The sequence below is a fragment of the Aotus nancymaae genome, unplaced genomic scaffold (assembly GCF_030222135.1).
Source record: "Aotus nancymaae isolate 86718 unplaced genomic scaffold, 86718_ANA_hifiasm-v0.15.2.pri h1tg000062l, whole genome shotgun sequence".
Taxonomy (NCBI): Eukaryota; Metazoa; Chordata; class Mammalia; order Primates; family Aotidae; genus Aotus; species Aotus nancymaae.
The window spans coordinates 19,835,626-20,111,275 of NW_026988476.1; the positions used below are offsets into that span (position 1 = coordinate 19,835,626).

A 275,650-nucleotide genomic window follows, 5' to 3' on the forward strand; every position below is an offset into this window, starting at 1 on the left:
GGGAATCCCACCTCTGCCTCACGGGAAAAATCAAGAGACCTCTCTAGGCCTCCCTGCCTGTCCAGTTCAGAGCCTCAGCTCCCTTGATCTCAAGCATCTGCCATCAACCAGATACCGGATCTTTCCTTTATACCTTAGCACAGGTCTTTTTTTTTTTTTTAAGAGATGGGGGTCTCCCTCTGTCACTCAGGCTGGAGTACAGTGGCGAATCATAGCTCACTGCAGCCTCGGACTCCTGGACTCAAGCAATGTCCTCCTGCCTCAGTCTCCTGCCACTGTGCCAAGCTAGTTCAGCTCCTTGAGAGAGGAATTTGATTGGCTCAGCTCATCTTTTTCAGCCAGTCCATACAGGTCAGAGGTCACAGTCCGTCAGGGTCCCCTTGGAGCAGTGTTTACTGCCACAGCCAACAGGGTCAGGGTCACAGCGTCCTGGCTACCGTGGCCCAGGGCCGCTGCACACCCCTCCTTACACCCACACTGCAAAGAAAACCACCCTTGGGCTGGGCGTGCCTCTAATCTCAGCATTTTGGGAGGCTGAGGCGGGCAGATCACATGAGGTTGGGAGTTCATGACCAGCGTGACCAACAGGGAGAAAACTCTTCTCTACTAAAAACACAAAATTAGCCGGGTGTTGTGGTACATGCCTGTAATCCCAGCTACTGGGGAGGCTGAGGCAGGAGAATTGCTTGAACTCATGAGGCAGAGGTTGCAGTGAGCCGAGATCATACCATTACACTCCAGCCTGGGGAACAAGAGTGAAACTCCAACTCAAAAAAAAAAAAAAAGAAAGAAAGAAAATCACCCTTGCTCTTAGTCTTCTCTGGGACTCCAAGGCTGGACCTCCTAACGACAAATTAGAGAAAGATCTATCACTATTCCTATTGCAAACCAGCTCACCCCTGCTCTGAGGGAGTCTGGAACACTGGGTCAGGTGATCCTAGCTGGCTCTTTTTTCCCTCAGGGTGACCTCCCTCCCAGGATCCCCTCAGTCTCTATGCAAATGAACTCAGTCACTGGGGTCCCCCTCATGCAGTCTGCCTAGATATATCTCAGTCTCTTTTTTTTGAGATGGAGTTTGACTCTTGTTGCTCAGGCTGGAGTGCAATGGTGCAGTCTCGGCTCACTGCAGCCTCTCTACCTCCTGGGTTCAAGCGATTCTCCTGCCTCAGCCTCCCAAGTAGCTGGGATTACAGTCATGTCCCACTACTCCCAGCTATTTTTTTTTTTTAAGTAGTCTCACTCTGTCACCCAGGCTGGAGTGCAGTGGTGCGATCTCAGCTCACCACAACCTCTGCCTCCTGGGTTCAAGCAATTCTCCTGCCTCAGCCTCCCAAGTAGCTGGGACTACAGGCATGTGCCACCACACCTGGCTAATTTTTGTATTTTTAGTACAAATAGGGTTTCTCCATGTTGGCCAGGCTGGTCTTGAACTCCTGACCTCAAGTGTTCCACCCACCTCAGCCTCTCAAATTGCTAGAATTACAGGCGTGAGCCACTGCGCCCGGCGCAAAACTCCTATTGAGGGAAATCCAGTTATATCCAGTAAAGTTATATATGCATTTATCCTCTGACCCAGCAATTACACATCTAGAACTTTATCCCAAAGATAGACTTGTAAAAATACAAAATAACATGCAAAACGTTATTCATCACGGCATTATTTATGACGGGCCAGAAAAACTGGAAATAACCGGTATGTCCATCAATAAGAACCTGTTTTAATAAGCTAGGACATATCCAATCAGTGCAGTGCTATGAAGCTATAAAAAGGACACAGGAGATTGCTGTACCCTGATATGGATCGTCAAGTGAAAAAAGTAAGTTAAGGAACACTATATATACTTCCTTTTGTGTAAGAAAAGGAGGAGTATACTCTGTTTACTTGTATCGTTAAAATGAAACAATAGAAAGTATCATTAAAGTGCACCAAACTTAAGTGCCTTCTAATGTGATGCAATACGACGTATTTTTGGAAAAAAATTGAACTAGAATCTAAGAAAGCTTGTAGATACAGCTTCCAGCCTAAAATAAATATGGGAGAAGGATGCACAAGTTAATGAGAAAGCACATTGAGGAAGCAAACCCAGAAGGTGGGACAGCAGTAGGAAAATAAAAAAACTAATCCACGTAACAAACCAATGGCACAAGAGAGAAGGGAAAGAGTCTATTCTAGAGTAACAAAGACACTAAGTCTTTTTTGTTTGTTTGTTTTTGAGACAGAGTCTCACGCTGTCACCCAGGCTGGAGTGCAGTGGTGCGATCTCGGCTCACTGCAACCTTTGCCTCCCGGGTTCAAGCAATTCTCTATCTCAGCTTCCCAAGTAGCCGGGATTATAGGCGTGTGCCACCATGCCTGGCTAATTTTTGTATTTTTAGTAGAGTCGGGATTTCACCATCGTGGCCTGACTGGTCTTGAACTCTTGACCTCGTGATCCACCCGCCTCGGCCTCCCAAAGTGCTGGGATTACAGGCGTCGTGAGCCACCACACCCAGCCTAGACTTAAAGTCTTAAGGGGCGTTAACAACCAAATACAATGCTGGACAACCCAACTGTAGAAAAGACATTCTGAGAGAATTAAGGAATCTGACTACAGACTGAGTACTGGATGAGGCTGTTCCGCCAAAACACAATTACAAGGGAGAAGGAATCTGCGCGTGGGAAGGCCAGGCCCCTTCCCCACTGTGAGGAGCCAGAACGTCCCTCAGCTGCCGCTCAGCCCCTGGCTTGACTTCCCGAGCAAGCGCCGCGGGACGGCGCAGACGCACTGGCTCCGCCTTCCCAACAATCTCGACCCTCGCCGCGTTCCGTTCGTGCGTGGAGCAGTCGGGACGGGAGACGAGGCTGCTGGTCCGGCAGGGGCTGTGGGGCTGCAAGCTGCGGGCCAGTGACGGTGTGAATGGCGGATTCGCAGCTGTTCTGCGTGGCGGAGGAGCGCAGCGGCCACTGCGCCGTGGTGGACGGAAACTTCCTCTACGTGTGGGGGGGCTACGTGGTAAGGGGAAGAGGCGGGACGGGAAGAACGCGCGCCGGGAGCCACTTGGCCCGAGCGGACGCACCGCCCGCCCACACCCACTCCCGAGGCCGCGGCTCGGGCCTGGCGCGCCCGGTGCCTGCAGTCCTCCCGCCCCTCCGCCGGCCGCCGCCCCCACAGCCGCGTCAGGGCTTGACGCTGTCTTGCCGTTGCTTCCATATTTAAAGCCTCAGACCAGGCTCTGGGCTTGTTTCCACTCTCCGCTCCCCTCCCCCAGCAGTCCAGTAACCCCCGGTTTGCCCAATGCAAAGGCAGTTACACCGCGATTAATTATCGTCGTTAAATCCTGACGCAGATTTAGAAGGACCCGAGGACGCCGTGCCGTATCATTTGGTATATATTTCCTTATTCCCACGGCGCGATTCGAAATAAAATACCGAAATCACTGAAGCATTTAAATATTTCTAAGCTATTTTAATGGCTTTTTTAAAACTAATGACTAGTTACGAATTTTTTTCTAGTCTCAGACCCATATTAGCAATAATATGCTAAGGAATATTATGCTTTAAAATTCTTATTACAATGGAGGTTTGAACGTGTGTGTGTTGTGTTTCGAGAATCACAGGATTATAGAAGCAAGAATTGTAAAGCTAGAAAACAGGAATACTATATGCCAATCCTCTTAGTTTACAGGCTTTTTTTTTTTTTTTTTTTTTAAGACGGAGACTACCTCTGTCGCCCAGGCTGGATGGAGTACAGTGTAGAGGTCTCTGCTTCACTACAACCTCCGCCTCCCAGGTTCAAGCAATTCTCCTGCCTCAACCTCTCAAGTAGCTGGGATTACAGGCGCACGCCACCATGCCCAATTAATTTTTTGTATTTATAGTAGAGAGGGGTTTTTGCCATGTTGGCTACGCTGGTCTCGAACTCCTGACCTCGTGATCCTCCTTCCTCGGCCTCCCAAAGTGCTGGGATTACAGACGTGAGCCATCACGGCCGGCCTCGGATTTTTTTTTTTTTTTTTTTTTAAAGCCATAAGTTCTGATAGTAGAACCTACATCTGTCTCCCTACCATTATGTGACAGACCTGTGATGTGGCTGCATCACACTGAAAAGACCAATATACAGACATACCCTGAAGGTATTGCCGGTTCTGGGTTCTGTTCTAGACCACTGCAATAAAGTGAGGTCATACGAATATTTTGGTACCTCAGTGTATTTTTAAAAAGTCATGTTTACACTGTAGTGTGTTAAATGTGCAATAGTATTATGTGTAAAAAAAAGTACATACCTGGCTGGGCGCCGTGATTCATACCTGTAATCTCAACACTTTGGGAGGCTGAGACGGGTAGATTACCTAAGGTCAGGAGTTCGAGACCAGCCTGGCCAACATAGTGAAACCCTGTCTCTACTAAAAATACAAAAATTAGCTGGGCATAGTGGCAGTCGCCTGTAATCCCAGCTACTCGGGAGGCTGAGGCAGGAGAATCGCTAGGACCTGGAAGGCCGAGGTTGCAGTGAGCCAAGATCCTGCCATTGCACTCCAGACTGGGCGACAGAGCGAGACTCTGTCTCAAAAAAAAAAAAAAAAAAAAAAGAAAAAGTACATACCTGATTTCAAAATTATTGCTAAAAAATGCTAAGGATCGTCTGAGCCTTGAGTAAATTGTATTCTTTTTGCTGGTGGAGGATGTTCCTCCATGTAGATGGCTACTGACTGGTTAGGGTGGTTGTTGCTGAAGGTTGGAGTGGCTGTGGCAATTTCTTAAAATAAGGCGAAGTTTCCCACATTGATTGAGCCTTCATATCACAAAATATTTCTCTGTAGTATGCAATGCAGTTTGATAGCCTTTTTTTTTTTTTTGAGACGGCGTCTTGCTTTTTTCCCAGGCTGGAGTGCAGTGGCACAATCTCGGCTCACTGCAACTTCCACCTCCCGGGTTCAAGCTATTCTCCTGCCTCACCCTCTCCAGTAGCTGGGATTACTGGCGTGAGCCACCACACCTGGCCTTTTTTTTTTTTTTGAGACGGAGTCTCTAAATCGCCTGGGCTGGAATGGCACCATCTCGGCTCATTGCAACCTCCACCTCCTGGGCTCAAGCCACTCTCCTGTGTCAGCCTCCCAGGAAGCTGGGATTACAGGCATGCACCACCACGCCGGGCTAATTTTTGTATGTTTAGTAGAGACGAGGTTTCACCATGTCTGCCAGGCTGGTCAAAATCCTAACCTTAGGTGATCTGCCCGCCTGGGCCTCCCAAAGTGCTGAGATTACAGGAGTGAGCCGCTACCCATGGCCTGTGTGTCAATTTTTTACATCTCATTTTAATCTTGAAAATTGTGTAATTGTTGGCTGACACCCTTTTCAGCCTCAGTCCACCTGCACCCAGGTGGGGGAAAAAGAAAATTGTGTAATTGTCAATATTGAAGAATTTGGCAAAAAAAAAAAAAAAAAAAAGAAAGAAAATTGTGTAATTGATAAGATCACAGTTCTTCAGGTGGCAGTTAGTGGATTGAAATACTTCTTTTCCTATTGTTTATTAATCCAGTCAGTAGAGGTGCTATAAGAACCACTCTGGAAAATACAACACATATTTAGATCCTGAGTCTACTACTTTTTTAAATTCTAGGGATTATCAGCAGTCAAGAAGTGTCTAAGGCATAAGTGGAAGGAAAGGGAGAGTAGGAGGCAAAAAAGAAGTCTTATGGGTAGTATAGGCTTTAAGAAAAAAAAAGGAAGACATGGCATATCATGAGAAAAAGTAGAATCCTTCTACCAATTACCTTATACCAATTACCTTATTCCAATCCTCTTATTCCAATCCTTCTAAGCAGAAGATAGTTAAAAGGCTCTGGAATCTGGTATAATACTCAGTAGTTAAGTATAATTATTGTATGATTCCACATTATATATTCCAGTCACTATTTTCTGCCTCATTGACACAGTGTATTAAAACTGACAAACATGTCCTAAAGCTCACTGATATCTATCTAAATTACTAATTGTTCTATTGTCAAACATATTCTAAAGGCCATTGAAAATAGCCCCCCCCTACAGAGGTAAAAGTGATAATAGGAAAAAACTGGTCGATTCTAATTGGTGTCAGAATATTATTTTGCTCTTCATTCTGTATCCTTTCCACATTACAGAAATTCACAGAGAATCAAGTGCTACTGCAAGGGACGTTAAAAGTTGTGAATAGCTTTTCCAAATTTGGCGGGGAAGAACTCAGTGTCTTGATATGTTTGCAGATAGTATGGTTTTCCTCTTATGGCCTTAATCAATTGAAGAGTTTTATTTCTGTAATACAGTTGATATTAATACATTTTACTCTGAACCTTTTCTTTCTTTTTTTATTTATTTAATTTTTTTTTTTTTTTTTTGAGATGGAGGCTCGCTCTGTCACCCAAGCTGGAGTGCAGTGGTGCAATCTTGGCTCACTGCAACCTCCACCTCCCGGGTTCAAGTGATTTTTCTGCCTCAGCCTCCCGAATAGCTGGGATTACAGGTGCACACCACCACACCCGGCTAATTTTTTTTTTATTTTTAGTAGAGACCGGGTTTCACTGTGTTAGCCAGGATGGTGTCAATCTCCTGACTTCATGATCTGCCCACCTCAGCCTTGGTGATTTCTAAACACCAGAAAATGAGAAGGCATATGGCAAATGAGAAAATATTTGTAACCAAGGCTGGGCGCATGGCTCTCGCCTGTAATCCCAGCATTTTGGGAGGCTGAGGCGGGCGGATCACCTGAAGTGAGGAGTTCGAGATCAGCCTGACCAATACGATGAAACCCTGTCTCTACTAAAAATACAAAAATTAGCCAGGCATGGTGGCATGTGCCCACAGTCCCAGCTACTTGGGAGGCTGAGGCATGAGAATTGCTTGAGCCCGGGAGGTAGAGGTTGCAGTAAGCAGAGATCGTGCCATTGCACTCCAGCCTGGGCAACAAGAGTGAAACTCCATATCAAAAAAAAAAAATTTGTAGCCCTGCAATGAAGACAAAGATCCTGTAAAAGATAAAGATAATATCCCCATTGAAAAGTGAACAATGGATAAGTACAATTTACAAAATAAATACAAATATCATACAAATCAAAGAAACCCAGGTAAAAATTACAATGAAGTTTTCTTCTCCAATTTGCAAAGATTAAAAAGAATTTTGAGGAAGAGTGTGGAGAAATGAATTACTAGTACACTGGTAATAGGAGTACAACTGTATGTAACCTTTTTGAGGAGAAATTTAGCAATGTGTATAAAAAATGTAAGACGTGTTTTCTCTTTAACCTAATAGTTCCACTTTCTATATTCATAAGTGATTACATTGGTCATCTATGTCATGTTGAGGGCATTTATCTTTTTTTTTTTTTTTTTTTTTTTGAGACAGAGTCTCGCTCTGTCACCAGGTGCCAGGCTAGAGTGCAGTGGTGTGATCTTGGCTCACTTCAACCTCTGCCTCCCGGGTTAAAGCAGTTCTCCTGCCTCAGCCTCCTTAGTAGCTGGAACTACAGGCACGTGCCACCATGCCCAGCTGATTTTTGTATTTTAGTAGAGGCGGGGTTTCACCATGTTGGCCAGGATGGTCTCAATCTCTTGACCTTGTGATCCACCCACCTCGGCCTCCCAAAGTGCTGGGATTACCGGTGTGAGCCACCATATCCGGCCATCATTCTTTTTAAATGACCAGAATATAAACCTCCTTTCTCTATTTGTGGTATTCCCCTAATGAGTGAATATTGTCAAGGTATTTATTCTAGTTGTCTCCTACTTATCGTCATAAAATTTAAGATATATAACTGTTCTTTATTTTACCCTAAATGTCTAGAGTTGGTTAATAGCTCATAGTAGGTACCCAATAAAAAGACTTGAAAGTCAGGTACTAACTTTTCCTGCCTCACTTGCAGCTAGGTTGTGGGCAAGTGGCTAGGACTCCATTAGTTAGATGAATCTGTGCTAGATTTGGACATGGGAATAAAGATATAAAAACAACAGGACCTGTAGAAGATTCTTAGCCTGCAATATAGTTTAGGAATATCAAGGTCCCTTGCATAAAAGGCAGCAGTGTGGTGTTTGCTAGTGATCACAGACCTGTTCTCTTGGCATGGTTTCAGATCTGGATCTTTCTTACATAGATCAGAGGCTAGTTCTTCAGCCTCCCTGATGATTCTGTGAGCTACTTAATATTCATTTCTTAGAATTTTATTTACTTAATTTTTGAATTTGAAATATATATACAAAAGAATGTATAAGTATTATTTAAATGTAAACATCTGTTTACTTTCCAGATCAAGAAATAAACAATACCTTAGAAACTTACTGTTTATCTTGCATTGATTGCCTTGCTCCCAACACCCCCACTCCCACAGGTTACCATTATTGTAAATTTCTTTTCTTTTCTTTTTTTTTTTGAGATGGAGTCTCAATCTGTTGCCCAGACTGTAGTGCAGTGGCATGGACTCGGCTCACTGCAGCCTCCGCTTCGAGTGGCTGGGACTACAGGCGCATCCCATGACGCCCAGCTAATTTTTGTATTTTTAGTAAAGGTGGAGTTTCTTCACGTTGATCAGGCTGGTCTGGAACTCCTGACCTCAGGTGATCTGCCCACCTCAGTCTCCCAAAGTGCTGGGATTACAGGCATGAGCCACCATACCCGGCCTATTATAAGCATTCTTATAATATTTTTCCTATTGTATATTCGGAAGGGCATGTACATTCCCTAGGGTATCTACCAAGGAATGAAATGTTGGGTCATTTAATATGCACATCTTCAAAATTACTTGGAAATATCAGACTGTTACCAAAATATTTGTATCAATTTACACTCCCACCAGCCATTTCCTTGCTGCATATCCTTGACAACACATTTGGTACCATCTGGCCTTACTTTTTTGCCATTCCAGTGAGTATGACATGATAGTTCATTGTGGTTTTTGTTTTTATTTCCCTTATTTACTGATAAAATTGAGTGTCTTTTTTGTAACTTTGTGGACTATTTGTGTTTTTTCTTCTATAAAAATTGTAGCTCATGTCTTCTCATTTTTCTATTGGGTATCTGTTTTTTGTTTTTTGATTTTTTTTTCACTGATTTATACAAGTTTTAAAATACATAATTGTGTGAGTTAAATATATCTTCAATTTATAGCTTGTCTTTTTATTTCTTTCTGTTTGTTTGTTTGTTTTTGAGACAGAATCTCACTTTGTCGCCCAGGCTGCAGTGCAGTGGTGTGATCTGAGCTCACTGCAACCTCTGCATCCCAGGGTCAAGCATTTCTCCTGCCTCAGCCTCCTGAGTAGCTGGGATTACAGGCGCCCTCTACCACACCCAGCTGATTTTTTGTATTTTTAGTAGAGACCAGAGTTTCACCGTGTTGCCCAGGCTGGTCTTGAATCCACCTGACCTCACGTGGTCTGCCTATCTCAGCCTCCCAAAGTGCTGGGATTACGGGCATGAGCCAACATGCCTGGCCTTGTCAAACATATTCTAATCATTCCTAGAAATAGGAAGAGAAGGGTAAAGGGAGAATTTTTTTTGAAAGATGAGATGAGGCATGTTTGTATATTGATAGGAATCATCCAGTAGAAAAGGAAAACTTGTAGAAAAGAAGGGATAACGTAGGAGGGAAGTCTCTGAGAAAGTGAAAAGGAACTAGGTCCAAACTTTTCAGTTCTGTGCTTTATCTGTGTTGAAACATTTGTGAAACTGTTTTTTATTTTTATTTTTTTGAGATGGAGTTTTGCGCTTTTTGACCAGCCTCAATGGCACGATCTCAGCTCACCATAACCTCCACCACTCGGGTTCAGGCGATTTTCCTGCCTTAGCCTCCCATGTAGCTGGGATTACAGGCATGTGCCACCAGACATAGCTAATTTTCTATTTTTAGTAGAGATAGGATTTCACCATGTTGGTCAGATTGGTCTCCAACTCCTGATCTCAAGTGATCCACCTGCCTCAGCCTCCCAAAGTGCTGGAATTACAAGCGTGAGCCACCGCGTCTAGCCAAAACTGACTTTTAAAAAATATTATCAGGTTGAAGTGAGTGTACAGTCAGTTTAACAGGTGTTATTCACTTACCCATTCACTCAATCAATGAATATTCCGTTTGTCTTTTATGGGCGAGGCACTGTAGTCGGCTCTGGGAGCATAACAGGATAGACATGATCCCTGTACTCATGAAGCTTACAGTTTAACAGTATTGGTGGTGGTGAGGGTGTGTGTGATACAAAGAAATTCAAGGGAAAGTATAGGACTATGAGAGCCTTTAAAAAATTTTTTTATTATTTTATTTTATTTTTTTATTTTTTTGAGATAGAGACTCGTTCTGTCACCCAGGCTGGAGTGGAGTGGTGCTATCTTGGCTCATTGCAACCTCTGCCTCCCTGGTTCAAGCAGTTCTCCTGCTTCTGTCTCCCAAGTAACTGGGATTACAGGCACGCACCATCACGCTTGGCTAAGTTTTATATTTTTAGTAGAGACGGGGTTTCACCATATTGGCCAGGCTGGTCTCGAACTCCTGACCTCGTGATCTCCCTGCCTCGGCCTTCCAAAGTGTTGGGATTACAGGCATCAGTCACCGCACCCAGCTGAGAACCTTTAATAGGGGACCTATTCTTGGAGAATAGGTTAGAGAAGTACATTTAAGCTGATTCCCAAAGGAGGAGGAGTTAGGCAGACTCTGAAAGAGCACTACAAGGGAAGAAAAGAGAATAGATGAATAGTCCTGTCGTAGCAAGGAACTAGGAGATGTGTAAGTACTGGAAGAGTGCTGTGTGTGAAAGGCAACTTGAAGTTTTTTTTTTTTTTTTTTTTTTTTTGAGACAGAGTCTTGCTTTGTTGCCAGGCGCCAGGCTGGAGTGCAGGGGTGCAATCTTGGCTCACTGTAGTCTCCGTCTCCTGGGTTCAAGCAATTCTCCTGCCTCAGCTTCCCAAGTAGCTGGGGCTACAGGCACGTGCCACCACACCCAGCTAGTTTTTGTATTTTTTAGTAGAGACGGGGTTTCACCATGTTGGCCAGGATGGTCTCAAACTCTTGATGTTGTAATCCACCTGCCTCGGTCTCCCAAAGTGCTGGGATTACAGGCGTGAGCCACCGCGCTCAGCCTGAAGTTTTGAGGGATGGCGGTACCATACAGTATAGAATTAAAACATTTTAGACTATGCTAAAAGCAGTAGGGAGCCGTTGATGGGATTTAAACAGTATAATGACAATTCATTTTCATAATATTTTGTAAAGGAGTACACAGGGCCGGGCACGGTGGCTCACGCCTGTAATCCCAGCACTTTGGCAGGCCCGGGGCGGGTGGATCACAAGGTCAAGAGATCGAGACCTTCCCGGCCAACATGGTGAAACCCCATCTCTACTAAAAATACAAAAATTAGCTGGGCGTGGTGGCACACACCTGTCGTCCCGGCTACTCAGGAGGCTGAGGCAGGAGAATTGCTTGCACCCAGGAGGCGGAGGTTACAGTGAGCTAAGATTGCGCCACTGCACTCCAGCCCGGTGACAAAGTGAGACTCTGTCTCAAAAAAAAAACAACAAAAAAAAGGAGTACACATGAGGCTACTGCAACCTGATGCCATTAAACCTTAGACTCATACAGTAACTCTCCTTTTAATTATTGTTTACTTAGCCATTCAATATAGATTCCTCAGTTAGACATGAGTATAAGTTTATGTTTTTTCATGGTTTGAAAAAAATTTTATTTAAATTTTTGTGGGTACATAGTAGGTACATATATTTGTGGGATACATGAGATATTTTGATACAGGTATGCAATGCATAATAGACACATCATATAAAATGGGATAGCCCCTCAAGTATTTATTCGGGAGGGGATATATTTATAGATAATCCAATTATACTCTTTTAGTTATTTTTGCAATGTACAATTATTATTGACTATAGTCACCCTGTTGTACTATCAAATACTAGGTCTTATTCTTTCTATTTTTTGTTGCCCATTAGCCATCCCTATCCATCCACTTCTACCCTCCCACTACCCTTCCGAGCCTCTGGTAACCATCCTTCTGCTCTCTTACCTCCATGAGATCAGTTGTTTTTTGTTTTTTTGTTTTTGAGACAGAGTCTCGCACTGTCACCTGGGCTGGAGTGCAATGGCACGATCTTGGCTCACTGCAACCTCTACCTCCCAGGTTCACACAATTTTCCTGCCTTAGCTTCCCGAGTAGCTGGGATTACAGGCACACACCACCACACCGGCTAATTTTTTTGTATTTTTAGTAGAGATGGGGTTTCACTATGTTGGCCACACTGGTCTCGAACTCCTGGCCTTGTGATATGCCCTCCTCGGCCTCCCAAACTGCTAGGATTATAGGCGCAAGCCACTGCGCCCGGCCAAGGGCAATTGTTTTGATTTTTAGATCTCACAAATAAGTAAGAACATGGTGTTTGTCTTTCTGTGTCTGGCTTATTTCACTTAGCTAATGACCTCCAATTCCATCCATGTTGTTGCAAATAACAGGATCTCATTCTTTTTTATGGCTGAATAGTACTCCATTGTGTACGAGTACCCCATTTTCTTTATCCATTCATGTGTTGATGGACACAAGTTGCTTCCAAATTTTGGGTATTGTGAACAGTGCTGCTGCAAACATGAGAGTGCAGACATCTCTGCAATACACAGATTTACTTTCTTTTGAATGTATACATAGCATGGGTGTGCTGGATCATATGGTAGCTCTATTGTTAGTTTTTTAGGGAACCTCCAAACTGTTCTCCATAGTAGTTGTACTAATTTACATGCCCACCACCAAAGTATATGAGAGTTCCCTTTTCTTCACTTCCTTGACAGCATTTGTTCCTGCCTTTCTTTTGGATAAAAGCCATTTTAGGCCAGGCGTGGTGGTTCACGCCTGTAATCCTAGCACTTTACAGGTGCTGGGAGGCCAAGGCAGGTGGATCACGAGGTCAAGAGATCAAGACCATCCTGACCATCATGGTGAAACCTCGTCTCTATTAAAATATAAAAAAATTAGCTGGGCATGGTGGTGCACGCTTGTAGTCTCAGCTATTTGGGAGGCTGAGGCGGAAGAATCACTTGAACCAGGAGGCGGAGGTTGCAGTGTGAGCCGAGATTGCACCAATGCACTCCAGCCTGGTATCAGAGCGAGACTCTGTCTCAAAAAAAAAAAAAAAAGCTGTTTTAACTGAAGTGAGATGATACCTCATTGTAGTTTTGATTTGATTTATTTGATGATCCATGATGTTGGGCATCTTTATATATGCCATTCATATGTCTTCTTTTGAGAAATATGTATACAAGTCTTGTGCCCATTTTTTTCTTTTCTTCTTTTTTTTTTTTAAATCCACTTGACATCCAATTTTGGGAGATTTTGCCCAGTTTTTAATCAGATTGTTAGATTTTTTTCCTGTAGAGTCGTTTGAGCTCCTTGTATATTCTAGTTATTAATCCCTTGTCAGATGGGTAGTTTGCAAATATTTTTTCCCATTCTGTGTGTTGCCACTTCATTTTGTTGACTGTTCCCTTCACTGTGCAGAAGCATTTAAACTTGATATGATCCCATTTATCTATTTTTGCTTTGATGGCCTGTGCCTATGGGGTATTATTCAACAAATTTTTGCCCAGACCAATGTCCTGGAGGGTTTCCCCAATATTTTCTTGTAGTAGTTTCATAGTTTGAAGTCTTAGATTTAAGTCTTTAATCCATTTTTATTTGATTTTTGTATATGGCGAAAGATAGGACCCTAGTTTCATTCTTTTACATTTGAATATCCAGTTTTCCCAGCACCTTGTATTGAAAAGACTTAGACATAGTGTAAGTTTAATTTCCTTGGAATTAATACATTGGTTTTCTATTTTTACCTGAGAGAGAGAGAGAGACATAAAGATGTGGTCAAGATACTATTTTTTTTTTTTTTTTTTTTTTTAGAAACAGGGTCTGGCTCTGTCGCCCAGGCTGGAGTGCCGTGGCACAAACTGCAACCTCTGCCTCCTAGGTTCAAGCAATTCTCCTGCCTCAGCCTTCCAAGTAGCTGGGCTTATAGGCGTGTGCCACCATGCTTGGCTAGTTTTTTTGTATTTTTAATAGAGGTGGAGTTTTACCATGTTAATCTCAAACTCCTAACCTCAGGTGATCCACCTGCCTCAACCTCCCAAAGTGCTGGGATTACAGGGGTGAGCCACGGTGTCTGGCCGGTATTTTTTAATTATTTTATAGATTCTGAGAAATGTCACAGATTTGCGTAAAGATTTGTTTTACCCCTAAGTTTTTTAAGCTCAAAATAAAAGTCTTATTTCTCTTTTCATCATGAATGTCAGAATGTGCTATTCTATTTGTGATCAGCTTCTTTAGAGATTATTCAAGTTCAGAGTTATCATTTTGACTAGTTAAATGTATTATGATCATTATATTCTAGATTTAATGAACACCTAACATTATGCTTTACATATAGTAGGCACTCCAAAAATATGTTCAGTGAATTAAAGTATCTGAGATATCTTAATAAGGTATTTAATTATATATTTGAAAAAAATTCTTCCATTAATACTTCCTGTCACTCAAAATGTAGTACCCTTTTTTGGATGATTCTTTTATTCCTGGCTTTATAGTCTTTAATATTCTGCTGTAAATCTTATTGTTTTGCTATTTTCTCTTATATAAAGCCCCTTTTAAAGGTTTAATTGACATAAGTATTTTCTTGAGACTCATATACTTGCTAGGTTTTATTTTGATCATTTATTGTTTTCCCACTTTCTCTTAGAAAATCTTTCTTTCATTTTCTTTTGATATATTCTATTTTATATTAAAAAAATCTTTGAGCCTTTTATGTTTTACAGTATTTTAATAACTATTTTTCTCATCCTGAGAAGCTGTATAACTGTTTGCTATGTAATTGATAAACATAATTTTATGTATTCTGTATTTTTAGTCTATTGAAGACAATGAAGTATATTTGCCTAATGATGAAATTTGGACCTATGATATTGATAGTGGGTTGTGGTAAGTAATTTTAAATTGCGGACTGTCTGGTCTTAGTATCTATTATAAATGTTTCTGTAGACTCTAAGGAATTTGAGACCATACTTCCAACATACTGCAGCATTTTCGAAGTCTCCCTTTTCTTTTCTTTTAATGCTTTTATTCTCTGGCTTATTCATTCCCCTATTGTCTTTCCCATTCCATTTTTTGTCTTTTCTCTCAAGACCAGTGCTGTCTCTGAAGAAATTCCCAGTTCTAGTTACATGTGAAATTTTTGTGATTTTGTTTTCCTAGCAGGTTGAAAAGTTTTTACCCTGGATCTTCTTAGAGTTTTTATATTATTGGCCACCATTACATTGTAATTGTAATTGACAATGACAATTTTCACTGACAAAAGTACTCATGGAGTTTAAAGAGAATTTTAATTTGCCTTTCTGGAAAGTTATGGGGATTCCATGTTATTTTTGCTGCAGGAGAATGCACCTCATGGAAGGAGAACTCCCAGCCTCCATGTCAGGAAGTTGTGGTGCTTGCATTAATGGAAAGCTGTACATTTTTGGAGGATATGATGACAAAGGATACAGCAATCGAGTAATAATTTCTTTAATTCAAGAGTGCAGCAAAATGTAATATTTAATGTATCATTTCTTTTCAAGAAGTTACAAGTTACAAATATTTTAAAAAGAAGTTACATAGAAAACCTTAAACTTGTAATTAAAGGTTTTAAAGCTAGATTGAAAATGCAGCAGTCCTGCTCTTCTCTTCTTCTGTGTCTTTCTGCTTCAGAATTAACTGCATGTTTAATTGATATTAATAGGACAAGAGCAGGATGGAAAAAACTCATTTCAATATATTTTATATATCATTTTTACTCCTAAAACAGTCTCATTTTTATTCTGCAATTTTTAATTTTTAATAAGTAACAAGCTTACCTATTAAAAAGAAAAAAAGTAATCTTGGATCACATTTCCTCTGGTATAGATTTAATTTTTAAATGCCCTGTCTGCTAATAGTGTTCTCATCTTTTAAAGCTTTATTTTGTTAATTTACGAACAAGAGATGGAACCTACATTTGGGAAAAAATCACCAACTTTGAAGGACAACCACCTACACCACGTAATAAGCTTTCCTGCTGGGTATATAAAGACAGGTAATGCAGCAGTTGCACTTAATGCATTATGTCTACCTAAGCAAAGATAATAGCTTTTGGCTAAAATACAGAAAACTTAAAGGTATGAGTTTTTTCAAGATAGCAATTGATTTTCTAAATAATCAGTATATCTGTGGATAATGCCCATTTTATTTCTTCCTTTCTAATCTTTAAACTTTTTGCTGCCTCATTGCACTGGGTAGGGCCTTGAGTAAATCCAGTGCTTATATTTATACTTTCATGTATTACTCTTTCTTTTTCTCTGAACAGTATTTATCGTTTCCCTATTTTCTGAGCATCAATAAAACTAGATGGTAACCTCTTCATCCCTCTATCCCTCCCATTCCTTCAACGCTAGTTTTTGTGAGTCACGTTTTTAATCCTTCTGTTCCATTTTTGGGAAGAGGGGTAATTTCAGTTATGAATATTTTAGCACTCCTCTCCCTGTTTACTGTTTATCATTTCTTGCTAAATCTTTTTAACTATTTTTTGTGGTTTTTCATATTTTTATTCTTTATGTCCTTTACTGTATTTTCTGTGATAACTGTCTCTCTTTGCTCTCTGTAACATTGTCTTTATTTCTGAAATGAGTTTTTCTTCCCTTTTATTTTTTTTCCTAATTTTTTTTTTTTTAAGATGGAATCTCGCTCTGTCACTCAGGCTGGAATGCAATGGCACCATTTCGGCTCAGTGCAACCTCCGCATCCCAGGTTAAAGTGATTCTCCTGCCTCAGCCTCCCAAGTAGCTGGAATTACAGGCGCCTGTCACCATGCCTGGCTAATTTTTGTATTTTTGGTAGACATGGGGCTCTGCTATGTTGGTTAGGTTGGTCTCGAACTTCTGACCTCGTGATCTGCCTGCCTCAGCCTCCCAAAGTGCTGGGATTACAGGCATGAGCCACCATGTCCAGCCTTCTTTTCTAATTTCTAACAATTCTGTTTCAGCTCTTCGTATTTTCTGGCCATTAGCTCTGTTATTTGAGTTGTTTTATTTTTGTTTTAAGGGTTTTGCTAATTACTTTGTTAAATTTTATTTGTGTTTTAAAATATCATGGCTGGGCGTGGTGGCTCACGCCTATAATCCCAGCACTTTGGGGGGCCGAGGCGGGTGGATCACGAGGCCAAGAGATCGAGACCATCCTGGTCGACATGGTGAAACCCCGTCTCTGCTAAACATACAAAAAATTAGCCAAGCATGGTGGCGTGCGCCTGTAGTCCCAGCTACTCGGGAGGCTGAGGCAGGAGAATTGCTCAAACCCAGGAGACGGAGGTTGTGGTTAGCCGAGATCGCGCCATTGCGCTCCAGCCTGGGTAACAAGAACGAAACTCCTTCCCCCCCAAAAAAATAAAATAAAATAAAATAAAATAAAATATCATTCAGTATTCACTTTTCAGTTTTCAGATTTGCTTGTCTCTTAAATGTTTTTAAACAATTTGTTCAGTAGAGGACTAAGTAAGGTCTATACATTGTAATTGATTGATATGTCTTTTTTTTTTTTTCCTGAGATGAGTCTCACTCTGTTGCTCAGGCTGGAGTGCTGTGGCATGTCAGCCCACTCCAACCTACGCCTCCCAGGTTCAAGTGATTCTTCTGCCTCGGCCTCCCTAGTAGCTGGGACTACAGGGATGTGCCACCACACCCGGCTCATTTTTTGTATTTTTAGTGGAGAAGGGTTTCACTGTGTTAGCCAGGATGATCTCCATCTCCTGACCTCCTGATCCACCCACCTTCGGCCTCTCAAAGTGCTGGGATTACAGGTGTGAGCCACCACACCTGACTGATACGTCTTTTAAGTTGCTTTTATTCTAAAGATTTCCTTTTGGTCTTTTTTGTTTTGTTTTTGAAATTTATTTGATAAAGAAACTATGTCATTTGGCTGTAGAATCCCAGTAGTCTGCACTGTGTTGATTTTATCTCTGTGATATTTGGCATATTAATCTACACTTTCTATTTTCTGTAAATTGGTACTTAGATCTAGAAACTTAATCAAATTCATGTTCTTTTTTGGTTGTTGGTTTGGGAGCGAACAAAAGTACTTTGCAGTTAACTATTTTTAGGCATTAGTAGGCACATAATGTTTGGTTGTCTCTATGTTAGCAAGCACTGATGATTGTTGCCTAGATCCATTTTCATACAAGAAGATGCAAAGTGATGATACTCTAATTCTATTATTTGTTCCTAATTTGTTAGTGGAATACTTCTATAAAAATTAACTTTCCTTAACTGTTTGTTAATCCTAAGACACCATTTGTATAGGAAAATCAGGAAAAATGTTTGATTCTTTCCCCTTTTGGATTAGTATTCAACAGCTGAGTCATTTCTCTAGCATCCGTCAAGGTGGTCAGTAAGGTTTTAAATTATCACTTTAGAATCATGGATTTGAAATATTTGATGTCAGCCTGGCATAGTGGCTCTTGCCTGTAATCCCAACATTTTGGGAGGTCAGGAGTTCGAGACCAGCCTGGCCAATATGGCAGAATCCCGTCTTTACTAAAAAAAAAAAAATTAGCCGGATGTGTTGGTGTGCCAGTTCCAATTGACAGACCCTGACCCAGCAACAGATGAGCAAATGCATTCAGACACAGATACCCAGTGAAAGAACAGGCTAGGAGTCTGGGCAGCTTACCGAACCCCAAGGAGGGTGCTGTAAAGAGTTAGCCTATGTCCCTCACCAGCTGGCACTGCAGGCTTTTATTCAGTATAGATTTAATGGCAAAGGCTTTGAATCAGCTCACTTGTGGATAAACATGGTTGCCTTCCCAGGAGAGAGCAGTCCTACTAATGATTAAAGGTCAGGTTCAGAGGCCTAAAGCAAACACCATTTGCAGGTAATAGCATTGTTGACTCCCCAAGTAGAAAGTAGTAATGCACCCATGGATATTCAAGGGTAAGTCTCAGGACTACATGAGTAAACCAGCTCTTCAGATAAACTACCTTACATTCCTTTGTACCTACTCCTGCCTAATTGCCTCTGGGTAAGAACCGCTGCCTTCGGCTCATTCCTTCCTGAGGCTTTTGCAAAAACCTCCCAGCCTTCCAAGAAGGTTTGTGTCTATTTTACAATTTTTCAATTTTTCCCACCACTCTGACTGAACCCCTACAGTAGTACATGCCTGTAGTCACAGCTACTGAGGTGACTGAGGCAGGACAATCACTTGAACCCAAGAGATGGAGGTTGCGGTGAGCTGAGATCTTACCACTTTACTCCAGCCTGGGCGACAGTGAGACTGTCTCAAAAAAAAAAAATATCTAGGGCCAGGCGTGGTGGCTCACGCCTATAATCCCAGCACTTTGGGAGGCCAAGGCAGGTGGATCACAAGGTCAGAAGTTCAAGACCAACCTGGCCAACATAGTGAAACCCCTTCTCTACTAAAAATACAAAACTTAGGTTGAGGGGGAGGGGCATGGTGGCAGGTGCCTGTAATCTCAGCTGTTCAGGAGGCTGAGGCAAAGAATTGCTTGAACCTGGGAGGCAGAGGTTGCAGTGGGCTGAGATCATGCCACTGCACTCCAGCCTGGGGGACAGAGCAAGACTGCATCTCAAAAAAAAAAAAAAAAATCAAAATTAGCTGGGTGTGGTGGCACACACCTGTAGTCCTAGCCCTTCAGGAGGCTGAGATGGGAGGATTTATTGAACCCAGGAGTTCAAAGCTGCAGTGAGCCATGATCACAGTACTGCACTCCAGCTTGGGTGACAGAGGGAGGCTTCGTCTCTTAAAAAATTTTTTTTGATGTGTTCAAATTCATGAGTTATCTCTTTTATTAAGCCCAAATTATCTCATCTTTGTCAGGTGAGGCCCCCTTCAAGTTAACTCCTAAATCTTTTTGACAAGACCTCTAGCAGTCTCATCATTTGTATGCTTTTTAATATGACAAGACATTCCAGATTCATCTTGGATATTTCCTTTCCTAGACTATTATCTGCCACTTCTCTAAGGAATTCTGATTCTATTTGGTGGCAGAGTATATTTACAGACTTCAGTCCTAGTGCTAGGAATGTCATTGCTGTTGGGTAGGTTATTATTTTTACACTTTTTGAGAAGCCAGAGAAAGGAAATAAAAATTATTTAAGATGAAACACAACCTGCATTCATGTATACCTTTTTATTTCATATTCAGAACCATTCAGTTTGTAACCAAACTCACTGATCTACATTGGCTTACATTCATATATGTCTGTCTGTCTGTCTGTCTGTCTTTCTTTTTTTTTTGAGACAAAGTCTCATTCTGTTGCCCAGGCTGGAGTGCAGTGGTGCAATCTCAGCTCATCACAACCTCTGCCTCCCGGGTTCAAGCGATTCTCCTGCCTCAGCCTCCAGAGTAGCTGGGACTACAGGCACACACCATCATGCCTGGCTAATTTTTGTATTTTTAGTAGAGGCGGGGTTTCACTGTTGGCCAGGCTGGTCTCAAACTCCTGACCTTGTGATTCGCCTGCCTCAGCCTCACAAAGTCCCAAAGTGCTGGGATTACAGTCATGAGCCACTGTGCCTGGCCTTCATATATGTCTTTCAAAGTCAGCAACATGATTACTGCCTTTTTTTTTAAATTGATTACCGCTTTATCCCTTAATTCACACTACAATACCAGTAATACTACCAAAATATGATTTCCAAAAACAGTTTTAATATTATTTACAATTCTTTTATTTTTTAGCATTTATACCACTAGAGATGTACAGTCAAATCTTATATGTTTTAGTCACTTGAAAAAGTTCTCTGTGTGATTTTGCTGCCTCCTTAATACATAGATTCATTTGTTATTTTGCTTTTTACTTTTAGGATTTGTTTTTTAAAAATTCAATTTTGTTTTTATAATCATAGTTTACATTGTTTTCAGATAAAAAATCAAAATGTTTTGATTTTTAAGATTAGGTTTGTTTTTCTTTGAGTCAGGGTCTCACTCTGTCACCCAGGCAGTAGTACAGTGGCATGACCACAGCTCACCACAGCGTCAACCTCCAGGCCTCAGATGATCCTCCTGCCTCGGCCTCCCAAGTAGCTGGGACCACAGGTGCATGCCACCACACCTAGCTTTTTTTTTTTTTTTTTTTTACTTTTTGTAGAGATGAGGTCTCACTCTGTTATCCTGGCTGATCTCCAATGATCTCCAACTCCTGTCCTCAAGGGATCCTCCTGCCTTGACCTCCCAAAGTACTGGGATTACAGCCATGAACCACCAAACCCAGCCTATTTTTTTAAACTTTATTTAAAACATATTTATATATTCTGGCCAAGCATGATGTCTCACGTTTATAATCCCAGCACTTTGGGAGGCCAAGATAGGTAGATCACTTAAAGCCAGGAGTTTGAGACCAGCCTGGCCAACATGGCAAAACCCCATCTCTACTAAAAATACAAAAATTAGCTGGGCATGGTGGCACGCATCTGTAATCCCAGCTACTTGGGAGGCTGAGGTGTGAGAATTGCTTGAACCCAGGAAGTGGATGTTACAGTGGGCTGAGATCATGCCACTGCACTCCAGACTGGGTGACATAGTAAGACTTTGTCTTAGAAAGAAAAAAATACATATATATATGTATATTCTACGAGATAGTCTTCCCTGTGTGTTTTCTTCAGCTCGATTATTGATGGTTCTATAGTTATATGTTAAACAGTTCAGTTTTTTTCTAACTGATTTGAAATACTACTTTAACATCTACTTAATTTCCATATATATTTCCATATATTTATGAAAATTAAGTAGATGTTAAAGTACATGTTATGTTACATATATATATTGTATACTATATGTATACATACATATGTATACTTAGTATACACTATATATACTTAGTATATACATGTACATATGTATATGTGTATAGTGTATATGTTATATAACATATACACTTTAACATATAATTAACATAAGTAGTATATATAATATAAAATGTTTATTTTTATTTTTTATTTATTTATTTTTGAGACGGAGTTTCGCTCTTGTTACCCAGGCTGGAGTGCAATGGTGCGATCTCGGCTCACCTCAACCTCCGCCTCCTGGGTTCAGGCAATTCTCCTGCCTCAGCCTCCTGAGTAGCTGGGATTACAGGCACGTGCCACCAGCTAATTTTTTGTATTTTTAGTAGAGACGGGGTTTCACTATGTTGACCAGGATGGTCTTGATCACTTGACCTCGTGATCCACCCGCCTCGGCCTCCCAAAGTGCTGGGATTACAGGCGTGAGCCACTGCGCCCGGCCCCTAAAATGTTTATTTTTTACAAACCACAGTGCTTCCATTATTCATGTTAAAAAGAAAAAAAATGTTTATCTTTGTATGTGCTTTAACATATATACTTAATATATATACACTGAATTTCCATATATATGATTTATTTTTATATATTTTATATATACATATATACTTATCATTTATAAATTATGTATATTTATATTAAGTATATATATATACTTTATCATATTAAGTACATGTAAACATATATGTAAAAGATATAATATATAAAATATAAAAGGTAAAACATTACCTTTTAAACCTAGATGTTATGAGCAATGAATATTGATTTTTATTAAATACTTTTTCTTTTGAAGTTGTTTGAGATTTTTTTCTGATTTTAAGTACTGATGTCATATATTAAATATTTTCTAATATAATATACTTGTGTTTCTGATATAAATCTTACTTGGTTGTAACAAGTATTTCAGCATATTGTTGAATTTCATTCACAGATATATACAGAATTTTTTAAGAGGAGTAATTGGTAGCTTTGTCAGTTTACCTCCTGGTTAGGCCTAACTTTTTGTCATATTGGTTTGGAAAAAGCATTTTAAGGGCTGGAGGCCAACATAGGACTGAACTCTTATCTCTGAACCTTGCAGAGACTTGTCTAAAGGGAGTATCTCTGAATGCTTATGACAGTGACATGTGTTTCTGTAAGCCACTATGGTTTTCTGCTTTTGTTTTTTCGGGTTAATCTACCCTCTAAAGTATTTTTGGACCTTTAAAAGTTCTTTTTTGTTGTTAGTATGTAAAAGAAACCAGTAACAGTGATTGGCCTAGGCAGGGGAATTAAGTGACTGAGAGTAGGAGGGAGACTTACTTTTTGCTGTGCTTTTTTTTTCTTGAGATGGAGTCTTGCTCTTATTGCCCAGGCTAGAGTACGATGGCGTTATCTCTGCTCACTTCAACCTCCGCCTCCCAGGTTCAAGCAATTCTCCTGCCTCAGCTTCCCAAGTAGCTGGGGTTACAGGTGCTTGCCACCATGTCCTGCTCATTTTTGTATTTTTAGTAGTGATAGGGTTTCACCATGTTGGCCAGGCTAGTCTTGTACTCCTGACCTCAGGTGACCCGCCCATCTCAGCCTCCCAAGTGCTGGGATTACATGCGTGAGCCACCGCACCAGCTTGCTAAACCTTTTCTTAAAGGTTGTGGTAAATACATAAAACATAAAGTTTTTCGCCCAGGCATGGTGGCTCATGCCTGTAATCCTAGCACTTTGGGAGGCCAAGGTGGACGGATCACGTGAGGTCGGGAGTTCGAGACCAGCCTGACCAACATGAAGAAACCCCATCTCTACTAAAAATACTAAAAAATTAGCTTAGCATGGTGGTACATGCCTGTAATCCCAGCTACTTGAGAGAGGCTGAAACAGGAGAATCGCTTGGCCCTGGGAGGCAGAGGTTGTGGTGAGCTGAGATTGTGCCATTGTACTCCAGCCTGGACAAGAGTGAAATTCCAACTCAAAAAAAATAAATAAAAATAAAATTTTTCATTTTAACTATATTAAGTATACAATTCAGTGGCACTAATTACTTTCATAATGTTGTGCAACCATCACCAGTACCTACTTTCAAACTTTTTAATTACTCCAAACAGAAATTCTGTACCCATTAAGCAATATCTCCCCATTCTCTCTTCTTTCCAACGCCTGGTGACCTCTAATCTTCTTTCTGTCTATAATAATTTGTGAATAGTCAACTAATAGGTATTTCATAAAAATTGAATCATAAAATATTTGTTCTTTTTGTCTGGCTTATTTCACTTAACATAATGTTTTCAAGGTGCATTATGTTGTAACATATATTACTCCTTTTTATGGCTGAGTAATATTTCACTGTATGTATATACCACATGTTGTTTAGCTATTTATATGTAGCAAGATGCTTGTGTTGTTTCCACCTTTTGGCTATTGTGAATAATGCTGCTATGAACATTGGCATATAACTTTGTTTGATCGATTTTCCATTCTTTTGAGTAAATATGTAAGAGTAGAACTGCTGGGTCGTTTAGTGAGTCTATGTTTAAGTTTTTGAGGAACCACCAACTATTTTCCGTAGTGACTATACTATTTTACTTTCCCACCAGCGAGGTACAAGGGTTCCAGTTTCCCCACATCCTCACCTATGCTTACTTTGGGTGTGTGTGTGTGTTTAATAATAGCTGTACTAGCAGATGTGAAATGGTATTTTATTGTGGTTTTGATTTGTATTTTCCTAATGACTAATGATGTTGGTTGTCTTTTCATATGCTTATTGAACATTTGCATATCTTCTTTGGAGAAATGTCTATTCAAATCCTTTACCCATTTAAAAAAAAATGAGTTGTCTGCCTTTTTGATGTTAAGTTGCAGTAGTACTACATGTATTCTGGGTATTAATCCCTTATCAGATATATTTAGTTTTATTTTATTTGTCTTGCTTTGGTATCAGGGTAATGGTAGCCTCAAACTAAGTTATGAAGTATTCCCTCCTCATCTTTTTATTTTTTTGGAAGAACTGGAGTGGGATTGGTGTTAATTCTTTTTTAAATACTTGGTATTTGAAGCCATTCGATCTTGGACTTTTCTTTCTTGGGAGGGTTTATTTAGATTACTGATTCAGTTGTCTTACTTGTTACAGGTTTATTCAGATTTTCTATTTCTTCTTGAGATATATTTTTTGTTTTTGTTTTTATAAGAGTCAGGGTCTTTATTGCCCAGGCTGGAGTGCAGTGCTGCTGTCATGAGTCACTGTAGCTTTGAATTCCTTGAACCCTCAAGCAGTCTTCCTACCTCAGCCTCCTGAGTATCTAGGACTACAGGCACATGCCACAATACCTGACTGAGATTTTTATTATTTGTAGGGATGGGGTCTCATTATGTTGCCAGGCTGGTCTCAGACACTTGACCTCAAATGATCCTTCCACCACAGCCTCCCAAATTGCTAGGATTACAGGCATGAACCACCATGCCCAGCATTGAGGTATATTTTGTGGTGTGGGTCTTTCCAGGAAGTTTTCTGTTTCATCTAGGTTATCCAACTTGTTGACATACCCTTCTTTGTGGTATTCTGTTTGTTTGTTTGTTTGTTTTTGAGACAGGGTCTCACTCTGGTTGCCCGGGCATGTGTGTAGTGGCGCTATCTTGGTTCACTGCAGTCTCAACCTCTTAGGCTCAGCTGATTCTCCTACCTTGGCCTCTCAAGCAGCTGGGACTACAGGTGCACACCTTGCTCAGCTAAATTTTTTGTATTCTTAGAGACAAGGTTTCACCATGTTGGCCAGGCTGGTCTTGAACTCCTGACTCAGGCAATCTGCCTACCTCAGCCTCCCAAAGTACTGGGATTACAGATGTGAGCCACCCTGCCCAGTGTAGTATTCTTTTGTCATCCTTTTTATTCTGTAATATCAGTAGTAATATTTCTTCTTCACTTCTGATTTTAGTAATTTGAATCTTCTGTCTTTTTTCTTAGTCCAGCTGTCTAAGAATTTGCCAATTTTGTTGATCTTTTAAAAGGATCAACTTCTGTTTTTATTTCTTTTTTTTTTTTTTGAGACATAGTCTCACTCTGTTGCCCAGGTTGGAGTGCAGTGACACAGTTGTGGCTCTCTACAACCTCTGCCTCCTTGGTTCAAGCGATTCTACTGCCTCAGCCTCCCAAGTAGCTGGGATTACAGGTGGCTGCCACCATGCCCACCTAATATTTTTGTATTTTTAGTAGGGACAGGGTTTCACCGTGTTGGCCAGGCTAGTCTTGAATTCCTCACCTCAAGTGATCCTCCCACCTTAGCCTCTCAAAGTGCTGGGATTACAGGTGTGAGCCACCCCACCCAGCCTGTTGTTTTTCTTGGTTGTTTTTCTATTCACTATTTTATCTCCCCTCTAACCTTTATCATTTCCTTCCTTCTGCTCTCTGTAAGTTTAGCTTGTTCTTGTCTTTCTAGTTCCTTAAGTTGTACAGTTATGTTATGGATTTGAGATTTTTTATTTTTAATATAGTCATTTACAGCTATAAATTTTCCTCTAAGCCCTGCCTTTGCTGCATCTCCTAAGTTTTGTTATGTTTATATTTTCATTTATCTCAGGATAATTTCTCATTTCTCTTATGATTTCTTCTTTGACCATTTTGGTTGACAGGATTTTTTTTTTTTTTCAGCACTTTACAGATTTTATTACATAGCTTTTTGGACTCCATTTTTCCTTCTCTTTTTTCTTTTTCTTTTTATTGAGATGGAGTTTTGCTCTTGTTGCCCAGGTTGGAGTGTCGGCTCACTGCAACCTCTGCCTCCCGGGTTCAAGTGATTTTCCTGTCTCAGCCTCCTGTGTAGCTGGGATTACAGGCATGCACCACCACATCCAGTTAATTTTGTATTTTTAGTAGAGGTTTAACTATCTTAGTCAGGCTGGTCTCAAACTCCTGACTTCAGGTGATCCACCCATCTTGGCCTCGCAAAGTGCTGAGATTACAGGTGTGAGCCACCATGCTGAGCCAGTTTTCTTTTTCTTTCCTTCCTTTCTTACTTTTTCTTTCCATACTTTTTTTTTTTTTTTTTTTTTTTTCAGTAGAGATGGTCTTATTCCATCACCCACACAGACTGAAATGAAGTGATGCAGTCATGGCTCACTGTAGCCTCAAACTTGTGGGCTCAGGTGTTCTTCCTTCTTCCTCTCAAGTAGCTGGGACTACAAGTGCCTGCCACCACAGCCAGCTAATGTTTTCTTTTTTTTTTTTGAGATGGAGTTTCACTCTTGTTACTAGGCTGGAGTGCAGTGGCATTATCTCAGTTCACCACAACCTCTGCCTCCTGGATTCAGGCGATTCTTCTGCCTCAGCCTCTGTAGTAGCTGGGATTACAGACAGGCATGTGCCACTAGGCCTGACTAATTTTGTATTTTTAGTAGAGACAGGGTTTCTTCATGTTGGTCAGGATGGTCTCAAATTCCCCACCTTGGGTGATCCGCCTGCCTCAGCTTCCCAAAGTGCTGGGATTACAGGCATAAGCCACCATGCCTGGCCTTTTTGTAATTTTTTGTAGAGATGGGGGTCTTACTGTGTTGCCCAGGCTGACCTGAAATTCTGGGGTTCAAGAAGTCCTCCTGCCTCAGCCTTCCACACTGCTGGCATTGCATAGTTGACCTACTCTGCCCAGCCTGGCTTCCATATTTTTTGTGACAAATTTACTCTCATTTGTGTTTTTGTTTCTCTGTATGTGTCTTTTTTTTTCTTTACCTGTTCTATATTTTTGCCCTTCAATAATTTGATTAAATATGCCTTGATGTAGTTCCTTTGTATTTATCTTACTTGGAGTATGCTAGGCTTTGTGGGTTGATATCTTCCATCAGTTTCTTAGTAATTAAATTATCTAATATTTCTTCTCCATATTTCTTTGTCTCCCCTTCTGGGTCTCTCATTACATGCATGTTAGACCATTTTGATATTGTTCCACAAAGCTTTGGCTACCTGTTTCTTTTCTGCCCATTCTTTCCTTTTGTGTTTTAATTTGGATATTTTTTATTGATATATTGACTTGTCTTCAAGTTTGCTGATCTATTCCATTGCTGTGTCAAGTTTGCTGTTAATTATCAAGTTCCAGGAAGGAAATTGTTTTAAAAAGTTTGCTGTTCAATCTATTTATTGAATTTTTTAGTTCTGACATCTTATTTTCCATTTTTAGCATTTCCATTTAGTTCTTTTTTATGGTTCTATGTCTTTGCTGAAATTATCCGTTTCTTCCTGCTTTTTGTCCACATTTTTCCACTACTAGTATCCTCATCAGAGCCTTTTTTTTTTTTTATGCCAGGCACAGTGGCTCATGCCTGTAATCCCAGTACTTTGGGAGGCCAAGGCGGGTAGATCATGAGGTCAGGAGTTCAAGATCAGCCTGGCCAGGATGGTGAAACCCCATCTCTATTAAAAATACAAAAATTAGCTGAGCTTGGTGGCAGACACTTGTAATCCCAGCTACTCAGGAAGCTAAGGCAAGAGAATTGCTTGAACCCATGAGGTAGCGATTGCAGTGAGCCGAGATCACAACACTGCACTCCAGCTTGGGTGATAGAGCAAGACTCCATCTCCAAAAAAAAAAAGAGAGCTTTTTAAAAGGCCCTTTCTGATAATTTCAGTATCTAGACCACCTCTGAGTCTGTTTATATTGAGTCTTTTCTCTCATGATCATTGGCCACTTTTTTGTGTATTTTGTAATTTTTGTTTTTTGAGACAAGGTCTCACTCAGGCTCAGGCTGGAGTGCAGTGGTGTGATCGTAACTCAGTGCAACCTTGAACTCTGAGTTCAAGCAATCTTCCCACTTCAGCCACCTGAGTAGCTAAGACTACAGGTATGCACCTCCCTCCCTCCCTCCCTCCCTCTCCCCCTGCCTCCTTCCCCCTCCCCCTTCCTCCCTCCCTCCCTCCCTCCCTCCCTCCCTTCCTTCCTTCCTTCCGTCTTCTTATGTTGCCCTGGCTGATCCCAAACTCTTTAGCCTCAAGCAGTCTGCCTGCCTCAGCCTCCCTGTAGTTTTTGTTACTATGTGCAAGATCTTCTATCTGAAAGAACAGTAAAGATTGGAATAAATTATATTTATTTTCAGAAAGGGACATGCCCTTTCTTCTTTTCAAGTTGCTAAAGTAAGAGTTGAGTCCATCTAATCTGTAGGTGATTTGTGTTTGGGCCTTGTTGTAGTTTTAGTTTGATGGAGCTTTACCACTGGCTTCAAATGTTTTGGGATAGTACTTTCCTTTATGAGGACCCCATATTTGAGCACTGAGATTTTCTAGAGATTTTCAACTGTGGAGGTGGAGGTTGCAGTGAGTTGAGATCGTGTTCATGCCACTGCACTCCAGCCTAAGAGACAGAGGGAAACCGTGTCTCAAAAAAAATTTTTTTTTTAAATCTAATTTGCCATGCCAATATATATGTAGCTGTTAAAAATTTGAGTAGTTTCTTCTTAAAACCCTGTATGTGCTGGATTCTTCCTCCTGCTGTTACACCAGGAATAAAAGCAGCTATGGGTCTCTTCTGTCCCATTGAGAGTTCATCGCTTTCTGGAATTGGTTTATTTAGGTCTCTTTGTTCCCTCTGCTCTTTGTTCTTTTTAAACTGTGATTTTGTGTTTGGGTTGTTAAGGTGAGAGGATCTTTTTCAGTTTTATACGAACAAACTGGAAACAGAATTTCTCAAGCGTGTCCTTTTGTATTTGTTTTTCAGACTAATATATTTTGGTGGTTATGGGTGTAGGAGACACAGTGAACTCCAAGACTGTTTTGATGTTCATGATGCATCTTGGGTAAGAGAGTAATCACTGTTTACATTTTCCTCCAGTTCAATATAGCCTTAACATCTTAGAAATAATGAGCCTAGTCTTTCTCACTTTTGGAGCTACCAATTTGTCATAATTGACACGATGCAAAAAATGTGTTTTCTCTCTTTAACATTTGGATCCATTTGGCAAAAGTTATCTCATCTAGTGGTATTAACCTTCATGGCTATTGGCAGAGTGATTTCCTATTAATCACCCATACCTGCTTCTGTTAGACAAGTAGAGGCTTTAGTGGACCTTGGAAAACTTGTGTTCGTATTTAACCACAATAGGTATTGTTGACATACACCTCTTTTTAGATATGTCCACTAGAATTATTCATACGTCCGACTGGCCTCTAGATAAGAGTGAGTGAGTTGGTGGTGATATTAATTTTTCTACTTATTCTTACTGATTAGACAATAAGTCATTATTAATCATTGTTAATTAAAGAAGTTATGAATTACAAAAATAAAATTTTTTAACAGATAATTTAAAAAACCGTCGATCCCACCACCAACATGCAGCCTTACTAGCTTTACCTTCTACTACCATATATTCTACATTATTAATATAAATAAATCTATATGTATGTATAAATATATATGTGTGTGTATATATATATACACACACACACATTTTATGTATATTGCTTTGTATATGGGTGTTTTTAAAAATTCCCCATGTTTCTATGTGGTTTTTGAGTTTTAAAAATGATATGTCGTTAAATCTTTGCTACTTAAAGTATTGCTGATAATTTTCAGGATACCTTCTATTTATATCTAGTAATTTTTACCCATCAGTGAAACAACTCAATTTTTTTTTCCTATAATACAGTTACTAAGCTAATTATTATGTCCTGAAGTTTCTGGAACACACATGGGTTTTTGTTTTTTTTTTTTCATTTAGAGTCTAAATGAGCTGGGTGTGGTGGCACATTCCTATTATCCCAGCTACTAGGGATGCTGAGGCAGAAGGATCACTTGTACCGAGGAGTTTGAGACCAGCCTGGGCAACATGGCAAGACCCTGTTTCAATAAAAATAAATTAAAAAATAGATTCTAAACTAAGTAAATGGTTTAGCTAATTTAACTTGCTTGACAAGACCTGACAAAAATAAATTATGTATTTCTGACGCCTGGGTAATTTTTGTATTTTTAGTTGAGACGGAGTTTCGCCACGTTGGCCATGCTGGTCTCGAATACTCTAGTGATTTGACATACAGAATAAAACTGGCACAGAGATCATCTGGAGTAGTGGTAGAGGATTTCAGCACCCTGGGAGATGCTAAATACAGTATAGCTGCTAAGTCTTTGCCTTGCTGACAAAGGATTTTATATCTTAGGAGATAAAGAAGAGAGTGGTCCTAAGTTTAATCTATAAGAACAAATTGTTTGGTGAAGTAGAAGTGATTGGAAGTTTTAGAAAAAGAAATCATGACCCTCTAAAAGTTATTACAGCAAAAATGAAAAGTTCTGAGCATGTGCTTTAGGAAAACATATTTAAAAATGTAAATATCATTCTGCCCTCTACAATTTTAAAAAAGATAATCCTTTGAGAATATTGAAAGATTGTCAGCAAGTAAAATTATGATTCACTGCAAACAATACTGTGAGAAGGAAAGTTGCAGGGTGGTGCTGCTGTTCTGGGGACCACGCTTTGGGAGGCATCCGAAAGTTGAATATTGAAAGATTGTCAGCAAGTAAAATTATGATTCACTACAAACAATACTGTGAGAAAGAAAGTTGCCAGGTGGCGCTACTGGTCTGGGGACCATGCTTTGGGAGGCATCCGTGTATGCATTAGCTTTATGACAATGGTAACACTTAATTCTATTTTTGTAAGGTATCTATTATTTTACCAGTAAATATGTGAGAAAACTGTAATAATAATGTAAACATTATTAAAGCTTTTAGATATTTAAAAAATTTATGTTTTAGGAAGAGCAGATATTCTGGGGATGGCATAATGATGTCCATGTATTTGACACAAAGACACAGACTTGGTTTCAAGCAGAAATTAAAGTAAGTGTTATAAAAAGTTATCTTTGTATTTATATACTTGTATTTAAAAATTGATTTTTTACTATGTTATTTTGATTTTGGGGTTGTTGTTGTTGTTGTTTAATTTTTTTTTTTTAAAGATGGGGTTTCACCATATTGGTCAGGCTGGTCTCGAACTCCTGACCTTAGGTGATCCGCCTGCCTCAGCCTCCCGGAGTGCTGGGATTACAGGCGTAATCCACCGTGCCCAGCTTGTTTTGTTTTGAGACAGAGTGTTGCTGTGTCGTCCAGGCTGGAGTGTAGTGGCGCAATTTCAACTCACTGCAACCTCTGCCTCCTGGGTTCAGGTGGTTCTCCTGCCTCAGCCTCCTGAGTAGCTAGGACTACAGACGCGGGCCACCATGCCTGGCTAATTTTTTTTTTTTTTTGAGACGGAATCTTGCTCTTTTTGCCAGGCTAGAGTGCAGTGGCACGATCTTGGCTCACTGCAACCTCAGTCTCCCGGATTCAAGCAATTCCTCTGCCTCAGCCTCCTGAGTAGCTGGGACTCAGGCACATGCCACTGCACCCAGCTAATTTTTTTTTTTAGTAGAGACGGGATTTCACCATGGCCAGGATGGTCTCAATCTCCTGATCTCATGATCTGCCCGCCTTGGCCTCCCAAAGTGATGGGATTACAGGCGTGAGCCACCGCGCCTGGCTCATTTTTGTATTTTTAGTAGAGGTAGAGTTTTACCATGTTGGCCACGCTGGTCTTGATCTCCTGACCTCAAGTGATCTACCCGCCTCAGCCTCCCAAAGTGTGGAGATTACAGGCATTACAGGCCACCACACCTGGCCTGTTATTTGGATTTTTGTAATTTGGTATGTAATCACATACTAAGTAGTTCTCTTGAGTACTTTAATAGCTTTAAGAAAAACATCAATTAGCTGGGCATGGTGGCATGTGCCTGTAGTCCCAGCTACTTGGGAGGCTGAGGCAGGAGAATTGCTTGAACCCAGGAGGCGGAGGTTGCAGTGAGCTGAGATTGCACCATTGCGCTCCAGCCTGGGTAACAAGAGGGAAACTCCATCTCAAAAAAAAAAAAAGAAAAGAAAAACATCAGAGCCATAGATGGCACTGTCAGTCCTAACTTCTCAGGAGGCTGAGGCAGGAGTTTCACTTGGGTCCAGGAGTTCGAGGCCGTAGTGTGCTACAATCGCACCTGTGAATAGCCACTGCACTCCACTGCTTTCTAGCCTGGGCAACATAGTGAAACCCCATCTCTCAAAAAAATAAACAAACAAACAAATTGCATATTCTTCTCCATGTCAGCTGAGGTTTTCTAGAAAAAAAATATTTTAATGAGGTGCCATCATCATTCTTCCTTTTAAAAATCTTTATTAAAAAGGCTTATTTTTAAAAATCCTTTTATAACAAAGCGCATGTTTTATATACCCTTGAATTCAGAGGTACATGCAATTATGGCATGACAAAAATACATTATCAGTATTCTTTCATTTGTTAGTGACTAAACACAAATTCAAATTAATTTAAGCAGTAATGAATTCTCACATAGCTGGAAAGCATATTAGAATGGCTCACAAAGTACAAGGAAGAGCCGCAGGGACCAGGGCCTCAGGAACCGGAGCAGATTACTCAGCATCCTTGCAAAACTTTCTGTCTGCTTTTTTCTGCTTCTCTTTGTGTGCTTGTTTCATTCTGTCTATGGCAGACACACTGGCTCATTTCGGAGGGAATATGGTCCTGGCTACACAAGCAGTTATTTATATTGTACTCTCTTAGCGTTTTTATATTAGTCTTAGAAAAGGACTCTGCCTCTGCTTGGGCATGTTCCCACTGTTTACAGCAATCCCTGATGCCAAAGGGATGATTGGCCAGTCTTGAGTCACATGTTCATTGCTAGGGAGAGCAGGGTATTGTGACTGATAAGCTTACCAGAATTGAACAGAGTGGAATGCTAAGCAGGTCATATATGCGCAGTTACATACGTGTCTACTAATACAAATATATGACCAGAATTCCTTTTTTTTTTTCCTCTAACATGGATCATAGGAAACAATGACCAGAATTCCTTACAGTCCAACTTCTGTTCATGGAAATGATGGGCAATTCTATGCAAATTAGTGTTATAGTTTGGCTATTCTCTGCATCCTCTGTTTCCAGGCAATAAATTTCAGATTTCCAGTGTTCATCTATTCTCATCTATATAGTAGAATTCTTCCAGAATTTCAGATCAAGTCTGGAATAATAATAAAAATTTTGTTTCGCTGGAAAAGCTGGGAACCAAAATTCTTTTTTTTTGGAGACGGAGTCTCGTTCTTTTGCCGCACTGGAGTGCAGTGGCGCGATCTCAGCACACTGTAACCTCTGCCTCCTGGTTTTAAGCGATTCTCCTGCCTCAGCCTCTCAAGTAGCTGGGATTACAGGCGCACACCACCAGACCCAGCTGATTTTTGTATTTTTAGTAGAGACAGGGTTTCACCATGCTGGCCAGAATGATCTTGTTCTCTTGACCTCGTGATTGGCCTACCTCGGCCTCCCAAAATGCTGGGATTACAGGCGTGAGTCACCGCACCCAGCTGGGAACCAAAATTCTTAAATGGTTCTCCTTTAAGTGTTATATAGGTAATATCTGAATTATTTCTTACCAAGTTGACCACAGCACAGTTATTCAATAAGCCTGAAAAGTTTAGGAATTTGTGATAGTGGATGCAGAGCGTGTGTGTGTGTGTGTGTGTGTGTGTGTGTGTGTGTGTGTGTGTGATGGAATTTCACTCTTGTCGCCCAGGCTGTAGTGCAGTGGCACGATCTCGGCTCACCACAACCTCTGCCTCCCAGGTTCAAGTGATTCTCCTTGATGCAGAGCTTTAATATCCTATACCCACCTTTGAGTATCCGTTGAGCTGAAAATGTTAGGTTCTTTCAGCACTTGAAATTAAAATACATACATAAAGGCACCCACCATGAAAACACAGAAATTACGCAGAAGATTATTCCCTCAAATTTTATACATTCATCTACCTGTGATACTTGCTTTTTCCACCAATTGAAAACCTCTCTAGGCTGGTGTGGTGGCTCACACCTGTAATCCAAGCACTTTGGGAGGTTGAAATAGGCAGATTGCTTGAGGCCAGGAGTTTGAGACCAGCCTGGGCAACAAAGCAAAACCCCATCTCTACTAAAAATACAAAAATTAGCCTGGCCTGGTGTTGCATGCCTGTGATCCCAGCTACTCAGGAGGCTGAGGCAGGATAATCACATAAACCCAGGAGATGGAGGTGGCAGTGAGCCAAGATCACATCACTGCAGTCCAGCCTTGGCAACAGAGCGAGACTGTCTCAAAAACAAAACAAAACAAAACTTCTCTGAAGAAAAGATCTGCTATATTTATTCAAAATAAAGTGTAGAGAAGTGTTATCAATTAATATTAAGAGTTTTAGTAAAAGAGCACTGTCTGGCTTAAGCCAAGAGTGAAGTTCTTATTGTAAATTTGAGGCACCAAGAATCTTGGGACTGTTTTTAATTTTGTAGAGTTTCTGAGATAATCGCATTATGCACTGCTCACTTCTAATAATAACTCTGTGTGTGTGAGAGAGAAACAGAGAGGGAGACAGAAAAAATTTTAAAATTTGATTTTAAAATCTTTATACAGTATTTCAAGCAGAAATTTACATGAAACCTTATTTTGCTAAATAGTGTCAGAAATAGAAGAAAAAACATTTTAAAAGTAAAGATCAGGGAGAATAAAATTTATTCTGAAGAATAGTATTTGTCTATAATTATTACTATTTAGAATAAACTTTTGCATTAGCGTTTTTAATGGAATTACATAGGTAATGATAACTTAGTGGTTAAGAATTTCTCATACTGAGCATCGGAATGTAACTTTATTATATATATCTCAAGTCTTTGCAATTTGTTCTGATTTCTACTTGCAGGGTGGAGTTCCACCACAGCCACGAGCCGCGCATACGTGTGCAGTTCTTGGAAATAAGGGTTATGTATTTGGCGGACGTGTTTTGGTTAGTGTTTTTAATGGAAATGGTATTTTTATATACAGTTGTCCTTATAAAAATTTATCCTCTGATTTGCGGAATAATTGAATGTTCATATTATCTAGGGATTAAAATGGTATTCAGTACATTTATCTTCTATTTCCTAAACAGACCATACATGAACAATCATAGATAATTATAAATCGTATTTTAATGAAGGGAATCCTTCACTTCAGTGCAGTATCAGAAAAAATTAATTTCTTATAATCTAAAGTGTGTGAATTTAAACCCATTTCTTCCTTTCCTCTTTGACACGATTTGGGAGCTTTGTGTCAGTCGTATTAATGCTTAGCATTGTTTTCCAATATTTAAACTTCTCATGTTAAGTAAATAGAGATAGTCTATTTTTAATCTGAACTTATTTTAAGAAAAATTTTAGCTGTTTAAAAGATGTGAAACGCTGACCAGTGTAATACACTTTTATTTTAGCAAACTAGGATGAATGATTTGCACTATCTAAACCTAGACACCTGGACTTGGTCTGGAAGGTAAGTTTGAAGTCTAAGTACGTTTTAATCTATAGGCATGTGTGTGTGTCTGTATGTGTCCTAATGTCTAAGCAAGGACTATATAGATTTAAATAGAGTTTGTTCCTTAACCAAACAAGATAAAACATGAAAATACTAACAGTTGAAATTAGATTAAAGTACTGGTTTTATACTAAGTATTCTTTGAGGGCTGATCAGTAGAAGCAATGAAGAAGTGATTGAATGGGACGATCTCAGGTAAACAGATAATGGAGTAGAGAAAAGTCAGATTTTATTTGTAGCTCATAATATATATTTAACAATAGCAAATACATTTAGCTATCCACTTGGCATTTCATGTAATGAGATGGAATCAGAGCTATGTAGTATTCCAAAGTATAAATACCATTAAAAATAAAACCATGAAAGTCTCAGAAGAAAATGTAGCAGATTATCTTTAAAATCTTGGCCTGGAGAAAGCTTTGTAAAGATGATATGAACTCAAAATTCATAAACGAAAAGACTGATAAGACCACTTAAAAATTAAATATTTCTCTATAGAAAAATATACCACAAAAAATTAAAAAGCAAAGTGTAAAATGCAAACAGAAAAACAATATTTGCAATATTTTTAACAGAGGTAGACCAGGGCAAAGATCCACAAGAACTCAGTAAATCCATAAAAACAAAAAAGACAAATAATCCAATAGAAAAGTGGACAAAGAACATGCATGAACAACTCACAGAAGAAATACTAATAGGTAAAAATTATTTTTAAAAGATGTTCAACCTCATAGATTATGGAAGAAATAGAAACAAAAGTAATTCTTCAGTTGTCGGATATAAATAGTTATAATGACCAGTAAGTGCTAGGATGTAACAAAATTGTTGGGAGTACAAATTGGTACAGGTTTTCTACAAGACAGTCTGACAATATGTTTATAGCTCAATTTCTCTGAAAGCAATAATTAGACAAGTGTATGTTCATTGCAACATTATTTATAAAAGCCAAAACTTGAGGTTAATCCCCATAACCACCAGTGGGGATTGTTTACATCGTGGTACCTTTGCCCAGTGGGCTGCCATGCTTCTATTACCACAGGGAACCATATTTTATGGGAATAATCTGTAACATATTAGTTATGTAAAAATATTACAGGGTATATGATCTGATGTATTTATTTTTAAGAAATATATTTATGCATTAAAATCTGAAAAGATACGTAGCAAATTATTATTTCTTATTGCTGGAGTACAAAATTATAGAAGAGCTCTCCTTTTTAAAGAACTATTTTTATTATTGTTGAATGTTTTAAAACCAACATGTTGGCCAGGCATCGTGGCTCATGCCTGTGACCCCAGCACTTTGGGAGGCTGAGGCGGGTGGATCACCTGAGGTCAGGAGTTCTTGACCAGCCTGGCCAACATGGTGAAATCCCATCTCTACTGAAAACACAAAAACAGCCAGGCATGGTGGCGGATGTCTATAATCCCGGCTACTCGGGAGGTGGAGGCAGGAGAATCACTTGAACCCCGGAAGGCAGAGGTTACAGTGAGCTGAGATTGCACTATTGCTCTCCAACCTGGGCAACAAGAGCAAAACTCTATCTCAAAAAAAAAAAAAATTACATCTTCCAAAAATGGCCTGTGTTATTCTGGAACATTCCAGACTGTGGAAGAATGGTATTTTCTCACCTACTGAATTAAATTCTTTTGGTTCTAATTTATGTGTTATGTTTTTATTTTTCATGTGCTATCTCTTTTAAATGTCCCTTTTATGATTATAATTATTCTTGTTGTTTTGTTTTGTTTTAAGAGACTGTCTCCATTTTGCCCAGGATGGTCCATCCAACTCCTAGGCTTGAGTAATCCTCCTGCCTTGGCCTCCCAAAGTGTTGGAATTACAGAAGTGAGCCACTGTGCCTGGCCTTGTTTTTACGTACTTTATTTTTTAAGAAATCCTTAGAGGTTTTACCCTGGATCTGGAATGGCTTGCATACTTTTATTTTGAAGTTAGAATAGCTAGCATTTTCAGAGGAAGATAATGCTTTGGAAAATTCTAGAAGTAGATCGAAGTAAAAACAACAATATAAAAACCCATAATATCCTTGGGGAAATCAGCTAAAAACACAAAGTTAACCTTGAAACAACAGTAAAAAGTTATAGACGTGAAAAAAAATGTGTTGAAAAACGGAGGAAGCAGCTGATTCGCCAATGAAAATGATGCTGAGTGTGCATTGTGAATTAACAGAGAATTGACTTTTATTTTCACTCTGTAACCAGATGGAATGGACATTAATATGGAGAGATTGGTTTAAACTCATCTAAGAATTTAATAATGTTTTAAAAGTATTTCATGTAGGTGAGACTAGTAAAATCAACTCTTTTTTTGGTGAGACAGTGAGGGCAATTTTTTTTTTAAGATCTAAGATTAAAACCCTTTCTTTTGATTAACATAGTACCTAGACTTCTTTTTCCCCTTGCCACAGGATTACTATTAATGGAGAAAGCCCAAAACATCGGTCATGGCATACTTTAACACCTATAGCTGATGATAAACTTTTCCTATGTGGTGGACTAAGTGCAGATAATATCCCATTAAGTAAGTTGATTAAAGTTTAGCCTGTAATTATTATCTCATTCTTTTTTATTCACTGTATTCCATACTTACAGTAAAGTACATCTTCCTTTTTTCCTGTTTGCCTTTATCCTCAACTATTTTCTTGCATGAATTGTGACCTTTTTGCTTTTGTACCCTTGACTCTCCACGTTCCCATGTTTTCTAGGGAAAGAGAAGAGGAAGAGTGATTGAGGCTAGACGTAATAAAGCCCCTTTCCACTACTATAGTCTGTGATTCCATGTCCGCTGTTTTTGATCCAGATGCTTGTACTGTAGGTTAGGATGCTTGCACTGTCTGCTTGTGCTGTACTCCAGGCTAGGGGGTTAGAAGAGCAGCCTTTCTTAGAAGGCCCTGAAAATATAAAGTAGAATACCCAGTTCCTTCTCTTTTTCTTCCAGAACTGTGGAGGAAAGTGTTTAGCTAGGTTTTTTAAGCTCCTGTCACTGCTGGTCCCAGTGGCTATTCGTTTTGGAATGCAGTTTTTTTTCAACAGTAAAATTGTGGCATCAGGATAGCCACCTGACCAGGAATGTCGACTTCTTAATTTGGCATGTTAGATGTTTTGTGTTTTCTATTTTCTTTTCTTTTCTTTTTTTTTTTTTTTTTGAGACAGAGTCTTCTGTCACCCAGGCTAGAGTGCAGTGGCGTGATCTTGGCTCACTACAACCTCCCTCCCAAATTCAAACGATTCTTCTGCCTCAGCCTCCCAAGTAGCTGGGATTACAGGCACCCACTACCATGCCCAGCTGAATTTTGTATTTTTAGTAGAGATGGGATTTCACCATGTTGGCCAGGCTGGTCTTGAACACCTGACCTCATGATCCACCTGCCTCAGCATCCCAAAGTGCTGGGATTACAGTCGTGAGCCACCGTGCTTAGCTGTTGTTTATTTTCTTAACCCAGAAGTTTTCTATGGCTAGAGATGCTTTCATTAAGAAACATTATATACTATTAAAACATTTCTGTAATTATATATTAGGGTCTGGAAAAAACTATTTCTTAACAAAAGTTTATTGAGCATCAGCTGTGTGTGCGGCAGTCAGAGCTGGCCACCAAACAAATTCCAGAGGTTAGTTGGAGAAACAACAGTTCCTAGTAGGAGATGTTAATTATTCTTGCATATTATTATACTTCTTCAATTTGTTAGATTTTTAATTAAAAGAGATTTGGAATCTAACAAAAAAAAACTAACATCTGTACAGTTCAGTAGGGGTTGTTTAACATCATATTTTCATGATCTCTAGTGTTTTTAGTTTCTGTTTTCATTTTTGGTCATTGACCTATGGGAAATTAAATGTTCTGACTCATAAGCTAGTCAATTTTCTCCCTTAAAGATTCTGTTTCAGTTTAAGATTTGGTCATACAGGTATTAGATGATCCCAATAAATTTTTTTTTAGCTTGGTTGACTGTGGTAATGGCATTGTGGTTATGTAAAAAAATGTCCTTTTTTTTCAGTAATGCATACTGAAGTATGTATGGGGAAAATGATAGGAGATCTAGGATTTCATTTAGAAAAATAAAGCAATAAGAATAACAAAAAGATAAGTGGAGCAAGTGGAGCACATGTAGCAAAGTCTTGATAGCTGTCGAATCTGCGATATGTGGAATTTCATTGTCATGATAACTCTACTTTTGTAAATGTTTGAAAATTTTTATGATAAAATAGGTGCACTCAGAAAAGAGAGTCATTTAAATGTAGCATAATAAATTTGGGGGAAAATTAAAATTGTATCCCAAAGACCTCATCTTAATTTTTTAACTGCCATAATATTGCAGGTGATGGTTGGATTCATAATGTCACAACAAATTGTTGGAAACAACTTACACATTTACCTAAAACAAGACCGAGGTAAGTCAAGACATTGACAAATAGTAACATAGTTAAGATTTTTTTAAGTATTAAAATATAGTGCTGAATTTATAGTGTTTGCCATTGAGACCATTAAGTCATTAAGAAGGATATCTTTCAAATGAGCTTAATGTTACCTAAATAATTTAATTATTATTTTAGTTATGTCTGATTGTTAGAAATGATCTATGCAGTTTTCACCCATATTTGCATATTTGAAAATGTTTTTCTTTTAGGTAAATGTATAATCTTGCCTGATAACTGTGAAGATTAAGATAATTAAAAACATCATATGAGATTAATGTTTTTAATGTTAATATTTTTCATTAGTAGACAAGAATGAGGTTGGCTTTAGTAGTAGTTGTTTTTGGAAGAGGTTTAAAGCAAGTTAATCAGGAAATTTGCTTCCATGTTGATCCAGTGGGTGGCAGATTATTATTTTCCTTTATTAACTGCATGCATTGATATGAATTTTTTGAAAAAGAAAATGTTATTTATGGCATTTAATAGGATTTAAAATTGTAGAAGTTATATACTATTATTAGACTACAAAGAAAACCACATTTGTACTATAATTCTTATTTTTTTCTAATTTGATTGAGTAGTATAATGATATCTTCATAGGGAATTCAGATTCAGCACATTATAATCAAAATTGATAATAGATTTTAATCTTTTTCATGCTATGTATTTTAGACTTTTAAAAATACATTCTAGAATTTATGCTATTGTGAAGTCAATTTAATGATATGTATTTTTGTTATTTAATAAATGACAACATACTTGAGAAGAAGGCCTGAAAGTATTTATGTGTATTTTGGTATATGTATCTATATTAATATTTGCAGTACATTTAGAATTTATCATAATTGCATTCATGATACTTACATCTTCTTCTATAAAAATTCATTGGAATGTCTTATTTTAACAGTTCTGACTCTTTTGAAAAAATTTTTTTTAACTTAAAGAGTTTTGTACTAAGATATGGGAGCCCAGAGTTCTAGTCCTTGCTCAGCTACCACCTAGTTTTTTGACTTTGAAAAGTCACTTAAAGAAACTGAGCATTGGCCGGGCATGATGGCTCTTGCCTATTGATCCCAGAACTTTGGGAGGCCAAGGCAGGAGGAACACTTGAGTCTGGGAGTTTGAGACCAGCCTGGGCAACATAGTGAGACCCATCTCTACAATTTTTTTTTTTTCTTAATGGCCGGGTGTGGTAGTACACACCTCATGTTCCCAGCTACTCAGGAGGCTGAGGTGGGAGGATCACTTGATCCCAGGAGGCTGAGGCTTCAGTGAGCCAAGATTGCACCACTGCACTCCAGCCTGGGCAACAGAGCCAGACTCTGTCTCAGAAACAGAAAGAAAGAAACTACGCAACAATTTCTTTATCTGTGAAATGAGGGAGTTGGACTAGATAATCTCTTAGTTTATTCCAGTTGTTTGATTGTATGAATGCATTGATTATAGACCAAAGTATGAGTAAAAATGTTTAAAAATTACTCCTATTTTATATTTGAACCCTTATTGAGTAATTAGAGCAACACAACTGTTATCAATAATATAATACTAGTTAGAATTAGAGCTATGTAGAGATTTATTTTAATTTAGCTGATGTGTCATGTAAATAATATGCTTTATTAGAATGTTTAGGTGATAAGTTTAGAGCAGCTGTGAAAGGACATAAACTATCAGTCTGTAGAAAAAACATCAGGTTGCAAGCTAGATGTCATCAAAATCAATTCAGGAAAGGCTTTCCAGTGTTCTGCGATGATGAAATCCAGGCCAGAGTTTCTCTAAGGCAGATAAGACAGAGGCAGATCTATCTTCAGGTATGAGGTGAGGAGGAGAACAGGTGGGATACAGTTGAGTGTAAGGAGAACATATATGTGTGTGTATATATTTACTAACTTTTATAAAAGTGACAATTTAGCTAAGATCTATAGCATTTTGTGCAAACTTTCCAAGTTGTAATTTGAAACGTAAGCTGCCCAATTCTCCTGTTAGAACTCTACAGCAGGTTTCTCAACTTTGGCATTACTGACATTTTGGGCCACATAATTCTTTGTCATGAGGGTGTCCTATGTATTGTAGTATGTTTAGCAGCATCTCTGTCCTTTATACAATAGATGCCAGTTGTACTACCTTTTCTCTCCCCAAGTTGTGACAAATAAAAATATCTCCATATATTGTGAAATGCCTCTTTGGGGGACAAATTGCCCCTGGTTGAGAACGACTGTTCTACAGTATAGCACTATTATTCTCTGGGTCTCACCCAGATAAAACTATGGCTGAAAAGCCATACATGTAGCCATATCTGATAGCCTATATAGGTGGCTGTCAGCAAGGACCCTTTTTTAATGTGTCTGAAAAAGCTGTTGGAGACTATAGAGCCCCAAATACTGTTGGATTTCGTGAGTATTGCCAAGGTTACAAATAGCCTTCCTTCCAGGAAATTAATCTATTCCTTCCCATGTATGAGGACATTTCTTGTATTCTCTCTCCTTTACCTAACCCTCTTCCAGTCCCCATCTTCAACCCACCACATAATCTGGGTTCTTGCTGAAGATTTATATCAATATATCTTCTAACATAAGAGTTGGAGAATTGGGCAGAGTATTTCCCAAACATCTCTGATGACTTGGTTCCTTTCTGGGCCACAAGTGCATTTATCATTGAATGTGTACATGAGTGTTTGAGGAAGTATCTGTTTTAACAAATTGTGCATAATCCCACTGTTTGCACTTGTGAAAGCTAAGTAAAAGGGGTTAATGCACTAAAAATTAGTTATGTGTCCCAGTTTCTGGAAAGCAGAAAAAATAAGTTGTATGGTAATAAGTTATGATTTATAATTGTTTTATGCATCTGTTGCTTCAAAATTGGTATATTAAGAAAAGTAAGGCCAGGTGTGGTGGCTCATGCCTGTAATCCCAGCACTTTGGGAGGCCAAGGCAGGAGGATTACTTGAGCCCAGGAGTTCAAGACCAGGCTGGATAATATAGTGAAACCCCATCTCTCCAAAAAAAAAAAAAAAAAAATTTAACTGGGTGTGGTGGAGTGTGCCTGTAGTCCCAGCTACTCAGGAGGCTGAGGTGGGAGGATTGCTTGAGTCCAAGAGGCAGAGGTTGGAAGAAGCAGAGATCGTGGCACTGCACTGCAGCCTGGGTAACAGAGCCAGACCCTGTCTCAAAAAAAAAAAAAAAAGAAGTAATCAAGGTACTCTCAAAGTAAATGCAATGACTATGTAAAATCCCTAATTTAGATTTAAATTTAAATGTAAATTTCCCAATTTTAGATTGGGAAATCTAAATATAAAATATAAATCTAAAATTGGGAAATTTACATGAACTTTTTTTGAGAGTTCTCTTACTCTGGAAATATGCAACTTTGTAAAACTATTATTTGGTAATCATGTGATATATTGGAAATAGACGTGAGCTGTCAGACTACTTCCAAAAGAACATTAGATGCTCTATTCCTTTATGAAATAATTTGTATGTGTAATGACTGAATATATTATGTTGATTTTTTCATGTTTGCTTTTGTGTTTTTAGTTGTTGTTTTGGTTTTGGTTTTTTGAGTTAGAGTCTTGCTCTGTCACCCGGGCTGGAGTGCAGTGGTGTGATCTCAGCTCACTGCAACCTCCACCTCCCAGGTTCAAGTGATTGTCCTTCCTCAGCCTTCTAAGTAGCTAGGTTTACAGGCGTGCACCAACATACCTGGCTAATTCTTTTGGTATTTTTATTAGAGATGGGTTTTCACTGTGTTGGCCAGGGGTCTTGAACTCCTGATCTTGTGATCCCCCGACCTTGGCCTCCCAAAGTACTGGGATTACAGACTTGAGCCATCACGCCTAGCCTCGTGTTTGCTTTTGTTAATCATAAGTTTTCGAGCAGGTACTGGGTGTAGAACACCACATGAGACATTTTTAAGAAGCCATAAAATGAGATTCCCCAGCCAGGTGTGGTGGCTCACACCTGTTATCCCAGCACCTTGCGAGGTTGAGGCAGGTGGATCACAAGGTCTGGCGTTTGAGACCAGCCAGGCCAACATGGTGAAACCCCGTTTCTACTAAAAATACAAAAATTAGCTGGGCGTGGTGGCGGGCGCCTGTAATCCCAGCTACTCCGGAGGCTGAGGCAGGAGAATCACTCAAAAGGCAGAATCGCAGAATCACAGAAGGCGGAGGTTGCAGTGAGCCGAGAAGGCATCACTGCACTCCAGCCTTAGTGGTACAAGAGTGAAACGCTGTCTCAAAAAAAAAAAAATTGGATTCCTCAAGTTCCCGTGCTGTGCTGGTAACAGGTAACAACCACTCCAGAGTGGGAGGATGCCCTAATTTGTAGTATTTGCTGATTTCCAAGTAGTAAATACTCCTACCATGGCTGATTTCAAGCTTCCAACATGATGTCACGGTATGTGGAGTTGGATGGAGATATGCACAATCAGCTTCTGCTAGCCAGTAGGCTGTTTCCAGCACACCACTGACAATTTCTTACCTCAAGGACCTGATAATCTTAGGTAGTCAAACAGCTAAAGTAGCATGCAGAGCAGTTCATCTTCAAATGTATGTGAGGCGAGTACAAAATGAGCACATAAACATTAAAGGGTGCTGAATAGAGATGGTAACAGAACCAGTTTTGAGTGGGTATTTGGAATACTTCCTGGGTGTTTGGAGCCTATTTTTCAGGCTCAATGAGAATGACTTATTTATTATTCTAAACATAAGAAACAGAATGAACAAAAGCCTAGAGGTAGATAATAAGCTTTTCTCACAGGGGAAGCAAGGAAATGAATTTAGCTAAACAGAGGACTCATTTGGGAAGAAGCCAAGAATTAAGATTTGTGGGGAAAAAAAAACCAGTGGTTGATCACAAATACTAGGCTAGGAAAAACAGCCATTGGTAGTGCAGATGCTTCCTCATCAGGAAATTTTTATGGTCAGAAACAGTATTTGAAAAATATTTATTAGCCATATGTATCTGGGGGAGGTGAGAGACTGAAAAACTAGGAACATACTGTGGTGTTCTGTACTCAGAGTGATGAGGAGTGTGACAATGGAAATGTGAAGGAGTGCCAAATTGGATTTGTTGGGTGATGGGGAACATAGAGCAGGAAAAAAAAGAGGCAAAAATTACAAGAATAGTAACGTGGCAGATAGTAGTAAGAAAACTGGGCAAAGTCCTATTTCAGCAATAACGTGATCAGTTCCTTTTTATTTTACTTCAGGGATAATATATATGAGAGAAAAAGGTTATAAAAATGTTGAGGGATATAATAGAAACTGTTATTAAGAGTCATCTCTGGCTGGGTGTGTTGGCTCATGCCTAAAATCTCAGCACTTTCGGAGGCTGAGGCAGGAGGATTACCTAAGCCTAGGAGTTCAAATCTAGCCTGGGAAACATGAAGAGACCTCATCTCTTAAAACAAACAAAAAAAACAGAGAGAGAGAGATAATCATCTCCTTAATGGTGTGATTTAATGAGCTCTAGAGGAATCAGTATAACCCCTTTTAGGATATCCCAAAGGTTCAAGTTCAATCATGTCTCTTTTAAATAGATTATATTTTACAGTATGAAATTTAGAATTGATTTATATGTAATGTACAATTTCTTCCATGACAGTGTTTCACTCTGTTTATAATTTTCAAACATAGGTTATGGCACACAGCCTGTTTGGGAAAAGAAAATGAAATAATGGTATTTGGCGGGAGCAAAGATGACTTACTTGCCTTGGATACAGTAAGAAAATCTTATATCTAAATATTTCCTCTGAGTACTTGTGTTATTCAGACTAAATGGCTATTTAGCAAGAATGTTGATATTCTAACATTGCAAAATATGGAAGGGCATGAAATGTAACTCTGTGGTTTAATTAATCTTCAGGATGAGTGGCTTTTATGAAGCCTTTCTGGATATTTTAGATTTACATATCAAAATAGGTCAATTAGTTTCATTAGCCAAATTATTAAGAAGAACTTTCAAAGGATTATTCCTCTTTCTCTTTTCTCTTACATGAGTGTCTCTAATATTATTGAATTAAAATATTTTTATGTAGGCCAGGTGCAATGGCCCAGGCCTCTAATCCCAGCACTTTGGGAGACTGAGGCAGGCAAATCTCTTGAGACCAGGAGTTCAAGACCAGCCTGGCCAACATAGCAAAACCTCATCTCTACTAAAATTACAAAAATGACTCAGGAGAATCGCTTCAACCAGGGAGACAGAGGTTGCAGTGAACCAAGATCATGCCATTGCACTCAAGTCTGGGTGACAGAGTGAAACCCTGTCTCAAAAATGTATTTATTTGTATGTAATATTTGATACATAAAAAGAATGTTTATAATATAGATCCTAAGCATAATAAATAACCATAAATTTTGCTAGCTAATTTTAGAATTAGAACATCATCAGTACTGTTGAAGCTACCTGATTATTCCTTCTGAACCTTGCCACCCACTAGCTTCTCCCCTCAAGAGGAAACTACTTTGTTGAAATATTTAAAGTATATTCCCTTTCTTTTTTGAGACAGGGGTTTGCTGTCACCCAGGCTGGAGTGCACTGATGCAGTCTTGGTTCACTGCACCCTCCACCTTCCAGGTTCAAGTGATTCTCCTGCCTCAGCCTCTCAAGTAGCTGGGATTACAGGTGTGCGCCACTATGCCCGGCTAATTTTTTGTGTTTTTAGTAGAGATGAAGTTTCACCATGTTGGCCAGGCTGGTCTTGAACTCCTGACCTCAAGTGATCGACCCACCTCAGGCTCTCAAAGTGCTGGGATTACAGCACCATGCCTGGCCTGTTGTCTTTTTAAATATGTATCTTTTACCACTGCTTTACTCAGCTGTTTTGCATTTAAGTTTAAAGAATTTCTTTTTTTTTTTTTTTTTTTTTTTTTTTGAGACGGAGTCTCGCTCTTGTTACCCAGGCTGGAGTGCAATGGCGCGATCTCGGCTCACCGCAACCTCCGCCTCCTGGGTTCAGGCAATTCTCCTGCCTCAGCCTCCTGAGTAGCTGAGATTACAGGCACGCGCCACCGTGCCCAGCTAATTTTTTTGTATTAGTAGAGACGGGGTTTCACAATGTTGACCAGGATGGTCTCGATCTCTTGACCTCGTGATCCACCCGCCTCGGCCTCCCAAAGTGCTGGGATTACAGGCTTGAGCCACCGCGCCCGGCCTAATTTCTTTTTTTTTTTAAGAGAATTCCTAAGTCTCATGTTTAAAGAATTTCCATTTTAAAATGTGATAAAACTAAGGTCAAAGGTATAAATGAGTAGCATTTGGAGAGTATGATTTTTTCACTTCTAGCGCCCTGGGAAATTCAGAGCAGGGTGGCCATATTTATACACCATACACAACGGGACAGGAGTTCAGGAACGATTGCTCTGGTTTTGTGTAGGACACTCAAAAACAGGATTCTGAGCCATCAGGGATGGTGTACAGCGAGCCAGAGTATAACCAAGAGGGTACTAGCTCTCTTTCATCTCTTGAGGTGTAGTTATCTCCAGAGCTGCTCCTATGGAGTGGCAAACTCCAAAATAGGATGGCTTCTCTCCAGGGAATTTGCTTTATTTTGTAGTTCTGAAGCCTGTAACTTAAATGTTTTGTATATCAAAAGTTTCAGAGCTTTCTTTGACTGAGAATTCAGGGCTTCACTAAAAGATTAAAACAACAACTTTGCATTTATTAAAAAAGCAAATTTTGTGGTTTGTCTTCTCTTTGTTGGCACTAGAAATCTTCACTGAGGATACAAAATTTATTATGAAAATAGAAATTCTGATTAAAAGCATGATCATAAATTATGATATTCTAAAGACCTATTTGAAAAGATTAGAGAAATTGTCTATGACTTTTCTACCACATTAACTTTTAGATGAGAGACTCATTATTCAAATAATCTTCCAGATCTTGACTTTCAAATTAAGAATGCCCAGGGAATTCCAGATCTTGACTTTCAAATCAAGACTGCCCTGAGACCACCTGGAAAAGGAGGAGAGGATAAAGAGGAAATTTTAACATAAGAGTTATTTGAAAGAAAAGTTAAGCTTAAAAACAAAAAAGTGCCAGGCTTGGTGGCTCACACCTAAAATCCCAGCACTTTGGGAGGCTGAGGCAGGCAGACTGCTTGAGCTCAGGGGTTTGAGACCAGCCAGGGCAACATGGTGAAACCCTGTCTTTACCACAGCTGGGCATGGTGGCCTGTTCCTGTGGTCCCAGCTACTTTGGAGGTGGAGGTGGGAGGATGGCTTGAGCCAGGAAGGCAGGAGTTGCAGTGAGCTCTGATTGCCCCATTGCACTCCAGCCTGGAGCCAGGCCCTATCTCAAAAAAAAAAAAAAAAAAAAAAAAAGAAAAGAAAAGTTTGAAAACCACTACTGGGCCGGGTGCTATGGCTCATTATTATAATCCCAGCACTTTGGGAGACCAAGGCGGGCAGATCACCTGAGGTCAGGAGTTTGAGACCAGCCTGGCCAACATGGTGAAAACTCATCTCTCCTAAAAATACAAAAAAAAAAAAAAAAAAAAATAGCTGGGTGTGTTGGTGGGCGCCTGTAATCCCAGCTACTCAGGAGGCTCAGGCAAGAGAATCGCTTGAACCCAGGAGTTGGAGTTGCAGTGAGTGGAGATCACGTCACTGCACTCCAGTCTGGGTGACAGAGTGGACTCTGTCTCAAAAAAAAGACAAAAAGAAAACCACTGCTGTTATTTTTTAAATCACTTCTTTTTTTTTTTTTTTTTTTGAGACGGAGTTTCGCTCGTTACCCAGGCTGGAGTGCAATGGCGCGATCTCGGCTCACCGCAACCTCCACCTCCTGGGTTCAGGCAATTCTCCTGCCTCAGCCTCCTGAGTAGCTGGGATTACAGGCACGTGCCACCATGCCCAGCTAATTTTTTGTATTAGTAGAGACGGGGTTTCACCATGTTGACCAGGATGGTCTCGATCTCTTGACCTTGTGATCCACCCGCCTCGGCCTCCCAAAGTGCTGGGATTACAGGCTTGAGCCACCACGCCTGGCCTAAGTCACTTCTTAAATCAGAATGTATTTCTGATTTTCAAATTTGCAATTACATAGGCTATGGGTTAGGTAAAAATTTGGTCACTGAAAATTGAAAACCATAAACTCAAAGTTTGTGGGTAGCAGGTATATGTATGTATGTGTATGTTTATATGTGTGCATGCATTTATGTGTATGTGTCAACAGCTAGATTTATTTGCTGCTTTATATAATACCTTTTACATTAATAAAATTAAAAAACATTCAATTATTAACTCATTGTTATTTTTATCAAAAACCCAATAATGCCTTTTTTATGTTGATTAGGTTCACTGTAATGATTTATTGATCTTTCAAACACAGCCTTATTCACTACTCAGGTAAGCAAATTTATTATTTTCTTTATATATGCTATGAATATATAATAATTTCTTTCTCATTTTTGGGAAGAGTTGTAATATTTTTCAGGTCATTTATGACATGAATTCAAGAATATTTTCACATCTTCCTAAGAGTGTAATCAAATTTATAATGGTGAACTATACACCAATGTGAGTTTTAAAAATTAAAATATACAGGCTTGGCATGATGGCTCACACCTATAATCTCATTGCTCTGAGAGGCCAGAGCAGGAGGATCACTTGAGGTCAGGAGTTCAGGACCAGCCTAGGTAACATCATGAAACCCACGTCTCCACAAAAATAAAAATTAAAAAATTAGTAGCTGGCATGGTAACTTATGCATGTAGTTCCAGCTACTAGGGAGGCTGAGGTGGGAGGATCGCTTGAGCCCAGGAGTTTGAGGCTGCAGTGAGCTATGATCGTGTTCCTGCACTCCAGCCTGGCAACAGACTGAAAGCCTATCTCAAAAAAAAAAAAAATATATATATATATATATATTTATGAAATACATATATATATCACATATATGTATATATGGGTTGTATATATATTTTGTATAAAATATGTGTGTGTATGTACACATACAATACAGTCACATTTTTGTTTTGTTTGCAAAATTGCCTTTAATTTATATGGTAATATTAAACATACTGTATTTCATTAATTCTAAGCCTGACATTTTTCACATTTTAACTTTTTAGAAATCAGAATGTGTCTAATATTTCTAATATATATGTTATATACAGTCATCCCTTGGTATTTGTGGGGATCGGTTCCAGGAAAACCCCTACTTGGATACAAAAATTCATGGATGTTCTAATCTCTTATATAGAGTGATGTAGCATTTGCATATAAACCTATGCACATCCTGCCATATACTTTAAATAATCTCTGTATTACTCATAATTCCTAATACAATTTAAGTGCTATGAAAATAATTGTTACACTGTATTGTTTATGGAATAATTACAAGAAAATAATGTCTGTACATGTGCAGTACAGATGCAACGATCATAAACCAACTACATTTTCAGTCTGCAGTTGGTTGAATCCACAGAGGAGGAACTTATAGGTACAGGGGACTGAGTGTATATACACACATACAAAGACATTTAATATAGAAGAATTTCTTTTTTAACCCCAAAGCTTGTATTACCTTGGTGATATGACTTAAGAGTGTCTTAGCTCATACATTCTTGCTGTAAACCGAGTCTATACAAAGTTTAGTGGGAGGGAAGATGTAGAAGTTGCCCAGTGAACAAGTGTGGGAATTTTATGCAGAGGGAATAACATAAGCGAAGACATATGAGAAAGAGAGAGAAAGAGAGGGGCATGTTATATTTCAGGGAGCATATGGTAATATTTAGATGTTCTATAACATGAACCACTTGAAAACCATTAGACTAGCTCAAACTGGACCTTTCTGACATTTTTCTTAACTACCCCTACTCTTAGCACAGTAGTTCTCAGACTAAACTCTCATGAAGAGCTTCAAAAAAATTAATGCCTATGTTCTGCCCCCACAGATTGTGATTTAATTAGTCCAGGCTGTGGCCTACACTTTGGATTGCCAAGTTCCTCATATGCAGGGATCAAGAAATACTTGAGTGCCTACTTGAGAAGGCACTGTGCCATGAAATAAAAAGGCATGGCTTTTCCCTAGAATTGCTGATATTATAGAAGGTAGACTTTCAAGCTTTTAGATTTTTTCTACAATAGGAAAATGAAATTGCTTTAAAAGAAACACATACAAAGTTTATGAGAATACTGGAGAAGAAGGTCCTTTGTCTATATGATTAAGATGGCAAAGGTTAGGGAAGTCTTTGCAGAAGAAGGGTTTGAGCTAAGAATTTGCCATGAACAAACAGTGCAGGGTGTTAGTGTAAAGACATATATAAAATCATGATGTGTTCTGGAAACTGAATACTTGAGTGTTCCTGGAATGTAGTATGAGGCAGAGAGTTGCAAGAAATGATTTTGGACAAAAAAATCAGAAATCATATATCATCTAGGACTTTTATCTCTCTTTTACAGTATCTGGTGTAAAAGAGATCAAGAGCCATTGAAAAATTTCTAGCAAGAAAATAAGATGATCATATTACAGTTAAACAATTCCTCTGGCAACAGACTGGATGAAAAATTGAAGGGATATATGACTGGGTAAAGAAAATTGGTAAAGAGACTATTACCGTGGTTAGGTACAGAGTGAGCATCTGATCTGGAAAGTATCAATGGGGCTGGAGAAGAAAGGGAGATTGAGATATTTAGGAGGTAGAATGGACTTAGTAGTTAAATTGATGCCAAGGAAAAGGAGTGGGAAGAATTAATGATAGGATAGGAGGAATGTGGAGAAAGGCAGCAGTCTGAAGATGGGATAAGGGTAGAAATTATGAGTTTAGTTTTTGATGTGCTAAGTGTTTTTGGGACCTCTAGTGGAGCTATCCATTAAATGCTTAAATATATGGAAGGAGGTCTGGACCAGACATAAAATTTCAGAATCTTTGGAGAATTATTAAGTGTGGATTAGCTCTGGCCAGGAAGAGTTTTAGGAGTAAGGAGGAAGCCAACAACTGGGCATTAGGAACTTACTACCTTTGAGAGGTAGGGAGAAGAAAAGGAGGCAGCAAGAGAGTGACCAGAGAAGTTCAAGGCTAGCCAGGAGATAATGGTAGCACAAAAACCAAGAGAAGGGAGATCTGAACAAGAAAAGGCTACTGTAAAGAGATACCAGAACATTTGGATTGAAAAATCACTGAGGAGTTGGTTAGGTGAAGGTGGAAGCCCGATGGCTTCTGGGGAGGAACACCAAGACCAAGGGAGGATGAATGTATTTGTTTATATGCTGGGTGGGCGGGAGAAGTCAATGGAGAGTAGGTTGTTAGAAACACAAGAAAACGTAGGAAAAGCAGGTAGAGCAGTGTATCGAGGAGGTGGATTTTAGTAAACAGATTTTTGAATTAGTCCTTGACTAGAGAAAAGATTCTTTTCTTTAAAATAGTGGAGAAAGAAGGAAGTATGGATATATAGATAGAAAACTTTGTTGGTTGGTTCAGGACATTGAGAAAGTTTATATCCTCACCTCCAAGTAACAGAGAAGCAGTGGAGAAGGGGATTAAAATTGCTGGCAAGAGAATGAAGTGCAGGTGAACTAGACTGGATACAAAAGAAAGTTAAAACTGGAAGGGTCTTATTATTTGGAGAACCGAGAAGAGTCCAAGAAGTAAGTGCGGTCATCTGATAAGAGAAAGGAGAGGTGAGGATATGAACTTAAGGTGAATGAAGATTTGAAGTATCTGCCTAGATGACTGCAAGAAGATGCTGACTTCTGTCTGTGGGATATATAACAAAGTAGCACACAGCTGAGGTAGAATATCATCTATATGTAGTGGAATGACTGCAAGAAGATGCTGACTTCTGTCTGTGGGATATATAACAAAGTAGCACACAGCTGAGGTAGAATATCATCTATATGTAGTGGAACCATCGCTGAGAAGCATGACTTTCCCCAGTAGCACTAAGCAGCCAGGTCACAGGTGCAGAAAGGAGTTGAGCAGCTGAATTTATCTGTGGTTGCAGTTTGGCTGGGATGGGTAACAGAGAAGCAGTGGAGAAGGGGACTAAAATTGCTGGCAAGAGAATGAAGTGCAGGTGAACTAGACTGGATACAAAAGAAAGTTAAAACTGGAAGGGTCTTATCATTTGTAGAACCAAGAAGAGTCCAAGGAGTAATGGAATGTAAGAATTAAAAGGATAAGAGGTTTCTGTTCCGAGAGGAGGATGGGAGTTTAAAATTTCAGAGGTGGAACTCTCCTGAGTGAGGTCATAAAGCATGAAAAGGATTTTCTACACAGATGCTAAAATCAGTCAAGAAAAGGTACTGTGGTGAGCCAGGGCCAAAGTCCTGAGTGACTAGGGGAAAATGAGCTGGAGGTTAGTAGATGGCAATACCTGCAAGTGAAATGATAGAACCTGGAAGCAGTGGTGAGGAGCGAGACTACTGACACTGGATCCTTGACTGTGAAAATGGAAACGATGGAAAATGTGTACTATTTTTTCAAGAAAGCTGCACACACAACCATTTTCTTAGATTTCAGAAACTCAGCGGAAGCAGTGGTGTTTATAGAACATAAAACTGGTGTTCCAAAAAGCACAAAACACAGGTTTGGGAGGGAAGATAAGCAATGATTCAGAAGATGAAGAAGTGTAGAAATGATAGAAAGTGGCTTATATGGTCTAGTAAATTTGTGAGATCATGTTCATCATACCTTTGGATATAAAAGAATATTATAAGAAATAAAAGAAATAGCTCATTATTTATTCCGATTGTAAAAAGATGTGTTTACCTAGAATATTCATACAATATGAAAAGTATACAGTAAAATAAAATCACCTATGAACCATCACAGGGAATATATATATATATATATATACACACACACACACACACACACACTGAGAGAGATTTTATACATAAATGATATATAATGATCAAAATGTAATTATATATACATGATTTTAATGATTTTATTAAATGATTAGAGTGGACTTATTTCTGCTAAGAGGTCATTGGAAACCTCAGTGAGAGCAGTACACATATATGTATATGTGAGTGTATATAAAGGATCAAATTATGCAGGCTGTTTTGTAATCTTTCATGTAAATATACAATCATTCAGTGTAATAGATCTATACTTACGTTAGTAATGGCTATATAGGTTCTATCTCGTGGAAATACAATTTACTGGCTAGGTGCAGTGGCTCAAGCGAGGTGGGTGGATCACCCAAGGGCAGGAGTTCAGAGTTTGAGACCAGCATGGCCAACATGGTGAAACCTTATCTCTAATAAAAATACAAAAAAATTATCTGGGCATGGTGGTGTGCACCTGTAGTCCCAGCTACTCAGGAGGCTGAGGCGGGAGAATGGCTTGAACTTGTGAGGGAGAGGCTGCAGTGAGCCAAGATCACACCACTACACTCCAGCCTGGGCAATAGAGTGAGACTCCATCTCAAAAAAAAAAAAAAAAAAAAGAAAAAGAAATATAACTTATTAGCTAGTCTGTTAATAGATATTTAGGATATCTGCAATTTGGGGCTATTATAAAAATTAGGCATGAGGCTGGGCACAGTGGCTCATGCCTTTAATCTCAGCATTTGGGAGACTGAGGCGAGCAGATCACCTGAAGTAATTGTTCAAGACCAGCCTGGCCAACATGGGGAAACCCCATCTCTACTAAAAATAAAAAGATTAGCCGGGTGTGGTGGCATGCGCCTATAATCACAGCTACTTAGGAGGCTGAGGCAGGAGAATCGCTTGAACCTGGGAGTGGGAGGTTGCAGTAAGCTGAGATCACGCCACTGCACTCTAGCCTGGCAACAGAGCAAGACTCCATCTCAGAAAAAAAGAAAAAAATAGGCATGAAATATTCTTACATATTCCTGTGGAAAGCTCACATATCATATATTGTATTGTGATGATTTCTGCTTGGCTCCCATTGCGCAAGACAAACTACAGATTCCTTCACATGGTACTCAGGGCCTCCACTCAGGGCCTTCACTTCTGGCAGTGCCCCACTCAGCTGTATTTAGTCAATGGAAGTGCAGTTTCTGTAATCTTATTTCTCATTTCTAGGGCTTTGCAAGTATGGTTCTTCTGTCTGGAATACCTTTGTTTGTTTAATTTGTTGAGGTCCTCAAGGTCTCAGCTTGGACCTCCCATTTGGAGAGTTTCCCCTGGCTTGCTAAGTTTGTCTTGGTTATTCTCCTCTCTGACTCCCACAGAACCCTATACCTGTACTTTGACCTACCAGGACATTTTAACTCACTTCTAATTTAGAGTTGTTCCAAAGTAGAGGGAAAAGGCTTCATAAAAGTATGGAAGAACATCTAAATCTCTGGAATATCAATGCTTGTAAAAATGACAACTAAAGTTAACTACAGCAGAATCAAATGAGTCTGTTACAAAAATTTTTTAAGACTTTTAAAAATTATTTTCTCACCCTTCCTCCCTCTCTCCTCCCAACTTACTGTTTTGAATTAAATTTTATTAATTGAAACAGATCCTTTTTTGATAGTTCTCTTAAATTTCTTTTGGTTTTAAAGTACAAAAACCTCTTCAAAATAGCATAAGATTAAAAAGGGCATTGTACTTGGAAGGATACTGCCCTCTAGTCTAATGGAATGAAAGGGAGAAAGAAATGAACACCCAGGCCCCCAGAAGAGTAGAAACGAAAGTGGTTTTCTTTCTGTATTGCTCCATTCCTATCTTCCAACCTGTTCTCTCTGGGTCAAAGTAGTAAGTGTGTAACTCCCGTGCAGTCGTTTATGGAAGAAACACGGAGCAGATATAAAAATAGATGTTAGGGCCAGGTGTGGTGGCTCAAGCCTGTAATCTCAGCACTTTGGGAGGCCGAGGTGGGCGGATCACGAGGTCAAGAGATCAAGACTATTCTGGCTAACATGGTGAAACCTGGTATCTACTAAAAATAGAAAAAATTAGCTGGGCATTGTGGTGTGCTCCTGTAGTCCCATCTACTCAGGAGGCTGAGGCAGGAGAATTGCTTGAACGCAGGAGACAGATTGCAGTGAGCTGAGATTAAGCCACTGCACTCCAGCCTGGCAACAGAGTGAGACTTTGTCTCAAAAAAAAAAAGAAAAAAAAATGATGTTAGGTGTTTCATCTTGAGGTGATGGAAGCAAAAGACAGTTCTGAGAGAAGGGTACATGGTTATTGGGCTGACTGAAAGCATAATATAAACAGAAGCTGCTGTAGACTCATCTGGTTTGAAATGAAGTCTGAATCATTTTTACTTATAGAACATTATGCATGGTAAGCTGTATATTCTGTTTCCATTAGATTTTGGTCTGATTTAGTCTCTATGCTGTAAAAATATATGATTACTGTGGTGCTCAAGGAAAAAAAAAACAAAACCCAATCATGTTCCAAACAATACAATTGAATGCATTGCCATGTAAAATTTTTATGATGATTTTTTAAAATTATACTTTAAGTTCTGGGGTACATGTGCAGATCATGCAGGTTTGTTACATAGGTATACACATGCCATGGTGGTTTGCTGTATCCATCCCCCCGTCATCTACATTAGGTAGTTCTCCTAATGTTATCCCTCCCCAATCCTGCCATCCCCTGCTATCCTTCACCTAGCCCTCCCACCCCCAATAGGCTACGGTATGTGATGTTCCCCTCCCTGTGTCCATGTATTCTCGTTGTTCAACACCCACTTACGAGTGAGAACATGCGGTGTTTGTTTTTCTGTTCTTGTGTCAGTTTGCTGAGAATGATGGTTTCCAGCTTCATCCATGTCCCTGCAAAGGACATTAATTCATCCTTTTTTATGGGTGCATAGTATTCATGGTGTTTATGTGCTACATTTTCTTTATCGAGTCTATCACTGATGGGCATTTGGGTTGGTTTCAAGTCTTTGCTCTTGTGAACAGTGCTGCAATAAACATACGTGTGCATGTGTCTTTATAATAGACTGTTTTATAATCCTTTCGGTATATACCCAGTAATGGGATTACTGGGTCAAATGGTATTTCTAGTTCTAGATCCATGAGGAATTGCCACACTGTCTTCCACAATGGTTGAACTAATTTACACTCTCACCAATAGTGTAAAAGCATTCCTATTTCTCCGCATCCTCTCCAGCATCTGTTGTCTCCTGATTTTTTTAGTGATTGCCATTCTAACTGGAGTCAGATGGTATCTCAATGTGGTTTTGATTTGCATTTCTCTAATGACCAGTGATGATGAGCTTTTTTTCATATGTTTGTTGGCTGCATAAATGTCTTCTTTTAAGAAGTGTCTGTTCATATACTTTGCCCACTTTTTGATGGGTTTTTTTTTTTTCTTGTAAATTTGTTTAAGTTCTTTGTAGATTCTGGTTATTAGCCCTTTGTCAGATGGGTAGATTGCAAAAATGTTTTCCCATTCTGCTGGTTGCCAGTTCACTCTAATGATAGTTTCTTTTGCTGTACAGATACTCCTAAGTTTAATTAGATCCGATTTGTCTATTTTGGCTTTTGTTGCCATTGCTTTTGGTGTTTTAGTCATGAAATCCTTGCCTATGTCTGTGTTCTGACTGTTATTGCCTAGGTTTTCTTCTAGGGCTTTTATGGTGTTAGGTCTTATGTTTAAATCTTTAATCCATCTGGAGTTAATTTTCATATAAGGTATAAGGAAGGGATCCAGTTTCAGCTTTCTGCATATGGCTAGCCAGTTTTCCCAACACCATTTATTAAATAGGGAATCCTTTCCCCATTGCTTGTTATTGTCAGGTTTGTCAAAGATCAGATGGTTATAGATGTGTGGCATTACTTCTGAGGCCTCTGTTCTGTTCCATTGGTCTATGTCTCTGTTTTGGTATCAGTACCATGCTGTTTTGATTACTGTAGCCTTGTAGTATAGTTTGAAGTCAGGTAGCATGATGCCTCCAGCTTTGTTTTTTTTTTGTTTGTTTGATTGGTTGGTTTTGCCTAGGATTGTCCTGGCTATGCAGGCTCTCTTTTGGTTCCATATGAAGTTTAAGGTATGTTTTTCCAGTTCTGTGAAGAGAGTCATTAGTAGTTTGAAGGGGATAGCATTGAATCTATAAATTACTTTGGGCAACATGGCCATTTTTATAATATTGCTTTTTCCTAACCATGAGCATGGAATGTTTTTCCATCTGTTTGTGTCCTCTCTTATTTCCTTGAGCAGTGGTTTGTAGTTCTCCTTGAAGAGGTCCTTCACATCCCTTGTTAGTTGTATTTCTAGGTATTTTATTCTCTTTGTAGCAATTGTAAATGGGAGTTCACTCATTTGGCTCTCTGTTATTGATGTATAGGAATGCTTGTGATTTTTGCACATTGATTTTGTATCCTGAGACTTTGCTGAAGTTGCTTATGAGCTTAAGGAGATTTTGGGCTGAGATGATGGGGTCTTCTAAATAAACAATCACGTCATCTGCAAATAGAGACAGTTTGACTTCCTCTTTTCCTAATTGAATATGCTTTATTTCTTTTTCTTGGCTGATTGCCCTGGCCAGAACTTCCAATACTATCTTGAATAGGAGTGGTGAGAGAGGCCATCCTTGTCTTGTGCCAGTTTTCAAAGGGAATGCTTCCAGTTTTTGCCCATTCAGTATGACATTGGGTTTGTTGCAAACAGCTTTTATTATTTTGAGATACATTCCATCAATTCCCAGTTTATGGAGAGTTTTTAGCATAAAGCACTGTTGAATTTTGTCAAAGGCCTTCTCTGCATCTATTGAGATAATCATGTGTCTTGTCTTTGCTTCTGTTTATGTGATGGATTACATTTATAGATTTGCATATGTTGAACCAGGCTTGCGTCCCAGGGATGGAGCCGACTTGATCATGATGGATAAGCTTTTTGATGTGCTGTTGCATTTGGTTTGCCAGTATTTTATTGAGGATATTCACATAAATGTTCATCATGGATATTGGCCTGAAATTTTCTTCTTTAGTTGTGTCTCTGCCAGGTTTTGGTATCAGGATGATGTTGGTCTCATAAAATGAGTTAGGGAGGATTCCGTCTTTTTGTATTGTTTGGAATTATTTCAGGAGGAATGGTACCAGCTCCTCTTTGTAGCTGTGGTAGAATTCAGCTGTGAATCCATCTGGACCTGGACTTTTTTTGGTTGGTAGGCTATCAATTGTTGCCTCAACTTCAGACCTTATTATTGGTCTATTCAGGGATTCAACTTCCTGGTTTAGTCTTGGGAGGATGTAAGCATCCAGGAATTTCTCCATTTCTTCTTGATTTACTGGTTTATGTGCATAGAGTTGTTTGTAGTAATCTCTGATGGTCATTTGTATTTCTATGGAACCAATGGTGATATCCCCTTTATCATTTTTTATTGCATTTATTCGATTCTTCTCTTTATTTTATTAGTCTGGCTAGCTGTCTATTTTGTTGATCTTTTCAAAAAACCAGCTCCTGGATTTACTGGGTTTTTGAAGGGTGTTTTGTGTCTCTATCTCCTTCAGTTCTACTCTGATCTTAGTTATTTCTTGTCTTCTGCTTGCTTTTGAATTTGTTTGATCTTGCTCCTTTAGTTCTTTTAATTGTGACATTAGGGTGTCGATTTTAGATCTTTCCTTGCTTCTCATGTGGGCATTTAGTGCTATAAATTTACCTCTAGACACTCCTTTAAATGTGTCCCAGAGATTCTGGTACATTGTATCTTCGTTCTTTTTGGTTTCAAAGAATATCTTTGTTTCTGCCTTCATTTCATTATTTATCCAGTAGTCATTCAGGATCTGGTTGTTCATTTTCCATGTAGTTGTGCAGTTTTGAGTGAATTTCTTAATTCTGAGTTCTAATTTGATTGCACTGTGGTCTGAGAGACTGTTGTAATTTCCGTTCTTTTGCATTTGCTGAAGAGTGATTTACTTCCAATTATGTGGTCAATTTTAGAGTAAGTGTGATGTGGTGCTGAGAAGAATGTATATTCTGTGGATTTGGGCTGGAGAGTTCTGTAGATGTCTACTAGGTCTGCTGGTCCACATCTGAGTTAAAGTCTTGAATATCCTTGTTAATTTTCTGTCTCATTGATCTGTGTATATTGACAGTGGAGTCTTAAAGTCTCCCACTATTACTGTGTGGGAGTCTGAGTCTCTTTGTAGGTCATTAAGAACTTGCTTTATATATCTGGGTGCTCCTGTATTGGGCGCATATATATTTAGGTTAGTTAGCTCTTCTTGTTGCATTGATCCCTTTACCATTATGTAATGCTCTTCTTTGTCTCTTTTGATCTTTGTTGGTTTAAAGTCTATTTTATCAGAGACTAGGATTGCAACCCCTGCTTTTTTTTTTTTTTTTTTTTGTTCTCCATTTGCTTGGTAAATGTTCCTCCATCCCTTTATTTTAAGTCTGTGTGTGTCTTTGCATGTGAGATGGGTCTCCTGAATACAGCACACCGATGGGTCTTGACTCTTTATCCAATTTGCCAGTCTATGTCTTTTGATTGGAGCATTTAGCCCATTTACATTTAAGGTTAATATTGTTATATGTGAATTTGATCCTGCCATTTTGATGCTAGCTGGTTGTTTTGCCCATTAGTTGATGCAGTTTCTTTATAGTGCTGATGGTTCTTACAATTTGGTATGTTTTTGCAGTGGCTAGTACTGGTTGTTCCTTTTCATATTTAGTGCTTCCTTCAGGAGCTCTTGTAAGGCAGGCCTGGTGGTAATGAAATCTCTCAGCAGTTGCTTGTCTTAAGAAGCTGTTTGTCTGGATGTGAAATTCTGGGTTGAAAATTCTTTTCTTTAAAGATGTTGAATATTGGTCCCCACTCTCTTCTGGCTTGTAGGGTTTCTGCCAAGAGATCCACTGTGAGTCTGATGGGCTTCCCTTTGTGGGTGACCCGACCTTTCTCTCTGGCTGCCCTTAGCATTTTTTCCTTCATTTCAACCCTGGTGAATCTGACAATTATGTGCCTTGGGGCTGCTCTTCTTGAGGAATATCTTTGTCGTGGTCTCTGTATTTCCAAATTTGAATGTTGGCCTGCCTTCATAGGTTGGGGAAGCTCTTCTGGACAATATCCTGAAGCATGTTTACCAACTTGGTTCCATTCTCCCCATTCAGTTTCAGGTACACTAATCAAATGTAGATTTGGTCTTTTCACATAGTCCTGTATTTCTTGGAGGCTTTGTTCATTTCTTTTCACTCTTTTTTCTCTGATCTTCTCACTTTATTTCATTGAATTGATTTTCAATCTCTGATATCCTTTCTTCTGCCTGATTGATTCGGCTATTGAAACTTGTGTATGCTTCATGAAGTTCTTGTATTGTGTTTTTCAGCTCCATCAAGTCATTTATGTTCTTCTCTGCATTGGTTATTCTTGTTAGCATTCATCTAACTTTTTTTCAGCGTTCTTAGTTTCCTTGCTTTTGGTTTACAAATTCCTTTAGCTCAGAGAAGTTTGTTATTACCCACCTCTGAAGCCTGCTTCTGTCAATTCATCAAACTCATTCTCCATCCAGTTTTGTTCCCTTGCTCGTGAGGAGTTGTGATCCCTTACAGGAGAAGAGGCATTCTGGTGTTTGGCAATTTCAGCCATTTTGTGCTGGTTTCTTCTCATCTTCATGGATTTATCTACCTTTGGTCTTTGAAGTTGGTGACTTTTGGATGAGGTCTTTGAGTGGATGTCCTTTCTGTTGATGTTGAAGCTTTTTCTTTCTGTTTTTTGGTTTTTCTTCTAACAGTGAGGCCCCTCTGCTGCAGGTCTGCTGGAGGTCCACTCCAGATCCTGCTTTCCTAGGAATCACCTGCAGGGGCTGCAGAATAGCAAAGGTTGCTGCCTATTCCTTCTTCTGGTAGCTTCGTCCCAGAAGGGTACCCACCAGATGTTAGCCAGAGCTGTCCTGTATGAGGTGTCTCTTTGTCAGGATAAACAGGGGTCAGGGAGCCACCTGAGCAGGCAGTCTGTCCCTTATCAGAGCTCAAGTGCTATGCTGGGAGATCGATTGCTCCCTTTAGAGCTGCTGGGCAGGGATGTTTAGGTTTGCCAAAGCGGAACCCACAGCTGCCCCTTTTCCCAGGTGCTCTGTCCCAGGAAGGTGGGGGCTTTATTTATATAAAGTCCCTGACTGGATGCTGCGTTTTTTCAGAGGTGCCCTGCCCAGCAAGAAGGGAGTCTCGTCACAGTCTGCCTGCAGAGGCCTTGTGGAGCTGTCGTGGGCTCCACCCAGTTGCTGTGTAAACTTCCCTGTGACTTTGTTTACACAGGCAAGTTTAGAACCGCCTACCTGAGCCTCAGTAATAATGGCTGATGCCCCTCCCCTTACCAAGCTTGAATGTCCCAGGTCGAGCTCAGACTGCTGTGCTGGCTGTGAGAATTTCAAGCCAGTGGATCGTAGCTTACTGGTCTTCCTGTGGGTGGTACCCATCGAGCCAGATCACTTGACTCCCTGGCTTCAGCCCCCTTTTTTTCAGAGGAATGAGCGGTTCTGTCTCGCTGATGTTCCAGGTGCCACTGGAGTATGAGAAAAAAAACAATTGCTGCAGCCACAACAGCCACCCAGTTTTGTGCTGGAAATCTCGGGTGCTGGTGTTGTAGGCACCAGAGGGAATCTTCTGGTCTGTGGGTTGTGAAGACCATGGCAAAAGCCACAGTATCTGAGTCAGAGTGCCAGAGTATCCAGAAAAGTGCCTAATGGCTTCCCTTGGCTAGGAGAGGGAGTTCTCCAGCCCCTTGCACTGCCCAGGTGAGGTGACGCCCCACCCTGCTTCGGTTTGCCCTCCTTGTGCTACACCCACTCTGTAACCAGTCCCAATGAGATGAACCTGGTACCTCGGTTGAAAATGTGGAGATCACTCGCCTTCTGGCTCACTCTGGCTGGGAACTGCGGACCAAAGCTGTTCCTATTTGACCATCTTGGCGGAAGTCCCATGATGATTTTTAATTTTAAGACTACTAGGCCAGGCACGGTGGCTCACACCTGTAATCCCAGCACTTTGGGAGGCCGAGGCAGGCAGATCATGAGGTCAGGAGTTCAAGACAAGACTGACCAACATGATGAAACCCTGTCTCTACTAAAAAATACAAAAATTAGCCGGGCATGGTGGGAGGCTGAGGTAAGAGAATTGCTTGAACCAGCACCCAGGAGGCAGAGATGGCGGTGAGCCGAGAGCGTGCCGCTGTACTCCAGCCTGGGCTAAAGAGCGAGACGTCATCTCAAAAAAAAAAAGAAAAAGAAAAAGAATACTTAGCTATAACAAAGGATAAATGTTTGAGGGATGAGTACCCCATCTTCCATGACATGATTATTATGCATTGCATGTCTGCATCAAAATATCTCATGTACCCCATAAATATATCTACCATGTATTGATGAAAATTAGAAATTTTTAAAACAGCGATGATCCAACACTACAGTGTACAAAGAAAGAATTCTTAACTATAAATATTTTATATTATAACTTCAGGTTCAAGACTAATAATTCTGTTATGTTTTATTTACAGGTCATGCCTTGACTGCATTGGTAAAAATTCTATCATTTTAGAAAGTCAGATATCTTTATTACCTCCCAAACTTCTGCAACAAGTACTCAAAAAAATAACATTTTGGACTGCAGCTAATCACCGAGAAGAACAAAGAGTACAAAAAGAGGAAACAGAAAACAAATATTAGTTTATCAGTAGCAATTAAATTGTTATATACTCTATATATTTAGTATGTTTTAACATTTTAATCATACTATACATTTACACTCCCAAATTGCAGGCTTTATTTAAAGGATAAAATTTGGAACAAAAATACTCTGTTAAGTGACTATATGCCATGGAATATATGGAAAAAAAGATGTTAATGTCGATTAATTTATGTTTGTAAACAAATTTCCTTACAAGCTGCAGAACAAATATTCTTGCTGAAAGTAAGTACAGTTATAACAGATTTTAACTCGGTGTGCATTCTTTACTGGAAAGACTACATAAATTTGAGAATAAGAAATTATCAAGAACTTCAGAAATCCCCAACATAATTTTATAAATGTGTAAATACATGTATGTATGTGAAAACACTACATATAAACTTTCAGAAAGAACAAACTTTATGAAGTCATTTTAAAGTTACCTAAGGTTCTCCTTGAATAACTAATACAGTCGGCCAAATATTATAAAATAGGCAAACACCAGAATGGTATAATCAATTGAACTCCTGCCCTTTTCAATGCTTACCTAGTAAAGTATTCTTAGGGCATCATAATTTTTCCTCACCTTTATTTGAATAGAGGAATAAATATCTTCAGTTGTCTCCCCATTACCCCTAAGTTAGTAGTTTGTCTAGTTTCTATATAAAGACCACATTTTAAAGTACATAAAGTGGAGGTTTATTCATTATACAGGCTTTGAAACATTGAGAAGCAGTGTATTTATTAACTTTTTGAGACATATTAAAATACATTTTGCCTTGGAAGACTGCTTCTAAAGTAATTTTTGTAAGTAATGAGATAGGATGGTAATCTAGTAATTTGACTTTATAGAAACCCCTCAGTTTGGCCCATACCATTTTGGGCCATCATGCCCACAACTCAAGTTGTGTTCAAGACAGACACTAAAAATCTAATACCTTCCGTTTTATTTTCAGCATTACCATCGATACAGAAATGAAACATTGTGTCTTTATATTCCTAAAAATGGTACTTTTGCCATAATTAAGAAATTTTTCTTCATGTTATCATGATCATGCCCTTCCTTTGACTAATTACAATTAATTACTAAAAAGCTTGGTATATAAAATTATTCTGCACAATATTACCATGCAAGTTATATCCTAAATTTAAAATGTTAAAGAAAAATATTTCTATATTGACGTATATATAATTTATAATGAAAATTGTAGTAGTTTGTAGTATTTCATTAAATTTTAGAAAGATATTTCATATATGTACTGTATTTTGGATGTGTAAAGCTTCTATTTATGTATTGAAATATTTTTTTACATTTTATTTATTGTACAAAGTGTATATAATTACTGTTTTTATTTTTCTCAGTGTAAACCACATTAAAATTGATTGTACGAAAAATATTTCATTGTAGGTTTTCATCTTTCTTACTATTTTTAGGCTGAATAACAGATTTGGAAAATGACTCTCACAAGTAATTCACATCTTGGAAGAAATTACCTTATTATGCTATGATGCTGATGAACTTCAGATACTATTTTTTCTAAATAGTATCTTTGCAAAACCACCTTTAAAAATATTCTTTAGAGGCCAGGTATGGTGGCTCACACCTGTAATTACAGCACTTTGGGAGGCTGTGGTGGAAGAATCACATGAGGCCAGGAGTTCGAGACTAGCCTGGTCAACATGGCGAAACCCTGTTTCTACCAAAAATACAAAAATTAGGCATGGTAGCGTGTATCTATGGTCCCAGCTACTTGGGGGGCTGAGGCAAGAGAATCGCTTGAACATGGGAGGCAGAGGTTGCAGTGACCACCCGAGATGATGCCACTGCACTACAGCCTGGGCAACAGAGCAAGATTCTGTCTCAAAAAAAAAAAAAAAAATTAGAACTTTGTATTGTCTGCTGACACACACAGTGATGTTTTCACCAATGTGGTTTTTTTTTTTTTTTTTTGAGACATAGTCTCACTCTGTTACCCAGGCTGGAGTGCAGTGGCATGATCTCGGCTCACTGAAACCTCTGCCCCCTGGGTTCAAGCAATTCTCACCCACTGTGACATTATGAGTAAGATCTCTAAAATATTACGAATAACTGAAAGGGTGTACACCACTGCAATACTAGAAGAAATATCTTCCCAGGATATTATAAATAATATCACAGGGTGTACCCATTGTGACACTAGGAGTAATATCTCCTCAGGACACTATGAATATGAGTGTACACCCACTGTAATATTAGGAGTAATATTTCTTTAGAATGTTACAAATAACATCACAGGACGTGCACCAACTGTGATATTAAAATTAATATTGTCCTAGGATATTACAAATAATGCACAGGTTGTACAATGTGATATTAGTAGTCTTTCTAGAATGTTAAAAGGATATTACAGAATATAAACCCACTGTGATATCAGGAGTAATACGTCTGTAGAGTATTACAAAAAATATCACATGGCATACACCACTGTGATATTAGGAGTAATAATCTCCCTAAGATATTACAAATAGTATCACATAGTGTACACCAACTGTGATATCAGGAGTAATTCTGAGATAATTATGAATAATACCACATGGCATACACCCACTGTGACTTTAGGAGCAATATCTTTTTAGTATATTACAAATAATATCACAGAGTATACACTTGCTTTCACAATGAGAGTAATATCTACTTTGGATACGGATATCACAAAGTGTACACACATGGTGTAACACCCACTTAGATATTAGCAGTATCTATCTAATATACTAAAAGTAATATACCAGAATGTACACCTAATGTGTACATTTACTGAGATATTACAATAAATGTACATAATGTGTACAATCTGTACATTTATTGTGATGTAAATATGTGCACAAAATACATATAAACGTACATGTGTACAATCTGTACATTTATATTACACAATGTGTACACATACCTTTATTGTGATATAATATGTACACATTATGTACATTTATGGTAATATCACAATAAATGTACCATAAATGTACATAGTGTGTACATTTATTGTGATATCTCTCTGTGACATTACAAATTATATCACAGAGTGTGCACACATGGTATACATGCATTGTGTGCACTCACTGTGCTATTAGGAGAAATATCTTTCTAGGATATTGAATAATATTACAGGATGTAAACTCAGTTTGATAGGAGGAGTAATCTCTCTCTAGGATGTTACAGGTAATATCAATGGATGTGCACACATGGTGTACTCCCACTGTGATATTAGGAGTGTCATCTCTTCCTAGGATATTACCACTAACATCACAGAGTGTACACATATGGCGTACAGCCACTTAGATATTACAAGTTATATCTCTCCCTAAGATGTTATGAATATCACAGGGTTTACCCAAATACTGTACACATACGTTGATATTACGAGTAACGTCACATGCTGAATATTAGGAATAATATCACAAAGTGTTCAAACATACTCTACACCGGCTATGACATTAGGAGTAATATTTCTTCAAAATATACACCCATATCAATCCGACGGTGGTATTAGCAGTAACATCTCTTTAAAATGTACACCCACGAGCTCGGGCGGCGGGAGGAGTGGCAGCGGCCAGGCAGCCCAGCTTCGCAAAGGCTTTCGGCGCGCCGCGGCCCGCAGGCACCCGGCACACGCCTCCCCGCCGCCAGGATGCCCAAAAGGAAGGTCAGCTCCGCCGAAGGGGCCGCCAAGGAAGAGCCCAAGAGGAGATCCGCGCGGTTGTCCGCGAAACCTCCTGCAAAAGTGGAAGCGAAGCCGAAAAAGGCAGCAGCGAAGGATAAATCTTCAGACAAAAAAGTGCAAACGAAAGGGAAAAGGGGAGCAAAGGGAAAACAGACTGAAGTGGCTAACCAAGAAACTAAAGATTCACCTGCAGAAAACGGGGAAACGAGAACTGAGGAGAGTCCAGCCTCCGATAAAGCAGGAGAGAAAGAAGCCAAGTCTGATTAACAGCGTATACCATGTCTTATCAGTGGTCCCTGTCTCCCTTCTTGTACAATCCAGAGGAATATTTTTATCAACTATCTTGTAAATGCAAGTTTTTTAGTAGCTCTAGAAACATTTTTAAGAAGGAGGGAATCCCACCTCATCCCATTTTTTAAGTGTAAATGCTTTTTTTTAAGAGGTGAAATCATTTTGTGGTTGTTTATTTTTTGGTACAACCAGAAAATAGTGTGGGATATTGAATTATGGGAGGCGTTGACTGTCTCGGGTGTCAGCTTAACTTTCCACAGATGAGGGTTTAGTTTTTATATCCTATAATACAAAGCATATTAAATGGCAATATGGAGTCAGTCCTGCATTTAATGTCTTGAACATTTTAAATTACTTCTATTCCCATGTTGTTTTTTAGTAGAATTGTTTCCTAAAGAAAACCACTCTGATCGTGGCTCTCCCTGTCAGAATTGTGTGCACTCTGTAACATCTTTGGTGTGGTAGTCCTGTTTTCCTAATAACTTTGTTACTGTGCTGTGAACGATTAAAAATTTGAATATGTAGTGTACATGCTATTCAGTTGTGAATTGTTGGGACACATGTAACAGCTTATCAACATGTGAATATACAGGTAATTGATAGCCTCGTAAGGAAAATTTGTATCTAAATTTTAAGCTGGAAAGTCACTGGAATAACTTTAAAAAAGAATTACAATACATGGCTTTTTAGATTTTTGTTACGTATGTTAAGAATTGTGTACAAATTGAAATGTCTGTACTGATCCTCAACCAATGAAATCTCAATTATGAAACAAAACAAAAAAAAAATGTACACCCACATCAACCACCCACCATATGGTGAGTAATATCACCCAGGGTCCCCCTGAATATTAGGAACCATATCACAGAGGAGTGGCCATACCTGTGTCTCGTAGTATCTCTCCCTAAGATATTACGAATAATATCACGGGGTGTACAGAAATACTTTACACATACTTTGATATTACGAGTAATGACATACGCTGAATATTACAAACAAGATCAAAAAGTGTTCAAACATGTTCTACAACAACTAAGATATTAGGAGTAATATCTCTTTAAAATATACACCCATATCAACCTGATGGTGATATTAGGAGACATATCTCTTTAAAACATACACCCAGATAAAGCCCCTGCCAGAGGGTGAATAGCAGCACCCCAGCACCCCCTGGCTGCTACAAGCCCTCTGGGTAGGGGGCTGCCCACAGTGCCCCCAAGGGTTCGAGCAATTCTCCTGCCTCAGCCTCTGAAGTAGCTGGGATTACAGGTGCCCGCCACCACACCTGGCTAATTTTTATATTTTTAGTAGAGACAGTGTTTCGCCATATTGGCCAGGCTGGTCTCAAACTACTGACCTCAGGTACTCCACCTGCCTCGGCCTCTCAAACTACTGGGAATTTAGGCATGAGCCATGGCACCAGCCCACACTGTATTTTTGATTTTTTTTTTTTTTTTTTTTTGAGATGCAGTCTCGCTCTGTGGCCCAAGCTGGAGTGCAGTAGTGCAATCTCAGCTCACTGCAACCTCCTGCCTCAGCCTCCTGAGTAGCTGGGATTACAGGTGCATGCCACCACGCCCAGCTAATTTTTGTATTTTTTTTAGTAGAGACGGGGTTTCACCATGTTGATCAGGCTGGTCTCAAACTCCTCACCTCAAGTGATCCGCCCACCTTGGCCTCCCAAAGTGCTGAGATTGCAGGCATGAGACACCACAACGGGCTGATTTATGTGAAGAAAATCTGGCGTCACACAGATACATAGTTAACACAGAAAGTTCCTTAAGGAGCCCCTGAAAAGGTCTCCAGGTACCCACGGGGCTTGCAACCATAGTTTTATACATTGAGAAATTCTGTTTATAGTACGACCAATTAATCTGTTTCAGTGACCCGGCCGGGTGCGGTGGCTCACCCCTGTAATCCCATCACTTTAGGATGCCTAGGTGGGTGGATCACCTAAGGTCGGGAGTTCGAGACCAGCCTGACCAACATGGAGAAACCCTATCTCTACTAAAAATTCAAAATTTATCAGGTGTTATGGTGCACACCTGTAATGCCAGCACTTTGGGAGGCTGAGGTCAAGAGATTGAGACCATTCTGGGCAACATGGCAAAACCTCATCTCTACTAGAAACACAAAAATTAGCTGGGCATGGTGGCACATGCCTGTAGTTTCAGCTACTCAGGAAGCTGAGGCAGGAGAATTGCTTGAACCCGGGAGGCAGAGGTTGCAGTGAGCTGTGTCACTGCTCTCCAGCCTGGGCAACAGAGCAAGACTCCATCTCAAAAAAAAAGAAAAAGAAATATATACATATTCAACATATATCTTTGACTCTAGGTAAAGATGTATTGATTAATGCATCAAGAAATGCTTATGGTACTAGATTTAGTCCCCTAGAAGCCGTGGCCCCTTATGGTTCTAAGGATAGAATGTAATGGGTAGAAACTTAGATGTTAGTGATTATATTTTAAACGCCACAGGAGTCAAGCAACGATCTGATTCAAAGAGAGACTCTTTTATAAGGATTTTGTAAGTATGATATTAGAATACATTCCTCGGTCTATTCCTGATCCCCACAGTAATCTCTTCCATTACCATGGCAACCCACTCATACCTGTGACAAATATTTTCTGTGTGCCTCTGTTGGGGAAATAGAATTAAAAGCAAAATATTTCCCAACCCAGAAAACATCTCCACAAAGGTAGTAGAGAAAGCGGTTTGATTTGTTGAATAAGCATTAAATCAGAATGTGATGAGCATCACAGGCAATCTACTAGGAAATTGCAAGGACAAAGAAATCTCACCTTTTCACATAGCCAAGCAGATACAACACATTATATACATGCTCTCAAGATAAACAATAACCAGTCCTTCAGTAAGAGGATTTGATAACACAATTAGATTCACCTGATAATTAAGGTGACTGTGTTAGCTGATTAGCTGTATTCAGAGGAGAAGGTAGTTTGACAGAAGGTAGTTCTGCAACTTGCAGCAAGAGGCCTCCCAAGTTAAGCTCATACTTTAAGCTTAGAATCTAACAGGGGAAACTAACAATAGACAAGTAATTACATGATGGTCTTAAGAAGTGGTCTGGAGAAGTACCAAGGATACTAACAGCGTCTAACAGGAAACCTAAAAGTAGCCTGGGAGATCCAGAAAGGCTTCCCCAAGGAAGTTCCAACTAAATTGAGACATGAAGAATAAATTATGGCCAGGTGCAGTGGCTCACACCTGTAATTCCAGCACTTTGGGAGGTTGAGGCAGGAGGATCACTTGAGGTCAGGAATTTGAGACCAGCCTGGGCAACATGGTGAAATCCCAGTTCTACTAAAAATACAAAAATTAGTCAGAAGTGGTGGCGGACGCCTGTAATCTGTTACTTGGGAGGCTGAGGCAGGAGAATTTCTTTATCCCGGGAGGTGGAGGTTGTAGTAAGCTGAGATCATGCCACTGCACTCCAGCCTGGGCGACAGAGGGAGACTCCGTCTCAAAAAAAAAAAGAGAGAGAGAGAGACTTCCAGGGAGCGGGAACAGCAAGTGTGAAGGCCCTGAGCTAAAAAGAGCTAGGTGTTGTGGCCGGGCGCGGTGGCTCATGCCTGTAAAGCCAGCACTTTAAGAGGGTGAGGTGGGAGAACCACCTGAGGTCATGAGTTCAAGACCAGCCTGGTCAACATGGCGAAACCGCGTCTCTACTAAATATACAAAAAAATTAGCTGGGCCTGGTGGCGCTTGCCTGTGGTCCCAGCTACTCAAGAGGCTGAGGCAGGAGAATTGCTTGAACCCAGGAGGCGGAGGTTGCAGTGAGCCGAAATCATGCCACTGCACTCCTGCCTCGGCGACAGAGTGAGGGAAAAAAAAGAGCTAGGTGTATTTAAAGAACTGATAGAAGGGTAATGTAGCTGGAAGGAGGAGACAGCCAGGAATCGAATCTGGAAAGGTAAGCCAGGGCTGGACGATGCTGGATCTTGCACAGCACTGTGACAGATTTTTTTTTTTTTTTTTTAATATGGAGTTTCGTTCTTGCTGCCCAGGCTGGAGTGCAATGGCGCCGTCTCGCCTCACTACAACCTCCGCCTCCCGGAATCAAGCGATTCTCCTGCCTCAGTCTCCCAAGTAGCTGAGATTGCAGGCACCACTGGCCACCACTCCTGGCTAAATTTTTTGGTATTTTTAGTAGAGACGAGGTTTCACCATATTGGACAGGCTGGTCTGGAACTCCTGACCTCAGGTGATCCGCCCGCCTTGGCCTCCCAAGTGCTGGGATTACAAGCGTAAGCCACCGCGCCCAGCCATGATACCAGTTTTGGACTCTGCTAAGGACGACGGGAGCCAGCTCAAGGTTTTTAAGTGACTTGATCAGATTCACACGGTTGGTTCACAAGGAACTTTGTTAACCCCAAAGTCTATTAAGCATAATTCCACTGGGAGAAGACACTACTGCAAGAAATCCTGTGATGTGAGCTGGACAGATATGCGGCCACCGACCAGGGTGGATAGCAGATGAGGTTTCAACAGCCTCGAGGTGATTTGCTTCCCTGAAGGCTTTAATTAATCCTAAGTAACTTTCAAGTTCTTGAGTTCAAGTAAACACACTGGCAGCATCTAGGGGAGGAGTTTCAGGCTATAAACATTTTAATATATTTTTTAAAAGCCTTTTATTGTTCAAAGTATTTCTTTTCTACGGAGTGCTCCCAACCAGAAGATGAGGGAAATGGAGGATAATGATGAAGCACGCCCCTCCCACCAAACAGGATAAATTCTAGAGGCACTGTGAGATCAGGAAATTAAGATGTATTTTTGTCCCACCCTATATTTACAGGTGAGGTATCAAGTTGAGGTTACAGCAACTCGTAATTTTCTTTTGGCCCAACTGAAAGGTATCATAGAAAATAAAAGAAAGCTGTGTGTGCGTGAAAGGGATCCGCCTTCCTCTCTGAAGAAAAGCGTGGTGGTAGCTTCGGAAACGCTTTTCAAGCCAACTCTGCAGCCCCGCTAGCGGCAGCGGCTGCGGTAACGTCAGATCCTTGCAGAGGCGGCGCCAGGCGGGGTCGGCGGGAGCTCGGGGGAGGCCGCGGGGATCGGGCTGGGCCCCGCTGGAGAGCAGAGCTTCGGCCCTCGCACCCGCAGGACAGCAGGGCCTGCTTCCACTCTAAGGCGAGACCAGAAACTTGCCTAGTGGAGCAATTCTGGTGCCCCTGTCAGGGCTGTGCGCTCTCTGAGATCATCCCTCAATCAAACGAATAGGAATTCTTGGGAAGAAAAAAAATTTTTGCGGCAATTTAGCTAAAATTTAGCAGCTTTCAGCGAGCGATTCAGGGCATTATCCCTGCGGTTCCCTCGGCGAAAAAAGACTCGAAGGGCTACTGGAAGTCGCCTGGCCCCACAGAACTGCAGTGCCCAGGCCACAGGTGGCGGCGGCGGCGGCTGGAGGACCCAGCGCTGGGGGCGCTGAGCGGCGTTCTCGCTTCCGGAGCCCGGCGGGCGGTGTCAGCGAAACGGGTGGCTTCCGGCCGCGGCGTAAACAAGGCCGTAGGTTGCTGGAGGCGGGGCGGACGGGCTGCGAGAGGGAGCCGGTCAGACGCGGACCCCTTCCCCGCCGTGCTCCGGGTCTCGGGCCCGGCTCCGCTCGTGGCCACTCTGCAGGCGTGTCCCGGCGGCGGAGAGCCGTCCTCAGCCGAGGAGGCTGGGAAACGCGAACGTCAGCGGCAGGGAGGCCCCCACGCTGTCCCTTTTGCCGCCTCCCTCTCCTTGCTTCGCGCCGCTGTACATTTCTCTACTTTTCCTTTGTTTCTTTGGCCCCTCTCGGGTGTGGGCATTCTTGGTTAGCAAAGTGCAGCCTCAAGATGGCTGATGGCAACGAGGATCTGCGGCCGGACGACTTGCCGGGGCCGGCCTTCGAGAGCTATGAGTCCATGGAGCTCGCCTGCCCCGCCGAGCGCAGCGGCCACGTAGCGGTCAGCGACGGGCGCCACATGTTCGTCTGGGGCGGCTACAAGGTCAGTGGGTGGCCGGGCCGCGGCGGACGTCGCTCGGCTGTGACTTGGGTCCGGGTCCGCGGCTAGGCGGGGAGGCCGGAGCGGGCCGCCGAGGGCGCTCCCCGCCTCCGCCCCTTGCCCACCTCAGACTCTGCCCGTTGGTTGTTTTCCTTGCGCCCGGGAATCTTCCTTCTCTGGAGTCCCCCGACCAGTCTCGAGTCTCCAGGGCTGCTTTCACGTCAATCTGGTGCTCACAAAGCCAACTCACTCCCACCCCCGTTGTTGCCATTGGAGCGTTATTCTGGGGAAGGTCCTGTTAATGTTGTTTGGGCAGTGCATTATTCGGAAGGGTTGGAGTGTGTAAGGTGACGGCGTGTGATGTCACTCAGACGCGTTATCAGGACGGCCTAGAGGACTTTATCCTCTGGGGCTGGGAACCGCTGCCCACTTACTAGGTGGCCGAGGTGCAGGAAAACTAGAATTCCAAAAGGTTACAGGAATCACTTTATTCAACCTTGCCGCCTGTGCAAATGGCCATCATACTATTGTTTGAATCTCTCAGGACTATTTCCTTCTGGCTTCAGCTGGGTTGAAGTTTTTCAGCAGACACCCCTATTAAGATAATTGATGGAAAAGCTCCACCGGTAACCAAAAAATCCCCAGCATCAATTGAACTACAGAGTGCAGCTCGTTGACTCTCTGATCCCCCAGATATAAACAACGTGATTAGTTGGTGGTTTAAAGCCAGTTGCCTTTCTTTACCCTGCTCCCTTGGAAATCTAGAATTTTATTTGCTAGGATGGCTCTGATCCAGTCCTACCACAATATACTTTTATTCCTCTTTGGTCTTGAAAATGTTCTCCGCCCTCCCCATGCCCGTGCCTTGGATGACTTGCTTTGTGACTGTTTTTAGCTTATGGTACAGTTGACTTGACCATGGTTGACCTTTTTTGAGCTAGCTTTCAAAAATAGCTGTCCTGATACTTTAATTTGGTTTAACTGCAAAAGTTAATTTTTGCCAATCCTAATTCATCTGCAGTGTTTTCCCCAGTCTCCAATGAATGTGGTTAGAAAATAGAAAGGAGGCCGGGCGCAGTGTCTAATGCCTGTTAACCTAGCACTTTAGGAGGCCAAGGCCAGTGGATCACCTGAGGTCAGGAGTTCGAGACCAGCCTGGCCAACATGGTGAAACTCCATCTCTACTAAAAATACAAAAAATTAGCTGGGCATGGTGGCACGTGCCTGTAATCCCAGCTACTCAGGAGGCTGAGGCAGGAGAATTGCCTGAACCCAGGAGGCGGAGGTTGCGGTGAGCCGAGATCGCGCCATTACACTCCAGCCTGGGTAACAAGAGCGAAACTCCGTCTCAAAAAAAAAAAAAAAAAAAAATTAGCCGGGCGTGGTGGTGGGCGCCCTTAATCCCGGCTACTTGGGAGGCTGAGGCAGGACAATCGCTTGAACCTGTGAGGTGGACATTGCAGTGAGCAGAGACGGTGCCATTGCACTCCAGCCTGGGCAAAAAGAGCGAAACTCCTCAAAAAGACTTTAGAAAGGGGTAGAGAATTTCAAGAATTTGGGAGGGGGGTGCGAGCATGTAGTCACCCTTATAAAAATGTAAATGAATTCCCCCGGAGAACAGAAACCTGTCAATCACACTTTGGTCTAAGCTACCTAATTCATAATTGTATTTTTAAAATTACAGCATTGAGAGAATGAGACTTTGGGAGTGGGGCAGGGGAGGATTCTCAGTGTGGAATATTTCTTATGGTGGACCGGGGTGGATGATTGGGGCGGATGACTGAGGTGGATTCAGGGAGAAGCAGCATAATCACTGAATTGGATGGTTCTAAAACAGACTGCCCTCCCCATTTATGGCTGGTGGCTGGAACCCCGAAGAGTAGGCACAGAAGTCCTTGGAGATTGTTTCAAAGGCAGTAAACTTTGGCTCCCTACATAGTAGGCAGTTTCCTCCCCAGAATAGGCTGGTCACTTCTGGGTCAGCCCGTTTCCAGCCTTTCCCTTCATCATTGGTGGAGTGGAAAGAGAAATGTTTGGGTGGCCAACTGTTCTGTTTCTGTATGTGCAATATGCAAGCTTACTGGACTTTGACGCCCATTTTCCGTGAACCGCAGTTGTTTACTGTATGTCAACACTGTTCAGAAAGTGGCCAGAGAGAGTCAAAGGCTGGGAATGTCAGGCAGTTGTTAAAGTTCAGGTAAAGGATGGAATCCTGGCTCCACCATTACTTCATAAATAACCTTGGGCAATTACTTAAACTCTGAAGAACTCTTTTTCTCATAACATCAGCTACTTTTTAGGGTGGTTGTGAGGATTAAATAAAGCAATTCATGGATAGCTCTCAGCTCTGACATATGGTAGGCTCAGTTTACGTGTGAGGAATTAATACCTGAAGGGAAATGAAGCCGAACAAAGAACCTAAAATTCTACATAAGGATTTAATATTTGCATATTTGCAGTTCTGCCCTCTCTGCTGCTGCTTAGAGAATAGGTGAAAGGATAGCTTGGCTAGAAAACCATGCATCATGTTAGTGTGGATCAGGCACTTTGAGTAGTAGCCTGCTGACTGTGGCACAGGTAATCTCTCCTGCAGTCATGCAGCTGAAATTTGGTGCATGGTTCTGTTCAAGATAAAGTGGCCTTAGACAGTTCCCAGAGATCTCTTGGCTGGGCACAATGGCTTACAGCCTGTAATCCCAGCACTTTGGGAGGTTGAAGCAGGCGAATTGCTTGAGGCCAGGAGTTTGAGACCAGCTTGGCCAACACGGTGAAACCTCGTATCTACTAAAAAATAGAAAAATTAGCCAGGTGTGATGGCGAGCACCTGTAATCCCAGCTACTCAGGAGGCTTAGGCAGGAGAATTGCTTGAACCCAGGAGGTGGAGGCTGCAGTGAGCCAGCTGAGATCAAGTCACTGCACTCCAGCCTGAGCTACACTTGGACTCAGGAAAAGAAGTCTCTTAACTTCTTGCACTATTGCAACTGCTGTATCAAAATTAAGAGCTGTCAGGCTGGGCTTGGTGGCTCACACCTGTAATCCCAGCACTTTGGGAGGCCAGGGTGGGTGGATCACCTGAGGTCAGGAGTTTGAGGCCAGCCTGACTAACATGGGGAAACCCCGTCTCTACTAAAAATACAAAAATTAGCTGGCCTGGTGGTGCATGCCTGTGATCCTGGCTATTCAGGAGGCTGAGGCAGGAGAATCGCTTGAACCGGGAGGCGGAGGTTGTGGTGAGCCAAGATCGTACCATTGCACTCCAGCCTGGGCAACAAGAGTGCAACTAAAAATCTGTCTGTATTGAGCTTTACCTTGAGTGTGTGGCATGGGTGGGGGAGGATTGTGCACTATAAGACCTATTTAACTTTTTATCACCAGTAATTTCATAATTAGTATCTCAAGATCAATTTGAAAAAAATACAGTAGTGCCTCTTTAAAATATCAGTTTTTATATTTACAAATTTTTTTTATCCTTAGAGTAATCAAGTCAGAGGATTATATGACTTCTATCTGCCTAGAGAAGAACTATGGATCTACAACATGGAGACTGGAAGATGGTAAATGTGGATATTATTTATGAGGGGGACTAAAAAATTCACATAAGGGCTGGGCACAGTGGCTGGCTCATGCCTATAATCCCAGCACTTTGGGAGGCCCAGGCAGGCAGATCATTTAAGGTCAGGAGTTCAACACCAGCCTGGGCAACATGGTGAAACCCCATCTCTACTAAAAATACAAAAATTAGCTGGGTGTGGTGGCACACACCTGTAACTCCAGCTACTCAGGAGGCTGAGTTGGGAGAATCGCTTGAACTTGGGAGGTGGAGGTTGCAGTGAGCCGAGATTGTGCCACTGCACTCTAGCCTGGGTGACAGAGTGAAACTCTGTCTCCAAAATAGAAAAAAAAAAAATTTGGGAGACCTAGGTGGGGGGAATCACCTGAGGTCGGGAGTTTAAGACCGGCCTGACCAACATGGAGAAACCCTATCTCTACTAGAAATACAAAAACTAGCTGGGTGTAATGGTGCATGCCTGTAATCCCAGCTACTCAGGAAGCAGAGGTTGTGGTGAGCAGAGATTGTGCATTGCACTCCAGCCCAGGCAACGAGTGAAACTCTCTCTCTAAAAAAAAAAAAAAATATTCAGATATGGTTGCAAAGAAAAATATGTAAAACCCATTCTAAGCTATCTATATATTCTAAAAACACTCTTCTGCTACTTTAGCTTAACTGCTAAGCTTAATTTAGCATCTGTTTTAGAGTAGTTCTGTAGTTACTAGATACTTTTATGAACTTAGAATAAATTTCTATTCAGGGCTCTATAACTAAAGTATAGTAATATTTAAAATAGATGTAGATGCTTCAGAATCTAGAATGGAAAAATAATAAATGTTCTTTTTTTTTCAAAATGTTAAGTTTTCTGTTGTATCTTGAATAAGGAAAGGATTTTAAATGGTTAGAATTGTTAGATTTTAGATTTAGAGTTTTATCTGCCAAAAATAAATTGTATTTTAATGACCTCTCAAAATTTGCATGCAAATCTTTTTAAAAGTAGTCTGTTCTGTTTAAAAACCAAAAGGACTTCCAATTTGTCCTTTATATAAACTGGAGATAATCTGAAATGATCTTTTGCCAGTTTCATAATAATAGTAGTAGTCAAGGGCACGTCCCTGGTAGAATTAACGTGTTTCTCAAAATGCTGGGTTAGCCATGGTTGGGGATTTACATAGTAGTTTTCCCTGTGGTGTGCTTTCTGAGAATTTTGTGCTTTAAATATTTTATTTATTCCAGATCTCAGAATTAGCATAATAGTCTTACTTAAGAGTTAGGCCAGAGGCAGGGGCTCATGCCTGTAATCTCAACACTTTGGGAAGCTGAGGTGGGTGGATCACCTTAGGTCAGGAGTTCAAGACCAGCCTGGCCAACATGGTGAAACCCTGTCTCTACAACAATACAAAGATTAGCCAGGCATGATGGCATGTGCCTGTAAACCCAGCTACTCGGGAGGCTGAGGCAGGAGAATCACTTGAACCTGGGAGGCGGAGGTTCCAGTGAACCGAGATCATGCCATTGCACTCTAGCCTGGGTGGCACAGTGAGACTTCATCTCAAAAAAAAAAAAAAATTTGGCTGGGTGTGGTGGCTCACACCTGTAATCCCAGCACTTTGGGAGACTGAGGCAGGTGGATCATCTGAGGTTGGGAGTTCGAGACCAGCCTGACCAACATGGAGAAACCCCATCTGTACTAAAAATACAAAATTAGCCAGGTGTGGTGGCACACTCCTATGATCCCAACTACGTGGGAGGCTGAGGCAGGAGAATTGCTTGAACCCAAGAGGTGGAGGGTTGTGGTGAGCTGAGATCGCGCCATTGCAATCCAACTTCGGAAATACGAGCAAAACTTTTCAAAAAAAAAAAATTTAAGAGCTAAGCTAAAAATAAGTCATGATTTCTGTATATAACAAATTAGTGTTAATATGAAGCCATTTCTTACTCAGAAACAGCTTTTTCTAGAGAATTGGAAATTTATAATTGTATTCTCTTAAAAAGAAAATTTACATATTTTAAAAAATAATCTTTAAGGCCAGGTATGGTGGCTCACACCTGTAATCCTAGCACTTTGGAAGGCTGAGGTGAGAGGATCACTTGAGTCTAGGAGTTCAAGAGCAGCCTGAGGAACACAGTGAGACCCTGTTTCTATTTTAAATTTTTATTTTTTTAATGAGCCTTCTAAAACTTTAAGTTTAGCAAAGATAAAGTAATATTATATCTGGCAGTTTTAGCAGAAGATCTGGAGTATACTTTTAGAATTTTAAATCTTAGGTTCCTTAGATGTTTTGATTCAGATCCATTTTTAGATTCAGATCCATTTTTAGATTCAGCATGAGTTAATACACACAAAGCACTCGGGAATGCCTGGCACATGGCATTACCTGTTTTTAGTGTTATATAAAGGACTGAATCTGATGCATATGAATGGCCAAAAGGTGACTGAAGAAAAGACACTTACTGAATTAATATATCAGGACTGGGAATGTTGATTTTCTTTCTGGGCTCCTGGCACACTCAAAAACAAAACAACTTATGGCCATGTAAATAAAGAGCAAACAATTTAGTCTGAGAAATATAAAATGGTATGTTCCTAGAATAATAAAATGACACTTAGGCTTTTAGAATGTCTCATTAGCCTGTACACATGGGACCAGCTGGCACTGACTGGAATGGATAAAGAGGGAAAAGCACATTCCTTGAATTAATTTCTGACTTAAAAGAGACCCTAGAGGCATTATCTACTCTGCCTTCTCAATTTATTCCTTTATTGAGAGGGTATTAGTAGAATAAAAATTAATAGAGTTTTGCATTTCTTCCCTTTTGGTAAACTTACATACATTTAATTTATTCCCCCTCAGGAAAAAAATCAACACGGAAGGTGATGTTCCTCCTTCTATGTCAGGAAGCTGTGCTGTGTGTGTAGACAGGGTGCTGTACTTGTTTGGAGGACACCATTCAAGAGGCAATACCAATAAGGTTAGTGTTTCTAAGGATTATGGTTTGAGGCCTTTTTATTATTATCTTTCAAACAACCGCAGATTTCTAAGGTCAGCCCTAGACTTCCTTGTGTCTCAGTTAAAAATGATGTGTACTTGATTATGATATGAATGTGCATTTTAGTATTTTGTGTGCCAATCTGTATTTGCCTAGGCATTAGGTAAAATCAACTTTTGTTGGTAACCTGTGTGCAGTAACTTCCTGGGTGGTTTTTCTTTGTGCTTTTTGCAGCTACTTGTTCTCTTAGAATGCTTAAATGTTAGATGAATGTTGGTAATAAAATTAAAGACAAAAAGAAGACAAGATGTAATGGAGAGAAGGGTAAAACTGAGCAGGCAACCAATCAGAAAGTTATAGGATAAATTAAAACTGAGAACTACCCGTTAACATTCCTGTAAAGTGGTGCCCAAAGACACTGCTATTCAGACTTTGCCCACAGTTCTTCTCTTTCAGACCAGTAAGTGACAGATTGTCAGTCAAAAATGATACATATGATATATATTAGTGCTTACTGAGTTGCCAAATAAATGAATTGATAGGAGTCTACTAAGTTGGCAACTTAGTAAGCACTTTGTGCTGGGCACTTGGACGGACACTGGAAACAGATGAATGATACAGTTCCCATCTGTAGGAACTCACATTCTAGAAGGGACACATATAGTAGGTAAACCACTGCAGTAGCATCTGCTGGAGAGATACACAGCACCTGGCATATAGAAAATAGTAAGTATTGTTGAATCTGAAAAAGTCTTTGACATTGTGTTTGGTAGGATGAGGAAACAGAACAAGGAAAATCTTGACTGAAGAGGTGACGCTTGAACTGAATAATAAAATTGGAAGGAGTAGCCAAGATAGAGATATAAGCAAATGTCTTAATTATGGAAATGCCAAGTGGATGGAACATGTGGCTAAGATGCTTTCAAACTGTTCCTAGAAACTCTAGGGATTTGAGATGCCTTGGAACACCTGTGGGAGGAGCCTATGGTGTTAGGTAGGCTCCAGGCTGCGCCTTCCTTCTCCGTTTTAACAAGTGTAGCTCCTCTTTTGTTTTTATACTTTGGGCTTTTGCTTAGCATTTTGTTTGAAGAAAGGGTTTTGTACCTAAAAGATTCCGTGAGGCACATCTATAGGCTATCATTGAGCCATTGTATTGCAGAGCCAAGGGGGAGAAAAATAACTGACACAACCTGAAAAAGCTTGGGGAAGGAGACAAGCTGTGGTTTTGTTGGGGTAGTTAGAAAAACAGTAGTTGTATGTCAAGTGCTAGGATTGTGTGTTATAAGTTTGACTGAAAGGAAGCTTAGGTGTCTCAGAAGTAAAAAATAGATATATTGTGGTCAGATATATTCAGCTGCCTGATGTGAACCCTTTGAAAGAAAGACAAACATTTAAATCTTTTTTGTTTGTTTTTGAGACGGAGTCTCACTCTGTTGCCCAGGCTGGAATGCAGTGCTGCAATCTCGGCTCACTGCAAACTCTGCCTCCCAGGTTCAAGTGATTTTCCTGCCTCAGCTTGCCGAGTAGATGGGATTACAGGCATGTGCCACAGTGTCTGGCTAATTTTTTTTTGTATTTTTAATAGAGATGGGGTTTCATCATGTTAGCCAGGCTGGTCTTGAACTCCTGACCTCAAGTGATCTGCCCGCCTCAGTCTCCCAAAGTGTTGGGATTACAGGTGTGAGCCACTGTGCTCTTGGCCTATTTAATCTTTTAAGTATAGAGTTAAATAGGCTCTAAATATATATTTGTTAAATTGAATTTAAAGGTAAAATTACTAAACCTAATTTTTTTGGGTAATACCATCCTAAAACCCGTAAATTAAATAACTACAGTCCTCATATCAGGGCCAGGTGTGGTGGTTTATGCCTATAATCCCATCACTTGAGGTCAGGAGTTTGAGACCAGCCTGGCCAACTTGGCAAAACCTGTCTCTACTAAAAATACAAAAATTAGCTGGGCATGCTAATGCATGCCTGTAATCCTAGCTACTCTGGATTACAAGAATTGCTTGTAATTCTTGTGCTCCTGGGCACAAGAATTGCTTGAACCCAGGAGGCAGAAATTGCAGTGAGCTGAGATCATACCACTGCATTTCAGCCTGAGTGACAGAGTGAGATTCTGCCTCTACCAAGAAAAAAAAAAAAAAAGGCTATCAGCACAATTTTGCAATTGCAAAAAATGTGGAACCAGCCCAAATGCCCACCAGTCAACAAGTGGATAAAGAAAATGTGTGTATATATACCATGGAATACTCCTCAGCCATAAAAAGGAACAAAATAATGGCATTGCAGCAACCTGGATAGAACTGGAGACCATTATTCTAAGTGAAGTAACCCAGGAATGGAAAACCAAACATGTTCTCACTCATAAGTGGGAGCTAAGCTATGAGGCTGCAAAGGCATAAGAATGATACAGTGGACTTTGGGGACTCAGGGAAAGGGGTGAGAGGTGGGTGAGGGATAAAAGATTACACATTAACTGGGCGCTGCGGCTCACGCCTGTAATTCTAGCACATTGGGAAACTGAGGCGGGAGGATCATGAGGTCAAGAGTTCAAGACCAGCCTCAGCACCATGATGAAACCCTATCTCTGCTGAAAATACAAAAATTACCTAGGTGTGGTGGTACACGCCTGTAATCCCAGCTACTCGGAGACTAAGGCAGGAGAACTGCTTGAACTTGGGAGGCAGAGGTTGCAGTGAGCAGAGATGACACCACTGCACTCCAGACTGGGAGACAGAGCAAGACTCCAACTCAAAAAAAAAGAAAAAAAAACTACACATTGGGTATAGTGTACACTGCTTGGGTGATGAGTGCACCAAAATCTCAGAAATCACCACGAAGGAACTTACGTATGTAACCAAACACCAAAAACCTATTGAAATAAAAAATAAGTAAATAAAATGTGAAAACAAAATGTATAGCTATCTTAGCCAGGTATGGTGGTACAAGCCTGTAGTCCATCTACTTGGGAAGCTAAGATGGAAAGATCGCTTAAGCCCAGGAGTTTAGGTTACAGTAATCTATGATTGTGCCACTGCACTCCAGCCTGGGCAAGAGAGACCCTGTCTCTTAAAAAAATGAAAAAAAAAAAAGATTAGTTGAACTAACAGTGTGCTTAGTGACTTAGGAAATTGGCATTCAGTCACAAAATCCTAATTTGGACTCTGAGCAGTCTGGCAGCCAGTCAGCAGTCAAAATTTCAGTAGTACCGAATTTAGATGGCACTCTTATCATAAATCAAAGTAAAATTATATGCTAAACTTGAATTTCTTTCACATAACCAAATCTAACTGAAATCACTGCTTCTGACAGTTCTACATGCTGGATTCAAGGTCTACAGACAGAGTGTTACAATGGGAAAGAATTGATTGCCAAGGAATTCCTCCATCATCAAAGGACAAACTTGGTGTCTGGGTATATAAAAACAAGTGAGTTGGCAGCACTATAGGTTTGGGTTTTTATATGTAAAGTGGTTTACCATTCAAGTGTTCTTAGCCAGTAATCATTTGCATAGAACATACTTCATAGGGCCCAAATAAAAATTAACTGAATTAATACATGAAAGCATTTAACACAGGACCTAAGATAAGTTGCTTGTATCCTATCCTATGGATGTTTGAATTTTTAGTGTCTTGGTTTTTCATCAAACAGGTTAATATTTTTTGGAGGGTATGGATATTTGCCAGAAGATAAAGTATTGGGAACTTTTGAATTTGATGAAACATCATTTTGGGTAAGTGAAGTTCCATATTTGCATATAGCTTCCTTAGTAGTTGAAACAACACATTTTTATGTTTGCTAATAAGTTTTGTGCGTTTTTCTTTGGTAATCCAGCAGGCTATCTAATTTTATAAACATGATTTGTAAAATAACTCAGATTTTTATTTTCGGTAGAATTCCAGTCATCCAAGAGGATGGAATGATCATGTACATATTTTAGATACTGAAACTTTTACCTGGAGCCAGCCTATAACTACTGTGAGTTACTAAAGAATAATGAATTGTTAAAGCCAGGATACTTAGAGGTGGTGGAGAGGGTTGGGGGGAGGGGGTGCACTAAAGTTGGAAGATACTGTAAAAGTGACAGTTCATTCTTGTTCTTGTTTTCTGGAGAAAAGATCCTTTTCTTTTTTTTTTTGAGACAGAGTCATTCTGTCACCAGGCTGGAGTGCAGTGGTGTGATCTTGGCTCACTGCAACCTCCGCCTCCTGGGTTCAAGCAATTCTCCTGCCTCAGCCTCCCAAGTAGCAAGGACTACAGGCACGCCACCAGGCCCAGATAATTTTTGTATATTTAGTAGAGACAGGGTTTCACGATGTCAGGATGGTCTCAATCTCTTGACTTCGTGATCTGTCCGCCTCAGCCTCCCAAATTGCTGGGATTACAGGGGTGAGCCACTGCGCCTGGCCGAGAAGATCCATAATTTTCATGATTTCTAAGGGACCTAGAACTCAGAAGTTTAATGAATGTATGAAGTGACTAACCCAGCATCTATTATCTAATACATTTTAAGTGGTAGAAATGTTTCAGATTTCAGATTTTTTTTTAAGATTTTGGAATATTTACGTGATATACTTAACAGTCAATATCTCTAATTCAAAGGTCTGAAATGCTTCAGTGAGCATTTCCTTTCAGCATCATGTTGGCACTCAAATTTTCAGATTTTGGATTTTCAGATTACAAATATTCAACCTGTAATTAAATAACTCAGCACTAGATTGCAATTTGTATTACTTAAATATTAGATTTATGTTCCCTCTGGCACATATTATTTAATATGCCAGCCTTTATTTTAAAAGAGAAAAAATAAAGTAGCCTTTTTGATACTCAGTAACACATCTCAAAACATAAAATTAAAATGTCCAGTTTGGTAATCAGCTTTGAGTACTGTTGTCTAGAAGTCTACACTCCAACTTTTAAAAGCTCAAGTGCCTTACACATTCTTATCCCATATCCAGAGGAGACTCTGGTATTTTCCCTCTGTTTTTTATAAAAAGTTCACTTACATACTAACTTGCTTATGTGACTCTTTAATAGGGTAAAGCACCTTCACCTCGTGCTGCCCATGCCTGTGCAACTGTCGGAAACAAAGGCTTTGTGTTTGGAGGCAGATACCGAGTAAGTATTTAAAGAGCTTAATGACTTGCTTTTGAATTCTTCAAAATGATAACTTAATTATCCTTTTTTAGGATGCTAGAATGAATGATCTTCACTATCTTAATCTGGATACATGGGAGTGGAATGAATTGTAGGTATCACTTTAGATAAGTTTATCCAAAATTCAGATTGTTTTTACCCTATGTTCCCTACTATTGGTATATAATGTTGCTTAATTCTTCTGTAACTAAAATTAAACATGATTTCTAGGCCCTTAAGGAATTAATTTTATGTTTCCAGTTCTCATAACTATGTGCCTCGTACATAGCATGTGCTCAGTGTTTGCTGAAAAGGTCTAAAGTTGACTATCTTCAAAGAAAATATTTCAGTATAAAGCATGTAGTTGTTTATACCAAGAAGCCTTTTTAAATTTGAAGTCTTTTTCATAACACGTACATAGAAATTTTAAAGGAAAACTGAAAAATACAGTAGCTGCTTCTAAATGCAGATATTGTAACTTAGCTATTATTTTCAGAATTCCACAAGGCATATGCCCAGTTGGCCGATCTTGGCACTCACTAACACCAGTTTCTTCAGATCATCTTTTTCTCTTTGGAGGATTTACCACTGATAAACAGCCACTAAGTAAGTCCTTGAAAACTATGATAACCAAATCATCATATATCATCCATATATAATAGCTGAAAATGAGTCTATTAGAGACTTATGAAAGGGCTTATAGGGTTGGTTGGAAGGTTTGATTTTGATCCTATAACATACCTGTAATTATACTATATGGCGTACTTCTGTTCAGTAAAGAACCTTGGAGCACTTAAGAGCCCTGCTGAAGGGCTATAACATGCAAAGGGCTTACTTGGCTAATTGCAGGGGGAAAAAAAGAACATATACTCTCTGTATCTACTCATGATCTGATTTATTACCTTTCTTGCCAAAGCTATGACCTTTAAATGTCATTATCATATTGGCAGACTAACATATTTCATAGATCTTTTTTCTTTTCTTCAATCAGGTGATGCCTGGACTTACTGCATCAGTAAAAATGAATGGATACAGTTTAATCATCCATATGCTGAAAAACCAAGGTATTTAAAGGCAATTCTTATACTGAATATGTACAAGATGTAAGAATTGAGATTTCTCCTGTATTATATCCACCATTCTTATTTATAAAAATCTTAACATTCACTAAGGTTTGAAATACTTCTCAAAGAAAAGAAAACCACCAATGTTATCTTAGTTTCAAATGCTCTCCTTTCCATTATGTGTATGAAGAATAGGGCTGGATTTTTATTTTTGCTTCTTCGTTTCGTTATAAAATTGACACATAGTTAAAAAGTATAGTCAAGCTTTTCACTTCAATGAGTTGAACTGCATCCAAGTTTGTTATTAAAAATAAAGGTTGGCCAGCAGGCATGGTGGCTCACACTTGTGAGACCAGCCTGGCCAACATGGTGAAACCCTGTCTCTAATAAAAATACAAACTTAGCCAGGAGTGGTGGCATATGCCTGTAATCCCAGCTACTAGAAAGGCTAAGCCAGGAGCATCACTTGAATCAGGGAGTTGGAGGTTGCAGCAAGCTGAGATTGTGCCATTGCACTCCAGCCTGGGCAATGGGAACAAAACTGTCTCAAAATGAGTGTAGTAGAGGTGCTGGAATGGGTAAAAATTTTTCTTTTTTTGAGATGGAGTCTCCCTCTGTTGCCAGGCTGGAGTGCAGTGGTGCAATTTCGGCTCACTCTAACCTCCAACTCCCTGGTTCAAACAATTCTCCTCCCAAGTAGCTGGGATTACAAGTATGTGCCACCATGCCCAGCTAATTCTTGTATTTTTAGAGGTGGGGTTTCACCATGTTGGCCAGGATGGTCTTGATCTCCTGACCTCGTGATCTACCTGCCTCAGCCTCCCAAAGTGCTGGGATTACAGGTGTGAGCCACTGTGCCTGGCTGGAATGGGTAAAAATTTAAAAAATCACATGGGAGGCCAGATGCAGTGGGATTACAGGATTGCACCTGTAATCTCAGCACTTTGGGAGGCTGAAGCAGGCAGATTGCTTGAACCCAGGAGTTCCAGACCAGCCTGAGCAACATGGCAAAACTCCATCTCTACAAAAAATAGAAAAATTAGGTAGGTGTGGTAGCATGTGCCTGTAGTCCCAGCTATTCACAGGGTAGATGTTGCAGTGAGCTGAGACTGCACCACTGCACTTCAGTCTGGATGACACAGCAAGACTGTCTCAAAAAAAAGAAAAAAAATCTATGTAGGGGAGAAAAACAAAACTGTCCATTAGATTTGCAGTAGCACTGTGTAACAAAGATGAAGAAATCGAATCATTTCATCTTTGTTACACAGTACTACTGCAAATCTTAGCCAAAGAGAAGAGCTTATTAAACACTGATAGTTGATTTTCTCTTGTTAATCTCAAACAAAATGCTAAAGGAAATGATAAAGTCAAAATGATGTTCAAAGCCTGCAGTTTTTTCCCAAGCCTCTAAACCAAGTATAGTCATGACAATAAGACTTTATTTGCACAAATGATCTCTCCAAAAAACTACCAGGCTTTCTGAGACTTTATAGTTTATTCAAGCAGGGCTTTCACCATCCCTCGGATGTTCTGTGTAAGGCCAATTGGCCCTATCTATGGAAAAAGGCATATACCACAGTCAGCTCCCATACGATTTTTATTGCTAACAAAGACCTAGAGAACACATCATTCAGTTCAAACCCCTCACTGCATAAATGAGAACTGACCAGAGAGATAAAAATCATAATATCCAGATAAAATAGATATTGATTGCTTTCGCTACTTAAGATTTTACTTCTCACCATGATGTTTTGGTCTAAACTACCTTAAGATCTCTAGTCTTTATTTATTTCATAGCCCCCTTCAGTAGTATAAAATGAGCAACTGGGTGACTTCAAACTCAAGTTTTTGTTTTAAATGCAGGTTATGGCACACAGCTTGTGCCAGTGATGAAGGAGAAGTAATTGTTTTTGGTGGATGTGCCAACAACCTGCTTGTCCATCACAGAGCTGTAAGTATACTACTTCATATTATTACTGAAACTTACTTGTAAAGGATTTGCTTTTAAATGTGTTCTTCCTGTTTTTCAGGCACACAGTAATGAAATTCTAATATTTTCAGTTCAACCAAAATCTCTTGTACGGTAAGTAAGTTTGTACTTGGCACTTAGATTATTTCAAATTCTGTTTAATACTTACCACTCTCAGGAAAAAAACAGGTTTATGGATTATTTAAGGGCAATAATAAGAAGTAGCAACTTCACTGCTACAACTAACCAGTTCCTGTGAAAATCTAAGAAAGAGGGATGTTTTATGTAGCTTTTCAAGTGAACATACTTCTAAACAGTAAAGTGAAATTACTTTTCTTTTTCCTTGTCCATTTTTCAGGCTAAGCTTAGAAGCAGTCATTTGTTTTAAAGAAATGTTAGCCAACTCATGGAACTGCCTTCCAAAACACTTACTTCACAGTGTTAATCAGAGGTTTGGTAGTAATAACACTTCTGGATCTTAAGGCTTCATAAATAATGCCTCTGATCACCTTGCATGGACAGCAATCCTATAAACATCACAGAGTTGACATCATTTGTATAATTATATGCATTGTTGTAGTTTGCAACTTTTGGTTTTAATGTGCATGTGAATGGCCTAGAGAACCTATTTTTGTGTCTAAAGTTTACAATAAATGTATTTAACACCAGTAGCTGTCCTCTATTATAAAGTAAAAAAGTAAAGTAATGGTTGGGCTTTTTACCCCAGAGAATGGTTATGTTTCCTTTTTGGTAACTTCAGGATATATATCATGTGTAGAAAGATTACACTAAATAGTCTTACCATCATCAAAAAAATGAAGAAGTCTTTTTTTTTTTTTTTTGAGACGGAGTTTCGCTCTTGTTACCCAGGCTGGAGTGCAATGGTGCGATCTCAGCTCACCGCAATCTCCGCCTCCTGGGTTCAGGCAATTCTCCTGCCTCAGCCTCCTGAGTAGCTGGGATTACAGGCATGCGCCACCATGCCCAGCTAATTTTTTGTATTTTTAGTAGAGACGGGGTTTCACCATGTTGACCAGGATGGTCTTGATCTCTTGACCTCGTGATCCACCCGCCTCGGCCTCCCAAAGTGCTGGGATTACAGGCGTGAGCCACTGCGCCCGGCCATGAAGTCATTTTTTAAAAACACAGGTATTTTTAAATGGCAAGGGTAGTCTATAATCATGTAACTAGTGTTGTAAATAGTGAGTCTGTTTTTTTTTAAAACAAACATTAATATTCACATTATGATTAAGCTGGGAAAATAAAGTGTGGAGGGATTAACAGCTATTTAGTACTTTGACCTTAATGCTTCAGTGTAGGCACTGGAACAAGTGGTCATGCTGACTATAGGCAGGTGTCGTCCAGTCAGTTTTGTAGCTCATGAAAGGATGGAAATAATGATAACTTCATTCTCCATTCTGTTAGGAGACAGAGGAAAAATGCATTGGAGTCTTTAGTGGTTAGCCTAAAATGCACTTCTGGTATAGGTTAAGATACTCTGTAACATGCTATATTGATAATTAATTAGTAAAGGTGGAAATTAAAATGGTACAGAACTGAATGAGACTACAAGGAAGAAATTAAGATCAAACCTGAAGGTCTACAAATGAATAGAAATGATTAACACCAGTTCCATCTAGGAGTTATTAAGCTGAGTCATGAGAATTACTACTTGTATTTTACATTTGGTCTAATACATTTTTTGACAAGTATAGGTGAAAGCAGAAGAAAATCCACTCCAATATTTAGTTTTCAAGACACAATCCTAAATATTTAACCTCCCCCACACCAAAAAAAAAAAAAAAACCTTGTGGCTGGACTGTAATATATGTATTAGCTGTTACATACAGTAGACTTAACAAGTCAGTAGTTTAAGCAGTCAAGCCACCTGCACTGTTCAGTTTCTTTACATCATGCAAAGAACACAATATTAACCTCCAAATTTCAAGAAAATGTAGAATAATGACAGATGTATATAATTAGCATTTAACTGTCCAAAAATATTTTAGGAAATCCTATCATAGACAGTGTTTCCTCTATATAAAACGGGGAAAAAAACAACAAGAATTAAGTCCTTTTGGTGAATATATATATAGAGCAAGGCAATGTTTAGTTCATTTTTATAATGCTGAGTCCTGTAACATGGTGTTTTCATCTTTGAACTTCCAAAAGGCTGTAAAATTGGGTCTTCTCAAATATTTTAGAATTTCATTTCAGCTATTTCCTTTTTACATTCAGAAGATTGGGTGCAGACACTTTCACTTTGCCAGGAATGTTTCTTGATAAATCTGTGTCCTAAAAAAAGAAAACTGCTGAATATCTTCACATCTTATATGTTCAATTATGTTTCTTTTATGATAAAAAACATTTCCAAATTTTTAGCTGAAATGATTTTACTGCTTCTAATAAGACAGCATTTTCTAATAAAATAATAAAAACTGCTAACATTTTAAATTGTACTGTCAGTCTCCATTTTCCTTTTCTGAAGGAGAACTTTACCTTTACGCTGCGGAATAAGTCTTTTTCTCTTGCTGTTGCTTCTTTGAAATGCATGAAACTATTCAAGGCTGTCTTTGCAGCTGTAAATACAAAAAAGAGTAAGCATAATCTAATTCTGTTAAGTCACTGAACTGTTTAAAATCATAATTCAAAAAAAAATTTAAATACCTTTTCCCTTTTTCTGCACTCCAGGAGTAAGTTTCACTTTGTATCTTTAAAAAGGAAATATATGTGTTACTAAATAAACATTACAAAACAATTCATGAAAGCCATTCTGTCAACTAAGGGTAACATACTTGTAGTTTGTCATGGTGGTGTAAGGGGCACATATTGGAATGGCAAACAATAGTACATCTTCAGGATGTGGCTGGCCTGTCAAAGAATCAAACAGGTTTTCCTATAAAGGGCAAATAAAAACAATTACAAAAGCAGTTTATACCACTCTTTAAAAAAATGCTGAAACACTGCTGAATTATCTTAACATATTTACCTTTTTCTGATACATATACCATCTAAGTTGGAACAGCAGTACTTAAACTCTGCTTTGTAGTTCCAAACAATTGAAGACCAATGTTTAAATATATTCTTTACTACTTCATTTTTGCCTAGCATAATAAGTAATGAGAATTTTCAAAACACTACCTATAGTTACATTTAAGAGAAAGGCAGCCAAGGATCAGTGGCTCATGCCTGTAATCCTAACACTCTGGAAGTCTTGAGGCAGTGGATCACTTCAGCCTAGAAGGTCAAGACCACCCTGGGAAACATAGAGGAACCTGTCTCTACAAAAAATATACAAGTTAGCTGGGCATTGTGGTGGGTGCCTGTAGTCCCAGCTACTTGGGAGGCCAAGGTAGGAGGATCACTTGAGCCCAGGAGGTAGAGGCTGTGGAGGGCCATGATCCTGCCACTGCACTGGGTGACACCACCCTGGGTGACAAAGACCCTGTCTCAAAAAAAAAAAAAAATGGGAAAAAAACTGTTGGATATTACCTGAGTTGCAGAAAACTATGGATTAAAATGATACAGTAATATATCATCATTACTGTATGGCTACACCACTGCTTCTTGACTTGGGAGGATTCTGCCCCTCAGAAGACATTGGCCAATGTCTGGAGATAGTTTTGGTTGACACGATGAGGGATGAGAAGGAAGAGGTAGGGGCTGCACTGGCATCTAGTGGGTAAAGGTCAAGGATGTCACTAACCATTTTATAATGAATGGGACAGACCCCAAAACAAAGAATTAACCAACCCCAAACGTTAATAGTGCCAAACTTGAGAAACCCTGGGATTTCTCTCTTACCCATTATTAAGGAGAAATCCCAGGGCATCTTAGAGTTCTTACTTGCTGTGCTGCCTGTGAGATTGCCCCCATTTATTTAACAAAATGAGTAAACTTAGATTTAGGACAACGCTTGGTGCTGAACTATACTTGATATTTGAGTGTTTGCTATGTGCCATAAACTTTTCTAAATGCCCTTTACATATATTAGTTATCAAAACAACCCTCTCCTGGGTAGGGACATTATCCCCATTCTTCAGATGAGGAAACTGAGATACAAAGAATAGTGTTCCAAGTTTACACAGTTACATATAGCAGAGTTGGGATTAAGACCCCAAAAGTTTGACTTCATAGCCTACAGTCTTGCCTTAGGTTTTTAAGTTTTAGTAAGTTGTGTTTCAAACATTCTAGGAACCAGGTGTAATTGCAGCATTGCAGTAGGAACCCCAACATAAAATCGTACCTCATTTCCCTGTTGATCCAGATCTTGCTCTTCCTGTTCCGAATATATAAAAACAAAAAATGTCAGCTATTACGTAAAATGAAATTCCACACCATTAAGCCATAAGGAGAAAGAAACAGTGACATACCCAGACTCTCATTTCGGACCCACAGGATAGGGGCCTCAAGGTTATATTCTTCAGTATCCTAAGACTCTGAAGTGGATTCATATGTGTGTTTATGTGTGTCTGTTTATTACTTAAGAAAGTACTGTTGTTCAAGAGAAGAAGGGTAGTTCTCTGAAGTAGAGGAGGAGGGAACCCACTTTCACATAAAGTATATGGTAAAGCAACAAAAGTTACAGGGACAATTTAAAATGACAACTAAGGTTGCTATGTTTGCCAGGAGAAGAGCAAATGGAGAATTCTGGTCAAAAGAACTTTTTTTTTTTTTTTCTTTTTGAGACAGAGTCTCAGTCCAGGCTGGAGGGCAGTGGTACAATCTCAGCTTACAGCAACCTCAACCTCCTGGGTTCAAGTGATTCTCCTGCCGGAGCCTCCCAAGTAACTGGGATTACAGAATGTGCCACCACACCCAGCTAATTTTTGTACTTTTAGTAGAGATGGGAGTTTCACCATGTTGGTCAGGTTGGTCAAACTCCTGACCTTGTGATCCACCCATCTCAGTCTCCTAAAGTGTTGGGATTACAGGCGTGCACCACCATGCCCGGCCAGAACTTTTATTTTTAAATATCTATTCAATAGTTTAGGATAAATTTTTCCCATATCCCATAAAATATGAGTAACTTTGTTTGCTTACATAAGAAAAATCTATCTGGAGATAACCTTCTATCTCAGTCTGTTCAGACTACTGTAACAAAATACCTTAACTGTGTAATTTATAAACAACAGAAGTTTTACCTCTTACAGTTCTGGAGACTGGGAAGTCCAGCATCAAGGCACCAGCAGATTCAATGTCTGATCAGGGCTTGCCTCAGAGATGGCACCTTAGGCTAGGTGTGTTGGCTCATACCTGTAATCCCAGCACTTTGGGAGGCTGAGGTGGGAAGATCCGTAGAGCCCAGGAGTTCGAGACCAATCTGGGCAACACAGGGAGACCCCATCTTAAATAAAGAAGGCACTGGCCGGGTGCATTGGCTCACACCTGTAATCCCAGCAATTTGGGAGGCCGAGGCTGGCGGATCACAAGGTCAGGGGTTTGAGACCAGCCTTGCCAATATGATGAAACCTTGTCTCTACTAAAAATAAATCAAGTGGATGTGGTGGCACACCTGTAGTCCCAGCTACTTGGGAGGCAGAAGAATTACTTGAACCTGGGAGGCAGAGGTTGCAGTGAGCAGAGATGGCGCCACTGCATTCCAGCTTCCAGCCGGGGTGACAGAGGAAGACTCTGTTTCAAAAAAAAAAAAAAAAAAAAAAAAAGATGGCACTTTATTGCGGTGTCCTCACACAGCAAAAGGGCACTCATCTCATTCATGACAGAAGAGCCTTCGTGACTTAGTAGCTTCCTAAAGGCCCAACCTCTTAATACTAACATATTGGGTAGTTGGGTTCCCATATATGAATTCTCAGGGGATACCAACATTTAGACCATAGCACCTACTCATGAAAGAGTATTAATAATTAACACCTCTAGTGAGTAACTATGAGTCTACGATTTACAGAATATAAGAATAATGTAAAAATTTTAAGAGCCAAAATGAGTTGTAGTATTACTAAACAACAACACTGTTTAGCAGGGAAAAAAACAAAATAGTAATACGGAATCCCTGTAAGTATTACCTGCACTAAACTGAGCACACAATTATAACTCAGGTTTTAACTACATAAAAAAATACTGGTGACAGGCAGAATGTGGTGGCTGATGCCTATAATCCCAACACTTTGGGAGGCTGAGACTGGCGGATCACAAGGTCAAGAGATTGAGACCATCCTGGTCAACATGGTGAAACCCTGTCTCTACTAAAAATACAAAAATTAGCCAGGGGTGGTGGTGCACACCTGTAGTCCCAGCTACTCAGGAGGCTGAAGCAGGAGAATCACTAGAACCCGGGAGGCAGAGGTTGCAGTGAGCTTAGATTGCACCACTGCACTCCAACCTGGCGACAGAGCAAGACTCTGTCTCAAAAAAAAAAGAGAAACAAGCGCTTGGTGATGAAAGTAAAAATTTTTTATTCATTCTCCATTTTAAACCAAGTTATTAAAAAATAAAACAGGCTGGGCACGGTGGCTCACGCCTATAATCCCAACACTTTGGGAGGTCAAGGCAGGTGTATCACCTGAGATCAGGAGTTGAAGACCAGCCTAGCCAACATGGTGAAATCTCATCTCTACTAAATATACAAAAATTAGCCAGGCATGATGGTGCATGCCTGTAATCTCAGCTACTCGGAAGGCTGAGGCAGAAAAATCACCTGAATCCAGGAGGTGGAGGTTGCAGTGAGCCCAGATTGTGCCCCTGCAGGCCAGCCTGAGGGACAGAGTGCCTTTAAAAAAAAAAAAAAAAAAAAAAGTTTCTGCCAAAAAAAAAAAAAATTCACCGGGCATGGTGGCTCACAGCTGTAATCCGGCACTTCGGGAGGCGGAGGTGGGCGAATCACTTGAGGTCAGGAGTTCAAGACCAGCTTGGCCAACACGGCAAAACCCTGTCTCTACTGAAAATACAAAAAAAATTAGCTGGGTGTGCTGGCACATGGCTGTAATCCCAGTTACTTGGGAGGCTGAGGCAGAAGAACTGCTCGAAACTGGGAGGTAGAGGTTGCAGTGAGCTGAGATTGCACCATTGCACTCTAGCCTGGACAAAGAAGCAATACTCTGTCTCAAAAAGAAAAAAAAAATTCAAGAAGATGTACACATTCATCTAAGAAGATATACTGAAGGCTGGATTGCTGTATTGTTAATAAAACAATCAGGCAATCATCTTAGCTGGAAAAATATGAAATTCTTACTGGTTTTATAACCAGAGTACTTGGCTCTTAAACGGTGTAACCATTTTCAACATTATGTAAGACAATATAGCATAGATTCCTATAGAAAAGCTTAGAGAAAGTGAAAATTTATTTTCTACTCATCTTCAAGACAATCCCAATTCTGTCTTATTTTAATTCAGTTCCCATCAGAATCAAAGCCTCTCCATAAAACTGATTACTTCCTAAAAGCTTATAACAAAATTTTTATCAGCTATCAATATTATCATTATGCTTAGGTAAGATACTGCAATTTTAGTCTTTCAGGCTGTATTTTCGAGATGACATTCCATTAAGAAGAGGGTTACCACTTGTCTTGGTTTTAGAACTGAAAGTCCCATGTCCTGGGATCCCCAGGATGGTTAATCACCCTAATTCAGAATCAGAAGCCCACATGTATAGTAGCCTTACCTTGTCATCATGTGGATCATCTACAGTGAAGTCTTGTAACTCATGAGTAATAACCTCAAGAAATGGACTTTCTTTCTTAATGTTGTCAGAGACCCTTTCTCCACCTCTGAGTTTCTGGGGCTGTTTCTTCACAGGTTCATCCTTTGTTTTTCCTTTCTTCCCCTTCTTCCCTTTTTCTTCTTTGTTTGAACCTGCAGACTTTAATTCATAAAGGAAACATCATTCAGTGTTGTCAGTATTTTCAATACTGTCAATAGTTTAACAAGAATGTATTGAATGCCTGTCATATGCTAAGCAGTGGACTAGATGCCCATTTGAAAAGCAAAAGAAGAAATGTTTTTAGATGTTATTTACCCCCAGCAATTTCATGATAAGTTCACGGTCTTCTTCATCCTGGTCTTTGTATTTTTCCTTCATTTTTTTCATTTTACTCTAGAAAATCAGAAGATTTTTGTTAGAAAAATTCAGCAGTACAAAAATGTCAACAAACACTTGCAAAGAAAAGGTGCTACTTTATATTCTCTGTCAAAAATGCTTACTGAATAAGGCACCATTATACTAAACAATATGAAGGCTATAAAGATGGATAACCGAAGTTCTCGTCCTCAAGGAATTTACCATAGGGTGGAGAGAAGATACACAGAGAAGTAAGGATAAATTAACACAACATAAAGAGCTTGAGGAAGAAATAAAGTAAAACAGTATTGGCAAAGCCAGTCTAAAAAGGAAGAGAATAGTAATCAGTAACAGCAAGTCATCACATTTGGCTGGAGCTGGGGTACACATAGAGGAAGAAAAGGAAATAAAGCAGCAAAGCCAGGCTAGGCACTTACTCTAGAGGCTTTCAAGACTCTGAATTTTATTAAATAAACCAAGGATTCTTTACCCTGATTACATACCCAAACCACTCTAAGGGTTTTAAACTATAAACATCTAGGCTCCACTCCTAGAGATTTTTGTCTTGATTAATTGTATTAAGTGGGACCCAAATAACACATTTCTAAAGTTGTAAAGACTCCTTGGCTGGGTATGGTGGTTCACGCCTGTAATCTCAATAATTTGGGAGGCTGAGGCGGGTGGATCATGGGGTCAGGAGTTCAAGACCAGTCGGGCCAACATGGTGAAACCCTGTCTCTACTAAAAATATAAAAATTAGCTGGGCATGGTGACAGGTGCCTGTAATCCCAGCTACATGGGAGGCTGAAGCAGGAGGCGGCAAAGGTTGCAGTGAACCAAGATCATGCCATTGTACTCCAGCCTGGGTGACAGGGCAAGACTCCAACTCAAATTAAAAAAAAAAAGTCTTCTTTAAACAGGACACAAACACCGTAAGAGAAAGGATTGATAAATCAGACTTAATTAGAATTTAAAAATGCTACTCATCAAAAAACATTATTATAAAAGTGAAACAAAGCAAGCTCCAAAGTGTGAAAAGCACTTACAATACATATATCCAAGAAAGGACTTGTATTCAGGATTACAGAGAACTTTTAGACATCAACTAGAAAGATAGGACAAACCAATTTTTTAAATAGTCACTTCAGAAAGAGGGTATACAAAGATCTACTAAACATGAGAAAATGTTCAATATCATTAGTCACCAAGGTGAAATAAAAGCCAAATGAGGTATCAGATGTATCACACTTCAATGACTGAAAAAAGAAAACCAGACAATACCAAGTGTTACTAAGGATGGGGAGGAACTGGAACTCACACACTGCTTGGTGGGAAATTGATACAAGTACTCTGGAAAACTGATTGGCAGTATCTAATAAAGCCAAACATAACAGGTATGCCACAACCCAGCAAATTCCACTCATAGGTATATAAACAGAAATGCATACTTGTGGATCCGAAAGTTATGTGGGGGCCGGGCACAGTGGCTCACGCCTGTAATCTCAACACTTTGGGAGGTCAGCCAGGTAGATAACCTGAGGTCAGGAGTTCAAGACCAGCCTAACCAGTATGGTGAAACCCCCGTCTCTACTAAAAACACAAAAAATATTAGCCGGGCTGGTGGTGCATGCCTGTAATTCCAGCTACTTGGGAGGCTGAGGCATGAGAATCACTTGAACCCGGGAGAGAGAGGTTGCAGTGAGCCAAGATTGTGCTATTACACTCCAGCCTGGGAACAAGAGTGAAACTCTGTCTCAAAAAACAAAAAAGTCATGTGGGGATATTCTTAGAAAGTGGCAAGTATGAGCCTTCTGGGATGTTGGAAAGATTCCAAGTATCTGGATCTGGGTGGTGGTTTCACAGATGTCGGTGCTTATGAAAAGTCACTGAGCCAAAAACTTAAGATCTATGCATTTTACTATTATGTACACTGTACCTCAAAAAAATTGAGAAAAAAATTAATATTGTTACCAATAAACTAGACTGAGAAATGGAAAACCTGATGAGAACAAAATTTCTTAGAAAATACAACTTTGGAAAGCCCACTTCAAAAAAAAAATCCCAGAAAACCTGAATAAACCTAAACTCATTAAAGAAACTAAAATTAGTACTTAAAAACCTCCTCACAATAGCTGGGCATGGTAGCACACACCTTGTGGTCCCAGCTATGAGGGAAGCTGAGGTGGGAGGATCGCTGGAGCCCAGGAGGTCAAGGATGCAGTGAGCCAAGATTGCGACACTACACCCCAGCCTGGGCAACAAAGTGAGGCAGTCTAAAATTTAAAAAAAACAAAAAAAAAAAACTCACAAAACCCAAAACATTAGGTCTAGTTTTATAAGCAAATGCTATCCAGCTTCAAGGAACAATCTCCATTTTTTTCTTGACAGTATTGCTCTGTTGCCCAGGCTGGAGTGCAGTGCGTAACCTCGACTCATTGCAACCTCTGCCTCCCAGGCTCAAGCCATTCTCCTTCCTCAGCCTCCTGAGAAGCTGGGACCTATAGGTGCGAGCCACCACACCCGGCTAATTTTTGTATTTTTAGTACAGACGGGGTTTCACCATGTTGGCCAGGCTGGTCTCAAACTCCTGACCTCAGGTGATCCACCCGTCTCAGCCTCCTAAAGTGTTGGGATTACAGGCATGAGCCACTGTGCCGGGCCACAATCTCCACTTCATACAAAGTTCTAGAGAGCAGAAAAAGAGGAAAAGGTCCTAAACTTATGAAACTGGTATAATGTAGACACAAAAACCAGACAGAGAAAGTATGAGAAATTAGAGGCCAATTAATAGATTTTTCTCAAGTAATATACCATATTGACTGATTAATCAAGAAAAAAATGCAATAGGCTGGGCATGGTGGCTCAGGCCTGTAATTCTAGCACTTTCAGAGGCCAAAGTGGGAGGATAATTTGACCCTAGGAGTTAAAGACCAGCCTGGGCAAATAGCAAGACCCCATCTCTACAAGTAATAAGAATAAAAATTAGCCAAGCATGGTGGCACAAGCCTGTGATCCCAGCTATTTGGGAAGCTGAGGTAGAAAGATTGTTTAGGCCCAGGAGATTGAGGCTGCAGTGGGCCATAACCATACCACTGCATTCCAGCCTGGACAAGAGTGAGAATTTGTCTCAAAAAAAAAAAAAAAAGAATGCAATAGATACAGAAAAACCATTCAGTAACATTTAACTCATCATTATTAAAAATAACTTTCGGGCCGGGCACAGTGGCTCACGCCTATAATCCCAGCACTTTGGGAGGCCGAGGCGGGTGGATCACGAGGTCAAGAGATCGAGACCATCGTGGTCAACATGGTGAAACCCCGTCTCTACTAAAAAATACAAAAATTAGCTGGGCATGGTGGCGCACGCCTGTAGTCCCAGCTACTCAGGAGGCTGAGGCAGGAGAATTGCTTGAACCCAGGAGGCGGAGGTTGCGGTGAGCCGAGATCGTGCCATTGCACTCCAGCCTAGGTAACAAGAGCGAAACTCTGTCTCAAAAAAAATAAATAAATAACTTTCAGGCTGGGCATGATGGCTCATGGCTGTAATCCCAGCACTTTGGGAGGCCGAGGCAGGCAGATCACCTGAGGTCAGGAGTTTGAGACCAGCCCAGTCAACATGGTAAAACCCGTCTCTACTAAAAATACAAAAATTAGCCAGGTGTGGTGGTGAGCGCCTATAATCCCAGCTACTCAGGAGGCTGAGGCTGGAGAATTGCTTGAACCCGGGAGGAGGAGGTTGCAGTGAGCCGAGATTGCGCCATTGCACTCCTGCCTGGGTGACAGAGTGAGACTCTGTCGCAAACAAACAAACAAACAAAAATTTGCAAAAAAGTGTCCTCCAACTCATAGGAAACATCCCACAATGATAAAATCTTAGAAACAGTTCCTTTAATGGAATTAACAAAGATACGCACTATTACTACTTCCATGAAACACTATAGTTTTGCTTTTCAGTCACTGCAAAAAACATGGGGAAAATAAAAAGATATTAGGACTAGAAGAAAAGCTGTAATTTGCAGACAATATGACTGCCTACAGATGAAGTATTAAAATTAGCAAGTGCTCTATAAAATTGCCCATTACTAGATTAACATGAAAGCTGTCTTCCCAAATACCAGCAACTAACAATTAGGAAATGAAAGTTTTAAAAATACGTGGGGTGGCCAGGTGCGTGGCTCATGGGTGTAATTTCAGCACTTTGGGAGGCCGAGGCAGGCGTATCACAAGGTCAGAAGACTAACATAGTGAAATCTATCTCTACTAAAAATACAAAAAATTAGCCAGGCATAGTGGCACACACTAGTAGTCCCAGCTACTCGGGAAGCTGAGGCAGGAGAATTGCTTGAACCAGGGAGGCGGAGGCTGCCATGAGCCGAGATCTTGCCACGACACTCCAGCCTGGCAACAGCACGAGACTCCGTCTCAGAAAAAACAACAACAACAACAACAACAACAACAAAAAGAAATTGCTGAGTCAAAGGGCAGAAGTGCTGTTACAAACTTTTGACGGGAATTCCCATGTTGTACACTCAAACATTTACTGAATGACTGACAACGTGGTACCTATTAATTTGATGAGTAAAAAAAAATCCCCGGGTTTACACGGCATTTCTTTCATCACTTTTTTTTTTTTCAGATTTGCCATTTGTTTTTTAATTTTATTGATGGTTCTTTTCTTTCTCCATCTGGAATTTACTGTGGTACTGTTTTCACATGGTTAGCCATCATTTTGAATATTTCATATCTTCTTAAATGATCTGTGATTTTATCACATACTAAAATGTTAAGTATCAGGTGGTGATCCAGTGTCTAGATTTTATTGTCTCACTTTTCTGTCTAGCTATTCCCATGTTAATAACATACTGTTGCAAAAATTCTAACATTAAATATTTTACTACCTCATAGGGAAATCCCTCATTTCCTTAGCTATTCTCAAGCATTTACTCCTTTTAAAATAACTTTAGAATTATTTTATCAAGCATTAAAATCTCAATTCTGATTAAAGTCATTTTGAATTTATATATGAGGAGAATTTATATTTTTATTATGTTGAGTCTTCCTTATCCATATGTCCATTTATTTGCAGCTCACTGGAAAAAAATTAGGAAAATCTGACCTCTATGGAAGAAGGGAAGATCACAAAACATTTTTATAAAGATTATAGCCAAGTGTGGTGGCATGGACTTGTGGTCCCAGCTATTTGGGAGACTGCGGTAGGACTGTGTGAGCCCAGGAGTTCAAAGCTGTAGTATGCTACAAACATGCCTGTAAACAGCCACTATACTACAGCCTGGGCAACACAGCAAGACCCTCTCTCTAAAAAAAAAAAAAAAAAGATTGCAAAGAAATTTAAATTTTAAAAGAGGTACATTGATAAATTAGCCCATAATCCCCTTTGTACTGTTACAGCATTTTTTTCTTTTTTTTTGAGACAGAGTCTCACCATGTCACCCAGGCTGGAGTACAGTGGCGTGATCTTGACTCACTGCAACCTCTGCCTCCTGGGTTCAAGCAATTCTTCTGCCTCAGCCACCTGAGTAGCTGGGACTACAGGCATGTATCACTATGCCTGGCTGATTTTTGTACTTTTTTTTGTTTGTTTTTTCTTTTATCATGAAGAGACATAAATCAATTTTTGTACTTTTAGTAGAGATGGGGTTTTACCATGTTGGCTAGGCTGGTCTTGAACTCCTGGCCCCAAGTGATCCACCCACCTTGGCCTCCCAAAGTGCTGGGATTACAGCCATGAGTCACTGTGTCCGCTGCTACAGCATTTTGCAGAGTGTATTATATTGTAACCAGACATGATGGCTAACAAACCTCTTGTCCCAGCACGTTGGGAGGGTGAGACAGGAAGATCACTTGAGTCTGGGAGTTTGAGACCAGCCTGGACAATATAGACTCCATCTCTACAAAAAATTTAAAAATTTAGCTAATTTTTTATTAGTTAATTTTTTAATAGCATGCACCTGTGTGGTCTCAGCTACTTGGAAGACTGAGAGGGGAAGATCACTTGAGGCCAGGAGTTAAGGCTGCTGCAGTGAGCCTTGACCGCGCCACTGCATTCTGGCGTGAGCGACAGAGCAAGACTCCATCTTAGGGGAGTTGGGGGAGGGGAGGAAGTGTGGAAAAAATATGTTCTATCACAAGTATTTCTTTCTTCATCATCCACCGTTAGTAAGATATGTAAGAACCCTAACCAAAATCACATTGATAACTGAAAAATTATTGAGCTAAATTCTCAATAAATATCAGCTCTGCAACTTAACTAGCGGGGTGACTTTGACAAATTATAATCTACTATTTCTCTTTGAGATAAAATGAGAGTTTCTGGGCAGATGATCTTAAAAGTCTAAAGAACTTTTAATGGTGATCTCTATGTTCCCTAAATGCTGTATTTACTCAATTAATTTTTACTCAAAGGAAATCACACAGGATCATTTTTTGGCTTACATTTCCTATTTCACTTCAACTTTAAAACATTAAAAGGAACCTCACAACTTAACTGTGAACCATATAGATCATTCTGAAGTTTACCTTTTGTCCTCGTTTCATTGGCTGCACAGCTGTAACATTTTTGCTTGTGTTCTGATGAGTTTCAACGTGTACAGTAATTTCTTTTTCTTTGTCCTTTCCCTCTATCACTTCTAAATCTCCCGAGTCACTTGGAAGTTTTTTCTTTTTCATTTCCCTGAATAAAAATGATACCAAAACATCTCATTCTTACAATTTCAAATTCTTAGTGCCTTAAAAACGTTATATGGGAAAGGGCACATATATAATACACAAACAATCATGGTTTCTGCTTGATAATCACTATATACGAAGATGCTCAAAATCATCACATAGGAAAAAGATAAAAATTTTTCTTCTCTCATGAATTTATCTTTCTTTCCATCATCCAAGGTCAACAGATTGTCACCCTGACTCATCCTTACTCACTAGGCACATTTAGCCCCTGAATACCTTGATGGCCCCACACTGGGATGGATAGTCTTTGTATCAACATAGTCTTGGCAGGTCTTAGGCATTCAATAAAACATTTGTTGACTGGTTAGTTGACTAAATGAATTAAAAATTACACAGATTAAGAAGAAAGGGTAAATTTTATTACTGTGATATTTTTCTTTCTTTTCCCAATGCCAACACCTTAGTCCAGGTCTTCATTACATCCCACCCAGACTTCCTCCAGAATCTACATAATCTGAACGAGATGGAGCTTGTGCCACCACGCCCAGTTAATTTTGTATTTTTAGTAGATAATGGGGTTTCACCATGTTGGTCAGGCTGGTCTCAAACTCCTGATCTCATGTGATCCATTCACCTCAGCCTCCCAAAGTGCTGGAATTACAGGCATGAGCCACCACATCTGGCCATTAACTTCTATATTAATCTTCCTTAATTGTTTGCCTATTTCACATTCTCTTCGTATCACTTTAAAGGGTAGAGTCCAAAATCCTTAGCTTTTAAGGACTCCACTTTTAGTCCAAATTTACTTCTCCAATCATATCATCTACCATTTAATAAACTTTCTCTTCCTTTCAACTCAGTCTATTTATCATTTCCCTAAAGCAATATGCATGTTACTCCAAAGAAGCACTCCCCTTTGTTAATGCTAATTCTCCTTGGAGTCTCCTCCTTTGTTTATGTAACTACTAACATATCTTTCAAGGTGTACTTCTGATGTTATTTCCCCAAACACCTGAACTCACAGCATTCTCTTACTCTTGAACTACTTTATCACTTTCAGATACCATTTGCATATTTATGACTACTTCCTGAATCCAGGACTCCAAACTTTAGGAGGCCGAGGTGGGCGGATCACAAGGTCATGGGATCAAGACCATCCTGGCTAACACAGTGAAACCCCATCTCTACTAAAAATATAAAAAATTAGCCCAGTGTGGTGAAACGACTGTAGTCCCAGCTACTTGGGAGGCTGAGGCAGGAGAGTCGCTTGAACCCAGGAGGCAGAGTTTGCAGCGAGCTGAGATCACGAGATTGCACTCCAGCCTGGATGACAGAGCGAGACTCTTGTCTAAAAAAAAACCTTTCCTAATTTCAGATATTTGTATTTATTCCTGCCAATATTATCCTAGAACCAGTCTATGTAATACACCGCAATCATTTTTGTACGTGTTTATATAATAAAAGGTCTTATTACAGCAAGTCCTCAAATACCATCATTTCATTCAACATCATTTTGTTATAACTTTGATAAGAACAAAACTGATTCCTGGCCACGGCCACTGTCTGTGCAGAATTTACATATTCTCCCCATGTCTGTGGGTTTTCACCAGGTACTCAGGTTTTCTCTCCCATCCCAAAATGCACATGTTAGGTTAACTGGCATTTTTCATGCCAGATGATTTCTAAATTATCCCAGCATGAGTGAATGCAGGTGTGCATGCCCTGCAATGGAATGACCTCCTGTTTAGGGTTGGTTCTGGCCTTTTGCCCTGATCTGCCAGGACAGGCTCTGGCCACCAATGATCCTTAACAGGAATAAGGAGTTGAAAATCAAATGAATTAGTATAAATGACAGTCAAAAATTCATAAAGTAAACAACAGTCCTACAAATGTACAATAAACAATGTGGTATGAAAGTGTTTTTAATGAATCTGCCGTATTTGTTATTGTTTTTGAACCTCAAGGTGGTAGGAGGTCCTCTACAACTTTCACTTTGCAAACAGTCCTTCATTTAATCCACTACCACTACAACTGCCATCACTCAGATTCACCAAAAATTGGGTAAACAATTATCTTGCTTGCTTTTATTAATCTTTCTTAAATGTATGTATAGTTTACATTTACTTCAATGTTTTTTGTTAGAAGGGTTTTTGGTCTTTATTTAGAAGTTTGGTGATGGCTTTGTGACCAAAAATATGCAGGAGGAAGTTAACTCTTGTTTATATCAATTAGCCCATGGCAAAACTGGTTTCGTTATACATTGTTTCCCTTAAAGTCCAAGTTTCCAAGAACCTACTGAAAATGTTAAGTGAAGGCCAGGCATGATGGCTCATGCCTGTAATTCCATCACTTTGGGCGGCCAATGTGGGAGGATCACTTGAGCTGAGGAGTTCAAGACCAGCCTGGGCACCATGATTAAACTCCAGCTCTACAAAAAAATATAAAAATTTTTGTAGTAGCACACGCCTGTAGTCCCAGCTACTTGGGAGGCTGAAGCAGGAGACTGCCTGAGCCTGGGAGTCTGAGGCTGTAGTGAGTCATGACTGTGCCACTGCACTCCAGCCAGGGCAACAGAACGAGACCCTGTCTCAAAATAAAAAAGAAGAAAGAAAGAAAGAAAATGTTAAGTGAGGACTACTCTACTAGATCTATTTCACTGATTATAGTGACAGATTAGGGCCCTTAAACAGAAAACTGTGTTAGAGCTTAATATTAAAAACTAAAAATTTGTGGTAAATCTTGGTAAATTTACTGAAGGAAGTCTTTAAACAGCTACGTAATTTGTGATAGCTAAGCTGTCAATTAAAAAAAAAACATGCTTTTTAGTTAGATAACACAGATGTGTTTACCTTCTTTCCTTGGCTGACAAATGTCTCCGGCTCTGTGATTTACTGTCACTCTGTTAAAACAAAATAACAGGCAAATGCAAACAACACTGCTATTAATTTTTTTTAAAGTAAAATTAAAAAGTAGAAAAGTATTCATTGAGAATAGGATATTCTTCATAAAAATGCGAAAACAGCTTACAGAATGAGAAGATTCCTCTTTTGAAGCCAACTTCTGGAGGGACCTATGAAACAGAAGGGAGTCTCTATAAGCCTGTAAAAAGCATTAATTTACGAAGTCCCAAAACATTCCTATATCATATTCTTAAATACTGGCAATCCAACAAATTTTCAAATTTGTAAAGTTAGAAAAACATACAAATTGCTCCTCTCTCCACACTTCCATATACATTTTTAAATAGGAGACATGCATTGAAAATTTACTGTGTCAGGTACTATCAGAAGGTATACATGCATAAAACCTTCACCAAATCCTATGAAAGGGATACCATTCTCTTTTCACCAAGAAGGAAACTGAAGCTTAAAAACGAAGTAACTTCCCCAGGACACACCCTAAGACGAAATACTGATCTGTCTGACTCCTAGGCTGTTCTGAATTACCCCATTAATAATGCATTTATAACTATGGACTATTCACCTGATGATCTGTGAGACATTATATAGACTGAAACACATTTCTTTGATGGAATTGCCTTTGTTATGTTTTTAGCATTTATAACCATTTACTTGTTTCTATTTGGATCTAGTTCGGCCACTTTATATTCACTGTATTTTTCTACCATGGTTCTGGGAATTTCTTTGCAGAGACCCAATCAAATGGTGAAAAAGTAATAAGACAATGGAGGGTAAAAGTACTGATGTCAATTTTGGCGTTATCTTTGTAAGGATTACCTCATCATCATTCTTAGCTTACACAGTAATACCTAAAATTAGATTTTTTAATTACCTTTGAGGCTGAAGGTGAGACAAGTCAATGGTAGTATCAGGATAATTTAATGTCTCTTCCCCTTCATCCTTCATTTCACCAATAAGATCCTGATCTTTTCTAACCTCTTCATATTCTCCTTCATCTTCAGAGCTTTCTTCCTGAATGAGTTCCTCATTTAGTTCATCTCTACCACTCTGAACAGTGATATCCTCTTGGTCAACCTGAGTCATGAGTTCTACTTCTACAGGAAGTGTTTCATGTTCCTCTTTATCCTCCTCACTGCTAGTGTCACCTCCATCTGTGGAATTACCATAAAGAAAGTCAGTGTGGGACTACCAACCAAGCCAGGTGATTTCCTGAAAACTTCATAAAATTATTCCATTGACTATCTCTCCCATATTTCTCCAGAAGATCACCAGAAAAATGCCTGATCATTCCCAAAGGGTACTTTTAGACAAAAGAATAGCCCGTATCATGAACAGGTTTAACTAAATGATCTCCAAGATCCTTTACCACAAGAAATTTCTTTGGACACTGCTACCCTTTCAACAAGGAAAACCACAACTTTGCCTTAGTTGGATATTTCCAAAAAGCAAGACAATAAAATCAGTTGTATAACTGTTGCTGCTTTTAAAATTTGCACATGAAAACTTAAATACATGTTATATAACTCACACATAGCAGGTGCTCATTCTTTTGCAAAATGAACACTGTCTAATAGTAGTGTTCACCTGCACTACTGCTTCACCTGCAAAATGAAATGCCACCACTCATCTGACAAGGGTGGTTGTGAGAATAAAAAATAATGCAAATAAGGCACTTTATATAATCCCAGGGACATGGTGAGTCTCAATCAATGGAACCTTGCAGAACAACAGTAATAGTAAATGAGACAATGCAACATTACCTGTAAAAAGGAATGACCTTAGGAGAGAGAATAACTACAAAAGTGGTTTAGAGAGAGTATTTTCCCTCACTCCCTTAGGTAGGCAGGTAAATTTATTCCAGCAACTATAATTGCTCTCTACTTAAAACAAATATTTTATTAAATCAAGCCAAATTCTCATATGAGAAACTGCACTTGTTATAAATTCATCTATCACTTCTAATTCCTAAACCCAAAAGTAAATGCTAATCCACATTTACCCAAGTCTATCTTTGTTAAACACATTTATGCATTACCCATTAAACACTGAAGTTTCACTATATAAACATATATTAAAGTATGTTAGTATGGATCCAATTACTTTTTTTTTTTTTTTTTGAGACAGGGTCTCATTCTGTTGCCCAGGTTAGAGTGCAGTGGCAGTGGTGAATCTAGGCTCACTGTAACCTCTGCCTCCCAGGTTCAAGCAATCCTCCCACCTTAGTCTCTTGAATAGCTGGGACTACAGGTGCTCACAACGCCTGGTTGATATTTTTTTGTAGAGATGAGGTTTTGCCATGTTGCCCAGGCTGGTGTCAAACTCCTGAGCTGAGCTCAAGCAATCCACCTGCCTTGGCCTCCCAAAGAGCTGAAATTACAGGCATGAGCCACAACGCCCGGCCCAATAAATAATTTTAAATTCACTAGAATAAGTATATTTAGCATTTCCAAAAACAAAATTCAGTAAAATTGACAGCAAGTACTTTGAGTTTTGGGGTATTTTTTAATATTTAGATTATCCCAAAAGAGACATAATCTAAGGATTTAGAAGCAAAACTAAGTAACAAAAAATGTCACAAGCTAATTTCTTAAAATCTATAAACTACCTAATTGTTCCATTTCTTCTGATATGAGTTCACTTGTGCAACTTGCCAGTGTCTCCATGTCTTCATCCTGTACTCTGACTTTTCGCTCACCCCGATGTCTCCAAACACAAGACTCATCTACCTAAAGAAATAGTTATTTTTCAGTGATGGAGCTTTAGATAAGACTAATGAAAATCAGGAAAAAATAGATAAATAACCAAGAAGCTGAAGAGTACCTTAAAAAGGAAGCTAAATCCCATCATTAGATATGAAGGAGGAAGAAAATTCTTTTTTCCTACAAAAGATAATGTACATAGATGCTTTAAAAATCAATTTTCTCCAGTTTTTGCTTGCAAAACAAAAAAGAAATTAGTGTCAGATGACGTTAAATTGCCACATCCATTTTGTCTTTTACTATGTCATGAATAACATTTCCCATTTATAGAATTGGGCCATATGTATAGGGAACGGTTATTAAGAAGAAAAAAAATACATGCTTGGTCTGATATTTTCTGGGTTAGTCAGACCCTGAATATTCTATTTTCAGAAATAAGTTTGGGCTATACTTTCTTACCCTTGTAACTAAACTCTGTGAAAGTGCAGTCCCCTCAATAAAAATATACATGAAGAAGATATGACAAATAGTCAACTTGCCACATCAAGGCAAAAATCTCCTTACTTCATAACAGACTTCACATAGGAAAACTGGGTAATTAGTCTCTGTTCTGAGAGTATTTGTAAATTGTCCTCAAACCTGTCTCCATAATCCACTGACAAGTGTAGAGATATTTTTCCCATCAAGTCATTACCTCTTATCATGAAGCTTCCTGTTGTCAAATATTCTCCAGTTGGTGCTGTTTTAGATACCTGAAGAACACAGTAATATTATTATTATTTAAAATACACTGAATTTTTTTTAAACTTGAGAAGAAAGTAAAGTCAGAGTCAAGTAAGCCACACTCTCTCCTAAAAAGTTTATAATTTAGCAAAAATTCTCAATACTAAAGGGAAAAGATAATCCGTTTAATGACAGATAACCCTTTGGAAGTAACAAAGAAATAACAAAGGATTCACTACATCAATAATTTTTTTTTTTTCCTTTTTGAGACGGAGTTTTGCTCTTCTTGCCCAGGCTGGAGTGCAATGGCACGATCTCAGCTTATCACAACCTCCGCCTCTCAGGTTCAAGTGATTCACCTACCTTAGCCTCCTGAGTAGCTTGGACTACAGACATGCGCCACCACCCTCGGCTAATTTTTTGTATTTTTAGTAGACATGGAGTTTCTCCATGTTGGTCAGGCTGGTCTCAAACTCCTGTACCTCAGGTGATCTGCCTGCCTCGGCCTCCCAAAGTGCTGGGATTACAGGCGTGAGCCACCACACCCAGCCAATTTTATCTTATTTTTTTTGAGACAAAGTCTCACTCTGTTGCCCACACTAGAGTGCAGTGGCGTAATCTCGGCTAACTGCAACCTCCACCTCCTGGGTTTAAGAGATTCTCCTGCCTCAGCCTCCCAAGGAACTGGGATTACGGGCATGCACCACTATGCTGGCTAGTTTTTGTATTTTTAGTAGACACAGGGTTTCACTATGTTGGCCAGGCTGGTCTTAAACTCCTGACCTTGTGATCCGCCTGCCTTGGCCTCCCAAAGTGCTGGGATTACAGGTGTAAGCCACCACACCCAGCAATGATGACAGCCAGAACTGGTCCATTCATCTCTTCCAGCATGAGATATAATAAGAAAACTAAGGATAGTTTAATGTGCTTATCATAAAGCTCTGTTTACTAAAAGAAAGCTCTATTTACTAAATAAAAATTTTTCTAAGATACTGTTTTTAATAATAAAGTATCCTTTTACTTTACAAAATAAAGATGATAGCAGATTTAAAAAAATATATCCTAGTTTGGCAAAACAGAAAGTGAGTAAACTTTATCCCACAATTAAAAAAAATTTTTTATACATCTGTGAAACCCCCAAATCTTGAGAGTACCTTTATTAGTCATAGTTATTAAAATTTCAAGGGGCCAGGTGCGTTAGCTCACACCTGTAACCCCAGCACTTTGGGAGACAGAGGGAGGAGGATCACTTGAGGCCAGGAGTTTGAGACAACCTAGCCAAGATGGCAAAACCCCATCTCCACAAAAATAGAAAAATTAGCTAGGTGTGGTGGCGCACACCTGTGATCCCAGCTACTTGGGAGGCAGAGGCAGGAGAATCACTTGAACCCAGGAGGCAGAGGCTGCACTAAGCAGAGATTGTGCCACTGCACTCCAGTCTGGGCAACAGAGCAAGACTCCGTCAAAAACAAAAAACAACAACAACGACAACAAAAAACCAGCAAGGGATTAAAAACAGACTAAAAAAATTTTCTTAATAAAAGAATTAAAACCACTTTTATAACAGTATTGAGGTAGCAATTTATAATCCCCCAATATGACAATATCACAGCACAGCAGATAATGAAACTGAATCTAAGCGAGTATAGTGAAATTGAACTCTTTATCCTGCTATACAGCTTTAGAAACTTGTAAAAGTACATCATCATCAATTTTAATTCTCAAAAGTATAATAAGAAATCAATAGCAATGTGAGGTCAAATACAGAATGAAGTATCACTAAACTGAACAGCACTGGCTGGGTGCTGTGGTTCACCCCTATAATCCCAGCACTTTGGGAGACTGAGATGAGAGGATCACTTGAGGTCAGGAGTTTGAGAACAACCTGGCCAACATGGTAAAACCCCATCTCTACAAAGAAAAAAATATATACAAAAAAAAAAAAACACACACAATAACATCATTAACCACAAAGAAGGGCAATTACTAAAACCAAGTACACACAAAACAAAAAAAATGAACAACAACAACAAAAAAAGGATATACCTACTTTTCTGGAAGGGCCCAAGAGAATTGAGAATATTCCAACAAAGATGAACAGGAGAAAGGCCTTTTAGGTCAGTATGCCAATAATGATCAATAATAACTGGAACACTCTTTATCCTGTATAACTGTGTGGATCACTCTGTTCATTTACTTCTCTGCACAAATCCTACCTTCCCAGAAAGGTTCTCCCAATACTTCATCCAAAGTGGCAGCCCCTATCACGCTCTATCCCCTTCCCTGCTTTTAAAAATACATATTTTATGGCACTTATTACCTGACAGACATTATGTACATATTTTCCTCTACCAACAAAATGTTAGCTCTATCAAGGTAGAGCCTTGTCTGCTTTATTTACTTCTATGCTCTCAAAATTTGGCACACAGTAGCTCTTAGTAAGTTAAGAAAAAGGACAACAGCCCTTATTACCTGATGATGGTACACCCACCAAGCACTAGTGATAACTCGTGCATCCCAAGCAGCACTGTAGCAAAGTGCCATTGTGCCAGCTTCAGTCAAGGTCCGTGGCGGAATGGGTTCTCCTGGAATAACAATCCATAATATTTCAATACCAAAGTATGGACTTTCTCCAGAGCAAGGTATGAAAATCACATACCTGCATGACAAAGTCATTCACGTATCTTAAATACTAATATGTTTTTATTTCACCATTACAAAAATCTACTATTCACATTAAAAATGTATTTTTAATATTGCTATTTACAGAGTAAGCTTTTAAATGACCTATGTAAATAAAACATGTCAGAGAAGAAATACCCTCTCCATCAATAATTCTAACTTCACTCCAGAAAAGATAATTTAGAGAAATCCATTTAAAGTTTGAAGACTTCCAAAATTAAAATAGATTGGCTGAATCATCAAAATGAAGAGCATATGAATAATATGTCCCTTATGGTTAGATTCCAAATATTTTTAAATTGTGGTATAATTCATATGCCATAAAATTCACCCCTGTAAAGTATACAATTCAATGGGTTTTTGTATATTCATAATGCTGTGTGACGATCAACACCATATAATTCCAGAACATTTTCATCATCCCAGCGAAGAAACCCTATATTCATTAGTAGCCACACCCCATTTCTCCTCTGTACCCAGGCCCTGGCAGTCATTAATCCATTTTCTGTCTCTATGGTTTTGCCCATTCTGGACATTTCATATAAATTATATGAGGAGGGGAGAAAAATTAAAAAAAAAATATGTAATTATACATAGTGTTTTATGTTGGCTTCTTTCACTTAGCTTAATGTTTTCAAGACTCGTCTATGTTAAAAGCACATATTAAGTACTTCTGTTCTTTTTAAGTCTGAATAATATTCCATTATGTGGATATACTACATTTTGTTCATTCATTAACTGAATGACATATGGATTGTTTCCATTTCTTGGCTATTATAAATAATGCTGCTATCAATACCTGCAGCAAATAAGTTTTGTGTGGACATATATCTTTGCTTATCTTGGGTATACACCTAAGGGAGGAATTGCTGCATTATGTTTAACATTTTTTGGAACTGCCAAACCATTTCCCACAGCAGCTGTATCATTTTCCATTCCCACCAGCAGTATTCTATTTTCTCCACCATCATCACCAACATCTGTTATTGTCTATTTTTTCATTATAATCATCTTAGTGGGTATAAAGTGGTATCTTGTGATTTTTTTTTTTATGATGGAGTCTCGCTCTTGTCACCCAGGCTGGAGTGCAGTGGCGCTATCTCAGCTCACTGCAACCTCCAACTCCCAAGTTCAAGCAATTCTCTTGCCTCAGCCTCCTGAATAGCTGAGATTATAGGCGACCGCCACCACGCCTGGCTAATTTTTTTGTATGTTTAGTAGAGATGGCTTTTGCCATGTTGGCCAAGCTGGTCTCGAACTCATGACCTCAGGTGATCTCCCGGCCTCAGCCTCCCAAAGTGCTGTGATTACAGGCATAAGCCACTGTGCCTGGCCTCTTTTTAATGCTATTATACATTGAATTGTTTTATTAATTTCCTTTTCAGATTGTTCATTGGTAGTGTACAGAAATACAACTGATTTTTGTTTACTGATCTCATATCCTGGACATTGCTGAACTTGTTTATTAGCTCTCATAACTTACGGTGGATTCTTTAGGTTTTTTAAATGTGTGTGATCATATCAACTGTAAACACAGGTAGTTTTACTTTTGCCTAATTTAGATATTTTTCCTTTTCATTGCCTAATGACCTACATAGAATCACCAGTATAATGTTAAATAGAAATGGCAAGAACAAACATACTTGTCTTGTTCCTCATGGGAGGAGGAAAGCATCCAATCTTTCACTATTAATTATGATTGTTGGCTGTGGGTTCTTCATAAATGCTTGTTTACCAAGTTGAGGAATTTCCCTTCTATTCCTAGTTTGCTGAGTGTTTTTTATCACAAACAGATGATGAATTCTGTCAAATAGTTTTTCTTCATCAATTGAGATAATCATGTATGTTTTTTGTCCTTTATTAGTAGACTATATTACATTCATTTCCATATACTGAATGAACCTTTCATTCTTGAGATAAATTACTTTGTCATGGTATACAATCCCTTTAATATGCTCTTAGATTCAGTTTGCTAATATTTTGTCAAAGATTTTTGTGTCTATATTTACAACTGGTATTGGTCTGTAGTTTTCTTGTGCTATCTTTGGTTTTGTAATACTGGTCTTGTAGAATGAGTTAGGAAGTGTTCCCGTTAATGCTATTTTTTTGGAAGAGTTTGTGAAGAACTGGCATTCAACTTTCTTGGTATAATTCACCAATGAAGCCATCTGGCCTAGGGTTTTCTTTGATGAGTATTTTTTTTTTTAATTCTTTATTATTAATCCAATCTCTGTACTTACAGGTTGACTTCAATTCTTTGTTTTTTCTTGAGTCAGTTTTACTAGTTTGTATCTTTCTACAAATTTGTCCATTTCATTTGATTATATAATCTGTTGGCATATATTCCCTTATAATCCTTATGATAACTATAAAGTCAGTAGTAATGTTCCCTATCTCAATCCTGATTTTAGGAATGTGAATCCTCTATTTTCTTGGTCAGTCTAGCCAAGGGTTTATCAATTTTGTTTATTTTTTCAAAGAACCAACTTGGGTTTTGTTCATTTTCTCTATTTTTTTTTCTACTCTGTTTTATTCATTTTCACTCTAATCTTTATTATTTTCTTCCTTCTCCTTGCTTTAGGTTGTTTTTCTAGTTCTTTTTTTTCTTTTTTTTTTTTTGAGACAGAGTTTCGCTCTTGTCACCCAGGCTGGAGTGCAATGGCGCGATCTCGGCTCACCACAACCTCCACCTCCTAGGTTCAGGCAATTCTCCTGCCTCAGCCTCCTGAGTAGCTGGGATTACAGGCACGCGCCACCATGCCCAGCTAATTTTTTGTATTTTTAGTAGAGACGGGGTTTCACCATGTTGACCAGGATGGTCTCAATCTCTTGACCTAGTGATCCACCTGCCTCGGCCTCCCAAAGTGCTGGGATTACAGGCGGGAGCCACTGCGCCCGGCCGTTTTTCTAGTTCTTAAGGTGCAAAGTTAGGTTACTGATCTGAGATCTTTCCTCTTTTCAAATATAGGCATTTACAGCTATAAACTATTGCCCCCAAGGGCTGCTCTTCCTGCATCTCACCAGTTTTGATACATTGTATTTTCATTTCATTCATCTCAAGGGTTTGGTGACATCTTTTGCACTTCCTCTTTGTTCCACTGGTTATTTATAAGTGTGGTATTTAATTTAATTCATACTTATGAATTTAAAACATTTTCTTCTATTATTGGTTTCTAATGTCATCCCATTATATAAGTCAGAAAACTTACTTTGTCTAATTTCAATAGTTTTAAATGTACTGAGGCTTGTTTTATAGACTATCCTATGATCTACCCTAGAGAATATTTCATAGGCACTTAAGAATAAACACAGGTTGAGCATCCCAAATCTGAAAATCCAAAATGCTCCAAAATCTGTAACTTTTTAGTACAGCATGATGACTCAAAAGACAATTCTCACTGCAGTTCGCTAGAAGCGTTTTGGAGCATTTTGAATTTCTGATTTTTGGATTTGGGAATGCTCAACTGGTAAGTATAATGCAAGTACTCCAAAATCTAAAAACACTTCTGGTCCCAAGCATAGGATACTCAACCTGTATCCTGCTGTTGTTAGGCAGAGTATTCTAGAGATGTCTATTAGATTTAGTTTATAATGCTGTTCAAGTCTTCCATTTCCTTGCTGATTCTGTGTACAGTTATTCTATCTACGACTGAAAGTTGGGTATTGAAGTCCTCCATTATTATTGTAGAACTATCTCTTCCTCCCTTCATTTCTGTCAGGTTTCCTTCATGTATTCTAGGGCTCTGTTATTAGAGGCACATATGTTTATAATTGCTATAACTTCTTGATAGACTGATCCTTTTATCGTTATATAGGTGTGTGTGTATGTGTGTGTGTCACTCTGTCACCCAAGCTGATCATCCTAGCTCAACTTTCTGTAGCTGGGACTACAGGTATATGCTACTGCATCCAGCTTTTAAAAAAAATTTTGTAGAGATGGGGTTTCACTTTCTTGCCCAAACTTTCTTGCTCAAACTCCTGGTCTCAAATAACCCTCACACTTCAGCCTCCCAAAGTGCTGGGATTACAGGCATGAGCCACCACATTGGGTCCTCTATTAATATTTGTCTTACAGTCACATTAAAAATTATTTAAAGAAAGGAACAGGAATTCTGAATAGAAAGAAATGTATTACCTGTTGGATTCTTAATTACACAGCTAGTAGCTCCATGAAGATCAGCATGTACATAAATGTCTCCTTAAACACAGAAAAATAAAAAATGACATTTTAAGTCCTAATTCTCTTTTTTTTTTTGAGATGGAGTCTCGCTCTGTCACCCAGGCTGGAGTGCAGTGGCACAATCTTGGCTCACTGCAACCTCTGCCGCCCAGGTTCAAGTGATTCTCCCACCTCAGCCTCCCTCAGCATCGCGAATAGCTGGGATTACAGGTGCGCACCACCACGCCCAGCTAATTTTTTAGGTATTTTTAGAGGAGACAGGGTTTCACCATGTTGGCCAGGCTGATCCTGGACTCCTGACCTCAGGTGATCTGCCCGCCTTGGTCTCCCAAAGTGGCTGGGATTACAGGTGTGAGCCACCGCACCTGGCCAAGTCCTAATTCTAAGTGTGAAAAATGATTGCAAACTTTAACACCGCAACAATAAGCTTTTTTTTTTTTTTTTAATAATACAACTGGTAATTTCTTGAGATTATAAATTCCATTACAGTGATCCTGATAGGCAATTCTATAAAGTTTTGGGCTACAAGAAGAGGTCAGTGCATGTCATAAATATGTTTGATCTGCTGGAAAGTATATTCACACTCTCCAAAATGTTATGCTTAAATGAGATAAAATTGGTTGGTTACCACCCCCAAATTAGCATATGCCAGCCTGCACAAAGATAAATATCAAAAACTTTAACTGCTCAATTTGAATTAATCAAAGATTCCTTCTAGGAATCTTAAAAAAAAAAAAAAAGGTGTGAAGAACATTTCAAGCACTTATTTTCAGTTGAATCAACTAATATAAAAATGGAACAAACTAATAATTGAACACCAGCAGCATAACAAAACAGAATTTTCACTCTTTCTACTTTGAATCAAAGTGGTTTTCTCTGAAATCAGAACTGAAAGAATGACATGTATAAAAAGAATAGATAAAAGTGGTTCTTCCGCTAGAGTCCAGTCTGTCATTAAAGTTCCATTCCCTGCTCTCAGCTGATCAGGGCACAAAAACTCAATGGAGCAGTTAGGCAGACTCAGATCATCTCAGCGGGAAGCACTCTCCATTTAAACATACTCATCTGGCCCACCCTCATTTCAAATTCAGGCACAAATGGCCTCCTTGAGGCTTTAGGACTTGTTTTCTTCTTTTTCTTCTGATACTGTTTCCCAGATTGGCTCCTTGATGTGTTCTGGTAACTGTACTATTTGTGTCTTTGTTAATTCCATGGCAACTCCTTCAGGTAAGTTTCGCTGAATATGTTCTAAGTAGACATCTGCTGTGCTTCCAGTTAGACGTTCTAACTCTAAACATCTGTAAAGTGTTCTCATTTCATACTGAACTCTGTGCTTCTTGTAAATATGCACCGATTTGAGAAGAGTAAATCGCTCTATTTTCCTTGGAGGTTCGTGTACTTTAATAGAGATACCAAGTTCTTTAGCAGCAAGCACAGCAAAATATTCATAGCTGTCTAATACAGCCTTATCGTGTCCTTTCACTAAAACCGACAGGCGCTTATATAATGTGTCTGGTTCATCAGAGATCGTTATCACAGGTTTGGTCAAATCCTTTGGAACATCAACATGTAGATTTGAAAACTGTACCCACTTCATACTGGTACTGAGAAGAAAGCCACCATTTTTGGCTGTACTGCCCTTAGAACTGTTTACAGAAAAATTCCCCAATCCCAGAAACGCTGGCACACGGCCCCGAGCGCTGTCCGCACCGCCATCTTGCCGCTCCCGACCTCAACAATAAGCTTTTAAAAATTTGACCCACAATGACTTTGGAGGACTGAAAGTTATTCTGTTAATGTAATACAACATCGAAAGTCCAACACTGCAGATTAGCTCAGCAGTACCACTTTAGGAATACTCACTTAAGATCTAAGCATCAAAACACGTATTCAGTGAACCATGAACCATCATGCATTAAATCTTTCTACTAGTTAAATCTATCAAACAAAAGAGTGCAACAAGGAAATCAATGCCTAATATTGACTGATCCAATCAGTTAAGAGAAAATTTTTCCATATTTTAATCTTACCTACCTGGTGTCAAGTATCGTTTCACAATTATTTCATTCTGTTGCTGATCTCGTCCACCTATAATTAGATAGTTCTCTGAGCTAATGAACCACAGAAATTTCTCAAACCTACCAAAATGAAAGAAAAATAGTAAACTTTTCTTTATAGCTGCCTAAATTCATACACTTTTTGCAAACAAAACAAAACAGGAAGCTATCCTGCCTGTGTAGGTTAAGACAAGTTGATGATGTAATTTTTTTTAAGGCATCAAGCTGAATCTTACTAAAAACCTGTAACACAAATTGCTCTAGGATATTCTTAAGACAGTCTTAGAAAGAAGAAATTAAATTCTATGTTTTAAAAAAGTTATCTCCTTACCCCACACAGCCTTCTTAAACTCAGTAACTTATAACAATAAATTACATAAAGCCAAAGTATAAAATGACATATGGTCCTTAGGTTTAGCTTTCTTTCAGTGAAGCACTGAATAGGCTTTAGACCACTGATAAGAAATGTTTTCCCACTCTGCTCTCAATAAATGAACATAATTAATCTTTAGATATGATATTCTTTACATTTCTTAAAATACAAAATACCAAAACTTGTCTTTAGAAGGGTAAAATTGTAACTTTTCTCAAAAGACAAAGTAACTTGGGTTTTCATGATTAATACTTGCAGGATAAAAAGTATAGAGTATATATCTGTATGACATTTAGAAAATTACATGCAAGACAGAGGAATATAAATACTTGCACATTATATATGACTATGGAGATTATCTTCTGTATGATTTAATCCACCATTTTTAAAAATTCTGGTTAAAAATGGTAGACTGGGCCGGGTACAATGGCTCACATTTGTAATCCCAGTACTTTGGGAGGCTGAGGCAGGCGGATCACAAGGTCAGGAGATCAAGACCATACTGGCCAACATGGTGAAACCCTATCTCTACTAAAAATACAAAAATAAGCTGGGTGTGGTAGTGGGCACCTGTAATCCCAGCTACTCGGGAGGCTGAGGCAGAAAAATTGCTTGAGCCTGGGAGGCATAGGTTGCAATGAGCCGAGATTGCACCATTGCACTCCAGCCTGGTGGTGACAGAATGAGACTCCATCTCAAAAAAAAAAGGTAAACTGAGCACAGATACTTAAACCCCCTAATACAATATCAAAAGAACTTTACCACTATTTTCTTTTTTTTTTTTTTTTTTTTTTTTTTTTTGAGACGGAGTTTCGCTCTTGATACCCAGGCTGGAATGCAATGGCGTGATCTCGGCTCATCGCAACCTCCGCCTCCTGGGTTCAGGCAATTCTCCTGCCTCAGCCTCCTGAGTAGCTGGGATTACAGACACGCGCCACCGTGCCCAGCTAATTTTTTTGTATTAGTAGAGACGGGGTTTCACCATGTTGACCAGATGGTCTCGATCTCTTGACCTCGTGATCCACCCGCCTCGGCCTCCCAAAGTGCTGGGATTACAGGCTTGAGCCACCGCGCCCGGCCTTTACCACTATTTTCTAATCCAATTTTTTGATTGGGTAACACATATTCATGGTTGAATAAAATTTTTTACTTCTATTAAGGTAGTGAGAGATTCTGCATACCTTCAGTTCCTGTTACTAAACCAAAGGGGGAGCCATTGTGATTGGCTTGTTGAGTCTCCATCTCGAGAGTCTTTACACATAAAAAAGCTAAAATATTTATCCTAATCTTCTCTTTTTTAGACATAACATAAACTGTTCTGCATACTGGTTTTTTCACCTAAAAGTAGTTTCTTCATTGCTAAATGGATGCACTTTACTTACTTAACCACTCCCCTATTGATAGTAAAGAAGTTTGTATAAAGACAAAGACATAAGAACAAAAAGAATGGGAGAGAAACATCATAGATGTATTTTGTAATCATCTTAGTAAAGGAATATACAGCCAACAAGTGAATAAAAAGTAGCCAATCAAAAGAAGGCACTAAGGAAGACAAAAGAGGACACAGAACCAATGGGACAAATAAAAAGCAAACAGTAAGATGGGCAGATTTAAACCCAAATATATGAGAGATTACATTAAATATAAAAGCACTAAATGCCCAGGTAACAGGCAAAGACTGTCAAACTGGAAAACAACAACAACTACACATATGCTCCTTTAAAATACAAAGATAGAAAGGTTGAAATATAATGATGAAAAAAGGCCAGGTGTGGTAGCTCACGCCTGTAATCCCAGCACTTTGGGAGGCCAAGGTGGGCAGATCACTTGAGATCAGGAGTTCAAGACCAGCCTGGCCAACATGGTGAAGCCTCATCTCTACTAAAAATAGAAAAATTAGCCAGGCATGGTGGCAGGTGCCTGTACTCCCAACTACTCGGGGGGCTGAGGCAGGAGAATTGCTTGAACCCAGGAGGCAGAGGTTGCAGTGAGCTGAGATCGTACCACTGCGCTTCAGCCTGGGTGACAGAGCAAGACTATGTCTTAAAAAAAGAAAGAAAGAAAAAAGATATGCCATGCAAACACTAACCAAAAGAAAGTTGATCTAGTTATATCTGACAAAGAATGAAAAAAATAGTTACAAGTTAGAAGGACATTTCATTACATTTGATAAAAGGCTCAATTCATTAGGAAGATAAAACAGTTCTATAGTTGTATCATCTAATTACATTGCCTCATATATAAAAAGCAAAAGGCTAGGTGTGGTGGCTCACACCTGTAATCCCAGCACTTTGGGAGACCCAGGTAGGCAGATCACAAGGTCAGGAGATCAAGAGCATCCTGGCTAACATGATAAAACTCCATCTCTACTAAAAATAGAAAAAAAACCAGATGTGGTGGCACGTGCCTGTAGTCCCAGCTACTCGGGAGGCTGAGGCAGTAGTATCACTTGAACTTGGGAGATGGAGGTTTCAGTGAGCTGAGATTGTGCCACTGCATTGTAGCCTGAGCGACAGAGTCAGAGTCCGTCTCAAAAATAATAATAAAATAAAAAGCAAAAACTGGCAGAAGTAAAAGGAGAAACAGACAAATTTGCAGAGGAATATTATAAACTTTCTGCCAATATATTTTAAACTTCGGACAAACTCTTTAAAAAAAATACTGCTTACTGGCCAGGCAAGGTGGCTCACACCTGTAATCCCAGTACTTTGGGAGGCTGGGCAGATCACAAGGTCAGCAGATCGAGACCATCGTGGCTAACACGGTAAAACCATCTCTACTAAAAATACACAAAATTAGCCAGGAGTGGTGGTACACGCCTGTAGTTCCAGCTACTCAAGAGGCTGAGGCAGGAGAATCTCTTGAACCCAGAAGGTGGAGGTTTTAGTGAGCTGAGATCGCACCACTGCACTCCAGCCTGGGTGACAGAGTGAGATTTCATCTCAAAAAAAAAACAAAAAAAAAAAACACTGCTTACCAAAACTAGGAAATTTGAACAATCCTTACATATACTAAAAAATCTGAATCTGCAATGAAAAGCTTTCCCAAAGAAAACTCCACGACTATTCAGCTTTGCAGGTAAATTTCATGAGATATTTAATAACAACTGAAAAAGGAGTACTCTCCAACTTGTTTTATGAGGCAATATGACCTTGATACCAATACCTAACAAGAACATTAAAAGAAATAAAAATTACAGGATAATCCTATTCATCAACAGAGATGTCAATCAGAGAAGGAGAAGAGACAAATACAAACAGATCTTGAAAGCTGGAAAACAAGTGATTACACTCAAGAAGCTGAATCCTAAGCTGATGGTGAAAAAAGCAACAACTAAATTTACAATGTAAAATTCATAAAGGCTAAAGAAATAGCAGTACAAGTACTCAAGGAAACAGAGTTTAAGATGGGAATGAAAATAGGAGGACTGGCTAAAAGTCTGTTCAAGAAGCAGTTAGTTCCATACATCTTTCCAGCTAATTCCTATTCCATTTCCTAACAAGGCCAGAGGTTAATTTCTCTAGAAAGGGTATAAAGATGATGTCTGGACAAGAGTAAATGTGGCACAGCTATAATCAAAAGTAATATATGTAAAACACAGCAACTAAGTAAATGAATTACTGGATCCTAAGACTCAGCCTATTATTCCCACTGGGCTCCCCAAATGCTGCAACAGCCAGGTCTTCACCTTACAAAGCAGGGGAGAAAAAGAATCTTTTCTGGGAAATGAGACTAGTTCAACAGGAAAAGGGCTAAAGACAACGAGGATTCCACAAAAAATGGCCAAGACAGATCATTTTACAAGCTCAACCCCCAGGGAACTTCCAATCAGCATTTTAATAATCTACCATAAAATGTAAAACGTTGAATAGACAATCAAGGAGCATCAAACATTAATGAAAGTCTCTACTATGAAAGCTGAAGACAAAAGAAACATTTAAAAGAAAACACTTGTATTCCCAGCTACTCGTCGGCCTGTGTGACAGAGTGAGACTCCGTCTCCAAAAGAAAAGAAAAAAAAAGAAGAGTGCAGTAGGGCTGTTGTGGATATGTCAAAAAATATCAAGTTACAGTTACATAAGATGAGTAACTCTAAACATCTAATATATGGCATGAGGAATATGGTTATAACACTGTATTATACACTGGAAATTTGCTAAGAGAGATTTTGTTTAAGATGGAGTTTCACTCTTATTGTCCAGGCTAGAGTGCAATGGCACCATCTCGGCTCACCACAACCTCTGCCTCCTGGATTCAAGCGATTCTCCTGCCTCAGCCTCCCGAGTAGCTGGGATTACAGGCATATATCACCATGCCCAGCTAATTTTCTATTTTTAGTAGAGACAGGGTTTCTCCATGTTGGTTAGGCTGCTCTAGAATTCCTGACCTTAGGTGATCTGCCTGCCTCGGCCTCCCAAAGAGCTGATTACAGGCATGAGCCACCACACCCGGCAGCTAAGAGAGATTTTTAAGTGCTCTTACCACACACACAAAAAAAACAGAGTAACTATGTGAGACAATGAATATGTTAATGTTAATTTGACCATATTAATCATTTCATTATGCATATGTATATAATAAAAACATACTGCAGACCTTAAATATAAATACATACATACATTTATACATATATATATATATATATCAGGCAAAACCCTGTCTATATATATATATGCATATATGTATAAATATATACAAGTATATATATATACACACACACACACACACACACACACACACACACAAACGTGTGTGTACATACACACACACCAGGTGAAACCCCGTCTCTACAAAAAATACAAAAATTACCTAGATGATATGGCACACACCTGTGGTCCCAGCTACTTGAGAGGCTGAGGTAGGAGGATCACTGGAGTCTGGGAGGCAGACGTTTCAGTGAGCCAAGACCATGACACTGCACTCCAGTCTGGGCGACAGACAGACTCTCAAAAAAATCTCTCTCTCTCAGAAGAAATATATACATAATATATAAATATATATTTATATATAAGTATATTTATAAACATATTCAAGTATATAATATATATTTATATAAGTATTTAATATATATTTATATATAAATATAATGTATTTTATATATGTTTATATCTAAGTATATAATATATATCCATATATAGTATATAATATATATGCATATACAAATGTAATATATAACATATATTTATATATAAGTATATATATTTCTTTTTTGAGATAGAGTCTCACTCTGTTGCCCAGAGTAGCTGGGACCACAGTTGTGTGCTACCACATCTAGCTGATTTTTGTATTTTTTCTAGATAGAGATGGGTTTCGCCTGATCTGTTCTGATTTGTTGCCCAGGCTGGTCTCAAACTTCTCACCTCAGGTGATCCACCCACCTATGGACTCCCAAAGTACTGGGATTACAGGCATGAGCCACTGCACCCAGCCTATCCCTACCTTTATATGTAAATGCTTTAACTTTTTCTTTTCTTACAAAAATAGAAACTACCTGAAAAGGAGAGAGTTCTGAATGCTGACGTCCCTTAGGCAGAGCAATTGCATGTACCCATGTTTTCGTTTGTGAGCATCTATCCAGTACCTTCCCTTTACTTGCTTCAAGGGTGTAGAATGTGATATCCCTTAGCTAATTTATATTCGGAAAATGTTTTCAGAGGGTCAGAGAGCTACTTTAGCCACCCATTTGCTTTTTCTTTTTCTTTTCTTTTTTTTTTTTTTAAGATGGAGTCTCATTCTGTCACCCAGGCTGGAGTGGGGTGGCTCGATCTCAGCTCACTGCAACCTCCCCCTCCCAGGTATAAGTGATTCTTCTGCCTCAGCCTTTCGGGTTGCTACAGGCCGGAGCCACCATGCCCGGCTACTTTTTGTATTTTTAGTAGAGACATATTGGCCAAAGTGGTCTCAAACTCCTGACCGCGTGATCCACCTACCTCGGCCTCACAAAGGGTTGAGATTACAGGCGTGAGCCACCATGCCTGGCCCCTCATTTGCTTTTGTTTGAGAGCAGGCAAGTGTGTGTGTGTGTGTGTGTGTGTGTGTGTGTGTGTGTGTGTGTGTTTTGAAATGATACATTTGATCCTTTTTATGGCTCAAAGAAAAGTTAATGAATACCTTTTGAGTTTGGTGCCAGGACAGAGTCATTCTTCAAAGCTGTCAGCACTTATGGGCTGTCCTATGGTCACTGCATGACTTTGCTTAAGTTCCTTACCCTCTCCACTTCAGATTCTGAAAGTACTGCATCCACAGGTAATAATGGGCTGGGCGCGGTGGCTATTGCCTATAATTCCAGCACTTTGGGAGCCTGAGGAGGGCAGATCACTTGGGATCAGGAATTTGAGACCAGCCTGGCCAATATGGTGAAATAACATCTCTACTAAAAATACAAAAATTAGCTGGGCATGGTGGTGCACACCTGTAGTCCCAGCTACTTGGGAGGCTGGGGCAGGATAATTCCATGAGCCCAGGAGGCAAAGGTTACAGTGAGCCAAGATCACGCCAGTGCACTCCAGCATGGGTAATAGAGCTAGGACTCTGTCTCAAAGGAAAACAAAAGTAATAATGGTAGGGCTGGGCATGGTGGCTTATACCTGTAATCCCAGCACTTTAGGAGGCTGAGGTGGGAGGATCGCTTGAGCCCAGAGTTTGAGACCAGCCTGGGGAACACCAAAAGACTCCGTCCCTACTAAAACAAGAACAACAGAGGTAATGCTGGCCCCTTTCCTCTTATTAACATCCTCCAGGGGATGAAAACGACGATCATGATTAAGTGTGTAATCAATTGTGGAAAGACTGCTGCCATGTTAAGAAAAGAAAGGGAGTATGTCTGCCAAACAGATTAACTTCTGGTCTCTAATCAGTATGTGTGGTGGGGTAGGGGGACTACATGACTTTTAACTTTTGTCTTTGAGAGGTCTAGCATTATTGGAGTCTCCTGAGATAATTTTTTTTTTTTTTTTGAGACAGAGTCTTACTCTGCCCTCCAGGCTGGAGTGCAGTGGCACGATCTCGGCTCACTGAAACCTCTGCCTCCAAAGTTCAAGAGATTCTCATGCCTCTGTCTCCCTAGTAGCTGGGATTACAGGCACCCACCACCAGGCTAATTTTTTGTGTTTTTAGTAGAGGCAGGGTTTCACCATGTTGGCCAGGTTGGTCTCGAACTCCTAACCTCAAGTGATCCTCCTGTCTTGGCCTCCCAAAGTGCTAGGATTACAAGTGTGACTGCCACCGTGCCCAGCCTAAATATATATAATTAAATAAAAGTTAAAAAGAAACAACTTGGAGAAGACAGAGACTTGCAAGAAAAGAATACTAAAAAAAAAGTAATACATCAAAGAGAGCTAAAAGAAACTAGGGTGGAAACTTTTTTTTTTAAAGGTATATTCCAAGAACCAAAAGAAAGTCCTCTTTTTATGTTTTGTTGTTGTTGTTTGTGCCAGTAACACTATGTTGAGGAGTTCTTAAAATTAAAAAGATGATAGGAAGTAAAAAATTCAGTGGAAGGATTCAATGGAAGATAAAGCTGAGGAAACTCCCAGGATACACAGCAAAATGACAGACTTAAAAATAGAAAATGCAACAAAATTGGAGGACTGGTCTAGGGGGTCCCATATCTTAAAAACAAGATTTACAAAAGAAGATGAAAAAAGAAAGTAGAGATCTGGCAGTTTTTCAAGAACTATTTCAAGAAAATGTCTCAGAACTGAAAGTTTCTGAATTAAAACAGCCCACAAAGTGTCCAATATAATGGAGTAAAGCATCACCACCAACCCCACCAATTATAAAATTTTGAAAAATTTATAATTCAAGGAGAGGAATAAAAAAAAAGAACAAAAAAAAAATTTAGAGAAAAAATTGGGAGGAAGGAAAAAATCTATAAGCTTATAGAAAGGCAAAAACAAGTTTCATGCAAAATATCTACTATCAGCAAGGTGTGGTGGCTCATGCCTATTGTCACAGCACTTTGGGAGGCTGAGGTCAGCAGATCACTTGAGGCCAGGAGTTAGACTAGCCTGGCCAACATGGCAGAAACCCTTCTCTACTAAACATACAAAAATTAGTTGGGCGTGGTGGCAGGCACCTGTAATCCCAGCTACTTGGGAGGCTGAGACAGGAGAATCACTTGAACCTGGGAGGTGAAGGTTGCAGTGAGCTGAGATCACACCACTGCACTCCAGCCTGGGCAACAAAGTGAGACTGTGTCTCAAAAAAAATAATAAAAAATATCAACTATCAAAATAATACCAGATTTCTCAAGTTACTATAATGAAGCAATGCATTTAAAAGTCTGAGAAAAATGTATTTTCATAGTAGAATCCTATACTCAATTTTTTAAAAAAGAGATTGGGTTTTGCCATGTTGCACAGGCTCGTTTTAAACTCCAGAGCTTAAGAGATCCACCCACCTCACCCTCCCATGGTGCTTGGATTACAGGAATGAGCCACTGCACCCAGCCCAGTCACACTATAAGAGTAAAATGTTTTATACACTGGAGACCTCAAAAACTTTGCTTCCTATAAACCCTTTCTTGTGAAGCTTCTGGAACACATACTCCTTCAACCAAGAAAGAAGTGTGAGATCCAGAAGAGTTTCCAACACAGAGAAGGGTAAAGATAACTTCCAAGATAACAATAAAAGGAAGTTGTAAGATGCTTAGAGAGAACCAGTCTAAAATAAAGTAAGTCAAAAAGCTCCAGGAGAGACTTCTGACCTCTGCAAGATGACAGGGATTGGATTCCAATGCGTCTGAACACACTTGAAAGATAATATTTACATAAATTAGTGGTAAGAACAAAAATGAAAAGAAAGCAAATTAACTGACGATTAGTAACTCCAGGGAAGATTTTTAAAACTGAGCAAGGAAGAAAAAAGAAAACAGAATTCTATGTGGCTCAGCTATAACTATAATTTAAATATTTATAATGATGCCAATGCTGACTATTAATCTTGACAAAATTATGCTGTAACTGTATGTGTATGTAATGGAACACAAGTGGAAAGAGGGAAATCCTCATCTTTCACAGCGGAAAGTCAGTAACACTGTAAAATAGAAAAATTAAGAAGCAATATAAGCATATTACTAACAGAAATAAAGGCAAATATCAAAAGAATCAACTAAAAGAGCTAAAAGTAATTTCCTTCAGAGAGCAAGAAATAGAGTAAAGGTGAGGAACTACAGAGCTAGCTGAGTGCAGAAGTGTATGCCTGTAATCCAGCACTTTAGGAGGCTGAGGCAGGAGGATTTCTTGAACCCAAAAGTTTAAGACCAGCCTGGGCAACAAAGTGAGACCCTGTCTCTACACAAAAAGTAAAAAATTAGCTGGGCACGGTGGCATGTGCCTGTAGTCTCAGCCACTTGGGAGGCTGAAGTAGGAGAACTGCTCGAGCCCTGGAGGTCAAGGCTACAGTGAGCCATGTTCACACCCCTGTATTTCACCCTGGGTGACAGACTGAGACCCTGTCTCAAACAAACCAACAAAAAAATTGCAGAGCTACTGGTTTTTCTAACAAGCTTTGAGGAACTGCTCGACTTTTCTAAACAATGTGCATGGATAATCTTAATAAAAAGAAAAAGTAAATTTAAAAGAGATAGAACACTTACCAATATACTTTTCTAGCTTTTTGAATAGACGTAACAGTCTGAACTTCTTTTAATGTTTGCTTTGTTTTCTTTTCTGCTGATTTGAATGCCTATTTATAGAAAAGAGTTTTAAAAATAATTGGTTATGAATTTATTTAACATCAAAGTAAATAATGGGGCAAGAAATTGTTTTTTAAATGGCACAAAATGGCACAATCTACACACACACACACACACACACACAAATATGCATACTTCAAAGTAATGAAAAATGAAAAGATTTTTGCCTTAAGTATTAAAATAATCTAAACAAAGATTTACTACTACATGCAAATATTTGCCTAAGACTTACGAATTAATAAATACCTTGTTCATTTTCTAGATACTGAGTGCTTATCATACTGTAGGTTCTGGGCTAGATACCGTTAGAGATACAACAGTGAACAAGATGGACAAAACCCCCACTCCCACCCCAGGAAGTCTAGAAGAGACAACTATTAAACATATAATTCTTTAAATAAATATATGGTAAGTGCTTCTAAAGATGCTATAGGAGTATAACAAGGAAACCCAATTTATACCACATTATGATCAAAGAAGATGTATCTCTGAAGAAATGACATTTAAGCAGAATCCTCAATGACTAATGGGGTTATCAGGCAAAGAAGAGGAAAAAGGGGGCCGGGTGCAATGGCTCACACCTGTAATCCCAGCACTTTGGGAGGCTGAGGCGGGTGTATCACGAGGTCAGCAGTCCGAGACCAGCCTGGCCAGCATGGTGAAACCCTGTCTCTACCAAAAATACAAAAAAGTAGCCAGGCATGGTGGCGCATGCCTATAGTCCCAGCTCTCAGGAGGCTGAGGCAGGAGAACTGCTTGAACCCGGCAGGCAGAGGTTGCAGTGAGCCGAGATCGAGCCACTGCACTCCAGCCTGGGCAACAGAGCAATACTCCTCGGTCTCAAAAAAAAAAGAAAAAAGAAAAAACAGGAAAAAGGGTATTATAAGCAAAAAAAAAAGAAAAAAAAAATGATCAGCAAGTAGTGATCAAGGGCAAAATGACAACAAATGAGGTTGAGGTTGGAGCAGTAGACAGAAGGCCAAGTCATGAGGGCCACTCATTTAACAGCTATTGAAGTGCCTACTCTGTTCCAGACAATATTCCAGGGATTTCGATGCGGCAACGATCAGCACAGACAAAGATTTTACTTTCATGTAATCTATATTCTAGAGGAAACGCAGAAAAAAATATTCAAATAAACATGTTGGGCTAGGGGGAGTGTTTTTCAGGAACAAAAATAAGGGAAATTATAGATGGAGTGATTCAGGGTGGTACTATTGTTAGTAATCAGTGGTCAAGGAAGGATTCTCTAATTAAATTTCATTTACACAGATGAGAGGGGACTAACCGAAAATTCCAGGTAGAGAGAACAGCAAGGGCAAAGACCCTGAAAGAGGAGCATGTGCCATTATTTTATGAAGCTAAGATCCCAGTGTAACCAGCAAGAGTGTATGAGAGGGGGAATGCAGGTGATGAAGTCAGAGGGAAGCAGATCTCCTGTCTTTCTTGGAGGACAGAAGAAAGGCTCTGAATTGTATTAAGATGGGAAGCAACTGGAAGATTTTGTCCAGAGAGAAAGGACTTCAATTTTGATTTAAAAATTTTTTTATATATTTTTTGAGATGGAGTCTCACTGTGTCACCCAGGCTGGAGAATGGCATGATCTCGGCTCACTGCAACCTCCACCTCCCAGATTCATGCGATTCTCCTGCCTCAGTCTCCCAAGTAACTGGGATTACAGGCGCCCGCCATCATGTCTGGCTAATTTTTGTATTTTTAGTAGATACGAGGTTTCACCATTTTGGCCAGGTTGGTCTCAAATTCCTGGCCTCAAGTGATCCTCCGCCTGGGTTTTCCAAAGTGCTGCGATGACAGGCATGAAATACCACATCCAGTCTTCACTTTTGATTTGAAAGGATCACAATGGGGCTCAGCATGGTGAGTTACACCTGTAATCCCAGCACTTTGGGAGGCCAAGGCCCAGCCTAACCAACATGGAGAAACCCCGTTTCTACTAAAAATACAAAATTAGTCAGGTGTGGTGGTGCATGCCTATAATCCCAGCTACTTGGGAGGTTGAGGCAGGAGAATAGCTTGAACCCAGGAGGCAGAGGTTGCAGTGAGCTGATTGCACCATTATACTCCAGCCTGGGCAACAAGAGCAAAACTCTATCTCAAAAAAAAAAAAAAAAGGGATCACAATGGCTGCTATGTGGAGAACAGTACAGTGGGAAAAAGGGAGAAGAAGAGAGATCCGACCAGAGGCTATTGCTACAGCCCATGTGAACACAGAGGTGATAGACGACTGACCAGTGGAAATAAAGAGTAGTAGCTAGATCCTGGCTATACTTTAAAGAAAGAACCAAAGGATTTACTGATGAACTGCATGATTTATGGGAGAAGAGTCCAGGATATCACAAACATTTTTAACCTGAGCAAACAGAAAAATGAAGGTGCTATTTACTGAGATGAGGAAGAATGGGGGAGGAGTAGGCTTGGGGAAAAAAAACACTGGAAATACATACATTTGTGATAATACTTAGAAAAACATAAAGTTAAGTTTGAAAGTTACTTCTGAATTAGAAAACCTCATTTAAATAGAAGAAATAATTATGTCCATTAAATTAAGCAGGCAAAAATAACTAATATTCACTCTAAGAAATACTCAGGACCGGCAGGGCGCAGTGGCTCACATCTGTAATCCCAGCACTTTGGGAGGCTGAGGTGGGCAGATAACCTGAGGTCAGGAGTTTGAGACCAGCCTGACCAACATGGAGAAACTCTGTCCCTACTAAAAATACAAAATTAGACAGGCATGGTGGCACATGCCTATAATACCAGCGAATAGCAGGAGAATCACTTTAGAGGTGGAGTTTGCAGCGAGCCGAGATCATGCCACTGCACTCCAGCTGGGGCAATAAGAGTAAAACTCCGTTTCAAAAAAAAAAAAAAAAAAAGAAATACTCAGTACCTTCTCAGCAGCTTCAACAGTCTTTTGCGTTTTCTTAGCAGCATATCTCTTGTGATCATAATACCTAGAAAAACATATTTCTGTTAAATTTTAAGTAAAACCTTTATTGTTTAGTTTTCTAACTTTACAAATTCTCAAATTATACAGAATAAATCAGAACAAACTGTATAATTAACAAAACAAAATTAAAAAATGTATTTTCGCCCAAAAAAAAGTATGCATATACTGGTGAAATTTTGAATTTTTTAACATCCTTAATTCCTTAATTTATTGCAGATAATATTTTGCCTAAAATTTAAACTTAAATGACTTACTTTTTGGCATTGGCATATGCTGACAAGCTGAGATCAACATCTACAAGTAATGGCTTATTTTTCTGAGGCTTCTGCAGCTGTTTATTCTTTTGCTTTTTCTTTTTTCCTTTTGGTGGTTCGGTTTCATTTTTCTCAACACTGACGTCACCATCAACATCATCATCTTCCTCCTCTGATAACAAGTATGGATTTCTATTAAAAATATTCAATAGTATTTCACTAATGTCAATGACATCACTTTTTTATTTTCAATTTTCTTCCTCAAAAAATTATAAATGCTTTACAGTAAACAGTTTCATTATTTATATTAATCTAAATTAATTGCTTTAATAAATTTCAAAATATAAAGAAAAAATTTTTAATACAGTGAACAATTAAAGTAACAAAATAAAGACAAGCATTAACTGCCTGACTAAGAAGCAAACTTACCTTAGCAGCATTGTAACATGATTTGTCTGTAGTTTTAATTCTTTGATTGCACTTGCAACAGGGTCTCCTTGAGCTTGGGCTTCTTTCACAATTAACCCAATTTCTGTCCAATCTATTTGGTTAGCTAAAGCACTTCGAACTACCTGAATGGCTCTGTCAACTATTTGTAGGTTCATTTCTATGAGCTCTCCTTTCAGTTTGTCTATTTCCTTAAGAAACAAACCAAACACATTTACTATATTGACAGTTAAAGTCAACATTTTTGAAAAAGCACTGAAATTGGCATTCATGAAGGGTTAAATAGAAAAAAAAAAAAAAAGAAAAAAAGAAAAAGCACTGAGAAAGCCAAACATAATACCTGAGTCTGCTGAAGAGCTTCCAATCTGTTTTCATGATCCTTTCGAACATTATCTAATTTCTTCAATGCTTGCTTTTCCTTTTGATAAAGCAGATTTTTAAAACATTAGAGTTCTCTTACCTCGTGATGCCCCTCTCTTACTTCCCAACCCTCACTATCCTGACCCCATCTATGCTGTTATCTAACTGGCTGAAGTTCTCATAGTCTAATACCCTAGGCCTATCCCACTACAATGTATTCCATGCCCCACAATTACGTCTCCTGTCTCCCCACCTCTCACTCCTTATATAGGAAGAATTTGGATTACAGGTTATTGCGTATATAAGATACATCCCTAAAACCCTTTGCATTATTCAAACAGGCAGAAATCAAGACATTTTTTCCTAAGGTACAAAAGTAAAGTTTGGGAGAATGAATTCGTTGTTTTTTGTTTGTTTGTTTTTTAAATAATAGAAACAGGGTCCCACTATGCTGCCCAGGCTGCTCTCGAACTCCTGGGCTCAATCCTCCCACCTCGGCCTTCCAGAGGGCTGGGATTACAGGCCTGAGCCACTGCACTGGCAGGGAATGAATTCTTAAAGAGCATAAATTATCAAGTGACTTTTTATTTTTTGCTGCTTTTGGTTTTCTCAGCACCATTTCCGGTATTTTACAGAAACTTTTCCCCCTAAATTTATAAGACAAAGGCTTATGGTAGTTATTTGACCTTCTATATGGCATTTTATCATATATAATTTACATTTCAAGGTTATCAATTTGGGGGCCAAATTTCTAATACTAGTAATAATATCATAAATTAATGAGTATTTAAATGCTGGATGAAATATTTATATATTCAGATAAGAATGGTGACCATTAAAACAACCCACAATGATGACCAAAATAAATTACCAGTATTTTGACACGCATAAAAACACAGGATTCAGTTTACTAGCCAAAGTGCTGCCACCATGTGGTAATCACATGATGTAATTCACTTGACTGGCCTACCTGCTTTGAAATTATGCTATGATTAATTTTTTTTTAATTTGCGTCACAGTCTCACTCTGTTGCCCAGGCTGGAGTACAATGGCGTGATCTCTGCTCACCGCAACCTCTGCCTCACAGGCTCAAGCAATTCTGCTGCCTCAGCCTCCCAAGTAGGTGGGATTACACATACCCACTACCACACCTGGCTAGTTTTTGTATTTTTAGTAGAGAGGGTTTCAGCATGTTGGCCAGGCTGTTCTTGAACTCCTGACCTCCAATGATCTGCCACCTCGGCCTCCTAAAGTGCTGGGAATACAGGCGTAAGCCACCTCGCCAGCCAATTAACTAATTTTTTTAAACTGAAAGGGAAGTGGCACAGGGATTCAAACAAATTGGTTTTTTTTTTTTGAGACAAAGTCTGGCTCTGTCACCCAGGCTGGAGTGCAGCAGCATGGTCTCAGCTCATTGCAACCTCTTCCTCCTAGGTTCAAGCAATTCTTGTGCTTCAGTCTCCTGAGTAGCTGGGAGTACAGACACCCATCACCACACTCCGAGAATTTTTGTATTTCCAGTAGAGATGGGGTTTCACCATGTTGGCCAGGCTATTCTTGAACTCCTGACCTCAAGTGATCTGCCCACCTCAGCCTCCCAAAGCGCTGGGATTTACACGCATGAGCCACCATGCTCAGCCTCAAATAATTTGAAATTTTGGCACACACATTTTAAGACTATTTTCGAAAAACCAAATTCCCTTCAAATCAAGAGTGACTGTTAACAATTTATGAGGCCAGGCACGGTGGCTCACACCTGTAATCCTAGCACTTTGGGAGGCTGAGGTAGATGGATCACCTGAGGTCAGGAGTTCAAGACCAGCCTGGCCATCAGGGTGAAACCTCACCTTAGAAAGAAAAAAAAAAAACAATTTATGAAACTGTTCTGCAGCAAATGCTCTAAAACATGGTCAGATGTGCTGGGAAAATACTGTATATTACTTCTTTTGGAGACATGATGCACAGAAAACATATTAAAGACCTAGCTTTAAAGTTCATTTTAAAAAGAAACAGTTTAATGATAAACAATATCCCCACGTCTGGCCTATTAAAATCTCCCCAGAACAGTAATTCCTTAATAGCAATGTCTGAGAAGCTTTGGGTTGTTCTGAGCAAACCACACTAAGGTATAAATAACAGGCCTCACCTTCCCACTGTTTTTTCCTTTTTTAAAGATTATCTGATATATTCATGAAACAAATGAGGATACACTTTTCAAATCCCCCATGAACCTTTCTCATAAACCTTTGTCATAAATAAAGAGGCAGGTCAGAGACTTCCCATACTACTTGTTACACACTTTCTGAAAGGCTACCCTTTCCTATATAAAAGCATCATCTACCCATCAAACCACTAAAGATCAGCTGGTTTAATATGTGCTTTTAATAATACATACCTGTTGTAAAGCTTTTAAGTCAATTTTCTGGCCTTCTATCTTGGAATAAAACTCATCCACAGCCTTATTTAAAAAACAGACAAACAACTAGCTGAAAAAAAAGCAAGGTCTCTACTTCAAAATGCATATGCAGAATTTTATTTTACTTTTTTTTTTGAGATGGGATCTTGTTCTGTTGCCCAGGCTGGATTGCAGTAGCACGATCTGGGCTCACTGCAACTTCCTCCACCTCCCAGGTTCAAGTGATTCTCTTGCCTCAGCCTCTCAAGTAGCTGGGACTACAAGCACACCTCACCACGTACTGGTAATTTTTGTAGTTTTTAGTAGAGATAGGCTTTCACTGTGTTAGCCAGACTGGTCTTGAACTCCTGACCTCAAGTGATCCGCCTGTTTTGGCCTCCCAAAGTGCTGAGATTACAGGCGTGAGCTACCATGCCCAGCCATGTACACAAAATTTTAGATTCCATTTTGTTTCCTAACACCACTCAAAGAACTTGAACAGACTTCCAGCAAATGTATTATATAGCTAAACAGTATCAAGAATCAAAACAAGTTCAAATCTCTGGTCCTTCATCCTGAAATACAGTAGCAACAATTATTTCCAACAGCTGTATCTGTGACTACACTGATTGTTAATGCCCAAATTCATAGTGATTATAAAGCAGGTATAGTTTCAATTTCTCAGTAGAAACAGGTTGATATTAACAGCTCATATCATGCTAACTAACTGGTCAAGGAACAGAATGAAAAAAACCCACCTTGTCAAATGATTCAAATTCTATATATGGACATTGTGAATGTTGAGAAAACAAGAAAGGATGAAATTCCTCATACCTGTAAAACACATTTATTGTATCACATTCAAGAACATTAACAAACATCCAAAGCAAATTGACCCATGCCTACATGCTTACGTGAGTATGTCTTCAACTGGTTTATCTGCTTCCAGGCTTGGTTTTATTTCTCTTTTCTGAATGATGTATCCCTACAAAAATCCAATATTAAAATCATTCCTATTCATAACTAATGAAGATTTACTTTATTTTTTTTTTTGATACAGAATCTCACTCTGTCACCCAGGCTGAAGCACAGTGGTATATTCTTGGCTCACTGTAACCCCTGCCTCCCAGGTTCAGGCATTCTCGTACCTCAGCCTTCCGAGAAACTGGGATTAAAGGTGTGTGCCACCATACCTGGCTAATTTTTGTATTTTTAAGAGAGACAGGGTTTTGCTATGATGGCCAAGGTGGTCTCAAACTCTTGTTCTCAAGTGGTCTGCCCACCTCAGCCTCCAAAAGTGCTAGGATCACAGGCATGAGCCATCACGTCTAGCCCAAAGATTTACTTTCTATGACTGATATTAATTTTAATTTTCTGTAAGTAGAGTTTTACTTTGAAAAGGAAAGAAAAACACTTATAAGCTATGAGGTAATTCGAAAAGTGTTTAACGGCTGGGAGCTATAAATCACAAAGTTTTTGGAAAGTGCTGACAAATGAAAATGTGGTTCTCTATCTAAAACAAAACAAAAAAAAATTTCAAATTCCTCAACTTTTCTGGAGAGCCAATACTAACCTGACAGTACTTTCTATAAAAGACAGGCAACAGAACAAAATTCACAAACCAATAGCAATTGAAAAAAAACTATCCTGGGCCAGGCACAGTGGCTCATGCCTGTAATCCCGGCACTTTGGGAGGCTGAGGTAGGCGGATCACTTGAGGCCAGGAGTTCGAGAACAGCCTGGCCAACATGGTGAAACCCCATATCTACTGAAAATACAAAAACTGGCTGGGCGTGGTGGCACATGCCTGTAGTCCCAGTTACTCCGGAGGCTGAGGCAGGAGAATCACTTCAACCAGGGAGGTGGAGGTTGCAGTGAGCCAAGATCATGCCACTACACTCCAGCCTGGGCAACAGAGCAAGACCGTCTCAAAAAAACTATCATGGACACTTTGGGAGGCCGAGGCGGGTGGATCACGAGGTCAAGAGATCGAGACCATCCTGGTCAACATGGTGAAACCCCGTCTCTACTAATACAAAAAATTAGCTGGGCACGGTGGCGCGTGCCTGTAATCCCAGCTACTCAGGAGGCTGAGGCAGGAGAATTGCCTGAACCCAGGAGGCGGAGGTTGCGGTGAGCCGAGATCGCGCCATTGCACTCCAGCCTGGGTATCAAGAGCGAAACTCTGTCTCAAAAAAAAAAAAAAAAAAAAAAAAAAAAAAAAAAAAAAAAACTATCATGGAATAAGCATATTACAGATAACAATTTTCCAAAATAAAATAAAATTTATATATAATAATCCTTTAATTAACATTTAATTTCTGAAAACCCAAATAAATAAAATCACGACAGTATATAATAAAGTATACATGGTGCTACCTTCCCACTGAAGTTGGATGTTGTTTTCATATAGTCTTCTGCTTTCTGCAGACAAACAAGTATTTTTTCAATATCTAACAGTGGGGGAATAAAAGGAAAAAAAAGTGTCAATCAAAAGTCAACTAACCATAGCTAAACAACTAGGTAGAAAAACAGGAAAGTACTTATGAAATGATGTAGTGTTCAAGAAAATTAGAGATAGTGATTTCATGTTTGTGATTGATATATGTAAATAAGGTTACATTTTGACCAGCGTGTTGTCCCAGTAGCTTTAATTGAATCATCCCCTTTCCCTCCATGACCTGAAAAGAAACTTTGTTCATAAACTAAATTTCCATATATATTTCAAACTATTTTAGGATTATTTATGCTATTCTCCAAAAACTTAGTTTTAATTACTATAGCTTCATATTTTAATTTGTGAAGGGTTACACAGAGAGTAATAATAGTAAATCATTATTAGTATTTTCCAGAGTTTTCCTGAACATTTTCACATGCTTTTACTCCATATAAATATCATCATTTTATAAAAACAAACAAAAACAAAACACCACCATCAGCACCTGTTGTCATTTTATGACGCACTGATTAAGCATATTGCAGACTAAAACATTCACTAAATTTCACTGTTTTTCATTTTTGAGGGTAATGATACTTGTTTTTATGGGTTTGAGATGGGGGTCTCACTGTTGCTCAGGCTATAGTGCAATAGTCCAGTCAACACCCACTGCAGCCTCAAACACCCAGGCTCAAGTGATCCTCCACCTCAGCCTCCCAAAGTGCTGTGATTACAGGCATGAGCCACTGTGCCTGGCCAAATGTTTTTCATTCTAGAACCACCTGCATACTTAATACTTTTCCAGAAATAATTTTTCACAGTTGAAAAAAAAAGAACAAAATTAATGAACAAAAATGTACCTTGAAGACATACCTTTAGTTTCAAGTTTTTCATCCACTTTGACATTACCCGAGAATCCATTTTCTATAAGACAGTGTTCAATGAGAGCTGGTCCATAGGCTACAAATGGAGAGGATATTATTTTTAGTATTTTCCTACAAAATTTCTTTTTTTTTTGAGACAGAGCTTCACTCGACACCCAGGCTGGAGTGCAATGGTGCAGTCTTGGCTCACTGCAACCTCCATACCTCTGCCTCCCACCTCCTGCCTCGGCCTCCAGAGTAGCTGGGATTACAGGCACCCACCACCATGCCCAGCTAATTTTTTGTATTTTTAGTAGAGACAGGGTTTCACCATGTTGGCCAGGCTGGTCTCAAACTCCTAACCTCAGGTGATCCACCCACTTCAGCCTCCCAAAGTGCTGGGATTACAGGTGAGAGCCACCATGCCCAGCTTAAAATTTAACATTCAAAATACAGCACAAATTTATATCCCAACACAAATGATCTACTCATAACCTTGGCCAGTGAAAACAATAAGTTTACTTAGAAATGACAATTCTAGTTCTTGAAGAAATTTGAGACCACAATTAACTTACAAAAGTCAGAGCAAGCTGTAGGAATTTAATGGGTTTCAGCCACAATGAGGACTTAACCCTAGAATGCAAGGTTGGTTTAGCAACCAAAAATTGGTTAATGTAATAGTCCATATTAATAAAATAAAGGAAAAGAGCCATATATCATTTCAGTAGATGCAGAAAAAGCATCTGACAAAAGCAATACTAATTCCTAATAAAAACTATCAATAAACTAGGAATAGAGGGAGCATTTTCAGTCTTATATACCTATGAAAAACCTACAGCTAATAAGATAATTATTGGTGAAGGAATGAATATTATCCCCCTAAGATCAGGAATAAGGAAAGAATATGCAGTCTCACAAGCCATTCAACATTGTACTGGAGGCTACAGCTAGCATAATAAGGCAAATTAATTAACAGCCTTCAGATTCTAAAGGAGGAAGTAAAGCATCCTTATTCACAGATGACATGATCCTGTATGTTTTAAAAATCCTAAGGAACCCACAAACAAAACCCTACTAGAATGAATAAACAAGTCTCAGGTTTGCAGGATACAAAAATCAATATATAGAAATCAATTGTATTTCTATGCAAAAACGAAATTAAAAAAACAATTCCACTCAGAATAGCATCAGAAGGCATGAATAAATCTGAGAGAAGTTAAAGATCTAAACAGACATTCTTCATAGAAGGCTCAATGTAGTTATTTATTTTTTGAGGTAGAGTCACACATTATTTATTTATTTAGTTTTTGAGATGGAGTTGCACTCTGTTGCCCAGGCTGGAGTTCAATGGCGCAGTCTCGGCTCACTGCAACCTCCATCCTCCAGGTTCAAGAGATTCTCCTGCCTCAGCTTCCTGAGTAGCTGGGATTACAGGCGTCTGCCACCATGCCCAGCTAATTTTTGTATTGAGACGGAGTCTCACTCTATCACCCAGGCTGGAGTGCAGTGGTGCCATCTTGGCTCGCTGCAACCTCCACATCCTGGGTTCAAGTGATGCTCCTGCCTCAGCCTCCTGAGTAGCTGGGATTACAGGTGCACACCATCACATCCAACTAATTTTTATATTTTTAGTAGAGATAGGTTTTACCATGTTGGTCAGGCTGGTCTCAAACTCCTGACCTCGTGATCCACCAGCCTCAGTCTCTCAAAGTGCTGGGATTACAGGTGTGAACCACTGCACCTGTCTCAATGTAGTTAAAATGGCAATTCTCCCCAAACTGATCCACCAACTTAATGTAATCTTTATCAGGGTGGGCACAGTGGCTGACAGCTATAATCGAGACCAGCCTGGCCACCCAGGTGAAACTCCGTCTCTACTAAAAATACAAAAATTAGTGGGTATGGTGGCACACACTTGTAATCCCAGCTACTTGGGAGGCTAAGGCAAGAAAATGACTTGAATCCAGGAGGTGGAGTCTGCAGTGAGCTAAGATCATACCACGGAACTCCAGCCTGGGAAACAAAATGAGACTCTCTCAAATAATAACAATAATGTAACCCATATCAAAATCCTATGAGCCTTTTTTTGTAGGAAGTAACAAGTCAATTTTATAAGGAAATGCAGGCTGTGAGTAGCTGCTCACACCTGTAATCCCAACACTTTGGGAGGCCAAGAAAGGCGGATTGCTTGAGCTCAGGAGTTTAAGACTAACCTGGGCATAAAAAAAAAAGACTAACCTGGGTAACATGGTAAAACCCTGTCTCTACTAAAAAATACAAAAATTAGCCACAAGTGACAGTACATGCCTGTATTCCCAACTACTTGGGGGGCTGAGGCAGGAGGATGGCCTGAGCCTGGGAGGTTGAAGCTGCAGTGAGCAGAGTTCACACCACTGTACTTCAGCCTGGATGACAGACCGAGACCCTCAGGAAATGCAAAAGATCTTTTGAAATGCCAAATGCCAAAACTTTTCTGAAAAAAAATGAACAGTTAGAGAGGATATATAAGTTGAGTATCCCTTATGTGAAGTGTTGGGATAGAAGTATTTCAGATTTCAGATTTTTTCGTGTTTTGGAATATCTGCATATACCTAATGAGATATCCTGGGGATGGAACCCAAGCCTAAACACAAAATTCATTTATGTTTCATATATACTTTAAACAATATAGCCTGAAGGTGATTTTATACAATATTTTAAATAATTTTGTATAGCTGTCACATGACTGGAATTTTCCACTTATGGTATCATGTCTGTGCTCAAAAAGTTTCAGACTTCAGATTTTCACATTAGGAATGTTCGACCTGTACTACCTGATTTCAAACATTATAGAAATTTGCCAGGGGGAGGCCAGGTGTGGTGGCTCATGCCCATAATCCCAGCACTTTGAGTGGCTGAGGTAGGTGAAATGCTTGAGCCCAGGAGTTCAAGACCAGCCTGGGCAACATAATGAGACCCCACCTCTTAAAAAAATAAATTTTAAAAAGAAAAAAAAGAAATTTGCATTTGCCAAGGAGAGACTGGCTTAATCTAAACTTACACATTTTACACATGCTATACTAACAGTTGGAAAGTTCTAAAGGTAATTTTTTTTTTTTGAGACGTTGCCTCACTCTGACACCAGGCTGGAGGGCAGTGGCGCAATCTCAGCTCACTGCAACCTCTGCCTCCCGGTACAAGTGATTCTTCTGCCTCAGCCTCTCGAGTAGCTGGGACTACAAGCACACACCACGATGCCCGGCTAATTTTTGTATTTTTTAGTAGAGACAAGGTTTCACCATGTCAGTCAGGATGGTCTCAATCTCTTGACCTCAAGATCCCACCCGCCTTGGCCTCCCAAAGTGTTGGGATTACAGGCGGTGAGCCATGACGCCCAGCCTAAAGATAACTTTTGAACGCATTTCAATTTCATAAGAGAGGAAGAGTAACTTTCTAGTGCTCAGTAATCAATGGTACCTGCCACCCGCTATGTCTTCTCTAGATTTTTTAATATAGGGCTAAGTGATGATCTTCTCAAGTGTATTGGTATCAAAAGACCTGGCAGATGCTGGGATGCACTGAGACCCACCAATTAAATAAAAAAAAAAAAAAATTAAGATAAGCCAGTATTAAATCAAAGACTCACGTTGAAAAAATCTGATTTCTTAGAATACTACCTTTAGCCCTGAAGTACTAGATAATACAATCTGCATTGCTTTTAAATAAAATCTAATAGATAAAGCTCAAACTTCATATGGTTTAACTTCTCCTTCTTTGACAATAAACTCCTGTTTACTGAAAGGATCACTTTAAGCTTCTTGTTCAAATTTTCTAATAAAACCATGAAAGATTTAAATATATTCCTGAAAACCACACCGTCTTGCAAACGTTTTACTGCTATATGCAGAAATACTCACGAAGTAATGGGTTAAGCACTCTCTTCAGTAGTTCACCCTTAGGTGCGCTGGCTATTATTTCAGTCAATCTGTGAAACAAAATTGAGATGCCTCTTACTATCATATATTAAATAAACTTTACAGCAATCTTCGTATTCATACTACTTTCATCTGTATTTTACAATAATCTGAAATTTAACAGGAATTCATTCTTCTGTAGTGAGAAAATGGGTCATACAAGTAATTTATCCAAGATTTATTTTTATTTTATTTATTTATTTATTTTGAGACAGTCTTACTCTGTTACCCAGGCTGGAGTGCAGTGGAGTGATCTCCGCTCACTGCAACCTCTGCCTCCCAGGTTAAAGCGATTCTCCTGAGTAGCTGGGACTACAGCGGGTACCACCATGACCGGCTAATTTTTATATTTTTAGTAGAGACGGGGTTTCACCATATTGGCCAGGATGGTCTCAATCTCTTGATCTCATGATCCACCCACCTTGGCCTCCTCAAGTGCTAGGATTACAGGCATGAGCCATCTCGCCTGGCCATTTATCCAAGATTAGCAGGTTCTTGAACAGCAATTTTCTAAGAGAAATCAGTTATTTTTTTCTACCAAGTCGTACTGCTTGTCAGCAATGTGCCTACATATAAATGATATTAAAATGACATTTTTTCTATAAAAGTTAAATGTTTATAAATTTTCATGCCATATCTTAATATCCAAAATGGCTTTACCTAATTAAGCATCTAACAACAACTTTGAAGAATGTTGTAGATCAATGTGGTCCCCATACCAGCATCAGCATTACCTGAGAACTATTAAGAAATGCAAATTTCTGGGCCCTACACTAGATCTACTGAATTAGTAGAGGGTGGGGACAGCAATCTGTTTTAACAAGCTCTCCAAATAATGCTGATGCATGCTAAACTTTATTTATTAATTTTTTTTTTTCCAATTTTTGAGATGAAGTTTTGCTCTGTTGCCAAGGCTGGAGTGCAATGGCGCAATCTCAGCTCACTGCAACCTATGCCTCCCGGATTCAAGAGATTCTGCCTCAGGCTCCCTAGTAGCTGAAATTACAGTTATGTGGAACGGCTAATTTTTTTTTAATTTAGTAGAGTTGGAGTTTCACCATGTTGGCCAGGCTGCTCTGGAACTCCTGACCTCAAGTGATCCACACTCCTTGGCCTCCCAAAGTGCTGGGATTACAGGCGTGAGCCACCGTGCCTCACCAACTTTATTTATTTATTTAACGTAGGCTAGTTAGGTCAAGCAGTGGGAGTGGAGAAGGAACAAAGAAATGATGTATGTTAAACTTTAAGAACCACTGCTGTAGAACATGAGTCAGCAGAGCCTTCCAGCCAGCTGGAATACAAAAAAAAGTGATGAATACAGCTACAATATCACTTTACCTTATCTTACTTCTCTTTTTCTTAAGTAAACCAGAATTTCTCTCCTTTGCCCTCTGCACAAGATATCCATCTGTCTTCTCACAGAGTAGCTAATAAGTCTCCTCAATTCACCAAGAAATCATAACCATTTGAAGTAACCCAAAACAGCTTAAAAAGACATTGGGCTCACTTCGGCAGGACATATACTAAAATTAGAACGATACAGAGATTAGCATGACCCCTGCTCTAGGATGACATGCAAATGTGTTAAGTGTTCCATGTTTTCTAATTTTAAATTTAAAAAACTTTTTAAATTTTAAGTAAAAAAAAATTAAATGAAAAAGAAAGATATTAGCTGGGCCCGGTGGCTCATGCCTATAACTCCAACACTTTAGAAGGCTGAAACGGGAGGATTGCTAAAGCCAGGAGTTTGACACCAGCCTAAGCAACAAAGCAATAGCCCATCTCTACAAAAAAAATTTAAGAATTATCCAGGCATTGTGGTGTGTTCCTGTAGGCCCACCTACTTGGACGGCTGAGGTGGGAGGATTGCTTGAGCCCAGGAGTTCAAGACTACAGTCAGCTACGATCCTGCCATCTGCACTCCAGCCTCAGGGAAGAAGGAGTGAGACATAATCTCTAAAAAAAAATTAAAGAACAGGCATGGTAGCTCATGCCTATAATCCCAGCACTATGGGAGGCCGAGGCAGCGGGCTACCTGAGGTAAAGAGTAAGAGACCAGCCTGGCTAACATGGTGAAATGCTGTCCCTACTAAAAATACAAAAAATAGCTGGGCATGGTGGTGCACGCCTGTAGTCCCAGTTACTTGGGAGCCTGAAGCAGGACAATCACCTGAACCCAGGAGGCAGAGGCTGCAGTGAGCCGAAATCATGCCACTGCACTCCAGCCTGGGCAACAGAGCGACACTCAGTCTCAAAAATGAACAAATAAACAAACAAAAAAACTAAAGACATACATTTGCCACTCCCAAATAAGGCTTAATTGCTTATAGGCACATTTATGTAGTTCAAGTAGTCTAAATTTAGTTACGTTATCTAAGTAAAACAAAATTTTTTTTTTGAGTCTCAGAGTCTCACTCTGTCACCCAGGCTAGAGTGCAGTGGTGTGATCTTGGCTCACTGCAACCTCCACTCCTAGGTTCAAGCAATTCTCCTGCCTCAGCCTCCCAAGTAGCTGGGATTACAGGTGACTGCCACCACATCTGGCTAATTTTTGTATTTTCGGTAGAGATGGGGTTTCATCTTGTTGGCGATGCTGGTCTCGAACTGCTGACCTCAAGTGATCTGCCCACCTCGGCCTCCCAAAGTGCTGGGATTACAGGCATAAGCCATTGAGCCCAGCTGTAAAACAAAATATTTTATCTCACAGTTCTAACTGTGAGATATAACAAAATATTTTATCTCACATATTCTAACATATGACTATTTCACCTTTTTTTTTTTTTTAAAGAGACAGGGTCTCATTATGTTGCCCAGTACAATTTAATACAATGTGAAATGGATTTAAAAACAAAACACTTTACCTTTCCAAAGTAAGCAAAGGTTCAGCAGCTCTAGCATGATCAAGTGGATAGCGTTCACGAACAGCAAATTTAACATCATCTGCCTCATCAGTTCGAAACCTTAGAATATTTAAAATTACGTACTCATAATCTGTAAGAATAATGTTCCCCTGCAATAGAATAAAATACAATTTAGTGCTTTTTCAAATCATTTTTGAGGTCAGACACAATAGCTCACAACTGTAATCCCAGCATTCTGGAAGGCCAAGGTGGGCAGATCACCTGAGGTCAGGAGTTCAAAACCAGCCTGGCCAACGTGGTGAAATACAAAAATTACAAAAATACAATAACTAGCTGGGTGTGGTAGTAGGCGCCTACAATCACAGCTACTTGGGAAGCTGAGGCAGGAGAATCACTTGAACCCAAGAGGTGGAGGTTTCAGTGAGCTGAGATCACACCACTGCACTCCAGCCTGGGTAATAAGAGCAAATGCTGTCTCAGGAAAAAAAAAAAAAATTAAAAAGGCAAACAAAACAGCTTGGTACAGTGGCTCACGCCTGTAATCCCAGCACTCTGGGAGGCCGAGGTGGGCGGATCATGAGATCAGGAATTCGAGACCAGCCTGGCCAATATGTTGAAACCCCATCTCTACTAAAAATACAAATATTAGCCAGGCGTAGTGGTGCGTGCCTGTAGTCCTAGCTACTGAGGCTGACGCAGAAGAATCACTTGAACCCAGGAGGTAGAGTTTACAGTGAGCCAAGATAGTGACACTGCACTCTAGCCTGGGCGACAGAGCAAGACTCTGTCTCAAAAACAAAAAGCAAACAAACAAAAAAACAGAAAAAAACTAATCAAATCATTTTTTAACTACTTAAAAAGTGAAAGAAAATGTAGTCAATTTCAGTAGCCAGCCAGGCAAGAGGCTATTATATTACACTTTCACCTGCTATTTGTCTTTTAATAATAATAGTTACATGGCATGAGCAATATAGTTAGTTACCCTTTGCCCAAGCATTTCCACATTTGGTAATGTAGCTCGATGAAGTAACTCCTATATTCCAATAAAACCAAAGGCAACATGCTTAAAGATGTTCACTGAATTTTATTTACAATAGTAAAATTAAAAAAAGAAAACAGTCTAAATATGAAAATCAGGGAAATTAAATTATGATAGATCAACACAACAAAAAGAGGTTAACTAATGGAGACCATGGGAAAAAAAGGAAAATATTTATAATGTTAAGTAAAGCATAGCAAGACACACAAAAAAGTTGTATCCTAGAAAATGGAAGGCATATGTAGGCTAAAATGAAATTACTTATTAAATATTTAGAATTAAAGGCTTCTTAAAATTTAATATTGTTAGGTAAACTTTTCAATAAAAAAGGGGAAACATAATGAAAATAAAACTAACCAAAAAATACCGCCTTCCAAATTTACTACAGACAGTGAAGATAGGGTTACCATACAGGTATAATTAAAATAAAAAGAAGCATCCATGAAAATAGTCAAAAATGCCTTACAACTGCTTACAAGATAGTCATAGAACACAGTGGAAGTAATCCCAATCTCATGTGAAATGACAGGTTGCAACATAAGTGGCTTCAGTAAATGTAGCCACCATTTATCTTGATTAGAGAGATAGATAACCAGAAATTTATAAGTGTTGAAAAACTAGTACCAGGCCAGGCGCAATGGCTCATGTCTGTAATCCCAGCACTTTGGGAAACCAAGGTACGTGGATCATCTGAGGTCGGGAGTTTCAGACCAGCCTGGCCAACGTGGTGAAACCCTGTCTTACTAAAAGTACAAAAATTAGCTGGGCATGGTGGTAGCTGGGCATGGTGGCGGGCACCTGTAATCCCAGCTACTCAGGAGGCTGAGGCAGGAGAATAGCTTGAACCCAGGAGGCAGAGGTTGCAGTGAGCTGAGACTGCATCATTGCACTCCAGCCTGGGTGACAAGAACAAAACTCCATTTCAATTAAAAAAAAAAAAAAAAGAAAAGGAAAACTAGTATCTATGGCTAAAGGTTCTGACTTCAAAGTCACCATATATTTAAATGTTAAACATTTATTTTTAATTTAAAAAACAGATTCATATTCTTGTCAGCAGAGAAAAAAAGAAAAAAAAATGAAAAACAAACAAAAAAAAACAGAGAGATAATGGAAAAGGTAAGTAAGGGGCTTGCAAAGAAGTCTGGATAGTATCCAGTTCAGGAAGATATGAAAAGTAGACCTGGCTGCAGATCCTGGTACATACGAAGTGCTCAAAATCTGATTTATTGAATCAAACGGTACAGTTATTAGGAATACGTAGGAGGCAGTATTTCCCAGAAAGGACTCTCCTTAAACCAGTTTCCCAAAAGTATTACAAAAGACAGGTTCTCTTACCCCCACTAGAAAAAAAGAATTCTGTGGTCAATTAAGTTTTGGAAATTCTATGTAACATTTCCTTCTCCAGAAAAGATAAACATAACATTACCATATTAAAGGCATTGATAATTCCTAGAGTTAATTTTTTTTTTTTGGCCAGGCGCAGTGGCTCATGCCTATAATCCCAGCACTTTGGGAGGCTGATGCGGGCGGATAACAAGGTCAGGAGATCAAGACCATCCTGGCAAATACGGTGAAACCCTGTCTCTACTAAAAAATACAAAAAATTAGCCAGGTGTGGTAGCATGCACCAGTAATCCCAGCTACTCAGGAAGCTGAGACTGAGGCAGGAGAATCACTTGAACCCGGGAGGTGGGGGTTGCAGTGAGCTGAGATCACGCCACTGCACTCCAGCCTGGGTGACAAAGCGAGACTCCGTCTCAAAAAAAAAAAAAAAAAAAAAAAAAAAGTTTTTTAATCTTACTTTATTCTCAGGGTTTCTCAAACTTTTACAACTATGGAACCCATTTTTCTAGGCACACTGATTATCTTATGGAAGCATTATTCAAGGAAGATACTTTGGGAAATACTGCACTTGATCCTGATGTACTCAAGTTGTTTTCTAATCTTAACTTACTTTCCTCAGAGTCCTCATTATAAATTAACAAACAGGCCAGGCAGAGTGGCTCATGCCTGTAATCCCAGCACTTTGGGAGGCCAAGGCGGGCGGATCACAAGGTCAGGAGTTCAAGACCAGTCTGGTCAACATAGTGAAGCTCCATCTCTACTAAAAATACAAAAAAATTAACCGGGTGTGGTGGTGTGTACCTGTAATCCCAGCTACTCTAGAGGCTGAGGTAGGGGAATCACATGAACCCGGGAGGTAGAAGTTGCAGTGAGCCAAAATCACGCCATTGCACTCCAGCCCTGGCAACAGTGCGAGACTCCGTCTCAAAAAAAAATTAGTAAACCTACTTTATTAAAACAAGTTTGAGTAGAAATACAGTTCTTTCTCCCAGGTCTGATAAACTCTAGACCATACATCAAAGATCCATCCCTGGTATACAGAAAGAAAAGAGCAATCTTCAAGATCAAAGCATCAACCAACCCGCCTCTTGCAGATTATCACAATGACTACTATAAACTCTCAAGCACACTTTCTATTATATATAAATCCTTAAAACCTCTCAGCATTCCCCAGGAACAACAACAATAAATTTAAAAAAAAGAAAACAAAAAAATTCTTAATATCTACTCTAAACTCATGGTTGACTGGACCTCTGGTACCTAGACAGTAGACAGTACCCATGCCTACTTTTCAGAGCGCTCAAATGAAAAGGTCCTAAATGCAATGGGCTATCTTGCAACAGAAAAATGATGTGAATGGAAACAGTAGTGAAATCTGAATAAAGTCTGTAGTTCAATTAATAGTGTTATCTTTGTAACTTTTCATTCTTTTTCTTTTTTTTGAGACGGAGTTTTTGCTCTTGTTGCCCGGTCTGGAGTGCAATGGCACGATCTTGGCTCACCGCAACCTCTGCCTTCTAGGTTCAGGCGATTCTCCTGCCTGAGCCTCCCAAGTAACTGGGATTAAAGGCATATCCAACAAACCCAGCTAATTTTGTATTTTTAGTAGAGACAGGGTTTCTCCATGTTGGTCAGGTTCATCTCGATCCCCTAACCTGAGGTGATCCACCTATCTCAGCCTCCCAGAGTGCTGGGATTAGAGGTGCGAGCCACCCCACCTGGCTAATTTTTAATTTTTTTTTTTTTAAGAGATGGGGTCTTGCTATGTTGGCCAGTTTGGTCTTGAACGCCTGGCCTCAACCCATCATTCCATCTTGGCCTTCCAAAGTGCTAGGATTACAGGCATGAGCCACCATGACCAGGCTTTTTGTAACTTTTCTGTAAATCTAAAATTATTTCTAAATAAAAAAGCTCCTCACAACAGTTAAATTCTGGAGATTTTGTGGTAATGGAAGAACTCTATCTTGATTGCAAGGGTGGCTATATAAATATACACATGTGGTAAACTGTTAACTACCTATTTCCTTATTTTTATATTGTACTATATGTAAGATGTGATGGTATATCAGACTTCTCTGTACTATCTGTACAACTTCCTACTAGTCTATAATCATTTCAAAAATAAAAAGCTTAAAAATTTTAATGGGTACCCTACAATTAAAAAGAAAAACTGGCTGGGCGTGGTGGCTCACGCCTGTAATCCCAGCACTTTGGGAGGCTGAGGCGGGTAGATTATGAGGTCAAGAGAACGAGACCATCCTGGTCAACACGGTGAAACCCCATCTCTACTGAAAATACTTAAGTTAGCTGGCCATGGTGGCATGTGCCTGTAGCACCAGCTATTCAGGAGGCTGAGGCAGGAGAATCGCTTGGATCTGGGAGGTGGAGGTGAGGTTGCAGTGAGCCAAGATCGTGCCACTGCACTCCAACCTGGGCAACAGAGCAAAACTCCATCTCAAAAAAAAAAAAAAAAATGAAAACTGATCACTACCTAAGACCACATACAAAAATAAATTCCAGTTGGACAGCAGCTGTAGCGGCTACTGCCTGCAGGGAGGGGACAGAAAGATTGTAAAAGGAATCACTGACAAAGAGAAGTGCACAGAAAACTAAAGAGGAGTATAAGGATCAGCAGCAACTGTTCTTACTGTACCTGTCACACATCCAGGTCATCACAAAAAGCTCCTTTGAGGGGGCACCAGTATCAACAAGGAAATGCTTATGTTTAAGGTTTCAGAATTCTTTGTCTAGTAACTAGCTATTTGGTCCTAAAATCAGCACACTGATTGACCATGATTCATTTCAAACTCCAAAAGAAACAAAAACCAGTTCCTTGTATGTACATTGTCAAAAAAAATTTTTTTGATGATTTAATGCCTGAAAAAGGCTTATGGCGGCGGGGGAGAGAAAATGATGATGATGAGAAAAATAAGCATGAAGAAGCTGAATCTTAAGTCAAAATTAGCTTAATTATGACCTTTCTGAATCAGTTCCACTTCTTCTATATATGCACAAAGCTGTGGGATTTTAACTACTTAAAACTTTTCAGAAATTCCAGGTAGATCCTATTCTTTCCCAGCTAAGATATGACATTCAGTGTACCTGCATCATAAATAAAAGAATAACTGCTGGAAGACAATTCTCCATGGTTTCTCATGGTCCTGCATGGACTAAGCAAAAAACATCTGAAGAGCAATCATGCCTTAGAAGCTAGAGACAGTATAGCCCTACATAAAGAATAAGAGATACTGGCTGGGTGCGGTACCTCACACTTGTAATCCCAGCACTTTGGGAGACCAAGGTAGGTGGAATGATTTGAAGCCAGAAGTTCAAGACCAGCCTGGCCAACATGGTGAAACCCTGTTTCTACTAAAAGTACAAAAATTAGCTAGGTGTGGTGGCTCATGCCTATAGTCCCAACTACTTGGGTGGCTGAGGCACGAGAATTGCTTGAACCCAGAAGGCAGAGGTTGCAGTGAACCAAGATTGTAGCACTGTACTCCAATCTGGGTGACAGAGCAAGACTGTCTCAAAAAAAAAAAAAAGGAGCGATATAACTCTCTAGAGGCATCCCAAGGCAGTTCTCTCCTTCTCCTCCCCATACACATTTGCTTAAATGCCAAAATATACCTGGCACTACAGAAAATACTTTTTTTTTTTTTTTGAGATGGAGTCTTGCTCTGTTGCCCAGCCTGCAGTGCACTGGCATGATCTTGGCTCACTGCAACCTCCACTTCCCAGGTTCAAGTGATTCTCCTGCCTCAGCCTCCCGAGTAGCTGGGATTACAGGTGCCCCCTACCACGCCTGGCTAATTTTTGTATTTTTTAGTAGAAACAGGGTTTTGCCATGTTGGCCAGGCTGGTTTTCAACTCCTGACCTCAGGTGATCCGCCCACCTCAGCCTTTCAAAGTGCTAGAATTACAGGGGTGAGCCACTGCACCCAACGAAATTTATTTTTAAGATGTTTTTCTTTCTTCAATAATAAATTAACCTTAGCTTACTGGAACATTTTTACCTTATAAACTTTAAACTTTTTAACTTTTCAACTCTTGTAAAAACAATTAGCTTAAAACACAAACATATTGTTCAGCTGTACAATATTTTATTTCTTTATATCCTTATTAAGTTTTTTTCTATTTCAAATGTTTTATTTTTACTTTTAATGTTTTTGTTAAAAACTAACACACAAACACACATACCAGCCTAGGTCTACACAGAGTCAGGATCAAGATGTCATTAAGCAATACGAATTTTTAGATCCATTACAATCTTACAGGACCAACTTTTTTCTTTTTGAGATGGAGTCTCGCTGTGTCACTGGGCTATAGTGCAGTGGTGCGATATTGGCTCACTGCAACCTCCACCTTCCAGGTTCAAGTGATTCTCCTGCCTCAGCCTCCCAAGTAGCTGGGTCTACAGGTGCACACTACTATGCCCAGCTAATTTTTGTATTTTTAGTAAAGGTGGGGTTTCACCATGTTGGCCAGGATGGTCTCGATCTCTTGACCTCATGATCCACCTGCCTCGACTTCCCAGTGCTGGGATTACAGGTGTGAACCACCGTGCCCAGCCTAGGACCAACGTTTATATGCAGTCTGTTGTTGACTGAAACATCATTATACAGCACATCAATGCATGACTGTATTTCCCTATTTTCTGGTTGCATAATATCAGTCCTGAAATGTAAAGTACCAAATAATTTCTTCACTTCTGATATCTTCATCTCTTACATTCATAAGGCTATTCTAAATAGCTAAAGTCTGCCTAAACTCAGACATACAGATAAAATGAAGGTTATTACTGAAAAGTTTTATTTGTGTGGAATCCATTTCCTAAAGTAGTAACAGACTTTGATACAGAAAAAAATGTTCCCCACTCATGTTATATAGCACTATTTCAAAAATGATTAATAAGAATTTTACTTTACCTCATCCCACAAATTTAACTTACCTTATCATAGAGCTCAATGATTAAATGATAAGCAGCTTCATCACTTCCAAATTGAAAATCTACAATTCTATCCACACCAAGTTGTTTCGCACTGACTAATCTCCGACTCTTCAAATGTTTTCGGCACTAGCAAGAGAAAGAAAAAGGCATTCATTTAGTAAAAGTGAATTCCTAACCACTTGCTATCGGTTTATAAATAAGCTGCTTTTCATTATCATCAGGAGTATTTAAAAGGTCATAAATAACAGTAAAATCAAAAAGTAAAAGATTGCAGATGATAATCAGAGGAAAAATATTTTATTATAAACACTGTTAATTCTAAAACAGTGTTTTATTTTCATTTTTTAAAGACAGGGTCTCAGCCGGGCACGGTGGCTCACACCTGTAATCTCAGCACTTTAGGAGGCCAAGGCAGGAGGATCACCTGAGATCGGGAGTTCCAGGCCAGCCTGACCAACATGGAGAAAACCTGTCTCTACTAAAAATACAAAATTAGCTGGGCATGGTGGTGCACAGGAGGCCGAGGCAGAAGAATCACCTGATCCTGGGAGGTGGAGGTTGCAATGAGCGGAGATCATGCCATTGCACTCCAGCCTGGGCAACAAGAGCAAAACTCCATCTCAAAAAAAAAAGAGGGTCTTACTCTGTCACCCAAACTGGAGCACAGTGGTGTGATCATGGCTCACTACAGCCTTGACTTTGCTGACTCAGGGATCCTCCTACATCAGCCTCCTGAGGAGCTGGGACCACAGGCACATACATGCCACTATGCCCAGCTAATTTTTTCATTATTTGTAGAGATAGGGTCTCACTGTGTTGCCCAGACTAATCTCAAACCCCTGGGCACAAGCAATCCTCCTACCTCGGCCTCCCAAAGTGCTGAGATTATAAGTATAAGCCACCAAGCCAGGCCTTTATTTTCCATTTTTAAGTAGAGAATGATGGACCTATAGCAAAATTTGCTTTGTTGCTTTATAACACTGCTAAATCCCTTGTTGTTGTCCTAATGACCTCACTCAAAGCCATAACCTTAATTTTTTTAACACCTCTTTTATGATACTTCTAAGTATGCCAAATTTCCCTTTTATGTGCTTCATTTATGTTCAAAATTAATTGTTTCCACTAATCTTCTACTTCCAATATATAGCAACTATGAACCGTAAGCTTATGGTATCCTGTAAATTAGTCCACTACCTTACATCCAGTTACCCCTACAAATTTTTTTTTTGTTTTAAGAGACAGTCTTGCCTGGGCATGGTGGCTCACACCTATAATCCTGGCACTTTGGGAGGCCGAGGTAGGTGGATCACTTGAGGTCAGGAGTTCAAGACCAGTGTGGCTAATATGGTAAATCCCCATCTCTACTAAAAATACAAAAATTAGGTGGGCATGCTGGCGTGTGTCTGTAATCCCAGCCACTTGGGAGGCTGGGGCATAAGAATCTCTTGAACGCAGAAAGCAGAAGTTGCAGTGAGCCGAGATCTCGCCATTGAACTCCAGCCTGGGTGACAGAGTGAGACTGTCTCAAAAAAAGAGAGTCAGAGTCTCGCTCTGTTGCCCAGGCAGGGCTCAAACTCCTGGACTCAAGCAATCCTCCCAACTTAGCCTCCCAAGTAGCTAGGACTACAGGTGCCTGCCACTATGCCCAGCTTATTCCTACAAACTTTATTAATATAACCCAAATAGAATTTTCCTGATATCATCTCTAAGCTTTTGATTAACCTATTTCAAATCTAATGTGATAACTCTCATTCTATATTAAATCCTCTTCCTCCTATCCCTGGCCATAAGGTTCTTCTTCTTATTAACAGTTAAGATAACATTAGCATGTCAAACCCAAATACAATTTATTTGGTCATTACCTATTCTTTTAGATTACAGGAACTGTCTTTTTGTACAAATATTTAAGTACAGTTTGCACTGGTAATAAGACTACTCTGTAGCCTCTAAAATATCTTACAATTGTTTCTAACTTTTTAATACAAAAGACCCCTTAGTCAAGACCAATAAGAAATAATTCTTTATTCAAGACTCAAATACAAGACAAATTTTACAGGGAAGTTAATCTAAAACCAGCTTTAAAAAAAAAAAAAAAAAGGCTTACGCCTATAATCCCAACACTTTGGGAGGCCAAGGCGACCAGTGTGACCAACAGGGAGAAACTATGCCTCTACTAAAAATACAAAATCAACCAGGCATGGTGGCACATGCCTGTAATCCTAGGGAGGCTGAGGCAGGAGAATCACTCAAACCCAGGAGGCAGAGGTTGAGGTGAGCCAAGATCACACCATTGCATTCCAGCCTGGGCAACAAAAGCAAAAATCTGTCTCAAAAAAAAAAAAAAAAAAGGAAAAAGTATCCACTTCTTGACAAAGGGGAAAAAAAAATCAAATCAACAAGAAACACATAAATTCATTATTAAAATTAATGCTAACCTCTTCATAACTAAAAAGAGTTCTTCTCCAGAACTTATAGTTCACATTGACTAAAATTCTCATTTTATGTACTCATATATTTAAGCAGAATAACTTCCTAGAATAAATAATCTGCCCCTCCTTAACTCAGTAATTTTAAGAATGACCTATATTGGGCTGGGTGCGGTGGCTCATGCCTGTAATCCCAGCACTCAGGGAGGCTAAAGCTAGCAGATCACAAGGTCAAGAGTTCAAGACCAGCCTGGTCAACATAGTGAAACCCCATCTCTACTAAAAATACAAAAAAAATTTAGCTGGGCATGGTGGCGTATTCCTGTAATCCCAGCTACTTGGAGATTGCTTGAACCAGGACCTAGGAAGCAGAGGTTGCAGTGAGCCTAGATTGCACCGCTGCACACCAGCCTGGGCTACAGAGCAAGACTCCGTCCCCTCCAAAAAAAAAAAAAAAAAAAAACACACACACACACACACACACACACACAAATGATCTATATTGATTTGATTAAACAGTAACCTATATGTATGGGTATCTTCAAATCCCTAAAGGAAAATCACGATCAGTTCTTCCAGAGTCCCCCAGTAATTCTATTCAAGAAAAATAAAGTTAAGATAAAAGACATCCTTGAGAGGACATAAGTTCACACCAAGGAAGAGTAAAAAGGGATGGACACATAGCACACATTTAAAGCTTGTTTTATTTCCCTATCAACAGCTTGGTGAAAACAACCTTCTGCTGTGTCATCCCCAAATGTGAATACTAGAACAACCACTGTTTATCACATAATGGGCATAACTCTGCCTGTGCCATACAACAGTAACAGCACTTTGTTTTATTTATAAAGTGTTTAACACTGTCTGTTCCATGCAGAAAATCTTTCTACACATTTAGATTGACATGTACACCTAACCCACAGAATTCTAAGTATTTTTAAGAATGACTGACCTCCTGTTAGTGTAGCCTGATTTGGAGACGTTTACACAATCCCAGTGTTATATCTCATTGGCCTGTTACTTCATCCAGAAACTGAAATTATATTTCTTCATCACCTTCCACTGAGTTGTTAAACAACTTAAATGAAATACATATTATTTATCTGCTTTAAAAAGTGCTACACATGGGGCCAGCCACAGTGGCTCACACCTGTAATCCCAGCACTTTGGGAGGCCAACGTGGGTAGATTACTTGAGGTCAGGAGTTCAAGACCAGCCTGGTCAACATGGTGAAATCCCCTCTCTACTAAAAACACAAAAATTAGCTGGGCGTGGTGGCACACGGCTGTAATCCCAGCTACTGGGGAGGCTGAGGCAAAAGAATCGCCTGAACCTGCGATGTAGAGGTTGCAGTGAGCCAAGATCACACCACTGCTCACCAACCTAGGTGACAGGGCAAGACTCTATTTCAAAAAAAAAAGTGCTACACAAAGTGTAGTATTATTATTGTCATTATTATTAAGGATATGCCCCAAAAGAACCATTTTGGGTTACTATTAAATAAACTTTAATAATCTGATAATTTTGTGAAAGCCCTTGTGATATGGGAACCATATCACCATAATTTGTAATCTAAAACAGATTCTAAATTGCTGGGGGGTAAAGCTCTTCTCTGTAAAGCCTCGAATGAAATAATGCCATAACAAATACATTTCCAAAGGAAAGTGAGGAGCAGAGGAAGAAGGAAATGAACACGTATAGAATTCTAATATGTTTCAGGTACTCTTTTAGGTGCTTTTTTTTTTTTATTTTTTTGAGACAGAGTCTCGCTCTGTTGCCCAGGCTGGAGTGTGATAGCACGATCTCTGCTCACTGTAACCTCCATCTCCTGGGTTCAAGCGATTCTCTTGCCCCAGCCTCCCAAGTAGCAAGGATTACGGGCATGTGCCACCATCCCTGGCTAATTTTGTATTTTTATAGAGACAGGGTTTCACCCTGTTGGCTGGGCTGGTCTTGAACTCCTGACCTCAAGTGATCCACCTGCCTGGTCCTCCCAAAGTGTTGGGATTACAAGTGTGAGCCACTGTGCCCGGCCTGTTTTACGTGCTCTCTATCTCATTTCCATTAATCCAATAATTTCATGAGGGAGGTACTATCCACATTTTATATTTAAAAAAACTAAGTTCTAAGAGGTTAAGTAACTTTTCCAGGTTATAAAAGTACTCTCTGGTAAAGCCATTAATTCAAAGTTAAGTATATCTGATAGGAAAGTCTTGTGTACCACATGAATTTTCAATCTATATGTTACATCATATATTACATTATATATTTCATTATATATGTTACATTATATATATTATATGTATACACACATATATATTACATTATATATTTCAACATATACATTACATCAATAAAGAATGGGTAACAAAAATCTGTTTTAACAGTAAGAAGACTTTTAAAAGTAAGAAGACTTAGTAACATATTAATGCCATCGAGTATTCCAAAAAAATTCTGACTGGGTAGAGAAAGATGATTCACAGAAGTGAGTTCTGAAAGACTAGGAAAAGGCCAGGCGCGGTGGCTCAAGCCTGTAATCCCAGCACTTTGGGAGGCCGAGGCGGGTGGATCACGAGGTCAAGAGATCAAGACCATCCTGGTCAACATGGTGAAACCCCATCTCTACTAATACAAAAAATTAGCTGGGCATGGTGGCGCGTGCCTGTAATCCCAGCTACTCAGGAGGCTGAGGCAGGAGAATTGCCTCAACCCAGGAGGCGGAGGTTGCGGTGAGCTGAGATCGCGCCATTGCACTCCAGCCTGGGTAACAAGAGCGAAACTCCGTCTCAAAAAAAAAAAAAGACTAGGAAAAAAGGTGTGGGAGGGAGGAGGAAGAACACAGAAAGCCAAGAATGTCAGGCTATAGAATATGGATTTAGAAATTAGGGAACCATAAAAGGTGAGATAACTAATGAAAGTGATGTTTTTTTAAAAAAATTAATGTTGGGCCAGGTGCGTTGGCTAATGCTTGTAATCCCAGCACTTTAAGCAGGGCGGATCACCTGAGGTCAGGAGTTTGAGACCAGTTTGGCCAACATGGTGAAAACCGTCTCTACTAAAATTACAAAAATCAGCTGTGTGTGGTGGAACACACCTGTAATCCCATCTACTCAAGAGGCTGAGACAGGAGAATCACTTGCACCTGGGAGGCAGAGGTTGTATGAGCCGAGATTTGCCACCATATAGCAGCCTGGGTGACAGCGAGACTCCATCTCAAAAAAAGAAACAAACAAACAAAAAATTAATGTTGCTCTAATTTAGAATTGTTTTGATGCGAAGAAGTGGACTACAGTTAAGGGGCTGTAAGGTTGAACTGATAAAAGCTTGAACTCTAATATCGACTGTGAAAACAGAAGATCTGGAGCAGAACAGGATGTGAAAGGCAATGGGGAGAAGTCAATTAATAAATATTCAATTTATTCAACCCATTATCTGTCGACTGCTCCCTTTACCTTTATCTTCACTTTATTCATAACAGTGAAGGAAACGAAACCCCAATTAAAAACTTAATTGTTTGTCAGCAATCTTTTAAAATTTAGTATAACAAGTTTACCTTCATGGCAAAACTAGACGGCATCATATTCTTAGGCCACTCAAATTCTGTCGTATGAATTCGTATGCCAGATTCAAGTAAAAGTGTAGCTTTAAAGTCTGGTCTGTAGGAAAAAAAAGTCAAATTTTTCTTTAGGGCATATGCCAAACCTAACTGTGAAACAGACTTAAAATGCAGTTTAAAAAAATGAGTAATCTCATATTTAATTATCAAAGAGAAAATAAGCCTATAAAATGTTCTTACTTTTGAAGACGAATAAGGTATGTCTTATTATCCACATCATAAACATTGTTTACTCTCATTCCTAGCAAGCTGCAGAGACAAAGGAAACATGTAACATATCACACGATTGTTTGAAACATAAAACGACACACATTTTAATAAAAGCTTTGAAAGAGCTGATCTTAGTCTCTAAGGATATGGTAGTCAGCTGGGGAGCAGAGTCCAAAAGCCATTTGGGCATTCAGCTCAAAACTTAAGGGTAACGATTTAAAAACAAAAGTGGTCTATCAGCTCTAGGAACAAAGCTTGCGTCTTCAAAATGACCCAATCTGGGGGAAGAAATACAGTAAAATATAATCCAATTAATTTATTACAAGACAGGGAAAAAAACGAAAGATAAAAGGCGGCCCCGAAAACACGACATTCAGCTCACACCGCTGAATGATAGAAACCAGACTAGAATCCAGATCTCAGTCCAAATCTACTCAATCCAGCTAAAACGGCGAAGCTCTCTCTTTCTGGGTGAGGGGCGGGGAGTGTTCTAGAAACCAAGCCTCCAATCTGGAAACCTCTGGAGCAAATGACCATTCTGACGTCTCGTGTTTTACCAAACGTTTCCTGCCCGATCCCGGCAACCCAGGCCAACAATGCAAGAGCGTCGCGCTAGCGGGGCAAGCCAAAGAGCTGGAAGGACGCGGGGAGTGGGGCACGAGGTGCCTGGGACCCCCAGGGTATCCTGAGGGCCACAGGAAAGACACCACACGCCTGCCCACTCAGGCCTAACCAGCTCCACAGAAGCATATGAAATAAGGAAACACATCAAGCTGGGCTGTTTGCGCCATGGGGTCCCCGGCCTCAGCCTCCTGCACTCCCAGCACGAGCCTGGTCACTTAGGGAACTGTACCTAGCGTTCAGCTCCGCGAGTACGGCGCGGAGGTCAATGGTGCTAAAGCGGGTCTTCATTGTGAGGTCGGAGGGTCGCTACCGCAGTTTTCTCTACTGCCTGCCGGACTCGACGCCGCTTCTCTTCCGCGCAGGCGCACTTGGCGGAGATCTACGGCCGCGCAGAAGACCCAATATTCCTTGAGGCGAACGTATTTCGCGTTTCTGAAGACGTCGATTGTCAAGTTACAATTGACTCTCTTTATTGTAACAAAACAATTCTAATAAAGATCCAAACTGTTCTCTTGAAACTGCACTCCTTCCTTGAACCCTTACGGAGCAGTCTGGTTACCTTGCCCGTGGTGTTTTGGGTTCAAGCCAGACTTCATAGTGACCCCTGCTGGTCGAAACAATTTTCGAGGCCATTACCAGGAGTATTTCCTCACCGGCGGGGGGGACTGCAGGGCTCAGGACCTCTTCCTGCGCGCTTACTTTGACATAAGATTTTGATATGTAACAAAACAAAACTGCTTCGGTCCTTCTAAGATTATCCTCAACGATGAAGACGAACTCTCAAAACGGAGTTCCTATTTTGATGGGTCCCGCTCTCCGAAGGAGCATCCTGCAGTTGATTACAGGATTCTCATCGAAACTTTCTTGGTACCCCTGAGACTCAGTGCAGTTCCTGGTATATAATCGGTGCTCCATAAACACTTGGCAACATGAATATGCAAGTATTTAGCTAGATAATGGTGAAATAAAATAAAAATAAGACAAGATTCCCAACAGGGGTTGGGGTGGGAGGCGGGATTCACAGTGTAGTGGGGACAACAGTCCTGTAAGAATGTAAACTCTGCATTTCTTTTGTCTTAGGATAGATGCATGGGAAGAAAGGATACTTTATAAGGTAAGAACTCAAAAGAGGCAGGGTCTCACTATGTTGCCCAGGCTGGAGTGCAGTGGCTATTCACAGGCGCAATCCCACTACTGATCAGCACGGGAGTTTTGACCTGCTCCGTTTCCGACCTGGGCCGGTTCACCCCTCCTTAGGCAACCTGGTGGTCCCCCGCTCCCGGGAGGTCACCATATTGATGCCGAACTTAGTGCGGACACCCGATCGGTATAGCGCACTACAGCCCAGAACTCCTGAACTCAAGGGATTCTCCAGCCTCAGCCTCCCGAGTGGCTGGGACTATAGGCACGCGCCACCGCGCCCGGCGTTTGGCGTCGCTGCAAAGAGCTGTTAGAGGCTTGCAGGCTGCACATGGTAGCAACCAGAATTCCTACCAGCAGGAGGCGACTATAAACAGAAAGGGCGCTGTTGCTATTTCAGAAGAACTGGTAACAGTAGATGCAAAAATGTCTATAGCACATAACTGCACAGCATTACTGTCATACGGTACAGTAAACCATACAGAATAGCCCAAAATATGAAAGCGTTTGCAAGAATGTGGAGAAAAGGGATTTTTTTATGCTGTTGATGGAGATGTAAATTAGTAGTCATTGTGCAAAACAGTATGAAGGCTTCTCACAAAATTAAGAATAGAATTACCATGTGATCTGGCAACAAAACCACTATCCTGAAGATATATCTACACTCCCATGTTCATTGTAGCATTATTTACAATACCGAAGATATAGGGATAGTCTACTTTTCATAAATGGATGAATGAGTAATGAATGCAAATATATATGCACACACACACACATACATACATACACTGGAATATTATTCAGCTTTTAAAAAAGAAAGAAATCTTGCTGTTTGCAACTGGCATAGATTTAACAACATGGATGAACCTGGAGGACATTATGCTAAGTGAAATAAGCCAGACACACACATAAAAAAATACTGCATGATCTCACTTATAGGTGGAATCTAGAAGTTTCTCATAGAAACAGAGAGTAGAAATGTGATTGCCAGGACTTGGGAAGTGGGGGAAATGGGAAGATATTCGTCAAAGTGGGCAAACTTTCAGTTATAAGTTGAGTAAGTTCTGGAGACCTAATGTACAGCATGTTGATTTTATAGTTCACAGTAATGTATTGTATGCTTGAAATTTGCACAGGAACAGAAAACCAAATACCAGATGTGCTCACTTATAAATGAGAGCTGAATGATGAGAACACATGGAGCCATGGAGGGGAACAACACACACTGGGGCCTATCAGAGGGTAAGGATGCAAGGAGGAAGAGAATCAGCAAAAATAACTAATGGGTACTAGGTTTAACACCTGGGTAATGAAATAACCTGTAAAACAAACCTCACAACACAAATTTACCTATATAACAAACCTGCACATATGCCCACTTAACTTAAAAAAGTTAAATTTTTAAAAACCCAGAAATTTGCTAAGAAAGTAGATCTCAAACACACACATGCAAAGCGTGAGGTTATGGATGTGTTAACTGACTTGATTGCAGTAATCATCTCACAATGTATACATACATCAAAACATCACATGGCTGAGTGGGGTGGCTCACACCTGTAATTCCAACACCTTGGGAGGCCAAGGCTGGCAGATAGCTTGCGCCCAGGAGTTCAAGACCAGCCTGGACAACAGAGTGAGGCCTCCTTGCCCATCTCTACAAAAAAATGCTTGGGGAAGCTGTCAAATTAGCCAGGCGTGCTGGCTCATACCTATGTTCTCAGCTACAAGGGAGGCTGAGGCAAGAGGATCCCTTCAGCCCAGGAGGTCAAGGCTGCAGTGAGCCATGATTGTGCCACCATACTCCAGCTTCAGAGTAAGACCCTGTTTCAAAAAAGAAAAAATCAAATATACATCTCAAATATATGCAAATTTTATTTGTTGCCTTAATTCATTTTACACTGCTATAACAGAGCACCACAAACAGAGCAATTTATAAAGAACGTAAATGTATTGCCTCACAGTTCTGGAGACTGGGAAGTCCAAGATCAAGGAGCTGGCATCTTGAAAGGGCTTTCTTGATGTTACATCCCATGATGGAAGGGCAACCAGAGGATGAGAGAGAGAGAGACAAGAGGACCAAACTCATCCTTTTATAAGGAAACCATTCCCATTAATTTTGTCAGTAGTCCTAAATTGAGCCCCAGGCACTGTTTCTTTAACACTCACGAAGTAGGTTCTGTTCTCTTCCCATCTTTCAATCTAGGCTGGCCTGTGATTCCTTTGACCAACAAAACACAGCAAACAGAAGTGACACTATGCTATTTTTGGCTCTAGCCTTTAATAAGACTTGTAGCTTCCAGCTTGGCCTCCTGAAGCTTGAGTCACTATATTAGAAGTCTAATATCCTACTGTAGAGAGGCCTTGAGACTACCGGGAGAGGGAGAGGAGCATGTCTTTACAGCCAAGCCTGTCAAGGCAGAGGCATGTGAATTAAGTCATCTTAATTAGACCAGCCTACAAATTAGACCAGCTGAATACCATTATCAACTTCACCTGGAGCAGAAGAATTGTTCAATAGAGCTTTGCTCTAAATTCCTGACCCTCAAAATCATGAAATGTAATAAAATGGTTGTTTTTTCAAACTACTAAATGTTGGAATAGTTTGTTACACTCAATAAATTACACAAAAATAGGCAGATTTAAGCAAATACATTTAAAAAGAAAGAGTTCTGCTAAATTAAGTTTGGGGTAAGGCTGCTGCTGTACCTTGAGTCCATAAATACTGAACAACAATCTAATTTGGGATGTAAACAAATTGAAAGCTTAAGAGTATATTCTTGAAACAAATAGCTGAGTCTCAGCCATCAATCACAGCTGCCGAGCTCTAGGTAATCATAGGCTGCAAAATGATCCAACCATGTCCAAGAAAGGCAAACACTGAGCTTTAACCAACCAAGCTGTTTCAGTATTTCACTTCCTTTCTCTATCTGTGAATACTCCCTGCCTACAACGTGAAATTTTCTGAACTTCTTCTGTATCTGAGCGCTGTCCTATTCATGAATCATTCTTTCCTCAAAAAAATTCTGAAAAATTTAATTTGTCTGAAGTTTTTTTTTTCATTTTTTATTTTTATTATTTAGAGACAGGGTTTCACCATGTTGGTCAGGCTGGTCTCAAACTCCTGACCTCAGGTAGTTCACCCGCCTCAGCCTCCCAAAGTTCTGGGATTACAGGCATGAGCCACAGCACCCAGCCTGAGGTGGTGGTGGTTGTTTTTTTTAAAACAGTTCTCATATTACTAGTAAACAAATTTAAGCTGGGCATGGTGGCATATGCCTACAGTTCCAATCGCTTGGAAGGTGGTGGCAAAAGGCCTGAGCCCAGGAGTGAGGCTGCACTGAGCTATGATCTATGATTATGCCACTGCAATCCAGCAGTCTGGTGGTGGAGTGAGACCTCATCTCTAAAAAGACCAACAAAAAACAAAAACAAAAACAAATTTAGAGTTTTAGAACAAGAAAACATTGTTTTGGACAAATGATGTTATTTTTAAATCAGTGAAGTATGTACTCTAAAAGTATGTGAATATTTGTGTGAATATATATATGCTCTTGGCATGAATGAGACCCTTCAAAGCAAAACACCAAAAGCAGAAACCATAAAGGGTTAGATTAATACATCTGAATACATAAAAGTTTAAAGTCACTATACGTCAAAAATATTCCACCATAACCCTAATCTTAATCCTAAACATAATTAAAAACTTAAAAGTGTAGTCCACGCACACGGGAAAAAATATCAATGTAAAAATGTGTTCAACACGAAAGTTTTTTTTTTAAGCACAAGTATGCTAAAGAAGACAGCTGCTGGCCGGGTGCAGTGGCTCACGCCTGTAATCCCAGCACTTTGGGAGGCTGAGGCAGGTGCATCACTTGAGATCAGGAGTTCAAGAAGACAGTTACTGAAAAGATACATTTCTGACCTCACAGTTTTGTCAGGTACAGACTGAGCTTGATTCTCCCCATGTATTACTTTCCTATTCTGTGGTAATTTGCTGAATCAAATTACCACAAATTTAGAGGCTTAAACAACATAAATGTATTATTATTATTATTATTACTGAGATGGGGTCTCACTCTGTCCCCCTGGCTGGAGTGCAGTGGCACACTAATGGCTCACTGCAGCCTCAACTTCCTGGGCTCAGATGATCCTCCCACCTCAGCCTCCCTGCTAGCTGGGACTACAGGAACGCACCACCACGCATGGTTAATTTTCATATTTTTTGTAGATACAGCGTTTCACCATGTTGTGCAGGCTGATCTCGAACTCCCAGGCTCAAGCAATCCACCTGCCTTGGCCTCTCAAAAGGCTGGGAATTACAGGTGTGAGCCACTGCACCTGGCCAAATTTATTATTTAAGAGTTCTGGAGGTCAGAAGTACCAAATGGGTGAGTAGGGCTGCATTCCTTCTGGAAGCTCTTGAAGAGAATCCCTTTCCTTCCCTTTTCCAGCTTGAGGGGCTATCCACATTCCTTGGTAAGTTAGCACATAGAAGCTTTAGGGAGGGGGTCATTATGTTGCCTATGACATCTCAGTTCTCCAAAGCTGAGTTCTCCCAGAGGTCATGCAAGAGACTCAGGGAAGTAAGAACCCCAGGTCTAATAAAGGCAGCTACTCAAGTGCAGTTCTTACATCCACAGCTAAGTCACTCTGGGTCCAATTCAGGAATCCATTTAGTGAAAAACAAAGAGATACAAAAATTAGCCTGGCGTGAAGGTGCCTGTAATCCTAGCTACTCGAGAGGCTTGAGGCAGGAGAATCACTTGAACCCGGGAGACAGAGGTTGCAGTAAGTGAAGATTGTGCCACAGAACTCCAACCTGGACGACAGAGTGAGTCTCTGTCTCAAAAAAAAAAAAAAAAAAAAAAAAAAAGTTTGCCAAAATTATTTTGCTTCCTATTTTGAAGGTGGTGAGAAGATAAAGTTGTTGTTTTTTTTTAATAGCATCTCTACCTATTTTCATTTAATAAAAGTGCACTATGCGGAGGTGATTTTTTAATTCTTGAAAAGTTGTCCTGAAGAACTGAAATAAGACTTATTCCATGTGGTTGAGAGGGCAGACCCAGAAGTAACCATGGAGGAGAGATCTGCTCGATTCAAAGAGAATCTTTTCTGACAGTTATCCTTGTTCAAAATGCAATGAACTACCTCAAAAAAAAAAAAAAAAAAAAGGAATAGAAATAGCTTTATAAAAAATTTAGTACAGTGCTTCATTTTATAGACAGTGAGGAAAACCTGTGTTTAGTGTTAGTGCTTAGAGTCTTTAAATTTCTAATGAATTATCAGGTGAATGTTAAGATTGATGTGAATGCTTAACCAATTTCCACTGGCTCTAAAATGCCTGAATTTAACAGTAAGCCCTTCAAAATAGTTATTTCATGTAGATGAAATTTCTCATCACAGACCACCAAGAACTTTTGAAAAATTTAAAGGCTGTCTTCTTTCATAGCTTATTCACTTATTTCTTTTTTAAAAATGAGGCATGATTATGAGACATGCTCAAGGACAGCTCAGTGGAGGATGCAGAGGTTTTTGCTCTCATTAACACTGGGTTCAAGACCCAGGCCGCTAGGCGCGTTCTTTAAACTCCCTTTGCTTCAATCACTTTTCAGAGTCTAGGTGCCGTTACCCATTGGCAATCCGACGGAGCGAGAAGCAAGCGGGGAGGCAGGGCGACGCATTCTGCCACGCTGGCCCCTCACCTCTGCCATCACAGGGCGTTCTGGGTTCCTCTGAGAGGAGTTTTTCCCTTACAAGGAGGCAGTAGTGGGGTTCCTCGTCGGAAGGTTAGCCCTACTTGTAGGCGAGTAAAGCTAAAGAATTTATGTGAAAGACTTGATTAGCGCGTCTTTGGTCCGTAGCATTCTAAAGCAAAATCCTTGACAGGAGAGGGGTGAAAGAAGTGATATCCGTGACAGGAGGTAGAGAGGGAAGCTCACGTCAGGTCAGTGCAGAGGAATAGTGTTGGAAACTGCAAGCAGCATCCAGGACGGCCGTGGGAAGAACTCGGCAATTCTTAAAAAGAACGTACTTTTTGCTGTCTGTGGTCCGGCGGCCATTTTTTCCGACTGCCTGTGGGTAAACGAGCAGCCCCTGCTGGTTCTGAGGGTAATAACACCTTTTCGCAGAGACGTTCTGAATGTGCACCGGTAGGGGGCAGTGATGAGGCGGTTACAAGTCCCCGAGTATCCCGTCAACTGGTGAGTTTTAACGCTAAAGGAAACGTAAAATAGTGGATAAATAGAATAGTGGAGAGAGAAAGTCAACCATAAACCCCAGTAACATCTGTTTTTTTATTTATTTTTCCTTTAGAGAAAAAGAGGGCTCCTCTTTTAATGCACACATTAGTAAGTTTCTGAATACGTATGAACCTGAAAGGGGGCAAACTTCTTAACTTCAAAGACATTGTCCAAATACATTAATGAGGGAGGGGGGCAAAAGAGACGGGGTCTCGCTATGTTGCCCAGGCTGGAGTGCAGTGGCTATTCACAGGCGCGATCCCACTACTGATCAGCACGGGAGTTTTGACCTGCTCCGTTTCCGACCTGGGCCGGTTCACCCCTCCTTAGGCAACCTGGTGGTCCCCCGCTCCCGGGAGGTCACCATATTGATGCCGAACTTAGTGCGGACACCCGATCGGCATAGCGCACTGCAGCCCAGAACTCCTGGGCTCAAGCGATCCTCCCACCTCAGCCTCCCGAGTAGCTGGGACTACAGGCACGCGCCACCGCGCCCGGCGGTAGGAGACGCTGCGAAAAGCTACTAAAAGCTGCAGTGCGGTGACGTCACCGGGGAAGGGGTGGGTATCAGGCTGGGCGACGAGAGCTTGGACACACCCACACTGGGCGGTCTGGAGGCTACGCTAGTGTGGCATCATCTGAGCTGGGCAGCCATTTCTGCCTTACAGGGTTGGGACCCCGGAATCTTACCGGCGCGGTTGCGGCTGCGCCTCTCGGTGTTTTGATCCGAACACCGCGTTCCCGCTTAACAGAAATTCGTCAGTATGCGCTTCATGCTCATAGTGTGGCTTCCAGACGTGCAGCGAGGGAAAAAGAGAAACGCAATAACCTGGTCCCTCAGCGTTGATTGCTTCAGCAGGGCTTAAATATGTGCTGCGTCTTTTGGGGAACGTTACTTAGGCAACCATCTGTCTCGAAATCTTCCATTATTCTCAGCAAGCATTTAAGAGGAGACTGCACCGTAAGGAGAATAACCCACAGTAGCAGAGGCTGGGAGTCTGCACAGTGCTGAGGTCAGTTCAGTCTTCCCTCCTCGAACGAAGGAAGCCTGGAGCAACTGTTTGCTTTCTCCGCCCTGCATGTTAGTTGCCCGTTGTATTTGGAGAAAAAGCAAGTATCGAGGTATATTGGTGGAAAAATTTGGATTTGGTAGCCTGAAGTCTTTTTTGGGACAAGCTTAGGTTAAGAAGGGATAGAGGGGAGGAAAGAAAAAATAATTTTCGACCATAGAACTGCAAAAGCAGACCTTCTATTTGTCCTCAATCTATAATCTTTCCCTCACCCCCCTTGTTTCCTAAAAAACCAGTCCAGACTTTCTCCTCCACCTCCATCCTTGCAGCAGATAACTTTGCTCCCTCCTTCATGGATAAATCGAAGGCCATCAGACAAAAACTTTTCAACTCCTTGCTAGTCTCTCCTCTAAATTTATCTTCACACCTTCAGAGAAGAGCACCCTTCTGTTTTCCCCTCCTACCTCAAACCCAACAGGTCAAAATTCCTCGATCAATCATTTTCACCCATTCTATCTCTCTTTCACTTACCTAGATTCCGATTTTTCTTCTTAAAACAAACAAACAAACAAACAAAAAAAAAACTCCTTTGACCTTGCCTATCTTTCTAAATGAAATCTCTCTGTTATTTTCATGGCTGCACTTCTTCAAAGCATGTTCTACAATTGCTACATTCGCTTCTTAACCTGTCTTCTGTCCATAACCTATGAATCCACTGAAACTATTCTAGCTAAGGCTGCCATACCCAAGCCTCCTACTTGGGAGGTTTAAGGAACCCTTTCTGACATAGGTGACATTGTTGTACCCGAGTAAGTCAAGGAATGAGCCACACTCCGAGGTTGAATTATGAGTCCTTTATTATGCCAGCGACCAAGAGGTGGCTAACGCCCAATATTCTCTCAGTCCCTAAGAAAAAGTTAGGTGGTCTTTTATACCCTAGTTTTAAAAGGGAAGGGGAACCTAGCTGAAGTAAATTTTTCACAACAGCAGAGTAAGCAAAAAGTTAAAAGATAAACTAGTACATGAGAAATAAAACAGTGCCAGGTGTGAAGGGTAAAGCTGCATACAAGTTACAGATAATGGGGGCTCTGGGCGCTGGACAGCACCTGCATCCCCAGGCTCTGCTGGTACCACTTAACTCGGCCTCTTATCAACAAATGCATTCCTGGAGGTGCCCAGTGTCAGCCTGCCCCAGTTACATACTGTAGTTACATACTTAATGGTGGGAAAATAACTGAAACGAAGAAGCTAAGATGGAGTTTGTCTGGCTCAAGAAGCTAACATAAAACCTGAACACCTTTTAGTCTGAGAAAGAGAGAGTTAGTTTTAGCTGGCAAAAAGCAGGTTATCATAACATAATTTACCACCACCACCAATCTCTGTTACTTGTGACTGCTCTTTCCTTCCTGAATATATCTTCTCTCTGGTTCTTGTTCACAGCCCCTGATATTTCCTCCCAGGCTCGCTCCATTGCCCACGAAGCAAATGTTTTTGTTCCTTGCAATTCCCTCCTAAATGTTCTCTGTTCTCTCACCATGTTCTTCATGAGTGATCTAATCAATTCTCAAGGCTCTTAAATCTATAGTTCCAATCTCATGTTGTTTCCAGAGTTTCAGCTTCACATATTTAGTTGCCTTCTGGATTTCACCTTGAACTCATTCAGAACTTCAAATTCAACATTTGCAAAACTGATCGCCTTCTCCTCTTCCTCCAAACTTGCCCAATCTTCCTGTATTCTCACTTGCTGTCAATATGTTTAGTTGCTCATTTCAGAACTCTCAGAGTCATCCTTGACTACTATTTCTTTCATTCAATACCAAATATTTACTTTTTACTTATCCAATGACAGGCACTGTGCTAGGTGATAGAGATGTGGTGGTGAAGAAAAGAGACACAGTGGAAGAGACAGACAAAAACTTAGCAAAAGAATTATAATTTCAAACTCTGATAAGTGCTGGTGGTATAAAAAATGGTAGCAAGAAACAGGTAGGGCATCTACTTTCCAGAATGTATCAGGTAAGCCTCTTTTAGGAGTATCATTTAAATTAGGACCTGAAGAATGAGGCATCGGTTAAGGTGCTTTGATTGCAAACAAGGACTGTCTGTAAACTGAAGTAAACGAACCTCTCTTTAGGAAATTCAGAAGAAAGAAAATTATCTCAAGAAAGTTGGTCAGAAGCAAATGGACAGATCATGAAATGTTAGTTGTCTCCCAAAGTCGGTTCTTCCCTTTTACAACGCTAATACGTTGTTACTTGGGCACATGAAGTCCCAGCTAGAGACCACATTACCCGTCTGCCTTACAACCAAGTGTGGTCAAGTTCTCACCAATGGTATATGAATGAAAGTTGTACGTGCACTCTGAATCACTTGCTTTAAAAAAATCGGTTGTCCTCTACTTCTGCTCTTTTGCCCTTCTCCAGCACTAGGTGGCGCCAGTGCAGATCTGCTGGAGTGACCCACCTTTAAACTAGGCAAATTAGGAAAAATACCAAGCATCAAGAGGAAAGAAACCAGGGATTACAGAAGGGGCAGGATTCAAAACAAAACCAAAACGAAACCAAAATAAAACGAAAACAGACAAAGCAGAGTCCATGGATGAATTAATGAAGCTGATTCACCCTACAGCCTCCACCCCTCCTACTTCTGGATTGTTAGATGAGAAATAAGCTTCTGTCTCAATTAAATCACTATATTTTGAGGCCTCTTTATTATTGCAGCATACTCTGTACTGTAACCTAATAAAGGGAAGTTCGCAGAAGAAAATCCTGTATAACCAGAATTCAGAAAGAGCAGGAATCAAAAGAGCTCCAGGTATCCAAAGGGCACTACCATGGGATGAATCATTCTCAGTTTCCTCTAAGAAGAATCTGATTTTCTAGTTTGAGTTCTGTATTCTTCTATAATCTGTATTTATATGCATACCTATTTTTATTTTTATTATTTTAAAAATTATATTTTTTTGAGATGGAGTTTTGCTCTTCTTGCTCAAGCTGGAGTGCAATGGCACAATCTGGTCTCACTGCAACCTCTGCCTCCAGGGTTCAAGCACTTCTCCTGCCTCAGCCTCCCGAGTAGCTGGAATTACAGGTGTGCGCCACCACGCCCAGCTAATTTTTTGTATTTTTAGTAGAAACAGCGTTTTATCATGTTAGCCAGGCTGGTCTCAAACTCCTGACCTCAGGTGATCTGCCTGCCTTGGCCTCCCAAAGTGCTGGGATTACAGGCGTGAGCCACCATGCCCGGCCATGCATACATACTTTTATTATAGTTATGTTGTAAATAAAACTTCTGTGTTCTGCTTTACTTTCCCACGTCACTCTTCTTTTGGTGGCAGTATAATCTTTTTTTTTTTTTTTTTCAATATTTTGTAACAGAGTCTTGCTCAGTCACCAGGCTGGAGTGCAGTAGCGTGATCGTTGCTCACTGCAACTCCCACCTCCCCGGTTCAAACGATTCTCCTGCCTCAGCCTCCTGAGTAGCTGGGACTATAGATACGTGCCACCACACCGGGCTAATTTTTGTATTTTTAGTAGAGATGGGGTTTCACCATGTTGACCAGTCTGGTCTGGAACACTTGACCTCAGGTGATCTGCCTGCCTCAGCCTTCCAAAGTGCTGAGATTACAGGCTTGAGCCACCTGTATATAAATACAGATTGTAGAAGAATACAGCTCCTGGCCAGGTGGCCCTATAATATTTTGACTTGATGACCTTCTATTTGTTTAAACTGAGCCACTGTCACACTAATCACCACTTTACCATTCTATGTATTTCATTTGTATTGTTTTATGAATTAGTGATAGGCATAATATCCAGTGCTAAGCCAATTATGCACAACCTCGAATCAGCCATTTGCTTTTTAACAGTGCAAAAAACAAGACCGTGTCCGCCTGTGTGGGGCTTTGCTTGTTCAAAACGTAACCTCTATACGGCTGTGCGCGGTGACTCATGCCTGTAATCCCAGGACTTTATGAGGCCCCGGCGGGCGGATCACTTGAGGTCAGAAGTTCGAGACCAGTCTGGCCAACAGGGTGAAACCCTGTCTCTACTAAAATTACAAAAATTAGCCTGGCATGGTGGCGCATGCCTGTAGTCCCAGCTACTCAGGAGGCCGGGTTCATCACTTGAACCCGGGAAGAGGAAGTTGCAGTGAGCTGAGACATGCACCTGCACTCATCTGGGCCACAGAGCAAGACTCAGTCTCAAAAAAATAAAGTAACCTGTATGAAGGTTAATTTTGTGGCACTAAACATTAGAGTAGATAATAACCTCATCCCAAATGGGATGTCTCAATCTGTCTGCAAAACTCCATGCCATGGAGCTCAAAAGTTCACAAATTAGTTAGAGACCTTAAACAAAGAGCATGGAGTCATACAAAAAGGCTTTCTGCCCTGGTAAGGGGAGAAGGCTTGCGGGCAGGTTGGATCTGGTCCTTGGGTTCTCAGCTTTCACCAGGGAAGGGGTACCAGACAAGGCTGAGTCTGAACCTGGGGCGCACAACTAAAGAAAAGACGATGTTGTGGGGTAGAGGGGGCAAAAAAAAAGAAAAGACGATGTCGAGGTCATAGACAACCAAGAAAAAGAGCCGCACCGCGGACACTATCGCCAGCTGGACCACAGTTCAAGAGGAATAGAAGAGGAACTGGGGTCTCCAAACACGACGGGCTGGGGTCCCAGGGCAAGGGGCGGGGCCGCTGGCGGAAGTCGGGCCAAGAGGCGGGGCTGCCGGCGGGTTGCGGAGAGGCGGAGCCACCAGCAAGTGGGCGGGAAGGAGGCGGGAGGGAGGCGGGGCGTAGGCGGAGTGTGAAAGAGGTGAGGCTATCAGCAATTGGGCGGGCGGGAGGCGGGGCCGTAAGCGGAGTGTGAAAGAGGTGAGGCTATCAGCAATTGGGAGGGCGTAAGGCGGGGCAGTTGGCGGGTGTGAAAGAGGTGGGGCTGCCATAGGGCCCGGCGTAAAAATTACCCAGCGTGAGCTCGGTTCCCCGGGTGTGGTGGTTCCGATCTGGGCTGCGTCCTCCCACGAAGCCCTCAGTTCCCCCATCCTTGACACACTGCCTGTTCTTCGCAGCTCACTACAGCGGAGTTATCTGCTGCTGCTGGCAGGGTTTTCATTGCAACAGGTTGTTATATGCATATCAGGACAAACCTCGTGGGTTGTCCCTGATTCCATTACATTTAATAAACGAGCAGTGGATTAACCAGAATTACAGTTTGACAGAAAGCACGTTTTCTTCTGGACAACACCCTGCGTGTAGGAAGAGCCTTTAGTATGATAGATACACAATATTTAATCGATCCATAAACACATTTCTTGTGATAGGCTTCTAAATCTCAGAATAAATCCTAAAAGTGAACGGTTGAAGTTACTTATCCAGTGTCACACTGCTAGGCCTGTAAATAAACTTGCGGGGTCTATTTTCTCCCATTTGAATATGCTTTGATTTCCATATGACAGTTCTGCCGAAACGTTTTGACATTTTAGATCTTAATAGAACTCCATTACAGCATGACTATTTATTACATTGATTCTGATCTGATGTGTAATGTCCCCAAACCAAAACTCCATACATTAACATCCTGATAGTTAACACACTTCATCCAACTATTGATTCTAACTCTTCACACCAGTGTGGTAAAAGCTTTGTTTTATTTTATTCATTTTGAAAATATTTAAAATGTTTCATTTTCATTAGGTAACCTTTTTTTTTTTTTTTTTTGAGACAGAGTTTTGCTCTTGTTACCTAGGCTGGAGTACAATGGTGCAATCTCGGCTCACCGCAACCTCCACCTCCTGGGTTCAAGCAATTCTCCTGCCTCAGCCTCCCGAGTAGTTGGGACTACAGGCATATGCCACCATGCCCAGCTAATTTTTTTGTATTTTTAGTAGAGACGGGGTTTCACCTTGTTGACCAGTATGGTCTCGATCTCTTGACCTCGTGATCCACCCATCTCGGCCTCCCAAAGTGCGGGGATTATAGGCGTGAGCCACCGTGCCCGGCCCATTAGCTAACTTTGAAGAGCGCTTCCTTTGTTCCGGGTCTCTGTAGATTTAGTCTAATGTCACACACATTCAGAAAAAATGGCAAGGTGATTTGCCTTTCTTTGAATTTCTATTCTCCAGGCTGATTATTTGCTGAGGTTAACATATTTTAACGGGCCTAGATTTTAGTAGGAAAACGAATACTTTAATTGCATACATTGATTTGGCTGGGTGAGGTGGCTCACGCCTGTAATCTCAGCACTTTGGGAGACGGAGGTGGGCGGATCACGAGGTCAGGAGTTCATAACCAACCTGGCCAACATGGTGAAACCGTCTCTACTAAAAATACAAAAATTAGCTGGGCGTGCTGGAAGGCACCTGAAGGGCTGAAGAAGGAGAATTGTTTGAACCCGGGAGGTGGAGGCTGCAGTGACCCGAGATTGCACGATTGCACTCCAGCCTGGGTGACAGGGCAAGACTTCGTCTAAAAAGTAAATAAATAAGTAAATAAATTGCATACAGCTTTCACTGACCAAGGTAAGAGAGGATCGAGTTAACATTATTTGCCTAAACCACTCATTTACTCATTTAAGTATTGAGACCTGCTATGTGCTAGGCGTCCCAATGTGTCAACTATTAGTTAATATTGGGGATAAATAATAGTTTTGAGAATAAAAGTGTAAAAAATAAAACAATTTGCTTGACATGATGCAAGCAGTCTAATCATATATAGGTTTATGTCTATTCATCTTGGACCTGGAAGAGGGGACATAATTTCTGAGTAGAAGAATGACTGGGTTAATGTCTGATTTTGCATGTCCTCTGTCCCCAACTATGATTAGTATAAAAATCCTAGGGTTTCCCCTATGTGGAGTTGGTGAGGAGAGTAATATCTTCCCCTAGACCTCCTCCCCTTGTGAACAAATGGAAGAACATTGAGGCTTTAAATGGCCTTCTGAGGTTCAAATGACAGTCTACTTTCACTTCTTTTATTTTGGAGGGGGAAATTTTAAGCTTTCATGCGTGTGGTTTAGACAGCCTTTAAATATTACTTTGTTGAGAGCTTATGACGTGGTGATTGAACAAACAGCACCATAGGTGCTTGCTAGGGAATGCTTTACACATACAGTATGTCATCACAATTCACTTAATAATTAAAAATATATTGTTACATTATGGTTTATGTGTATGATTTTTTTCCTGAGATGGAGTCTCACTCTGTCATCCAAGCTAGAGTGCAGTGGCACGATCTCAGCTTACTGCAAACTCCACCTCCCAGGTTCAAATGATTCTCCTGCCTTAGCTCTCAAGTAGTTGGGATTACAGATGCACACCATTCTGCCTAATTTTTGTATTTTTGTAATTTTATTTTATTTTTTTTAGTAGAAACTGGGTTTTGCTATGTTGGCTGGTTTGGTCTCAAACTCCTAACCTCAAGTGATCCCCCTGCCTCGGCCTCCCTAAGTGCTGGAATTACAGGTGTGAGCCACTGTTCCCGGCCAGTTTATGTGTACGATATTTTATGACCAAAGGAATTAACACTTTTCTCAGGGTTTGCTTGATACAAATAATACTGAAGGTACAAGCTGCCTGTGTCTCTTCAACTGAAACCCCTTGCTGACAAGGCTCTAATTCATTTTGTGACACAGCTCATTTTCCAAGGGGGAGTATAGCCTGGGGTGTAGCAGCTACTCAGGAGGCTGATACAGGAGAATCACCTGAACATGGGAGGCGGGCGTTGCAGTGAGCCGAGATCACGCCACTGCACTCCAACCTGGGCAACAGAGCAAGACTCTGCCTCAAAAAAAAAAAAATTAGTTTGGCCTGGTGGTGTATGCCTGTAATCCCAGCTACTTGGGAGGCTAAGGCAGGAGAATTGCTTGAACCCAGGAGGTGGAGGCTGCAGTAAGTCGAGATTGGGCCACTGCACTTCAGCCTGGGCAACAGAGCAAGACTCTTTCTCAAAAAGAATTGAAAACTTAAGGCCAGGCGTGGTGTCTCACACCTGTAAGCCCAGCACTTTGGAAGGCTGAAGCAGGCAGATCACCTGAGGTTGGGAGTTCGAGACCAGTCTGACCAACATGGTGAAACCTAATCTCTACTAAAAACACAAAAATTAGCCGGGCATAGTGGTGCACGCCTGTAATCCAGCTGCTTAGGAGGCTGAGGCAGGAGAATCACTTGAACCTGGGAGGTGGAGGTTGCAGTGAGCCGAGATTACACCATTGCACTTCAGCTTGGATGACAGAGTGAGACTCCATCTCAAAAAAAAAAAAAAAATTAAAAAAAAAAATTGTGGATATGGGATCTCACTATATTGTCCAAGCTGGTCTCAAATTCCTGGCCTCAAATGATCCTCCTGTCTCAGCCTACCAAAGTGCTGGGATTACAGGTGTCAGTCACTGTGCCCAGCCCTTCTTTATATCTTTTATATGTCTGCTGAAACTTTCTATTTCTTTGCTGAGACTATGTGTTTTTTAATTGTTTCAAGTGTGTTCTTAATTGCTAACTAAAGCATTTTTATGCTGGCAGCAGTCAAAACTTTGTCATATTATTCTAACATCTTTTTTATCTTAATGTTGACATTTATTGTCTTTTTTCATTCAATTTGAAATATTGTTATAACGAGAGATTTTTGGTTGTCACCTGAATATTTCGAGTATTATAAGACTCTGGATCTTATTTATTTTTATTTAATTAATTTTTTTTTTTAGTCTCCCTCTGTTGCCTAGGTTGGAGTGCAGTGGCAGGATTTCTCTGCCTCCTGGGTTCAAGCGATTATGCTGCCTCAGCCTCCCAAGTAGCTGGGATTACAGGTGTGCGCCACCATGCTCAGCTAATTTTTATATTTTTAGTAGAGACGGGTTTTCACTATACTGGCCAGGCTGGTCTTGAGGTCAGGCAGATCACCTGACCTCAAGTGATCCACCTGCCTCTACCTCCCAAAGAACTGGGATTATTGGCGTGAGTGATCATGCCTGGCCCAATTTCAATTTTAATTTTTTTGCTCTTGTTTTTGAAATGGAGTCTTACTCTGTTGCCCAGGCTGGAGTGCAGTGGTGTGGTCTTGGCTCACTGCAACCTCAGCCTCCTGGGTTCAAATGATTTTTTTAGTAGAGATGGAGTTTCACTGTGTTGGCCAGGCTGGTCTCGAACTCCTGACCTTATGATCTGCTCGCCTCGGCCTTCCAAAGCTGGGATTACAGGTGTGAGCCACCGAGCCCGGCCAATTTTAATTCTTAATTAAGATTTAATTCTTAATTAAGATTCTTAATTAAGATTCATGGTTAAGCAATGAATCTTATTTATTTGTTTGTTTGTTTGTTTGTTTTGAGATGGAGTCTCACTGTGTCACCCTCTTGGCTCACTGTGACCTCCATCTCCCGGGTTCAAGCCATCCTCCTGCTTCCTGGCTGGGATCACAAATCTGCACCACCATACCTGGCTAATTTTTTTTTTTTTAAACAGAGTCTTGCTCTGTCACTCAGGCTAAAGTGCAGTGGTGCGATCTCCCAGCTCATTGCAACCTCTGCCTCCCAGGTTCGTGCAATTCTCCCGCCTCAGCCTCTGGAGTAGCTGGGACTACAGGCATGTGCCAGCATGTCCAGCAAATTTTTTGTATTTTTTGTAGAGATAGGGTTTCACCATGTTGGCCAGGCTGGTCTTGAACTCCTGACATCAGGTGATCTGCACCTGCCTCGGTCTCCCAAAGTGCTGCTATTACAGGAGTTAGCCACCCCACTCAGCCTCCGCATCCAGCTGTATCTTATTTAAACTTCTGTTTTAGCTGGCTTTCTCCAGCTACCACCTCTCCAACAAGGAAAGAGGAGCACTACCTTGTTACTGCCAGATGGGGGCAGAAGTCTAGGTTCCCCATTTGGCCTCTGTTGACACCCTAGGGATGGCTCCTTGTTACTGCAAGGTGATGGTGGGAGTACTGGCTCCCCACTAGGCCTCCAGCAATAGCTCCATGGCTGGAAAGTAAGAGTACCTCATTACTGCTCCCCATTGGGGTTTAACTGACTCTATATCACAAGGGAGGCTGGTACTGAGGGTAAGGGAGTAAAAGAAAAACACCTGTTTTCCAGCGGGGTGCGTGGGCACATGCCTGTAATACTAGCACTTTGGGAGGCCGAGGCGGGTGGATCACCTGAGGTCAGGAGTTTGAAACCAGCCTGGCAAACATGGCAAACCCCCGGTCTTCACTAAAAATATAAAAATTACCTGGGCAAGGTGGCAGTCGCCTATAATCCCAGCTACTCGGGAGAATCACTTGAACCCGGCGGTGGGGAGGTTGCAGTGAGCCTAGGTAACACCATTTCACTCCAGCCTGGGCAAAAGAGTGAAACTTTATCTCAAAAAAAAAAAAAAAAGAAAAGAAAAAAGAAAAAAGCTGGGCGTGGTGGCTCACACCTATAATCCCAGCACGTTAGGAGGGTGAGGGGGGCATTCAAGATCAGCCTGGCCAACATGGTGAAACTCTGTCTCACTAAAAATACAAAAAATTAGCCAGGCATGGTGGCACACACCTCTAATCCCAGCTACTCTGGAGGCTGAGGCAGAAGAACTGCTTGAACCCAGAAGGTGAAGGTTGCAGTGAGCCGAGATTGTGCCATTGCACTCCAGCCTGGGCAACAGGGCAAGACTCTGTATCAAAAAAAAAAAGAAGAAAAGAAAAAAACTTGTTTTCCTATATACTCATGACACTTCTGACACCAAATATGTGGGGTTTTCCCTCACAGTAAGCAATTTTCCAGCTCTCTATCCTAGTCAGGTGTACTACAATTACGACAGTAACTACCCAGAATCAGCACAGGCCACACAGATTAAGGGTTCATTCTCACACGACTGTCCCAGCTCACAAGTCAGTCTCAAACTCCAAGTTGTGACTTGTACTTCGGACCAACTGGCTATAAATCAGGGGCTCCCATGACTCCCTACTGGGGTTTGATGATTTGCTAGATGGCTTGAGGAACTCAGAGAAGCACTTTATTTACAATTATTGGTTTATTTTAAAGAATACAAATCAGAAATAGCAAAATGAAAGATAAGGATTGGGGCTGGGTGCGGTGGCTCACATTTGTAATCCCAGTACTTTGAGAGGCGGAGGAGGGTGGATTGCTTGAATCCAGAAAACCAGCCTGGGCAACACAGTGAGACTGCCTCAAAAAAAAAAAAAAAAAAAAAGAGATGTATTGGGCAAGGTATAAGGATGGGTGGGTTGTATGAGGCTTCCGTGCCCTTGCTGCGGGTGCCACCCTTCTAGTACCTCAGTGTGTTCCCCAACCTAGAAGCTCTCCAAACCTTGTTGCTTAGGGATTTTATGGAGGTTCTATCATGTAGGCATGATTAATTAAATCAGTGGCCAGTAGTGACTAACTGAATCCCCAGATCCTCTCCCTTCCCTAGAGTTCAAGGTGTGGAACTGAACATTCTAATCCTGTAATCACGGGTATGGTTCCTCTGGCAACTAACCCCCATCCTCTAAGAGTAACCTGGTTAGCATAAACTCAGGAATGGTTAAATGGGCTTATTACTGTTAACTTAAAAAAAATCACGAGATCTATAAATTTAGAAATGCAGACTTTATTTCTTGTAATGGGTTACAGCCTGCAAGCACAGCCTCCAGTAGAGACCTGGTAACAGGCATTTCAAAGGAGGAGGGTCTGGGGTAGGAGCTTTATGCTGAAGGAGTTGGCTAAACATACATATTTAACAGCCTAGAAGAGGAGCTATGAATATTAATGAAGGTGGTCCTGGTGCATGCATGTTGAATAAACATGCATGTTACATACAAATTATGTTCACCTTGGGGTGGAGACTTAACATTTAAATGTATTATGGTTAGGCCCTACTCATCAAAGGTCTTTTTAGGACACAAAGGGACTTTTAAGGGTACAGCCTTCATAAAATGGCCAGACCCCGTCCTTGGTCAGTGGTGTTCTTATCAGGAGAAAGTTACTGAAATCAGTCTCTTGTCCAATCAGAGCCGTAGTTATGGCTTGTGGAACAGAGGGTCATTTGGTCAGCATCTGGTGGTTGTAAGCTGCAATTGCTTCAACATTGTTTATCTCAAGGCCAGTGCTTATTTAGCTGCTAGAGAAAAAGAAAAACCTTGTGGCAGTTAGGACATAGGTTATTCTTTAAGTGTAGAAGTGCACAGCTTAACCCTTGACTGGCACGGCCTTAGATCCTGTTTTTATTTTGTATCTTATTACCATAAAGAATCTATTCTATCAGTCTTTTTATTCTTTCTTTCTTTCTTTTTTTTTTTGAGACAGAGTTTTGCACTTGTTGCCCAGGCTGGAGTGCAATGGTGCGATCTTGGCTCACCACGACCTCTGCCTCCTGGGTTCAAGTGATTCTCCTGCCTCAGCCTCCCAAGGTACTGGAATCACAGGCATGCACTACCATGCCCAGCTAATTTTGTATTTTTAGTAGAGATGGGGTTTCTCCATGTTAGTCAGGCTGGTCTCAAACGGTTGACCTCAGGTGATCCCCCCGCCTCGGCCTCCCAAAGTGCTGGGATCAAGCAATCCTCCACCTCACCCTTCCTGGTACCACAGGTGTGCACCACCATGCCCAGCTAACTTTATCTTATTTTACTTTTGTAGATGTGGAGGGTGGAAGGGTGGTCTCCCTATGTTGTCCAGGTGAAACTGCCTTTGCAAAATTGGAACTGACACAGTTAAAGAGATCTGAACTAACCAACTCCATCTTGCTTCTAACCTCCCATCTGTCCTGGTTCATTCCTGGACATAGGCCAAACTAACTTTGGGAGGAACTTAGTTTATGGTTTATGGTTTAAGGTTTAAAACAAAGATAACAGCCCTTTCCCAAAACCCCGTTCTTTCCTGGAGACTAGGCTGACTTTGTGGGACTAACAAACTAGCCAAAAGATTAGAAATTATGGTTTAGGAGTCATGCAGCTGGAGGCAAAATGATTCTGATCCTTCCCAAATATCTCCAGGGGGTAACATCACTATTGTAAAGACTAAGGTCAGTGCTTGAGATATTTTGCAGACCTGAACTTGATGGATTAACTGGCATGACCCAGATTGATAAACTGGCTCATCTGACCTTGTTGCCTCCACCCAGGAACTGACAGCCCAAGAAGAAAGCTTCAACTCCCTTTGATTTCATCTCCTACCTGACCAATCAGCATTCTTGACTCACTGGCTGTCTCATCCACCAAGTTGTTCTTAAAAACTCGGATCCCAGGCTCAGTGGGGTGGTTCACGGCTGTAATCCCAGCACTTTGGGAGGCAGAGGCGGGTGGATCACTTGAGGTCAGGAGTTTGAGACCAGCCTGGCCAACATGGCAAAATACTAAAATTACAAAATTACTCTACTAAAAATACAAAATTTAGCTCAGCATGATGGTGTGACTGTAATCCCAGTTACTCGAGAGATTGAGGCAGGAGAATCGCTTGCCTCCCTTAATGGGAGGCAGAGGTTGCAGTGAGTCAAGATCACACCACTGCACTCCAGCCTGGGCGACAGTGAGACTCCCTCTCAAAAAAACAAAACAACAACAACAACAACAAAGCCCACTCCATCCCTGAATGTTCCAGGAGACTTATTTGAATAATAATTAAATCCAGTCTCCGGCGCAGCTGTCACTGCATGAATAATTCTTTACTGCTATTCCCATATTGATAAATCGGCTGTGTCTAAACAGTAGACAAGGTGAACCCACTGGGCAGTTACACAAACAGGTCTCTAACTCCTGGGCTCACGCAGTCCTTCGCCTCGGGCTCTCAAAGTGTTGGGATTACAGACGTGAGCCTTTGTGCCCAGCCTGTTCTGTCAGTCTCACGATCTCTATTTTCACATTAATGCTGGTCAGTTGTGTCTAAACTGCAAAAGGGAGTGGGTACAAAGAGGCATGTCTGACCTCCTGTCTCATTGTATCTGGGAACTCAGTTTTTAAGGTATGTTTGGGGTCCTCTTGGCCAAGAGGGTTCATTTAGTCAGTTGTGGGGCTTAGGATTTTATTTTTAGTTAACATTATGAATAACAGAAGATGTTCCCCTCACATCTATCAGTCAGGAAATTCCAAGGGTCTCAGAAGTTTTGTGTAAGAAACTGGGGCTAAAAATCAAATATAGATCTCTTATAATTGTATCACAATATCAGAGGGAAGTAGTGGTGGGAGAGGGAACTGGACTCCTTATAGTGAAAATCCTGACTTTCCAGTAGGCCTCCTCTGATCCACCCCAGCAGGGTGGGGTAGGATGCCTCCTGCTGCCAAAGGAAGGTAGAAATCCAGGTTCTCCATGTGCTCTCCATTGATACCAAGAATTTGGGTGGGGCTCATTACCACCTGGTGGGGATAGCTAGGCTATAAAAAAAGAAAGAGCTCCGAAGAGTCTGAGCTGTGAGGTATGTAAAACTTATCAGACCCACAGATACAATATGGGCCTTTAGGTACCTCCCCACCCATGTCTGGGGACAATATTTATGTGTTTGTTTTTTTTTTGAGTCTTTCTCAGGCTGGAGAGCAGAGGCACAATCTCTACTCACTGCAGCTTCAACCTCTTGGGCTCAAGCAAGCATCCCACTTTAGCTTCCTGAGTAGCTGGGACTACAGGTGTGCACCACCACACCCAGCTAATTTGTGTATTTTGTAAAGACTAGGTTTCACCATATTGCTCAGGCTGGTCTAGAACTCCTGAGCGCAAGCGAACCACCACGTCCAGCTGGGGGCAATTGTTTAAAGGCATTTTGTTCCTGACTAGCTGCCTCACCCATTGTCTTCACTTTCCTGGAACTTGTGATACAAAGAACAATGTATAGCCAATCAATAGTTTAGGTTATTTTAATATGAATTCTCGGTAAACAATTTAGGAACGGCCTCTTTTATTTCCTTTAGAAACACACTTGTGGCGGGGGCAGTGGCTCAGGCCTGTAATTCCAGCACTTTGGGAGGCTGAGGCAGGTGGATCACTTGAGGTCAAGAGATTGAGACCAGCCTGGCCACCATAGTGAAACCCTGTCTCTACTAAAAATACAAAAAAAAGTAGCCGGTGTAGTGGTGCACGCATGTAGTACCAGCTACTTGGGAGGCTGAGGCAGGAGAATTGTTTGAACCCAGGAGTCGGAGGGTGCAGTGAGCCGAGATCGAGCCACCTGTACTCCAGCCTGGGAAACAAGAGCAAAACTCTCCGTCTCAAAAAAAAAAAGAAACACGCTTGTCATGACTGCTAATCAGAGTATATTCAGAGCAACTTGAATCTATACTCCTGGGTTGCAGACCTCAAACTTGGCCCAAGTAAACTCTCTACTTACATTAAGATTGCCTCAGTTTTTTTCCCTTTAGGTTGATAACTCCCCACCTGGCCTTTGTTACCATTGGTGGAAGTGGGGCCACAGATTTTTATTTGGTGTTTGGCTGACGTGGTTATTTTCTAAAAGGTTTCTGCCTTTCTAGGCTAGTCCTCTGGCTTCTGTCTTCCTGCCCCTTTTCTCATCATTTGGCTAAAGAGAGTTTCTTGGAACTTCTTTGACATTTCAAGGTTTCCACTTTTTGAGTTCCAGGTTTGGAAGATATGAGAACAAAAGAGCAGCAAAAAACTCACCGCTAAGTCGTTCCTTGGGTCTCCAGGTTGCTAGCCAATCTGCCTTCTTTTCTCCAGCTGCCAAAGTCTTCTTATGCTTGTTTTACTTGTAATGCCTCAGGTTTTTAGTTGTACTTAGAAGAAAGTATTGGAAAAAGTATGCCTACTGCATCTCCCTGGAAGTGAATTCTATTGTATTAATTTTTTTTTTTTTTGAGATGGAGTTTCACTCTCGTTTCCCGGGCTGGAGTGCAATAGCGCAATCTTGGCTCACTGTAACCTCTGCCTCCAGGGTTCAAGTGATTCTCCTGCCTCAGCATCCTGAGTTGCTGGGATTATAGGCTAGCGCCACCATGCCCAGCTAATTTTGTATTTTTAGTAGAGACAGGGTTTCTCCATGTTGGTCAGGCTGGTCTCCTGACCTCAGGTGATCTACCTGCCTCAGCTTCCTAAAGTGCTGGGATTACAAGCATGAGCCACTGCTGTGCCTGTATTGTATTAGTTTTTATGCTTATCTTTGTTTAGGGCAAATGATACTGGCTGAAAAACTCCAGTGACTCTTTTTTTTTTCCTCTCTTCCCACATTAAGACAACTATTGTTATAGCATGAAGAATACATTACATTATTTTAAGAGCTCTATAAAGCAATTCAAGCATACGTCAAAAGGCCAGGTCAGGCTGAGAGTGGTGGCTCACGCCTCTAATCCCCCTGTAATCCTAGCAATTTGGGAGGCCAAGGTGGGTGGACTGCTTGAGCTCAGGAGTTCCAGACCAGCCTGGGCAACATGGTGGAACCCTGTATCTGCAAAAAACACAAACATTAGCCAGATGCGGCAGCTCACCTCTGTAGTCCAAGCTGAGGTGGGAGGATCTCTTGAGCTTTGAGCCTGGGAGGCAAAGGTTGCAGTGAGCTGATTGTGCCACTGCACTAGCCTGGATGACAGAGCCAGACCCTGTTCCACCCCCACCCCCCCAAAAAAAGGCCAGGACTTCAGTGCTGTTTATGAGCTGAATTTGATTTATCAATAGCCCACCCTACCCCTTTAATTCTAATGGTGGTCATATACATATAACTCTCTTGAAGCATTAGTATCTATGACTTTGATGCATTTACTTTGTTAAATTTTTGTTTTGCTTGCACACAACTTTTCCTTGACACATTTTTGTCAAACTATTGCTTTTGTTTATATGTAACAGAAGCCAATTAGAGCTTGCTTTAGCAAAAAGTAATGTGACGAGGCATGGTGGCCCATGCCTGTAATCCCAGCACTTTGGGAGGCTGAGGTGGGCAGATCACTTGAGGGGAGGAATTCGAGACCAGCCTGGCCAACATGACAAATGCCCATCTCTACTAAAAATAGAAAAATTAGCCAGGTGTGGTGGTGCACATCTGTAGTCCCAGCTACTCAGGAGGCTGAGGCATGAGAATTGCTTAAACCATGGGAGGCGGAGCTTGCAGTGGAGCCGAGATCACGCCACTACACTCCAATTGGGCCATAAAGCGAGACTCAGTCTCAAAAAACAAAACAAAACAAAACAAAAAACTCCCCCAAACTAGGGTGTTTCATGAAACTCAGTGATTGGTATGCAGACAGACCTAGGAAGGGCCTGGAACATCAAGAATAGTCTCTGCTTCATCTCTGCTTTCTCCACACATCTGCTTCTTTCTTCCTGAAAACTAACCTCTGTCTGCCTCCCAGTACTCAAAACAGGAATATGTCTGTGACACAGTCTCTAGTTAGTAAGATGCATCCACTGGGAAGAGATGGACTGGTACAGTATTTCTTCAGATCTGATTCTAAATTCTTAGGGAAAAAAATCCAGGTTGGGTGTTGTGGTTCACACCTGTAATCCCAGCACTTTGGGAGGCCAACGCAGGTGGATCACTGGGCACCACGAGTTTGAGACCAGCCTGGCCAACATGATGAAACCCCGTCTCTACTAAAATTACAAAAATTAGTCAGGCATAGTGGCACGTGCCTGTAATCCCAGCTACTCAGGAGGCTGAGGCATGAGAATCTCTTAAATCTAGGAGGTGGAGGCTGCAGTGAGTGGAGATTGTGTCACTGTACTCCAGCCTGGGCAACAGAGTGAAACCCTGTCTCAAAAATAAAATAAAATAAAATAAAAATCCAATTAGCCAGTTAGGATAATGAGTTTACCTGTGGTCCAGTTGGTATGGCCATGTGCACATGCTGAGGAATCCCACAGAAAATCCAGGACTGCCAGGAGTCTACTCCTGTATTCCTGTGGATGGGAGCAGCAGTTTCTTTTTTTTTTTTTTCTTCTTTCCTTCTCTTTATGTAGGAGTAATATACTACCACTCAAACTCTACTGTAAGGTTGGGAGCCTTGATAACTCCTTTTTTAATTTATCATGTTATGGATGTATTTCTGCTCCCAAAGGAATGAAGAGCAGACATTTCCACATGCAAGGGAGCGGCGGTTTCTAAAGGCATCCTCAGAGGGTCAAACACATTGAGTAACTTGCTCTACTTCTAGAATCTTTGATATGCTGTTAAAGATTTATCCACATCAAAATTGTTATGATGTTCCAGGTCAACCTTCGAACATAAGTATGTAAGCACGTTGCATTCATGATGTGTTTTTCCTTTAATGTTAAAAAGATATAATAAGCAGCAGAAAGACCCATTTTTACACTTAGAAATGAAACTGCTTTAAAGGATCTATAACTTTCCTTTTCTGGCATTAATTAATTTGGGAAGTTGGCACACAGGGTAGCTGACCTTCATCCCATAGTGAGACAGCAGAGGAGCTCTTGCCCTAATTCACCACAGAGAGGCATAGCCCCAATGACCCAGGTTTAAGAAATGGTAATTTTACCTCTGAAGACAGTTTTTTTTTTTTTTTTGAAATGGAGTCTCACTCTGTCGTCTAGGCTGGAATGCAATGGCATGATTTCAGCTCACTGCAAGCAATTCTCCTGCCTCAGCCTCCCATGTAGCTGGGATTACGGGCATGCGCCACCACACCCAGCTAATTTTTGTATTTTTACTAGAGATGGGGTTTCACTATGTTGACCAGGCTGTTCTGGAACTCCTAACCTCAGGTGATCCACCCACACTGGACTCCCAAAGTGCTGGGATTACAGGAATGAGCCACTACACCCAGCCTGAAGCCAGTCTTTAACTCAGCAGGTTATGCTATTTGACTATTATTTGTGGGCAAATAATCTATTTTATTTTTTATTTTTGAGACAGAGAATCTTTCTAACTCTACTGGAAGATAAATCTTTCTTACTTGAAATGAAAGCAAACTCATAAATTGTGTCCGGCTTAGTCTTGTTAAATTGTTATAGTGTAACATTTACCTAAGATTTTACAACCATTTCCACACTCATAAATCTTGGTCATTGTGCTCAAAATTGTGTCTTAAGTAGGAGTTACTACAGACAATTATATGCTGATAGTTCAAAGGTTCTGAACAGCATGGAAGCTGCTCCATTGTTTGTTCTTGGTACATATACTATGTGTGTTTATAAAGTAAAATTTAAAAAGAGGATATGGAGCAGGACATTTCACATGAATCTAACTGGTTATAATTTTCTAAGGAATTTTACCTTTCCAACCTAAATCTGGGTTTTAGATTAGGTTAAGATATCAGTTTACAACACTGCCAAGCTCTACTTTTCAATACAACTTTCTTCTTTTCCTGTCTTCCTTTTCTTCCTTTCTTCTTGTTTCTTTTCTTTCTTTTCCCCATTCATTTTTCTTTTTTCTTTTCTTTTCTTCTTCTATTTTTTTTTTTTTTTTGAGACAGTTTTGTTCTTGTTGCCCAGGCTGAAAGGCAATGGCGTGATCTTGGCTCGCTGCAACCTCCGCCTCCCGGGTTCAGGCGATTCTCCTGCCTCAGCCTCCCAAGTAGCTGGGATTACAGGCATGTGCTACCAGGCCCAGCTAATTTTGTATTTTTAGTAGAGATGGGGTTTCTCCATGTTGGTCAGACTGGTCTCGAACTTCTGACCTCTGGTGATCCGCCTGCCTCGGCCTCCCAAAGTGCTGGGATTACAGGCATGAGCTACTGCGCCCGGCCAATTTTTATATTTTTAGTAGTGACAGGGTTTCACTTTGTTGGCCTGGCTGGTCTCGAACTCCTGGCCTCAAGTGATCAGCCCGCCTCGGTCTCCCAAAGTGCTAGGATTACAGGCATGAGGCACCGAGCCTGGCCTAAAGTTCTTTATTTATTTAGTTTCTAATCTATAAACAGTTGTAAATTTGCTGGTTTACCAACTTCTTCTTCAGATTTGGAAGATTAATTATTTCCTCTGGGTTCTATAACATGGAAAGTTCTTCCACCTTGTTTTTGCCACCATGCTATTTGAAGGAGTGCCTTGAAAGGCCGAACCTCTAAGCAGCAAGTTAGGAAGTAAGGCAGATACAGTGCAAAATACTGTGCTAGAAGCAAAAGTAATGTAGAGAGCTAATATTCCATGATGGCTTAGATTAGTAAATCTGTTTAGCACCAGTGTGACCCATTCACCAACTAGAAGTCAGTGTTTTGCTTCTATGCCATTTCTTCTATATATCTACACAGGAAAATGAAATAAGTAAATGACAAAACCTATAGATTAGAACATTTTAAGCTGGAATCATTATGAAGACAGGACAAGGATTTTAGTCCTCAGATCTTTGTGTTCCTGAATATCACAACACCTACAACAAAACACCACTATACAGTATGTTATTGTATAATAACATCACAACCGGCTGAGCGCAGTGACTCACACCTATAATCCCAGCATTCCGGGAGGTAAAGATGGAAGGATTGACTGAGGATAGCAGTTTAAGACCAGCCTGGGCAACACAAGGAGACTTGCCACAAAAAAAAAAAAGAAAGAAAGGAAGAAAAATTAGCCAGGCATAGTGCTTCACATCTGTAGTCCCAGCTATTTGAGAGACTGAGGTAGGAGGATCCCTTGGGCCCTGGAGTTTGAGGCTGTAGTGAGCCATGATTGTGCCACTGTGCTCCAGTCTGGTGACAGAGTGAGACAGACCCTGTCTCAAAAATAAATGAATAAAATTAACATTACAACTAAGTAATTGATAACACAGGGCCCAACAACTGTTAGTGCAAACACTATATGCACTTTTACTAATTATAAAGTTTGGAGTATTCGGTCAGTTAAGAATTCTGAATGACTTAGCCTCTCTGTTTTTATTTATTTATTTATTTATTTTTTGAGACAGAGTCTCACTCTGTTGCCCAGGCTGGAGTGCAGTGGCACAATCCCAGCTCACTGCAACCTCTACCTCCAGGGCTCAAGCGACTTTCCTGCCTCAGCCTCCCGAGTAGCTGTGATTACAGTCATGCACCACCAAGCCCAGCTAATTTTTTTTTTTTTTTTTGTATTTTAGTAGAGACGGGGTTTCACCATGTTGGCCAGGCTGATCAAGAACTCCTGACCTCAAATGATCTGCCTGCCTTGGCCTCCCAAAGTGCTGGGATTACAGGAGTGAGCTACTGTGCCCAGCTGTCTCTCTGTTTTTAAAGAAACAAAACTTACAGCATCAGTACTGTAAACTTTTTGTTACTTTAGGCAGAAGTAGTAATCTTGATTTAGCTTAAAATATTCTCTCAAACTGGGTGTGGTGCTATGTGTGCCTGTAACCCCAGCTACTCAGGAGACTGAGGCAGGAGGATGGCTTGAGCCTAGGAGTTTGAGGCTAGCCTGGACGATACAGTGAAACCCTGTTGTTTGTTTTTTGATTTTTGAGACAGAGTCTTGCTCTTTTACCCAGGCCGGAGTGCAGTGGCATGATCTCAGCTCACTGCAACCTCTGACTCCTGAGTTCAAGCAATTCTCCTGCCTCAGCCTCCTGAGTAGCTGGGATTACAGGTGCGTGCCACCACACCTGGCTAATTTTTCTATTTTTAGTAGAAAAATAAAAAAACATAAAACACTACCAAAAACAACAACAAAAAAAAAACAAAAAGGGAAATAACATATACCATCCTAATCAATTAAGAGATTTTCTCCTTGCAGAAATAGAGAAATTGATGATCAATGAGGATAAATAATTTACCCAACTTATATCTTGGTAAACCAAGAAGTGTTGGTGGGTAATTCGAGTTGGACTAGTTCCGGAGCTTTTGCTGGAACTGTTAGGTAAAAGGATTCCTCTTTCTGCTGGGGTTCCTAAACTGGTGGGTTGCCATTTAGCAGCTTCAAGGGGCCTATTTTGTTACCACAGATGGAGAACCTGAGAGATGGAGAGATTCCTGAATCTTCACTGGAGCACCTGGAGGCAGTTACGCCTGAAACTCTATGCCTGGACATTTTAGTCACTCAAATCAATGTTTACTTTTAATTTTATTTATTTAATTTACTTTATTTTTTGCCAAGAGACTGTCAATTTATTTTTCACTTTTACTTTTTCTTTTTTTTTTTTTTTTTTAAATATATATATTCTTTGTTTCTGGCTCACCCACAATGTAAATTTTTTTTTTTTAAACAGCATCTTGCTCTGTCACCCAGGATAGAGTGCAGTGGTACAATTATAACTCACTATAACCTTGTACTCCTGGGCTTATATAATCCTCCCACCTGGCTATTATTATTATTTTTTGAGATGGAGTTTCACTCTTGTTGCCTAGGCTGGAGCGCAATGGTGTGATCTCAGCTCACTGCAACCTCTGCCTCCCAGGTTCAAGTGATTCTTCTGCTTCAGACTCCCAAGTAGCTGGGACTACAGGCGTGCACCACCATGCCAGGCTAATTTTATATTTTTAATAGAGACGGGGTTTCACCATGTTGGTCAGGTTTCCAACTCCTGATCTCAAATTATCCACCCATCTTGGCCTCCCAAAGTGCTGGGATTACAGGCATGAGCCCCCGTGCCCAGCCTATTATTTTTTATTTTTTTGAGATGGGGTCTCACTCTGTCACCCAGGTTGGAGTATAGTGGCATGATCTTGGCTCACTGCAACTTCTGCCTTCCAGATTCAAGTGATTTCCTACCTCAGTCTCCCCAGTAGCTGGAATTAGAGGCCTGCATCACCATGCCTGGCTAATTTTTGTATTTTTAGTAGAGACAGGATTTCACCATGTTGGCCAGGCTGCTCTCGAATTTCTGACCTCATGTGATCTGCCCCCCTTGTCCTCCCAAAGTGCTGGGATTACAGTTGTGAGCTACTGCACCCGGCCCTCACTTCATTAAAAAAATTTTTTTTGGTAGAGATTGGGTCTCGCTGTTACCCAGGCTGACCCTGAACTACTGGCCTCAAGGGAGCCTCCTGCCTCAGCCTCTGGCATAGCTGGGATCACAGACAGGAGCCACTGTGCCTAGCAGAATTAGTAATTTTTTTCTTTTTTTGGAGTCTTGCTCTGTCACCCAGGCTGGAGTACAGTGGTGCAATCTCGCTCAGCTCACTGCAACCTCCACCTTGAGGGTTCAAGCCACTCTCCTGCTTCAGCCTCCCAAGTAACTGGGACTACAGGCCCACGCCACCACACCCAGATATGTTTTTGTATTTTAGTAAAGATGAGGTTTTACCGTGTTGCCCAGGCTGGTCTCGAACTCCCGAGCTTAGGCAATCTACCCGCCTCAGGCTCCCAAAATGCTAGGATTACAGATATGAGCCACTGTGCCCGGCTGGGATTAGTACTTTTTCTAAAGCTACACAATATTATAACTTTTTATTTATACTTTATTTCTACTGCTAATAGATTTCCTAGGATTTATTCCCTCTTTATTTATTATTTTTATTTATTTATTGATTTTAGAGACAGAGTCTCGCTCTGTTGCCCAGGCTGGAGTGCAGCGGTGCGATCTCAGCTCACTGCAACCTCTGCCTCCAGGATTCAAGTGATTATCCTGTCTCAGCCTTCTGAGTAGCTGGGATTACAGACACGTGCCACCATGCCCAGCTGGGTTTTTTTTGTATTTTTAGTAGAGATAGGGTTTCACCATGTTGGTCAGGCTGGTCTCGATCTCCTGACTTTGTGATCCACCTGCCTCGGCCTCCCAACGTGCTGGAATTACAGGTGTGAGCCAACAAGCCCAGCTACCCTCTCTTTAATTCTGGGTTTAATTCTGGGTCTTACCTAAGGGTTTGAAATGATAAATGGGATAAAATCACCATCAAACAAATACATGGTCACACCACCTTTGCCATGTGGTCAGTCATCCTTGGTACTTGATAGGATAAAAAATACATTACAGGGTCTTATAGAATGAGTGATTTTTAAGAGCTCTAAGAATTCAGAAATCAGGGTAAATAGTGTGTTGTACTATTGTTAGAGAATACATTAATTTCAATTTAAAAACAGGGGGTCAGGCACAGTGGCTCATGCCTGTAATCCCAGCACTCTGGGAGGCTGAGGCGAGTGGATCACAAGGTCAGGAGTTTGAGAGCAGCCTGGTCAATATGGTGAAAACCCCTCTCTACTAAAAATACAAAAATTAGCTGAGCGTGGTGTTCTGCACCTGTGGTCTCAGCTGCTCGGGGGCTGAAGCAGGAGAATTGCTTGAACCTGGGAGGAAAAGGTTGCAGTGGGCTGAGATTGTGCCACTGCACTCCAGCGTGGGTGACAAAACGGGACTCTGCCTCAAAGAAAAAAACAAAACAAAACAACAACAACAGAAAGCCTAAGCCATTGTTTCCAAGTAAGCATTTCTTCTTCTTCTTTTTTTTTTAAGATTGTGATTTTAAGATACTCCCTGATTTGGGAGTAAAGCACACAGAAAATGATTCAGTTCCAATGCAGCATTTTTTCTTATGAGAAAAAACATAGTATTGGCTGGGTGCAGTGTCTCAGGCCTGTAATTCCAGCTCTTTGGGAGGATGACGCAGGAGGATTGCTTGAGTCCAGGAGTTTGAGACCAGTCTGGGTTACAGTGAGGTCCTGTGTCTACAAAAAAAAGATAAATAAAAACTATAGTATTTTATTTATACTATTTTAGTCAGGAATATCATAAACATGTGGTTGTTGAAGAGATTAAAAATGAAATGGTATTCTCTAGGGAAGCCTGGTTTGCAGGTAAATTATAGAAATCTCTTCATTTACAGGCTTTGAGTTAAAAAGTAGAGACAGATTTTTCTATACTTAGCTGTTGGAGCATTCATCTGTTTAAAATTTAAAACATAACCCAGGCTAGGCCTAGTGGCTCACTCCTCTAATCCCAACACTTTGGGAGGCCAAGGCCTGCAGATCACTTGAGGTTAAGAGTTTGAGACCAGCCTAGCCAACATGGCGAAACCCTGATTCTACTAAAAATACAAAAAGTAGCTGGGCATGGTGGTGAATGCCTGTAATCCTAGCTACTTGGGAGGATGAGACAGGTGGACCACGAGGTTAGTGTTCGAGACCAGCCTGGCCAATATGGTGAAACCCCATCTCTACTAAAAATACAAAAATTGGTCAGGCATAGTGGTGCATGCCTGTAGTCCGAGCTACTCAGGAGGCTGAGGCAGGAGAATTGCTTGAACCTGGGAGGCGGAGGTTGCAGTGAGCTGAGATTGAGCCACTGCACTCCAGCCTGAATGACACAGCAAGACTCCATCTCAAAAACAAAACAAAACCCACAAACACAAAAATATAACCCAGGTGCCTGGATAAAAATAAAAATTTAAAAAGGGCTGGGTGCGGTGGCTCATACCTGTAATCCCAGAACTTTGGGAAGCTGAGGTGGGCAGATCACTTAGGTCTAGGAGTTCAAGACCAGCCTCGCCAACACAGTGCAACCTGTTTTTACAAAAAAATAGAAAAATTAGTCACGCGTGGTGGCGCACACCTTTAGTCCCAGACACTTGAGATGCTGAGGTAGGAGTATCTCTTGAGCCTAGGAGGTCAAAGCTGCAGTGAGCCGACATCACACCACTGCACTGCAGCCTGGGTGACAGAGCAAGACCCTGTCTCACAAAAAAAAAAAGAGGTGGGGGGGAGGATGAAACTTGAACTCCAGTCTTCAGACTCCTATGTTTTTCATATGACAGTGCTTCATCTTAAGGTATATGGAAAGTAAATGAAATAACTGTTAGAAAATTAATGTTTAGTATGTTTCAGGTTGAAATGAAGTTTGTAAGGTTATCATATAATCTATCTTCCATTATCCAATTTTCTTAATTTGTGAAATAAAAATAGTATGTTACTATATGCTGTTTATAGCATCTTCCTTTTTAAACAAAAATACTCATTTCCTGTTTTTTTTCTCCCCTTGATATTTGAAGGTTTCACATTATTTTACTTTAATTTTATCACTAACAATTTGATACAAAAAGGTGTCCTTGGCCAGACACAGTGGCTCATGCCTGTAATCCTAACACTTTGGGAGGCCGAGGTGGATCACCTGAGGTCAGGAGTTCCAGCATGGCCAACATAGTGAAACTCCGTCTCTACTAAAAATACAAAAATTAGCCGAGCTTGGTGGCAGGCACCTGTAATCCGAGCTGCTTCGGAGGCTGAGGCAGGAGAATTGCTTGAACCCGGGATGAGGAGGCTCCAGTGAGCCGAGATTGTGCCACTGGACTCCAGCCTGGGCGACAGAGCAAGACTCCGTCTCAAAAAACAAACAAAAAACATAAAATGTGTCCTAAAGTGTTCCACATGGTTTTATTTAATCCTCACGTTGTTAGCAAGGTCAACTTATACATGAGATAAACTTAGAAAGGTTAAGTGCCCAGATCCAGGCCACACAAGTGGTCGTTCTATATTCTAAATCCTATGCTTGACCTTCTAGGCTTCTTAAAGTTAAGAACGGGTAGGTGGGTGAGAAACTACTACTAATCATGTAAGATAAACTGATAAAGATGAACAGTTGTCGCATTCTAAAAAGGTGAAAACGTGGCAAGGCACAAGAACTCTTGATAATACTGCAGTTTTTAAGAAACGTGGGCTGGTCTTGAAGAGACCTATAGGGAGACAGGGCTCAAACATTCAAAAGAGCTGCAAAGTAAACTCAACTCCGCGAAAGCGCTGCACTGACTGGCAGATTCCACACGAGACACTGGCCTCCCACGTGTCTTTCAGGAAACACACAAAACTCGAGGGATAAAGGAAGCCAAGAAGGGGTTGCGGAAGAAAAAAAAAAAAAGCGAACAGAACTTCCCTGGGAGGTTGAGGGTGCACGAAGACTAGGACGAGCGGAAGGAACTCGCAGAGCATCTGTCGGGCACCGAGATCTGGGGACAGGCCTGCAGGCAGCTTGGTTCGCGGAGAGAGCGGGCTGCCCGTGGGCCCCACCCTGTGGAGTCCCCAGGAGATCTGCTCCCCTGGATCGGGTGGGCAGAGGAGGGCAGAGCGCCGAAGAGAAAAGCAGGAAAGGAGACGCTAGAAGAGCTACAGGTGGTCATGGGTGAGTCCGAGGTTCGCGGACTCGGGACCGGCCGCACCTGCGAGCCCTCTGAGACACCGTAGCCCCGCCCCTCTGGCGCGAGGCGCCCGTGACGCTAGGCGCGCGGGCTCCTCTCCTTACAGAGGTCGCTCTGGTCCGAACGGTCGGCCTCTGCTGCGCCTGCGTGGTCGGGAGGGGAAGTGAGGCGGTTTCCTCAGCGTCTTTTCCGGCAGCGGCGGCGGCAGAACTGGGAGGAGTAGGTGGAGGCCACGGGGAGCCCGCGCTCGGGGCGGTGGCTGGAGGTAACCTCCTGGGCCAAGCTGGAAAGGCGGGCCACCTCGGTCTTCGCTCCTCTCTGGACCTCTGGCGGTAACTCCCTCTCCCTCTCTGTTTCTCTGCAGGCAGCGCACCGAGTTCCAGCGAGGATCCATGACCTGACGGGGCCCCGGAGCCGCGCTGCCTCTTGGGTGTCCTGGGTCGGTGGTGAGCCCAGTGCTCGCAGGCCGGCAGGCGGGCCGGAGGGCCGCAGTCTCCCTCGGGGTGAGAGTAAGGAAGACGGAGGAGCGGGAACCGCGGCGGCGCTCGTGCGGCGCCTGCGGGGGGAAGGGCAGTTCCGGGCCGGGCCGCGCCTCAGCAGGGCGGCGGCTCCCGGCGCAGACTCGGCCCGGGTGGTAGCGGCGACCGGAGGAATCAAGTTGTGCGGGCGGTGATGCCCGAGTGAGCGGCGGGCCTGGGCCTCTGCCCTTAGGAGGCAACTCCCACGCAGGCCGCATAGGCGCCCTCGCGGCCGGGAGGCTTCGTTTCGGTTTCGCGGCGGCGGCGGCGTTGTTGGCTGAGGGGACCTGGGACACCTGAATGCCCCCGGCCCCGGCTCCTCCGACGCGATGGGGAAGGTGCTATCCAAAATCTTCGGGAACAAGGAAATGCGAATCCTCATGTTGGGCCTGGACGCGGCCGGCAAGACAACAATCCTGTACAAGTTGAAGCTGGGCCAGTCAGTGACCACCATTCCCACCGTGGGTTTCAACGTGGAGACGGTGACTTACAAAAATGTCAAGTTCAACGTGTGGGATGTGGGCGGCCAGGACAAGATCCGGCCGCTCTGGCGGCATTACTACACTGGGACCCAAGGTCTGATCTTCGTAGTGGACTGCGCCGACCGCGACCGCATCGACGAGGCCCGCCAGGAGCTGCACCGCATTATCAATGACCGGGAGATGAGGGACGCCATAATCCTCATCTTCGCCAACAAGCAGGACCTGCCCGATGCCATGAAACCCCATGAGATCCAGGAGAAACTGGGCCTGACCCGGATTCGGGACAGGAACTGGTATGTGCAGCCCTCCTGTGCCACCTCAGGGGACGGACTCTATGAGGGGCTCACATGGTTAACCTCTAACTACAAATCTTAATGAGCATTCTTCACCCATCCCCTGGAAGGAGAGAAATCAAAAACCCATTCATAGGATTATCGCCACCATCACCTCTTTCAATTGCCACTTTCTCTTCTTTGAATTTGAACTCTGGAGTTACTGTTCTACGGTTTGGGGGGAGGGGGTTTGGGGGGTTTTCTCTTTTGTTCCCTTTTTTTCTTTTTCCTTTTTTTCTTTTGCTTTGCGTTAGGATGCTTTGATCTGACATTGACATGAACATAAAGTGCTAGATGCTCTTGCTGACTTCCAGCAGATGGGATGGGGGAAATACAGCAGTTATTGGTAAAGACCTTTGTAATAATGGTTTGATTTTTTTATTTCGAGAGAATCTTTCATTTTCCTATGTATGCTTTTTTCCTTTTTTGCCCAGTTTCCTTATCACTTGCTGTAGATGGCTTATTTTGCATTCATGCAGACTATGTTGCAAGTCTGTTTCATCTAGTAAACTGAAAATTATTGCTTAATCAAACTGCCGTTTGTCTTTTATATTTAAGGCCTTTCCCTCTTCCTTATGAGTTCTAACTTTAACTTAGTAATTTCAAATGTGACCTTTTATATCTAAGACCAGTATAGTAAACTTAGCCCACAGTGGCAAATCATGAGTAATATCATTGTAATATGTTCCAGTTGCACCTCAGTATGTTAAACAGGTAATGTAAGAAGTTATCTGAAATGTCAGCAAATGTTCTGAAACGTACGTACATCATGCATGAGTAGGAATAAAACCCAAGTTCCCCATAACGTAGCTAACTTAACGCTGCATAAAAATATGAAAGTGTAACCCGTCAAGGACACACTTTTTTTTTCCACTGCAAAGTTAGTCACTTTGCTGTTTTTCCTCTTTTTTTAAACTTTAAAAATAGATTCTTTCCATAAATTGGAGCAATAATGGTGTATGCCACACACAGATGAAATATTTGTAGATATTTTAAGTGACTTTTGGGCAAAACTGGAATGTATACTTTTACCTTGTTTCAAATGTCTAAGACCAGTAATTTAAAAGTTACTAAAAGGTTTACTTTGTTCATTAATAAAGCATTTAACAATTCAAATTATATGCACCTTTTACCTAGTTGAAAAAAAAGAAACATTCCTGTTTTCACATTATGGCAACTGATTAAACTGAAGCTATAAGTCATTTTTTATAGATGAGTGATCCACATCTCCATCAATTAGAACACTGGAAAAGATGTTTTATAAAAAAGGTATTTAATTTTGTTTGTAGGATTAACTCATGCAAATAGTCAGATATCCTGTTGGTTCAATAGTACACTGTCTGCTTTAAGGAAGGAAATGTGATGAATGAATGATGTGTAGACTTGAGGGATGACTATTAAAGAGGATGTAGGATGAAGAGAGAGAACCTACAGATGACAATGAATGTAAACTTATTTTTCTTCATGTGTAAGCAGTGTGCTTGCTGGTGATATCCAGATCCTAACAAGATTATTTGGTTAGCTGGTTAGGACCAGTAACTGGATTGAGACCACTATGATAATATTTTGAACCAAATGTTAATGCTTGGTGCAGAATTGTGAAGCAGCATCTGGTTCTTATATAGCCTTAAGGATTAATTTGAGTGATCCTCAAGGAATTAAATAGGGAATTTCAGAAATGTAGACTGCAAAGGCAGTATGCAGGAAAAGGTGGAGTGGGTTTTGTTTAATGAGGGTGTCTGAAAACTAAAATTGAGCGGGATATCATGGTATAGTTGGACAGTATTGGTCCTTCACACTTTGGCCATATTGTATAACGGAGCTTTTACCAAAGATGTGTGAGAAGTGTAAGGCTATAAAAAAATGAACTATTCAAAGTAAAACTCTTGACAAACATTTTACTTAAAGCAGATGAAAAAGGGTATTACGTTATAGGCTCCTGTTGGTGCAGAGGGATTTTTGATTTCAAGATGCAACTAAAGTACAGTTCTCAGTTTCACTTTAGTAGAAATAGCCCTAGAAATGAGGCTGATAAACACATCTAAGAACACTGGTTGCTTTCTAAAATTCCCAAAGCTCCACCATAAATGTAATTCTTAGTGTTTTAAGTGATTGCATTTTAAGGTACATAAATATGGGTTATCCAAATATCAATGCTATAGTAACATCCTGAAACAAAACAAGCACAAAGGTATAAATGCCTAAACTGGAGGAAACTTGAAACCCTCATGTTAACTCTTAAATGTATTTCTAACTTGTGAAGACAGATTGGTAGGCAGCCATTTTTTTGTGTCTTAAAATAACTGGGGGCATAGTTAAAATTTTATACATCAAGTGATTGCTATTATTGAATGTTGCAGGTGAGATGTGGTTATTTTTAGTTTATTTGAAATGTTTGACTGGAAAAGGGGGAGGGGAAAGCAAATATTTGAAATTTGGAAAACCTTAAACCTTTTGGTAAGAAATTGTAACTTTCACTTACATTTTCTTTAAGGATATAAAAGGTTGATAATTGATGTAGTTAAATTGAACAATAACCATTGGTGACTATGGAGCAGGTAATTATAGCCTGCAGAAAAAGTTACAATCTAGGAATTGAAAAAATAAGATCCTGAAGTCGTTTAATTGCATCAATTTCTGTATTTATGTGAATTTATAAACTGCAGTAAGTTTTGAATGAGGTTAATCTTGTTTAATATAAGTAAATGAGTCTGTAGACTGTGATCTCCCCAAACGAAAAAGTACAGTACTTGGAATTGTGTTCTTTATGGTTGTAGTGTTGGTAAAGCACTAATATGCAGAAAATAAAGGAATTACACAGTGCAGTTTCTCACGTTATGTTACTCGCTTGAATTAGATAAGTGGGACGTGTGGTGTTTCGGGCTATGTTATTCTCCAGGGTATATGGTAAAAAGTGACAATTTGGAAGTCACCTGACTTTTTTAAGAACAACAAAAAAAATCAGTTTGGTTCCCATAAATTCTGTTTGAGGTGGTTCGCCCTGTTTTAGTTTCACCAAACTTAATCTGACTGTATGATAATTAAGGACACAGCAGTTAAACAATTTTTAAAAACTGAGGTCCCATAGCAGTCTTTATTCTGTTTTTTTCCAAATTACAACCTGAGCATTTTTAGAGGTACGGAATTGTGTCTAAAGAACTGGCCTTAAGTCTTAAGTTTAAGTCTTAATTCTTTACTATAGACATTTGGATTTTAAAGTTTCTTTAGAGGTCAAATTGTCCTATAGGAATGGCAGAATTGTATTCATTTAGAAAGTAAAATAGTATCATACAGGATAAGGTCGGAAGAAAGAAAAGTAAAAGATGAGTAACTTATTGGATAAAAGGGTTTTAAAGACATTCTTCTAAGCCTTTCCTCCTGTATTAGCAATTTTTATAGTTTGATTTTGGAGTGTCTTCATGTGATCTCTAGTATGATTTAACCTCCATGTTAATATTTATTAATACATTTAATACTGTGGTTAAGATACTGTGACAAAGTATCAATTTGTCAGTGTTAGCAATAGAAAATATTTTCCTCTTTAGTGTGTTTTTACGCTTTAATATAAGCTTAGAAATATAGTAGCTGTAATCTGAATGGTGATACAGCTTACAAAATTCCGAAAATTATTTTCTCAATACCTTGTCAAATATGTATCAGGATTACAGATAAGGCAAGTCTTGTATCTTTCCTTACAGGTAAAAACTGTATTTGTAAAATCACATACAGCAATTATAAGAAATTTTTAAGTCTGACTAGTCACGGAACATGATATATTTGGAGTTAATATTCAATAGTAGCTAACCTTTTGCTTTAATTAAATGATAGGGACTAGTAAAGGTTACAGTATTAGAGAGTTTACAAAAATGGAATGTTGGGAGATGGAGCCATAGAAGAAGCAAAGCAACTTCTTGCTTTGCCAAAAACTAAAGTTGTCAGACTAGATTAGTGAGTTAAACAGACAGGGAACACACAGGTGAGATCAAAGAAGGCAGAACATGTCTGTAGAGGGATTTAGGAATTAAATTTGCAATTAAATAGAACTCAAGCAATGGTAAATTTCAAAAGAATGAGACTGTAAGAACTAACCTCACTTTGCGGGACAATGAGAACGTTTTTAACCTTTTCCTCCTTTATTTGAAATGTTTTATGACTACTTGAAAAAAATTTAAAATGAAAGTTTTTGTCAGTCTTGTCCTTGAATATCTTTCATTTTAGAATACATATTTTGTCCATAGTGTTTGTTTTATAAGTTTGAGTGTAGATTTTTTTCTTTAATTGAGAGCCTACTAATATGCCTGGCACTGTTGAGGTGCACAAGATTGACAGTGAAAAAACACAAAAAATCTGCATTCATGGAACTTAAATGGAGGGTTGGGGACAGAGAACAAAGATCAGATGATAAGTCAAAGTCTATTAAGTGATATGCTATATGTTATACAGTGTGTCATATACACACACACACACATATCAGGGAACAGGTAGGTATGTTTGGAGAAGGCCTCATTGAGGTGATGTTTGAGCAAATACTTGAAGGAAATTTTTGTTTTGTTTTATTTCACTATGCACTTATTGGTAAGGTTTCTTCAAGGAAATATTAATATTGGTATAATTAACATAGTAACAGAAAGATAATAGTATAGTGTAAAGCAGAGGTGGGAAAACTTGCCAAGGTCAAATCTGGCTGCAGCCTGTTTTTTATAGGGACTGCTAAAAATGGGTTTTACATTTTTAAAGAATTTGTAAATTTGTGAGAAAAAACCATGAATATGTGATGGACAGTGGCTCTTAGGAAAAACATTTAACCCCAAGTGTAAAGCCAATTTTTAAAACATTAAAAAAAATATATAAACATATAGGAAATCAAACAATTGAAAGTAAAAGACCATTGTTGAATGAATCTAATAAAAATTTTAGGGCATGGTGACATAGAATTTCCACATTTTATACATTTAGCTGAGACTTGTTACTGAGTAGTCTAACCTGGATTTTTTTCTAAATGAGTTTAAATGCTTGAAATCTAGTTTCTCAGTTTTGATTTTAACACAGTTCTTTAAAATTGTGTGAATCACTTCATTTTAAATATTTCTCTTATTTTTATGGTCGTTTTACTGGTCTTTGGATTTAAGTTAAATGTGATTTTCTGTTAAGTGCCCTTTCTTCTGGATAACCTAGGTTAGTTTGGTGTAGGTTTAGATAACTTTTAACTGTGGCTTTTAATCCACTATCATGGTAATTAAGTCATGAGTCTATTATTTTTATATTGAGAAAGTTTGTAAGGGGAAGTGTTTTATTGACTTGGAGACTAATATGGTGCATGATATTTGGTTTCTTCCAGTATTATTCCTCTAAACAATATAAACTAGGAAAAATTGCTTCACACATGGATTATTTCTTGCCTAGAGTTATATATTAATATTAAATAATACTAAATAATTACTAGGGTGAGAAATCTATAACTTTTTTTTTTCTTTTTGAGAAATCTATAACTAAACTATTTAAACTATTACAAAGTTGTGAAACCTATAACTATTCTAGACTATTACAAAGTAATTTAGCAGAAGTTACGGAGGTAAATTTTGAGGACATTTACAAATGAGCTTTAAAAAAAAAAGAAAACGTGTAATTTGTAGAAAGACCTATGTGAAAGTAGTTACTTATGACCATAAAAGTGGTTTTCCATTACAGCTGAATAGTCTGAAAAGGTCATAGAGGGGAAAATTGTTGTAGTAGAAGCAGAAATTTGGATCTTTGAAGTTTGTTAAAATATGGCAAAGTGCTTTCTCTTCATGTCTTATTTTTTATTTTAATTAATTTATTGTTTTTGAGATGGAGTTTTGCTGTTGTTGCCCAGGCTGGAGTGCAATGGCATGATCTTGGCTGGGATTACAGGCATGTGCAGCCACACCTGGCTAATTTTGTAGAGACGGAGTTTCTCCATGTTGGTCACGCTGGTCTAGAACTCCTGACCTCAAGTGATCCACCCGCCTCGGCCTCCCAAAGTGCTGAGATTACAGGCGTGAGCCACCCTGCCTGGCCAATTTTTTTTTTTTTTTTTGAGATGCAGTCTTGATCTTACGCCCAGGCTGGAGTGCAGTGGCACAATCTCAGCTCACTACAACCTCTGCCTCCCAGGTTCAAGCGATTCTCCTGCCTCAGCCTCCCAAGCAGCTAGGACCACAGGTGCACCACCATGCCCAGTTCATTTTTTTTAACCCCTCCCCGCTGTTTTGTATTTTTAATGGAGATGGAGTTTCACCATGTTGGCCAGGCTGACCTGGAACTCCCCACCTCAGGTGATCCGCCCACCTTGGCCTCCCAAAGTGCTGGGATTACAGGCGTGAGCCACCATGCCTGGCCCATGTGTTGATTTTTAAAAGTTTGTTTTTGAGACGGAGTCTCATTCTGTCGCTAGGCTGGAGTGCAGTGGTGTAATCTTGGCTCACTGCAACCTCCACCTCCCGGGTTCAAGGGATTCTCTTGCCTCAGCGTGCTGAGTAGCTGAGACTACAGGCACGTGATACCACGCCCAGCTAATTTTTGTCTTTTTGGTAGAGACGGGATTTTGCCATGTTGGCCAGGATGGTCTCGCTCGCTTGACCTCATTCATGATCTGCCCACCTTGGCCTCCCAAAGTGCTAGGATTGCAGGCGTGAGCTATCGTGCCCACCCAAACTCAGAAATTCTCAGAATAGTATGAGTTAGCATTTATCGAATATTTGCCATGTGTCAGGCATTGTTCTAAGCATAGAACCCTCCCTAGTATCTGGGACTACAGGTGTGTGCTACCATGCTCAGCTCTACATTCTTTATTTTATATGAAATTTTCACAATTCAAATGTGTATTTTACATTTAACTCACATCTCAATTTAAACTAGCCACATTTCAGTTCTCCATAGCCACATGTTCATTCTTAGAGGGTGATTATTTTTTTTCTCATACTCTGCCTGCAACCTTAGTAACAACAGTAGAGGGTATCAGTTGAGATGATTTAGATGCAATGAATTTTCTAGGCCAGGGGTTGGCAAACCATGACCTGTGAACCCCTCTATTCTGTTTTTGTAAATGAAGTTTTATCAGAACACAGCCACAAGCATTCATTTGCGTATTGCCCATGGATGCTTTTGCACAACAGCAGACTGGAGTGTTTGTGACAGAGGCCCTATGGCCCACAAAGCCTAAAACATTTACTATTTAGCCCTTTACAGAAAGAATTTGCCAATACCTGTTTAGATCCCAAAGTAAAGTGTCTGGGATAAAACATATACCTTACACTGTTTTTCTTTTTTTTTTTGAGATGGAATCTCGCTCTTTTGCCCAGGCTGGAGTGCAGTGGCATGATCTCGGCTCACTGCAACCTCTGCCTGCCAGGTTCAAGTGATTCTCCTGTCTCAGCCTCCCGAATAGGTTGGATTACAGACAGGCACACGCCACCACTCCCAGCTAATTTTTGTATTTTTAGTAGAGACAGGGTTTCACTGTGAACTTCTGACCTCAAGTGATCTGCGCACGTTGGTCTCCCAAAGTGCTGGGATTACAGGCCTGAGCCACTGCACCCGGCCTACATATTTTATACATTTAAATGAGGTTCCCCAAAGAAATAATGTTTGAAGTGATTAAAATATAGTATATATAATATTGATTCATTTATTTGCCAAGCATTTATTGAAAGCCTACTAAGTTCCAGGTGCTATACTAGGTTCTATTAGCAAGATAAATCAGATTAATGACATCTGTTGAATCACAACCACTGTGTCCTACTGGGTTCAATGCTTAAAACACATACACACACACACACAGCAATTTGTTAGGAGCCTCTCTTCTTCAAGGGTATTACTTTGAAGTCAACAAGACTTAGGCTTGAGTATAGGCTCTGCCACTTATTAGCTGTGGTATCATGGACAAATAACACATTTTTTGTTCATCAAGTTTCTTATGTGTGAAATGGAAGATAATACCACCTATTGTGCTGATCTGTTTTGAGAATTACATCTAAAGCCCATAACACACTGACAGGCACACAATATTTATTCAATAAGGTGTACTGTTATTTAACTCTGTACTCCATTTTCTCATCTGTAGATAATTTTTCCTCTAACTCCGAAATTACTGTGGAAGAAAATATCCTACAATATCCTACAATTCAGAAATGGTGCTGATATAAAGTATTAAGCCTAAGTTTGCAAATATTAAGGGAGGTTTCATGGTAAATGTAACTGTATTTTAGTTATATAGGGATTAAGTTGATCAGCATGATGCTTTCATATTAGAAATTATTTTAAATTTCACTCTGTGGCTATTTGAATGATAAATACAAATAAATTTTGAGTCTAGTCTCAGTTATATCACTAACTGTTATGATTTTACTGGACAAATATCAAGTTACAACCACCATAGCTCACCTCCTACATTTTTGAGATGGGGACACTGTCATCTACATTTGTAATTATAATGTAACTACAATTACTTGCACATTATCATTCCAAGGGAAGACGCTTAGCTATGAAAAAAAAAAAAGCTAACAATATTAAGATTACTTCCTTTTCAAATGGATTATTTTTGCAATTTTTCCTTACCTCTTGAAAACTGAGTAGCACGTGTTCCTCATTTCCCACTCCACCCCCAACCATCAATACCTACAATACTTATCTGAACAATGTTTTGAAAATTATAAATGACTTGGCCGGTGCAATGGCTCATGCCTGTAATCCCAGCACTTTGGGAGGCCAAGGCAAGCAGATCACGAGGTCAGGAGTTCAAGACCAGCCTAACCAACATGATGAAACCCTGTTTCTACTAAAAATACAGAAATTAGCTAGGCGTGGTGGTGCACACCTGTAGTCTCAACTACTCAGGAGGCTGAGGCAGGAGAGTCGCTTGAACCCGGGAGGCGGAGGCTGCAGTGAGCTGAGATCGTGCCACTACACTCCAGCCTGGGTGACAGAGCCAGACTCCGTCTCAGAAAAACAAATAAATAAAAGAAAGAAAATTCAGGCCGGGAGCGGTGGCTCACGCCTGTAATCCCAGCACTTTGGGAGGCCAAGGCGGGTGGATCACGAGGTCAAGAGAGCAAGACCATACTGGTCAACACTGTGAAACCCCGTCTCTACTAAAAATACAAAAAAATTAGCTGGGCGTGGTGGCGCAGGCCTGTAGTCCCAGCTACTTGGGAGGCTGAGGCAGGAGAATTGCCTGAACCCAGGAGGCGGAGGTTGCGGTGAGCCGAGATCGCGCCATTGCACTCCAGCCTGGGTAACAAGAGCGAAACTCCGTCTCAAAAAAAAAAGAAAATTCAATGACTGTCTTATATTAAAGTGTTTTTATAAACTTTCACACACATCTCCCTCTGGCTATCACACCCTTAACATCTGTCATCTTCTCTTCATTACCAGCTTTCTGGAACACTTCTATTAACAGCTTCTCTACTGCCTACTGCCTCCCAGGTCTTATGACTTTTTTTTTTTTGAGATGGAGTCTCACTGGCTCTGTCGCCCAGGCTGAAGTGCAGTGGCATTATCTTGGCTCACTACAACCTCTGCCTCCTGGATTGAAATGATTCTTCGGTCTCAACCTCCCAAGTAGCTGGGACTATAGGCGTGCACCACACCACCAGCTAGTTTTTGCATTTTTAATAGAGGCAGGGTTTCACCATGTTGTCCAGGCTGGTCTCGAACTCCTTATCACAGGCTATCCACCCACCTGGGCATCCCAAAGTGCTGGGATTACAGGCAGGTTCCAAAGACTTTCTAATGTCAATTCTAAAGAATTCTTTTTCTTTTTGAACTTCAGCATTCTCTTGGTAGGCTATGTTCTCGTCTCTAGTTTTTTCCCTGTTTGTCAGGTGCTTATGGGTGCTCCTGAAGACAAAGCAACATTTTGGAGGGGGTGGGGTCTTATTTGAAGTATATGAGGAAGGTGCTTCCTTGTAGTGATTGAGGGAGTTGGCAATTTTTAATAACCCTCAATCGTTCTTTATTTATCCAATAGCACCTGAGGACTTGGTTAAAGAGAAAGGCTTTGAGGTAAGGGGTGGGGCACAAGTGGCAAGAAAGCAGGGAGCAAACTGCTGCTGTCTCCCATCCTGTGTTGTTAGGTAAGGGGACATCATATTATTATAGTTAGAGCTATACCTATCTATGTGTTCTTGATGAAGGCATTGTTTTCAAGTTGCTCTTTTTCAACAGCAACATCAGTACCAGGTGATTACTGAACCCTTTACAGTTTGTCTTGCCCTTACTTGGAGAGGAGCCAAATGTATTGTTTCTGCTGTGCATGTGGCCAGCAATCATGGGCGTGTGAATACGTGCCTTTGGTGTGTTTGTGTTCAATTCTCTTCATTTCTTTTTGTGGCTTGGACCCTGTATTAGGTAAACTCATGAACTTATTCATAAGGAACTCAACATTTATGGTGTATAAATATTTAAAGAATACATGGAAAAAACAAGACGAAGGACAGGCTTATTTTCAGATGTTTGTGCATGGTAGCAGAAAACATACATTTTAACAAAATCATCTTTGTGCCAGTACAATTTGACTATTCACTTTTAAAAAGTGGAAAATTCCTGAATTTTTTCACTAACTTTTAGAAAAGTATCATGTTCTGAGTTTGATCCACTGTTCTTTGAATTATATAATAGGATTTCAATTTTAAAAATGTATAAAAGCTTATAGAAAGATTAGCTTTATTAAAAAGATTATGATGTGAAAAGCTAGCTCTAAAGTATTAAAGCTTTATTTCCCCCCCTCCCCGTTCTGAATTAAAATAGGAAGGGAGAGAGGAAGACGAGTCAGTGTTGAAGCCACGAGGTTGAATCATCTAAGGAAATGAGTCAGTGACTACAAACCATAACTTTCCTTTTTCTGGGGCTTTGACTTGGAGAGCTTAATGCTGAATTATTTGAAAAATCTTGCTTCATATCAATGAATTTAAAATAAGTTTCTTTTTGGTTTTGAGAAATTCTGTAATATTACTTGGATTCATTTATTTTTTATTTTATTTTAATTAATTAATTAATTAATTTTTGAGATGGAGTCTTGCTCTTGTTGCCAAGCCTGGAGTGCAATGGTACAATCTCAGCTCACTGCAACCTCTGCTTCCTGGGTTCAAGTGATTCTCCTGCCTCAGCCTCTCAAGTAGCTGGGACTACAGATATGCGCTATCATGCCTGGCTAATTTCGTATTTTTAGTAGAGACAGGATTTCACCATGTTGGTCAGGCTAGTCTCGAACTCCCGACCTCAGGTGATCTGTCCACCTCCACCTCCCAAAGTGCTGGGATTACAGGCGTGAGCCACCACTCCTGGCTTCTTTTTTATTTTTATTTATTTATTTTTTTGTGAGATGGAGTCTCGCTCCATCACCAGGCTAGAGTGCAGTGGTGCGATCTTGGCTCACTGCAACCTCCACCTCCGGGGTTCAAGCAATTCTCCTGCCTCAGCCTCTCAAGTAGCTGAGACAACAGGTGCCTGCCACCACGCCCAGCTAATTTTTTTGTATTTTTAGTAGAAACAGGGTTTCATCATGTTGGCCAGGGTGGCCTCATCTCTTGACTTTGTGATCCACCTGCCTTGGCCTCCCAAAGTGCTGGGATTACACATGTGAGCCACCATGCCCAGCCAGATTCATTTATTATTTCAACAAATATTTAGTAGAAAAAAGTAGATAGCCCCGGCCAGGCCTTCCACTCCTGGTGACTGGGGTCCCGGCGGTTAATATATATATATATATATAAAATAGAAAAAGTAATAGGTATATCCTTCAAAGCAAAAAACATGTAGTGATTTGAAAATCTGAAAATATTTTCAAATCTGATACTATGTATCAGTATCTTTGTGTGTGTGTGTGTATATATATATATATGTAGCTCTAGGTAACCAATAGTGATTCTTAATCTGCTTTTAAAACAAGTTTTTTGAGGTTAATAACTGATGACTCATTATTGAACTTAGGATAAACCTAGAATGCTAGTAGCTATTGACACATCGTATTTCTATTTGATATGCTGGAGTTTTTTTCCTAGTCATGAATTGTTTCTTAGGAACCTTGAGCCCATAACTGAAATAAACACATTGCATTTTGGCTTATTTTTGAAACTTTAAAAATCTGAAATAAGTCTGTGGGTAAAGATGAATAGGTCTCTGAAGGTGAACACTACCATATTATATAAAAAATTCTTGACCTTTTATGGTTGATTGCTTATCTTTATGATTTGGGCTCTTTTTATAAGATTGGATTGCATTTTTAATTCTCTTCAATTAATGAGTAATACTTGATTTATGATAGTAAATGCACTTTACACAAGAACCTAATATTTAGAAACTTACTGAGGTACCTTAAGTCCTATTTTTGTCATCAAGACAAATTTGAATTAAAGATTAAAACATTACATTTTTATTCTTTTTTTTGACTTAATATAATAATAAGGTAGTTGAATCTTAGGGGAAATGTTTTAAGTAAATACTAATAGATATTTTCTTTTATTATTTCTCGGATATCTTGTTGAATACAGTATGGATTTTAGACTAGTATGAAAACATTTCTAAATTGCCTTTTGGTCAAGCATGGTGGTTCACACCTGTAATCCCAGTACTTTGGGAAGCTAAGATGGAAGTATTGCTTGAGGTCAAGACTTTGAGACCCACCTGGGCAACATAGTGAGACCATGTCTGTTTTTTTGTTTGTTTGTTTTTTCAAATAGAGACGGGGTTTTGCCATGTTGGCCAGGATGGTCTCCAACTCCTGAGGCTCAAGCTAACCACCTTCCTCGCCTTCCCAAAGTGCTGGGATTACAGGTGTGAGCCATCACACCCAGCTAGACCACATCTCTTTTTAACCAATCAATTAATCAATCAATTTGGTTGGAGGGCTATTGTTTCCATATGCTTAGACATCCTAGACATGTTAATTTTTCTCCTTTCAAACCTATGGTGAGTTCTAGGTTCTTTTTCTTCCTGCATGTCCCAAGCTAATAAAACCTAAAGTACCTACTGGTATACCTTGAGTCCAAGCTGCTTTGCTGAGCATCAAAATAGTGATTTAGGAAACTGTGACTTCTGGATTCTGGATTACGGTGTTAGAAATACCCAAGAAATTAGGATCTGGAAATATCCTATGTATGATGCTATGAAGGCCATTCATTGAATGGAAAGGAGATTGAAGATGGAAGAGAACCTCCTTCATATAAGTCATATATGATACTTATCTTTTATTTACTTTTTATTTTTTGAGACAGAGTTTTACTCTGTGTCCCAGGCTGGATGGAGGTCTGTGGCAGGGTCTTCTTGGCTCACTGCAACCTCCACCTCCTGGGTTCAAGGGATTCTCCTGCCTTAGCCTCTTGAGTACCTGGGATTACAGGCATGTACCACCATGCCTGGCTAATTTTTGTATTTTTAGTAGAGATGGGGTTTTGCCATGTTGGTCAGGCTGGTCTTGAACTCCTGACCTCAAGTGATCCACCTGCCTTGGCCTCCCAAAATGCTGGGATTACAGGCATGAGCCACTGCACCCGGCCCTTTCTACATTTTTTTTTTTTTTTTTACAAGCAGTTTTAGTGTCCTGCCTGACAGCATTGCTTTGGGGAAAGAGCATAGAGTTTTGAGTCAGATAGACCTAGGTTTGAATTCCAACCTTGACCTCAATAACTAAGTGACACTGGAAAATCTCTTCATCTCAGTTTTCCTTCTAAAAATGGGGATGGTAATATTTACCCAGCAAGGTTTTATCATAAAAAATGGTAACTTAGAGAAAGTCCCTATCTGGTATGGTAAGCACTCAAGAGAAGTTTGTTCTATTTTCCTTCTTCCTTCTGGTTTAATAATTTAAAAAATTAAATCATGCAGCCATAAAAAAGAATGAAAAGTATGTCCTTTCCAGCAACATGGATGCAGTTGGAGGCCATTATCCTAAGTGAATTAATGCAGAAACAGAAAATCTAATACTGCACATTCTCACTTATAAATGGGAGCTAAACATTGGGTACACACAGATACAAAGATGGGAACAGTAGACACTGGGGATTCAAAAAGGCAGAAGAGAGGAAGGGGGCCAGGGTTGAAAAACTACTTGTGTTCACTGCTTGGGCGATGGGATCCTTAGAGGCCTAAACCTCAGCATCATGCAATATACCCATGTAACAAACCACTGCACATACCCTCTGAATCTTGGATAAAAAAACAAAAGCAGGCCAGGAGCGGTGTCCCATGCCTGTAATCCCAGCACTTTGGGAGGCCGAGACAAGCAGATCACTTGAGGTCAGGAGTTCGAGACCAGCCTGGCCAACATGGCCAAACCCTGTTTCTACTAAAAATACAAAAATTAGTTGAGCATGGTGACAGGCACCTGTAGTCCCACCTACTCGGAAGGCTGAGGCAGGAGAATTGCCTGAACCTGGGAGGCAGAGGTTGCAATGAGCCAAGATTGTGCTGCTGCACTCCAGCCTGGGTGACAGAGCAAGACTCTGTCTCAAAGAAAAAAAAAAAAATATATATATATATATATACACACACACACACACACACACACACATATTCAGTCAAAAAGATAAAGATATTCTCAAGGTGATAAGAAACCAACTATTTGTTGTACCTTTTAACATATGACAATTGAGAATAGGCATTATACTGATTCAAGAATGGTGTTAGTTTTTTTTCTTTAACTACACAAAATGTGTAGTCATTAATTCTTTGACTAAGAGGAAGGAGTGTCAAGAGGGAAGCCTGAAAAAATCTTGAAGAGGTCTAAATGCTTTTGTCTATTTATCTGAGTCACTCCTCAGGGTGGAGTTTCTGTGGCATGGTTCCCTGCCAGCATAATTTTCAGCTGGAAAGAGAGAGTAGTTGGACGAACAAACACAGTAACCAAAATGACAACTCAGACACTGGAACCAGCTTTACATACAAACATTTTCTCTATTATCTCAGAAATGATAATGGAAATATGCAAGCATTTCCTCTTTTGAACCATATTAATTTTCTAAAAATGAATGTATATTCAGTTACAAACATAATTGAAACAATTCCAGAGAATAAACAAGCGTGGGCCACTTTTGGGGATGTGGCTGTTCTGCACAGCTTTGAGATGTAGGAGACAAAAGTATGACTTTTCCATTTAATGATTGTTTAAGGGTGCTTTGATTACTGCAGAAAGCTAAATCTACTTTCTAAAAATCCATGCAAATCTCGTTGAAATGAATTCTAGTGGCTAATATTTGAGAACTCTCTTGGAAAAAATACTATTGCTATGTTTAAACAACTGGTATTCATAATATGGAAATATAATTCGATTAATGTGTTCAGTATTTCAATCAAGCTTGATGTTTTTGATCATTAAAGAATTATTTTTCTTTGGAAGGCTGAGGCAGGCGGATTGCTTGAGCCCAGGAATTCAAGACCAGCTTGGGCAATATAGTGAAACCCCATCTCTACAAAAAAATACAAAAATTTGCCGAGTGTGGTGGTGCACACTTGTAGTCCCAGCTACTCGGAGGCTGAGACAGGAGGATCACCTGACCCGAGGTCAAGCCAAGATAGTGCCACTGCACTCCAGCCTGGGCAACAGAGTGAGACCGTATCTCAAAAAAAATAGGCTGGGTGCAGTGACTTACACCTGTAATCCCAGCATTTTGGGAGGCCGAGGTGGACAGATCACTTGAGGTCAGGAGTTTGAGACCACCCTGGCCAACATGGTGAAACGCTGTCTCTATTAAAAATCTAAAGATTAGTCAGGTATGGTGGCAGGCACTTGTAATCTCAGCTACTCAGGAGGCTGAGGCACAAGAATCGCTTGAACCTGGGAGGCGGAGGTTGCAGTGAGCTGAGGTGGTGCCACTGCACTCCAGTCTAGGTGACAGAGTGGCTCTGTCTCAAAAAATGAATTAAAACAAAACTAAACAAAAATAGGCTGGGCGCGGTGGTTCACGCCTATAATCCCAACATTTTGGGAGGCCGAGGTGGGCGGATTGCCTGAGGTCAGGAGTTCAAGACCAGTCTGGCCAACATGGCAAAACCCTATCTCTACCTAAAAATACAAAAAGTAGCCAGGTGTGGTGGCAGGCGCCTACAATCCCAGCTATTCGGGAGGCTGAGGCAGGGGAGGCTTGAGCTGGGGAGGCGGAAGTTGCAGTGAGCTGAGATTGTGCCACTGCGCTCCAGCCTGGGTGACCGAGCGATACTCTGTCTCAAATAAATAAACTCTAATAAATATTTATTATTTATTTGAGACTGAGTTTCACTCTTGTTACCCAGGCTTGAGTACAATGTCCCTGTCTGAGCTCACTGCAACCTCTGCCTCTGGGGTTCAAGCAATTCTTTTGCCTCAGCTTCTCAAGTAGCTGGGATTACAGGCACGAGCCACCATGCCTGGCTAATTTTTACATTTTTAGTAGAGATGGGGCTTCACCATGTTTGCCAGGCTGGTCTTGAGCTCCTAACCTCAGGCAATCCACCCATCTCAGCCTCCCAAAGTTCTGGGATTATAGGCGTGAGCCACTGCTCCCAGCCTATTTACTTTTAAAATTAATTTTAATTTTTACTTCTGGCAAACTGTGAAAGACTTATTTTTAAAGAACAAAATTAGTCTGGGTGTGGCGGCTCGTGTCTATAATCCCAGCACTTCAGTAGGCTGAGGCGGGCAGATCACTTGAGGCCAGGAGCTTGAGACCAGCCTGGCCAACAGTGAAACCTCGTCTCTACTAAAAATACAAAAATTATCCAGCTGTGGTGGCACACGCCTGTAGTCCCAGCTACTCAGGAGGCTGAGGCACTAGAGTCACTTGAACCCAGGAGGTGGAGGTTGCGCTGAACCGATCTTCTGCCACTGCCCTCCAGCCTAGGTGACAGATGACAAAGTGAGGCTCCATCTCAAAAATAAAAATAAAAGACTCTAGGCAAAGACTATAATTATACTAAAAGATTATTTCATTTTCAAACCTGAAATTAAAATTTAATGGACTGTCCTGTATTTTATTTGACAATTCTACCACATGAATTAAATGAGGAAAGTCTTCATAAGTACTTAGAACAGTGGTGTACAAGTAAGTGCTCAATAAATGGTAGTTTTATTTTTTTCTTTTTCTTCTGCCCACATGATCTGCAGGAATTATTTTTGAAACTAAAAATGATAACTAATACTTTATAAATGATGGAAAACTCAGGTTAAATAATTTGCATTTGGTTCCATAGATAAAAAGTAGTTCATCTGGATTGTAAAATGATGCAGCCACTTTAGAAAAAGAGTTTGGCAGTTTGTAGGAATGATAAACATAGATTTTCCATGTGACCTGGCAATTAAATCCACCCATACTTCAGAGGAGGAGATTAAACAGAGATGTAGATACCGGGAAGTAGAGATTCTAGGGGCTACCTTAGAAGCTGCCTACCATAGCATGGGATGGTTATCTGTCCAAATTGGGACTGAGGATACTTCTGTATGCCACTCTGATGGTTTGCTCAGCTTTTTTTCAGATGGGAAAGCAAAAGGTTAGTATATGTCAGTAAAGTCCAGTCCCTCCATACCTTGGAGGATGAAGGCCATTTTTTTGAAACCAGTGGAAAACAGGGATTTGAGTATGAAAATGCTGTAGGAAAGCAACTTTAAAATTGCTTTATCTTCCTTATTAAGGTGAGGGACTTGCCTTCCTTCTTCCATTTTAACTTCAACTTTTTTTCTTTTTTTTAACAAGTGTGGCACAGATTGTCTAGCAATTCACAGAATTCATTTCCTTTCCTTCTGTGTACCAATAGACACCATTTCCCACCCTGCCTTGCAGCTAGATCCTCTCTCAAGTACTCTTCCATGCTACTTTCCTGTCTTCTAACTTTATATGGAATATCACAGCTTATTTGTTGAGGATAGAGGAGCCCTAAGATAGAAGGAACAGGTTTTCTAGATGGATCTTTGCAGAAGGCCTGATCAGAACACTTATTTTGGACGAACTATGGGCAAGAAATAAACTTTTATGATTAAAAAATTTAGAACTTGGCACTCTCTATTCTAGTTTCAGTAAAGGAGAATAACTTATCTATATTGCTACCAAAGAATTGAAATTCTCCCTTTAACTAAGAGAAGTGCTTTGTTACTGTTTGTTTTTGAGATAGGGTCTTGCTCCATCACCCAGGCTGGGGTACAGTGACACGATCATAGCTCACTGTAACCTCAAAATCCTGGGCTCAATCCTCCTACCTCGACCTCCCAAAGTGCTGGGATTATAAGCCTGAGGCACCCACACTTGCCCTATACTTTATATTTTTCAATAAACTGTTGGCTATCCTAGACTCTGAGCCTCAGAGAGAACAGCTGCTGCAAAAAGCCATAATTGGTGGAATATATGTGTGCCTCCACATTCTCGCTTACTTTGAAAAACAATTTGTCATTAGATACATGCTTGAACTATCAAGTGAGTGTTTTGTTTTGTTTTTTGTTTTTTGGAGACAGAAGCTCATTCTGTCACCCAGGCTGCAGTGCAGTGGTACAGTCTTGGCTCACTGCAACCTGTGTCTCCCAGATTCAAGTGATTCTCCTCCCTCAGCCTCCTGAGTAACTGTGATTACAGGTGCCCACCACCACACCTGGCTAATTTTTTTTTTTTTTTTTGTACTTTTAATAGAAATGGGGTTTCACCATGTTGGCCAGGCTGGTCTCAATCTTCTACCTCAGGTGATCTGCCTGCCTTGGCCTCTCAAAGTGCTGGGATTACAAGCATAAGCCACCATGCCTGGCTTTTTTTTTGAATAGAGACAGGGTCTCCCTATGTTGCCCAGGCTGGTCTCGAACTCCTGGGCTGAAGGGATCCTCCCACTTCAGCCTCCCAAAGTGCAAGGATTACAGGTGTGAGTCACCATGCCTGACCACTATTACGTAAATATTAATTTTTGTGTGCATAAAGACTCTCATGAATTTGTTGGCTATAAGGGTGTGCTACTGCTTGAAAATATTTATATAATGTGAGCAAGCCATCTATATTAATTTGGAATATTTTCTGCAGCAAAAACAAAGACAAAAAAAAAAATAGATAGGCAACTGTAGCCTAAACAATTAGGGACTTATTTCCTGACATAGTAAACCCAAGAAACAGGCAGTCCTGGCCTGGTGTGGCTCAGGAGTTTGGTCAAGAACCCCAAAATTTGTGTTTTACCACTCTGTAATCCTTAGGGTGCTGGCTTATGGATTTATGATCCTAAGACATCTGCTGCCACTCTAATGACTTGTGCCTGTTTTCAAGGCGGGAAGGAAAAGGAGGTAGCTCCATTAGCCAGAAATCATCACATGGCCTTTCCTAACTACAGAGGAGCCTCAGAAAAGAAGCATGTACCTTCTAGCCTCTCTAGTGGAAGGGGACAGGATGAAAGGGATTGATAATGGGTTTGAGGTTAGCTTTATCAAAGAGAATCATGGTCAAAAAGCTAAGAGACACTGTTTTAAAAGTTCTTTTAGTTTGCATTTATGTAAGTCAAGAGTAGGAAATTCCAGGTATTGGGTAAGAATGAGCTAAGACTGGAATGAACATTGTGGATTGGTTCACAGGACACTGATGAGCCCAGCCCTATTAGGTGGAGAATAATGTTGAGAAGTGATGGAAAGTGAGGGTGGGGCTTAGCTTGGCTGTAGTAATTAATAGGGCACCTCTAAAGCGTTTTGAACAGGGAAGTAAGATATGAAGAAAGGGTTTGGAGAAATATTTGGCAATATAAATTATAAGGAGATGAGCTAGGAGGTAAGGAAGTCAGGACACTGCTGTGTTAATACAGCTGTGAAATGCCTATTATTAAGGTTGAAACATTGTATAATTCCAATATTCAACCATTTTTTACCTATAATATCATTAGATTCATTCACATTTGAGGTGATGGTAGTATGTCCAAATGGAAAAGTCTCATAAGTAGATAACAATACAGGACTCAGTTTTTGAGAGTAGAATATTGGAGAAAATTTCAAACTTCTTTTCTTTCTTTTTTTTTTTTTTTTTGAGATGGAGTCTCACTCTGTTGCCCAGGCTGGCTGGCAGTGGCGGGATCTTGGCTCACTGCAACCTCTGCCTGCCAGGTTCAAGTGATTCTCTTGCCTCAGCTTCCTGTGTAGCTGGGATTACAGGTGTGCGCCACCACATCTGGCTAATTTTTGTATTTTTAGTAGAGACGGGGTTTCACCATATTGGTCAGGCTGGTCTTGAACTCCTGACCTCGTGATCCGCCTGCCTCTGCCTCCCAAAGTGCTGGGATTATAGGTGTGAGCCACCATGCCTGGCAAAAATTTTAAATTTCTTGACAAAAGTAGATCCTTTCCATCCTATGTTCTCTGGATTTCATTTCCTTTCAACATTGAAGCTGTCACTTGGTGATGGCTTTAGAACCCACACTTACTTCTAAGCTCCATACTTTTGTATTCAACTGCTCACAAGGCATCTGCTCTTGGATATCTCAATGGACTCTTCAAACTCAATATAGCTGAAAAACATATTTTCTTCCTTCCCTTTGCCTCATCCCTCTCATTCTTGTCTCATATTCTTTGTTTTATTTAGTGATATCAATGTCTCAACTAGCTGGCTCTACTGAAAACTTTAGACTTCTCTTTGATTGTTCCCTCTCTTTACCTCCTACATTCTTTTGCTCATAGATCTGGTAAATTCTTCCTCTTCGTCTCCTACTGCCACTCTCTTAGTTTAGGCTCCCATTACTTCTCACCTGGATTATTGAAATGTGTCTTACCTGCTTAAGTCTTAGCGGAGAAATATCCACATGATTACCAAAGGGGTCATTTTATTTTTATTTTATTTATTTTTTGCCCAGCTAATTTTTTTTGTACTTTTAGTAGAGATGTGTTTTCTTTTTTCTTTTTATTTATTTTTTTTACAGTCCAAAACCGCAATTAAGAGGTGGGGTTTCACCATGTTGGGCAGGCTGGTCTCGAACTCCTGACCTCAGGTGTCCTGCCTGCTTCCGCCTCCCAAAGTGCTGTGATTACAGGCATGAGCCATTGTGCCTGGCCACATTAATCTTTAGTAGAACGCTGACCACAATATATTGTTGTTATTGCAAGTGTTTTTCTCTGCATCATGAACAATGTGTTCTTGGTGTGTCCTGGTACCTGGTTCATAGTTGGTGCTCAGTATGTATTTGTTCAGTACATTGCCATGAATGTGGATGAGTTGTCCCCTGAAGAAAGAATAGGACAGGGTGGCAAGGACTGCTCAAAGGAATGCTCATAATTAGAGGATGGAGAAAAACCAACAATCAGAGCATCAGTCAGACAAGAATCATTTGTTTCCCATGTTATGGAGCCCTATACTGGGTATAAGGAAGTATACTGGCATGCTAAGCTAATGATAGGTTTGTTTTGCCTTTGCTTTGTCTCCAGGTTACGACCAGTACGGATATCTAAAGCAGAATTTTTCTCTGTTACCTTGATTTGTAATTTCAAAAACAACTCTTATAAGTACTGTTTCATTTCTTAAAGGTACTCAACCATTCAGTTTTTGTACTGAAGTACAAATTAATTTTAATTTGGTCAGGAGACACATGAAGGGAAAATGTCTGAATCTAGAAAGCTCAGGGGGAAGGAAGTTCCCTCCCAGCCCCTCAGCAAGTTGACATAGCCCTTTTGGTGTGTTTTGAAATCATATATACTTGCTGGGGATGTTATTGGCCATGTTAACTGTTGGTCTCCTGACTACTCAGCTCCCAGAAAGTGAAAGTGAGTGCCAGACATGGCGTTCAGTTCCCTCTTAGGCTTATGCTTACTGACCACAGAAGTGACATTATCATATTAATTCTAACCAGAGGCAAAAACTAACATCATGCTCCAATACTAATTTCCAATTATGTATAACCTAGTGCTTATATTCTATTCCATGTTAAAAAAAAATTCCTTGATTTTTTGTGGTTTTGTGGTCTACTGATTAACTCCAATGTGTATAATGCAATACCTATATATTTACACTAATCTTCCTATTCTAGCCATTATTTAGGTTATCACTATGTTCATATACTCTGTTGGATGTTTTATTTTTTACTTCCCACTGGTCTTGATTTCTAGGACTCTATAAACTCTATTCCTCTTGGGTTTGTGCCATATATGTTTGCTTATTTCCTAATCCAATTTTCCAAGTCATAGCCTCACCAACTGCCTCTTCTTTCACTAACCTATCTTACTGCCAACATCTTTTTCTGACCAACCCTCAAGCTATCTCAGCAGATCCTGGGCTTCATTACCCTACCTATAGTCATCCTTTTGAATTTTTCAGCTTCTTAATTTTTTTTCATTGTCTTGAATTTTTTCTGTCTGAATTTTACCTTAAGTAACCTCACTTTATTAAGGCTTTGAAATTATAAAAGTGAGCCAAGATCTTTATGAAAAATTGGAAAAATATATAAACAAATGGAGTGGAGAAGAAAATAATCTCCAGATTCACTACCCAATGAAAACTACTAGTGTAGATATTTTATTCTTTTTCAATTTTCTCTTAGCATGAAAGTGTATTTTCCTATGTTACAAACTCTTTAGAAATATAACTTGTAATGATACTATATGTTCCACCTTTAGGATTACCATTCTTTTCTAATACAATATTGACTTAAAAAAGACCATTGACAGCTGGAATGCAGTGGCTGATTCCTGTAATCCCAGCAGTTTGGGCAGCTGAGGCAGGAGGATCCCTTGAGCTCAAGAGTTTGAGACCAGACTGGGCTACAAAGTGAGACTCCAACAAAGCATCAAAAAATTTTCCCGGCTGGGCGCGGTGGCTCACGCCTGTAATCCTCGCTACTTGGGAGGCTGAGGCAGGTGGACAATTGAGGTCAGGAGTTCAAGACCAGCTTGACCAACATGTTGAAACCCCATTTCTACTAAAAATACAAAGTTAGCCAGGCGTGGTGGCGCATGCCTGTAATCTCAGCTACTTGGGAGGCTGAGGCAGAAGAATTGCTTGAAGCTAGGATGCGGAAGTTGCAGTGAGCTGAGATCATGGCATTGCACTTCAGCCTGGGCAACAAGAGCAAAACTCTGTCTCAAAAATACAAAAAAATTGAACTAGGTGTAGGGGGCATGTGCCTGTGTCTGTAGTCTCAGCTGTCCAGGAGGCTGAAGTGACAGGCTTGCTTGAGCCTGGGAGGTTGAGGCTTCAGTGAGCCATGATTGTGCCGCTGCACTCCATCATGGGCAACAGAGTGAGACCCTGTCTCAAAAATAAAGAAAACAAAGAGCGGGGGGTGGGAAGGAAGGGAAGGAAGGGAGGGAAGGGAGACTGTTGACATAATACCAAGTTGCTTTCTGAGGGGATTAAATCAGTTTATGTTCTAATATCAGTGTATGAGTGCCGGTCTCCTTGCATGTTTTCCAGTATTGAGTACTATTATGCTAATTTTGTAGACAAAGTTTTCTCTTTAAACATTATCAAGAGCCCTGAAAAATAGCACCAATGATGTCATAGCTCTTAGGGTCAGAATTTAGCAGTTAAAGGGAGCTATAGAAATCATCTAGTCTAGTTCACTCATCATTCAAATGAGGAAAAAAAAAAAAAAAGGACCTGCAGCAAGTCGATTTGCCAAGTGTCACTGGCAAATAATGATAGAGCTAAGGCTGGAGTTTAGATTTCATGAGCTGTGGTTCATTTCTTCCCATTCTGCTTCATAACTTAGTACAGAAATTAAACCTCATTTTCTATAGATACTGTCTTAGCTACAGTTTTTGGGTGGATCAACAGATTTGCTTTTAAAGACTTCCTTTAGTCAGACATGAAATTTTTATAGCTGTCTTTTTTTTTTTTTTTAATTTCCAGAATAGTTTATCAGTTAGGATTGTATGGCTGCAAATAAAAAAATAACAACACTGGCATAAACTCACATAACAAAAATTCTGATATGTTTATAATCTAATGCCCGAAATATAATGGCTTAAATGATAATAATTTCTTCTCTGTCATGTTTTCTGCAGTTCAAGAATTCAGGAACATATTGGCTAGGTAATTCTGGCTTGGTGTCTCTGTTAAGCTGCCACAGCTGTAAGGCTTCACTGGGGCTGGAGGATCCACTTCCACCATGGCTGTCCTCCCTCCCTTCCTTGCCTTTCTTCTTCTTTCTTTCTGTCATCCAAAGGCTTGACTGGGGCTAGGGGATCCACTTCCACAGTGTGGCTATCTCCCTCCTTCCCTCCTTCCTTTTCTTCTTCTTCTTATTTTTTTTTTGACACAGTGTCTTGCTCTGTTCCCCAGGCTGGAGTGCAGTGGCACGATCTCGGCTCACTGCCACCTCCACTTCCTGCTTTCAAGAGATTCTCCTGCCTCAGCCTCCCAAGTAGCGGGACTACAGGTGCCTGCCACCATGCCCTGCTAATTTTTGTATTTTTAATAGAGACAGGGTTTCACCATATTGACCAGGCTGGTCTCGAACTCCTGACCTTGTGATCCGCCCACCTTGGCCTCCCAAAGTGCTGGGATTACAGGCATGAGCCACCGCGCCTGGCCTCTCCTTCCTTTTCTTTTCTTTCTCTATCTTTTTTTGAGATAGGGTCTCACTAGGTAGCCCAGGCTGGAGTGCAATGGTGTGATCACAATTCACTGCAACTTCCACCTCCCAGTCTCAGGCGATCTGCCCACCTCAGCCTCCTGAGTAGCTAGGACTACAGGTGCGTACCAGACAGTGGATCACTTTCATGATTGCCAGGTTGCTGCTGACTAATGGCAGGATGCCTGTATTTCTCCACATGGGCCTCTGAGCAGAACTGCTTGACTATCTTCACAGGATGGCTACTAGATTTCCCCAGGGTGAGCAAGCCAAGAGAACACAGCAGAAACTGCAATGCCTTTTATAATCCAGCATCAGAAGTCACACACCCTTGTGCAAGCATGGTGGCTCATGCCTGCAGTCTTACCACTTTGGAAGGCAGAGGCAGGAGGATTGCTTGAGCCCAGGATTTTGAGACCTGGGCAACATAGGGAGACCCTCATCTCTACAAAAATACAAAAATTATCCAGGTGTGGTGGCACAAGCCTGTGATCCTAGCTACTTGGGAGGCTAGTGTGGGAGGGTCACTTGAGCCTGAGAGGTCAAGGCTGCAGTGAGCTGAGATCACACCACTGTACTACAGTCTGGTCAATAGAGTAGCACCCTGTCTCAAAAAAAAAAAAAAAAAAAGTCACACACCCTAATTTTTGCACTATTCTGTTGATCATACAGGCCAGCCCTGATATATTGTGGGAGGGGACTACTGAAAGATGTGAATATCAGCAGTTGAGGGTCACAGAGGACCATCTTAGATGCTGGCCACCATACTAAATGCTGGCCATCCACACCTTGTAATGACTCAGGTATGCTATCATGGACCCAGGCTCTTTCTAATCTTGCTATTCTGGCATCCCTAGTTATAAGCCTTTGTCCTATCTATGGTTGCAATATGGCTGTGGCACCTTCAGGGTTTTTTTTTTGTGTGTGTGTGTGTGTGTGAGAGAGAGAGAGAGAGAGAGAGAGGGAGAGACAGTCTTGCTCTGTCACCCAGACTGGAATGCAATGGTGTGATCACAGCTCACTGCAGCCTCAACCTCCAGGGCTCAAGCAATCTTCCTGAGCAGCTGGGACTAGAGTTGTGTGCCACTATGTCCTGCTAAGTTTTTTTTGTAGAGACAAGGTCTTGCAATGTTGTCCAGGCTGGTTTAGAACTCTTGGGCAATCCTCCTATGTTGAGCTCCCAAAGTACTGGAATTACAGGCATGGGCCACTGTGCCCAGCAGGTTTCTTGCTTTTAGGTGTCAGGTTGGAAGATAGGGGAAGAGAATTAAGGGGTACTAGTATACTTCCACTTGCAGCCCATTGACCAAGACTGTCAAGTGACCACTCTAAGCCAAACAGGCATGTAGGACATTGAGTTTCTAACTTTGATACCCTCTTCAGTACAGTCAGGCAAAGGAGAAGGGTATTAGAAATGTAGGCTGGTCAGTCAGCACACAGTGTCTGCCACAACCACAGGTAGCTTTTGTTACCCTAGTGAGGTGCTGATACTATTAATATTTAATAATGAATGGGTGACCATTCAATATTATACATTCCTTTTTTTTTTTTTTGAGATAGAGTCTCACTCTGTTGTCCAGGCTGGAGTGCAGTGATGCCATCTTGGCTCACTGCAGCCTCTGCCTCCTGGGTTCAAATGATGCTCTTGCCTCAGCCTCCCAAGTAGCTGGGATTACAGGCTCCTACCACCACACCCACCTAACTTTTGTATTTTTAGTAGAGATAGTGTTTCACCATGTTGGCCAGGCTGGTCTCGAACTCCTGACCTCAGGCAATCCACCTGCCTCAACCTTCCACACTGCTGGGATTGCAGGCATGAGCCACCGTGCCTGGCCTCAATATTATACGTTATTTTAAGTAATTAAGGAAGATTTTTAAAAATAATAAAACAGACTTTCCCTCTTAGAATTTTTAAGAGAAAGAAGTGATTAAAGACCCAATTTAAGAAGAACCAAAAAGATAATTGGATCTGCAAAATAATGATTTGTAAATGGTTTTATGTGTAGGTGTCTACTATAACAGATTTATGGTGTTCTACATGTGTTTAAGTGGTATTCTAAGCCTGGTGTGTTGGCACACACCTGTAGTACCAGCTACAGGGGAAGCTGAGGAGGGAAGATTGCTTGAGCCAAGGAGTTTAAGGCAGCAATGAGCTATGATCGAGTCACTGCACTCCAGCCTGGGTGATAGAGTGAGACACTGTTCTGTTAAAAAAAAAAAAAAAGTAGTGCCCTAGCATCATAAAAACCTGAGTTCTATTTTTCTATTTAATGTGAATGTTATGCTACCCATGATAGTATCACAACGCATATGTTTATATCATGTTTTCTTCTCTACCATCAATTTCTTAGTTAACATTTATCATTGACTGAAATCTGTAAATTGTCATTGCCCTTGAGGAGTTTATAATCTAGTTAGGAAGGTAATACACACAGAAAGTTTGAGATCACTTGTAAAAATACGTAACCAAGGAAATGTTATACAATTTTTGGGGAGAAAGTAAAAAATAATAAATTTCAATAAATATAAACACTATGAATTTAATACAACTCAATTATTCAAATTAAAGGAATTAACTCAGATAAGGCAGAGATTGAGGCAGAGAAAAAAACTAGAAAAGGTGATTTGCATGCTCTTAGCTCCATTATGAGAGGTGATGTTTGTATTTTCTGCTGTACTTCATCCCTTGGGGTTGTTCTGGAGTCACAAGCCCTTATATACCTTTGGATTGTATTGAGGGATGTTATATTTAAAGAGGTAATTTGATACTCAGTGTTGTATTTATTATGGTACTATGAGAGTTTGGGCTCTGGTATTACTCAGCGTCTTCTATAGGAAAACCAACAGTCCCAGTGTCAGGGTCCTTAAGATAAAAACGTATTAGCTGTTGTCCTGACACGGATTGTTGGTTCTCCTATAGAAGACACTCAGTAATACTGTAGCCCAACAACAGCTATGTTTTTGCCTTAAGGACAGAGTACAACCTGTAACTAGTCATGCTTCCCTCTTTGTTTAGGGCATGAAGAAGCTCAGAGTCTAATTAAGTGAAGGACCTTTAATAATCACAAGCCCTGGGCCGGGCACAGTGGCTTACACTTGTAATTCCAGCACTTTCGGAGGCTGAGGTGGGCAGATCATGAGGTCAAGAGATCGAGACTATTCTGGCCAACATGATAAAACCCCATCTCTACTAAAAATACAAAAATTAGCTGGGTGTGGTGGCACACACCTGTAGTCCCAGCTACTCAGGAGGCTGAGACAGGAGGTGGAGGTTGCAGAGAGCTGAAATCGCGCCTCTGCACTCCAGCCTGGCAACAGAGCCAGACTCCATCTCAAATATCATGAACCCCTTACCTCATGCCTTCATTTCTCTGTACTAGTGCTTCCTGGCTTCGTTATACATATGGGCCTTTGTTCTTTCTTCACTTTGATTTTCATGGTCTTTTTTTTTTCATATTATGTGAATTTTTATAATCTGCAAACACTTTTTAGAATAAGGAAGAATTTTTTTTTTTGGCCGAGCACAGCGGACTTTGTTGATGGTAGACGACAAGGCTGGGTTCCCGAGTCCCCTCCCTTTACAGGGGATCTGCATGGAAATTTCGGGGAGGGGAGATTCCTAGTGTGGTGGGGAACTGAGTGCATCAGGGACTCCCCAGCAGCTGAGAGCCTCTCTCTTCCTCTTGTGTTCTTGCTGGGGCTGGTGGCCCAGGGTTCTTATTCCTTAAAGGCCGTGTGGGCCATGAGGTCCACCACCCTGTTGCTGTGGCCAAGAATAAGGAAGAATATATATATATATATAATATATATATATTTCTACATATATTATATATTTCTATATATAGTATATATATTTCTATATATAGTATATATAGTATATATTTCTATATATAGTATATATAGTATATATTTCTATATATATTATATATATATAGTATATATTTCTATATATATTATATATATATAGAAATGGAGTTTTGATCTGTTGCCAGGCTGGAGTGCAGTGATGTGATCTCAGCTCATTGCAACCTCCGACTCCCTGGTTCAAAGATTCCTCTGCATCAGCTTCCTGAGTAGCTGGGATTACAGGCACGCACCACCACGTTTAAATACATATATATATATATATATATATATATATATTTTTTTTTTTTTTTTTTTTTTTTTTTTTTTTTTGTATTTTCAGTAAAGACTAGGTTTTACCATGTTGGCCAGGATGGTCTCCATCTCCTGACCTCATGATCCACCTGCCTCAGCCTCCCAAAGTGTGGAATAACAAGTGTGAGCCACTGCTCCTGGCTAGGAAAAATATTTTAGTTGAAAAATAAAACTGCTTATACACCCACCAAAGTGGCTAAAACTAAAAAGACAACACCAGGGCTGGAGCAGTGGCTCAGGCCTATAATCCTAGCACTTTGGGAGGCTGAAGCAAGTGGATCACCTGAGGTCAGGAGTTTGAGACCAGCCTGGCCAACGTGGCTCTACTAAAAATAAATTTATTTATTTTATTTATTTTTAGTAAAGCCATGTTGGCCACGATGGTCAACTAAAATAAAAAAAATAAAAACATTAACTGGGCATGGTGGCGGGTGTCTATAATCCCAGCAACTTGGGAGCCTGAGGCAGAAGAATCACTTGAACCCAGGAGGTGAAGGTGGCAGTGAGCTGAGATCGCGCAAGTGCACTCCAGCCTGGGCAACAAGAATGAAACTCCATCTCAAAAAAAAAGACAACACCAAACATTGGTTGTGAGGTAGGGCAATTGGAACCCTCAAATATTGTGGTGAGAATGTAAAATGTATGACTTTTTTTGGGAAAAAGTCTGGCAGTTTCTTATAAAATTAAATATACCTACTTGTGACCCAGAAAAATGACAATGTGTTAATAAAAAGACTTACACAAAATGAATAGCCCCAAACTGTAAATAGTCTATGTGTCCATCAGTATGAGAATGGTATATTTTTACATGTGGTATATTATTTATACAGCAGACCACAACTCAGCAATAAAAAGTGGCTACTGACACATAAAACAACATGAATCTCAAAAACACTATGCTGGGCAAAATAAACCATACACAAAAGAGTATGTATTCTATGATTCCATTTATATGACATTCTTGAACAAACAAAGCTAATCTATAGTAGAAAAAAATCAGATGGTGACAGTGTGCATGTGAGGGCATGAAGTGTAGACTAACTGGGAAGAGACATGGGGGAATTTTGGGTAGTGATAATGTTCTGTATTTTGACAGTGGTTTGGGTTATACATACATATGCATTTGTCCAAACTTAGCAAATATACATTTAGAGCGTATATTTCATTGTATATAAATCTTTTTTTTTTTTTTTTTGAAGACAGAGTCTTGTTCTGTGGCTCAGGCTGGAGTGCAGTGGCGAGACCTCAGCTCACTGCAACATCCACTTCCTAGGTTCAAGCGATTCTCCTGCCTCAGCCTCCTGAGTAGCTGGGACTACATGTGCACACAGCCACATCCTGCTAAGTTTTTGAATTTTAGTAGAGATAGGGTTTCACTGTGTTGCCTAGGCTAGTCTCGAACTCCTGAGCTCAGGCAATCTGCCTGCCTTGGCTTCCCAAAGTGCTAAGATTACAAGTGTGAGCCACCGCACTCAGCTCATTGTATATAAATCTTACATAAAACTATAAGCAAATATTAAATTCTGTTTAATAATATCCATACCAAAGTACTTAGGAAAAATTTAGTGATGTCTAATTTTCTTTGAAATGCATCAAAAAATAAGATGAATTAATGATGAATAGAGGGATGATAGAGTGATATGGGAAGCAAAATAAAATGGTAATGCTTGAATCTAGGCAGTGGGTACATAGCTATTCACTACAAAATTATTTCAGCTGCGCTTTAAGATTTTCTATAATAAAATATTGGGGGAAAATGCCCTTAAGCTTTTTTTTCTTTTTCTTTTTTTTTTTTTTTTTTTTTTGAGACTGCGTTTTGCTCTATTGCCCAGGCTGGAGTGCAATGGCGTGATCTCAGCTCACCGCAACCTCCGCCTCCTGGGTTCAAGCGATTCTCCTGCCTCAGCCTCCTGAGTGGCTGGGATTACAGGCATGCACCGCCAAGCCTGGCTAATTTTGTATTTTTAGTAGAGACGGGGTTTCTCCCTGTTGATGAGGTTGGTCTTGAACTCCCCAGTTGATCTCCCTCTCCCCTCTCCCCTGTCTCCTCTCCCCTCTCCCCTCTTTTCTGACATAGTATCTCTCTGTTGCCCAGGCTGGAGTGCAGTGGCACAATCTTGGCTCACTGCAAACTTTGCTTCCTGAGTTCAAGGAATTCTCTGCCTCAGCCTTCCAAGTAGCTGGGATTATAGGCACCCACCACCATGCCCAGCTAATTTTTTGTATTTTTAGTAGGGATGGGTTTTCACCATGTTGGCCAGGTTGGTTTTGAACTCCTGACCTCGTGATCCACCAGCCTTGGCCTCCCAAAATGCTGGGATTACAGGTGTGAGCCACTGAGCCTGGCCTGGGTTTACTTTTTCTATTAATATCTAACATAAGTGTTCAAGTCTTTCTCCTCAGGCAGAATTTATGTCATACTTTTCAGAGTTTACATAATACCTAATTTAAGCTGTTTTAAGTTAATCAATTAATGGCCTTTAATCTAGATATAATGTACTTTATTTATGTATTTATTTATTTTGAGATGAAGTTTTGCTCTGTTGCTCAGGCTAGAGTGCAGTGGCACAATCTCAGCTCACGACAACCTCTGCCTCCTGGGTTCAAGTGATTCTCCTGCCTCAGCCTCCCGAGTAGCTGGGACTACAGACATGTGCCACCACATCCCACTAATTTTTGTATTTTTAGTAGAGTCAGGGTTTCACCATGTTGGCCAGGCTGCTCTTGAACTCCTGGGCTCAAGTGATCCTACCAGTTTGGCCTCCCAAAGTGCTGGGATTATAGGCGTGACCCACTGTGCCCAGCTCTTTTTGACTTTTAAGATAATTAATTGACAAATAAATATTGTATATATTCAAAGTATACAACATGATGATTTGGTTTGCAAATGCACTGTGTAATGATTTTATTTTTTCTGTTTCATTCACTTCTTTCCTGAACTCTGGCAGCTTATGTTTTACCTCCTCTAGTCATCTCACCTTCTCTTCTTGGAGATATAACTTCTGTTTTATACTTGTTTTGTGGAAAAAATTGCTTTACTATATGTTTTAAAAATGTACAGCAAAATGTTCAGAATTTTAATCTGCTCTGAGGTCATGTTTTCTTTTCTTTTTCTTTTATTGAGAAAGAGTCTCACTCTGTCACTCAAGCTGCTGTGCCATGGTGTGATCTCGGCTCACTGCAACCTCTGCCTCCTGGGCTCAAGTGATTCTTGTGCTTCAGCCTCCTAAGTAGCTGGGATTACAGGTGTGTGCCACCACACCTGCTAATTTTTTTTTATTTTTAGTAGAGAAAGGATTTCATCATGTTGCCCAGGCTGGTTTTGAACTCCTAACCTCAGGTGATCCACCCACCTCAGCCTCCCAAAGTGCTGGGATTACAGGTGTGAGCCACTGCCCCTAGACTGAGGTAGTGTTTTCATGGTGATTATTCATCATCAGCATTTGTTTTTCTGTTTTTCTTTTCTTTTTTTTTAAGTTGGAGTCTTACATTCTAGCCTGGGCTTGAGTGCAATGGTGCCATCTCAGCTTACTGCAACTTTCGGCTCCCAGGTTTAAGTGATACTCCTGCCTCAGCCTCCCAAGTAGCTGGGATTACGGGAGCCCGCCACTACGCCTGGCTAATTTTTTTCTATTTTTAGTAGAGATGGGGTTTCACTATTTTGGCCAGACTGGTCTCGAACTCCTGACCTTGTGATCCACCTGCCTCAGCCTCCCAAAGTGCTGGGATTACAGGCGTGAGCCACAGTGCTTGGCCATTTTCTTTTCTTTCTTTTTTCTTTTTTTTTGAGACGGAGTTTCACTCTTGTTACCCAGGCTGGAGTGCAATGGCGCGATCTCGGCTCACCGCAACCTCCGCCTCCTGGGTTCAGGCAATTCTCCTGCCTCAGCCTCCTGAGTAGCTGGGATTACAGGCATGCGCCACCATGCCCAGCTAATTTTTTGTATTTTTAGTAGAGACGGGGTTTCACCATGTTGACCAGGATCGTCTCGATCTCTTGACCTCGTGATCCACCCGCCTCGGCCTCCCAAAGTGCTGGGATTACAGGCGTGAGCCACCACGCCCGGTCCATTTTCTTTTTTTTTTAAGCAGAGTCTTGCTTTGTCGCCCAGGCTGGAGTGCAGTGGCACCATCTTGGCTCACTGCAACCTCCACCTCCCAGGTTCAAGTGATTCACCTGCCTCAGCCTCCTGAGTAGCTGGGATTACTGGCATGCACCACCATACCCAGCTAATTTTTGTACTTTTAGTAGAGACAGGGTTTCACCATGTTGGTCAGGCTGGTCTTGAACTCCTAACCTAAGGTTATCTGCCTGCCTTGGCCTATCAATGTGCTGGGATTACAGATGTGAGCCACTGCGCCCGGCCTAAATTTTGTATTTTTAGTAGAGACAGGGTTTCACCATGTTGGCCAGACTGGTCTCAAACTCCTGACCTCAAGTGATCTGCCCACCTCAGCCTCCCAAAGTGCTGGGATTACAGGCATGAGCTACCACACCCAGATTTTCTTCCTTAAATTTTTTTTTTTTTTTTTTTTTTTTTTTTTTACTTTTCAAACTTTGAATGAAGTGACTTTTCTTAGCTCAACAATTTACAGGAGATTTGTGTTGTGAAGGGGTCAGGAACATCTTCTGTATCAGTGGGAATTTTCCTTTTGATCCAGGGTTTTGCATATGAGATATTTTTGCCTTTTTTTCTTCACAGCCAATGAACACAGACAGCTGCACAGCTGTGTACAGTAGGATCTCTTCTCACTTCTCATGAACATGTGGTTTCCTGTGAATATGACTTGTGTGTGGAGTTCTAGTTTAGTTTTTGCTACTCAAAATCAAAATGGGTCCAGAGAATCTGTTGCTACTAGCCTACCCACCTGTGTTAGTCAGTTAGAACTGCTCTAACAAAATGCAAAAACTCAGTGACTTAAAACATCAGAAATTTACTTTCTCACAGTTCTGAAGGCTAGAAGTGCAAAATCAAGGGGTCCGAGGGTTGGTCCTTCTTGAGGCTCTGATGGAGAATGTGCTCCATGCCTCTCTCCTCACTTCTGGTGGTTGTCCTGGCATTCCTTGGTTTTAGACTCATCAATCTAATCTCTGTCTCCATCTTTGCATGCTGGTCTCCTTTCTGTCTGTGTCCACATATTCCACTTTATTATTTTTTTTGAGATAGGGTCTCACTCTGTCACCCAGGCTGGAGTGCAGTGGTATGATCTCCGCTCGCTGCAACCTCCGCCTCCTGGGTTCAAGCTATTCTCCTACCTCTGCCTCCTGAATATCTGGAATTACAGGTGCACACCACCAAGCACAGCTAATTTTTTTTTTTTTTTTTTTTTTGTATTTTTAGTAGAGATGGGGTTTCACAGGGTTGGGCAGGCTGGTCTTGAACTCCTGACCTAAAATGATCTGCCCGCCTCAGCCTCCGAAAGTGCTGGGATTGCAGGTGTGAACCACCATGCGTGGTAATTTTCCCCTTCTTATAAGGACACCAATCATTGCATTAGGACCCATCCTAATCCAATATGACCGCACCCTAAGGATTACATCTGCAGAGATGCTATTTCCAAATATGGCCACATTCACAGGTACCAGGGGATAGGACTTTCACATATTTTCTTGCGGGTGGCGGTCACAAATCCATAACACTGCCTTGTTCCCACTGTTGCACAAATGGGGCTATTGCTTTTCTTTAGTGTACACATCTCACTGGGTGAGCTATTAAGCTCTTACTGAGTTCTTCTGGTGCCCACTCTCAGCCTCTTGTTGTGCCTTTGCTCAAATGACTTTGCTTTTGGTACCTCTTTCACTTATTTTGTAGTTATTTTGTTTTACCTGTCTTAATTATTTTTTAAAGTGAGATAGGATTTTCATTCTAATCTCTTGTGTCCTTTGTTCTGGGAGATAATTTCTGAGGGATGATGGAATTACCAACTTTATGTGACATCTTTAAGCAGGAAATACCTTGGGTCTTTCTCGTTCTTTAGGGGTCACTAACACACTGAACTGAATAAGCAAGGAAGATACTAGCCAGGCACAGTGGCTCATGCCTGTAATCCTAGCACTTTGAGAGGCCAAGGCAGGCAGATTACAAGGTCAGGAGTTCAAGACCAGCCTGGCCAACATGGTGAAACCCTGTCTCTACTAAAAATACAAAAATTAGCCTGGCATGGTGGTGGGCACCTGTAATCCCAGCTATTCAGGAGGCTGAGGCAGGAGAATCGCTTGAATTGGGAGGCAGAGGTTGCAGTGAGCTGAGATTGCACCATTGCACTCTAGACTGGGCAACAAGAACAAAATTCCCTATTTTAAAAAAAAAGAATAGAAAGAAAGGTACTATTTTTAGTGCTTATTTCAGTAAGATGGTCTTCTAGTTTCTTAGTCTCAGCCTACCATGCCTGTTCTACCAACACTGTGTCATAGGTAGAAATTAATAGAAGTTACTTACATGGAGACTTAAAAAAAACTTGCATGATAACTATATTGAGCTAGAATGCAATTTGAATTATTTCAGACTTTTCTATTATGGTAACAAAAACATAAAATTTAGCTGCTTTTTTTTTTTTTTTTGAGACAGTTTTGCTCTGTCACCCAGGCCAAAGTGCAATGGCATGATTTCAGCTTACTGCAAACTCCGCCTCCTTGGTTCAAGCAATTCTCCTGTGTCACCGTCCCGAGTAGCTGGGACTACAGGCATGCATCACCACGCCTGGCTCATTTTTTTGTATTTTTAGTAGAGATAGGGTTTCATCATGTTGGCCAGGCTGGTCTCAAACTCCTGAGCTCAAGTGATCCCCCCGCCTCAGCCTCCCAAAGTGCTGGGGTTACAGGTGTGAGCCACCATACCTGGCCAAAATTTACCATCTTAACCATTTTTTAAGTGTATAGTTTGTTAGTGTTAAGAATATTTACATTGTTGTAAAACAGATCTCCAGAAATGTTTCACCTTGCAAATATGGAACTTTATACCCGTTAAACAGCAACTCCCCTTTAGTCCCCTCCCACAGCCCCTGGTAACCACTATTCTATGTTTGTTTCTGTAAATTTTATGATATTAGACACTTTACATAAGTGGAACCATACAGTGTTTGTCTTTTGTGACTGCTGATTTCACTTAGAATAATGTCCTCAAGGTCTGTTCATGTTGTAGCATGTGACAGAAAGTCCTTCCTTTTTAAGGCTCTATAATATTCCATTGTATGCATATAACATATTTAAAAAATTCATTCATCCATTGATAGACATTGGGTTGCTTTCACCTCTTGGCTACTCTGAAAAGTATTGCTAAGAACATGGGGGCAATAGTTACGGTTCTCCAGAGAAATGGAACCAATAAAATATATAGAAAGAGATATAAAAATATATTTCTTATAAGGAATTGGCTCATGCATTTATGGAGGCCGAGAATTCCCATGATCTGCTGTCTACAAGCTGGAGGCCCAGGAAAACTGGTGATGTCATCCTAGGCCTGAGAACCAGGGGAGGCAGTGGTATAAGTCCTAGTCTGAGTTTGAAGGCCTGAGAACCAGGAGCTCTGATGTTTGAGGGCAGGAGAATATGGATGTCCCAGCTCAAACAGAGAGCAAATTCACGCTTTCTCTACATTTTTGTTTGCTCCAGGCCCTCAACAGATTGGATGATAATGTTTTACGAGCTATCTGGGCATCTTTTAGCCTCCCCTCTTTTTTTTTTTTTTTTTTTTGAGATAGAGCCTTACTGCCACCCAGGCTAAAGTGTAGTGGCACAATCTTGGCTCACTGCCGCCTCCATCTCCCAGACTCAAACAATCCTTCTGTCTCAGCCTCCCAAGTAGTTAGGACTACAGGCACCTGCCTGATTTTTATATTTTTTTTGTGGAGATGGGGTTTCACTAGGTTACCTGGGCTGGTCTCAAATTCCTAGGCTCAAGTGATCCTCCTGCCTCAGCCTCCCAAAGTGCTGGGATTACAGGGGTGAGCCACTGCGCCCAGCCCTAGCCCAGTCATTTGACACATAAACTATTGGATCATATGGTAATTCTATTTTTAATTTTTTGAGGAATCTCCATACTGTTTTCCATTGCAGCTGTACCATTTTACATTCCCGTCAACAGTGCACAGACGTTCCAACTTCTCTACATCCTCATCAATACTTGTGATTTTTCAGTTTTTGATAGTAGCCATCCTAACGGGTATGATGCATATTCTATACTTTTATATAATAACCACTGTCATACTACTTTAAAGTATGATAATTATAAAGACAATATCTATTTTTCTCAGTACATAGCAAGTCTGTTCGGGTTGTGTCTTTATCACTATGATGTGTTGAAAAATGTTTTCGGTAGTTTTAATTATTTTTGCTCAGATTGCTTATCAGCCCTGGGTGGGCATTTTAAAAAATAAACATTAAAAAAACTCTAAACCTATTTTGTCAACTTAAGGGACTCATTTCCAGGAATAGCCATTGCTTCTTATATAGAATACAGTATTTTTAAAATTCTGAGTCCTAAAATGTTCCTGGAATCTGCTGATTTACTAAGATTTATTCTTACAATACTTACTACTATGGTCTACTAAATACTTGATTCCATTAAATGTTCATAACAGGTCTGGCTTTTCAAGTCCCTCCAAGCTTGTGAATTTTCAGTTACTACCACTTCAATGTCAATGTGATTCTTCTGTACTGCAGAGTCAGCAGTTACATTCTGCTGAGTAATGAATGCATTTAGCATACAGAACTGCTCAGAATTATAGAACACTTGAAGCATTTCATTTTAACTATATATATATATGTTTTGTTTGTTTTTTTCTGAGGATTATAAGAGATAAATGAACTACATGAATGATTTTTGGCAGGGGGTTGGCATTTAGAAAGAACCATTTGTTTGTCTTTGAACAACATTCCTGGGCCACTGTTAACCTAAACATGTGAGAGCCAATATAGTACAGTGTTTAAGAACATAAACTTAAACAAAAGAAACAGTCATTAGAGTGAATCGGCAACCAACAGAATGGGAAAAAATTTTTGCAGCCTACCCGTCTGACAAAGGGCTGATATCCAGAATTTACAATGAACTAAAAAAGATTTACAAGAAAAAAACAAACAAGCCCATTCAAAAATGGGCGAAGGATATGAACAGATCCTTTACAAAAGAAGACATACAAGAGGCCAACAAACATATGAAAAAATGCTCATCATCACTGGTCATTAGAGAAATGCAAATCAAAACTACATTGAGATACCATCTCACGCCAGTTAGAATGGCGATCATTAAAAAATCTAGAGAAAACAGATGCTGGAGAGGATGTGGAGAAATAGGAACACTTTTACACTGTTGGTGGGAGTGTAAATTAGTTCAACCACTGTGGAAAACAGTGTGGCGATTCCTCAAGGACCTAGAAATAGAAATTCCATTTGACCCAGCAATCCCATTACTGGGCATATATCCAAAGGATTATAAATCGTTCTACTATAAGGACACATGCACACGAATGTTCATTGCAGCACAGTTTACAATAGCAAAGACCTGAAACCAGCCCAAATGCCCATCGATGATAGACTGGACAGGAAAAATGTGGCACATATACACCATGGAATATTATGCAGCCATTAAAAAGGAGGAGTTCACATCCTTCATAGGGACATGGATGAACCTGGAAAACATCATTCTCAGCAAACTGACACAAGAACACAAAATCAAACACCACATGTTCTCACTCATAGGCGGATGTTGAACAAGGAGAACACATGGACACAGGGAGGGGAGCACTATACACAGGGGTCTGTTCGGGGGGAGGGGGGATAGTGGGGGGGTGGGGAGTTGGGGAGGGATAGCATGGGGAGAAATGCCAGATATAGGTGAAGGGGAGGGAGGCAGCAAATCATACTGCCACGTGTACACCTGTGCAACAACCTTGCATGTTATTCACATGTACCCCAAAACCTAAAATGCAATAAAAAAAAAAAAAAAAAGAACATAAACTTTAGAGCCCAACTGCCTGGGTTCAATTCTTGATTCTAAAAGCAGTGTGAGGGATGGGCATGGTGGCTCAGGCTTGTAATGCCAGCACTTTGGGAGGTCAAGATGGGCAGATGACTTGAGGTCAGGAGTTTGAGACCAGCTTGGCAAACATGATGAAAACCCATCTCTACTAAAAATACAAAAGTTAGCTGGGCATGGTGGCAGGCATCTGTAATCCCAGCTACTCAGGAGGCTGAAACAGGAGAATCTCTTGAACCTAGCAGGTGGAGGTTGCAGAAAGCCAAAATCATGCCACTGTACTCCAGCCTGGGCAACATCGCAAGACTCCATCTCAAAAAAAAAAAAAAAGCAGTCCCTTCTGCACTGCCCTAGCAGAGGTTCTCCATGAGAGTCCTGCCCCTGCAGGAAACTTCTGCCTGGACATTCAGGCATTTCTATACATCTTCTCAGGTTGCCAAACCTCAATTCTTGATTTCTGTGTACTTGCAGGTTCAACACCAAGTGGAAGCTGCCTAGGTTTGAGGCTTGCACCCTCTGAAGCCATGGCCCAAACTCTATGTTGGCCCCTTTAAACCATGGCTCAAGTGGCTGGGATGCAGGGCACCAAGTCCCTAGGCTACACACAGCATGGGGACCCTGGGCCTGGCCCACGAAACCACTTTTTCCTCTTAAGTCTCCAGGCCTGTGATGGGAGGGGCTACCATGAAGACCTCTGACAAGCCCTGGAGACATTTTCTCCATTGTCTTGGGGATTAACATTTGGCTTCTTGTTACTTATGCAAATTTCTGTAGCCAGCTTGAATTTCTCCTCAGAAAAATGGGATTTTCTTTTCTATTGCATTGTCAGGCCACAAATTTTCCAAACTTTTATGCTCTGCTTCCCTTCCAAAACTGAATGCCTTTAACAGCACCCAAGTCACCTCTTGAATCCTTTGCTGCTTAGAAATTTCTTCTGCCAAATACCCTAAATCATCTCTCTCAACTTCAAATTTCCACAAATCTCTAGGGCAGGGACAAAATGCTGCCAGTCTTTTTTAATGAGAGTCACCTTTGCTCCAGTTCCCAACAAGTTTCTCATCTCCATCTGTGACCATCTCAGCCTGGACCTTATTGTTCATATCACTATCAGCATTTTTGTCAAAGCCATTCAACAAGTCTCTACGAAGTTCCAAACTTTCCCACATTTTCCTATCTTCTTCTGAGCTCTCCAAACTGTTCCAGCCTCTGTCTGCTACCCAGTTCCAAAGTCACTTCCACATTTTCAGATAACTTTTTAGCAGTGCCCCACTCTACTGGTACCAATTTACTATATCAGTCCATTTTCATGCTGCTGATAAAGACTTACCTGAGACCAGGCAATTTACAAAAGAAAGAAGTTTAAATGGACTCATAGTTCCATGTGGCTGGGAGAGCCTCACGATCATGGCGGAAAGCAAGAAGGAGTAAGTCATGTCTTACATGGATGGCAGCAGGCAAAGAGAGAGTGAGCTTGTGCAGGGGAACTCCTCTTTTTAAAACCATCAGATCTCATGAGACTTATTCACTATCATGAGAACAGCACAGGAAAGACTTGCCTCTGTGATTCCACTATCTCCCACCAGGTCCCTCCCACAACGAGCAGGAATTCAAGACAACATTTGGGTGGAGACACAGTCAAACCATATCACCATGTTAGCCAGGCTGGTCTCAAACTCCTGACCTCAAGTGATCTGCTTCCACCTCTATGTCTGTGACATACAGGATGAGGTACAGCAGCCATGTTGGTCATTCCCTTCATATTCCCAATCCCTTCCCCCAGACCTCAGCCAGTCACCCCTGAAGAGATATTTCCATTTTCCTGTGAAAGAACAAAGATATGTCAAGCTATTTTTGTGTGGCTAACAGGAGGCCTGGGAAATGAAGTAGAAAGTAAGTGCCCTGTTTAATAAATAGGATTATGCTGTGAGAAGAAAAAAGGCTTTGGAGTTATAGACTGAGCTTCCAATCCAGGTTCTAGGACTTAGGAGGTAGGTGATCATAGGAAAGTGACTTAACCCTTCTGAACCTCATTTTCACCATCTGTAAAATGGGGATAATATTACCTTCAAGGCTGATGTGAGGATTAAATATAATCTACGTAAAATGCTAGGTACAAAGTAGGCCCTCAATTAATCATAGTTTTTCTCATGACTAGCTAAAGACAGAGATCTGACCTAATTCTATTTTAGCTAGCTTGGTATTTCCTGTCTCCAGCAATGAGGTAAAAACTAGAAATACTAAGATTTTAAAAAATGAATACAGATTCTATTCAGGGTCTCAGGGATCATAGAATAATGAAGAATCTAAATTTTTAGAAAATCATCTATTATATCAAATTATTAATAAAATCACTTACAATGAAACAAGTAAGTTTGAATGTTAGCTGAGTAGCAGTATAAAGTATGATTTAGATTTTAGGGGTGGAAACTATCTTCTTTAGGATTCCCGGAAACAGCTGCTCTGGTGTGGTGCACACAGGAAGTACTGAAAAATGCTTGTTAAGTATTTTACAAAAGCTCACTTAATATATATTTATATGTACATGCATTTTTATAGCTGTTGTTTTTGTATCTCTGAGAATGAATCTTTAAAGAGAAAACATAGTCAAGGAACTTTTGCTAGGATTGCCAAGACTAGGTTTGACCACTGATTCATTCTTCATCATTGTCAAGAACTCTTAGTACTTACAAAACGAGTGAGCCTGGGGAGGCAAAAAGATGGGGAGGAAGTAAATAACAATGTGAACTGAAGTTCTGTTAGTGTTTTGCTTTTTTTAAGTTATGCTTTTGAAAAAGGGTTTTATTTTTTTTTCTACTTGTATTTTAATTTTCCTTAATAAACATATTAGCTTTATACTTGTAAACCCTAATCCTTCCCTCCAGTGCATGGATGTACAAGCATGTATGTATACCATCGACATCCATATAACCTTACAAGATGCATTCTGGGCTAGGCTGAAGCAAACCTAAAACATTATGTATAGGACCTATGGACGAAATGAGAAAGTCCTCATTTCATCGTCCTCTTTGTACTTAAGTAACTGTGTGTTAGAACAAGATCTGAAGAAGTTTGGTTCTTGCATCCTATAGTTATACAAACCAGCCTTATGACCCATTATCTTGTCCATAGTCCTGAATTTTGATATTGGCTAAAGATTCCAGAAACTATGTGAAAATATTAATATATTTTATTTTTTTTGAGACAGGGTCTCACTCTGTCATCCAGGCTGGAATGCAGTGGCACTATCTCAGCTCACTGCAATCACTGTGTTCAAGCAATTCACCCGCCTCAGCCTTCCAAGGAGCTGGGATTACAGGTGTAGCACCATACCCAGCTAATTTTATTTTTGATATTTTTTTGTAGAGAAAGGGTTTCACTATGTTGGCCAGGCTGGTCTCAAACTCCTAGCCTGAAGTGATTCGCCCACCTTGGCCTCTCAAAGTGCTGAGATTGCAGGTGTGGGCCACTATGCCCAGCCAATGATGAACATTTGTTATCTCATAGTTTGTGGGTCAAGAATTTGGGGCAATCTTAGGTGGTTTGGGGCTCCCTTAGGGTCTTTCATGAGGTTGCAGTCAAGAAGTTGGCCAGGGTTGCAGACATCTGAAGTCTTGACTGGAGCTGAAGGACCCAGTTCCTAAGTGGTTCACTCTCACTGTTGGCAAGTTGCTGCTGGATGTTGGCAGGAGGCCTCAGTTCCTCACTACGTGGGCCTCTTCATGGGGGTGCTTGTATGTCTTCATGATGTGCCAACTGGCTTCCCTCAGATCAAATGATGCAAGAAAGATCCAAGGACAGAAGCTGCAATGTGTTTTATGACCTAGCCTGAGAAGTCACACTTCATCATTTCTACAGTATCCTATCAGTTACACAGGTCAGGCCTGTTTCCTGTGGGAGAGGTCTACACAAGAGCATGAAGACCACCAGACAAGAGTCATCTTAGGGACCCTCTTAGAAGCTGGCTGCCACGCTTCTATAAAGTTTGATCCAAAAATATCACCCTTTCACTCCTGTGGAGTAGAAATGGAGGGGGCAACATGGGGAGATTTCCTTCTCTTCTGAGACAAATGTTTTCAACTTTCAGCTGCTTCTTTTGGTATGCCTACTTTTGATATAGATTTTTCTCTCTCCTTCACTTTTTCTCACCTCTTGCCCAAGTCATTATGCCTGTTTCAAAAATGCTGTCCCTATTTTTATTCAAGTTCTAACCTCCTTAGATTTGTACATAAATAAAAGTATCAGATGCTGATGAAGGGACTGTGATGCCCTTCTATAAATAAAACATTTTAGTTTCAGGGAACAATTTCTCTGGCATAATACCTAAAACAAAACATTTACAAACTAGACAGTGTTTAAAATAAGGGTGTACAATTGGTTCACCACAGAAAGAGCTAAAATGTATTATCTATGTAATAAAATCATTTGAGCATCAGCTGGTGATGTGGTTTGGCTGTGTCCCACCCAAACCCCATCTTAAACTCCAATGCATTGTGGGAGGGACCTGGTGGGAGATAATTGAATCATGGGGGCAAGTCTTTCCTATGCTGTTCTTGTGATAGTGAATAAGTCTCATGAGATATGATAGTTTTATAAAGAGGGGTTTCCCTGCACAAGTTCTCTCTCTTTGCTGCCATCCATGTAAGATGTGACTTGCTCTTCCTTGCCTTCCTCCATGATTATGAAGCCTCCCCAGCCATGTGGAACTGTAAGTCCAATAAACCTCTTTCTTTTGTAAATTTCCCAGTCTCAGGTATGTCTTTATCAGCAGCATGAAAACAGACTGATACAGCTGGGCACAGTGGCTAGTGCCTGTAATCCCAGCTACTTGGGAGGTGGAGGTGGGAGGATCACTTGAGCCCAGGCATTCAAGGCTGCAATGAGCTATGATTGGCACTGCATTCCAGCTCAGCTGGGGTGACAGAGTGAAGACACTGTCTCTTAAAAACAACCACAACAAAAATCCAGGATATTTGCATTTGAGCATCAAGTGCTATGTGATACATTATGAAGTCCTATCTATTAGACATGATTTACTAGTCAGATTTATTAGCTACCACCTAGGGAAGAGCCAAAATGAATATAGATATTTGTAAAGACAGTCTGATGATAGAATATTAATAAAAAGAACACCTACTGGATCTCCATGCCAATCTTCTCGTAGATTCACGTTCGCCAACTCTATTGGGCTGCATGCTGCCCCCAGTGCCCTGAAGGACCCGTCTGGTGATGATGCTGTCCAGAATCCATGGAAGCAGGGCTGCCTGCTCTGAGGGCTGTCTGTGAATCAGGCAGTGAAGGAAGGGTCACATCTTGCTTTAACAGATTTTCAGGCTCCTTCTAACTCTGCTAGTCATTTATCACTGTTTCTAGGGACGGCCCCCCTCTCATATCACTTCTAAGTTTTTATTCCCTTAGAATTGCTGTGAACCGGGAAACAAAATAACCAAGCACATTTCTGTCTAAAATGGGTGTTAATACTATCAATAAAGTGACAAATTTAATACTGAAATGGTAGTGTTCAATGTTCAATGAATGCAGACAATGGGACCACCTGGGATCCATCCAGCTGCTGGGTGGAGGGAGTCCTATGCTGGGTGGGTCATGGTAGAAGAAGAGTTAACCCAGTTAAAATGCTGACCTGCTAGTACTGTTTCATATGCAGGTTAACTCCAAGGGAAGCCTCACCAGGTATTCCAAGAAAGCCCCTACCTGGTCTGTGGGTGGGAGTGGGGGATGGTAAGAGTAACCTCTGGACTCAGTCCAGCTCCTGCATTTACCAGCTGTGTGACCTTGAGCAGATTACATCATCTTGCAAAGCCTTAGTTTTTTTTTCTTTTCTTTCGAAATTTAAAACAATGGTACCTAGCACGTAAGGTTGTAAAGATTAATGAAAAAATATGGCCAGGTATGGTGGCTCATGCCTGTAATCCCAACACTTTGGGAGACTGAGGGGGGTAGATCACTTGAGGTCAGGAGTTTGAGACCAGCCTGGCCAACATGGTGAAACCCCATCTCTACTGAAATACAAATAGCCGGGTGTCGTGGTGGGTGCCTGTAATTCCAGCTACTTGGGGGGCTGAAGCAGAAGAATCGCTGGAACCCGGGAGGCAGAAATGGCAGTGAGCCAAGATTGTGCCACTGCACTTTAGCCTGGGTGACAGAACAAGTCTTGTCTCAAAAAAAAAAAATGTGCATAAGGTGCTTAGCACACTGCCTGGCACACAATAAGCCTTCAAATGTCTACTGGTCTACTGCCATTTGTTAAAAAACACATACACATATCTTGGATCTTTGCTGTATCTCACATTGAGCGCCCCCCTTTTTCTTTTCAAATTGGTAAGACACTTTAAAATGAGAATTCTCACTTTTTTCAGCAAGGTTTTTTTTTTCTTTCCCAAGCTTTTTGGTTACAGAACAGCAGGAATGAGACTAGACTAAGGAACAGCACTTAGCATATGATTATGAGATAGAATCATTCATATGTACACACATTGAAGGCTCTAGGGCTTTGGAAGCTGTGGGTTAATATGAGAAGTGTCCCCTTAAGAGTTAAACTTTGACCTGAGTTTAAAGGGCTGGAAGGGTCAGGAATGACTGGGAGGACATGGAGAATTTGAGGCAAAAAACACACAATGAAGGAAGATAATCATCTAAATAACTTGGATAACAACTAGGGAGGGGATGAGGTTAGGTGTTTGTTAGTGGGGAAACTTTCAGAGAAAGAACCACATCCTCTGTAGCTTAAGCAAAAATGGGACTTCCTTAGCTCACACAAGTGAAATCCAGGCTAATCTTGGTTCTAGGTAGGGCTGGATTCAGGGCGCAGATGTTGTGGTCAGGGAAACCCTTCTTCCCCTGCCCCTTTCTTCCTGGTAGGGTCTCTCAAGTAGTGAGCAAGACTCAGTGACTAGGGAGAAAGCTTTTTCTGAGAACCCCAGTAGCTCTCAGAGAGGTGTCTGGCCTAACCTGGGTCACAGGTCCAACCTTCTCCCAGTCATTGTGGCCTTGGTGGGATTGGGGTGCACTGGGCAGGATCAGCTAGCCAAACCACATGGGATTGGCTACCCACCACCCAGAGGAGTTCTGCTCCCAAAGACGGGGCAGAGGATGGTGAGCAGGAGCAAGGACATATCCACGGCAGATTAGTGCTCTGCCTAACTTCCCAACCATCTGCCAACACCCCATGAGCAAACGTACCTTCTGCTACTGCTTGACACCAGCGCCCAAGTCAGCCAACAGGACCCCCCTGAAGTGACTACAGAGTCGCACGATCAAATGAGTTCCTGGAAACGCCATCTTACGGGGGTAGTTGTCAAGAAGACTAAATGTAAACTGTTCCTTTGTACCAAGAGGTTTGGAGCTAGGGCAGAATTCCAGAATACACGGTCAGCAGAGTGAATAGTAGAGTGAGAGTATTGCTTAGGCTGTATTCAATGAATGCAGCCACTAGGACCACCTGGGAAACCAGCTGCAGGTTGGTGAGAGCCTCGTGCTGGGTACTTCGTGGTAGGAGAGTTGTGAATTAGCCTAATTAACGTGCTGACCTGAGTTATGTATGGAGCTTTATTTCCAGTGTCCTTCCCCTGTATCATATGTAGTCTTCAGTTCAGTGGAATATTATTCTTTTTCCCTAGGAGAAAAATCTCATGAATATTTTTAGAGACTTGCTTGTTTACAGCAGGAAGAAGCACACATCCTGTGCTTGACATGCGTCCTTCAAAGACTTCTGAGTGAGGAGGCCTGTGGAGCTGGGGCATGAACCAGTGGAGAGAAAGAGCGCAGATTACTAGAATGCTTTAGAAATCCTTTTCTGCTTCAGATAAGTGGCTAATTAAATTTGGGGCTGGTTACTGGAAAAGGGCCAATTATGGAAACGAGCATCTGTTGATCACACTTTGCTTCAGATGCTCGGCTCCTTGCTAGAGCCGTGTTGCAAAGAAAGCAGGGAACTGCCGCTAGCACCAAGACAAGCAGGCGTGGTGGGAAGAGTGATTCATTATGTTTACTTTCAGGTTTCCGTCTTGTAAAAAGATTAATTCAGTAGAACTCGAATTCCAGAGAAAAAATGGACTACTTATTGTGTTCGATTCAGGCTTAGGCACAGCAGGTGGATTTTCCAAATTGCCTCATCTGACATTTCCTAGAAATGTAAGCTAACATTATTCCAATTTTTGGCAACTGGAAAGTTATATTTAAACATTCTACAAGTCAGTTGGCAGGACTGGGGATTTCAAACATTTAGCCATCTCTCTTGAACTTGATTTTGTCAAGTGATTTTTAACTGTGAGACGGTCCTTTTTTAGACCTGGAAATAGTCTCAGAAAACTTAAGTCATTTGCCAAAGATCAGTGAATAATACATACATTAGAGCCAGGGATTGCAGAGTATTGATTAGAATTCAGTTCTCTTCTATCTTGGAGTCACTTGTGGCAAGTGACCATTATTTATGATGTGTGTAATTTTGTTTAGCACATGAAGTAAGTGAAGCTTCTTTTTAAAAAAATAATTTATTTACTTTATTCGTAGAATAGAGATGAGGTCTTGCTATGTTGCCCAGGCTGATCCCAAACTCCTGGGCTCAAGCAATTCTCCTGCCTCGACCTCCCAAAGTGTTGGGATTACAGGTGTGAGCCACCGTGCCTGGTCATGTGCAGCTTCCTTTTTTTTTGAAACCAAGTTTCAATCTTGTTGCCCAAGTTGGAGTGCAATGGTGTGATCTCGGCTCACTGCAACCTCCACCTCCTGGGTTCAAGCTATTCTCCTGCCTCAGCCTCCCAAGTAGCTGGGATTATAGGCATGCACACCATACCCGGCTAATTTTGTGTTTTTCGTGGAGAACGAGTTTCTTCATGTTGGCCAGGCTGGTCTCGAACTCCTGACCTCTGGTAATCCACCCGCCTCGGCCTCCCAAAGTGCTGGGATTACAGGGGTGAGCCACCGTGCCCAGCTCTCGTGAAGCTTCTTAATAAACATCTCATCCTCCTGCCTTTTTCCCCTGGGACCTCTAGCTCTTGCTTACTGTGGTGTCTGCCTTTGGTAAGGCCCTTGCCATAAATGAGCGTGGAAAGCTGCAAATCACATGTTTTCTTCTGGATGTACACTTTTCTGCTGGATTTTCCAACAGGCAAATCCACTTTTCAACAATAATACCATATTCAAGGTAATAACATCCTCTGATCTTTTCAATTGGAAATGGTAAACCTAAGCAAATACCATCAGTTAATTATTTCTTAATTGTTAGGCATGTCTGGTCTTCCCCAGTTGTCTCTAAGATACCATTTTACTTCCCTATTTTAACATGTTTTTCTTTACTCCTCTGGAGTTTCTCTAGTAAATAATCTTTAGGTTATTCTTGAGTGTTTTTGCTTATTTTCATAGATATCATAGATTTTCCCTGTATTACTCTGTATCTTTGGGGCTATTTACTGTAACTGTAGTCCTTTTGTGATCATAGAATTTCTGATATTTGAAAATAACATTTAGGTAGACAAAATGCAGGCATTTTCTGGCTGGGCAGTGAGGGGTTATAGATGAGACAAGACAGTGGATGAGTTTGGATTTAGACTTCTTTATTTAGGGGGCCTCTGGGACACCCAGGTGGATATGACCAAAATGCACTTGGAAATGGTCTGCAACTCAGAAGAGAGTTCAGGGCTAGAGATAGATCTTTGGAATTGCTAGTTTATAAGTCATATGTGAAACTGTGAGAATAGATGTAACATCCAAAGGAGGAAGCATAAGTTGAAAAAAGGTTGGTAGTAAGGGGTGGGTAGAGAAAGATGATGTGAGTGGCCATAGAAAGGAGATTTGGGAAAGAGCGCTGTTTTGGAAGTCCAGGCCAAGGTTAAGATAAGAGTCTGGCCATCAGGTAGTCATTGACCTCAAAAAGCAATTTTGTGAGGCTGGGCGCAATGGCTCACACCTGTAATCTAGCACTTTGGGAATCTGAGGCGGGTGGATCACTTGAGGTCAGGAGTTTGAGACTAGCCTGGCCAACATGGTAAAACCCCATCTCTATTAAAAATACAAAAATTAGCCAGGCATGGTGGCACACGCCTGTAATCCCAGCTACTCGGGAGGCTGAGGCAGGAGAATCGCTTGAGCCTGGGAGGCAGAGGTTTCAGTGAGCCAAGATATTGCCACTGCACTCCAGCTTGGGTGACACAGTGAGACTCCATCTCAAAAAAAAAAAAAGTGCAATTTGTGGAGTGGAGCAACTGAAAGCCATACTCCAGTGGGTTGAGGCACCAATAGCTGCTCAGGGAGGTGAGTAGACCGAGCAGTTTTTCATGATGGAGTGTTGACCATGTTTCTTAGAGAGAAAAGGAAGAGGGGGATTAGTGAAAAGGGAAAGAGTAAAGAAAGAAGAGAGTGGGGCCTATTGATGGCTTGAGGTTTCAGGGAGGTGGGGATAGCATCAGGAGAGCAGTGATGAGTCTAGGAGTAAGGTACACATTCCTTCAGCTGGAACAAAGAATGCAAGTGAAAATACAAGTTGGGCTAGGCGAAGTGGCTCACACCTGCATTCCCAGAACTTTGGGAGGCCAAGGTGAGTGGATCACCTGAGGTCAGGAGTTTAAGACCAGCCTGACCAAGATAGTTCAAGACCAGCCTGAACAAGATGTTGAAACCTGTCTCTACTATAAACACAAAAACTAGCTGGGCGTGGTGGTGGGTGCCTATAATCCCAGCTACTTGGGAGGCTGAGGTAGGAGAATTGCTTGAACCCGGGAGGCAGAGGTTTCAGTGAGCTGAGATTGCACCATTGTACTCCAGCCTGGACAACAGAGTGAGAATTCATCGCAAAGAAAAAAAAAACAAGACCAGTCTGGCCAACATGATGAAACCCCGTCTCCGGGCGTGGTGGTGCATGCCTGTAGTCCCAGCTATCCAGATAGCTGAGATGGGAGGGTCACTTGAGCCCAGGAGGTCAAGGCTGCAGTGAGCCAAGAGGGCAGCCACTGCACTCCAGAGTGAGACCTGTCTCAAAAAAAAAAGAAAAGAAAAGAAAAGAAAAGAAAAGAAAAAATATAATATAAGCTGGGAGGTAGAAAAATGGTGAGAGAGTTATCCCGATGCCCTCTTCTTTCTCAAGGAAGCAGAAGGCTGGCTCACCGCCTGAGTGTGAAAGGAGTTTGGGAGCATCTTTATAAACTAAAATATATGATGCACCTAGCTTTTGTGGACCCCATATATTACATTTCCTTCTTTTTTAGACAGAGCCTTGCTCTATCACCCAGGCTGGAGTGCAGTGGCGTGATCTCAGGTCACTGCAACCTTTGCCACCTGAGTTCAAGCAATTCTCATGCCTCAGCCTCTGATCCCTGAGTAGCTGGGATCACAGATGCCTGCCACCATGCCCAGCTAATTTTTGTATTTTTAGTAGAAACGGGGTTTCACCATGTTGCCAGGCTGGTCTTGAATCTTGACCTCAGGTGTTCCACCTGCCTTGGCCTCCCACATGTTGGGATTATAGGCATGAGCCACCAGCTGTAAAATTCCATTTTGGAATCTGTCATTTTTCACTTTCTTCTGAACCCAAAATACATGATGTGTAAGAGCCAACAGCTTATACCAAAAGTCATGGAAGTGCTAAGGTCTCAGTCCTGCTTGGAAAACTCACCCTGGGAATTTCTGACCAGCTGAGGATTTGCCTCCAGATGTGCCACTTGGTCTAATAAAGTAAATCTATGCCAATCTATGCAGGTTTTATTGATGTGAAGATTGATGGCTGAGTAATTTATACCTTCACTAACCTGATAAGTTGACTCACTCTTTGAGAATGTTGTATCTTCTTTGGAGAGAGAGAGTGAGAACTCCTTGGGGTAGGGAGGTCCCCTGAGAACTGTTAGTGTTCCTGATGTAATAATACGCCTGAAAGCCTTTTATTATGGACTGAGTGTGACAGTTAAGAAACGGAAAGAAAGAAATGTGAGTCACACAAAATCCCCATTCCAAGTTCTGTAGCCATTGTCAATCATATTCAGGAAAACGTAAGAACTTAAATATTATATAGTTTATTTATATTTTATATAATATTTATAAATGCTATATACTTTAGCTTCACCTCTGATGGAAAAAGGGACGTGTATACTTTCACTTTCCTCTTCTATTTTAATATGCTTGCACTTAATGAGGCAGAAACACCTTAGCAGAGTGATTGGCCTTGAAGAAGGGGACAGGGGAGGGGTTGTCGGCTTCTGCAGCGGTGGAGCCTTCGGGATTTAGAAGGTTTCTCTGTTTTCCTTTGGGATGTCTTACCTTTGCTCAAGGTTTCCCATTTCAGAGCATAACGTGGAGCAGACCCAGAGCAGGCTCACCCCACACAGGCACAGAATTCTGCAGGAGCTTGCCTGTTCTTGTCCTGGCTCCACACCACTCCTCAGGATTAGGTACAAAGTAGCTTTCCAAACCTCAGGTACGACCAGCCAGAACCTGTTTATTGCTGGCCACTGGCCAACTTTGAGGCCACTGGTACTGTGGCTCCCAAGATCCTGCTAATGAGCATGTTCAGTCACATGCAGGCTGCGGATGGTGGACAGGAGTACAACCTAGAAGGACTTTGAATTTCCTTTGGCTGAACTAACAACATGAGACCCTTAAATACAGAGCAAGCTAAGTAAAACAGTGAAGGAAAATTAAAACAAGCAGCATTGGAAAGATTTTGCCTTTACTTAAAATTCCCCAACATTTTTCTTTTAAAAGAAAATTAACAAATCAGCTGTTAGTGGTGATTTATGGCTTATAAATACTTTCTAAGACTTTGTGGCACTTCCTGTTGCACAAACGGCAGGTTTGAATGTGCCCTTAGACCTCATCTACTCTTTCCCTTTCCAGAGCATTTGTCTCCTCTATCATTCCTGTATCCTGATAAACCTCTAGAAAAAAGGAGATGCTTTTGTGAGACACAGATCCCAAGGCTCCCCCTACTCTGGTGCTGCCAGATGTAAGAGAAGACCCCTTTCCTACCTGGACCTATGCCACCAGCTGTATCTGTTCACCACACTCATTACCCAAAGCTGGAGCAGAAGCAAGGAGCAATCACAGGTGTGGGGTGATGTGTCCCCACCATCGTCATGATCCTCTGGACATATCTTCCTCCTGTACACGAGAACAGATTTGGAGACAGTCTATGAACGTCTTTTTTCCCCCTGTTTTTATCAAGTGTTCTCTGTTTTCTACTGAATCTTCAAACACAGCTTGTGTCTTATTTTCTGTTGGATGTATCAAGAATAGTATTTTCCCACTTCTGAGGAGCTTAAAAAATAGGCCATATTTTGGTTTTTTTGTTTTTTTTTTTTTGAGAATGTAGTTCTGCCTATAAGTAGGAAGATGAAAATAGCCTTCTAAATCTGTGGTCCTTAAGTTCATCTTTCCTCTTAACTTCCCCAGGAAGCCAACAGCACCCACGTGCCACAGGGTGGAGGTAAGAGTGAGAGACGAAGTACAAAGGGTTGTTCAAACTTAGGTGTCTGGCATGTCTTTTGGGAATTGCTATAGAAATCTAATCAGAGAAAGCAATCCAAGGCCAATGGGCAGGGCCAAGTACTGGGCAGGAATCAGGGTCAAGGGTTACAAATTCATCAGAGAGTGAAATTATGAGCTTGCGTAAAACTTTTATAGGGCTCAATCCTGGGAAACAGGTGAGTACCTTTACAAGGTAGTTAACTGACAGCTAGAGTTTTCAAAACTTTAACACTCTTTCCTTTTCCTTAAGTCATTGGGAATGTGGTGGACATTTGCTAAGTGTGTTTATTTTTTGTTCAGCTTCCCTTCTTGCAGTCATAGTTTTGGGGTGACACAGGATTCTACATTGTATTCAGGGGCAACCCCCTCTCTCTATTCAGGGACATCCAGGGTAAGGTGCAGGACTCAAGTGCAGCCATTCAGAGCCTCCTTTCTGGAACTTGAATATCAAGAGAGGAAGCAGAGAGTGAAAAATAATTCAGAGTCCACTAGTGGTGGCAGTGTCACCTGCAGGCAGTAGTGAGGTGCTGGCAGGGGCAGACTGTCCTGTAGAATCACCTGGGCCATGCTCCTCAGTGCCCATTCTCTCTTGGTTTCCAGCCCTTTTCCTGATCCTTGTTCTCCAGCCTTCCCATCCATCTTGTGAACTATTCGGTATCCTTCTAATACATTCCAGCTTAAATCAAATTAGCCAGGGCTGGCTTCTGTTGCTTGCAACCAATAATTATATTGGGCCATCTGATGTTCCTGTCCTCGTCTCTAAAGAGGTGTTTCCAGTGTTGCTAGTTGGACTCTACTTAGAATGGTCTGGTAGCAAGCATGGTATGTCCCTCTATGTGGAAAGAGCTGTACTTGGAGATTTTAAGGCCAATCTAGAGTCTAGGGTTTCCAGCATGTTTCCCAACTGAACACAACTAATTTGATGCAGAGAAAAATTCCACTAAGTATGGACTCCAAATAGTCCATGTTTGTAGGTATGAAACCCAAGCCACAAACCTAGGTGGCAAGAGATGGTGAGTTTCTTCATGTATTTAAATCAACTTAATTTCGACTTTACCTTTTCCTACCTAGCAAGAAGGAAATATATTCCCAGGCACACCTGATTTCTCGCAGAGCCTCCTCACCCCAAAAATTGCTTGGAAACCCAGTGTCTCTAGTGCCAGCATGTGGGGAGGCCCTCTGGTCATCGATCACCATAGTGCATTGGTGGCTGCAGAAATATCCATTGTCCTGGCCCGTGTGGTCCCTTCAACCTAGTGGCTCTGTTTCTCCCCCTGCAGTGTTTGAATGATGGGAATCTCTAGCAAGGCTGTTTCTAGAGTTCTGTCTCCTTAGGTGTGCCACAAAATGAAGCCTTTGAAGATCTGATCACCTCCTTAAGGCACGATTAGTGCGCTTAGTGAAGAGGGCTCTAGTCCCAGATGCTTGAGGAGGCTATAGATTTCTGTCCCTCCTTCTCGTTTCCAGGAATCTTTTAGTCTGATGAACATCTCACTTTTTTCATAGTTCCCTTACAGGATTCCCCATACCTACCTAATAAATTAATGGCTTAAGTTTGTGAAAACAAAATTCAAGAAGGAAAATGTCCTGCCGTCAGCTTTTCCTTTCTGCCTTGCCACAAACCTGCTTTGAGGCAAAGATGCACAGAGCCTGTTCCTTGTTCAAACGCGAGAAGGGAGGAGTGGGATCACTACATAGGGTGGGAGGAAAATTTTTAAAAATTAACCAATTTTTAAAAAGTCTCATCGACGACGTCTAAAATTAATGAGGGGAAAAATAAAACAGCAGTTCTGAAAGGCTATCTGCTGCCAAAGAGAAGGATTAGTTGAATTTTTATTTGGTGTCATCATCGTCTGTGATTCCTTAAAGTTTCTTTCTTTCTTTCTTGTTTTGAGACAGAGTCTCACTCTGTTGCTCAGGCTGGAGTGCAGTGGCACAATCTTGGCTCACTGCAGCCTCTGCCTCCCAGGTTCAAGCAATTCTCTGCCTCAGCCTCCCTAGTAGCTGGGACTACAGGTGCACACCACCACACCCAGCTAATTTTTTATTTTTAGTAGAGATGGATTTTCATCTTGTTGGCCAGGCTGGTCTCCAACTCCTGGCCCCAAGTGATCTGCCCACCTTGGTCTGCTGGGATTACAAGCGTAAGCCACTGTGCCCGGCTACTGTAAAGTTTCAAAAGAGATGCAATCTCATATCTAAGCTACTCTGGTATGAATGTCACTCCCTCTTTTCTCATCCTAACTTTTTCAAGTCAGGAATGAGGAGTATTTCTTGTTTGCATTCTGCAAATCAAGTCAGCAGTTCCATCTCTAATTAATATGGGACTTCTACTCCACTGAAAACAAATATTTGTGTTACAAATGAAAGCGCATATAATCCACAGTCCAGCTTCTTACTCAGTCCCATGTTCCAGCTGCTGCTTTAAATAGAATCCACTTGCTATAGACTTGGATAGCAAAACCGCTTTGGTGAGGTATCTCTGTCAGCATGTGAGCCTAATAATTCACTGATACATTTAAAATAAGCATATGCTAAAATTTTTTGTTCATTGTAAATGCTGATTCCAAGCAGCAAAGAATTCACATTTTGGGAATTTAAAAGCCTAATTCATTCCATATATCTGAGAGCAGATCCTGGTAGAATTGATGTCTCACTAGAAGAGGCAGTTGGAAGGAAGAGTTGGGTCTGCACAAACTCATAACAATTGTTGATTTCGAGTTACAGAAACCCTGGCTCAAATGGGCTTAGACGAGAGAGTGACTTAACGTCCCAATTAACAAGGCCAGAGATAGGTTGGTTCCAGTGCTAGGATTACAGGTGTAAGCCACTGCACTCTGCCTCCATTCATTCATTCATTCATTCACTTAATATACATTTATTATGTACCATTTGTCAGCTTGTTGGGGGCATAGTGACATCGTGGAAGACCTCCCATGCCCACAGATATTACCCATCTTTCCTCTCTGCCATCTCTGTGGCTTCTCATGACCGAGGCATTTCCAGGCATCAAATCATAGCAAGATTTTGAGCCAGAGGAAAGGAGAGGTTTCTTTTTACCTGTCTCTTCTTAATAGCAAGAGAATTTCTCCCAAATTATGCACCCCGCCCTAGCAAATTTCCTCTCATGCCTCATTGGCCAGAATTGAATCAACACCATAGGTTCAGGATTTGACTCAGGGTGGCCTTCCAGAGCATGGTCTCACGGGGACCAAAGCTGGGCTTTCTCAGGGAAGGAAAGGAAATTCAGGCAGGCAAGCAGCAATGTACATCATGCCACCTTATCCCTCAGAAGCTTATACACGGTCTGTAAATATTCTTTACACATTTCCTGCTCCTGTTTTTCTTAAGCCTCTCTTCATATTCCCTGGGATCCAGTTGCTTCAGCAGCCCCGATCCCTCCGCTAATAGCCTCAGGTTTCTTCTCTTTTCAATTCACACCCCATCAGATATGCTGCCCCAACTTCATGTCCCTACCAGCCTTCTTTTTTTTTTTTTTTTTTTTTTTAAAGATGGAGTCTTGCTCTGTCACGCAGGCTGAAGTGCAGTGATGTGATCTTGGCTCACTACAGACTTTACCTCAAAGGTTCAAGCAATTCAAGCAATTCTCATGCCTCAGCCTAGACTCCTGAGTAGCTGGGATCATAGACACCCATGACCATGCCCAGCAAATTTTTGTATTTTTGTATTTTTAGTTTCACCATGTTGGCCAGGCTGGTCTCAAACTCCTGACCTCAGGTCATCTGCCCACCTCAGCTTCCCAAAGTGCTGGGATTACAGGCGTAAGCCACTGCACCTGCCTCCGTTCATTTATTTATTCATTCACTTAATATATGTTTATTGAGTATCTACCATATGTCAGCTTGTCAGGTGCTGAGGATACAAAGGTAAATATAGTAGAGTTTTTGTCCCCAGGAGCTCATAGAGGAAACAGGTAAACAGGCAAGCCATCTAATGTGAGGGTTGTTATAGAAACCAAGTTATAAGTAGAGGAGTAAAGTGATAATGCTGTTCACTGGCACTGTGGGAAAAACAAGCATTTGCAAGGTAGACTGGAACCAAGCCACGTTTCTGATGTTTCCAAATTACTGGCTTAAAAAATTAATTTTTGAATAATCAATGTATGAGTTAGGAGTGATGTGAAGTATTCCATATTAAAAGGAAGGCGTGGGCGGGAGCTTGGATTCTCTATCTTTTCAAAGCAGTTGGTGACTTTGTCATTTATTAATCTTATTAGAAACATTTCTTATCTGGAGTTTAATTAGAAGTAAATACAGGATGTTAAAATATACTCTACTAACTGCTGAGGACCAGGCAAGGTGGCTCACACCTGTAATCCCAGCACTTTGGGAGGCTGAGGCGGGCAGATCACCTGAGGTCAGGAGTTTGAGGCCAGCCTGGCCAACATGGTGAAACCCCATCTCTACTAAAAATACAAAAAAATTAGTGGGGCGTGGTGGTGTGCGGCTGCAGTCCCAGCTGCTTGGGAGGCTGAGGCAGGAGAATCACTTGAACCTGGGAGGTGGAGGTTGCAGCAAGACAAGATCTTGCCACTGTACTCCAGCCTGGGCAACAGAGTGAAACACTGTCTCAAAAATAAATAAATAAATAGATAAACAAATAAATAAATATTTCAGCTGTACTAATTGCTGAATGTTTCATTTGAACCTTCAAGTTTCAAAATAAAATATTTCAGAATGGGTCTGTCATGGTGGTTCATGCCTGTAATCCCAGTACTTTGGAAGGCTGAGGCAGGCAGATCACGAGGTCAGGAGTTCAAGACCAGCCTGGCCAATGTGGTGAAACCCCATCTCTACTAAAAGTACAAAAATTTGCTAGGTGTGGTGACACACGCCTGTAATCCAGCTACTCGGGCGGCTGAGACAGGATAATCGCTTGAACCCAGGAGGTGGAGGTTGCGGTGAGCCGAGATAGCACCACTGCACTCCAGCCAGGGCGAAAGAGTGAGACTCTGTTTCAAAAAAAAAAAAAATTTCAGGATGAACACATGAATACTCTGGCTGTCTCTTACTCAAGATTGTTTTTACTTATTTCAGAGAATTGTTTTAGGAGCCAGGGAGACGTTGCATGATTTGGAGGCTCCAAATTCCTGAGGATCCTCTTAAGTTCCCAGATGTCTTCCCTAGTTCCTCTCCAGACTCATCCAGTCATCATCTCCACATCTTGTCCTTTGTTGTTTGTAATTCTCTGAGCATACTCTCTGCCTGGGAGAGGGCATCTGCCTATTTGATGTCCCTATCACAAGCATGTGAATTATGCCCGTTTACAATTTCATTCTATCTCTCTTCGAAGTGCTAATCTCACATTTTCAAATACCTAATGGTGAAATCTCCATTAGGTATGTTGCTGGGAATTCAAATGTCCTCCCTCATCATGCCCTTTCTGCCTTCCCAATTTTTTCCTTAATATTTATTAAAGACCAACTCAAATGCTATCTTCTCCACAAAGCACTTTCTGATTGTCTTTCACCCAACAGATAAATATTTATTGATTGCCAATTCAGGAACTTGACCTATTACAGACAAGAGTATACAATGTGAGCACATGTCCTGTGGGGTGAAATATCAGAGGGTAGGTGACAACAGCTAGGAAGGACCTCATCTTGGTTGAAAGTGATCTCTTGCATCTCTGATATCCTAAAACTTCACTATATAACAAAGACACAATAACAATGGCTTAATTTGAAGAGGATTTGCTATGCACTAGGTACTGTCCCAGTACATAATAACTCAATCTTCACAACAGTCCTGTGAGATAGCACTGTTCTCCCACTCCCACTATGTTTTTTACAGAAGGGGAAACTAAGGTACAGAGTGATTAAGAAACTCATCCAGAATTACAAAGCTAGTAAGTAATAAGTGTGCATCCATTAAAGCCAAGAAAGTAAAATGCTAGTAACAAGTTCTGTTTGGGGTAAAAATATTTAAACTTGGCAAGGCATGGTGGCTCATGCCTGTAATCCCAACACTTTGGGAGACCAAAGTGGGCAGATCAACTGAGGTCAGGAGTTCAAGACCAGCCTGGGCAACATGGTGAAACCCCGTCTCTACTAAAAATACAAAAAATTATCTGAGCATGGTACCACACGCCTGTAATCCCAGCTACTTGGGATGCTGAGGCAGAGACTCACTTGAACCTGGGAGGCAGAGGTTCCAGTGAGCTGAGATCATGTCACTGAACTCTAGATGGGCAACAAGAGCGAAACTCTGTCTCAAAAAAAAAAAACCCACAAAACTTAATGTTACGAGTTTTAATATACCCACTTTTCAGTTTCAATATTTTCTCAATGACATTAATGTCCTGGAGAAATATTAATGATTAAAAATATACTAAGACGTATTTATAGGGGTGCATACATTTCCTTTTGCCTCAGGCTACAACATGGCTTGGCATAGCATTGTTGGAAACTGTTACTGTTTCTTTTTCTTTTTTCTTTTTTTTGAGACAGGATCTCAAAAGAGCCTGCTTTGTCACCCAGGCTGCTGGAGTGCAGTGGCATGATCTCAGCTCGCTGCAACCTCTGCCTCCTGAGCTCAAGCTATCCTCCCTCCTCAGCCTCCCAAGTAGCTGGGCCCACAGACGCATGCCACCATGCCCAGCTAATTTTTGCATTTTTAGTAGAAATGGGATTTCACCATGTTGGCCAGGCTGGTCTCAAACTCCTGACCCCAAGTACTCTGCCCACCTTGACCTCCCAAAGTGCTGGGATTGCAGGCGTGAGCCACTGTGCCCAGCCTGGAGCTTGTTTCATTTAAACGTTTGCTATTTTGTACATCATAGATTTTAATGCATGAACTTTTATTTTTAAAAAATAGTGCAGGCCAGGCATGGTGGTTCACGCCTTTAAATCCTAGCACTTTGGGAGGCTGAGGCAGGAGGATCCCTGGAGGCCAAGAGTTGGAGACCAACCTGAACAACATAGCAAGACTCCACCTCTACACACAATTTAAAATTAGTTGGGCATGCCGGTGCATGCCAGTAGTCCCAGCTGCTTGGGAGGCTGAGGATAAGGGATGACTTGAGCCCGGGAGGTGGAGGCTACAGTGAGCCTTGATTGTGCCACTGCACTCCTGCCTGGGCAACAGAGTGAGACTGTCTCAAATAATAATAACAATAGTAGTACATCTTATTTAATAATATTAAAATATTGTTTATCTTAATTGCTGAGTTTTTGGAACCCCCTTGAATGTTGGCCTTGAGCGGTGGAGGCAGTTTGGCTCCAGGTCTGTACTTCTGTCCTCGTATTTTTGATTTTTATATCTACATTTATTTATCACTGTTCTTTCAAATTAAACTATAAATGCTTTGAGGGCAAACACCATTCATCACACTACCTTCCTCGGTTCCCAAAGACATCTAGAATTGTGTTTGGCACATAAAGGTGCTTGGTAAAGGATGGCTGAAAGGGAATCAGAATAGCCTTTTCTAATGTCTGAAATTTACCATCCTCGCCAGCTACTTTTACCACAATTTGTAGTTTTGCTTTCTTGATGGCAGTTTCCCTCATCTATGCAGTGTTTCATTTTATTTTATAAAAAACTATTGGCCAGGTGCCATGGCTCATGCCTGTAATCCTAGCACTTTGAGGCTGAGGCAGGAGGATTGCTTGAGGTCTGAAGTTTGAGACTAGGCAGGGTAATATAGTGAGACTCCATATCTACAATTTTTTTTTTTTAATTACGGCCAGGTATGGTGGCTCACGCCTGTAATGCAAGCAATTTGGGAGGCTGAAGCAGGCTGATTGCCTGAGGTCAGGAGTTTGAGACCAGCCTGACCAACATGGTGAAATCCCCATCTCCACTCAAAATACAAAAATTAGCTGGGCATGGTAGTGGGTATCTGTAATCTCAGCTACTCGGGATGCTGAGGCAGGAGAATCACTTGAACCCGGGAGGCAGATGTTGCAGTGAGTTGAGATCGCGCCACTGCACTCCAGCCTGGGTGACAGAGCAAGACTGTCTCAAAAAAAAAAAAGCAAAAAATTAGCTGGGTCTGGTGGCCTGTGCCCGTAGCCTTAGCTACTCAGGAAGTTGAGGCAAGAGAATCACTTGAGCCCAGGAGTTGGAGGCTGCAGTGAGTTATGATCATGCCACTGTACTTCAGCCTGGGTGACAGAGTAAGATCCTATCTTTTAAAAAAGAAAGATTAATGAACATATATTAATAAAAGGCTGGGCGCAGTGGCTTACACCTGTAATCCCAGCACTTTGGGAGGCGGAGGCAGGAAGATCTCTTGAGCCCAGGAGTTCAAGACCAGTTTGGGCAACACAGTGAGATCCTATCTCATTAATTTAAAGTATTTTTTAAAAATTAAAAATAAAAACATTGTGAAAATAAAATTCTTTCTTAAACCCAGTCTTCCTCTCTTCTCCTCTCCTCCTTTTCTTTTCTCTTTTCTCTTTTCTTTTCTTTTCACAGGGTCTTGCTCTGTCACCCAGGCTGGAATATAGTGGTGTGATTACAGCTCACTGCAGCCTCAACCTCTGAGGCACAAGTGATCCTCCCGCCTCAGCCCCCTAAGTAGCTGGGACTATAGGCACATGCCATCATTTTCGGCTAATTTTGTATTTTTTGTAGAGATAGGATTTTGCCACGTTGCCTAGACTGGTCTCAAACTCCTGAGCTTAAGCAATCCTCAGGCCTTGGCCTCCCAAAGTGCTGGGATTATAGGCATGAGCCACTGCACCTGGCTCAGTGTTTTCTTTGTTTTTGTTTTGTTTTTTGAGATGGAGTCTTGCTCTGTCACCCAGGCTGGAGTGCAATGGTTTGATTTCGACTCACTGCAACCTCCACCTCCCAGATTCAAGCTATTCTCCTGCCTCAGCCTCCTGAGTAGCTGGTATCACAGGTGTGCACCACCACACCTGGTTAATTTTTGTATTTTGAGTAGAGATGGGATTTCACCATGTTAGCCAGGCTGGTCTCGAACTCCTGACCTCAAGTGATCCGCTTGCCTCAGTCTCCTAAAGTTCTAGGATTATACGCGTGAGCCACAGCACCCAGCTGCCCAGTGTTTTCCTTTTAGTGAAACTTCACATTTTCTGAGATATGTAGCCTTTGGGAAGAAAAGCTATAAGTTTTAGTTCTGTAAGTGAACAGATCAGTGTAGTAAAGAGAAGGCAGAATGTTCACTGACATAATTATCAGGTCTTTGGTAACAACACAGGAGTTTTGGAAGCACAGTGGTTATGCCTCCTTGCACCTGGAACTCGGCTCCTCTCCTCCCACACCCTGCTGTGAAATCCTCTTCACCTGTGGCTGTGCCATCTCAGTGTAGTCACTTCATGCCTGGTTGGTTATATTTTCTCCAGCACTGCTTCTGGGAATGACAGGAGGGGATGAGTATTTTCTCTTCTGTCACTAAACTACTAGAAATGTGGCTTTTTAGGAGGGGAGGATTCATGATGAATGCAGCCATTTCTTCAGGGTGCATTGAGTAAAACCCTTTGAGAGCTCTCCTTGGGGTGGGAGTCCTTTATTTTTTTAACTGGAGATACAGAGCCTTCAGTGTAAAATGAAGACTCATTCCCTGGGTGGGAGTCTTGAAGACAAAGTAAAAGAAATGCATAGCACCAGGAAACATCCATACCTGGTGACTTCTGGAGGGCTCCTCCTGTGAGCACTGTCATTGGGTTAGGTCCTGCACCCTTCCTGCCAATCTGCTGATCCACTCTTGGGCTGGATTAAAAAATACAGAAATCACTTTAGATTGTTTGGCTGTATGTTGAAATCCTCTGAGCAGGTTTAGTTTCCCCTGAAGTTTTATTTCTTCCTCCTCTCTTTCCCCTCCCCTTCCCTCTTCCCCTCCCTCCCCTTCCCTCTTCCCTTCTCTCTCCTTCCTTCCTTCCTTCCTCCCTCCCTCCTTCCTTCCTTCCTTCCTGTCTTGAGACAGAGTCTCACTCTGTTGCCCAGGTTGGAGTGCAGTGGCGCAATGTCAGCTCACTGCAACCTCTGCCTCCCAGGTTCAAGCGATTCTTCTGTTTCAGCCTCTCAAGTAGCTGGGATTACAGGCACACACCACAATGCCCGGCTAAGTTTTGTATTTTTAGTAGAGATGGGGTTTCACCATGGACTATAGGCCAGATTCTTAAAATTGAGGTGGCAGAAAATCTAAAGTTTAACAAAGACTCAAGTTCATTTTCATTTCTATTTTAATAATCTTAGCAGAGAAAATAGATTAGTAGGTGATCTGAGATTAGAGTGAACTGGTAAGACAGTCAGTGTCCAAATACATGAAGAAGAGTAGCAAGAATTGGCACAAAGTGAGAAAAGAAGTTGAGAGTGGTAGACAGGGACCGGGCCCAGTGCCCAGGTCCTGGTGCTGTATGTTCCCTCTCTGTGTTTTCAGGGAAGGCAGGAACGTGCTCAGCAGCCAGAACTCCATCAGACTCAGATGGGGGGTAAAGCAGAAGTCGACAATCATCCTTTCTATCCTTCCGTATATGACTAAGTACAACAGCAGGGAGCTTGAAATGTGGAGAGATGAGAGTTTAAAGTTGACACCTAGTCTTAGATTTAGATATCAAAAGGTTAAGACTGTAAAAACTGGGGTAATCTGGAAGGATGTGATTCAAAAATCAAACTGAGGCCCACTGTGGGGCCAGGTGCTGGCCCTGAGTCTGGAGAATCAGATGTGACTAGACATCGTGCTGCCCTCCGGGAACTGTGATCTGTCTGGAACCATGTATCTTACACTCCAGCCCACTACAGGTTTCCAGGATTAAGTGGTGTTAGATAAATTGCAAGTACACTTTCAGAACTACATGGTAATACGCCTGGAAATTTTGACTAGAAAGGTCTACTGTGACAGAACTCCTTCCCCCTGACTTTAGCGGAGCGGCCGCACTTCGACATACCTTTGTATTACTCATCTTCTGTGCAGTGTTTCCCCAGTACCTGCCCTGACTTTTCTCTTGCTCAGCTCTGTTCTACCACACACTTGCCTCCCCAGATAGCTAATTATAAGCCTCTATTTTAGTGCCTGCTTACAACAAAAGCTGTGTCAAAAGCAGCGCATACCCATATAGAAATTTAAACGGGTACAATTCCTGAATGGTGATGAAACAGTGCTCAGAGATGTGCTTCATCATCCAAGCCGTGGTTCAGGGAACTGGAAATAGATCTGGTCAGGTCAGTGCAGGCCAAGCGGGTGCCTCATAAGTGCTTACCGACAGTGACCTAGTACACGTTTATTAGGAACGTTTTCTATTTATATGAAGAGCCAGAGACAGCTCCAGCGTTCATCAGGATCAGAGCTTGGGCTACCGCAGCCTCGCACATAAGTTCACAGGTTTTCAGGCCCAGAAGCGTTTTCACTAGCCCCTCTCAATCTTGAGAAATAATGTTTCTGATGTCCAGTCGTGTAGACTATTTGAGCACTAGGTTTATGTACAGTAGTTTTAAGGTTGGATGTTTAGTCACAGGCTCTCTTGCTAATGCTATCATCTCTTTTAGGCCTTTGGTTTCTGAGCCAGTTCTGATTTGCTGGGATGCTATTATCGCCTCTTCTTATCCATTTCAGGAGTAAGAGGTAGAAGGGAGGAAAGAAGTAGAAACAGGAACAGCTTGAATGTTTATCTACATCTTGGATTTTGAACAGGAAACTCATGATCTCTTCCAAATGGTCATCTAGTCAAGGTCTGGAGCTCTAAAGAAGTGCCCATCCCCTCCATGTAAAACAAACAAAAACCCTGTGCTCAGAGCTTCTATGTGCATTTGTGCTTACAGATGGAAATCCTTGTGAGGCTAAAAATCTTCAAGCCTTATTGCAGATCGCTGGTTTCTGTGGGATTATATAAAACCTGTATTTCTAAAACCCTGCCTCCTGTCTTCCTTCCGTCTTAAAGCAGGGTCGAACCGTTCATTAAATTGACAGCCAGGAAATGTTTTACCTGCTTGACTTGTTCTCACTGTTTTATACAGGTTTCAGTCAAATGTTTCTACACCCTGCTGGGCGTGGGAAGCCGTGACTCATCAAGAGAGAAGATACTCGGATGCATATCCAGGGTGTTGCAGGATGACTGAGGACTTCACAATTTAGGCTTGGTGCCATTTTGTCCCTTCCCTCGTTCTCTCTCAGATATTTACTTGGCTACTTGCTCCCAAGGAGAACCAGTCAGCTGGGTATTCAAATATTAAATTAATTCCTCTTTCTACACAAGTGGCCAAGCAAGTTTTTACTAGAAACATAGATTGGTACCTGAGGAAGACTGGAGGTAGGGAGAAGAGAGACTGAGTTTATTTATTTATTTTTAATTAAGTTTTTTTTTGGTAGAGACGAAGTTTTGCTGTGTTGCTCAGGCTGATCTTGAACTCCTGGCTTCGAAGAATCCTTCTGCCTCGGCCTCCCAAAGTGTTGGGATTACAGGCATGAGCCACCGTGCCCAGTTAGAGACTGCGTTTAAAAGGCAAAGGAGCTCTCGGCCTTAGCGCCATTTTTTTTCGAAACCTCTGCGCCATGAGAGCCAAGTGGAGGAAGAAACGAATGCGCAGGCTGAAGCGCAAAAGAAGAAAGATGAGGCAGAGGTCCAAGTAAACCGCTAGCTTGTTGCACCGTGGAGGCCACAGGAGCAGAAACATGGAATGCCAGCCGCTGGGGATGCTGGTACAAGTTGTGGGACTGCATGCTACCGTCTAGAGCTTGTCTCAATGGATCTAGAACTTCATCGCCATCTGATCACCGATCACCTCTGAGACCCACCTTGCTCATAACCAAAACTGCCCATGTTGGTCCTTTGCCCTGGACCTGTGACACTCTGGACTATTTCTGTGTTTACTTGTGGCCGAGTGTAACAACCATAAAATAAATCACCTCTTCCGCTGTCTTAGCTGAAGAATTGAAAAAAAAAAAAAAAAAAAAAGGCAAAGGAAACTGTGGAAAATAGTTTCTCTAATTATAAGTTTTGTGATACTTTCCCATTGTCCCAGATCTTTGTGCCTTTTGCATGAATAGACCAAGAAAATGTTTTAGAATAACTGAATTAATTAGTGTCAAGAAACCTCCTCTTTCCTGCTGTAGCAGGGTCTGCTTGGCCTATGAAAGCTCAAGGAGGGGTCTTTTATGACTCAGAGACATTTCCTTAATTAAAAAAACAAGAGGGAGACACTTTGGGAGGCTGAGGCGGGCGGATCATGAGGTCAGGAGTTCGAGACCAGCCTGGCCAACATAGTGAAACTCTGTCTCTACTAAAAATACAAAAAATTAGCCGGGCGTGGTGGCAGATGCCCGTAATCCCAGCTACTTGGGAGGCTGAGGTAGGAGAATCGCTTGAACCTGGGAGGTGGAGGTTGCAGTGAGTCGAGATTGTGCCATTGCACTCCAGCCAGGGCGACAGTACAAGACTCCGTCTCAAAGGAAAAAAAAAAAAAAAGGAGAGAGGCCTTCGACTCCTGGCCACTCTTGTGAATAGCATTTTGCACACACCACCTCCTCCCCTCATCCTCTTTCAGATTAAGACCTTGCCCAGAACTCCGCTGGTTACAGACCTAGTACTACGGTGGGGGGAGCTGGCCCAACAGAGGCCGCTGCGGCCAGGTGAAGGGTGGAAGCCGCACACCAAGGCACCCTTGCTGCTCCCAGGCTGTCAACAATCTTCTCATTCTCAGAGACTCACTCACCCCTGTGTCCTTTATTTCCTTCCTGCAGGCACTTCTGGAGTGGGGTAGTTTGGTGACATTTCTCACCAAAAATTGCTACAAAGCTACAGTAGAACAAGTAGTGTGGTACTGGCATAAGAACAGACATACAGATCAATGCAATCAAATAGAGAGCCTGGAAACAAACCCTTGTCTTCAACAAACAAAACTGGGAAAACAGGATATCTGCTTGCAAAAGAACGAAGTTGGACCCTTACCCTATTCCATGCACAAAAATTAACTCAAGGTAGATCAAGGACCCAAACTCAATCTTCCTAATACTGGATTTGGTAAGATTTCTTGGATACAACACTAAAAGCACAAGCAGCCAAAGAAAAAATAGACAAATTTGGTTTCATCGAAATAAACTTCAGTGTATCAAAGGACACTATGAAGAGAATGAAAAATAGCCTATAGAATGGGAGAAAATACCTGCAAATCATGTATCTGATAAGAGACTATTATCCAGAATATGTTAAAAGCTCCTGCAACTCAACAACAACAAACCAAACAACCTAATTTTAAAATGGGCAAAGGAATTCAATAGACATTTCTCCAAAGAAGATATAAAGAATATAAAAAAGATATAAAGAAGATAAAAAGATGTTTATAATTGTTAATCATTAGGGAAATATAAATCAAAACCACAATGAGATACCACTTCACACCTATGAGAATGGCTGGTATAAAAACAAAAACAGAAAATCACAGACGTCGGTGAGGATGTGGCGAACTTGGGACACTTGCACGTTGCTGAAGGGAGTGTAAAACTGGGTGGCTACTGTGGAAAACAGCCTGGTCGTTCCTTGGTGGTAATACAGAATTTCCATATGATCCAGCACATTCCACTTCTAGGTATATACTCGAGGTAATAGAAAACAGAAACTCAAACAGATGCATGTACAACTACCTTCATAGCAGCACTATTCATAATAGCCAAAAGGTAGAAACAACAGAACCGTCCACCAGCAGATGAATGGATAACAAAATGTGGCAAATGAATACCACAGAGAAGGATTCAGCCACGAAAAGGAGTGGGATTCTGATACCTGCTATGACACGGATGAACACCAAAGACATTATGCTAAGTGAAATAATCCAGACACCAAAGGAAAAATACTGTGTAATTCTACTTCTCTGAGGGACCCAGACTAGGCAAATTCACAGAAACAGAAAGTAGAATAGAGGAGCTGGGGGAAGGGGAGATGCGGAGTGATTGCTCAACAGGTACAGAGTTTCTGTTTGGGATGATGAAAAGTGACACACAACATTGTAAATGTCCTTAATGCCACTGAATTGCACACTTAAAATGGTTAAAGTAGTAAATTTTATATTATGTATATTTCATCACAGTAAAAAAAAAATTTTTTTTATAAATACACATTCCAGGGTCCCACCCTTAGAAAGAAAGGCTCAGAGGCGGCCAGGTGTGGTGGCTCATGCCTGTAATCCCAGCACTTTGGGAGGCCGAGGCGGGCAAATCACCTGAGGTCAGGAGTTCAAGACCAGCCTGGCCAACATGGTGAAATCCTGTCTCTACAAAAATACAAAAATTAGCTGGGCATAATGGTGGGTACCTGTAACCCCAGCTACTCAGGAGGCTGAGGTGGAAGAATCGCTTGAACCTGGGAGATGGAGATCACAGTGAGCTAAGATCTGCCATTGTACTCTACAGCCTGGGCAACAAAAGTGAAACTCTGTCTCAAAAAACAAAAAAAACCCCAAAGGCTCAGAGGCTGATATAGTAAATATGGATGGGGTTGGAATCTGCAATCTGCATTTTTTTTTATAAATGCCTTCCTATCTTTCTCAGGCATAGCCAAGTTTGGAAACTTATGATTTAGTCTCTGCCAGCTCTTTCCAAGGGGCTGGTGCCAGTCTGGGAGGAAATGTTCACCACTCTACATGAAATACGTATGTATTTTTCATGACTCTGAGTATATTAAATTTGAAGGGTGGTTTTGAAATCTGAGATTGTCATGATTACATCGTTTTGGAGTTAAGGTGTCCAATCATCACCCACCACAAAATGATGGTGATACTAGTTCAGGTTGTTTTTTAAGTATCTGTGCTTGGCAAAATAAAAGTGAGCAATCCTATGTTGGTCTCTCAAGAAGGTTTGAAATTTGAATGGTTTGTTAAATTCCAAAGACTGGGAACCACTGCTCCAGACACCAACCATTTGAAAATATTGAAATAGAAACTGCTTCTGCTGTTTTTTATTTGTGCCAGAAAGAAAAAAAAATGGAAAGGACCTATACATTTTCCTGTGGTTCATAGGACCCTGGAGCAACCAAGGGCAGCGCTGAAACCTTCAGCACTGAGATGTAGTCTGTCCTGCTGCCTGTTGGAACTTTTTTCTCAGAGGTGGGAGGAGATTGACAGCGGAGAGGTGGAGATAGGCGAGAGTAATATAACTTCTCTTGGAGAACATCCGGAGAGGGGAAGTTGCTTTCCTGCCCTGGCCCTTTCTCTCTCCTGAGTTTGCGGGCTGTGGTGGGGCAGGGATTGACCAACAGCCATTTCTGGGGATGCCTTTGCATTCCAGAGGAGGGCAGCTGGCGGAAGGGAGTGCTGAGTCTGTGGGAGCCATAGCCCGCCCCACCCTTTAGGCGGATGAGTTAATTATTGAAAAGTGCCTCGGAAGCACAAAGGTCTGGAGAGACTCCATGTGCTATTGCTCAGGCCTGTGTGGGAGCTGGCATTTCTGAGGAGACACTGAGGCTCTTCTAGGAGGCTGTGGAACAAGAAACAGCTCTTATATGGTGCATATAACTTCTCAAGAGAGAAGTTAGATTTGTCTTAGGATTTGTAAAGTATTTAGATCAATGAACCACATCAGATATTTTTCCTTGTTTTAATTTTGTGTGTGTGGTTTTAATGTTTTAAGGACATTCAGGTCATTTATGCATAAACGATCACACACAACATGTTCTGTTCTCTGACTTTTTTTTTTACTGAACAACATTCCCTGTAGCTCTGTGTTAGTGCATGTAGCCACCCCTCACTTTCTTTAACAGCTGCATTCCTTCCAGATGTATCATAGTTTCTTACCCACTATTCTAGCAAAGGATCACATAGGTGGTTTTCCATTTTTCACCATTACAAACAATGCCGCAACGAACATTCTTGTATACAAATGTGTGTGTGTATGTATGAATGTTTCTGAAGAATATATTTCTAGAAGTGGAATTTCTGGATCAAAGGGCATGCATGTTTAAAATTTTTGTAAATAATATTGAGTTTCTCCTCCAAAATTCTGTTCTGATTTTTATAGCTGCCATTATACTCATCAGCGCTGGACATTATTATTTTTTTAAAACTGCCAGTATCATGTGCAGAAAAAAACAGTGTCATTTTAAATTGCATTTCCCGGATTTACCAGTTAGGAGATTGTCCATTTTATCATATGCCTAGTGACCATTTCAATTTTTAGAACTTAAAAAAATAAAAATACAGAAAAGATGTATAGGCCAGGTGTGGTAGCTCATGCCTCTAATCCCAGCACTTTGGGAGGCTGAGGCAGGTGGATCATGTGAGGTCAGGAGTTCGAGACCAGTCTGGCCAACATGGCAAAACCCCGTCTCTACTAAAAATAGAAAAATTAGCCAGGTGTGGTGGCCGGTGCCTGTAATCCCAGCTGCTCAGGAGGCAGAGGCAGGAGAATCACTAGAACTGGGGAGGCAGAGGTTGCAGTGAGCTGATATTGTGCCACTGCACTCCAGCCTTGGTGACAGAGTGAGACTCCATGTCAAAAAGAAAAAGAAAAGGTGTATAAATAAAAGCTGTGTGTATAATGCTTAATGCATTAACACAAGGTGAACTCTTCCTTGTAACCATGTCCCAAGACAATAATAAAATCCAGCCCTTCTTTCCAAAAGAAGACTCTCCCCTGAAAAAGACCAACCTCCTCCAAAGTAATTCCTACCCTAACAAACACCTAAGTTCTATGGGTTACTTGTGACTACTTCCTACTGTCATGTAGACAGACTGATACAAACATTCACTCTGCTGCGTCTGGCTTCCTTCATTCAGCATTACGTTTATGAGTCTTTCATGTACTCATGTCTAGCTGTACTATGCTCATTTACATTGCTTATGTATTCCATTATGTGAATATATCACAATTTATTGATTGACGGACATCTGGGTTATATCTGCTGCCAACTTTTAGTTATTAATGAATAATGTTGCTATGAGCTCTTTAATATACCTGTGTATCATTTCTCTTGGGTATATATCTAGGAATGAGATTTCAAGGTCATCAGCAATGTTCTGTCCAACTTGACCAATTACATTTGTCAATTTCTTATGAATATTGTTTGCACATTTATTATTGGGTAGTTTGTGTTTTCTTATTGACTTGTATCTGTCCTATTTATTCTGGATGTTAATTCTGTTGTAAATATTCTCTCTTAGTCTGTATATAGGCCCTTTTATTTTACAAAGTTTAAAGTTTTTATGCAATCACATCTGTAATTATTTTTCTTTATGGTTTCTGGTTTTATATCTTGCTTAGGAAGTCCTTCTCTATCTCAAGATTGTAAAATACTCTCTTATGTCTTGTCTCCTCCTTTCTTTTTCTGAGACAAGATCTCACTTTGTTGCCCATGCTGGAGTACAGGATGTGATCACGGTTAACTGTAGTCTCGCCCTCCTAGGCCCAAGCGATCCTCCCTGCTCAGCCTCCTGAGTAGCTGAGACTACAGGCATGCACCACCACCCCTGGCTAATTTTTTAAATTTTTTGTAGGAACAGGGTCTTGCTATCACACCCAGATGGTCTCAAACTCCTGAGCTCAAGTGATCCTCCCACCTCGGCCTCCCAAAGTGCTGGGATTATAGGCGTGAGCTACTGCATGGGGCCACGTCTCCTTCTAATACTCATTTTGATTTTTTACTTTAGGCTTTTTAATTGATATGGAATTTATTTGTGAGGGTGAGAAATAGAGGCTAATTTATTATCTAAATTAGGGAATGAGTAAAATGATACCATATGCTGCCTACGTTTTAAAAATATTTATTTATTTATTTATTTAATTTTATTTTTGAGATGGAGTCTGGCTCTTATCACCCAGGCTGGAGAGCAGTGGTATGATCTCAGCTCACTGCAACCTCCACCTCTGGGGTTCAAGCGATTCTCCTGCCTTAGCCTCCTGAGTAGCTGGGATTACAGGCATGTACTATCACGCTCAGCTAATTTTTGTATTTTTAGTAGAGACGAGGTTTTGCCATGTTGGCCAGGCTGATCTGGAACTCCTGACCTCAGGTAATCTACTCGCCTTGGCCTCTCAAAGTGCTGGGATTACAGGTGCCAGCCACTGTGCCCGGCCTAAATTATTTATTTTTAAAATCTCAAAATAAGTTCTAACATCAAAGAGCTAAGAAATTGTCAAGAAAAAATTTTTGTACCTTAGAATAGTCTCCCCTAAGTTAAGCCCGAGTTAGATTTTAAATAGGGCAAATGTTCTAAGTCAGCGGTTGCCACTCAAAATGCTATGCACATAAATGGTCAATGACTATTTATTCACTTACTATGTATTTATGGAATTTAAAGTGCAGTTCCCATGGACTTGTGTGTCTAACGAGGAAGAAAGGCTTCATTCTGGGACCTGCAGGTAGCCTGACTTGCACCCTGGATCTAGGTTCACGGGTCATGAAAACACAATGGCTTTCTTACCTCCCAAGTCTCCAGCTCCTCCCAATCTGAGCAAATGGTCCCCAAATGGATTCTATGTTCTGAGCCCATCCCCAGGACAGAGAGAGGTCCAGCTGGAACTTACAAATCCTGCAGGTCAGCTTTTGGTTATAGACATGGTTTCCTCAGGCAAGGCCGCACACAAGAGGGAAACGATTTTGTTGGCTGGCTGGGTGGTTGGTGTAAGGCTCACATTTGGGAGAAGTGTGTTTGAGCTCAGTTCTTTTCTTTTATTTCTTTTTGAGATGGAGTTTCGCTCTTGTTGCCCAAGCTGGAGTACAATGGCACAATCTCGGTTTACTGCAACCTCTGCCTCCTGGGTTCAAGCGATGCTCCTACCTGAGCCTCCCGAGTAGCTGGGATTACAGGCATGCGCCACCACGCCTGGCTAATACTGTATTTTTAGTAGAGACAGGATGGTCTGGAACTCCTGACCTCCAGCAATCCGCCTGCCTCGGCCCCCCAAAGGGCTAGGATCACAGGTATGAGCCACAGCACTCGGCCAAGCTCAGTCATTTCTCTCCCTTTGTCTGAAGCGATCACCACCTTGTCGTGCCTGTTCACTAGCAGTGTGTGGCACGCAATTATTCGGTTGTGCTCCGACTCCTCAGTTGCTCACAGCGTGAGGCGGTTGTGTTCTGCTTCTTCCTTGCGTATTCTTGGTGAAGGCCATTGACTTGCTACTTAGTCAGCAGAGGTGATATAGGACTGGAGCCTGAGCTAGGGTCCGGAGAAGAAACATCCCGCTTAGTTTGACAAAGAGCTTGGTTTAAGGGTAGAGAGCTGACGGTGCAATTGTCTAAGCTGCTCTTTTTGGAAATGGCTCTCTTGGCTGAGCTCCAAAAATATAATCGAAAGTGGCCTGAAATCACAAGTTTTGCCGCTTGCATTCTTAGCTTCACAATTTAAGGATTTGGCTGAAAACCATGGATTTGTCTACTGTTTGCTACACATGACGCTGAGTGTGTGTGTGTGCACTCACATGCATGTGCAGGACACAGGGATTGTTTGTGTGGGGATGTTTTACAGTCCAACGGTTTGTACCCTCAGGGAGGCAGTGATTAAAGAGCAGTGCATGGCAGAGTTTCTTTGATTTCAAGAATCACATATCTGGTTTTGTAGGCTAGTGTCTTTGGAGAAGAGTGATGGGGAATCTTGCATAGAAGTGCAACTGATTCATTAGGTGCAGTGGTTTTGCCTTTCTTCAGGACTCTGCCTCAAAAATATGAAGAGTAATTTACTTAGGAGAAGGCAACCTGCCGCTTTTTGGAGGAGCAGGTGTACTTGACCATGCCCCGGGGGAAGTGAAGACCTCAGTTTGAGGAAGTCAAGCTTGAGGCTGTCAGAAGCAGTTATTTATAGCTGAGTGATGTGTATGAAAGCCAAAGCCTTTCATTCCACCACGAGCACGAACTACTTTAGAGAAGAGGAAGGGCGTGCATCTTGCCTTGTTAAATATCTACTGCACTAAGAGCTTCTGGTGTGGTTCAGATTTCTGGTAATCTGTCTCCAGGCTGTATGTCTAAAAAAGAGTGCTTAAACACTCTTTTCCGCCTACTTTGTGGATAAAACAGCTCACTTCCAGTTGATTGATAGACTGTCAATTGTTGCTTCCTTTCCCCAGATGCCCCTCCTGTGGGCAGCTTGCTGTGTGTGTAGTGGGCCGGGGGGTTTGTGGGGTTGTGGTAGGGACCTTGTATTATCTCTAAGTTCAAAATAAGGACACTGGACTCTAACCATCACCAAAAACCATACATCAGAAACTCTTGAGTTCATCATGATAATAAACGAAGTCTCACATAACTAGCTTTCCTTCTTTCTTTTTTGTTGAGAAGGAGTCTTGCTCTGTTGCCCAGGCTGAAGTGCAATGGTGAGATCTCGGCTCGCTGCAACCTCCACGTCCCGGGTTCAAGCGATTCTTCCACCTCAGCCTCCCAAGTAGCTGGGACTACAGGCGTGTGCCACCATGCATGGCTATTTTTTTTGTATTTTTAGTAGAGAGGGGTTTCACCGTGTTAGCCAGCATAGTCTCCATCTCCTGACCTCGTGATCCACCTGCCTCAGCCTCCCAAAGTGCTGGGATTACAGGTGTGAGCCACCGGCCCGGCCTAGCTTTCATTATTGTATCTCTTGCATTCTCAGGTTTCCCCGTCCGCCTCAGGCTCTTCTGGTTATGGGAAATGAGTATGTTTTGGGACAAACATGTCAGAATTATGAGGGAGAAACTTGGCAGGGGAGCAAACTGTGCAATATGCTTGACAAGACTTGAGAAACAATACATCTCAGATTTTTTCAGATTGTCCTCAATTTCCAGTTCAGAAATACGACCCAGAAGCTACAGACAGGGAATCACCACTGCAGCTCCACGAAGGAGGGGCACTGTCACTTAGACTTTACGAAGGAGCCCACAGAGGCTATTTCTGCACAGGAAGGTGAGGTGCAGGAGGGGAACTTAGTCCTGCTTCCACCTGGAGCACACGGAAATGGAAAAAGCGAGAATTTATGGGTTTTTTTTTTTTTTTTTTTGCCTTAAATGAGAAAATCAGGCGGTAGCTCTTCCAAGGTAGAATATCTGTAATGATAGAGCAGTAAGGAATATCAGGAGGGAAACATAAGCATGTTTGCATAAACACTTAGATTTTTCTGGGCTTGCCCAATCCCAGTCTTTAGGAGTTTGTCTTTTATCAGGGCTACCATGGTTTAAGAGCAAATATTAGTGCACGTAATTAAAACCTGTTGAATTGAACAGGAAACATTCAAGGGAAATCTGCAGGTGTCTACAAGCAAAAGTGACGCTAGAAGGATCTTGGTATGTCGGCTCTTTCTTCCTCAAGGGGAGTGTCCCTGGAATGAAGCCACCAGCGACAGGAGAGGAAACAGATGGGGTCGTAGAAAGGAGGAGCAGCAAAAGGTTCTGAACTTAGTAATAAGCTGCTCGCCCCGGGGTGAGTGTAAATGGCATCCGGGGTATTTGCCTTTTTGTTTATTGGAGGAAGGAGGGTGTCTCACAACACTTTCTCTCTCTTCTTTCTCTCCTCTTCCTCTCTCTCTCAAATTCATTCAGGACATGAAATTTCTAAGACTACTGCCATATTAGCGTTTGAATCTCTTCTCAGCTTCTTTCAAGGTTTCACCATGCATATTAAAGAAAGAAAGTTCCAGTACGACTTAAAAAAGAAAAGCCAGGCTGATTTCCAAGATGCAGTGTTGCACCAGGATGAGTTTTCTTCCTGGAGTGAGCTATTTGAGTTTCGTTTTGCTTACCATCTTGTATTCTCTTTATTCCAAGGCCTGGACACATCAGGAAGAGAAGCCCTCATCCTGGGTGTTAGGGGATGTGGGGTGTTCTCAGTGATGAATGGGATGCATGCCATTCCAGCTCTGCCTTTTTTTCCAAACCAGAGTGGAGAGAAATGGGTGTGTGACTCACCATAATCCACACAGCAAGATAAGATACATGCCAGAAGAGAAAAAGAAAGTGCTGACGGAAAATTAATCTCATTAGAGAGATTTGTTCGTGGTGACTTTTTTTTTTTTTGAGATGGAGTCTCGCTCTGTCGCCCAGGCTGGAGTGCAATGGTGCGATCTCAGCTCACTGCAACTTCCACCTCCCAGATTCAAGTGATTCTCGAGCCTCTGCCTCCCAAGTAGCTGGGATTACAGGAGCCCACCACCACACTTGGCCACTTTTTGTATTTTTGGTAGAGATGGGTCTCACCATGCTGGCCAGGCTGATATGGAACTCCTGACCTCAAGCGATCTGCCTGCCTTGACCTCTTAAGTGCTGGGATTACAGGCATGAGCCACCATCCCTGGCCTGTGATGACATCTGAAATGAATCTAAAACATGAGTAGAATATTAACAGATGGAAAAGACAGTCACTGTCCTGTTATGATATTGATGCTCAGTAATATCTATCTCTAATAATGTCATGGAGCTTTTGCGGGGCCTGATCTTAGAATATGCTTTTGCTGGCAGGAGCACCTTGGCTATCCTTTGGAAAACCACCTTACTCTTACTCTCCACCTAGGAAGTGTGAGTGAGGCTGGCTCCTCCCCAGGCTCCAGGTAAGGCCAGCGACCCAGACTGGCCAATTAAAGAACCACATGCCCTTAGCACAGTGAATTGGTTCAGGGTGGGAGAGTGACCCAAGTTGGGCTAGTCCTGGAGCTTTTGCTGGAACAATTAGGGAAAATAATTCCTCTTTCTGCTGGGGTTCCTAAGCTGGTGGGTTGCTTTTTGGGAGCTTTAAGGGCCAGTTTTATTACCAAGGAGGGAGAACCTGAGAGATGAGAGGGAGATTCCTGAATCCTTCGCGTAAGCACCTGGAGCCAGTTATGCCTGAAACCCTATGCCTGGACATTTTAGTCACTCAAACCAATAAGTTTGTTTGTTTGTTTATTTATATCATTTTAAGAGACAGCATCTCACTCTGTTACCCAGGCTGGAATGCAGTGCTGCAATCATAGCTCACTGCAACCTTGAACTTCTGGGCTCAAGCAATCTTCTCACCTGGCTAATGCTTTTTTTTGAGACTGAGTCTTTGTCATCTACATCCAGGCTGGAGTACAGTGGCGCGATCTTGGCTCGCTACAACCTCCACCTCCCGGGTTCAACTGATTCTCTTGCCTCAGCCTGCCAAGTAGCTGGGATTACAGGTGTGCGCCATAACACCCAGCTAAATTTTATATCTTTAGTAGAGATGGGGTTTCACCATATTGGCCAAATCGGTCTCAAACTCCTGACCTCTGGTGATCTGCCTGCCTTGGCCTCCCAAAGTGCTGAGATTACAGGCGTGAGCCACTGCCCCGGCCTCACCTGGCTAATTTTTTACATTTTTGGTAGAAATTGGTTCTCACTATGTTGCCCAGGCTGGTCTTGAACTCCTGGCCTCAAGTGCTCCTGCTGCCTTGACCTCCCAAGGCACTGGGATTATATAAATTTACTTTTTAAGTAGGTCACTTGTGCTGTGTTTGTGCTTTTCCCCTTGCAAACAAATAAACAAAAATGTCCTAGTCAATACAGAAATCTTTAGTGATCTGCTTAAACAAAGCTGTGGAAGTAAGAGGGTAGCAGATTCACAGAGCAGGTTCCTAGCAAAAAAATGTCTTCCTGCTGCTAACATCTTCTCGGTCAGCTTCCTAGGCCCCAGTGACTAAGACACTGGGACTTTATTCTTAACCTCCCTGGTCCAAGGCCTTTCACAGATCTAGCTGACTTCTGTGTGCTGAACATTTTTCCATGAATCAGAAATGAAATATGCAAAATTGTAGCCACAAAGCAATGAAAACAGCTCATTTGCCTTTTGTGTCCCTCCAAGCTTTGTTTTTTCTGGGTCACACATTGTAAGTGAAGAGTTATAATGCTAATCCAGTTTGGATTTATTAACAGTTGAATAGACTATTGAGAAAGGTCTTGTTAATCATCAGAAGCAAATCCATTGCAGAAGAATTGTAGACAGAGTGGGACAACTGCCTTGAGCCAACTAATTTTCTGCCCCTTCAGGGAAAATTCCTGGATATTGAAATTAAGTGTCACATCTGGAAATGCAAGAATGTAATTGCTTTTATTGAGTGCTTACTACGTCCTTGATACTAAGGACAGTATTTGCCTACTTTCTCTCTTAATTTCATCAACTCTGTGAAGTAGGTCCTAAACCCCGTTTTATAGGAGGTGAATGATGCAGACATTACCAGTTGCTACCCAGCATCCATTCTCTCCTTGTTCCTTATAGAGAGACAGCCCCAAGCAGTGGCTGCTTCTAGCTCAAAGTTCAGACTCTCTAGTGATTTCCGTGGCTGCTACTGCAGCTGTGGACAGCCATGTGATCTGGTTCTGGCCAGTGAGACCTGAGTGGAAGTCTTCTGTGGATTTCTGGAAAAGTATTGCTTCTGGGATATGGGCGTTGCCCCTTCTCCATTTCTGGAATGTGGGTGTGAGGCTGGTAGCAGAGTACCCATACTGTGACCTTGAGGCAACTATGAGGAAGAAATCCACATTCTGAGGGTGGAGGAGCAGGAAGGTGGAAGGAACCTGGGATATTGCTGACATTGTAAAACCACTATTCCTCCCTCGAAGGCCTACCTTCAGACTTGTTATGTGAAAGAAATAAAACCTAGTGAGGTTAGGTTTCTGTTACAGACAACTGAATGCAATCCCTTACCGATACGGGGAAACTGAGCTGAAGGAGTTTAAGGGACTTGCTTGCATTTCCATATAAAGCGACGTCTCAAAGCTGGGCAAGACATAATACCTGCTCTTAAGGAGTTTACAGCCTAGTTTAGGAGTCCACTGCATATAGAAACAATTATAATATATTTAGTATAATGGTAGTAATTTGCATAGAGTATCATAGGTGCCTAGTGGAAAGAAAAAAAAAAAAAGGAAACAAGACAAGAGCAGAACAAAAGTTAGCCAGGCAAAGAAGAAAGGTCAAAAAAGAGATTATAGCTTGGATAAAGGGATGGAAGTGAGAAACAGCATGGCATACCCAGAGGGCCACAAGCTGGTCTGAGCTGTTGCAGCATAAAGTATAAAGCAGAAGAAACTGGTGAGAAATGCAGCTGGAGAGCTGTTTCATTTAATTATTGCTGAATAATAAGCTACTTCCAAAACTCAGTGGCTTAGAAGTGTATTTTATCATTTCTCATAGTTTCGTAATCTGAGCTGAGCTCAGCTGAGTGGTTCTTCTGTTCATGGAATATCTGTTGGGGTTGAAATACTCAAGAAAACTTCCTCATTCCCAATGTTTGATGCCTCCAGCTGGGATAACTGAAATAGCTGGCTGGCTGACATCTCTCAGTCTCTTTTCATATAGCCTCTACATATGAATAGCTTGGGCTTCTTCATAGCATGGTGATCTCAGGGTAGTTGGACTTCTCACATGGTAGATGGCTTCCAATTGAAAGGAAGAGGAAGTTATCAGTGCATTTCAGGTCTGGGCTCAGAAGTATCAGAACATCACTTCCATTGCACTCTGTTGATCAAAGCAAGTCATAAAACTTGCCCTGAGTCAAAGGAGAGGAAATAGCTTCTATTTCTCGATAGGAGGACCAATATGCACAAATAGGGAGGGATGAATCAACAGTGGCCATCTTTGGAGACTATCTACCGCAGATTTTCTAAGGGTGCAGATGAAGGACCCTTTTCTGCTTCAGGTAGGTTGATATGAACACCAGACGTAGGGTGTTTACCCTGCTTCATGTTTCGAATCTGAAAGGAGAATGCTTCTCAGGCTGCCCTAACGCATCAGGGTAAAACAGAGTAGTGTGATTAGGCAGAGGTGGGGCTGCGGTGTGGCTTCTCTGCTGAACCCCCTCCAGTTTTCATGTGGCATGGACTAGACTCAGAGACTCCCATATGTGATGAGAGATGGTTGAGATAAGAGTTAGAGAGCCATCTGGGGCCCTCGGTGGTGAAGGGAAGGCAAGCCCACGGTAAAGGCTAGGGGGACCGCTCAGGCCAGAGGCTGGATGGGAGATTGGCAGAAACCCTTCAGAGTTAGGGCCAAGGGAAGCTGAGCTCTGGCTGAGTCTACCTGGGGAAATCACTGAACCTTGGCAAAGCTGAGAGACCAGACAAGAAGTTCTCAGCCATCCTGCAGCAAAGATTAGTGCAGACCCAGAGAACACAGTATGGACTCCAGTGCTTCATGGCGGACTCCAGTGCACTGGCAGACTCTGGTGCCACCTTTGTCACCCATAAGGTGACAGAAGACAATACCCCTCCTACCCAAGGAATTAGCCCACTGCCATCTTGGAGCATAGCAAGAGGAAGAACACCCTGAGTAACTGGGAATGCACCTGAAGTAATGGCTGCATTTATGTCATCTCTTCATAGCATTTTCTGGACTGCAGGAAAAGTTACCCAGCAAGAGAGGCTCATAAGGAAGAATAGATACATTATAATGAAATAAAGAAGCCGTGTTACATAAAATTACAAAGAAAGAAGAGTAATGATAAATTCAGGACAGCAGTTCCCTCCATGG

At 40.9% G+C, this 275,650-nt stretch overlaps 6 protein-coding genes, 2 long non-coding RNA genes, 2 other non-coding genes and 1 pseudogene across 14 annotated transcripts; 7 read left to right on the forward strand and 4 right to left on the reverse strand.

Moving 5' to 3' along the window:
• Positions 1-2,843: 2,843 nt before the first annotated feature.
• Positions 2,844-65,538, forward strand: KLHDC1 (kelch domain containing 1). The gene is made up of 13 exons (XM_012456267.2): positions 2,844-2,993; positions 14,881-14,951; positions 15,404-15,521; positions 15,962-16,080; positions 29,502-29,580; positions 31,533-31,616; positions 35,538-35,621; positions 36,084-36,142; positions 38,611-38,723; positions 40,520-40,592; positions 46,249-46,333; positions 49,910-49,962; positions 63,972-65,538. The coding sequence occupies exons 1-13, from the start codon at positions 2,898-2,900 to the stop codon at positions 64,138-64,140; spliced, it is 1,203 nt and encodes a 400-aa protein (XP_012311690.1). The 5' UTR covers positions 2,844-2,897; the 3' UTR covers positions 64,141-65,538.
• A 2,226-nt stretch (positions 65,539-67,764) lies between these two features.
• Positions 67,765-68,656, forward strand: LOC105719937 (non-histone chromosomal protein HMG-14). Its single transcript, XM_012456264.3, has one exon. It carries the CDS (start codon positions 67,804-67,806, stop codon positions 68,101-68,103), a length of 300 nt encoding a protein of 99 aa, XP_012311687.3. The 5' UTR covers positions 67,765-67,803; the 3' UTR covers positions 68,104-68,656.
• Positions 68,657-73,797: 5,141 nt separating this feature from the next.
• Positions 73,798-89,501, forward strand: KLHDC2 (kelch domain containing 2). The gene is made up of 13 exons (XM_012456263.2): positions 73,798-74,120; positions 77,593-77,672; positions 80,524-80,641; positions 83,977-84,092; positions 84,316-84,397; positions 84,559-84,642; positions 85,702-85,782; positions 85,854-85,912; positions 86,297-86,406; positions 86,792-86,864; positions 88,728-88,815; positions 88,895-88,947; positions 89,192-89,501. Exons 1-13 carry the CDS (start codon positions 73,968-73,970, stop codon positions 89,313-89,315), a joined length of 1,221 nt encoding a protein of 406 aa, XP_012311686.1. The 5' UTR covers positions 73,798-73,967; the 3' UTR covers positions 89,316-89,501.
• On the reverse strand, positions 88,444-160,000 carry NEMF (nuclear export mediator factor). Of its 5 annotated transcripts, none has more exons than XM_021668197.2 (33): positions 159,853-159,999; positions 158,970-159,038; positions 158,727-158,829; positions 152,748-152,873; positions 145,414-145,562; positions 142,496-142,563; positions 138,610-138,696; positions 137,679-137,752; positions 136,214-136,284; positions 136,058-136,133; positions 135,300-135,362; positions 132,885-132,962; positions 132,527-132,735; positions 132,098-132,289; positions 131,784-131,847; positions 128,774-128,862; positions 118,780-118,883; positions 116,701-116,763; positions 112,356-112,465; positions 109,855-109,912; positions 109,282-109,340; positions 109,067-109,187; positions 107,333-107,612; positions 106,568-106,610; positions 106,390-106,439; positions 103,388-103,541; positions 96,809-96,886; positions 96,455-96,652; positions 93,080-93,112; positions 91,629-91,729; positions 91,501-91,544; positions 91,333-91,412; positions 88,444-91,128 (listed from the first exon to the last, which is right to left on the reverse strand). In XM_021668197.2, exons 1-33 carry the CDS (start codon positions 159,909-159,911, stop codon positions 91,051-91,053), a joined length of 3,231 nt encoding a protein of 1,076 aa, XP_021523872.2. In that variant the 5' UTR covers positions 159,912-159,999; the 3' UTR covers positions 88,444-91,050. The 5 variants fall into 5 exon arrangements, 4 of the variants coding, with proteins under 4 accessions (XP_021523872.2, XP_021523871.2, XP_021523873.2 ...); XM_021668196.2 differs by having other exon boundaries at positions 112,356-112,468; XM_021668198.2 differs by lacking the exon at positions 135,300-135,362 and having other exon boundaries at positions 112,356-112,468.
• Positions 117,198-118,756, reverse strand: LOC135270426 (small ribosomal subunit protein uS10m-like; annotated as a pseudogene).
• Positions 144,054-144,155, forward strand: LOC135270444 (U6 spliceosomal RNA). Its single transcript, XR_010338624.1, has one exon. It is a non-coding gene; the product is annotated as a U6 spliceosomal RNA (small nuclear RNA).
• Positions 160,001-167,660: 7,660 nt separating the features above from the next.
• On the forward strand, positions 167,661-170,719 carry LOC105719922 (uncharacterized). Its single transcript, XR_001108063.1, has 2 exons — positions 167,661-168,015; positions 170,436-170,719. It is a non-coding gene; the product is annotated as an uncharacterized LOC105719922 (long non-coding RNA).
• A 15,134-nt stretch (positions 170,720-185,853) lies between these two features.
• Positions 185,854-185,988, reverse strand: LOC135270491 (small nucleolar RNA U109). Its single transcript, XR_010338661.1, has one exon. It is a non-coding gene; the product is annotated as a small nucleolar RNA U109 (small nucleolar RNA).
• Positions 185,989-186,142: 154 nt separating this feature from the next.
• Positions 186,143-194,917, reverse strand: LOC135270427 (uncharacterized). Its single transcript, XR_010338579.1, has 2 exons — positions 193,174-194,917; positions 186,143-192,425 (listed from the first exon to the last, which is right to left on the reverse strand). It is a non-coding gene; the product is annotated as an uncharacterized LOC135270427 (long non-coding RNA).
• Positions 194,918-195,064: 147 nt separating this feature from the next.
• ARF6 (ADP ribosylation factor 6) lies at positions 195,065-199,041 on the forward strand. The gene is made up of 2 exons (XM_012456262.2): positions 195,065-195,149; positions 195,249-199,041. The coding sequence occupies exon 2, from the start codon at positions 195,732-195,734 to the stop codon at positions 196,257-196,259; it is 528 nt and encodes a 175-aa protein (XP_012311685.1). The 5' UTR covers positions 195,065-195,149; positions 195,249-195,731; the 3' UTR covers positions 196,260-199,041.
• Positions 199,042-260,746: 61,705 nt separating this feature from the next.
• On the forward strand, positions 260,747-261,157 carry RPL41 (ribosomal protein L41). Its single transcript, XM_064365733.1, has one exon. It carries the CDS (start codon positions 260,788-260,790, stop codon positions 260,863-260,865), a length of 78 nt encoding a protein of 25 aa, XP_064221803.1. The 5' UTR covers positions 260,747-260,787; the 3' UTR covers positions 260,866-261,157.
• Positions 261,158-275,650: the final 14,493 nt, after the last annotated feature.

Bases quoted from the DNA above. Each gene is read 5' to 3' on its own strand.
- NEMF (XM_021668196.2), bottom strand. From the start codon at position 159,911: ATGAAGACCCGCTTTAGCACCATTGACCTCCGCGCCGTACTCGCGGAG. The intron at 136,134-136,213 runs GTAAGCATGTAG...TGTGTTTTACAG, and splicing joins CCAGTTGAAGACATACTCAC to GTATGAGGAATTTCATCCTT. The intron at 91,413-91,500 runs GTATTTAAATTT...TTGTATTTACAG, and splicing joins AGTGCAGAAAAAGGGAAAAG to CTGCAAAGACAGCCTTGAAT.
- KLHDC2 (XM_012456263.2), top strand. From the start codon at position 73,968: ATGGCTGATGGCAACGAGGATCTGCGGCCGGACGACTTGCCGGGGCCG. The intron at 77,673-80,523 runs GTAAATGTGGAT...ATTCCCCCTCAG, and splicing joins AACATGGAGACTGGAAGATG to GAAAAAAATCAACACGGAAG. The intron at 84,643-85,701 runs GTGAGTTACTAA...ACTCTTTAATAG, and splicing joins GGAGCCAGCCTATAACTACT to GGTAAAGCACCTTCACCTCG.
- ARF6 (XM_012456262.2), top strand. From the start codon at position 195,732: ATGGGGAAGGTGCTATCCAAAATCTTCGGGAACAAGGAAATGCGAATC.
- RPL41 (XM_064365733.1), top strand. From the start codon at position 260,788: ATGAGAGCCAAGTGGAGGAAGAAACGAATGCGCAGGCTGAAGCGCAAA.
- LOC105719937 (XM_012456264.3), top strand. From the start codon at position 67,804: ATGCCCAAAAGGAAGGTCAGCTCCGCCGAAGGGGCCGCCAAGGAAGAG.
- KLHDC1 (XM_012456267.2), top strand. From the start codon at position 2,898: ATGGCGGATTCGCAGCTGTTCTGCGTGGCGGAGGAGCGCAGCGGCCAC. The intron at 16,081-29,501 runs GTAATGCAGCAG...TTTGTTTTTCAG, and splicing joins TGCTGGGTATATAAAGACAG to ACTAATATATTTTGGTGGTT. The intron at 49,963-63,971 runs GTAAGCAAATTT...TTTTATTTACAG, and splicing joins CAGCCTTATTCACTACTCAG to GTCATGCCTTGACTGCATTG.